A 256894-nucleotide genomic window follows, 5' to 3' on the forward strand; every position below is an offset into this window, starting at 1 on the left:
TGTCAAATTACAAAAGGTAGCCCTCCTCCAACTATAAGCTAGTCTCTCCACGTGTATTTTGGATCCTATTTTCTCCCATCTTCTCAGGAATCTCCTGTGATGTTCTCTGTTGTTTCCTCTCAACTGCATGATCCATTTAAACGTGGTTGGCTGTCTCTCACTCCACTTGCTCAGTCTCTACTCAATCCTTTATCTCTTCAGAGCCTAACCTTTTTAAAAAAACATCTAAGTTGGTCTTTATTTCTTCACCTCCTCAAGCTTTTCAGTACGGGTCCCACCACTACCTGAAATTGCTCTCCTTGATGTCTTAGGTAACCAGCATTGTGACTACTCTGTGAAAAACTCTGCCATTGACTCCATGATCATCTCGTTTTCCTCCTGCATCTCTGACTGTTCCTTTTAATTCTCCTGGACTCTAAAAGTCTCCTGGGCTCCTCTGGCCACCTCACTTATGCCTTTTTCCCTGGCAGTTTTATCCACATCCATGAATTCACCTACCATCTCTAGGCCAATTATACCCATCGTTGTTTCTCCTGCCCAGACCTATGTTGCGAGGTACCTCACATGCAACGTATTGAACGCAGGGTCACCACGTAGCCCTGGCTCTTTCATTATTTCATATTTCAGTGAATGGAAATACATAATTCATCTGGTTATATAGGTCAGGAATGTAGTCATCATCTTTTTGATACCTTTGCTTTGTGTCTACATAAAACCCACCACCAACCCATATCAATTTTACTTTCTAAATAGCAAAGATACTCAACTTTTCTCTCCAACTTCACTGTTTCACTATCTCTAACAATACTGGAAGGCCTCCCTTTTATCATTCTTGCCCCCCTCAAATTCATTTTCATTATAGCAACCAGAGTCATCGTTTCAAAATAGAAATCTGGGGAATTCCCTGGTGGTCCAGTGGTTAGGACTCGGACTTGCGCTGCCAGGGCCCAGGTTCAATCCTTGGTCGGGGAACTAAAAACAACAAAAAAAACTAAACTCAAAACAAAACAAACACCAAAAAGGGCCTCCCCCGTGGCACAGTGGTTAAGAATCTGCCTGCCAATGCAGGGGACACGGGTTCGATCCCTGGTCCGGGAAGATTCCACACGCCACGGAGCAACTACACCCGTGCGCCACAACTACTGAGCCTGCGTTCTATAGCCCGCGAGCCACAACTACTGAGCCCGTGTGCTACAACTACTGAAGCCACGTGCCTAGAGCCCATGCTCCGCAACAAGAGAAGCCACAGCAATAAGGAGCCTGTGCACCACAATGAAGAGTAGGCTGCTCGCCGCAACTAGAGAAAGCCCACACAGCAACAAAGAAAGACCCAACACAGCCAAAAAATTAAAAACAAAAAAACACCCAAATCTGAACTTGCGTAAAACCATTAAATAACTTTCAATTGCTCTTATGGTAAATCACAAAATTCTTAAAATCATCTGGCTTCTCCCAAGTTCAGGATCTCATCCCCTACTTCAGTTACTCTTCATTTGGCTCCCTCCACTCAGCTAACCCCAGTGGCTTGGACCTTTTCCTTTTTCCTTCTGCACATGTCCTCTGTACAATCCCTATCTTCTCCTATGGCTTTAATTACCACCTATTGGCTGATGGCTGCCAGAGCTATGCGTCCAGCTCCCTACACTTCCCCTCCGTCTGGGGACACCTCCTCATTGTTGCCATCCTAGTTTAGACCACCACAAGGGGTCACTACATCATTTTCTCTCTGGTCGGCTTACTCCACTTGAGCCTCTCTACACTGCGGCCAGTGATCTTCCTAAAACCTAAATCTGATTATACCACTCCCAGAATTACCTTCCAGAAGCTCCTCACTCCTCAGGCTAATCGAGCAGTGTTTCTCAAGGGGAGCACCACTGGCACTTGGGGCAGCTGCCCTAAGCAATACAGGATGCTTAGCATCTCTGTGCCTACTCTTCGCAAACCCCTTCCTTCCCATTTCCAACTGCCCCAGGGGGGCAGTTCCTCCCTGCCAGGAACTGCTGCAAGATGTGCCCGCACCTCCCCCTTTACCTATGGTATGGTGCTTCTAACCAGATCCTGACCTACATGGGGGGCTGCCCCAGGCAACTAGTTACCTGTGTTCCCAGTGTCCCGTAAAGGCTGTCCAAGGATCTGCCGTCAGTGAATGACTGAAGGAAGGAGGAAGGGAGGTTCAAGAGGGGCCTGGAAGGCTGAGGGGACAGACATCTGCCACCACAGGCAGGGTGCGCCCTCTGGCGGCCACAGCCTTCCCGACGCAGGGTGACGAGCAGCTGCAGGATGCATGTCGTGCCCAGCCAGTACCCAGAGGCATTTTCCTGTCTCTAGGCCTCTTGATGCCTCTCCTTCTGACCTAGGCACTGGATTACAGAACAGTCAGTGCAAGACAGCAGTTTGGCGAGTGAGTCCTGCATCACCATGGAGGCCCTCTACCACAGCCCTGCCTCCTGTCCCTGGGATACCATCTCCCGACTCCTCCAATGGTCCCACAGCTGTCCTCCCCCTTCCTTCCTTCCACACCACCCACCCACTCACCAACTGCAGTCCTACCTACTGGGGGCTGCTCACGTCAGCAATGTCCATATCCAGTGCTAAGGCCTACCTGAGAACAGCCCAAGAAGGGCTGACTGGCTACAGACATTAAGGGTTTATGACTAAATACGGAAGGCAGTTTCTCTATTTCACCTGGCCGCTCAGCATTTTACCAAGTAAGCTCTCCTTCCATTTAAAATCTCTTTACTTTTGGATTTTATGACTCTTCCTTGATGTCTTCTTTCTTTGCCTTAAATGCTAGTGCATTACTACTGATACATTGATGGCTCTCAGATTTCTAACTTCAGTCTAGATTTCCCTACTGAGTTCCAGACCCATGCACCCAAACTTCTGGATGTCCCACAAGTACCTCAAATTAAATATATCCCAAGTTCAACTCTTCACCTCCCTCTACCTCTTTTTCTCATTTACTGGCTAAGAGCACTCCAAATTAGGAGATAAATGTGGGTTCTAGAGTCAAGAGAGTCTAGATTCTAATCCTAGCCCTGCCCAGAGCTGTATGATCTTGCTCACGTTAATGTCTGAAAACCTGAGTTCCCTTCTCTATAAAGCAGGAATATTACTTGCTACATGGCCTTCTCTGGTTCTCCATCTCCTACAGAAAGTCTAAACTCCTAGAAGACTCTTAGATATGGCCCTTGCCTAACTCACTAGACCCATTTCCAGTCTGAATTACTTTCAGCTCTTTGAGTATGCCAGGTGTACGCCAAGTGCCGTACTCTTTGTCTGGACATTCTTTCTCACACTAATCCCCACTCTTCTAACCTAGCAAACTACCACCTATCATCTGTCCTCCAGGTTTGAGCTCAGATGCCCTAGTCTCTGGGAAGCCTAGCTGGCTTAGGCACCCTCCCACAACTGTGTCTCATTCATCACTACATTCTCAGCAGCAACACAGGACCTTAAGTTACATTTGTATTGACTGAAGGAAAGAAGAAAGCCAAAGACATAAAGATAGTTTCCAAGAGCGTGTATTACACAGGACTGAGTGCAAGAAATGGCAAACAACCTCTATGTTTGCTTTAAAAGCTCATCGGGTGCCAACGCCAAGTCCTGATGCTTCTGAGGGCCCCCTGGGTCTCGGCCCTTCTGGAGCAGGCTGGGCCCAGGCTCCTGGGTGAGGGCGCAGCTTTTGCATGGAATGTCCTGCCTCCTGTCACCTGAGGCATCAGGCACTTTGGTGATACCCGGGGCTGGCTCCTCTTCCTCTCTTTGTGTACACTCAGGCTCCCATAGCCAGCTCTGGCTGGGAACCTCACAAGGTAGATGGGCCAGCCCAGGGGCACTGGGTGGCCATGACTTCCCCTCCTGTCTGGGAGACAAGTTTGCAGGGTGGACTGGAGTTGTAGTTTCCAAATCCTGAGAGCTGGCCAGCCCATCTTCCATTGTTGCCTTTCTGGTTGGGGATGCCCTGTCAGGGTCTTCAGCAATGAATTTCCAGGACCACAGGCCCAGCTCTCCGGAGGTGGAGGCAGTGGAGCAACTGGCGGGGATGAGTCCTGAAGAGCTCGGACAAAGTGCTGTTAGTGCCTGGGTGTGGAGGTGCTGGGCCTTCCAGCAGCCTTCAGGGGGGATGGGGTCTGTGGGTCCAGCCCTACCCAGGTTGGGAGCTGATGACGAGGAGCTGGCAGCCTCTTCAAAGGCTTGTAGGATCCCAAGCCTCTTCTGGGGGACACTAGGGCCTTCCGTTCTGGGAGATCCCAGTGTGACCCCTGTCAATAGGCCTGGGACCACCGGGCCCTGGCTCCTGGGATCCCTGGGCAAGAAGGCGTCCTCTTCCTCACCCTCTCCTGCTCCTGCTCCTGTGAGGAGTGGATCCTGGCCCACTTCTGGGTTAGGTACCAAGCTTGGCTCCTGTACACCTTGGCTGTTCTCAGGCCCCTCATCAGTGTCATCTTCTGAAGAGTCAACCTCCCGGATGGCTTCCTGCTTCTGCAGCGACTCTCGCCGTTCAGCCCGGTCCTGGCGGAGGGTTCCTAGGGCCCGTGAGGGAGCAGCCTGCAGCACCCCTTTCCCTGGCAGCGCCCCCTTACCAGACAGCACACTCCTGGTCCCAACTACCTCCAGAGGGCTGACTTCCCTGGGTGGCAATTCCTTCTTTAGCTCAGGGTAGGGCAGGTCGAGACTATGTTTTCGAGAAGTGGCTAGCTTCTTCTCGGAAGCAGCAAGTGCAGCCGCCAGTTTCTCAGCTGACTGCACCCTCTTAAGCAGTGGTGAGCGGGGTGACTCCGCACTCCTGGGTCGTGAGAGTTGCCGGCCTAGGGGAGGCGACACGTGAAGCTTGGTAGGGAAGGCCTGGGCTCCGTGGCCAGACAGGGGTGATGGGGAACGCTGGGGTGAAGCTGCTGGTGGCGGAGAAGGGGTGTGGGCCAGTGGTGACAGTGGGATGCTGCCTGCTGACTTGCGCCGTGGAGAGCGGTACTGGCGTTGGAGCTTGGGCGCCAAACCGTGGAGGGAGCTGGGCCGTGTGTGCCCAGAGCCGGCTGGAGAACTGGGCACGCTGGAGCTGGGGGAGCTGCTCTGTGATGAATTTGCCCCCACTTTACACAGACAGACAGACAAACAGAGACACACACACACAGAGGCAGAGCAGTTAGCTCTTGGAAGTGACTGAGGGGCAAAACAGGGCTTAGGCCTGGAATGTCCCAGGATCATCAAGGTTACTCCACCAGTGAACCAGAGCCCAGGCTACAGAAATGAAGTCACCCTCCACCTCTGTCACCTCCTCCCCAAGACTGCCAGATCTTAAGGGGGTGGGTTGGATGAGAGCTTCAGAGTGGGATGAGTGGGAAGCACAGAGGGCCCAGGACTCTGCTACCTCCCAGGGGCTGTCTCTGCAACCAGCCCTTCATACCTGAATGCACAGCTTCAGGGGTCACCCTGTAGCCCTGAGTGGGAGATCGGGGAGAAAGGCTGTGGCTGTGTGTGGGAGAACCTGGCCCACTCTCCCCTGATGACAAAGAGCGGTTAAGGGAAGAAAGGCTGCGGCTGGTGTGGAGTAGGGATGCCTGCTTCGTGATCTTCCGGAACAGGGAGCTCCTTTTTCTGCTGCAGAGACAGGGGTCAGAGGCTGTCTCAGTTGGTGCCCAGGGCACAGCACACACTGGGCCAAGGGCCAGGGTCCCCAGCACACACTAGCACCTAGGTGGCTGAGAGCAGATCCCCTGGGCTAAGTCTGGCTCACCTTTCTTGCCCATCCTTGCCCCGGCTCCGCTTGCTCCTTCGGGCCATCTTGGCCTTGTAGCTGTCCTTCCGAGCTGGCCCCACTTTAATGGATGTGTTCTCCAGGGGAGTTGTTGAAATAGACACCTTGTTTCCACTCTGGGGATCAGAGCATGAGCCTAGGCTAAGGCCGTGGCTGTGTTCCTGCCCCTGCCCCTGCCCCTCCCCCTCCCGCTGAGTACGGCTGTCCCACGGCTTGAGCTTCTGCCCCTGCATCACCACGTCTGAGCCAGGGACCACCTTCCTTCTTCACAGATTAGGAAATGGCTCCACTGGAGCCCAAGTAGTTTGGGGTTGGGAAGATAGAGAAGAGGCTCACATGCCCTGTCCTCCAGTCCTACCCACAGCTCAGCAGGATCCCTGCCTTGGTCAATGAGGGTGTCGCCTTCCAGTGAAAACCCTTTGCTATGTCCACACCCAAGTTCCGTGTGTATGTGCATCTGTCCTCAGTGTCAGGTATGTGTGCGCCCAACTCTCCCACTCCCCAATGGCCAGTCACAGGCTCATAAGGCTGGAGTCATTCAGGGACCGCAGCAGGCGGCACACCCAGCACTGACCTTCAGGATCAGCTCCACCACCTCTGTATGCACCAGCCCGTGCACAGGCTCCCCGTTGACGTGTGTGATGAGGTCCCCCTGACGGAGCCCCGCCTCACTGGCTGGACCTCCGTCCTCCACGTGCTGTCCCGGGGAGAGAACAGTCCTCAGCCTGGAGCCTGAGCATGAAGGGTGGGGCCTAGCTCTGCTCATCGAGCTGAGACCCCTACCCCCCACTCTTTGACCCCTGAGGGTAATGAGGGCGGGGACAGAAGCAGGGACAGACAGGCCCTAGCAAGGGGAAGGAAGAAGAGTGATGAAGCTGGGAGACAACAGGTCTGGATGGTCAGACGTACCCACACCATGTGGTGCACGGTGTAGACGTCTGAGTCACCCATGTAGACACGGATGGCCCGCAGGGTGAAGCCATACTTCTTGCCGGCGCGGTGGATGATGATGGGGGGCCTTGAGCTGCTGAGGGTTGGCAGGAAGTCCCTGCTTGGAGAAGAGTCCCTGGACGATGGGTTGGATGACTGGGAATGCGGGGACATGGGGCTGGCCAGTGGAGAGCAGGTGTGGTGCTCTGGAGAAGGAGAAGCCGGGACTTAGTGCGTCCATGCTCAATCAAGCCCGGCCCCTGTCTGGGCTGTTGATCCCACACAGCTCCAGTCACAGAGCCTGCCCCCAGCCAGGTATGTCTTCCCCGCAACCTCTGAGCAGCAAAGCGCCTTCGTGTGCCCAGACCCTCGCAGACCCCAGGAGGTGACGGGCTCGCATTTACTGAGTGCTTACTTATATGCATTAGGGACCACAGAAGCTCTTCATACATACTTGAACGTCACAATTACCCTATGAGTTACCATCATTAACATCCACATTTTTTGATGAGGAACTTGAGGCTCAGAGGGATTAAGCACCTTCTTCAAGATCAAGAGCCCTTCAGTGATGGAACCAGGATCTGCATGAGCCTCTGCCTCAGAGCCTGCGCTCATTACACGGTGCTATCTGCCTTCTGGAACACGCACACCCCCCCCCCAGACCAACGCACACCTTCAGAGACCCCTGCTCTCTTAACAAAGGGGCCGCAGTGACACACAGCCTCTCGGATCCCTGCTCCTCGACACACAGAACACAGACACACCTGCTGGGTGCACACCCCAGCCACGGGCCCACAGAGGTTCCAAGGCCCTCCTATGAGTTTTATCTTCACCCCCCGGGGGCCTCACCCGCAGGAATGAGGAGGGACAGGGCTGTGGCTGAGGCGGACTTGATCACTTTGTTGATGGGGCGAGCAGTGCGCTTTTCTATAGAGTCCCCAGAGAGCAGCCGGTGGCGGGCCCTGCGCACCGCCAGGTCGCTGATGGCCTTGGCTGTGGCTCCCTCAGCCCGCTGTGGGGTCCCGCGGCCTCCTCGAGTCTCCATGGCTGTGGACCAAGTGACCGGTGAGACCTGCAGTGCAGCGGAGCCTCCCCTCCTGGCCCCCTGCCGCATCCCCAGCCCAGGCCCTCTGGCCACCCGCTGGGCCACACCTGGACTGGAAGCGCTGCTCTGGCTAAGAGGCTCCTCATCCAGCTTCAGCCGCCGTTCCGCTGGCCGTTCAGGGGAAGGCCCGGATCCCCCCTCTCCAGACGGGGGTGTCAGGAGCCAAGCACCCTCCTGCTGCTGCCTCCTAGGGGGGCCGCCAGCCTCCTCAGTGCCCTCAGGGAAGCGAGGCACGTCCAGGAGGCCCGAGCAGTGGCGGCGCACTGTGAGGGGAGGGCTGGAGTCGCTCTCTGTGTGGGATGACTCAGACACTGACAGCCGCTTCCGTAATCTGTGAGACACAAGGCCTAGGGTGAGGTGGCCCCAGCGGCCTCCCTCCTCCAGCCCAGGCTTCCTCTGGGGCTCGTGTCACAGAACCTCTCTCCAGAAGCCATCTTCTCGAAGGCCCCTCACCACACCACATGCCTCCCCACCATCTGTGACCACCAGCGGATGGCTGTGCTGCCCACCCCTGGGCGAGCTCTGGGTGCTCACATCTCAGGTGAGCCGATCACCCAGCTCCGCTCTCGGCCCCTCAGCCCCGCCAGGCTGTCCGAGCGGTCCTCCTTCTCCTCGCTCAGGCTGCGCTTGGTGGGGGGCGGCATCCGGCGCTCCTCGAGCAGCGAGAGCCTCTCCATGCTGCTGTACACCTGTGGGCACAGGAGACCTGCCGGGACGCCCAACGACCACACCTCCCAAGGAGCGAAAAGGATCCTCAGCGCCTGAAGCCCAGGAATTCGAGCCAGTTCTCCTCTTCCCTCCCCCATATATACCAGATGAGTATTCGAGGAAACAGCTATTCCGCTGGTCTGACCTGGCCGCACCCTGGCATCTCATATGTCAGGGCCCTGAGTAGATCTAGAGGCATCTGTCACATGCAGGCCCAGACCTTGCCCGCTCTTTTCCCAGAGATAGCCCATCCCCTCCTCCCCAGGTGTGCCCCAGGGATGTCCCTCAATAGGTCCTCTTCTCCCAGTTCTCCAGTCTGGGCCCACCACAGTCGCACCTTGCTGAACCTTGGAGAGCAGGAAGAGAACTGGCGAATCTCAAGGTAGCCATCCTCACTCACTTCCTCCTCGTCCTCTGAGTCTATGTGGTGGTATCGCTCTGAGCGGGCTGGGACACACAGAACAGTGCCTTTCAGAGGCCATGGTGGTGGCCTCCTTTAACCCTATCAGATCTCAGGAGGGCCTGGAGAAGTTGCTCCTGATACCAAGTTCACGGTGCACAGGTGTTTCTGGGCACACAGGTAGGACCCCTGCTCCTCCCCGTCCCACCAGTGGCCTTACTGTCAAAGTAGCTGGTATCATCCTCTGACTCCAGCTGAGGAATAAATTCCGCCTTCTGACGAAGCAGTCCTGTCCAGTCCAGACCAATAAAGAACGGGTGCTGCTTCACCTCATAGGCACTGCCTGTGGACAGGGATGGCATGGGCAAGGGGCTGGGGTGAGCTGTGTGGAGTCCAGGTCAGCACGTCCGGTGAGAACCTAGGCCTCGAAAGGCTGGGCCTGGAGGCCTCAGCTCCAGCACCTTCCTCTTCCGCCCACAGGGAGCAGGGCAGAGGTTCAGGATCCAGGGGCACCGCCCACACCTGAAGCCTGAACCTCCCAGTTATATGGAATCAGCCCTACTCCTCCAAGTGCTGAGAAAGGTTAGTGGGGCCTGTCCCACCTGTACCCAGTCTCTCCAGAGGGTTCTGGTGGAGCAGTTTTGAGGTGAGATCCTGGGCGTCCGGTGGCAGCGCATCATCCCCCTCGGGCCACACAATCTCATCTGAAGAGTCATTGGGTGTGACAAGGAAAGGAGTGGGTTAGAGAAGTCTCAGAAGTCGTGGGCAGAGTGGGGAGATGGAGAAGAGGGTCCTGTGATAGGATACGTGTGGGGAGACATAAAGGGCCCAGCCCAGAGCCCTGAAAGCCTTGCCTGGGACCCGCTGCCTTTAAGTTGTACAGGTTCCTGTCCTTCTAGGGGAGCCTCCCACATCCTAGACCATGGCTTGCTCTTTGGTCCAGGGTGGCCACTGCAAAGCAGTGGTCTGATCTCCAGCTCACTCTGCCTTTACACTCCAGACACATGTACACTCACACACACACAGAACTCACACTCACGGGGTATGCACAGACACAACACAGGTACACCCATGCACTCATGTGGGACCAGGCACACAATCAGAACAAGCGCTAGGTGACACACAGAGTCTGCATGTGCACATATCTGAGGCAAGCATACCAAACACACACACATGAACACAGAACAAGAACTCGTAAGCCTCGCAGATGCATGCGTAAGTCATATCTGTGGATCCAGATTCTGTCCCCTTGGTGGGCCAGGGGGATGGTACCTACCACTGATCACTTGCCCAAAGAGCTCCTCTGGAGTGTCTCCGAAGAAAGGGACGCAGCCCACCAGGAACTCATACAGGATTATGCCCATGGCCCACCAGTCCACTGGTTTCCCATAGCCCTGACGCAGGATCACCTCAGGGGCAATGTATTCCGGGGTCCCGCATACCTGGGCACAAAGAAGCCGGGCTGGCTCAGCATGCAGAGACAGTGCATTGGCATGGCGGCCGGAGGGGTTGGGGTGCTCCCACTTCGGGGAGCTCACTCTGCTCACTCTGGTTAATGAGCAGGAGCAATAGGAGCCCCAGCGTACCAGGGGTGGAGCTGTTGGTGGGGTGAGTTTATATATTTTCCTAATTAACCGAAACATCTAGTTCTAGCCTGGAACCACCACTCCTTTTTGGCATGTGGTACCCACAATTGGTCTCTGCCCTCCAGCCTCCAGAGAACAGACACTACAGTCATATGACTCCTACAGGGACTTGTGAACAGTCATAACCTGTAATGTCAAATCAGGAAACGCCCCGCGGCTGCTCTCAGGATGCAGCCCAGTGGAAACTTGGAGCTGTGTTCCACGGACACAGGCGCCAGGAGAGCTTTGCTCTTTACTGAGGCTAGAAGTCTCAGGACTGACCTCTTATCAGTCTCTGAGAGTGTCAATGGTTATGTGACCTATCTTCTTCAAACCCTGAGGCGGAAGATGATTTTGGATTTTATATCCATGTGATTCTCATGGGCCACCTTATTTTCCAAATGTGCTGCCTATCTCAATGGCTCCCTGGAACCAAAAGGTGGAAAAGACAGGAGCTCTCAGTCTTAACATCTAGCTGCAAGGTAAGCATGTGGCCTCCAGTCCTTACTCTGAGGCCTGGATTCAACCCCCAAGGTCTCAGCCACCCTTCTTATTACCTGCTTGTCCAGGAACTCCCGAGTATCCTTCTCAATGTGGCCCTCGTACAAGTTTGTGGTCAGACTCATGAGACCGATTTTAGAAAGGCCAAAGTCCGTGAGCTTGATGTGCCCCATGGATGTGATCAGCAGGCTGGGAAACCAGAGAAACAAAAGTTTGAAGTTACTTCCTGGCCTTCCAAGATGGCTGGTTTTAGTACATGCCCAATTTCCCCACTCAGGCGTCTGCTGTGGGACACAAGCAGGGTAGCTTCATCAGGGAGACAGGCAGCTGTGGAAGAATAAATAGCTCTGGTCGTATGAGCACTGTACTCTGCACAAGCAGCTAACCTGCCTTTTGCCCATTCCCCCAATTCACTTTTGTTTACGGCCCTCAACCGTATTCTACGCTGAGGGCAAGTATCAGCCAGCTGAGAAACAGACTTTCTTCCACCAGCGATCAGCCTCACCCTAAGGCTCCAGCCCTTCCCAGTCTCCACTCCTGACCTCAGTGGCTCACAACACCCCAGTCAGGGAGAGGGCAAAGGGGCACAATGATCCCGTTCCACGTCCACGGCTAGTTTTAGGAGGGCTGGTTGGGAGGAACTAGAAGTAAGATCTCACAGAGAACTGTCTCTTCCGCTTCACACACTCTGCCTGAGCCATTTTGTGCCAAAGGCTTCACCCTACTACCCCTTTACTCCCAAATCTGTATCTCTGGCCCTGACTTCTTTCATGAGCTCCAGGCCTAAAAACTGCCCAGATGTCCTACAGGCACACGAACTCAACCTGTCCAAAACAAGGTCATGCCTCCTAACTGGTCCTCTTCTCAGTGAAAAGCAGTAGTTTCTGTTACCTACTGAGCTCTGTGGTAAGTGCTTTAGCAATTATTTATCAAAATATTCTGGCTCATGAAAGGTCTTACAGAGTAACTAACACAACAAAGGTAGGTATTATTATCCCCAAAAGGAGGAACACAAGGCTCAGAGAGGTTTAATTAACAGACCCGGAGCTCAGAGAGTTAACGAGCTCTATGAACGTAGGTCTGTCTAATGTCAAAGCTGCTTTCCACTACAGAGGCTTACCGCCACCAGCACCAAGGTGGAAAGCTGGAAGATATCCCAGACTCCTGCTCTCTCACCCCAGCCTTATCATTTCCTTTCCACTTCCCAACGCTATCCCTCTCTTCTCCATCCTGACTCTGTTCCAGTGCAGGCACTGTTGTTTTGGGCCTAGACTACTGCCATGGTCTCATCACCTCTTTCCATGGGCAGTGATCTTCCTAAACCTAAATCAGAGTCTGAGTGTGACACTGTCACCCTGTGGTTAACAGGCCCTTCAGAGACTCTCTAGGACCCTTTAAAATTAAACCCAAACTTAGCAAAAGGCCCCTTGATGATCCAATCCCTGCCCCTCTCTCTAGCTTCCTCTCTTACTACTCTGACCAACTAACAATCTCAGCTTCAGCCATACTGCACTCTTTGTAGTTCCTGAATGGGACCCGTCCCCACACCTGTGCGTGCCTTTGCAAATCCTGCTCCCCAGCTCGAGAAACCTCCTCCCACCTTCGCCCACCTGACTAATACCTTCTAAGAAGAAGCCTATACAAAGATATTTCTGCCACCCACACTAGCTTTAAGCTCTACAGGCCAGGGACTAGAATACAGTGCTTGGCACAGAGCAGGTGTCAGTAAATGTCAGGACACTTGCTTAGCCATCTACTACATGTGTGGATCCTTTTGTTCCTGCTTGGTTTCTTGAGTGGAGCTCCTCAGTGATTCTTTGATGTCACCAAAGCCTTACGGTGCCCCTGCCAGACCTTGCTGGCAATGTTCTTTGCATTTGGGGTAGTCAGGGGCTAGAGTACCAAGCCTAGATGGACACCCACATGAGCAGTGTTTCCTAGCAGCCATTTGGGATAGATTCAAACGTGCTGTGTCTGCGTTCATTTATCTAGAGACCCAAGAGGGACACCCTAAACAAGGGACTGGGAGAGTGGGCATACTTGTCAGGCTTGAGGTCACGGTGCACGATGCCATAGTTGTGTAAGTACTCCAGGGCTAGCACAGTTTCCGCAAAGTACAGGCGCACCATATCCACAGGCAGGGCCCCGATGTTCTTCAGCAGAGTGGCACAGTCTCCTCCTGCAACAAGCCCAGGCCACCATGAAGGATGGGTCCAGTGCCCTGCTCTAGATGGTCTCAGAGGCCCCAGAGTAGATAGTGTCACAGAATACCCTGGTGCCAGAGACTGTGATTCTAACCCCTCTGCTGCTGGCATGGGTGGGAGAGTGTGGAGGGGAGCAGGAGGTAAGACGAGTCGGCCAGTGGCTGTCAAGGCCATCGTTCAGGACAAAGAGGGAAGGAACCCAGGCCTCTAGGCCTGTAAGCTGACTCGTTGGGACAGGACTAAGTTATTTTAGGATGAGACTTCAGCATTTGTCCATTTATTTCCTTCCTGTTGGCTCTCCTTTCGTTTTTGAGTAAAGTAACACTGTAAACTCCCAGCACCTACCCAAAGAATGAAAAGCGGAGTTTTGTTCAGCTTCAACTTCAAGACTTAGGCAAAATATCTTTGGAAGCTGTACGCAGCCCTGACGAAGGGAGAGGGAAGGCCACTGGCAAAGCGGCTGCCCCCTCCAGAGCTGTGCCCCATGATGCTCTCCTACACCATCCCCAGAGCATTTTGTGGGGTCCTAAGGGGCATCCCCTTCAAAAACCATCCGCAAGGGCAGTGGCTTTCCTCTCCTCTGAGGGCCCAGATGCAATCCTCCCAGCATCCGACCCTGGGCTTTGGTGGCTCTGCTACCCCCTTTGCTCCTGCCAGGTGCCAGCAGGTCTGCCAGGCTGTGCAGGCTTTGTAGCTGTGGGGCTGATACATCCTGTCCTGACATGGGCAGCCTCATGGCAGCTACTGCTCCAGAAGCCTCTCCCTGGGAGGGGCACGACACCTTGTGCCCACCATGGCCAAATGGTCTCTGAGATCCTAAGGCAGAAACCAAGGCCAAAGAGAGGTTGGGAAGCTGGGCCCTGAAACCTCACGCCTACACAAGCTGTTGGTCGCTGCTCAGGGCTCTCTCAGATTATGCCGTGGCCCCCAAGCCAGACCACCTTTTCCCCAGTACCTTCAACATACTCCATCACCATGCACAGGTGGCGCTTGGTCTCAAAGGAGCAGAACATGCTGACCACAAAGGGGTTCTCAGCAAAAGTCAGTATGTCACGCTCCACAAAGGCTTGCTGGATCTGGTTCCGTAGGATCAGGTTCTGCTTGTTGATCTTCTTCACGGCAAAGCGCTGCCGGGTGGACTTGTGCCGCACCAGGAATACGGCCCTGGAAACAAAGCCCATCCGTACCCCACGGCCCTCAGCCCCTGAGCTGTGCTCTCCTCCACTGCGAGCTTGGGTGGTCAAACTGCTTCCTCTCACACCTTATCAATGCACAGAACAAAGGAGCAGGGGGCGCTTATCAATGAGAAGGATCTGAGCACCTGCCCAGGGAGCTCTTCAATTTCCTGATATACCAAGACCTGAGGACACAGCTCAACCCCTCCTCAGAGCTCAGTGAGAGCAGAAGTGCCGCCAAGAGGAGAGGGACTCTTCCCTGGGAAAGGAACCACACTCAGGTATCAGAGGAAACTGGGCTCTTGCCTCTCCTGGAGGCTTCGGGGAGGGACAGGTCCATCCTGAGGCATCTGGTGCTCAGAGGATTAGGCATCATTCACTTCCGGAAGGAAGAGCCCCAGGGCTGACTTAGCTCCAGTCCCGGCCACACCCTGACCCCTGCCTTTACCCATAGGCGCCATTGCTGATGAGCTTAATGGTTTCGAAGTCCTCTTCAGAGGGTGTCTTTTTAGATGTCAGAGATGCCCCACGGCCCTGGAAGACATGGGAAAGGGCAGGAGCCAGGAATGCTTCTCAGAGCTCACATCTGGGGGGAAGCTGCGGCCCCAGCATCTGCTCAGCTCTTAGCCCTGCCATGGCCTCCTGCCCATTCTTCCCCAGGAACTGAATGACCTCTCAGACAGTGTAAGCGATCACCCACTCCGCCATCCCTCCTTCAGACAGTCTCTTAGAGAGAATTCACAGCCCTTTGCTTCACAGGGCCCCGGGTCCAGGATTGAGGCAGGAGCTCAGGGTCTTTACCTCGACTGAATCATCTGTCTCTGGAGTGTCAGGACTGTCATAGCTGCTCAACTGGGCCATTTCTAGAAACAAAGCAAGGACACAAGAGAAAAGTGTGCGTGGCAATGTCAAGACATCTCAGCAGTCCATTCACATCACACGACAGATGCATGTAGGGAAGGCATTAATGCTTCCTGCATCAGGCTGGGAGGCGGTCCTGTGGCTCTATCCTTAGTGCAGTCACAGCTTTTAGACTTGTTTGTCAAATAATATTGCCACTCCTATTTCTAGAAGTCCAGTACCATTCAAAAGGCCTGGCAAATTCTACAAAGCTTCCCTCAAACTTGGGACAATGCCTGAAAACAGGGCCCAAAGCTGGGCTGTCTGATAGCTGGCCCCCATCCTGCTGGTCAAGACTCTGCTTTGCCAGATGAGGTTGGGAAGCAGGAAAGGCAGGAGTGGGACGACTAGAGACTAGGGATTCGGAAGCCCATGGTTCAGGAGGGGCTCAGTGTGAAGGCCCAGAGAATGGCATTATCTTCTGAAGCCCTGAGTTGGGACCACCCCAAAGACACAGGAGGACTTGTGAGGTGGCAGCAGGAGAGGCAAGCATGCAGAGGAGGTGACCATTTTTGAAAATGTGATTGTGGCCCTCTGTGATGACCTTTTGATCTTAGGCTCTAAATCCAACGCAGGTGGGCCCAAGGCAATCCAGCTTGGGTTATATAAGGCAGATGTGGACAATCCTGAAGGAGGGGCTGTTTTATGACAGAGAACACAGAGTTTTTCCTATAGCCCTCGGGCCTCTGATGCTGTGTTGTGTCCCTGTCCAACTAAGCTTCTTCTCCAAGTGGCTTCCCTGCTGTTAGAGCTTGTAGGCTGTGTGGCCTCTTTGCAGCCACCAGGCCGCATGCTCACCCTCTAGGGGATCCCGTGTGAGGCCCAGTTGGCTAACGATGTAGCGGGGAATGTCACATTTAATCCCTTGTCCCTCTTTGGCGTGGCCCTCAGCTGCTTCTAACAGGTGGTAGAACTCTTCAGGGTCAAACTCCTGTACCGGGGAGAGAGGTAGTCAGTGGTGAGGGCTACAAAAGCAGGCTGCTGGTCTCTTTGGTTTTACGGCATATACCCAGAGTAGGATGACAGGAAGACTTCCTCTTTGTGATGGACACCCCTACCCCTGAATCCCAAGAAACATCATGATTCAGGAACCAATGGGGACAAAGCTGTCTTACAGGTCACCTCCAGATTGGACATCCTAAGCGTTTGCTGTCTTTACAGCAATAAGAACCAGAGCATTTGGTTTCCAGAGAACTCTGCCTATTCGCCTGGTCCAAAGCCTTGTGCCAGCCGGACACGGCACTGTCAGGTGTGTTCCCACACCCAGTGAAGAGGGGCAGTCCTGGCACACCTTCAATCACGCTTCACAGCCCTGGCGGTGCACACACATGCCTTCAGACATCTACTGAGCAAACCCCTGTGTGCTGGGGGCTGGAGAGCCTTGTGGACACAGCACAGAAGTCCTTGTCTGCCTGGAGCACATAATAACGAGGGCCCCATTGACTGAGTGCCTACTAAGTGCCAGTATGGGCGAAACCCTGGAGACACCTCTGTGACCTTGGTGAGGAAATCAAGGCTCACAGAGATGCACGGACTTGACCATGACCACAGAGGTAGGAAGAAAGAGAAAATCAGCACGCAAACCCAGGCCTAACTCCAAGCCCCTGTTTAACCACGGACTTCATGTCCTTGAGGGAGAGGCCTCTGTTCACCACGACCCCACAGCCTCCACTGCTTTCTTTACCTCTGGTCTCACGGGTTTGGAGAACTCTACCACTACCTATGTGGATACAATCTAACCCAGACTGGAAGTCCTTTTACCTTCTTCTTCATCCTCAGTCCCTGTCTAGTCAGAATGTCTACTTCAGAAACCCGCCTCTACCCAACTCTTCTGCTCTGTCCTCCCACCACTGTCCTAGTTCTGGGCGCTCCTCTCCGTCACATGAACGGCTTTAAGTGCCTCTGCAAGGTTGTCCCTGGCTCATCCTGCCTTCTCTTCCAATTCACTATCCATGTTGCAGCCAGCGTCATCTTTCTTAGGAGTAAATCTGATGGAGTGTTACTCAGAAGTAAATAGGAACCAATTACTGATACATGCAATAACATGTATGACTCTCCAAAACATTATGCTGAGTGAAAGAAGTCAGAACATACTATATGATTTAATTTATATGAAACTGTACAAAAGGCAAACTTATCCATAGTGAAAGAGCAGATAAGTGGTTGCCTGGAGTGGGAGGTAAGATGGGCAGGGGAAAGGGACTGATTGCAAAGGAGCACAAGGGAATTTTCTAAGACGGGAGAAATGTTTTCCATCTTAACTGTGGCAGTGATTAGACAGGTGTATATTTGTTAAAACTCATTGAACTGTATACTCAAATGGGATATATTTGATTGTATGTAAATTATACCTCTATAAAATTAGTTTAAAAAAGTAAATCTGACCATGTCATATTCTTACCTAAACTTTCTGATGGCTCCAAGTAGCCTTAAGGATAAATGCAAACTCCGGAGCCAAGAACCCAACACTCTCCATGGTCCTGTCATGGCCTACCTCCCAGTTTATCCCTCACCAACACTTCGGACACACCCTGTACTCCATCAAATGCCTTTTCTGATGGCTCTCCCCTGGCAAACTCATAATTATCCTGCAAGTAGCTGACTAAGCTTCACATTCCCCAGGGAGCCTTCACTGAATGCCCATCTCTGTTCATCCCAAGGAGGACTAGAGCACTTCCTTCCCCACGTCCCCGTTGCACCTTGTACTTCCCTTGGCTGCAAACTTCTTCCAGTATCATAATTATTATTTGCATGTCTCCATGCCTCATACTTAAGGCACTAAAAGACGAAATCTAACTCTACTGCAGAGGAGGCATCGTAGGATCAGGGACCCTGCTTTACTTACGCCTGTATCTCCAGTGTCTAGAATGACGCAGGTACTCAGTAGTGTCACTGAATGATCAAATGAAGGGTGGACTCAACTTGTGCAAACGAAACTGGCCTCTGCTCCTCACCCCCAGGGTCCCCATTGACCTGGGGCCTGCTCAGTGTGGGCTGGGCAGACGAGCACCCCTCCCTGCCACACTTCTCAGGAGCAACCACTTTTCCTCACAGGGACTTGCTTGCGTGTCATATTTAAACAAGGATTTCAGCAGCAGAAATGGCAGTGGGTACCCCCACAGTTCTGCTGTTAGCAGAATACTTCCTCTACAGCCCCCGTTCCCTCCCCTCCAGCCACCCACCCCCCCCCCCCCCCCGCAACCTCCCGAGAGCCCACTCACCAGGCATTCCAGGAGACGAGCAGGGCGGGCAATGACAATCATCAGTTTTTTCACCAGCTGCATCACAAAAGCCACTTCTGAACTCTCTGAGCGCTCATGAGCCTGTAGAGAAGACAAAGGATACTTAAGCAATCCACCGGCCCAACATGGCTGAGTGAAGCAGGACTGGGCTGGGCAGAGCCTACTCTGCCAGAGGGTACAGAGGGTGTACCCTCTGTAGTACAGAGGGTGCTGCAAAGTAAAGACCTTAGAGAGGGCCAGTGGGCCGTGATGAGGGGGGACAGGCTGCTCACCAGGAACCACATGAGCTGAGGAACACTACATGACGCCGAGGAATGTCACAAAGACACGCAGCTTTACCTGCTGCTCCATCCAGCAGGCTTCACTTACCCTCCAGACCCCAGCTCAAGATGTAACTCCCAATGGAGCCTTCACTGATGCTCACTTTCCACCACAGACAGACTGTAAGGAATAGAAAGACCTCAAAGCAGGAGAGTGATGTGACCAGAAGGGATTTTAGAGAGATCTCTTTGGCTGTAGTGTGGATGGTGCACTAAGGAGGGCAAGCCTAAAAGCAGGGAAACCCACCAGCAGGCTACTGCCAACAGTGCAGATGAAAAAGGCATAATAAGCCAAGGCAGTAAGAATGGAGGGAAATGGACAGACTGGGCCAACTCCGAGCAGCCCTGAGGGGTGGAAGAGGCAGGAACAGATGGGAAGTACAACGACAATTTTATGGAAATTCCATTGAACCCATAAATGAAATAGACAGTATAAAAAAATACACAGTTTAGGTGAGGATAGGTAGAGAACATATTCCCTTTGGTTTTAAAGAGAAAGCAGGTAGGTGGAAAAGTTCTGCTTTGGACTTGGAAAGTTTGAGGTACCTATACTAGATACTTTCGTAGGCATTGGCTCAGCCCCAGAGACTCTCCCTTCTTGGAAACTGCTCTGACTCCTGGAGCCACATTTGTCTGGTGTGGCTGCACTTTCCCTCCCACCTCCGATAGCTGACCAGAGTGGACTACTTTCCTAGGAACTTACTTTTTTTAATTTTTTTTTAATTTTTGGCCGTACCATGCAGCATGCAAGATCTTTGTTCCCTGACCAGGGACTGAACCCATGCCCCCTGCACTGGGAGCACGGAGTCTTAACCACTGGACTACCAGTGAAGTCCCCCCACCCTGCTTTTTCTTTTAGATTTTTTTTTCCCCCTAGGAACTTAAAAATGGGTGGAACGACAACCATTAATATCAGCATGACAGAACTGTATAATTCGCTCTTGGGTGAAAAGGATGACCATACCTACCAAAGAGAGAGAAACAGAGCTGAGAGAAGGAAGACGAATGGTTCCTGGGCTTTCCACAGGCTCTCGTTTCTGGTTCTGGTCCCTTCTTAAGGCCTGGTTGCATTCCTGTCTTCAATTCTCTAAGACACCCTTTCAATCTTTATAATTAGTTTCCCTTTCCTGCATAAACTGCTCTGAGTTGGTTCTCTACCACTTGCAACAAAGAATACTAACCGATGTGGAAAGTACGGTGGAGGAGTCCAATCAGCAGCTGGGGCCACTGATCCGGAGCTCAGAAGAACAGTGGGGAGCAAAGGCCCGTTAGCAGACGGATGACAACTGAAGACACAGGAGCTGACAGGGCCGATCAGAGAGTGAAGAAAGGAGAATGAGGAGCACGGATGCTCAGGAAGTTGCCCCTCGAAACACCAGCATTTAAGAAAACTTGTGAAGGGGCAGCAAGGCCACAAGACTGGAGAGATCAGTGTCATGACAACTGGGGGGGAGAAAAGATCAAAGAGAGGTATTCACTGTGGAAACCTCTGTAGACAGGTGAAGGAAGGTGAGGACTGAGAGAGGTCACAGCATTTGGCAACCGGCCAGTTAGTTCTTTGGTGACTTTTGCCTGAAATGTTTCAGTGGAATAATGGGAAGGGAAAGTAGAAGGCAAGAGACTGAATAGTGAACAGGTTGTAAGGAAAGAAATACAAGCAAATGAAGCCCATTAAAAAAAACTGGTTATGCAATGAAAAGAGAGGCTGGGCACTTGATGAAATCTTGTTCATTCTTTTAACACGCAGCTCAAATATCAACTTTGTGAAGCCTCATCTAAGTCCCCTGCCCACACACACACACACACACACACACACACACACGAAGAACAAGAAGTAACAGCTCCTTTTTCTATGTTTTCCTAGCTGTTTGCTCACAGCACATGGTACTAGCATGTTGTTTTATAATTAATTGTCTGTCTCTACAGGTACACTGTAGGGCCTTGTGAGTAGAGAGGCTGTGTCGCCTAGCACAGGTGCCTCTTATATAGCAGATGTCAATGCTTACTGACTAAGTATTTGCAAGTGTATGATCTTAGGCTCTGGAATAAGTAACCTGGGTTTGGGTGCTAGCTCTGCTACTCAAGAAATGAGTTACCTTGGGCTAACTTGGCCCTTTTAAGGTTTGGTTTCCTCATCTGCATATTTAGAGAATAATAATAATACCTTCCTTACAATGTTGTTATGAAGATTAAATTAGACAATGTAGTGCCTAGCAAATTCATCTACCAGGGTTTCCCTGCAGACATCCTTCACTCTAGTCATGCCAAACTACTTTACCTGCAATTCCTGAAATGAACCAAGTTCCTCCACACCTCTGAAAGGTTGTTTATACTGCTTTCTAGATCCAGTGAACTCCTACCTACTCATCGAGACTCAGCTTTTCCTGAACTCTCCATGCAGAGTCAGCACATCCTCCTCTGTGCTCAGAACTGATCTCTGTTTAGTGCTCATCAATCACACTTACTATAATAAACAAAAGTGAGATACTTCATATAGAGCACTCAGTGTGGTGTCTGGCATACAGTATACTTCGATAATTGACAGCTATTATTTTTACTGTAATACATATTGATGGGTCTGTAAACCCCAGTCAACAGCAAATTCCTTGAGCCAGAACCGGCACTGAACTTCTTCTCTGCATTCCCAGGGCCTAGCAAATGAGAGAACATATGAATGCACGGGCTCCATGTTCAGTGCTCTTCCCACTGCCAGAGGCAATGCATCTGGGAAATACCTGAAGGTTTTGGGCAAAGCTCTGACTTGAGCATTTCAGAAGATCCATCTTAGATGTACAAGCAACCCTGGAAGTCACTCTAGTTGATTTATCTGATGCCTCAATCCCTGATTCCTACGTATTGTCAGAGAACTGTTAGAAAGTTATTCTTGAACAGAAACAAACAGCCGCCAGTGATGTTTCATGGGACTTCAGCTTTTTAAACTCATATTTCTGCAATGTTTAAATTTAAGTATTACTTTTGAAATCAGAAAAAGACATTTTTGTAGAAGGAAGAACTTTTTCATCTATTAAATCAAAACCTTTCTTACTGTAACTCTTGTCCACTGGGCTAGTATGCCTTTTAGGGGACAGAGAAGCTGCCACATATTACATATGATAAAACTCCCATTATTTGACAGCACTAATCGTGACCATCTTTAGTCATCCTTTCTCTAGATTCAACTGTTTCCTAAATTAAAAAAACAAACAAACAACTTCCTGCTCCTAATTTCTGGACTAACACACCGGAGTCCTTTGAGCCCATTAGCCTGGGCTCTCAGCTCAGTTGGTCCTACAAAAGCATGAAGGCACACGTCTGGAGGTAACAGGGGTCTGGACTGGGAAATATTCTAGTGACATGAAGAGCCCCGAAGAGACAGCACATCTCCTCTCCCCTAAGCTGTACTAATGGTGTGATATGGGCAACTGTAGTCTGAGTGGGAAGGCGTCCGATCACCCTATCGGAGAGGCAGAGAGGAAAGGGAAGAGCGGAGCACGAAGCAGCGAGAAGAACTCAATGGTCTCTGGATTACTTTGCCCAGAGACTTTTTACACTGGGGAGGATCAGGTCTCTAAACACATCAGTCCCTGCTGGAGAACTTCTGCTACGCAAACAGAATATCAGCAAACGGATAAACCCATGGTGCCGTCCTCGGGCCTGTTTTTCCTCGACTGAGGAGAAGCAGTCTCAAGGTTCTGCTTACACCAGTATGTCTACCAAGAGAGCCCACTACAGCCACTAGGACCTCTTTTTGGCTCTGGGTTACAAATCTCCTAGGCAAATATTTATGAACACTACGTTGGAGCCTCGGGAAGAGTAATTGGTATTAGAAAAGGAAAGGAATCACAGCACTGAGTTCTGACGCCGAACAGGCTTCTCGGAGAAATGCAGGGGACTGAGGAGGAACCAAAGCCCAGCAGCAGCAGCACATGTGGGGTGCGTCCCACATACCAGCAGGGAGGTGGCAAGCAGGCTGGGAACACCATGACTGCCTTCATCTTAGCTTGGGACTAAAAACCACTACTATACGGATTCACCAGAGTTGCAGAACAAGGACACTCACATCTTGCAGAAGCTTCTCTAAATTCTCTTGAAGTTCATAGAAGTAGTGTGAGGTAATGAGGCCACTCCGAGATTTATCCAGGCAGTCTCGGGCCATCTCAATCACCTGATGATGAATAAAGCTCAAGGTTCCGTCTGCCAAGGGCAACACGTTGTCTGGAGTGTTGGAGGAAATGAACTCTGCTAGATGCTCTTCCATTTGTGCGGTGGCCTGCAAATCAAAGCAGGACAAGTGACTCTTCCCTTCTGATCCAGCTCGGCCGGAGCTAAGCCTGAAGGGCCTGGTCAGAGCCTAAGGATGGGTTCTGTGATCCTGGTTTCCTGATGTTGCATTTGGGGAACCTGATGACTGGAGACGTGAAAGGTCACCTTCAAGTCAAGTCAAAACATTACAGTCAAGGCCCTCTCTCACCTGGCCTTGTCCACCTCCCCACTCCTTGAACGGCACATTCTCTTGCTCTAAGGACACTGAGGTTCTGTTGTTCCTTTATCATGCTATCTCATGCCTCTGTCCATTTATGCTGTTCCCTGTGTGTAGCTTTTTCACCTGCCAAGCCTGCCTGGCAAACTCCTACTACTCCTTCTAATCTCAGTTCAAGCATCATCTTTCCTCTGGGAAGTCTTTGATTCCTCCAGGAAAACTAGGGTTTCCTTTCCTCTGTGCTTCCACTGGACCTCCCAACTGTATAAACTTGGTGTGTGGACACTCCTGGTTTCTAAATCTTTCTCCAGACTGGGAACTTCTTCAAGCCAGTGGGAGTTTGATTTATCTCAGGATCCTCTTACTTGAAGTTAGGACCCAACCGAGCTAAGCAGATGTTCAGAGAGTGTTTACTGAAGGTGTGAACCTGCCTGCTCACGGACCTGGATCCCCAGCAGAGCGGCATGAGGTCTGGCTCAGAAGCCTCTTGGGGACCTAACTGCACAGGAATGTCAAAATGACAAATATACATCTGCTAACAAGTTCCTAGCTGCCTATCTAGGGCTTGGCTTTCTTTCCTTTGCCACCAGGTGGTGATTTCTGATTTTCAGTGTGTGTTTAAGTGGGTGTTTGTATATGTATATATATATGTGTGTGTATATATATACACACACACACAAACACACACACACATATTTATGGTGTAGCGATGTGGTAGGGAGAGAGGGAGAGGAGGGGAGGTGAAAGAGAAGAGGGAATGGAAGGAATCTTAACATGCTTTTTCTAACACGAGTTCATCTTACATACAAACGTGCAATGCTAGGATAACAATACAACACCTAATACACAAGGAGGAAGAGGAGGAGGAAACACGCGAGGTGCATTTCTAAACACTATACACACCCAAACTTTTTTATGAAGAAGCAAGGCACAACAGAATGATTTCCTAGCTGTTCATTCTGCCCCTCTTCCTTGCTCTTACTCTCCAGTGCCCATTTGAAGGCTAGAAAGTGCAGACCACAGGGCAGCAAAGAAATAACAGCTAACACTTACTGAGCGCTAACTATGTCCTGGGCACAGTTAGAAAAGCTTAATGTTCACTAATCTTCACAAACTCCCTACGAGATAGATACTCTTATTATCTCAGATTACAGATGAGGCAAATGAAGCTCAGAGAAGTTAAAAAATCTGCCCAGGGTCATGAGGCTAATAAATGGTAGAAGCCAACCTGAACCCAGTCGGCCTGGTTCCAGAGTCTGAGCTCCTCCTCACTGCTCTGCTTCACTGTGAATGTCAAGAGGGAAAGCACAAGGGCTTCGCACTTTTTCCCTAAGCCACCCGTGTGTGCCCAGGAGACTACTCGAGGCTCGAAAAAGGACACTCTCGGAGGAGCAGGGAACCACACATCGCAGACCCTAGATACAGATGAACAGGTAGAGCCGGGGGTCTGGATGGAGGATGAAGAAAGAGGCTTGAAGACCCCATTCTCGCTGTTGTCATGGAGAGGGAGCCTCCGTCAGGCCCTGCTTCTCTCTCGGACAGAACTGGCTGTGTTCTGCAGGAACAGGGCCTATCATTAGAAAGCCAGGTCAGAGTGTTTAGGCGTGTGGTGTTCAAAAGAAATGCAAATGGAAAACAAGGCCCTCATTCCACATACAAGGAGGTTTACAGTCAAACTGCAGTTGTGAAGACCATTTCTCAACCATCTCAGGACAGTAACCTACCTTCCTCCCTCAGCATTTCCCTGCTTGAAAACACAAGTCCAAATGTGAATAGCAACTCTGAGCTGTCTCCCACCCTACTGCTCTCTCTGGCCAACTTCCTGCCAGAGGAAATTTCCAGCGTAGCTCTGTTTGTGCTTGGTAATGGGAGTGCTGCTTTAGAAATCTGCATTAAGTGAAGGTGCTCTCAGAGGGCGAATCTCCTTCTGGGGGACCCCGACTCATGGATCCTGATGTGCACGGTCAGAAGCAAGGTCTCTGCTCTTTCCTTCCCACTAATATACAGTGGGATATGTTTTCGACATTTCCCTCTGGACACCCCTTTCTCTGGGGAGTGGAGAAACAGAGGCTCTGCAAGTACGATCCCCAAACTCAAAGTCCTCTGCTGCCTTCCTCTTCTCCAGCAGTCTGAAAGCCCTCATGCTTGTGTCCTCCTCCTCCTGGCGCCTCCCTGATCTCCTTCCAGATTGCCTCTGGCGACTCCCCCACCCCCAGTCTTCCCACTGGGGCTGGCTGGAGGTGGCATCCTCAGAGGCGTTACCAGTCTCCTTTAAACTGGATCCTTACCTTGGGGAATCTTTCCTTGTACACATGATTCATCATTATTATTTCACTGTCAAAGGAAACTGGTGACCGTCCAGGACTAAATAAGAAGGAAACAACTGTGTTACTTTAGTGCCAGGGAACCTTCAAGGAGAAAGATGCCCATCCCCAGAGCCCGTGCCCACCCACTGTCTGCAGCACCCACACACTCCCACCTTAAGGAGTGCTGAGTTCCAGAGCCTTTCTTATTCCTGGAGCTGCCAGCACTGTTCAGCTCAAAAGTGTGCCATCTGGAGCTAGACTACCTTCCTGTAAGAGGCCTGGCCTTCACAAAGACTTCTGCCAGGGCCTGAAAAGGCCTAGACAGGAGGAGACCACTCTTGAGGCCACTGGTGGTTCTTCTAGGATCACTTCCTCCAGAACAGGACTCTCTGGGTCTTCTTTGCTTTGGCCAGTGGGGTTGGGCATACCCCAGCATGTTCTAGGAATCAAATCAAATCAAACCACCACCAAAACAACCAAAGGAAGACAGTGTATACCTGTATCTTTTCTAAACAAGCTGCATCCAGTGGGGCTAACTTAGTTCTCACCTGGGGGATGAATGAGGCCAGTCCAGCCAGCCCGTAGTGAATCATAAACCTGGGTCATCTAAATCTTCCCCTCTGGCCCATGTGTGATTACATCCTCTTAAAGGATTCAGAGTTTGAGCCGTACAACTGAATGGCTATTTGGGTCCTGCCCAGTTTGGTGCCCGACATGTGATCCCAGCTGAGCTATGTTCAGAACCGTTCTTTTCTGCCTTTCCTCCCTACGGTAGGCCATGGTCTGCCTGCTACATTAATGCACATTACCCAGCTTTTTAAGAGTAATCCTCAGGGATTTCCCAGAGGTACTGTAGTCCTCTCAGTCTCAAATGGCCTAAAAGGTGCCCGTCTCTGTGTGGAGTGTGAAGAGCACCAAGATTCAGACATTCCTCTGTATGAGACAAAGAAACACACTGGGCTCCACACTTCACACTCCCTCATTTGTATGTCTGACCCTTTGCATTGCAGTCCCAGTCATTGTTCTCACCAATCTGAACTTGAACCAGTCTTTGTGGCCTGGCTCAGCTCACTGGCACTTGCAGTGCCAACATGACCTGAGGGGATTCTTTCTGGAAGGCACTGCTCCTCTGGGCCTCCACCCTGAACATGTGAACCAACTTCTTATTTCCCAGGGACCCTGGAAATCTGAGCTCGATCACTTAAAGCCATGATCATTTTATTCTCCACCCTTTCCCTTAACCTGGAATTCTGGCACAGATTTACCACCTAATGCCAAAGAGAAGAGCTGATTTAATCTATGGAATACACAGATAAATCAGCTGTTAAGGTTTGCTTGGTTTGATGAGCCCAGGTGATTCAGGGAAATGAGACAGATTTAGATGGGCATTTAGTTCTGCTTCTGCAATGGGCTTCTTCCCCGAGTCAGCCTCAAGTGTCCTCAGAAGCAACTTTTTTAATTGGCCTAGTTTATATATGCTGGGCCTCTGGGTTCTGCAGCCAGGTAACCATCAGAATGGATGATACTACTACTCTCCTTTTACTGAATGGAGTCCAAAGTACATTTCTACTGCCAACTACTTTCAAAGGGAAAAAGAGAGACCCCTTGACAGCATCTTCAGGCACCTCTTGTGATGGTGAGTTGAGCTGTACCCAATACCAAAGGGCTTGAGCTTCACTGCACTTGACTCATTTGAGCTGTGCCTATGTGCTAGGCCAGGGGTTGGCAAACTACGGCCCGCAGACCAAATCTGGCCCACCGGCTGCTTTTATAAATAAAGTTTACATAATGTCTGTGGATGATTCTGCACCACAGCAGAGTAAGTAGCTGCCAGAGACGATACGGCCTGCAAAGTGTGAATTATTTACTACCCTGCCCTTTACGGAATAAGTCTGTTGACTCCTAGGCTGTGCAGACAAGCTGAACTCCATGGGTACCAGGGCAGTGGGTGGAGAGCACCCTCACCTGAGGCTGCGGGAGCGGGGCCGCAGGGCCGGGGACTGCCGTCCTTCTTCATCGGGTACACTCTCTGTGCTGAAATGCTTCGTCAGAAAGTGCAGCTCATCGGCTGTAGGCTGGAAGGGCAACTGGTGCAGCTTTTCCTGCGAGGAGCATGATGACTAGAGGGGACAACATTTTTAAAAAGCATTAAAGACATGTCTAAGGCAGTCTAGAAGTGGAGAAAGACTGAAAATAGTCAGTGGCTCCCCAGTCGACGTAAACCTGAAGTCAGCCCACAGCCAGCATGCTTTCCCTTGCTCCCTTGAGTCTCCACTGTACATGATCCTGTTCATCTCTATCCTTCAGAGCTCTGTTCAGATGAAGCCAAGATACTATTGTCCTTCATGAGCCTTGCAGGGGGCCAGACCCAGACATTCATGAGGTGTGACAGCTCCCCAACTACCTAGGGAGCCTCTTTAGGTGGCAAAAAGCAGATTCTTCCACGTGGACCCTTTGCCCTCAGTGAAGCTTCTGGCTAGTTAGAATGGCAAGTAATTAATAAATCATGCTTCCTGGCTTATTAGGAAATGTTCTAGGTATGCCCAGCCTACAAATGACGTCCCCATAAGTTTTGCCTTCTACAACACCTTGGGAGAGCCCCAGGATGGCTCAGCAATGTTTCCTTTAGGCTGTTACCCAGAGGGCAACTGGCTTCGCTGCAGCTGTGAAGGCTTTGCCCAGGCTCTAGGGATACCAATAGGCAAGAAAATCCAGCAGGGAAGAAAATTATTTTTAGATCTAGAACCCAAAGATTAGACTTGACCTGAAAACAATTAAGAATTCTAAACATGGCCCAACGATTGAGATTCCAGAATCACAAGAGACAATTTGAGGGTGTGAGCTGTGCTATTACAGGCATCCCACCAATGCAGCAATTGCCATGGCAGCCCTGGTCGGCACCTGGATCAGTGAACTCCTGCCCTTACCTGACAAGACTGGCTACAGCAGCAGCAAATCTAACACTATTGGCTCAATTTCTGTTCACCAACTGATGAAGGATCTGGGGTTAAATGTCTAAATTCACTTACACTCAAAGCTGCAATACCACACCAAGAAAACCGTTGCCACACGTAAGCCTTAATACCAAGTGAGAAATCAAAAATTTTTTTGACTTACAGTGCACACTTCTCTCATGGAATCCTATAATACATAAAGTTGTAAACAGCTAGTGGGAGGTTTTCATGAGGCTCTGTCTTGGTCACATTTTTATAAATGATTTGGATAGAAGCTGCAAAAAGTATTCTCACCCAACTGCAACTAACATGAAGCAAAATTGGTATTTTAAGGTATTCCAATAAAATAAGCTGGAGCAATGGGTTGAGTCTATTAAAACTTATTGAACAGGAATATATATATAATAAATACATGACTCTTACTTTGGGTCTCAAAAATCACCTGTCTGAGTAAAGGATTATGGGGAAGGGATATTTACTAGGGAAAGATCTGAAACTAAACAGCTGCCAAAAGACCAGTGAGATCTTTGGATTAATTTAAGAGTAAAATCTAGGACTTTCCTGGTGGTCCAGTGATTAAGACTCCGTGCTTTCACTGCAGGGGGCACGGGTTTGATCCCTGGTTGGGGAACTAAGATCCCACTTGCAGCACAGAGCGGCCAAAAGAATAATAATAATAAAATTTTTAAAAAGAGTAATATCTAGGTCAAGGGAGGAAATGATAACTTCTTTTACCTGCTTGGGATTTATGAATACAAACTGAGCTGAGAAGACCTGAAGAATGGTGGGAGACATGGAGAAACGGGTCATCCGGTCTGCGGCCTACAAAGCCTAAAATATGCGCCCTTTACAGAACGTGCTTGCCAACTTGTCATCCTGGCTTCAATTAAATGTTGCTCAATGAGGAAGACTCATTTTAGGGTCAATTGTGCATGGTGGCAGTTAGGACATTTGTTGTGTTTTAGGCTAAAATCTTCTCTAAAAGAGACATAACTAGAAGTTTTAGAGACAGGCCCAATATTTTTTTTTTTGCTGATATACAATCAAACTTGAATATCAAATCACATTCATCCTTCCCTTCTTTTTTGAAAGGAAAAGGTGAAAAAGTTGGAGGAGGGTCTACCCGGCCTTTGTGACATGGTGGGGGGTGGTGTTATTTGCTCTTGGTTGCAGTTCTACAAATAAAATAGGGGAGCAAGGGAACCGTGCTTAGGAGTGCCTGTGCCTGGCCTCGTCGGCAAAGCGAAAGTCCATCCTCAAGCCCTCTTCTGACTCCACTAGGAATAACTGACGCTCAGAAACATGCTGGTTAATTCTTTCCAAAGGCATTTAATGGATCTGACTATGGCTGTTAAAGGCCACCAGACCTCTGTCCCTCTCAGCCTCATCCCAAGCAACCTCTTTGAGTTGGGCTTTGGAGAAAAAGTTGAGAACCACTTTGCAACACTGTAGGGACAGGGAGCAATACCTGTAGGGAAGTATTTCCTCAGGGTGAAGGAGGTACGGCCACAGATTTGGCTACTTACTGAGACAGTGGAGCTAGGAGTGTTGGTTCCATAGCCTGAAGAAGGCAAAGAGGCCAAAGACCAGCGCCGTCCATCAGTCCTATGTAAGAAAAGAATGTTAGGCAGTTTCTACCGAACCCCACCCTGAGCCCAGGACCTGCCTGTCTTTCCATCAGGTTTTTTGGGGCAGTTGATTCATTGGTAGGCTCTTTCTTGTCTCAAGACAGTACTGCTCAGTCCAGCACATGCTTTCATATCTCTTTCCTACATGGGGCCTATTGTGTGTTTTCCACTGCAAAGACAGACATCTCTGACTATAAAGGAGTCCATAACTTTAAATAAGAATATCTGTTATGCAATACTATGGTTTTGGAATAAAAATCTTTACACTCTCAACTTATTCACTTTTAGCAATGACAGAGAAGCAATGACAGAGGACTGCAGCTAAAGGCATCATCACAAGGAGAGAACTACCACTGAAATGCTAGTTCCTTTTTTGAAGGCTCCATGTGAAGGGTCCTTTGGTGTTCCCCAGGCCACTGGGTTGAAAACCAGGAAGAAGTGAAACTACCACCTGGGTCTGAGTATGAATCAATAGATTGCAAATAGTCAAAGGCTACCCAGGACCCATTAGGACTCATAAATCCAATCTTTGAGAATGTTTGCCAAAGAGTGACAGCAACCTTATGAAAGAAGAGTGAAGTAGCATAGCTTGGCCATATATGAGACTTTGGGGCAGGCTTCCAGCTGCTCTTTAGAGGATGTGCTCTGAAGCTCTCATCACAGAGAACCACAGTTATCTGCTTTGCTTTAGAGAAGAAAGATCAAGCAAGTATCTGGTTTGAAGCTTTTATAACATGGACAAGTGATTCTTTCCTGGACTACAGGATGTGTTGTAACACAAATGTTCTTTCTTGTGGAGCTTAGGGGTACAGCCTGCTCTGGTTGAAGTTATAGAAAAACTTCTTTGATGTGACCCACAGAACCTAAGAACGTTAGCAGTGGAGGACCTTTAGAAGTTAAGTTCAATACTCTCAATCTTCAGAGAAAACAGTAAGACCCAGAGATCTGGATGAATTGTTCCAGGCTCCACAGTTAAAGGTGGGTGCAGGGAGGCATGGAGAGGAAGAAGGAAAAAAAGGAATGAATCTTGCCAGGGCTTCTCTTTTGGAAGCACTCCTCTCCACCCCCACCAATATCAGGCAGCTTTTCCTACTATGTTCTGTAAGGGGACAGCCGGGGGTTCCATGCCACATGCACATGACTCAAACTTCATGCCACCCAGGCAGCCGGTCCTGCTGGAACCTAGTCTCTGAGGCAAAGAAATGTCCAGGAGGCTGCTCAAACATGATATTCTCTCTGATCTCTCTTTTGGGTCCTGAGAGCTCTACACAAGGAAGCAAGTCAATTCCAGGAAAACAGAGCTCAGCAAAGATGGGACTAGTCTAACTCAGGGAGGCATTTCCCAAACCCTTGTCAGATACACTTCTCCACAGGCGATTTTTCCTCCTTCATAAAGAAATGGGAACCAAAATGGCAGCCATTTTTCTGTAAACTGAAGAGCAGGGACCACCAGAGTCAGAAATGCCACTACAGGATGCCTCTATTTCCTCTGCCTGGTCATCCCACTGGGTGACTGAGGAAAGTTGTGGGAATGAGGGTGACCTGTTCCTATGCTCAGAAGCTTGGAACTAAATATTTAGCAAATCCTGCCTTCTAAACATATGAGCACGGAGCCTTGGTTCCAGCAGGTAGAGGGGGCTCCGTTAGGGCCTCTTTGATAGAAATGAAAGGCCAAATGTTCATACCCACACTCAGAGAAGACTCATCACAGCCAGTTCTCACCAAGCATGAAACCACAAACCATACTGTCTGGCCATGCATAGCAGTTTCCCAGCCCCTCTCCCCATCACGTCCGCTATTACCTGTCTGCTCTGTGGCCATGGCTGTAGTGAAAAGACATACGTTAAAGTGAGAATCAAAGGGAACCAGAGAGACTGCTCTGTTTGACACCTGGCATTTGGTCTAGCTTGGCAGAGACAAATCTTTCGTTTATGAATGTGTGTAAGTTAGTAGTGAAATTGTGTGACTAATGGGTCTATCCCTACAGTTTCATTAAATCTGCCTTTTGTGTGATATTACAAACTAATGTGATGCTATAAAGCTCATGCCCAACTTCAGTGATAGGAAACACAATTCCTGAGTACCTTGTTTCGCAGGGTTGAAGTCTTCCTCCCCTCACCCACCAATACCTAGCTACTTTTCCTACTATGTCTGGTAAAGGGACAGCCCGGGGCTCTGTCTTCCACACATACGACTCAAACTTCAGGCCACCTAGCACAGACCTGTGTGGATCTCAGTGGTAATACCAGGTCCCAAAGCCCCCGGCTGATCCTACTCCTAAAGCCCAGGGAATGATGCAGACACAGGACACCAATGGAACATGCTATTCCCTCTGCATGGATTGGTCTACACACCTGCATCCTCACTCCCAACATGGCAGGCTCCTTCTTATCCTTCAGGTTGGCTTAAAAGTCACTCCTTCCAAGAGGTCTTACATGACCACCCAGTACAGACTCTCCAGCCTCATTCCCTTCCTACTCTTTTAGGCAGCATCATTTTCTTTCCCTTCACGGTGCTTATCACAGGTTACAGCAATATATTTGTTAGTTCGCTTGTTCGTTACTCTTCCCCACCACTCATTCAATCAATAAGCACCGACTGAGTGCTTATTATATACTAGCAGACATATTTTCAACATATTAAGGCATCTCTATTAAAGGTGCTTTGATTCTGGTTGAGAGGAAACAGAAAACAAATAAGAAACTACAGTCAGCCCTCCTTATCCATGGGTTCTGTATCTGTAGATTCAACCAACAGTGAATCAAAAATATTCAGGGGAAAAAAAATCCAGAAAGTTCCACAAAGCCAAACTTGAATGTGCTCCATGCCAGCAACTATTCACACTGTATTTAAAACTATTTACATATCATTTACATTGTATTAGCTATTATAAGTAATCTAGAGATGATTTAAAGTATACAAGAGGATGTGCATAGGTTATATGCAAATACTATGCCATTTTATATAAGGGATTTAAACATCTGTAGACTTTGGTATCCACCAGGGTCCTGGAACCAATCCCCTCTGGATACCGAGGGGTGACTGTATCAGGCATTGAAAAGTACTAGTTTGAAAATAAAACTGGATGGTTTGCTGGAGAATGATGAGGGGCCTCCTTTATATTGTATGGTGAGGGAAGGCCTCTCTGGGGAGTTGACATTTAAGATGAGAAATGAAAGACAAGAAGGTGTTAACTAAGCGAAGACCTGAGGGAACAGCATTCCCTCAAAAGGAACAACAAGTGCACAGACTCTACTAAGTCTACTAAGTTTCTATAAAGTTAGGGCTTTGTCTGCTTCCCACTATATAACTAAGTACACAGCATGTGCCTGGGCTTACTGGGTACTCAGTAAATATTTATTGAATGAATGGGAAATGACTCAATGCCATTTACAGAGAACGGTCACAGGTCCTACTGTCCCAGCTCAGACCTAATCTGAGGCTAGAGTTCAAACACAATCAAGGCAGGAAGTCTGAGATAAGTTAGACTTTCAGCTGGGCTGGAAAGCAAATGCATCCATCCATTACATACCTATACCGTAAGTGTTCCTATCTGGATCCTTAGTTAACTAACGAAGTTACACAGGGTAGGAGAGGTGAGTCCATGGAACAAACTCTTGACGATATTTGCTTTGAATAAGGCAATTGGGTCAGGAGGGGCACCCAAGTCAGCCATCAAACTTTTCCCAACCCGTCCACGACCTTTTCAGCTGCATAGAATCCTGGAGAAGAAGGGGGTGGATTTCTTCTGGGTTGCCATTTTAACAGTGAGTTAATGCTGTTAAATTAGGAATCTGTTCTTTTTCTCTTATCTCTTTTAAAAAAGTAGTCGGAGTACTACTACTACTACTCTGATCTCAAGATGTATATATCATTCTCCAACCATTAGAGGCTCCAAATCTGGAGCCATGATTTTTCTGGAGGTCTTAATACCAAAGACTGACTCCAACCAAGAATATTTTTAAAATAAAAAATAAAGTCAAAGAATGTGAACGCTGCCAAGAAAGAATTTTAGAGATGTTCTGAAAAGTAAATAATTTGTGTAAGAAGTCTTGGGGGACTTCCCTGGTGATGCAGTGGTTAAGAATCCGCCTGCCAATGCAGGGGACACAGGTTCGAGCCCTGGTCTGGGAAGATCCCACATGCCGTGGAGCAACTAAGTCCGTGCGCCACAACTACTGAGCCTGCACTCCAGAGCCCACGAACCACAACTACTGAGCCCGCATGCCACGGCTACTGAAGCCTGTGCGCCTAGAGCCCGTGCTCCTCAACAAGAGAAGCCACCGCAATGAGAAGCCCACACACCAGAACGAAGAGTAGCCCCCACTCACCGCAACTAGAGAAAGTCCACATGCAGCAATGAAGACCCAACACAGCCAAAAATAAACAAATAAATAAATGTATTTAAAAAAAAAAAAAAAAAGAAGAAGCCTTGGTATATGGATTGACTCATGTCAACTCATTACTTCTCCAGAGGCCAGGTGATACCCTGGCAATGGGCTGAACTGTCAGGATTGCTACCATGGGCCAGGGATAAGTTGATATCATTTCCAGAAATAAGTGAAATGTGAGGAATACAAGCACGGCTCTGCAACACACCAAATCTTTCTAAATTCATGGGAGGATAAGTGAAGATCTGGTAGTCTCTTTATCCCCAAGGAGGGAGGCATAAATGGCCTCTTCTAGCTCCCTGGAACTACCTGAGTTAGAGGAATAAGAGTATAACTTTGAGTCCTCCTGGGAGGAGAACCCATTTTGTCATTGATCACTCTAGGATAGCTTTCAGTCAAGAGTATAATGTTTTCGAACATACCCTCAGGAAACCAGGGGCTTGTGCTTAAGATTATAAAATAAATTCACTTCTAATATCTACTTGCCCATTTGAACATTCAAACACAAATACCTACGGTGTTTGGAAAGCAAAGCTTGAACAAGACGTTTATGATCTGGGCGAGGAAAGCAGGAAAGGAATTTGATGGCTGGTAGACCATCAAAGGTAACACCTTGGTAACACCAAGGTAACACCTTGGAAGGGAAGTGCCTCAAAGGAGGAAGCTGACATTTAACTAACATTCATGCAAATGCCACACATGTTAGTCACAGAGGAGTTTTTCTATCAACTTACCTACGGGCAGGAACAAAGGAAAAGTGAGCAGGTGCATTTGGAGAGAAATTCCGGGGGCTGTCCAAAGGACTGTTACCTGTGGATAAGGAAAGTAAAAGAAATCCTCTGTGAGGTTTGCTTCTGAGGAGGGTTAAGATGATAATAACCTTCAGGGAAGAAATCAGCCCCTAGCATAGGCAATTAGCATTATATGGTTATTTTTCCAGGTCCACCATTAGTTTAGTGATTCTCTCTTTGCAAAAACTGGCAGCCCAGAGGTTTCTCCCTTGTTCCCAAGTTGCCTATAACCATCTATGCTTCTCAGACATCTGTTTTAGATCTAGCATCAACCTGCCCTCCTTGGAACACCTCAGGTTCCAATCTGCCTATTCAAGTTAACCCAACTTTCCAAAGGCTTGAACTCATTCAGTACAGATAGCACGGCCAAACGCTCCCACTTCTCAAAGGGCAACGGGACTCCTGGCCTGAAAGTCTCTTGCACATATATCTCTGCACACTGCATCCAAGGGGCTAACCCAGGAATACGTGTGCTTAAGCGGAAATGAAGTTCTCAGGAGAGCAGTGCTCCTTAAACAGTCCATACACAAGGCCCCCAAGTCTGCAAAGCATGCCCAACCCCTTCACAGTGTAGGAATTATCTCTATCCCTTTATTAGTTTTCACATGTTCCTTATAACTTGTAAACTTATAGCTCAGAAGCTTTGAACAAAACTGTGTGCTTACCTTAGCGCTGTGACCACAATTCTCAAACCTAAGCCTGCCATACTTCTTTGGTCTAACTTCCAGCTGGGGGCTGGTATTTAAGGAGGAACTGTCAACATGTCTCTACCCAAAAATCATGTTGAAGTAAGCACCATACTCTGTGATGTGCTAACCACTCTGCCAATGCCTGCCCACCTCCCCACTTCTGTGCTCACCTCTATGAACCAACACTGGCTCTGAGGAACTGCTATCCAGGGACCTGGTAGTTCACCATGCCCTGGCTTTTTCTTGGGCAGTTTATTTCCTGTATAGGAAATATATATATATATGACTGTTCCAAGGTGCCACGAAGCTGCCCAAGTGTTTCTCATTATCTCCATTCAGCAGGTATGGATAGCACTTGCCTTTCTGTACTGATCTTGGAAAAACCAGCCTCTCAAACAATGCCCCCCTACCCTATGCAGCACCTCTGTATCAATTATATAAAGGCACTCTCTTTAGGAGAACTAGTGAAGAAGAGGCATTTTCAGCTTCCACTCATCCCCTTGACAGGGATCCCCAATGAGGTGTACAACCTTATGTTCTCAACCTAGTACCAGCTCTGGGTTTCCCATGTGTCTAGGGCTATCTCCTACAATCTATCCCACCTCCTGGCTGGCACATGCCACCATGGTGTAAGAAAAGTGATTTGGAAAAACTGTTTCCTTAGGCAGGACTTAAAAAGAATCAGGCCTCCTCAGAATTATCAAGGTCTTAAAAAAAAAAATCCCTATTCTTTTAAAATAGTGTCATCTCAGAGATTAAAAAGTATCTTCAGTTTGATCCATGACATGTAAAACTAGATGCCCTTTGTTGGTTCCCAAAACCACCTAGCTAGGGCTTCCCTGGTGGCGCAGTGGTTGAGAGTCCACCTGCCGATGCAGGGGCCACAGGTTCGTGCCCCGGTCCGAGAAGATCCCACATGCCGCGGAGCGGCTGGGCCCGTGAGCCATGGCTGCTGGGCCTGCGCGTCCGGAGCCTGTGCTCCGCAACGGGAGAGGCCACAACAGTGAGAGGTCCGCGTACCGCAAAAAAAAACCCAAAACAACCACCCAGCTAAAGCCTCAAGGAAATCGCCGGACATGAATATCCTACAAACAATGGCCAGCCTTCCAAGGACCAGGTGTGGTGATGGTTATCGGGAAGAACATGAATCTTCCAGGTGCTCACAGTAAAGCTAGGGATTCACAGAACACACATATGTCAGAAATAACTAACACTAAGAGGAAAAAAAGCTGTAAACAACAACAACAACAACAACAATAAAAACCAGCACATCACTGAGCTGTGAGACAACTTCAAGCAAACTAATAATCCTTAAAGGAGAAGAGAGTGGGGGAGCAGAAAAACATATTTGAAGAAATAATCGCTGACAGTTTTCCAAATTTGGTGAAAAAAAAACTATAAACCCACATATCTAAGAATCTCCAAGAACCCTGAGAGAAAGAGGAAGAAAACTATACCAAAGCACATTATAATCATATTGCTCAAAACTCATGATAAAAAGAAAAATCTTAGACGCAGCTGGGAGGTGGATGGGGGTAAGAAAGACATGTTATATACAGAGAAACAAAGACAAGGATTATAGCAGACTTCTCATTGAAAACAATGCATGAAGGCAATGGAACAACATCTTTAAATTAATGAAAAAAAACATAAATCCTACCAACCTAGAATTCTATACCAGCTATTGTGTAATAAAGAATCTGGTGGCGTTTGTCCCCAGTTCCCGGGAATGTGCCTCTAAATCTTTGCAATTTCCCAAGTGATGGGAGTGTCTTTGTTATTTATGGTGGGGCCAGACAGTTTATGCAAATGAGATGACCAATCATGTGACTAGAGGGCTGGGGCTTTAAGCCATGTGATATTACTCTGACCTCCAGGGAATGGAGGGGCGCTAGAGACTGAGTTCAATCACATAGCCAATGAATCAATCAATCACACCTACATAATGAAACCCCAATAAGCACTCTGGACACCAAAGCTTTGATGAGCTTTCCTGGTTAATAATACTCTGCGTACTGTTACACATCAGCGTGCCGGGGGGATTGATGCATCGAGACTTCATGGAGAGAAGGCACTAGAAGCTTCACACGTGGGACCCTCTCAGACCTCACCTTATAAGTCTCTTTTTTTGGCTGATTCTTTTATTTATTTATTTATTTATTTATTTATTTATTTATTTATTTATTTATTTGGCTGCATTGGGTCTTAGTTGCAGTGCGCATGCTCTTTGTTGCGGCACACAGGCTCAGTAGTTGTAGTACATAGCCTCTCTAGTTGTGGTGCGTGGGCTCCAGAGTGCACAGGCTCAATAGTTGTGGCACATGGGCTCTCCAGTTGTGGTGAGCAGGCTCTAGAGCATGCTGGCTTAGTTGCCCTGTGGCATGTGGGATCTTAGTTCCCTGACCAGGGATCAAATACATGTCCCCTGCATTGGAAGGCGGATTCTTAACCACTGAACCACCGGGGAAGACCCTGGCTGGTTCTTAATGTACCCTTTTTGCTATAATAAAACTGTATTTGTAAGTACAGTGCTTTCCTGTGTTCTGTAAGTCATTCTAGCAAATTATTAAACCTGAGGAGGTAGTGGGAATCCTTGAATTTGTATCCAATTGGTCAGAATTATGGGTGGCCTGGGAATCACCAAGCATGGATGTCTAAAGTAATGATAGTTTTGTGGAGGACTGTGCCCATAACCTGAGAAGTCTCGCCTAATTCTGGGCAGTTAGTTTCAGAAGTCATTGCACCAGTGAAAATATTTTTAAAATACTGTTAAAAAACAAAGGTGAAATAAAGATATTTTCAGATAAAAAAGCCAAATGAAATCCTCAACAGAAGACTGCACTACAAGAAATATTTTTAAAATTTCCTTTAGGCAGAAGGGAAATAATACCAGGAGGAAATATAGATCTACATAAAAGAATGAAGAGCACTGGAAAAGTTAGCTACATGGGAAAATATGTAAGATTTTTTTCTTATTATTTAAATGTCTTTTAAAAATAATAATGTTTAAACAAAAATAATAAGGTGGTGTAAGGTTTATAACATATATGAAAGTAAAAAGGTTTAAGATAATAATATAAAGGCTGGGAGGTGAAAATGGAATAGTACTATTCTTACGCTATATGTGAAGTGGTTTAGTATGGTGATAAAGATATATACTATAAATGCTAATCCAACCACTAAATAACAAAGAGTTATAGCTCACAGGCCAATAAAGGATATGAAATGGAATAAAAGACACTAAACCCCAAATAAGAGAGAAAAAGAGCAAAGAAGAGAAAACAGATTGTACAGTTAGAAAACAAATAGGAAGGTGACAGATTTAAACCAAACCATATCAACAACAATAGTAAGTAAATGTAAATAGTCTAAAAGCCCCAATTAAAAGACAGAGATTGTAAGACTGGATTAAAAGAAGAAAGAACTTATTAAAGAAAGTATCAATATTCATAATCATTCAAAAAAGAAAAGATCAGTCTCTGACATTTCACTGAAATTTGACCAAACACTTAAGGAAAAAATACCAAACAACAGCAGAATATACATTATTTTCAAGTGAACATGGAACATGTACTAAGAAAGATCATATTCTGGTCCATAAAACAAGATCCAATAAATTTAAAAGAATTCAAGACATATAAAGTATGTTCTCTGACCACAATGAAATTTAATTAGAAATCAGTAACAGAAAGACCTTTGGAAAATCTCCAAATATTTGGAAACTAAACAACACACTTCTGAATAATTTGTGGGTCAAAGCAGAAATGAAAAGGGAAATTAGAAAAGTATTTTAAACTAAATAAAAATGAAAACATATCATATCAGTTAAAGCAATTCCATAGCGGGAAAATTATATCACTAAATACCAGTATTAGAAAAGAATGACTCAATTCAGTGACCTCAGCTTCTATCTTAAGAAATAAGAAAAAGAGCAAATGAAACCCAGAATAAAGGAAAGCACAAAGATAACTGAAGAAATCAATTAAAAACCAAAGAAAAACAATAGAGAAAATTAGCAAAACCATATACAGATCTTTTAAGATCAATAAACTATAGACATATTGATCAGGAAAAAAAGAGAGAAGACACAAAATACTGACATCAGGAATGAAAGAGGTGACATCCTACAGATTGTACAGATATCAGAAGAATAATCAGGCAAGATTATGAACAAGCTTATGTCAATTAATTTGACAACTTAGATGGAACTGAAATTTTTATCAAAGATACAAACCACCAAAGCTCATTCAGAAATAGATTACCTGAATAGCCCTGTATCTATTAAAGAAATTAAATTTATTCTTTAGAACCTTCCCACGAAGAAAACTCCAGGCCAAGATGGCTTCACTGGAGAATTCTACTAAACATTTAAGGAAGAAATAATAACAATTCTACACAAACTCTTCCAGAAAACTGAGAAGGGAATCCTTCCCAACTCATTGTATGAAGCTACCATTACTCTTAATACTAAAACCAGCCAAAGATGAATATATTGTACATTCTCAACAATATTTCAACAAATCAAATCCAACAATATATTAAAAGGATAATACATTATGACCAAGTAGGGTTTATCCCAGGAATACAAGTTGGTTTAAAATATGAAAAAATCAATGAATAAAACCCACCATAATAATAGGCTAAAAAAGAAAAACCGTAATATCATTGCATTAGACACATTAAAAGCATTTGACAAAAATCCAACAACCATTTTTCATAAAAGCTTTCTCCAAACTAGGAATAGAAGGAAACATTCTTAAATTGATAAAACCCATAACTAACATTTCCTTAATGGTGAAGACAAATGGTCTAGGATCGGAAACAAGGTAAGGATGTCCATGCTCACTATTTCCATTCAAAACTGTACTGGAGAATCTAGTGAGTGAAATAGGCGATAAAGAGAAATTTTAAAAAGCATCCAGATCAGAAAGGAAGAAAAAAAATGTATTTATTCATAGACAACATGATCGTCTATGTAGAAAATCTGACAGGATCTACAATAAAGTTACTTATAATAAGCAAGTTTAGCAAGGCTACAGGATATAAGATCAATATACAAAACTCTACTGTATTTCTATATACTAGCAACAATCAGAAATTGAAAATAAAAGCAATACCATTTACTGCATTAAAAATATGGAATACTTAAGAGGTAAACTTGACAAAAGATGTACAAGAGCTATACAAAACAGTGTTAAGAGAAATTAAAGACAGCCTAAATAAATGGGGAAATAGCCCATGAGTAAGAAGAGTCAATATTAAGAAGTCAGTTCTCCCCTAACTGATCTACACGTTTAGAATAATCAGAATCCCAACTGCCTTAAAAAAAAAAAAAAAAAAAAAAGACTAAAGAGCAGTTTTAGGTTCACAGCAAAACTGAGCCAAAGGTACAGAGATTTTCCATATATCCCCTGCCCTCACTCACGCACAACCTTCCCCACCAGTTGCCTTTTGGATAAGCTGCTTTTAAAATTCACATGGAAATGCAAAGGACAAGAAGCCAGACAAAAAAAAGAATACATACTATGTGATTCCACTTTGATAAAAATTCTACAAAATTCATACTAATCTATAAGTGACAGAAAGCAGATCAGTGGTTGCCTGGAGATGGAGGGAATTATAAAAGGACACTGCAGAAACTTTTAGACATGATGGACATATTCACTATTTTGATGGTGGTGATAGTTTCACAGATGTATAAGTATGTCAAAAGTTATCAAAATGCATGCCTTAAAACAAATATTTTTAAAATTAAAATTTATTTTATTCATGTTATACAACTTTTTGCTTTTTTAAAAAAAGTACAGTGTGACTGAAGATGGTTCATATTTTTAGAAATCTTAGGTCTTTTGCAGTTTGGTTTTTAAATTTAGATTTTGTGATTGGTTTTATTATAGGTGGAAAATAAACCTCACAGACATGTAGCTCCCAATGAAAGTAGTACATTATTGGCTTTGTTTATTAGATCATTTCAATTCTATTCAAAGGGTGATAAAATTTTCTTCTGTCTTCTGTGCTGTCAAGCAGTTTTTCTTGGAAACTAATGGAAATATTTAATAATTTTTTAAAAGTTTATTTATTTATTTATGGCTGCATTGGGTCTTTGTTGCTGCACGCGGGCTTTCTCTAGTTGCAGTGAGCGGGGAATACTCTTTGTTGTGGTGTGCGGGCTTCTCATTGCCGTGGCTTCCCTTGTTGCGGAACACGGGCCCTAGAGCACGGGGGCTTCAGGAGTTGCAGTGCATGGGCTCAGTAGTTGCAGTGCACAGGCTCTAGGGCACGCAGGCTTCAGTAGTTGTGGCATGGGCTCAGTAGTTGTGGTGCACGGGCTTAGCTCCTCCGCAGCATGTGGAATCTTCCCGGACCAGGGATGGAACCCGTGTACCTGGCGATGGCAGGCGGATTCTTAACCGCTGTGCCACCAGGGAAGTCCCTATAATGTTTTTTTAAATTTTTAACAAATAGGTTCAAAATCTATTGAACTTTTCATTTGGAAGATAAAAAATATTCTATTTCCAATGTTTTTTAAAAAGTGGCAGATTTACCTGTTTCAATAGGTGGCATCATTTTTGTCAATAAAATCACATATAGATGGGAACATTTCAAAACATCCATTTTCAAAATGCTCTCTCTGTGGCACAAACTTCTTTCAAACTGTAGCTACTTTTTCACTCATTGTTAAAATGTCACCTTCACCCTGAAGGGATAGGGGTATTTGCCGCCCCTCACCCCGCAAATATCTCCTAGTCAGCATATTACAACCAGTAAATTTCCTTCTTATACAAACTTTCCAAAAGTCCCTCCACACCGTTCTACAAGATATTGTAAAAATTCACCTGTAAGCTGCAATATGTTGCAGTCTGCTGAAGGGAAATGAATGACCGAGGGGGTACAGTGGAACACCACTCTTTGTTCATGATATGCTACATACAATTTATGACACAGTCTGACAAATGGATCTAATGAGGGTACCAGTGTTGATCTATACCTAAGTACTAGTAAAGCCTAATTTAATCCTCATTTTTCATGATAAAAAGTAAGTAAAAATCAGTCCCTGGTGGTGCAGAGGTTAAGAATCCGCCTGCCAATGCAGGGGACACAGGTTCGAGCCCTGGTCCAGGAAGATCCCACATGCCGCGGATCAACTAAGCCTGTGAGCCACAACTACTGAGCCTGCGCTCTAGAGTCCATGAGCCACAACTACTGAGCCCATGCACCACAGCTACTGAAGCCCATGAGCCTAGAGCCTATGCTCTGCAACCGGAGAGGTCACCACAATGAGAAGCCCTTGTACCGCAATGAAGAGAAGCCCCGGCTCGCCGCAACTAGAGAAAGTCCAGGCACAGTAATGAAGATCCAACGCAAAATTAATTAATTAATTAATAAAATTTTAAAAAAAAGAAAAGTAAAAGTTTTTATATTTTTCCCCCATACCCAAGGGGATCACCTTTAGAGAACCACTTCGATGAATGCTGTTATTCGAAAATTCTAAGCAGTAGAATGACAGGTACACAGTGATATATCACAAAAAATGTCCAGCTTCAAAATTTAGACTGGGGCTTCCCTGGTGGCACAGTGGTTGAGAGTCTGCTTGCCGATGCAGGGGACACGGGTTCGTGCCCTGGTCTGGGAAGATCCCACATGCCGCGGAGCAGCTGGGCCCGTGAGCCACGGCCACTGAGCCTGCGCGTCCGGAGCCTGTGCTCCGCAGCGGGAGAGGCCACAACAGTGAGAGGCCCGCGTAATGCAAAAAAAAAAAAATTTAGACTGGACTCAGTAGAAAGAGAAAAGGAATTAAGGGGTTTCTTCAATAAGTCAAATGATAGATGATTAAGGCCTCCATAAAGCCAAAGTCGGACCGTATTCACCCAGAGTTAGTTTGCAACAGCTTCTATAACAAAGGCTTTTTCTGAGTTTTAAACTATGTCCTCTTTCTCCTCTGCTTGCTTATTTTTTTTAAAATTTATTATTTGTTTATTTTATTTTATTTTTGGCTGCATTGGCTGCATTTTATTTTTGGCTGCATTTGGCTGCATTGGGTCTTTGTTGCTGCGTGCAGGCTTTTCTCTAGTTGCAGCGAGCGGGGGCTCCTCTTTGTTGCGGTGCGCTGGCTTCTCATTGTGGTAGCTTCTCTTGTTGTGAAGCACGGGCTCTAGGCACGTGGGCTTCAGTAGTTGTGGCACGCAGGCTCAGTAGTTGTGGCTCACAGGCTCTAGAGTGCAGGCTCAGTAATTGTGGCTCATGGGCTTAGTTGCTCCGCGGCATGTGGGATCTTCCTGTACCAGGGCTCAAACCCGTGTCCCCTGCATTGGCAGGCGGATTCTTAACCACTGAGCCACCAGAGAAGTCCCTGCTTGCCTGTTTTTGAACCCCTGATGGCATTTACCAGAATTAAGGGCACCATATGGTACATCTTTATTCCAGTGTCAATGAAGTACTTATTAATTTATCAGTTACTAAGGTTTATACATTTGTTCGTTAGAACATTTTAGAGTTGGTTCACAATTCAACATCTTATATACCAAATACTGCCAACATCACAGAAAGGAAATGGCTTGCAAGTTATGGGGGTAGTTGCCAGACATAGTCCAAAACAGAGCTCTGTGTACGTGATTGTGGTCTTTGGCAAAAAGCATCTTTGGTTCAGGGGTAAATAACAATGGATTCCTACCACCTGGAAGCTGATGAAATAATAAAGATTATAACAAGCATTCCTCCCAACTGGCCAGGCTCCAGTACACTTTCCAAAAAAGGTACTACTCTGACACTAACTGGGTGTACTGCAATTCCATTCTGACACCAACCACACAAAGCACAGACCCAACAGGTTTAGGGCAAAGTCTTTAACGAGACTGCCTCACTTCCTATACCAGCCATAAATCTTGGGAGGAGGGAGGTGCCTATACTTCTGACCCACTGACTATAAATTTGGAGGTTTCCTTGCCTTCCCCCAGCTGCAATAATTCACTAGAACAACTCACAGAACTCAGAAAGTATTATATTTACTATTACAAATTTAGTTTAGAGGATGTACACAGGTGAAGTCAGGGAAGGAATGCAGAACTCCTGTGTCCTCTCCTTGTGGAACCTGGGTACGTCCCCCTTCCAGCACATAAATGTGTTCACCAACCAGGAAGCTCTACTCAGAGCTTTGGTATCTACAGTTTTCAATGGAGTTTCACTACACAGGCATAATTGATTAAATCACGGGCTACACAATTGAACTCAATCTCCAGCTCCTTCCCCTCCCCATGAGGTTGGTCTGGACCAAAGTCCCAACTTTCTAATCATATGGTTGGTTTTCCTGATGACCAGCCACCATCCTGAAGCTATCTAGGGGGCTACCCTGAGTTACCTCATTGGCATAACAAAGACACTCTATCACTCAGGAAATTCCAAGGTTTTTAGAAGCTCCATGCCAGGAACCTGGGATAAAAAACTGTAGAAATTGTTTATTATACAGGTGCTAAGGCCTAAAAAGTTTGTGCTACCTTACTGTGTTTTCTCTACTTCTCCAATATTCATTTTGCCAAACAGCCAAAAATTACTAATACGAAGATTGTGACAGAATAAAATCAATAATTTGAATTGGTCTTCTTTTGAGGGAAGATCAAGATATTAGACTGCTAACATTTGAAGAAAATATTTAAATTGACCCTTCTTACTGAATTACATTCACAGTTCTGGCTCCAGAAAAAAAAAAACACAACACGTCATTGAGAAGAACTTTTCCTTAAAAACAACCAGAAATGCCTCAACAGGACAAAAAATTGATGGAAAATCCAGCAGCCCAGAAAGCAGGCTTTTTCAACTTTACCAAACAGTTTAGCAGTTGGAAAAAATAGTCAAAGACAAGTAATCATCCATCCCAGCAAAACAAGTTATAATAAAACATATAAACAAACAACTGGGAGCTGTCACCTACAAACCGGCACTTGCCATCTACCTCTACAAGGATCAAATTAGCGGATGCAGCTGCTGACCATCAACACTCCCTGAAAGGAGTTCAGGGTGGAGATCAGGAATGAGGCACTCTGTGCTCTAGGGAAAACTGGCAGAACAGGTTTTCAGTTGGTTAGATATTTTCAGGAGAAGATTTTATGAACCCAATTCTTGCATCTACTCGTATCTAGAAAAGCACTAAAATCCTTCATGGTGACGTCTGCTCCTCGTAACTAACAGTAACCTTCACGAGACTAGCAGAAACCTTCTGCAAAAATATGTGCTTGATGGCATGTACTCACCCTTTAACAAAATCACATATACACTGACCTTCCCCCCACCTCTTTGGAGAAGTTTCTTGGAGCTATCTGAAATGCTGTCTCCAAGGCCATAGTCCTCATTTTGCCCCAAATAAAACTTAACTCACAACTCTCAGGTTGTGCATTTTTTTCAGCTGTGAGTTGACCCTGAACTAGTTGTTTCATTTATACAGTTTAGCTAGTTATAAAGTAATATAATTATATAGCAAGCACCTGTATAAATACCATCCAGGTTAACAATGCCATCTTCCGAAATCCCTCTACATAATCCTTCAAGTCAAAACCCCTCCCCATCCTGACTAAAGGTAAACATTACCCTGACTTTTACGGCAATCATTTCCTTATAGCTTTACCAACTAAATATGCAGCTCTAAATACTTGAGTTTAGTTTTTCTCAATTTAAAAAACTGATATGTAGGGAATTCCCTAGTGGTCCAGTGATTAGGCTCTGCACTTCCACTGCTGGGGGCCCGGGTTCAATCCCTGTTCGGGGAATTAAGATCCCACAAGCCACGTGGAGTGGCCAAAAAAAAAGAGATGAGTCACATATCATAAAATTCACCCTTTTAAAGTGCACAGTGTAGCAGTTTTAGTATATTCACAAAGCTGTGCAACCATCACCACTATCTACACTTCCAGAACATTTTTTATCACTCAAAAAAGAAACTGTACCTGTTGATAGTCACTCCTGATTCTGCTCTCCCCCAAGACTCTGGCAACCACTCATCTACGTTCTGTTCCTATGGAATTGCCTACCCTGGACATTTCATAGAAATGGAATCATACAATATGTGACCTTTTGTGCTCTAGTCTATTTTTAAACTTTACTTAAGAAAATGCCGAACTGTTTTTGCAAAATGGATGTACCAATTTATAGTTCCACCAGTGATGCTTAAGAGTTCCCACTGTTTCATATACTTATCTATACTTTGTTCTGTCATTTTAATTTAAGCCATGTTTGACAGTAATATAATGGCATTTCATTGTGATTTTATTTTGCATTTCCATAATTACTAATGAGATTAAAGTATCTTTTCACATACTTATTGGCCATTTGGATTGCTTCTGTGAACTGCCTGCTCAAGTCCCTTGGCCATTTTTCAATCATACTATCTTTTTATTTTATTGATTTGCTGGAGTCCTTTAAATGTTCTGAATCCAAGCCCTTTGTCAATTTTAAGCGTCATAATTATCTTCTCTCAGTTTGTGGCTCGCCTTTTCATGGTACCTTTTGGTGACTAAAAATTCTAATGTATTCAAATGTATTACCTTTTTCCTTTATGTCCTTTACAAAAAATTCCCTTTATGTATTTCCAATTCCCTTTATGTCCTTTTAAAAAAATGAAGATGTTCTAACTGCATACCTTCTAAAAGTTTAGTGTTTTGGCCTTCACATTTAAATCTACAGTTCACGTATATGAAATCGTCATGTGTATACTTTAAATAGCTTACCATTTTATTTATCAATTATACCTTACTGAAGCTGAAAAAAAAAACTACAGTTCACCTAGAACTGATTTTTGTGAAGTAAGAGCTAATTCTTTCATATTCTCCATATGAACATCCAACTGTCCCAGTGTCACCTCTGTCATAAATCAAGTGTCCATATATGTATGGATTTGTTTCTGGGATCTTCTTTCTCCTTTCCCTAAATATATTCTTCTCTTCAATAATGCTTATTTAAGTTAAGGGTATCATCACTCATTAATCACCCAAACAGGAAATCTGGAGACAATCAGTTCTAATCCTTGCTGATTTGATCTCATAAATTTTCCCATATTCATATATTTTCTCCATTTCTAATACTTCCTTACATCTTGACAATGGCCAGGGCCTCTTAACTGGTCTTCTAAATGCCAGCATATCTTTACTTTTGTACTCCCAAGCACCCTGGACATACATTTAGTATAGCCTTTAACAAATTAGGTGAAACTTGACTGTCCCCTGTGGACACAGCTCTCCTTGCAGCTCTCTCAAGTAATGACTGTTTGCTTTCACACACCCCTTTGTATACCACTGGGCCGAAATATGGGGTAGGTATCCTGCTAGCTCCTCATGTTTTCTTCCAGGCACTCTCCAGCTCTACTTCTCTCTCCTGAAATCAAGACTAATATATTGATTGGCCCATACCAGTGTCTAAAAGGCAGTTCAAACTTAATATATTTAAGGGTTCCAAGGATCAGAGGTCCTGGAATCAAATGATTGGTTTTCGGGGGATGAGGTTTCTAGATGGCACAAGGTAGAAAGACTGGGTTAGTGCTTGGAGAGCAGGAAGAATGAAACTAAAGTTATAGAGACAGGGTCTAAAGTATAGGTATTGGGCATATGTGACCAAGGAAGTACGGAGGAGAAGCTCACTGGAAGACAGGAGCTCAAAGAACTGAAAGTCCTAAGAACAGAAAAGATCCTCAACATAAGTGTACTGAAACTATCAAGAATAACAGAGGAGTTAGAACTGAAGAGTAATAGTCAAGAACTCAGATATTTACAGCTGCAATGATGGGTAGTGAGTGATGTAATTTAATGGCATAAGATTCAAAGTATTAGGGCATTAGGAAGAAGAGAGGGAGAATAATGAAAAGACAAGGCTCAATGGTAGGAGGTCATGGGAGCAGTAAGAGCTAACTAACACTTCAGAGGGCTGCAGACAGTCAGTGTTCTAACCCTTCCCTTTTCCCCAGGATTTCACTAGAACAAGATTGATGGACTATGAATTCCAGAAGGTACATTGGAAGAGTTTCAAGAGTCAGAGAGGGATGAGAAAAAGGGTCAGAGCAGGGAATGTTCAGAGATTTATAGCAGCTAGGAGTATAGGAGACAGAAGGGGCAAATACCTGGGGGTTCCTGTGGTGACTGACAGGGATAAGGGATAATGAAATTAGCCCTAGTGGATTCAAGACTGATAAGAGGTGAGGAGGCTACAAGTGTTAGGGAGTAAAGAGGAGTGGATTACTGGGGACTGCTCTTGACCCTGGATGATAGGGGCTGAAGGCTTAAGGAAGACACACTTTTAGTCCCATTACACTAGTTTAAAATCAGATGATATGTAACAAACATCATATAAACATGCATGCCCACTGACCTGTTAATCTTATTCTGAAAATATGACTCAGCAAGTTCACGCCTACATATAATTTTTAGACAGTCTTTATACATATATACAAAAAGAACATAAGGAAGGATGTTTGTTGCAACATTGACCATAACAGTGAAAAATTGAAAACAATCTAAATGTCTGTGCTAGTTACCAATTTAATACCTCTCAACTCCAAATTCATCCTTTAATACCTGCTCTGCCACAGAGGAGAGAATTCCTTTAGGTCCTTCCTTTATAGTGAACATAATATTAAACTTTCCCAGTAGAGGGTGCTGGAGGGACACTGTAGAAGGAAGAGGCTCTGGGTGCAGTCCCAGCAACTGCGCCTTCAGTCAGTAGTGTGGCTCAGTAGTGTGGCAGTGAGGACAGGCAGGGGTGCTCTGACCTAGTCACATGCTCGCAACCTGGCATCGCTGACCTGACCTGGCAATCACCTTTCAACAGCCCTCCCTGCAAGGACACTGTATGCCCCAGGCATGCCCACACTAGTGCCCTGACTCCCTCTGTTTGCCTGGTCCACTCCCTGCACCCCAGGGTTTGTCTTCCATGTTGTTCCTGAGGGATATAATATGCACTATGCCTCCCACTCTCTGTGCAGGCCTGGATACTGGCTGCCATGCTAGTGCTCCGGAGGGCTGCTTTGCTGATTGCTCAGCGGCTATGGACCAGCTCTGGCCTTTTATTGTCATAGTTTATAATTCTATTCAACTTCACCTGTTTAAATCATTGTGTGGTTTCTGTCTCCTGATTAGGCCCAGACTAATATAATGTCCATCAATAAAAAAATTAATATGTAATTTTGTATGGTTATATAATGGAATACTCTATAGGCAATAAAAATAAATTAACTTTCCATGTATGGTCTGGCACGTTAGGGGTTCAGAGGTTGCTGCTTCATCCTAACAAGTAAAAAGCTGAACAAATCAAACAAACAACTCTTCTCTTCTGTCAGAGAAGTGAAGTCCCAGGGCAAACCACTGCCCCTAAAATGAGAGAGAGACAGGCAGATACAGAGTATCACAACTTAACACAGCAGAAACCCCTATTGGTTCCTCCCCGGGAACCAGTGCCAAGGTAGGAAAACCTGAACTGTAATTCATGAGCTGCTAGAGGCTCAGTGTGCATAACTTTGAGAGTTAAAAACTCCCAGGGGATGCAGTCACAGAGGGGTCCCCATACTATTTTGAGTTTTACCTACAAGAGTCCTACCAGGTTCTCACAGTGAAGATCTGAGAAAAATCCCCTCGAGCTTCCAGCAGGGCAAGGGGTAAAGGAACCATTTCAAAATAGGCCAGAGCATTCTGTTCTTCTTACCAAGGTTTGTTCACAGGAGAAACTATTTTTACCAGAGCTTAGCCTTCTGAGGTTTGATCAGAGCCTAACCTACCTGGGAGAGGGGAAATATCTAACTCCAGCACCCTCCAGCCATATCCTATCTAAGGATGGGAGAGAACTAAGAAGCACTGGTGAAGTTCACAGTTTAAGGGCACAGGCTCACCAAAAGACTGAGGACTACAGAACACTTCCCCTCTCCCGACACCTTACTATTACATTACTAAAGGCCTATTTATAGTGATTCCTTTTATTCCTTTTACATCAGGTATGCTTTTCAACCAAAAATTACAAGGCACTCTAAAAGGCAAAAAACACAGTCTGAAGAGACTGAACAAGCATCAGAACCAGAGTCAGATATGATAGGAATGTGGGAATTATCAGAACAAGAATTTTTTTTAAACTATGATTAATATGCTAAGGGCTTTAAAAATAAGGGGGAAGTTTATAGCAATACAAGCCCACCTTAAGAAGCAGGAAACATCTCGAATAAACAACCTAACCTTGCACCTCAAGCAATTAGAGAAAGAAGAACAAAAAAACCCCAAAGCTAGCAGAAGGAAAGAAATCATAAAAATCAGATCAGAAATAAATGAAAAAGAAATGAAGGAAACAATAGCAAAGATCAGTAAAACTAAAAGCTGGTTCTTTGAGAAGATAAACAAAATAGATAAACCACTAGCCAGACTCATCAAGAAAAAAAGGGAGAAGACCCAAATCAATAGAATTAGAAATGAAAAAGGAGAGGTAACAACTGATACTGCAGAAATAAAAAAGATCATGAGAGATTACTACAAGCAACTCTATGCCAATAAAATGGACAATCTGGAAGAAATGGACAAATTCTTAGAAATGCACAACCTGCCAAGACTGAATCAGGAAGATAGAAAATATGAACAGACCAATCACAAGCACTGAAATTGAAATGGTGATTAAAAATCTTCCAACAAACAAAAGCCCAGGACCAGATGGCTTCACAGGCGAATTCTATCAAACATTTAGAGAAGAGCTAACACCTATCCTTCTCAAACTCTTCCAAAATATAGCAGAGGGAGGAACACTCCCAAATTCCTTCTACTAGGCCACCATCACCTTGATACCAAAACCAGACAAGGATGTCACAAAGAAAGAAAACTACAGGCCAATATCACTGATGAACCTAGATGCAAAAATCCTCAACAAAATACTAGCAAACAGAATCCAACAGCACATTAAAAGGATCATACACCACGATCAAGTGGGGTTTATTCCAGGAATGCAAGGATTCTTCAATATACGCAAATCTATCAATGTGATAAACCATATTAACAAATTGAAGGAGAAAAACCATATGATCATCTCAATAGATGCAGAGAAAGCTTTTGACAAAATTCAACACCCATTTATGATAAAAACCCTGCAGAAAGTAGGCATAGAGGGAACTTTCCTCAACATAATAAAGGCCATATATGACACGCCCACAGCAAACATCATCCTCAATGGTGAAAAACTGAAAGCATTTCCACTAAGATCAGGAACAAGACAAGGTTGCCCACTCTCACCACTCTTATTCAACATAGTTTTGGAAGTTTTAGCCACAGCAATCAGAGAAGAAAAGGAAATAAAAGGAATCCAAATCGGAAAAGAAGAAGTAAAGCTGTCACTGTTTGCAGATGACATAATACTATACATAGAGAATCCTAAAGACGCTACCAGAAAACTACTAGAGCTAATCAATGAATTTGGTAAAGTGGCAGGATACAAAATTAATACACAGAAATCTCTGGCATTCCTATATACTAATGATGAAAAATCTGAAAGTGAAATCATGAAAACACTCCCATTTACCATTGCAACAAAAAGAATAAAATATCTAGGAATAAACCTACCTAAGGAGACAAAAGACCTGTATGCAGAAAATTATAAGACACTGATGAAAGAAATTAAAGATGATACAAATAGATGGAGAGATATACCATGTTCTTGGATTGGAAGAATCAACATTGTGAAAATGACTCTACTACCCAAAGCAATCTATAGATTCAATGCAATCCCTAGCAAACTACCACTGGCATTTTTCACAGAACTAGAACAAAAAATTTCGCAATTTGTATGGAAACACAAAAGACCCCGAATAGCCAAAGCAATCTTGAGAATGAAAAAAGGAGCTGGAGGAATCAGGCTCCCTGACTTCAGACTATACTACAAAGCTACAGTAATCAAGACAGTATGGTACTGGCACAAAAACAGAAAGATAGATCAATGGAACAGGATAGAAAGCCCAGAGATAAACCCACGCACATATGGACACCTTATCTTTTTTTTTTTTTTTTTTTTTGCGGTACACGGGCCTCTCACTGTTGTGGCCTCTCCCGTTGCGGAGCAACAGGCTCCGTACGCACAGGCTCAGCGTCCACGGCTCACGGGCCCAGCCGCTCCGCGGCATGTGGGATCTTCCTGGACCGGGGCACAAACCCGTGTCCCCTGCATCGGCAGGCGGACTCTCAACCACTGTGCCACCAGGGAAGCCCTGGACACCTTATCTTTGATAAAGGTGGCAGGAATGTACAGTGGAGAAAGGACAGCCTCTTCAATAAATGGTGCTGGGAAAACTGGACAGGTACATGTAGAAGTATGAAATTAGATCACTCCCTAACACCATACACAAAAGTAAGCTCAAAATGGATTAAAGACCTAAATGTAAGGCCAGAAACTATCAAACTCTTAGAGGAAAACATAGGCAGAACACTCTATGACATAAATCACAGCAAGATCCTTTCTGACCCACCTCCTAGAGTAATGGAAATAAAAACAAAAATAAACAAATGGAACCTAATGAAACTTCAAAGCTTTTGCACAGCAAAGGAAACCATAAACAAGACCAAAAGACAACCCTCAGAATGGGAGAAAATATTTGCAAATGAAGCAACCGACAAAGGATTAATCTCCAAAATTTATAAGCAGCTCATGCAGCTCAATAACAAAAAAACAAACAACCCAATCCAAAAATGGGCAGAAGACCTAAATAGACATTTCTCCAAAGAAGATATACAGACTGCGAACAAACACATGAAAGAATGCTCAACATCATTAATCATTAGAGAAATGCAAATCAAAACAACAATGAGATATCATCTCACACCAGTCAGAATGGCCATCATCAAAAAATCTAGAAACAATAAATGCTGGAGAGGGTGTGGAGAAAAGGGAACACTCTTGCACTGCTGGTGGGAATGTGAATTGGTTCAGCCACTATGGAGAACAGTATGGAGGTTCCTTAAAAAACTACAAATAGAACTACCATATGACCCAGCAATCCCACTACTGGGCATATACCCTGAGAAAACCAAAATTCAAAAAGAGTCATGTACCAAAATGTTCATTGCAGCTCTATTTACAATAGCCCGGAGATGGAAACAACCTAAGTGCCCATCATCGGATGAATGGATAAAGAAGATGTGGCACATATATACAATGGAATATTACTCAGCCATAAAAAGAAATGAAATTGAGCTATTTGTAATGAGGTGGATAGACCTAGAGTCTGTCATACAGAGTGAAGTAAGTCAGAAAGAAAAAGACAAATACCGTATGCTAACACAGATATATGGAATTTAAGAAAAAAAAATGTCACGAAGAACCTAGGGGTAAGGCAGGAATAAAGACGCAGACCTACTAGAGAACAGACTTGAGGTTATGGGGAGGGGGAAGGGTGAGCTGTGACAGGGCGAGAGAGAGTCATGGACATATACACACTAACAAACGTAGTAAGGTAGATAGCTAGTGGGAAGCAGCCGCATGGCACAGGGATATTGGCTCGGTGCTTTGTGACAGCCTGGAGGGGTGGGATAGGGAGTGTGGGAGGGAGGGAGATGCAAGAGGGAAGACATATGGGAACATATGTATATGTATGACTGATTCACTTTGTTATAAAGCAGAAACTAACACACCATTGTAAAGCAATTATACCCCAATAAAGATGTTTAAAAAAATAAATTTGGCATTCTAATATAAAAAAAACTATGATTAATATGCTAAGGGCTTTATAAATAAATAAATAAGTTTATTTGTTTTTGGCTGCGTTGGGTCTTCATTGCTACATGCAGGCTTTCTCTAGTTGTGGTGAGCGCGGGCTGCTCTTCGTTGCAGTGAGTGGGGGCTACTCTTTGTTGTGGTGCATGTGCTGCTTCTCATTGCGGTGGCTTCTCTTGTTGCAAAGCACGGGCTCTAGGTGTGCAGGCTTCAGTAGCTGTGGCACATGGGCTCAGCAGTTGTGGCTCGTGGGCTCTAGAGCTCAAGCTCAGTAGTTGTGATGCATGGGCTTAGTTGCTCCACGGCATGTGGGATCTTTCCAGACAAGGGATCAAACTCATGTTCCCTACATTGGCAGGTGGATTCTTAACCACTGTGCCACCAGGGAAGTCCTTATGCTAAGGGCTTTAATGGAAAAAGTAGACAACAAGAAGGACACATGTATAATATAATCAGAGAGATGGAAATTCTAAGAAAGAATCAGAAATGCTAGATGTCAAAAACACTGTAACAGAATTAAGAATGCCTTTGAAAGGCTCATTAGTGGAACTGACACAGTTGAGAAAAGAATCTCTGACCCTGAGGATATGATACTAGAAACTTCCAATACTGAAAAGCAAAGAGAAAAAAAAAAAAAAGACTGAAATTAATAGAACAGAATATCCAAGAACTGTGGGACAACTACAAAAGGTGTAAGACTTGTGTAATGGAAATACCAGAGAAGAAACAGAAGAAATATTTGAAACAATAATGACTGAGAATTTCCCCAAATTAATGTCAGACACCAAACCACAGATCCAGGAAACTCAGAGAACACAAAGCAGGATTAAATGCCAAGAAAACTACACCTAGGCACATCATATTCAAACTTTGGAAAAATCAAAGATAATGAAAAAATCTTGAAGGAAACCAGAGGGTAAAAACATCTTACCTATAGAGGAGCAAAAGATTAGAATTATATCCTTCTTCTCAGACATCATGCAAACAAGAGAGTTGATAGGAAAAAAACTCTACCAACCTAAAATTCTGTGCCCTGCAGTACTATCCTTCAAAAGTGAAGGAGAAACTAAGACTTTTTCAGACAATCAAAAATTGAGGGAATTTGTTGCCAGTAGACCTGCCTTACAAGGAATGTTGAAAGTTCTAAGGGAATTCCCTGAGGGTCCAGTGGTTAGGACTTGGCACTTTCATTGCCGAGGCCTGGGTTCAATCCCTGGTCAGGGAACTAAGATCCTGAAAGCTGCAGGGCATGGCCAAAAAAAAGTTCTAAGAGAAGTAAAATGATATAGGTCAGAAACTTGGATCTATATAAAGGAATAGCATTAGAGAAGGAGTAAGTGAAGGTAAAATTAAAAATTTGATCTTTTATATTCTTCATTGATTTAACAGATAACAATTTGTTCAAAATAATAATAGCAAAAATGTATTCAATTATGTATTCTTATGTATTTATATGCTTACGGATAAGTGAAAAGAATGCCTTCAGTGATACAAAGGATTGGGGGGAGGAATTAGGATTATTTTGTTATTATAAGGAATTTACACCACCTGTGAAGCAGTATAATGTTTTTTAAAGTGGATTTGGATCAGTTGTAAATGTATATTGCAAACTCTAAAACAAACACACAAAGGTAAGGAAAATACAGCTGATATGCTAACAAGGAGAGAGTATGGAATCATCTAAAATGCTCCATTAAGACCACAAAAGAGTAGAAGACAAAAATAGGAACAATAGGAACAAAGACCACAGGCAACCAATGGAAAACAGTAGCAAATATGGTAGATACTAATCTAACTACATCAATAATCACCTTAAATATCTATGGTCTAAATTAAAAGACAGAGATTGTCACATAGATTTAAAACAAAAGCAAAAACAAGACCCAACTAAGTGTAGTTTACAAGGAAGTCATTTAAAATATAAAGACACATGTAAATTAAAAGCACATGGATAGAAAAAGAGATATCATCCTAACACTAATCAAAAGAATGTGGAAGTAGGTACATTAATTTCAGACAGCAGACTTCAGAGGAATAAAAGTTACTGAGATAAAGAGGGGCATCATATAATGATAGAGGGGTCAGTATTCCAAGACATCATAATAATCCTTAATGTGTATGCGCCTAACAACAGAGCTTCAAAATACATTAGGCAAAAAACTGTTAGAGCTGCAAGGAGAAATAGATGAACCCACAACTACAGTTGGAGACTTCAACATTCCTCTATCCAAAACTGAAAAATACAGCAGGTAGAAAATCAGTAAGGAGAGAGTTGAAGTCTATGGCATCATCAATCAACTAAATATAATTGACACCTATAGACTACTTCATCCAGTAACAGTGGAATACACATTCTTCTCAATCTCACATGGAACTTTCAACAATACAGACCACATTCTGGGCCATAAGACACACCTTAACAAATTTAAGAGAAAAGAATTCATACGCCTGCTTTCAGATCACAATGAAATTGAACTAGTAATCAGTAACAGAAAGACAACTGGGAAAACCCCAAAATACTCGGAGATTAAACAACACAGTTCAAAATAACATATGGGTCAAAAAAAAATAACATATGGGTCAAAGAAGAAATCTCAACAGAAATTTTAAAATATTTTTAACTAAATGAAAATGCAACTTATCAAAATTTGTGGAATGGGCAATATAGGAGTGGGGGAGTGGGAGAAGGAGATATAAACTATTGGGTGTAAGACATGCTACAAGGGGGACTTCCTTGTCAGTCCAGTGGTTAAGACTCTGTGCTTCCGCTGCAGGGAGCACAGGTTCGATCCCTGGTTGGGGAACTAAGATCCTGCATAGCCAAAAAAAAAAAAAAAGATAAGCTACAAGGATGTATTGTACACCTTGGGAATACAGACAATATTTTATAGTAACTGTAAATGGAGTGTAACTTTTAAAAATTGAAAATTAAGGAAGATCTAAGATTAATCATCTAAGCCTTCACCTTAAGAAACCAGAAAAAGAGCAAATTAAATCTAACATAAGCAGATGAAAAGAAATAACCAATAGTAGAGCAGAAATCAATAAAATTGAAAACAGGAAATCAATAGAGAAAATCAACAAAACCAAAAGCTGGTTCTTTGAAAAGATCAACAAAATGGACATGCCTCTAGCCAGGCTAACTAAGGGAAAAAAAAGAGAGAAGACACACGTCACTAGCATCAGAACAGATGCTGTATCACTACAGATTCCATGGGCATTAAAAGGATAATAAAGGAATATTATGAACAACTCTATGCCCACAAATTTGATACCCAGGTTAAATACATCAATTATTTTAAGACAAAATCTGCCAAATCTCACATAAGAAGAAACAGACAATCTGAATAGGCTTATATCTATTAAAGAAATTTAATCAATAATGAATAATCTTCCAACACAGAAAGCACCAGGCCCAGATAGGTTCTCTTGTGAATTCTACCAAACATTCGAAAAGAAATTATACCAACTATCCAGAATCTCTTCCAGAAGACAGAAGTGGAGGGAACACTTCCTAACTTATTCTATGAGGCCATTATCCTAACACCAAAACCAGGCAAAGACATTATAAGAAAAGAAAACTACAGACCAGTATCTCTCATGAACATGGATACAAAATCCTTAACAAAATATTAGCAAATCCAATCCAACAATAAAAGGAATTATACACCATAACTAAGTAGGATTTAATCCCAGGTATGCAAGGCTGGTTCAACATTTGGAAATCAATTAATGTAATCTATCATATCAACAGCTAAAGAAGCAAAATCAAATGATCATATCAACAGATGCAGAAAAAGCATTTGACAAAATCCAAAACACATTAAAGAAAAAAAAAACTTTCAATAAATTAGGAACAGAAGGGAAGTTCCTCAATTTGATAAAGAACATCTACAAAAAAACTACAGCTAATATCATATTTAATGGTGAGAAACTTTAAGCTTTCCTGCCAAAATCAGGAAAACGGAATGTTTTCCATTACCATTGTTTTCCAACATCATACTGGAAGTTCCAGCTAATGCAACAAGATAAGAAAAGAAATTAAAAGGTATACAGATTGGGAAGGAAGGAGGTACAAACTGTCTTTGTTTGCAGATGACATGATGGCCTATGTAGAAAATCTGAAAAAAAAAAAATCAACGAAAATCCTCTGAAACTCTTCAGTGATTATGTCAAAGTTGTAGGATTCAAGGTTAATGTACAGAAGTCAACACTTTATACCATCAATGAACAAGTGGAATTTGAAATTAAAAACATTACCAATGACATTAGCATCCCCAAAATGAAATACTTAGGTATAAATCTAACAAATTATACATGTACAAGATCTACATGAGGAAAACTTCAAAACTCTGATGAAAGATATCAAAGAACTACATAAATGGAGAGAGATTCCACGTTCATGGATAGGAAGACTCAATACTGTCAAGATATCAGTTCTTCCCACTCGATCTATAGATTTGATGCAATCCCAAATCAAAATCTCAACAAATTATTCTGTGGATGGACAAACTGATTCTAAAGTTCATATGCAGAGGCAAAAGATCCAGAATAGCCAACTCAATACTGAAGAAGAAAACAGAGTTGTAAGACTGTTATTACCCAACTCAAGACTTACTATAAAGCTACAGTAATCAAAACTGTGTGGTATTAGAGAAAGAACAAATAGATTAATGGAACAGAACAGAAACAGAATAGAGAGCCAGAAACAGACCCACATCAGTTAAATATACTTAACTGATGTTTGACAAAGGAGCAAAAGTAATACAATAGAAAAAAGACAATCCTTCCAATAGTGCTACAACGACTGTATAGCCACAAGAAAAAAAAGAATAGACACAGACCTTCATAAAAATTATCTCAAAATGGACCACAGACCTAATCATGAAACACAAAACTATAAAACTCCTAGAATATAACATAGGACTAAGCCTTGATGACCTTCGGCAGGACAATGACATTTCAGATGCAATACCAGATGCACAATCTATGAAAGAAATAATTGATAAGTTGGTCTACATTAAAATGAAAAACTTCTGCTCTGCAAAAGAGAATGAGAAAACAAGCCACAGGCTAGGGGAAATACTTGCAAGAGACATCTGATAAAGGACTGTTATCCAAAAATACACAAAAAACCACTTAAAACTCAACAATAAGAAAACAAACAACCTGATTAAAAAACAAGCAAAAGATCTGGACACTTCATCAACGAAGATATACAGATGGGAAGTAAGCATATAGAAAGATGTTCAATACCATATGTCACTAGGGATATGCAAATGGAAACAGTAAGATACCACTGCAAAACTGTTAGAATGGCCAAATTATAAAACACTGACAACACCAAAAGTTGGAAAGTATGTGGAGCAAGAGAAACTCTCATTTGTTACTGGTGGGAATGCCAAAATAGTTCAGCCGTTTTGGAAGACAATTTGGCAGTTTCTTATAAAACTACCCTTAACCATACAATCCAGTAATCACTCTCCTTGGTATTTAATCAAATGAATTGAAAATTTATGTCCATATAAAAACTTGCACACAGATGTTTATAGTAGCTTTATTCATAACTGCCAAAACTTGGAAGTCACCAAGATGTGCTTCAGTAGGTCAGTGAGTAAGTAAACTGGTATATCCAGACAATGGAATATTATTCAGCACTAAAAAGAAATGAACTATCAAGCCATGATAAGACATGAAGGAAAGTTATATATATATTATTAAGTGAAATAAGCCAATCTGAAAAGGCTACATACTGTATGATTCTAACTATATGACATTTTGGAAAAGGCAAAACTACGGAGACAGTGAAAAGACTAGTGGATGTCAGGTGTTGGGGGAGGGACTGATGAACAGACAGGACATAGGGGATTTTTAGGGCAGTAAAACTACTCTGTATGATACTACAATGATACATACATGTCATAATACATTTGTCAAAACCCATATAATGTACACCAAGAGTGAATCCTAATGTAAGCTATGGGTTCTGGGTAATAATGATGTGTCAATGTAGGTTCATCAGTTGTAACAAATGTGCCACTCTGGTGCTGGATACTGATAGTGGGGAGGTTGTACATGTGTGGGGACAGGTATATGGGAACTCTGTACTCTCTTCTCAATTTTGCCGTGAATCTAAAACTGCTCTAAAAAACAGTTTATTAATTAAAAGAAAAAAACAATAAACTAGGAAGGTTCCATTTCCAGAATGGCTAAGTAAGTGCCTACTGAATTGACCTTACTGTAGTTATAATCTAATTATATACAGTAAACATTTAATATTGAACTGAACTGTATGGAATAAATGAACCTACTTTCAAATCAACAGGCCCCATATTATTCAACATATTCCAGACCTTAAAGTGAAAATAAAGAGTCTTAGAATACCCTGTGGACCCAAATATCAGGATGTATAAGATTTTAGAATTAATCTGATTTGAAGTTTGATCTGTATGGAACAATTAACGCTGCCTTTCTCAACATCTGGTTAAGTAGAGAGTCTACAGCCATGAATTTGGCTTTTAAATCAATTCTTCCTCCCTGTATCTGAGGACTGACTAGATTTTCTGCATTAATTTAAGGAGAGATGATGATGATGATAGCTAACATTTATGGAGTACTAAGCATGTTATACGTATTAACACAAGGCTAGAGTCCACAGACCCAGGCAGGCTGAAAAAGCCAGATGATTTTCTCAATCAAAGCCCCTTGAGTAGGGAAGCTTTAGTCCTAACTCTGTCAGGAATCTAAATAGCATCTCAAAGAGAAGCTGCAAGTAGTAATTACTACCTAGCACTCACATTACAGTTGAGAAACTATGTTCAAGGTCTAGACATGCTAAATTAATTTCTATATGATAAAAAGGCCAAGTCAGATATATGCTGAGTTTTTACAAAATTCATGACTAGAATTCACTATCTGAGCTAACACCTAACCCAGTCAATTCTGAGGGAAAGTACCTAAGCACAATGAGAGCTTTGCTTTAAAAGCCAAGGGCAGCAATGGCTTCCTATGGGTCCAAGCCTGCTCTATTTCCATTACCTCCAGGTCTGGAACTTCCATGGTAAACAGAATAGCAGTGAACAGTGTTGCAGAGCAACAACTCCTTCAACAAAGCTGAGTTCCCTGGTCTGGCTCCCCTGGGATTTAAGAATACACGTCTAGACCAAAATACATGAGGTCTTCTGCCTCATAATTTTTATATATTCCTTAGTCAGAGGCAAGTAAATCAGTCCTTACACTGCCTGGAAGAGCCCATAATTCAGATGGAGCAAAGTCTGAATGCATGAGATCACTGATTTCACATATTGGAATTGAAGCAAATGTCAACATGAAACCAACAGTCCTCTCACTTTTGCTGACGCCTGTTGTAACAGAGGGAAAGTTGTTAGGAGTCCCATAGGCAGAAAACCGTCTCTGTGAGCCCTAATTCTTGGGCATGATAGGACAAAATGTTAATGGAGCCCTCATCACATGGCCCCAGATGACTGGAGCCATAATACACTCTCAACACACCAGAACAGAGCTGGTAGACCCAGGATATGTACAAGACCAAAAGGACAGTTGACGGGTCAAGGCAAGAAATAACTAAGAGTCAAAAACAGACTGAACACATTCTCCCATGGAAAGCATGCCCGTGAGCTCTGTATGCTTCAGTCAGCCACATGAAGTGACAACGTAGTACGTTGAGCCTCACAAAGTGAGAAGCAGGAAAGAAACTGGGCATCTGTGACCACTCTTTTATTCCACCTTTCTTAATCTTCAAGCACTCACCTGTGTGGCCATGGAGTGGTGAGTGTGGCCGTGGTAGTGTAGGTGATGTGCTAGAGGTCACAATCAAACTCTTGCGGTTACTTGTCCGACAACTGCAATGAAAACACAAATGTCAGTTATAACAGGGTTGCATCATGGGCCCAGAGAACTTGAATGGCTATCGAGGAAAAAAAGAGTGATATCATTCCATGAGCTGAGCAGTATAATACTTAAACTGAACTGGCTCAGCAATTACTGTTTGCACAGTGAGATTTCATAATTCACTGTGTTCCATCTTGGAATAACTTTTGTCACTGTCTTGACTTTTATCTTGTATTGCCACTGCACTTTTCCAAAGTGTAAGTTTTGCTTCCTAAGCAAATACCCAAGGAGCTCCTTAAACGTAAAAACCATGTCTTAAATGGTATCTAATGAAGAATGACCACTGCAAATTTGATTCAGAAAACAAAAAACATGAGCCATAAATATTCTCATATCTCACAAAAATTAAAGTTCTTGCCATAAAAATGAAACTATTAACTTAATCTATAAAACTTATCTTTTAAAAACTGCTTAATCAATGGATTAAGTAATATTCTCATTTCACTATAAATTTCAGAACAGGCCTGTGTTCCTTCTACAAAGTTGGCTTTCCTTTACATGTTAATAGCTGAGGCTTTTTCTTGAGGCTGGAGAAAGCCAAATCATGATGAAAGGCCATTTCATGCTGTACCTGCTATTGAAAAGTGTGTATAAATTTATTTGAAAGTCAGCCCATCTTTCTCTTTAAAAAATATTTATTTATTTGGCTGCATCAGGTCTTAGTTGCAGCATGCGGGATCTAGTTCCCTGACCACGGATTGAACCTGGGCCCCCTGAATTGGGAGTGCATTCTTAGCCACTGGACCAACAGGGAAGTCCCCAGCCCATCTTTTAAAGGCATTAAAGAAGCCTGTTATTTATATTCATCCAAACAAATATTTACTGAACACCTACTATGCACCAGGCACCATTCTAGGTGTTAGGGAAGTAGTAGGGAACAAGAGGAGTTATCTGTCCTCAAACTGGAGTGAAAAGTGCTATGAAGAAAGAGAGAGAGAATGTTCAAGAAATAGCAAAGAAGTCAAGTAGGTGGCAGGAAGGGAGAATGACAAGAAAAGAAGTAGGTTATAGAAACTATGGGTATAGGCCACAGCCAGACTTTGTAGGGCTGGTAGACTACTGCAAAGAAACACTGGAAATGTGATAAGGAACCACTGGAAGGACTGTGATCAATCTCAAGAGATTATGATTAGAAATGATAAGCAACTTTCCCTAAGATACCAGGAGGACTAATCTAATCATGTCTCACACCCCCTCCTTACCCCCGTTACACTCAAATGCCCAAGACTTCTATCTCTAATTTGACATAGTCTCTACTCCTTGATCTTTAAAAAAAGCTTACCCTCTGTCTCCCTGAACTCAGTCTGTCATCAGCAAACTCTATATCCTTAACTTCTTTTCTCAACATGCAGTTTAAATTCTAGCTCTAACTGAAACTTTGCTATCCCCCAGGACACCACAGTCCTGGTGAAATCCCAATCCTTTTTTTTTTTGCAGTACGTGGGCCTCTCACCGTTGTGGCTTCTCCAGCTGCGGAGCACAGGCTCCGGACGCGCAGGCCCAGCAGCCACGGCCCACGGGCCCAGCCGCTCCGCGGCACATGGGATCCTCCCAGACCAGGGCACAAACCCATGTCCCCTGCATCGGCAGGAGGACTCTCAACCACTGTGCCACCAGGGAAGCCCCTCCAATCCTTTTAAACCCAACTTTCCATCTATTTTGCAACTGTACTCGGGCAGCTAAAGGTGAATGAAGAAAAATCCAAAATCATGCTGGCTGGTGTTTCTTTATGTTTATGATGATAAATATCAAGTGGGTCCATACTACATCTACCTAGGCAATGTGCTCTCTCTCCAAGACAACTAATTCAGAAATTCTCCCCAAACCTCTAGCACTCCTTCCCCAGATCTTACCCTCATCTGCTGACTTTGCTTTTTATTCAACTAGGGGCAAAAACTATCAACACAAAAAGAAGTACTACATATTTCTGCTACAAAAATCCATTAGCCTGGGACTTCCCTGGTGGCGCAATGGTTAAGAATCTGCCTGCCAGCGCAGGGGACACAGGTTTGATCCCTGGTCCAAGAAGATCCCACACGCCGTGGAGCAACTAAGCAGGTGCGTCACAACTATTGAGCCTGCGCTCTAGAGCCCACGAGCCACAACTACTGAAGTTCGCGTGCCTAGAGCCCGTGCTCCACAACAAGAGAAGCCACCGCAATGAGAAGCCCGCACACTGCTATGAAGAGTAGCCCCCGCTCGCCGCAACTAGAGAAAGCCTGTGCGCAGCAAAGAAGACCCAACACAGCCAAAAAATATAAAAGTAGCCATTAAAAATCTATTATCCTAAATCTTTGTCCATATACTGTACTTTCCCATCTGTAACAGCAGAAGGAAAGACCATGTTTCTACCAAAGTCAACTCCCCCAACTCCCCATTCAAGAAGTCTGTATCTGCACTGTCCTCCTATGCCATGAATTTCTACTTCCTACTGGATCACTCTCATCATCATAAAAATATGCTGTCATTTCTCATATCTCAAGAAAATAAGAAAAAACCTTTCATAGACCTCTTCCAACGTGCCTGTTTCTTTGCTCCCCTGTTTGGGAAAAATCCCATGCAGGGATTCTGTATTTGTATCTTCATACCCTCATTTCCTATTAACCCTATTCCTTTAACCCACTCTAGACTATACAATCATCCTCATCTTTCTTGCCTGTTACCAAGGTCACCACTGACAACAGGCAATTCTCAGTCCTTGTCTTATGTAACCTCTCAACATCATTCGACAGTTATAACTCCCTCTTCTAAAAAACAAATTGGGATATAATTTATATCGATTATTCAATTAAGTGTTCTGTTCAGTGAACCTTGAACAACTGTATACATTCATATAACACATCCAAAACAAAAGTCAGAATAATTCTATTACCCCAGAAAGTCCCCATGTTCCCCTTCCGGTCAATCCCCCAACTACTTTCTTCTATCACCATAAATTAATTTTGTTTTGCTGGATTTCCTATAAGTAGAATTACACACTATGTATTTTTTTGTGTTTGACTGCTTTTGTTCAACCTAACATCTGTGTAACTTTTCTTGAGATACTTCTTTATTTAGCTTCTAGGAGATGAGGCTTTCCTGGTCTTCCTCCTAGCTCACTAGCTGCTCACTTTTCATTCCCCTTTGCTAGTTCCTTCTCTTCCTGACCTCTAAACCATTTAGTACTCTGGGGCTCAAATGTGGAATATCTTTTCTTCTTCCCTGCACTCACTCCCTAAATGATTTTTTCCTGTATTATAACTTTAAATCTATGATGTTGATGATACCCAGCTTTTTATTGCTAACTCTGTGCTCTTACCTCTGAATGTGAGACTCATATCCGAATACCTACTTGACATCTTTAACTGGATGTCTAAAAGGCATCTCAAATTTAACAACAGAGGTAGTGAATGTCCCTCTAAAACCTGCTAACTCCTCCCTATCTATTTCATTACATGGCACCACCATTCATCCAGATGCTCAGGCAAGTCCTTCAGGCAGAAGGAACATGATACTAGATGGAAATCTGGATCCACATAAAGAAAAGCACCAAAAATCATAAATGTGTGGGTAAATATACATCACTTGTTTTTATTTTTAAAATCTCTTCTTGGGACTTCCCTGGCGGTCCAGTGGTTAAGACTCTGCGCTTCCACTGCAAGGGGCACGGGTTCAATTCCTGGTCAGGAAACTAAGATCCTGCAAGTTGCAAGGCGCAGCCAAAAAAAAAAACTCTTCTTGAATTTTAAAGGAAATATAATAATTTACTGTGGGGTTTACAACATATGTAGATATAAAATGTAGGTCAGCCAAGGCAGCAAGGCTGGAAGGGAAGAATGGACGTATACTATTGTGAGGCTCTTACATTAAGTATGAAGTGGTATAATACAACTTGAAGATAAACTAAAAGTTAAAATTTTATATTATAAATACTAATGCAACTACTACAAAAGAAAAACAAACAAAAAAAGGGAAATAAAATGGTCTCATAAAAAATACTCAGTCTAAAAGAAGGCAGAAAAAGAAGTAAGAACAAGTACAGTTGGCCCACACAGAAAACAGATAGCAAGAGAACAGATTTTAACCCAATTACACTAATAATCACATAAAATGTAAATGTTCTAAATATATATTTAATTAAGACAAAGACTGTCAGATTGGATAAAACAGCAGGACCCAACTATATGCTGTTTATTACTTGTGACAGCCAAAAAACTAGAAACCACCTCAAATGTCTACTAATAGATGAAGGATAAACAAATCACAATATATCCATACAATGGACTACTACTCATCAATAAAAAGGAATGAACTATTGATTCACACAATAAATGAATCTCAAAATAATTATGCTAAAACCAAGAAGCTAGACATAAAAGAGTAAATACTGAACAATTCCATTTATATAAAATTCAAGAAAACACTAAACTAGAGTGACAGACAAAAGATTAGTGGTTCCTGACCAGAGGCCGGGGAGGTATTATAACAAGGCATAAGGAAATTTGGGAGAGCTGTAGATATGTTTATCGTCTTGACTGTACTAATGGTTTCAGAGATGCATACATGTGTCAAGACCCATCAAATTGTACATTTTAAACATGTACAGTCTATTATATTTCAATCATACTTCAATAAAGCTATAAAATTTTTTCAATATAAATAATATCAAAGTCACTCTTATGCTTAAAATTCTCCCTGTCTCACTGAGAGTAGAAGTCAATGTTCTTACAATGGCCGACAAGCTTTACGCGGTCTGGATCTCCATTACCTCTTTCCCTCCTACTCACTCTACTCTAGTCACATGGGCCTCTGCACTGTTCTTAGAATATGCCAAGTGTGCCACTGCCTCAGGGCCTTTACAAAGGAAGCTTCCTTTGCCTGTTTCCCTCGTGGCTTGCTCCCTCACCTCTTTCAGGTCTTTGCTCAAGTACAATCTCCTGAATGGATTTTCCTTTGACCATTCTACTTTAAATGGTAACACCCGCCCTCTCAAACGCTCTTTTCCTCCTTTCCTGATATATTTTCCTCAATAGCACTTACTGTTATCTAACATACTATGGATTTTGCATTCATTCTGTTTGTTGTCTCTCCTCCCATTAGAATCTTAAGCTCTATGAGATCAGGGACTTGCACAATCTTTGCTTACTGCTGTATTTCTCAGTGCCTAGAATTCAGCCTGGCACATGGCAGACTCAATAAATATTTGTTAAATGGATGAATGGATGAGTATAATTTGTTACAAGAATTATAATAAAAGAGGATACTTGCACACGTGGCACCTGTAAGGTATATCAAACCACTATGTCTAAACTCCTTTTGTATAAAAACTAAGATCTCTTAAAACTGCAGGACAGGACTTTCCTGGTGGTGCAGTGGTTAAGAATCCATCTACCAGTGCAAGGGACACGGGTTCGAGCCCTGGTCCGGGAAGATCCCACGTGTCACTGAGCAACTAAGCCCGTGCGTCACAACTACTGAGCCTGTGCTCTAGAGCCCGCAAGCCACAACTACTGAGCCCGCATGCCACAACTACTGAAGCTCTCATGCCTAGAGCCCATGCTCCGCAACAAGAGAAGCCACCGCAATGAGAAGCCCACGCACCGCAACCAAGAGTAGCCCCCACTCACTGCAACTAGAGAAAGCCCGCGTGCAACAATGAAGACCCAAGGCAGCCAAAAATAAATAAATTAATTTTTTTAAAAAAGAAAGATCAATAGTCTGTAATAACCTATATGGGAAAAGAATCTGAAAAAGAATGGATACATGTATATGTATAATTGAATCACTGTGCTTAAAAAAAAAAACTGCAGGGACAGATAATTGATTCTAATTTCATTTGTCATTATCTTATTAAAATTTAAATACAAAACAGTAAAGATCGTATTTCCAGGCCACATGCCTTTGTATGAAGGTACATATAATCTCACTTGGCAAATCTGCAACAGCTGCCAGGGGAAAAAAAGGTCAGATACCCTGGTACAGATGCCATGACTCAGCTGAGATCCAAGACAAGGAACTGCCTAATTTTTCCATTTCAACAAGCACTGGCCATTGCCCCCAGGATCCTAGAAGATAAAGGGCAGGTCTTCATTTTTTCATTCCAGAAGATTAAAGTACCAGATGTTTACAGTGTCAGCCACACTCACTCTCAGCTGATGGAAGGTAACCTGGAAGCTCCCGGAGCTGATGTTCTACTAACCACTGCAAGGACTGGGTTAAACTAGACTGCTGCCCACCACCATGCCAGTCACTTGGTCACTCAGAGCAAGGCCTGGCATTTCATCTTCCTACTTGCTTTACCACAGTCACCCCTCCATGGGTAGTGGGAGAAGGACTAAAGCACCTGTGTAATCTCTGTGAAACTTGAATTGTGGCCATATTTGAAGAGTTACCAGCCTTCAAAAATCCCTTCTCCCAGCAACTAGCAGGTACTCAAATTTGAGCCCCTGCAGGAGCTGCCGTAAATTTATTTAGGAAGTCTGTTTCCCAGTCTGAAGGAATATAGAATACGGGGTAAGATGCGTGGTTGCAGACCCCTCAGGGTCTCTAATCTCCAATCTGTCAATTCCAGAAGTCCAGCTGCTCCTAGGAATCCAAGCACTCGGTAATGAATTGACTTGCACTTGGCTATTCCTTTCAGAATGAGGAATGAGGAAAAGACCACTTTTGTTTCATTAAGTGTGATCAATACAATAGACAAGAATTTGGGTCCATTTTAAGGTCAAGCACTTACAGGTGTTACTTCAGAATAACAACCAGGATGATGTCCCTGTAAAGACTGAGATGCTAGAGTGGGAGAAAATGCATGTTCTCTCAGTAAATAAAGGGTGCTGCTTGGAGATAAATCCATTATTTGTCTTTTGCCTGGGTTATTTCAACAACCTCCTAACTAGTCTCTCTGGTTTACTCCTATCTCCTATTGCCAGTCTGTTCTCAACACAAGTAGCCACAGTGATCCTTTTAAGGCATAAATCAGATGATTTGCCCAAAACCTTACAAAGGCTGCTAATTTCACACAGAAACACCAAGCTACTTGGACCACTGCACTAACTGTTCCCTCCACTTGGAATGCCCTTCCCCACCTATACAATGGCAAATATCCCATACCTCCTTCAGTGTCACCTTCCACATTTCCCTATGTAACACTGTGACCTGCCCCTGAGAATCCCCCTTACTCAGCTCTCTTTGGATTAATGAAGTATTTTTTAACTTCTACTCCATTGGTTTGGAAATTATATACTGTTGTGGTTTTTTTAAAACGTAGTTATTGTTATTAAGCTTTTAATAGGCATTCTTGTCTTAACAAGAGCCTAAGTCTTAGGTCTAAGGTTAGCTAGCATCTCAACCCTCGCTTCTAAACAAAATTAGATCTTGGGACTTCTTTAGTGGCTCAGTGGTTAAGAATCTGCATGCCGATACAGGGGACATAGGTTCGATCCTTGGTCCGGGAATATCCCACATGCTGCGGAGCAACTAAGCCCGTGCGCCACAACTACTGAGCCTTCGCTCTAGAGCCCACGTACCACAACTACTGAGCCTGCGTGCTACAACAACTGAAGCCCATGAGCCTAGAGCCTGTGCCCTGCAACAAGAGAAGCCACCGCAATGAGAAGCCAGCGCACCACAAGGAAGAGTAGTCCCCGCTCCCTGCAACCAGAGAAAGCCCGCGCACAGCAACAAAGATCCAACGCAGCCAAAAATAAATAAATAAAATAAATAAATTTTTAAAAAATTAGATCTTAACTCCAATTCTCCCCACCCCTTCCAACTTACATGTAATTTGGTCCAGTGGTTCAGGTCTATCTTGCTTTTATAATGCCAAATTAGTAATTCTTATTGTTTCATACAATAATTGCTTGCTTTGATTTACTCATACTTTCCAATTTCTTTGCTCAGCATTCTCTCTTAGATCTCACAACTTTTGTCTTTCTTTCTTCTTTTCTAAGTGATTATTTCACTGAGAATCTGATATTGATAAACCTTCTCAATTTCACAGTTTGTCTGAAAATGGCTTTATTTTTCTCAGTGACTTCCAACGATAATTACACAGGTATGGAATTCTACAACCTCTTGTTGGGAGTAACTTTTTTCTCAATATCTTAAAGATATTATTCCATTGTCTTATGGCTCCTGTTATTTCTATTGAGAAGCTTGCTCTTAGGACTGTTGTTCTTTTGTAGTTAATTTTTCTTTGCTCTCTCACTGCTTTGTTTTTTTAAACCATAATTTTTTAGGTATATTCACATACCATAGAATTCAACCTTTTAAAGTGCATAATTTAGTGGTTTTTAGTACACTCGCAAGGCTGTGCAACCGCCACTGCTAATTCCAGAACATTTTCATTATCCCCCAAAGAACCCCTGTACCCATAAAGCAGTCACTCTCCATCCCCATCTTTGCTACCCCCTTTCCCAGGCAACCACCAAAGTATTTTCTGTCTCTACGGATTCCACCTATTCTGGATATTTCAAATAAATGGAATCATATATCGTGTGGCCTTAAGTCAGGCTTCTTTCGCTTAGCATGTTTTCAAGATTCATCCATGTTGAAGTACTTGTCAGTATTTCGTTTCTTTTTATGGCTGAATAATATTCTATTGTGTGAAGAATATACAACATTTATTTATCCATTCATAAACTGATGGACAACTTGGGTTGTTTCTGCTCTTTAGATAGTTTAAATGATGTTGCTATGAGTATTTGTGTATTTGTGTGTACATTATGCTTTCAATTTTCTTAGGTAAACTTCCTTGCTCAACTCATTCGTTAGAGCTCTTTTAGCTTTTGTGGATTCTTGAAGGTTCTCTAGTTCCTTTGAAGACCTCTGTTTTTTGGTTCTGAAATTTTACTGCAATGTACCTAGATGGACATTTATTTTTACCTATTGTGCTCCATGATGTTATTTTGGTTTCTAATCAATTCTGGAAGGTCTCAATCATTATTTCTATGAATACTGCCTTTCCCCCATTTCTCTATACTCTGTTGGACCTTATTATTGTATCCTCCATATTTCTTAGTTCTCATTCATATTTTACATCTTTCCATCTCTGTGCTGCACTTTAGATAAAATTTTACTAGCTTTGTCCACAGCTCTACTATATAACCTGACTACTGAGCTTTCAAATTCAATGTTACAATGTATTTAATTCCTTGAATTCTAATTGTCATTTTTTTCAAAATATGCCTGATCTTTTAAAATTAAATGTCTTTTGTTCTCGCATTTTTGTCTCCATTTATATTTTTATTCACTTTACATATACTTATTTTACAGTTTTCATTCATAATGCTACTTTCTAAAGTTCTTAGGGGTCTAATCTTACTGTTTCTTTTTTCTTCTGATTTTCACATGTGGTGGACTGCTTCCTTGTATGGTCTATGGTTTTGTACTGTAAACTCACCTTTATTTAGTGTGGCTTTATGGGAATCTTGTGCTACCTGATTTGAAGATATGTCTTTAAAAATTTTTTGAATTTGTTTCTGACAGATTTGTCAGAGTTATTTACAGCCCAGAATCAGCTCTTAAGACCATACATATGGTATAAACTCCAGGCCTCAAATTCAGTTGAATAAAGGTCTATAGTTTAAAATTCTCAAGGAGACTTTTTTTATTTCTTATTAAGAGCCTACTTAAAACCTAGATGAGATTAAAGAACTTCCTTTCATCTCTCCATGACAGTGGGCAAACTGTTTTCCTAGTGCATTCCTACACTGAGGGTAAAGTCCTTTGAGTGTGGGGTCTCAATTCTACCCTAACTTAGGGTCTCCCTACCCTAAACAAGCCCAAGGCCTCATCCTTTTTCCCCTAACGGATATCAAGACTAATACAATGTACCTCCTCCCTGGCCCTCTTTCTTGGAAGTTCCAACACTGATTCCCACTGTTGAGGCATTGTTTTCTCTCTTAGATTTAGGTCACTTGGGATTTTCCTCACATTCTATTAGCTATGCATTTAAAACAATAATTATAATAGCTAGCATTTATTAAGTGCTAACTGGGCACTGTTTAAAGCACTGCATGTAGTATCTCACACCCTATGAAGTAGGTACTACTATAATCCACTTTATACAGACAAGGAACCTGAAACACAGAGAGGCTAAGCAGCTTGCCCTAGGTCACAATAACGCACCAATAATTTTTGAAAGCCTAATGTAACTTACTTTCTCTTTGCCCTAGGACTTTCTTAATGTGGGTCTCCATCCTAAAGATGATTGATTCAGAAGGCACATATCCAGAAAAACAAGGGCATTTTTCATAATTTGACTAACTTCAGGGGACAGAAAATGGATGGACAGAAAGGTTATTAAGAACTACCCTGGGCTTCCCTGGTGGCGCAGTGGTTGAGAGTCTGCCTGCCGATGCAGGGGACGTAGGTTCGTGCCCCGGTCCGGGAAGATCCCACATGCCGCGGAGCGGCTGCGCCCGCGAGCCATGGCCGCTGAGCCTGCGCGTCCGGAGCCTGTGCTCCGCAACGGGAGAGACCACAACAGTGAGAGGCCCGCGTACCGTAAAAAAAAAAAAAAAAAAAAAGAACTACCCTAGGCGGGCATCTAATATACAGCATGGTGGCTATGATTGGCAATACTGTATCATATACTTGAAAGCTGCTGTGAGAGCAGAGCTTTAATTTTCTCACCATAATAACAACAACAAAATGATAATTATGTGAGGTGAAGGATGTGTTAACTAACCATATTGTGGTAAACATTTCACAATATATATGTGTATCAAATCATCACATGGTACAGCTTAAACTTACACAATATTAAATGTCAATTATACCTCAATGAAGATGGGAAAAAAGGAAGAAAAAAAAAAAACTACCTTAGGGATTAGAACAGAACTTTGACAGAGCCACAAATACTGGAGAGGAGACCGGCTATGGCAGAGACTCAGCAAAGACTATGCTCTCACCAAATTCTTTAGTCATGACCATCTTGGCTACCACTGTCAACATCAACAAGGTACAGCAAAGAACTCTCTTGATCCAGACAAAATACCAAGAGGTACAGATTATCTCTACACTGGCCAATCCTGAATCCTTTCACTGTGCTGTAGAAGAAAAGACCAGCAACAATGCAAAGGAAGCATGATTCAGCTCCTGGCAGAATATAAGAGCCAGACCTAAAAGTCTCAGCTACATGGTCCTGCAACAATACTAACTTACAGTGAAAAGAAATAAATTTACTTCTAAAGCTCAAATGCCAATGTCCAAGGTACCACCATGGATTAAACAGACCCATACTGCTTGGAATGAATCAGGTTTTAAAGTAAAAAACATGAGGAAAGCGGGTAACTGGCTAAATGTAAGCCAGTGTAATCTCCTTCCCTGGAATCATGTGACATAGTGGGAAGTTTCCCTAACAGGGCAGCAGCAGCATGTCCCCAACCCCAGTCTCAAGATGAAAAAAGAGTTGTGCTCACCACCTAGAAAACTAGATAGTTCTGTCATTGCTGACTGTAGTTGATGTTCACATTCCCAGAGTTCTAACTGAATAAACCTGGCAGAGAAATGTAAAAGCCCTAGAGTGGGCAATGCTTCAGAATTTGTGTATTCTAAGCGTGTCTATATTTCCAGGGCCCAGGACAGTGGCTGATACACAGTTATTATTGTTTGGATAACTAATGAATGGGAGAGAATGGTCCTGTAATGCATTCTTAAAGCAGTGCATTTCTTGGTGATAAAAGGAAAGTGGCCAATGAGACTAGAGATTTTTTCTTTGAATGGAGTACACTTCCACGACAAATATGGGCCTTGGTAAAATGAAGTAGTCTAAGGCCATCCCTAATTACACAGTGTCTGGGAAGTTGTGGTATATTTGGTTTGTCTTTACTAAGTTCCCATGGCTTCCGGACTTCTTTGGAAGTTCCAATTTATAAGCCCACTCCCAGGTTACATTTACAGACCAGTTTCTCTGAGAGACAGTAGTTAAAGAGAAACACAAAATATCTTGTAAGCATTCCATATGTTTGTCCAATATCCACGTTAAACCCTGAATTGGTAACAACCCTTCTTTTCTGCCTCCTTCCTCAATAAATAGCCCAGCTGTCTGGCCTGTGCCCAAGTTTCCATAATAGAGAAGATTAGAACACTTCTAATCTATACAAGATAGCCTCTGTATCCATGGCTGTTTCTATGAGGCAGCTATGGATACAGAGGCTACTTTTAGAACTAAGCCCCCACTTTCAGTAGTCAAACACTATATCCCAGTCATTTTTAGTGATAGTTAATTTCAACGTTCTAGGCCAGGCACTGGAAGGACTAAAATATATGAATGTAATCAATCCTTGGCTTTCAGAGGCCCACAGCTGAAGAAACTTAGATATATGAGGGAAGACAGCTCAGGCAATATATACTGAACATAGGTGCCTTTTAAGAAGCTGGGTGTCCGGACCAGAGGGCAGACAGCAGAAGCAAGAAGAACTACAATCCTGCAGGCTGTGGAACGAAAACCACATTCACAGAAAGATGGACAAAATGAAAAGGCAGAGGCCCATGTACCAGATGAAGCAACAAGATAAAACCCCAGAAAAACAACTAAATGAAGTGGAGATAGGCAACCTTCCAGAAAAAGAATTCATAATAATGATAGTGAAGATGATCCAGGACCTCGGAAAAAGAATGGAGGCAAAGATCGAGAAGATGCAAGAAATGTTTAACAAGGACCTAGAAAATTAAAGAACAAACAGAGATGAACAATACAATAACTGAAATGAAAAATACACTAGAAGGAATCAACAGCAGAATAACTGAAGCAGAAGAATGGATAAGTGACCTGGAAGACAGAATGGTGGAATTTACTGCCATGGAACAGAATAAAGAAAAAAGAATGAAATGAAATGAAGACAGCCTAAGAGACCTCTGGGACAACATTAAATGCACCAACATTCACATTATAGGGGTCCCAGAAGGAGAAGAGAGAGAGAAAGACCCGAGAAAATATTTGAAGAGATTATAGTCGAATACTTCCCTAACACGGGAAAGGAAATAGCCATCCAAGTCCAGTAAGCACAGAGAGTCCCAGGCAGGATAAACCCAAGGAGAAACACGCCGAGACACACAGTAATCAAATTGACAAAAACTAAAGACAAAGAAAAATTATTAAAAGCAACAAGGGAAAAATGACAAATAACATACAAGGGAACTCCCATAAGGTTAACAGCTGATTTCTCAGCAGAAACTCTGCAAGCCAGAAGGGAGTGGCACAATATATTTAAAGTGATGAAAGGGAAGAACCTACAACCAAGATTACTCTACCTGGTAAGGATCTCACTCAGATTCCACGGAGAAACCAAAAGCTTTACAGACAAGCAAAAGCTAAGAGAATTCAGCATCACCAAACCAGCTTTACAACAAATGCTAAATGAACTCCTCTAAGTGGGAAACACAAGAGAAGAAAAGGACCTACAAAAACAAACCCAAAACAATTAAGAAAATGGTAATAGGAACATACATATCAATAATTACCTTAAATGTGAATGGATTAAATGCTCCAACCAAAAGACACAGACTGCCTGAATGGATACAAAAACAAGACGTGTATATATGCTATCTACAAGAGATCCACTTCAGACCTAGGGACAAATACAGACTGAAAGTGAGGGGATGGAAAAAGATATTCCATGCAAATGGAAATCAAAAGAAAGCTGGAGTAGCAATACTCATATCAGATAAAATAGAAATGTTATAAGAGACAAGGAAGGACACTACATAATGATCAAGGGATCAGTCCAAGAGGAAGATATAAAAATTATAAGTATATATGCACCCAACACAGGAGCACCTCAATACATAAGACAAATGCTAACAGCTATAAAACAGGAAATCAACAGTAACACAGTAATAGTGGGGGACTGTAACACCTCACCTACACCAATGGACAGATCATCCAGACAGAAAATTAATAAGGAAACACAAGCTTTAAATGACACAATAGACCAGATATATTTAATTGATATTTATAGGACACTCCATCCATAAACAGCAGATTACACGTTCTTCTCAGGTGCACGTGGAACATTCTCCAGGACAGATGACATCTTGGGTCACAAATCAAGCCTCGGTAAATTTAAGAAAATTGAAATCATATATATTTTCTGACCACAACGCTATGAGATTAGAAATAAATTACAGGGAAAAAAATGTAAAAAACACAAACACATGGAGGCTAAACAATACATTACTAAATAACCAAGAGATCACTGAAGAACTCAAAGAGGAAATCAAAAAATACCTAGAGACAAATGACAACAAAAACACGACAATCCAAAACCTATGGGATGCAGCAAAAGCAGTTCGAAGGAGGAAGTTTATAGCAATACAATCCTACCTCAAGAAACAAGAAAAATCTCAGATAAACAATCTAACCTTACACCTAAAGGAACTAGAGGAAGAAGAACAAACAAAACCCAAAGTTAGTAGAAGGAAAGAAATCATAAAGATCAAAGTAGAAATAAATGAAATGGAAACAAAGAAAACAATAGTATAGATCAATAAAACTTAAAAAAAAAAAAAGAATCTGGGTGTTGGGACTTCCCTGGTGGTCCAGTGGTTAAGTCTCTGAGCTTCCAATGCAGGGGGTGCAGGTTCCATCTCTGGTCAGGGAACTAAGATCCCACATGCTGTGTGGTGCAGCTAAAAAGAATTAAAAAAAAAAAAAAAAAAAGAATCTGTGTGTCTATGGTCCACCAAAATGAAGGACTTGACTAAGAGGAAGGCAGAAGATCTGGTGAACTTATTAAAACCCATAGTGGAAAGAGGTAATGGTAATACCATGATGGCAACTACGCAAGAAGACTAGAGAATAATCAAGGTAGACTGGAGTGGAATATGAGAGGGTTCTAGGAATAATGATGGGGGTGACGGGGAGGATCATTAGATCATTCAATGTAACCTACTGCATTTTACACTTCTGATGGAAAATTTGGGGATGAACAAATGAATTCTACATAAAATATGAAGCAATGCAAAAGTGAGGTAATTATAACCCTCAAGAAAACAAAAAGTTGTAAAAGAAAACAAACATAATCACAGCATACAGTGATTGAACTAGGATAATAGTTATGAAGTCATAATTGACACTGATACAGATGAAATAATTTTTTTTGTTTGGTTTCTTCTTTTCTCGTTTTTAACATGAAATAATTTAAAGTGCTTACTTTATTTTTTTTTTTGCTGTACGTGGGCCTCTCACTGCTGTGGCCTCTCCTGTTGCGGAGCACAGGCTCCGGATGCGCAGGCTCAGCGGCCATGGCTCACGGGCCCAGCCGCTTCGCGGCACGTGGGATCTTCCCGGACCAGGGCACGAACCCGCGTCCCCTGCATCGGCAGGTGGACTCCCAACCACTGCGCCACCAGGGAAGCCCATAAAGTGCTTACTTTTGAGAAGCAAAAATTAAGGATGGTAAGAGTGGGGTAAGAGAATATCTAGTTTTCTTTTACAAGCCTTAAAGAAGTCACTGACTTTTGAAATTATGTCCATATATTACTCCGACAAAATAAAAATTAAATTTAAAATGTGGGTGGCTTACACATATGTAAAGTGAACAGGAGGGGGATGGCTGCAGTAGGAAAAGAAATTTGTAGCAATCAGTAATGTAATAGTAGTAATTATACTGCATGTTAATTGGTACAACCATGGTTCAATTCTAAGCTACAGTAGTTTAAAGAAAACTAGTAAATGATCACCTCACATGTCAAATAAATAAATTTTGAAATTAGTTATTAGCATGCTATTCAAGGCGCTTCATGATATGGCCAGCCCCTTGCCGATCTGTCCTGATCATCATCACCTCCTCACAAATCCACTCTCTATATGCTCTACACCCCAATTATGTCTCCTCTCCCTTGCACATGCTATTGCTTCTCCTTAAATATCCTTGTCTCAGATGACTACCTGACAAATTTATGTTAATTATTCTCTTCTCAACTCACAAACTTCCTTCCCTCTAAAGTCTTCATTGAGTTCTCCAGGGCAGAATTAAAGACTGGTTTCCATACACCAGCACTGAATTTTGTATAACCTTCTATCATAGAATTTATTGTGCATCTCCACACAACTCCTACCACAAGCCAAGTAGCTCTCTACAGGCGATAACTAACAAACTTTCAAGGAACAAGTAATCCTTGTCTTATTATAAAGTTGTGCTAGAAAACAGAATAAGTTGGAAAGCTGCCTAAGTTGTTCTATGGCATTAGTATAACTTTGATTCAAAGCCGGATAACAACAGCCTAAGAAAATTATATGTCTATTTCCTTTATAAGCATGCATGTTTTAATTCTATACAATTTTAGCAAATTTAATTTTTAAAAATATCATGATCAAGTTGGTCTGCAAACCGCTGAAGGATCCTGAGGCCCTTTCAGAAGGACGGCAATGTCAAGTCTATTTTCATAAGAATACTGAGACATTATTTACTTTTTTTGCTGGGTGACATTTGCAGCGATGTTACAGCAGCAATAGTGGGTAAAACTTCTGGCACCTCAGCACAAATGGAACCAAAATAGTTCTAATAGTCAACTGTATTTTTTGCCACCACTCACTTGAAGTTAAAAAAAAAAAATCTTAAAAAAAAATCTATATTGGGCTTCCCTGGTGGCGCAGTGGTTGAGAGTTCACCTGCCGATGCAGGGGACACGGGTTCGTGCCCTGGTCCGGGAGGATCCCACATGCCATGGAGCGGCTGGGCCCGTGAGCCATGGCCGCTGAGCCTGCACGTCTGGAGCCTGTGCTCCGCAACGGGAGAGGCCACAACAGTGAGAGGTCCATGTACCGCAAAAAAAAAAAAAAAAAAAAAACTACACATAAAACGAATTACCAGTCACAATAATAACCAAAACACTTAAAAAATATCTGATGGTAAGAAAGTCAGCCAATAAAATCAATAATGGGAAGATGAATTTCCATGGGATAGGAGTCAATTAATAGAAATCTGAAAAAGACTTGCAAATACAGAATGTTTTAGATCATCAAAAGTATAAATGAATAACATAAAAAATAAAAAAAATTAATGAATCAAAACTGGCAATAATGGAACAAGAATAGTTGAATATGGGAAAATTTAATTCAATGTTTTATAAATAAAAATTGTAAGATACTGAATTATAAGATACTGAATGGATGAATGGATAAAGACAAACACACACACACACACACATATACACACACAGGAATATTATTCAGCCATGAAAAAGAATGAAGTCTAAAAACTATAATTCAAAAAGATATATACACCCCTATGTTCACAGCAGCACTATTCATAATAGCCAAAACATGGAAACAACCTAAATGTCCATCAACAGATTAATAGATAAAGAAGATGTGGTACATATATACAATGGAATACTACTCAGCCACAAACAAGAACAAAATAATGCCATTTGCAGCAATGGTTGCAATTAGAGATTATCATACTAAGTGAAGTAAGTCAGAAAAAGGAAGACAAATACCATACGATATCACTTACATGTGGCACAAATGAACCTATCTACAGGACAGAAACAGACTCAAGACATAGTGAACAGACTTGTGGTTGCCAAGGGCGAGTGAGGGAGGGAGAGGGATGGACTGGGAGTTTGAGGTTGGTAGATGCAAACATTACATTTAGAATAGATAAACAACAAGGTCCTAATGTATAGCACAGGGAACTATATTCAAAATCCTGGGATAAACCATAATGGAAAAGAATATTAAAAAAAGCATGTCGCTATGTGTGTAACTGAGTCACTTTGCTGTACAGCAGAGACTGGCACAACATTGTAAATCAACTCTACTTCAATTTTTTTTAATTGAAAAAAATTTTTTTTAAAAAAACAATGAAGTCTTGCCATTTGTAAAAACATGGATGGACCTTGAGGGCATTATGCTAAGTGAAACAGTCACACAGAAGAAGATAAATAGCATATAATCTCACTTTTATGTGGAATATAAAGCAAAGAAACAAATATGTCTGAGCTTATGAATAGAGAGAACACATCATCGCTGGTTGCCTGAGGCAGGGGGTGTGAAGGGCTGGGCAAAATGGGTTAAGGGGGTTGAAAGGTACAAATTTCCAGTTATAAAATGAGTAAGTCATGGGGATTTAATGGACAGCATGATGACTATAGTTAACAATAACTACTACATATTAGAAAGTAGCTAGGAGAGGGAGTGGATCTTGAAAGTTCTCATCACAAGAAAAAAAATTACAACTGTGTATGGTGACGGATGTTAACTGGACTTACTAGGGTGATCATTTCGCAATACATACAAATATTGCATCATACACTGTACACCTGAAGCTAATATAATATGTCAATTACACCTCAATTAGATGAGGTAAACTCTAGCTTTAACACAATCAAAAAGACAGTACTAACAACCCACTCAAAGACACAGTGAATGGATGGCTGTGTGAGCTTATTTCCTGGACCCTACTTAGGACCATAGTGCAGTGGCCTAAAGACAGACTTACAGCTAGAGAGAAAAAAAAATGCAATATAATGAGCTTCACTGTAAACCACAGACACTACTTAACAGTCTAATCCACTGTCCTGGTCTTTCTTCTACACAAACTTCTTGTAAACATGTAGATTAGGAAGAACATACCTCTTTCAAAAATAATTAGTAATTCAAAAGGAACTAGCACAAAATCTATACAAAGATACTATTAAAAATTAATATCCAGGATGTATAAGTAAGTCCTACAAAACAACAACAAAAACAATAAACAACACCAGATTTTAAAATGACACAAATAGGCATTTCTCCAAAGAAGATATACAAATGGCCAACAAGCACATGAAAACCTGTTCCATGTCACTAGTCATCAAGGAAATGCGAATCAAAACCACAGTAAGATACCACTTCATACTCATCAGGATGGCTATTATAAACAATAACTATAAAAACAGAAAATTACAAGTGCTGGCTAGCATGTGCAGAAATTGGAACACTTATGCATTGCTGGTGGGAATGCACTACGGTGCAGCTGCTGTGGAAAATAGTAGGGTGGTTCCTCAAAAAATTAAACAAAAAATTACCGTATGATCTGGCATCTCCACTTCTGGGCACATGCCCGAAAGAACTGAAAGCAAGGACTCGAACAGATATCTGTACACCATGTTCAGAGTAGCATTATTCACAATAGTCAAAAGGTGGAAGCTACCCAAGTGTCCTCAATAGATGAATGGATAAAGAAAGTTGTGGTATATACACACAATGGAATATTATTCAGCCTAAAAAAGGAAGGAAATTCTGACGCATGCTACAACAGCAATGACCTTAAAGACATTTTGCTAAGTGAAATAAGCCAGTCACAAAAGAACAAACATTTTATGATTCCACTTATATGAGATGTCTAGAGTAGTCAAATTCATAAAGAAAGTTAAGTAGAATGGTGGTTACCAGGGGTTGGGAGAGGAAGGAATGGGGAATGAGCGTTTAATGGGTACAGCGTTTCAGTTTGCAAAGATGAAAACATTCTGGAAATGGATGGGAGTGACACTGCACAATAATGTGAATGTACTTAATGCCACAGAACTATACACTTAAAAATAGTTAAAATGACAAATTTTATGCTCTTTATATTAAGTCACAGTTAAAAATGAAAATAAAATTTAAAAACCAATTTAAAAGAGAAGAAATATAGAAGGGAAGGGAAAGAAAAAGCAAAAGGATTCTAAACTACGGGATCTATCCTTTGCAAAGTTGGTTTAAAATCAATTAATATATTATACCATATTAATAGAATAAAGGACAAAAACTATATGATCATCTCAATAGATGCAGAAAACACATTTTTTAACAAAGGTCCAAAACACATTCACAATAAATGCTCTCAACAAACTTGGGACAAGTTAAGGGAACATCCTCAACCTGATAAAGGGCACCTATGAAAACCTCACAACTAACATATTTAATGGTGAAAGACAAAATGCTTTCCTCCTCTTACTAAGAGAAGGAAAAAGGCAAGTATGTCTGCTTTTGCTTATTCTTTTCAACAGTGTACTGAAGTTTCCTGCCAGTACAGTAAGTAAAAAATAAAATCATCCAGGATGGAAAAGAAGAAGTAAAACTGTTATTATTCACAGATAAAATGATCCTGTATGTGGAAAATCTCAAGGAATTAAAAAAAAAACTACTAAAACCAATAAACAAGTTTGGCAAGATCACAGGATACATGAATACACAAAAGCTAACTGTATTTCTATATACTAGCAACCAACAACCTGAAAATGAAATTAAGAAACACTTCCACTCACAATAGCATTAGAAAGAATAAAATTCTTAGGAATAAATTTAACAAAAGAAGTGTAAGACTTGTACACTGGAAACTACAACATATTGACGAGAGAAATTTTTGCTATAATCAAGCAAAAAGAATATCTAGTGTTGGTGAAGACGTAAAAAAATGGTCCCTCAAACATTGCTGGTAGGAATATAAAATGATACAACTTTCTAAAACGTTACGGTTTCCCTTGTGGCACAGTGGTTAAGAATCTGCCTGCCAATGCAGGGGACATGGGTTCGAGCCCTGGTCCGGGAAGATCCCACATGCCGCAGGGCAACTAAGCCTCTGAGCCACAAGTACTGAGCCTGCGCTGTAGAGCCCGCGAGCCACAACTACTGAGCCCATGCGCCGCTGCTACTGAAGCCCGCATGCTTACAGCCCGTGCTCCGTAACAAAAGAAGCCACCACGATGAGAAGCCCGCACATCGCAACGAAGAGAAGCCCCCGCTTGCTGCAACTAGAGAAAGCCTGCGCACAGCAACGAAGACCCAACACAGCCAAAATTAATAAATAAATAAATTTATATACATATATTAAAAAAACGTTAGGCATAAACTAATCATACAACTCAATTCCATTCCTAGGACTCTACCCAAGAGAAATGAAAACGTATGTCCACACAATGACATGTACACACATGTTCACATCAACATTTCCTCATAGGGCTGCCCTGGTGGCGCAGTGGTTGAGAGTCCGCCTGCCGATGCAGGGGACACGGGTTCGTGCCCCGGTCCGGGAGGATCCCACATGCCGCGGAACGGCTGGGCCCATGATCCATGGCCGCTGAGCCTGCGCGTCCGGAGCCTGTGCTCCACAACGGGAGAGGCCACAACAGTGAGAGGCCCGCGCACCGCAAAAAAACAAAAAAATTCCTCATAACAGTCCCAAACTGGAAACAATCCAGCTGTCCATCAACTGAAGAATGAACTAACAAGATGTGGTCTATCCATACAATGGAACATTATTAAGTAACAAAAGGAATGAACTGCTGATGCATGCTTACAACATGGATAAAACTCAAAAACATGACGCTAAAAGTAAGAAGCCAGAAACAAGAAAACTACAAGGAGTATGATTCCATTTATATTAAATGTTCAGGAATGGCAAATTTATGTAGCCAAAATCAGATCAGTGGTTGCCTGAGGCTGGGAGAAAGAGTAGGATTAATTGCAAATGGGCACAAGGAAACATTTTGGATTATGGAAATGTTCTAAATTTAGATTCTGGTGATGGCTGCACAACTTTATAAATTTAGTAAAAACCACTGGATAACTTACAATTGGTGAATTTTACAGTATGTAAATTATATCTCGGTAAACTTATTTTTTTTAATTATGCAGGCTCCTGAGAGTGCATCTGATGTACTTAGTGAACCTAAGAATCCTCCCTCCTCCGCTTCCTTCCTGAATAATTCAGTCTAGAAACCATTATATAATGATAATGGCTGAGTAGTTGGGGGTTGGGGGGACGGTGCCTGGCATGGGATGTCAGAGACTGACAAGGGTAAGGAGGTTGTCCGCTTGCAGAGAAAAGTGGTGTCAGTTTGGCATAGGGCATTGGAGATCCAGCAAGCTGAGGAGGGCAGGAAATCAGTGATTACAGGAAGTCAGTGATGACAAAGCCAGACTGTTTTCATATGGGAAGAAATTATCAAGTAAGTACATAGAGGGTAATGGGAGTCAGGTTTCTCACTATCAAAGAAAGGAGTTACAAATATGGAAATGGAAAAAACTAGAATAAACTAGAATTGGAAGTAAAGATGTCAATGTTGGCTTACAGTTCTCAATAAATAGAGATCAAGAAATTTAGAAAGATATACACATGTTACATGTATACATTCTCTGGGAACAGTGAACCCGAATATCAGCAACCATGCCTACCACCCATATCGTGGCTTTTAAAAGGAACCATGCTCCTTGGAGAAATGACTAATTCAAGGGCTAGGGCAGAGAGGGCACAAAATAAGCCAGCCAGTATCATCTTGGCAGGCCAGAAAGAGGAAGTTCCTAAATAATGATGGAGACATGTCAAAAAAGACAAAGAAGCCAGTATGAAGAGACGCCCCTTGACCAAATATGGTACAATGTGAGCATCAAAATATATAATGACATTAATAGATTATAACCCATTAAATAAAATAAGAGCCCATTGAGTTCATGCTGATATAATAAAATAAGTGAAAAAATGAACAGGGAGAGGAGGAAACTTTTCTTTACAGTGCAGTTTCAACTGATGAATGTAGAAAGGATGCTGGAATTAGAAAAATACTATTTGGCAACTAGCACAGTATAATAACTCAGCCAAGAAATATAAATGGATGCTAAAAACAGTGGGTTAAAATTTGGTGAGAAATGGGGTAGTTACATAATTTCAAGAACCTTCCCACAAAATAGTTATTTTTTTTTTTAATTAATTATTTATTTTTGGCTGTGTTGGGTCTTCGTTTCTGTGTGAGGGCTTTCTCTAGTTGTGGCGAGCGGGGGCCACTCTTCTTCGCGGTGCACGGGCCTCTCACTATCGCGGCCTCTCTTGTTGCAGAGCACAGGCTCCAGACGCGCAGGCTCAGTAGTTGTGGCTCACGGGCCCAGTCGCTCCGCGGCATGTGGGATCCTCCCAGACCAGGGCTCGAACCTGTGTCCCCTGCATTGGCAAGCAGATTCTCAACCGCTGTGCCACCAGGGAAGCCCCCCCACAAAATAGTTATTAATTACAAAGGGAAAATGAGTAACTTTACAGCAGAGAAACCTAGCAGACACACCTGAATCAGTGATCAAAGTTAACTTCACAGTAATGAGACAACATGAAAGCCTGTATCACCTAACAGGACTGAAGGAGAAGAAAAAACACCATCCTTTTTCAGGAATAGTAATGTTCCTGCCAAAGATGCTGAAGGGGATCAGAATATGCCTCCCCAAAATATGCTACTTTGGCAAAAGGATTATTTTAAGCTGCAGATAAGTGAAAACAGATACAGGAAGAATTCTCTGCCCTCCCCTTATCTGCCTAAAATCCAGCAAATTTTCCTTTGAGGAAGGTGTCCCTTGTACCAGGTAGAGAAGAGCTATGATGCATTTGCATAAACAGACCTTACCTTCCATTAGTTCCCCCATATATTTCCTAGTTACTTCCCCACGATTCATCATCCCTTGAAGCTCAAACCTTTCCTTTGTTAAAAGAGTATATAAGCTTCGGAGTCTAACCACTTCTTTGAGTTTAATTTCTTTTCTGTGAAATCCCATGCATGTAAATATTAATAAAAATTGTATGCCTTTTCTCCTGTTGATCCATCTTTTGTCACAGGCCCCCAGGCACCGAATTAAGAGGGTAGAGTAAAAGTTTTTCCTCTCTAGCAATGCCCAAATTAAGGGACATTCTATCAAATAACTGGCCTGTAATTTTCAAAAGTGTCAAGGTCATAAAAGTTGAGAAAAGACCACAGAATTGTTCCAAATTGAAGGAGACAAAAAGAAATAATAAAATTATAACACACGAGCCTGGAAAAAATATAAAAGACATTACTAGGACAGTAAAACATGAATTAAGTCTGTGAATTAGATGACGGTATTTATCAATGCTAATTTCCTGATTTTAATGGCTGTATTGTAATCATGAAAAAATCTCTGTGGTAAGCACACTCTGAAGTATTCTGGGGTGATGGGATAGCATGTCAGGAACTGATTGTCAAATGGGTTAGGGCAAGGGTTGGCAAACTCTTTCTGAAAAGGGCCAGATAATAAATATTTTAGGCTTTGAGGGCCATATGTGGTCTCTGTCACATAGTCCTTTAAAAAAACAAATCCCTTCAATGGTAAAATCCATTCTCAGCTCATGCATGGGCTACACAAACACGGGTGGCAGAATGCATTTGGCCCATGGTGTTTGCTGACCACTGGTTTGGGGGCTGGAGGGTTCTTTGAACTATCCTTGCAATTCTGAAATTATTTTTTAAAAATATATCTGCTAACGTCCAGAGCAATCGCCTGAAAAGTTCTGGGAATGGTTGTAATGGAGATGAATAAGGCCGAAAGCTTTCTGTATCAAAAGCATTCTCTCTTTCTCCACCACATGCTGGGAACTTTCCTGCTGCCAACTTGGACCTATACTCCTGCTCAGAGGGACTAGTATACAGCTGAATGGAAAAATGGGTGCATCCACTTCAATTTCCTAGAAAAGGAAAATTACTTCCCTCCACATAAGGTTGGGAAATAAATTATCATCCTTAAGGAACATTTTAGCATGACTTTTTTTAGTTAGCTACTCTGAGAAACCATTTCTCACCCATCAGATTGGCAAAAATTCAAAAGCTTGATGATACATTCTGTTGACAAGGCACAGAGCAAATAGACATTCTCTTACACTGCTGATGGAAATACAAAATGATATAACCACTATGAAGTGAAACTGGTCAATATCTAATAAAACTACATATGCATTTATTCTTCGACTCAGCATCTCCAATTCTAGGAGTTTATCCTGAAGATACACCATGAAAATTAACTCTTCTACGCCAAGGATCACTGAAAATTATTTGTGTCTCTCTTTCTCTAGTGTACTAGTTCCTCAACAGAAGGACTCTAAGCCTCAACCTATCCTATCTATCAAGACTGGGAAAGGGACTGACCCTAGTCCCTGAGGCAGTCAGGATAAGCAGTGGCCCCTCCTCCAGTAGCAACCAGAGGCATGAAAGAGAAGCTGCTACAAGTGGCCCTCCTAAAGAAACTTAACAAATAACATTTATCTTCTGCAGCTGCCTGGCTCCTGGGTTCCTGCTACCTGGATCAGTTTTTACCTCTCAGAGCACCTACATAACAAGAGTCTGTATGACAAGGTGCCTGTCCCAGGATGACTACTAGGAGCCAAAAGAGGAAGCCGAGGTTTTGCTGAGCTGAGCATTCAGTCAGCAGCTACTAAAATGGCAAGCCCCAAGGGCCTTCACACAGACGAAAATCTCCAGTTGTACTTCTCTGGCTAAACAATCTTCACTACAAAGCAGCAGTTATAAAACACCTACCAAGAAACTGGTGACACTCAGGTGTCAGGTTGAAGGCCCAGGAAAGAGTCTAATTAAGTTGACTCAAGAGTAAGGGTACCCAGGGACTTCCCTGGCAGTCCAGTGGTTAAGACTCTGCATTTCCACTGCAGGGGGCATGGGTTCGATCCCTGGTCGGGTAACAGATCCCACATGCCATGCAGCAAGGCCAAAAAAAAAAAAAAGAGTAAGGGGACCTAATAGGATCACAGATGTAGAAAACAATCTTGTAGTTACCGGGGGTAAAGAGAAGGGAGGGATAAATTGGGAGACTGGGATTGACATATACACACTGCTATATATAAAATAGATAATAAGGACCTACTGTATAGCACAGGGAACTCAGTGCTCTGTAATGACTTTTATAGGAAAAGAATCTAAAAAAGAGTGGATATATGTACATGTATAATCGATTCACTTTGCTGTAGAGCAGAAACTAACACAACATTGTAAATCAACTATACTCCAATAAAAATTAAAAAAAAAAAAACAGTAAGGGTACCTAACTGTACCCTTAGGTACACATAACACATGTGTTATGTAACACATAACAAGGGGGAAATTCCTTTCGTGTAAGTATTGTAGCTAATAAATGGAAAAGGAATGGGACTATCACCTTTTTTGCAAACTCCTAATAAAATAAAGGATCTAGGTAATAATTATCAATGGCCACTACTATCAAAACAAGGAAGAAACCTGACATTACCTGCCTCCTAATAGCTGTACACTGCATCAACTACTGTATTAAGTATGTTTCCCCAGGCCCCCAAATCAAACCAGAATCAGATCAAGCCCCCAGGTTTACAGGAAATATAGAGGTCATAAGAACATGTTAAATACCTTTCAGGGATGCAATCAGCAAAATACAGAATGTGGGAAAGTATACAAGGAAAAACAACTCAGTTGCTTCAACAAATGAAACACAAGGAAGGAAAAAAAAAAAAAGAATGGGATACCTAGATTGAAAGAAACTTTTAAAAGTAGAATGACCAGGGACTTCCCTAGTGGCGCAGTATTGGGAGTCTGCCTGCCAATGCAGGGAACACGGGTTCGATGCCTGGTCTGGGAAGATCCCACATGCCGCGGAGCAACTGAACCCATGCGCCACAACTACCGAGCCTGCGCTCTAGAGCCCGCAAGCCACAACTACTAAGCCTGTGTGCCACAACTGTTGAAGCCCAGGCGCCTAGAGCCCGTGCTCCGCAACAAGAGAAGCCACCACAATGAGAAGCCTGTGCACCACAACAAAGAGCAGTCCTCGCTCGCCCCAACTAGAGAAAGCCCACACGCAGCGACGAAGACCCAGTGCAGCCAAAAAAAAAAAAAAAAAAAAAAGTAGAGTGACCTTGGACTTACCTGGTGGTGCAGTGGTTAAGAATCCACCTGCCAATGCAGGGGACATGGGTTCGAACCCAAAACAGACAAAAATGAAATAAATAAATTTATTAAAAAAAAAAAAGTAGGGCTTCCCTGGTGGCGCAGTGGTTGAGAGTCCACCTGCCGATGAAGGGGACACGGGTTCGTGCCCCGGTCCGGGAAGATCCCACATGCCGCGGAGCGGCTGGGCCCGTGAGCCATGGCCTCTGAGCCTGCGCGTCCGGAGCCTGTGTTCCGCAACGGGAGAGGCCACAACAGTGAGAGGCCCGCGTATCGCAAAAGAAAAAAAAAAAAGTAGAGTGACCAGACATCCCAATTTGTCCATGACAACCCAGGTTTATGCCTCTTGTCCCAGTATAACTGTTAATAGAGTCCTCTTTCATTATTAAAAGTTTCCTAGTTTAGATAATAAATTATATGGTCACCCTACCTAAGAGATACAGTAATCAAATGAACTGTGTTGGCACATTTGGATATTGAGTTTTAAAAAACGGTCATAAAACATTTGAATACTGGATATTTGATGATATTGATAAATTATTATTAATTGTCTTAGGTGTGATAATGGTAATATGCTTATGCTTTTACTGAAATATTTACAGATGAAATGACATGGGATTTGCTTTAAAATAATTGAGTGAGGGGGGAATAGGTGGGATGTAGATGAGATAATATTGACCATGGATTGATAACATAGATACTGGAGATGTAGGACTACTCTCTCTACTTTGGAATATTATGGAGATTTTCCATAATACAACGTCTAAAAAAGAGAGTAAGTTTTCTAGAAAACAAAATTTTCCTACTTCCAGACACAGAAATACCCTAGAAACCTTCAGCTTCCTGCTCTTAATCCAAGAACAAGCCTTTGACATCTTGCCCAATACAACTATATGTTTATTCATAGTCACTGAAGCCAGGATCTATGAATAATTCTCTCCCATATAAAGTTTCCTGAGGTTAAATCACAGCTAGCATTTTTCATTGCTTTACCTTTCCATTAAAAAAAGAAAAAGTACTTTCCCTTCCCTAACAGGAGAATCACATCTGAATATACTCTCAAGCTGTTCTTTCCCTTACATGGTGGAAGAGTGGTGTGGGGGGTGGGAAGGGGGTGGGAGGGGGGGAAACACCTTGAAACTTGTTTTGAGGACTTTTCCCACTGCCAAAATATGGCCCAAAAAAGAATGTAGTTCAGTGTTTCTTGTTTTAGTCCATGTCCTGGTGTGCCCCAACAGGCCAGTTTTAGCTGCAATAATTAGTGAGCCTGTGCAAGAGGGCAGGAGAGCACCCAGCTGCCACTGCCTTATCTTAACCAATGACAAAGCTTCCATGGGCAGGACATAATGATAAGTGATACCTAGAGCTACTCAAGGGAAAATTAGAATATGAGAAAACTAGTGGAAGCCAAAGGAAAATTAATGGAAGCAACATGAAGTGTGAGGATCAGCAACATGTGAATTTTCTAACAAAAATAGCAAAATAACTGCTATAGCAACTATAATTGTTATCCTGAACAATTTTACATGTATTGACTCATCTAATCCTGACAGCAACACCCGACGTGCTATCACTATCCCCAGTTTAATAATGTAGAAAACTGAGAAGAAAGAAGTGAAGTGATTTGCCTACAACAGGGCCAGGATAAGAACAAGTTCTGGAGACGTTCCTCTTTTAGAGTTACTTTGAAAAGCAGTTTAAAAAAAGACAGATAAGACAAGCAGGTGTTGGTAAAATGAAAATAGTGCTTTCTCTTTGGTAGGAAACAATCTTGACACTACCAAAAAAGGGTTTCAAAGGCTGCCTAGTTTTGGAGGAGGCCCAAAGGAACACCTGTCCTTTGCCATAAAAGTCTACAGAAAGCTTCTCACACATGTGACACAGGAGACAGAGAGCTGAATTAGTCCCAGCTGCAAACTTCAGTAGTGAACTTCTTGCTGCTGAAGATATTCAACCAAAGAATAGCTTTTCCACTAGAGACTATATGAAAAGAATTCCTATGCAGTAGGCAGCAGGCTACAGCTAGAACCCTTCCAATACAAAGTTCACTCTAATGAGGATTTCTTGCTGCACTTTAGGGCCAACAAAGACGATGGCAATTTAAAACTGAACCAAAACCTAAGCCATTCTATGTTCCAGGAAGTTGCCAAGACCAAACTTCTATCCCCAGGAGGTCTACAGCTCCAATGAATGGCCAAAGACACAACTGCCTCCTCTCTCTAGGGGCATGAATTATGCCAAGGACCATATCTAGTACTCCTTCAAATAGGGTTATATCAACAATGCAATACCCATGTCTCAGCACCAATCGGCAGGCTAGAATCATATTCTTAGAAGATGTATAAGTTGACTAAATGTTCAAGGTTAATTAATTCAACCCAAATCACAATCATATTTATTATGCCTCTTAAGGTTGATCATACCCATCCAGGACACTTGAGAGCTAGCATCAAGGCCTGTCTATAACAGACCCATCCCTTCTCATCAAGGAAAAAACGGAAATGTAGTATAAGAGTTAAAGTGGGCATCATTTTAAAACCATGTCTTTTTTTTGGTACGCGGGCCTCTCACTGTTGTGGCCTCTCCCGTTGCATGGGCCTCTCCCATGTCTTGACTGTCCTTCAAATTACTATGGACAACAATTCGTAAGGTCCTAAAGTCATCACTAAGATGCAGTCAATAAAAGGGTTAAGATTCTGAGCAGGGCCAGTTCTAATTACTATTTCGAGCCCTTTCGGGCAATGCAACCAAAAGCCTCAACAGCTGTGTTAGTTTGCTAGGGCTGCCACATCAAACTACCACAGATTGGGTGGCTTCAGCAAGAGACATTTATTTCCTACCAGTTCTGGAGACTAGAAGGTGTCAGCAGGGTTGGTTTCTTCTGAGGCCTCACTCCTTGGCTTATAAATGTCTGTCTTCTCCCTCTGTGTCTGTGTCCTACCTAATCCACTCTTCTTATAAGTACACCAGTCATATGACAGCCTACCCTAATGACCATATTTAACCTTAATTACCTGTGTGAAGACCCTATCTCCAAATACAGTCACATTCTAGGTACTGGGGGTTAAAGCTTCAACATATGAATTTTAGGGGGACACAATTCAGCCCATAAAAATAGTTATACTCCATGGAAATAAAAGACATCCCAATATGGCCACTGTATGGTGGCAGTATGTAGATCCTAGTACCCTCTTTCCTGGGTCATCTATTTTTTTAAAAATTTATTTATTTTTATTTATTTATTTTTGGCTGCTTTGGTTCTTCGTTGCTGTGCGCAGCTTTCTCTAGTTGCGGTGAGCAGGGGCTACTCTTCGTTGCAGTGCGCGGGCTTCCCATTGCAGTGGCTTCTATTGTTGCAGAGCATGGGCTCTAGGCACACGGGCTTCAGTAGTTGTGGCATGGGGGCTCTAGAGCGCAGGCTCAGTAGTTATGGCACACGGGCTTAGCTGCTCTGCGGCATGTGGGATCTTCCCGGGCCAGAGCGCGAACCCGTGTCCCCTGCATTGACAGGCAGATTCTTAACCACTGTACCACCAGGGAAGCCCCATCCATTTTTAAATAGAGGTCAAATTCACTGCCAGTAGCTCTAGAATTTTCTTCACTTATTCACATTGTTTACTGGAATCATTTTTCTCTTCTTTTGACCTGTATTTGTTCAATTGCTAAATAACAGCATGTTCATTAGGCACATGTATGTGGTCAGGATTTTGTAGAATTTAGGTTCATCACTGTGTTCATTAAAAACTGATTCTGTCCTAGATTCTGAATGTGAATTCAGAGAACAAAACTAAATTAGTGGATGATAGCAATGAGCATGGATAAAAGAAAAAATGGAATGACATAAGCCTAAAAGAGGAACAGAGGTTTTTCAAAGAAGGTAATAAAGGTAATGGCCAACCTCTTAAAGTCAGATCACCCCAGGGCTCAATCCATTGACATTTCCTCCTTCTCTACTCACTGGATGATCTCACAAACCTAATGATTCATTTCACGTATACGCTGACAATTCCTAATTACAGCTCTTTAGCCCAGACCTCACATATCTCTAACTGAATGTCTAATTAGCTATCTCTTGCAGTTTCCCAGTCTCAGTTCATGGTAACCCCAATTTTCTAGCTGTTCAGCCCCAAATCTTCAATTATCCTTAACTCATCTTCTTCTCAAATTCTGCATCTAATCCATCAAGAAATCCTATCAATTCTACCTCCAAAATACATCCGCAAATCTGACCACTTCTAACCACCTGCACCATCGTGGGTTCAAACCACTGTCTCTCACCTAGAATGTAACAGTAGCCTTCTAACTATAACCATAGTGATTCTTTTCATCTAAGTCAGATCATGACATTCTTCTGCTTTAAACCCGTCAATAGCTTCTCATCTCACTGAGCATAAAAATAAGAATCCTTATAATGGCTTTAAAGCTCTACTATATCTGGCTCCCCACTACATCTCAGACTTCATTTCCCACCTCTCACCACCTCTCATTCCACAGGAGCTTCACTGGACTCTGCTGCACAAAGAACACACAAAGCAAGCTCTTAGGTCAGGTCTTAGGCACTTACTGTTGCCTCCGTCTGAAACACTCTTCTTTCAGATACCATTATTCTGGCTCCGTGACTTCTTTCAGGTCTTTACTCAAATGTCAACTTATCACTGAGGACCTCCCTGGCCATCTTATATGAAATGTCAACCCCTGGGCCCCACATTTCTTATTGCCCTTAGCCTACTCTATTTTCTCAGTATCATTTATGTCCATCTGTTAAATATTTACTCACTAATTTGTTTGCCTCCCTCCACTAAAATCTAAGCTCCCTGAGGACAGGGACTTTACCTCTTTGTGGTCATGGTTTGTTCCTTCAGTGCCCAGCACATAGTATGTACTCAAATAACATTGAACATAAGGAAGACAGGAAGAAATGTGGAGGGGGTTATTTTCAGCAACCTGAACAAATCCCCTAACCTGTTTTGGAATCAAATTTTCCTTTTGTGTAAAATGTGGGTTTGGACTATTTAACCTTCAGAGAGCTCTAGCATCCTGTCATGCTATGCTTCTCCTATGGGGTGGTTACAGGACTGTCCATCAGTTAAGATGGACACGCAATTATTCAACTACTGATATGCCACACTACTTTCTCCCTAATTTTGAATGCAACAGAGATCTGTGAAATTCCTATCACAGAGGGCCATAACTTTCATTCCATTTCTCCCCATTATTAATGAGAAAGGTCTAGGTTTTACCTATCAGGCCAGAAGCAATCACCAAGGCCCACGTTTATCACAGCAGGTTTCTTACCTCCACTGCAGTGAGCGGCTGGAACTGGGACTGCCAGGACTGCTGTGGGCTTGTGTGTTCAGGAAAAAGGTAAGAGGAGAAGTAGCCAGAGCACAATCAGCACTAAATGGGACTTGAGTGAGGGACAGGGTTGGAGCCGATGTGGGTGAAAGTATGAGCCGGTTTACTTCAGATCCTCGACAAAGAGCAGAGATTCTGACAAGGTACCACAGTAGAAGACAGAGTCAGTGATAATTTCTCAGCCAAAAAGAAACATTCAAGGTGGGTTAGTTTAGTCAAGAGGATCAAGAAAAGTAAGTGGTCAAAAACCATTCTCAAATATCATACCCAGTACCAACGCTGGCACAGAATGACCACTGAGTCTAAAACTTAATCCACAAAATTAAAACCAAAAATTTAAGCTTTGGATAGTCAAAGTATTTAGATTGGCTTCTGGGAAAATATTGTAAATTTACTAAAACTCATCAATTAGCAAGCAGTAGATAATATTTTGTGTTCAATGACTAAAATTTCCTAGAAAAATTTGTATGTCAATAAAAGTAAAACATTCTTCATAGTTTTTAAGTTGTTAGATTACATTTACAATAATACCAAGTTACTTAGCTAACTTTTGCCTAAGGAGTACGCCAAATAACGTTACTTTACTCTATAATAAATTTTGCCTCTATTTAAATTTTCGTTTTGCAGGTGACTTCTTTCCCCTAAAAACAATCTAACCATCTTGATGTGTTAAGTCCTAAAGAAGACTATTAAGTGAGATCATTAGACTGAAAACAGACAGATGGTAAATATGAATTTCTATTTTGTTGACCATTTATAGACTTGTCACAGATGATGAAAAAGAACTGACAGATGCACAGCATTTAATTTGCTATAGTAGTGGCATAGCTTTCTATACAAATACCACATTTAACTACAATATTTTATTTCCAAGATAGGAAAAAAATTAAGTATCATATAAGCACCTGTTTTAAAATGATATTAGTTTCCTGTATTGTTATTGCTGCCTGTTTGGATTTGGTGACATTCTGCTTGTGTTTAATTACATATATTCAAAGGAAATCTTCACCTTCCTATGTACTATCCCTCTAGCTGGCTTCAGTATATTTCTCAGATGAGTATTTAATATGAGGATATAGTAGGATAGGAAAGTGGACGGCAGACAACTATTTAAAATTACAGGCATATCCAAATTTCCACAAATTCAACATATTTTTAAATTATAAGCAAAATATTAATTTTTAATTAATAAAATTAATATTTTTGATTAATTTTTCACTTTCAAAAAGAATTTTCACTTTGCTAAAGAGCTCTAAATAACATCTAAAGAATTTAAAAAATCAGCTCCCTAGTACAGGTGACCCTTGAACAATGCAGGGGTTAGGGGTGCCAACTCCCCTCGCAGTTGGAAATCCGCCTACTTCACAGTCGGCACTCCATATCTGAGGTTCTGCATCTGCAGGTTCAACCAACTGTGGATCGTGTAGTACCCTAGGACATACTTATTGAAAAAAATCTGTGGTATAAGTGTGTTGTTCAAGGGTCAACAGTATATATAAGCTAAAGTTAATCAGAACATACAACAAGACACTTTTCTTATTAACCTGAATAATATTGCTTTTACAAAATTCTGGAGTCTTAAATCTTATCACATAAGACGAGGCTTAGCCATTTGATGAATATATAATAAGGATTATAAAAAATCTATGAAAACCAAATCTCATTCTTTTTTTGCTCTTAATTACCACTCTGCAAACTGGTTAGACTCTGGGCCTAGAGTCTAAAAAGGATTGTTTGGAAAAGGAAAGGTGATTGATAAACTACCTCCTAGATCCTCAGGGAGAGTTTTCCTTAACTACTTCCTAGATCCTCAGGGAGAGTTTTCCTAATCCAAATTCAAAGTCACTAAAACAGATATAATGATTACAATTACCAGTACACTAATGTTCGGTGAGCATGATTTTTAACCCCTTATGTTTTCTTAAACTACAAACTTAATTGAAATTTTTCCAATTTTGCTCACAAGTTATCTTTACTTTAAATGACACTTTAGTTGATGAAGCTTCTCTATTGTGGTCTTTCACTTCATAGTTTTAATGTGGGGCTAAACCATTTTTTTAAAGTGTGCCAATCCTTCCAATTATATACTTCAAATAAGTTTGATTTCCCAAGGTCTGGTAGAATCATCAGTTCAATCAATGAGCATCCACTAGCACGGAAGGGCAAGGACCCAAAGGAAGCCCACTGATGAAGTCTGCCTACTTGAGTAGCTATGCTGTCTCCACGTAACCACTACCCTTCAGGGGAAGAAAATCTGAAGTGCTCTCCCTCTGCCCTGTGAGTTACAGCAAAGGCAGTTCAAGACAGATCGCTGAGGTGGCATGGATTCTAGGGCACTTCTTTCCCTGGTTCCCTAATTTGCTGATCAATTCACTCAGTACTTCTTCATTAAATAAGCCTGAGCAGCTCTTGGGAAAGCTACCCTGAAGTGGAAGTCTTCTTCCATTCCCCAGCTTCAAAATCCTTACCTAAGTATTATTTCTATATTGGTCAACATAGAAATAAAATTCAGGTCATACCCTAAAAGACTCAGGCTTGGATCTGCAAGGGTAGAGATCTGAGATCCTGAGCTGACAGGCCAAGGGCAGAAATACAATACCCTCTCTAGTCAAAGGCAGAGATACTTTCATTTCCATTTGTTTCTCACATTCATGGGGCTTTGACACTAACTTTACATACATATTTGCTTGCAAGACAGGAAAAAAGGATCTTCACTGTTAACCCAGCTTCCCAAGTACCTAAGAATCACTAAAAGACATCTAACTCAGTTTTCAGAATTAGAAAACCCCATATACCTCTGCCAGGGATCACTGTTTTGACCTTGAATCTATTAAGCCAGCTCAGCCCTCTTCCTGACAGGCATCTCCAAACCAGAGTCTCTTCCAAGCAAATGAAGGCGTGTTAGTTGGCATTAGTTCTTTTCCTGACACCTGCCAGTTTCCACTCAGAGACCCCAGCCTCCTTACTGAATCCGCAGGCATGGTGCTCCCAGTCTCTCTCTCCTCCGTTTCATGATTTTCCTGGCTACTCAAGCTCTTGCCCTCTCACACTTGGAATCTTGGCAGGAAGTTCTCTCACACAAGGGGTATGCAGTCATAAACCAAAAGAAACTTACAAAGGCTTCCCAAATATAAGAGAAAAATTAAAGCACTTTTCTTCAAAAACATGATTTTCAGAACCCCCCCTTAAAAAGACCTAAGACCACAAAAGGCAGCAGTGAGGCAGAGTGAGGAGTCCCAGATCCCAAATGAATCAGCTGTCCTCTGATCTGCCTGACATCATTCACACTCAGCCTGCAACAAATCAGAGCCCCAGGGAGCACCTTGTTCCTCCTCAGTGACAAGCATCAAATCCCCTCCCCCACAAATCAGCTGCAACCTCCAACCCTGAGACCTGGCAACAATAAAGACTCTGGCAGAAACTGCACATACCAACTTGAAAACTCACACTGTGACAGAAATACTATTAACTCAGGAGGCGTGGGCCAGACTATAACAGCTGTTGCAGCGGGCAGGGGAATGGAACAAAGCATATTAAGGATCCCAAATCAGTAAATAATGAGCTAAGAATATGTGGGCATTTCTGCAACATTATTCATTCTCAAACCCAGGCCTGATGGAGGATGACAGAGTTGTAATGTTGGGGCTCAAGGCATAGTTATTATTCAAATTCAGAATCTGACCAATTTAAGTAAACTCTGTACTCCTTTAGACTAAGTCCAGCATCATTTTAAATTCAACTTCTATTACTCTCCAATTACTTAAATAACCTTGTGGTAAAAAGAAAAAAAAAAAAGCCATAAGGAAAGTTAAGAAAAATAAGCCTAGAAACTATTTAGTTTAATTTCATCAGAAACTATTAATGAAATAATTTATATGGCAGATGTTATACAAGGTAAGGTGAGGTAAGCTGCAAAAGAACTGTAAAAAGGGCAAACCACTGAACCTTTGCATGCGTTGATTTGCCCATCTGTAGAATGAAAATTACTAAGGTACCTAAGAGGTATGTTGTGGTAAAGATTAATATATGTAAAACAGAAAACTGCCTAGCACAGAGGAAGTGCTACAGAACTGTTAGCTATTATTGTAGCTCTTACCCTCCCAGGAGGGCAAGCTCCCAATCTAAAGGAGAAGATAAGTGCAAACGCATAAGAAACCATCTGACAAAAAGCAGCCTGGTCAATTGATCAAGTAAACTACTGAGCTAAATACTGACAGCTAAGGGAACTGAAATTAAGCAAAAAGTCTTGGTCCCCTGCTTCGGAGTACCTGCCAACTCTGATGGGCTCCTCTCATTCACCTGGATGACAAACAAAGTATGTCAAACTGTTTTTCTAGGGTAACATTCAAAGGATTAATTCATACTCCAACCAGTGCTTTTTTAACTGCAGGTCACAACTCTTTAGTGAGTCATGAGATCAATTTAGGAAGTCGGAACCAATATTTTCTTAAAAGGGAAACAATGAAATAGAATAGAAAAGAAAATATTGAAGTGCTTCACACAGATTAAGGATAAGAATTATTTAGTGAAATTTGTGTGTTTGTGACAACTGTTATTGAAATATGTATAATATACAAGTGTAAACATGTGTCATGGTTTACAGTGTAAAAATCTATTTACTTTTGAGGGTCATAGTCTAAAAAGTTTGAAAGCCACTGCTCTAATGACCCAAGCAAACCCACCCCACCTGGCAGCTACAGACACTCACTTTCCCTCTCCATGTACCAGCCCAGTCATTTGGCTCTCACAGCTCCTTTCCAGAATCCCCTGTCCTCTATAACAAAAATGGAAACACTCTCTCAGAAATCTAGCACCTCTGAACAAGTACTGGGTCCCACTTTGGGAAAGTCTCGTGATGATATGAGGGTCAGTCACAGAAGCCCACACTCCCACATCTAACAGACTAGCTGCGATCTATCTCCATCCCAAGCCAAGGCCATGCAGTTAAGGCCACGGTCCTGAGTTTCTACTCAATATTCTCCACTCGCCAATACCCAACCCCAGGTTACTTAATAATAATAGTAGTAGTAATAATAATAACAACAATAATGGAATAACAGCACATATATCATAGGGCTGTGATGAGGACTATTTGGTTATTATGTGTAGAGTGCTTAGAATAGAATCTAGTAAACAGTAATTACTTACAAATGTTGGTTGCTTTATGTCGTTATTATTAACATCATTTTTCATCCAAGAAATGCAAGTTAAAACCACAATGAATAACACTATCCACCCACTTAGATTGGCCTTAAAATTTAAAGTCTTACTATAACAATTGTTAGTATAGATGTGGGCCAACTAGAGCTCTCACTATCACTGGTAGGAGTATAAAATGGTACAACCATCCCAGAAAATTATGTGGTGGTTTTTACAAACCTAAACATACAGTTATCATTTATCATTTGACAAGGATGGAGGAAGGGCAAAAAAAAAAAAGAAAAAGAAAGAAAGAAATCTAAGTTTGGCTATTTGGCTCTTTCACTTTTTAAAAGATTAAAAATATTTTAGCCAAAAGAAATTCCACATAGCAGATACAATGAAAGCAACACTGCAATAAAATATAAGGAGATTAAAGCAAAAAAGTGGAAAAAGTAAGTTTGCACGATGTATTTATTTTCTGTTGCATAACCAATTACCACAAACAGCCACTTAAGACAACACACATTTATTATTTCACAGTTTCTGTCAGTCAAGAATTCAAGCACAGCTTATCTAGGTCCTCTGCTTAGGGTCTCACAAGGCTGCAATCATGTGTCACCCAGGTTGCATTCTTATATGGCAGACTGGCTAGGGAAGAATCCATTTCTAAGCTCAATCAGGCAGTTAGCTGAATTAATTTCCTTGTGGCTATGGGACTGAGGGCCCTAGCTTATTGCTGGATATCAAGTGAAAGCCAACCTCAGCTCCTACAGGCTACCGTAGTTCCTTGTCACAAGGGCTTTCCCAGCATAGCCGCCTACTTCACCAAGCCAGTACAGACTGTTTCTATGGTAAGTCTACTAACTAGACAAAGTCTTATATACCATAATATAGCCACATGAATGACATCTTGTCACTCTTACTATGTTTCATTGGTTAGAAGCAAGTCACAGGTACTGCCACACTCAAAGGGAGTAGGATTACACAAAAAAATGAACTCCAGGAGGAGGAGACTACGGGGGCTACTTTAGAGTACGTTCATCATGCGTGACTATGAAGAAGATTCACCAAAAAATAACCCCAAACTGATTTCTATAGACTACTTTATTAGCACCACCACAGATCAAGGTTTAGTCTGCTATTTTTGGTTTTCTTTATAATATCCCAGCACTGAAAACATTAAAGGAGATCTTTTTTTTTTAATATTTATTTGGTTGTGCCGGGACTTAGTTGCAGCATGCAGGATCTCTAGTTGAGGCATGCGGGATCTAGTTCCCCGACCAGGGATCGAACCCGGGTCCCCTGCATTGGGAGTACGGAGTCTTAACCACTGGACCACCAGGGAAGTCCCAAAGGAGATCTTAAGACATGTCATACGGCTGCCTAGCTACTGCTTTAAGAGATGGGGAAACTGCAACATAAGTGGCAACAATTTATAAGGTGATATTAAAATATTGTTTAATATCTTGTGACAACAATAATTTACCATGAGACTCCATTACAAAGTCTGATGTGTGAAGTTCGTGGTTCATTTCTAAATCCATGTATTGCTTTTAAGAAATCTTTTTTGCCAATTCCAATTTCTACTGCTACAGCAGAACAAATAACCTCTAATTTAAAGAAAAAAAATCTAAGAAACAAAATGACTCAAGAAAGTCTATTAAGCTGGTATTGTCAAAATAACACAATTTAAAATTTTTAATATATTTAACCTAGTATATTCAAAATATCACTCCAATATGTAAACAATATAATTCTTAACAACACACTTTACACTCTCTTTTCCCAGTCTTTGTGATATAATTGACATAAAAACAAAACAATTTATAAGAAGATCTTAATTACAATATAGTGGCTTTGCTAATAAAGTCAAGGAAAAGTATGGACATTTTTATAACATGAATTGTTTGCCTTTACTGCTCAAACAGATGAACACCTAGATGGGTGCAGTATTAATTCAATTATCATCTTTAATATTTTGCCAACTTTCAATCATATAAAATTGATAATGGAAAAATTCATAATTGGTTGTAATATCTGTCTGTTTCCCTCCTTAATGATGAGGCTGTCTTTCTCTAACCTTTAAATGTTTTCATTTTATATCTGGATGAGAGCCATGATTTTATCTTTTTTGGAAAATTACCTGTTAAACAGTGTTGGAAGTCTTCCACCAAAATGTCCAATGGATTCACCTCACAGAGCCACGTGAAAGAAGTGCACCTCATGTGGACTGCCCAGGCATTTCTTTTCTCGAATTTGAGAGGTAAATCTGAAGTGGCGATCTGAAGTTGGCCTAGTCTCTCCTTTTCTAATTTTAATTTTCCTCTATATAATTCAGTTTTGTTTTAGGTTTGTTTATGGCTGATAAGTTACTCCCACGGTGGTAGTAGCAATGACTGGGATACTGTTTTTATGGTCTGACCACTCCTGGCTATACACCCAAGAGAAATGAAAACATATGTCCATAAAAAGACTTGTATATGGGGCTTTCCTGGTGGCGCAGTGGTTGAGAGTCCGCCTGCCGATGCAGGGGACATGGGTTCATGCCCTGGTCTGGGAAGATCCCACATGCCGCGGAGCGGCTGGGTCCGTGAGCCATGGCCGCTGAGCCTGTGCCTCCGGAGCCTGTGCTCTGCAACAGGAGAGGCCATAACAGTGAGAGGCCCGCGTACCACAAAAAAAAAAAAAAAAAAAAAAAAGACTTGTATATGAATATCATAGCACTTTTATTCACGATATCTAAAAACTGTAAATGAAAACAAGCAGGACCCTGTAGGGCCCTCTGGGTGACAGACCTCTCCATGTTCCCTGTTTCTTGTTTGTAGAAAAAGGCTTTAGTCTTCTAGGCCTTCCCTGAGTTCCAAAGAGCAGACTTAAGCAGTTACTAATTAGGGAAGTAAGGGAATGCAGAAACAAAGGAAAAGCAGTCAAGTAAGAAAAGTAATAATAGCTTAAACAATAGTTCAGCAATAAAACAGAGTCCTAGCTCCTTCTTAAGGGATATACATAACAATCCAATGCATATCTTTGAGTTGCAGGAACTAAGACCTCCCCACCCAAGTGGAGGATGGTGACTACATGCTGAGCACAAGCAGGTAGACCCCAGACTGCTCAGAACCAGAAGGTTGAAGATTAAGATTAACAAAACATCACCCTGTTACCTCACCACCAACAGCCAATCAGAAGACAGTCCATGAGCTGACCATGCACCCTGCAATCCCACCCCTAATGTTGCCTTAAAAGTCCTTTCCTGAAAGCCATCATGGAGTTTGTGTTTTTAGAACATGAGCTGCCCATTCTCCTTGCTTGGTGCCCTGCAATAAATGCTGTACTTTCCTTCACCACAACCCAGTCAGTGTCAGTAGACTGGCTTTGCTGTGTGGTGGGCAAGCATACCCAAGTTCAAGTCAGTAACAGAAATAACCCAAATATCCATCAAACAAAGAGTGGTCTATTCACACAAGGTATACTAAGTATTAAAATGAACAGGAACACCGAAGCCAAATATAAAAGAGTAGATACTGTATGATATTCACTTATATGAAATCCTGCCACAAGCAAAACTCATCTAGAGTGCCAAAAAGCAGATGAGTGATTGCCTGGGACCAAGAGGTGAAAGAAGAATTGACTGCAAAACTACACAGGCAATATTTGGGGTAATAAAACTGTTCTGTATCCTGGTTGTGGTGGTAATTGCATGGTGTATATGAAACAGGAGGAAAATGGGCAGGGCACAACCTCTAAAAGCATGACATAGCCCTTAAGGACATGACAAAAACTGGTTAGAACCGATTAGGTCCAAGATGGCAGAAGATTCGACTTCTCGTAGATCTTGTGCTTCATTATACGCTCATAATACATTATGGGCATCATAATACCTTAGCATATGCTAAATGACACATCCGCCAGAGCCATGACAGTTTCAAGGCAGACCATAAAAGGCCAAAAAGTGGGCGGTGGCCCAATTCCTATAAATCTCTGTCCCTTTCCCAAAATGGTTGGAATAATCCTCCCTCTTGTTAGCCTATGAAATTACCCAGTCCATAAAAACTAACCACCCCATATATCAGGGCCTCTGAGATGGCCCACACTCTGTCTGTGGAGTGTGTTTCTCCCATGGCTGCTCTCACTTTCCAAGACAGCCCCATGCCCTGGGGCTACCCTTACCTTTTGAGACAGATGGCATTCTGTCTATGGAATGTGTTATCTCTCTAAATAAATCCATTTCTTACCTATCACTTTGTCTCTCATTGAATTCTTTCTGCAACAAGACATACAGAACCTGAGTTCCATTAAGTCCTGAGACCAGGTATGTGATGTCAATTAAAAGACAGTGGGTTCAAGTCCCAACCTGGGTTCTGGCCAGGTTCGAGTCCTGCCCCATGGGTTCAAGTCCCGGTCTGGGTTCTGGCTAGGTTCGAGTCCCAATCTGAGTTGTGCAGTTTCATATATATTTCTCAAAATTCATCAAGCAAAACTTTTTGGTGACCCCCAAAGAGCTTATTTCTATGGGTAATAACTATCAATAATAACTGTGCTACAAATGGAAACTGAAAGGTTTTGTATGTGTGTGTTTGGCTTAAACAACAGACATTTATTTCTCACAGTCTGGAGGCTGGGAAGTCCAAGATCAAGGTGTTAGCAGATTTGGTTCCTTGTAGGGCCCACTTCCTGGGTTGTAGCCAGCAGTCATCTTCTTACTGTGTCCTCATGGCAGAGAGAGAGAGGGGAAGGCAGACGAGGGGGGAGGGAGAGGAAGGGGAGAGCCACAGGTACTTTCTGGTCTCTCTCCCTCTTCTTAAAAGGACACTAATCCCATCATGGGTACCCTACCCTCAGGACTTCATCTAAATCTAATTACCTCTCAGACATTTAAAAATGTTTATCTATTGATTCATTTGAAGAGAGCAATGATAAACACATGTTAATATCATCTTAGTATTACTATAAAATTAAATCTGATCTGACAACACCCTAAGAACTGTCCTCAAGTAAAGTGTAAATATGTTCCAGAATATGAAGCAGAATAATAAAGAACAAAAGTTGGGAAGTGATTTTTGTTTGCCATGGTTTATAATACCATGCCGTGAGTCTGAAAAGCTATGAACTGGTTAAAATCTTAGCCAAGTCTGCTCAACTTAGATGGGCCAGTTTCCCTGGTTTATTGTTTATTGCCTTCACCTACCTTATTAAAGTGTATTCTTTTTTTCTATGTAAAATGCCCAGATAGCAAATATTTTGTGTCTTAATAGAATAACTTTATTGGCTTTATTCTGACTTATTATGTCCTTAGTTATTTAAGAAAACACGCAAAAGAAGGTTCCTCATGAAAAAGCTGAGGTTATTCAAAATTGTGTTACCTTCTATGTTTATATTTAAATATTTTATTGTCACCTTGGTTAAGTAACCAGCTTTGTTTTTCAAACACCAAACTCTTATCTTTGTGTTTTCATTGACAACTCTTTGCAGTTTAGCCTTCCCCAAATCACTTCCTAAATATAAGAAACAGTAAAATAAAACTTTCAGTATATTCTTACCACCTAAAAATATCTTTGAGATATCCCAGAACATTCCTGCAAAAATCACAAAGTGTTCTTTCACATTTTTAGAGAGATGCCAGAGATAATTTGGTTTGATGTTTTACTATTGATGAGTTTCATGGGAAAAGTTGTCAAATCAGAAAAGATGCTCAGCCTTCCCTAGTTGAAATATGTACAGCTAAAATGCTATGAATATAAATATTCTAGAAACTGTATAATTATGGGAAGTTCCTAGAGATTTGTCAATGCCCTTGCTATCCCACAACGTGTTTCTGTTTTATGAGTCCTCATGGTGTTTTGCCAGATTTTAGGAAATAATAGTTTAGTGTTTTCAGTCTTAATTTCAGTTATCATTTAAAATGCTTACTTGGTAGAAGCCTTACTTTTAAAATCTAAATCTAGCAACTTCTAGGTCAATGGAATTTTATAAAAATATATTGATAAATGTCCAGCATTTACTGCAGACTTACTAAATCTTTTTACTTGATATCCTTAGTTTGGCCTTGGTATGTTCTCTGCCATAAGATTATTATGTTATATATCAAGAATTTTTCCTCTATAAAAGTTATGTTCATCCATATTTTTTTGAATTGGTTTTATTCTTTCTGTTCTGCATGCTACAGAAACAACTTAATTCCCTGTTAGTTGCATTATTCTTGTTATAAACTCTCATCAGACCTTTCACATTTAAAAATTGTCCATAATAAACTGACCACAGCTCTTTTAAGTCTCTGTCATTTATGAAGAGATTTTGTTTTACACTGATGCTAGCATGAAGGCTCCATAATCAACTAGAAGCCAAAATCTGTGTTTTCAACAAAGAATTGTCTGAGTCCCACGGAAAAGGACTGTAGCAGGTATTTCAAACTATTTGACACTTCAAAGAATAGACTCTTGGGTACAGGCTTCTGATGCTATCACTTGGACAACTGGAAAACTTTCAGACCATTCCAGTGGACTGAGTCAGAATTTCCAGAGCTCTTTTTAGTCAAGAAGCAGACTACCAACCTAAGATCCAGTGAAATGAAAATTAATTACACTAAGACTGAATGAACTAATGAGGGATGACTGTAGTTTGTTTGGAATACTGTCTTAAAGTCTATTTTCTGGATATATAAGGAAGCCTACTCTTTCTTCTTAAGCTATCTAAATCCTTAATAATTTGCTTTTGTAAAAGGAAACATTTCTAAATCATATCTGATTCTCACTGACTATCCCCAATGGGACTTGAGAAAGTCTTACTAAATTTCCTTATTGAATCCCCTTAAAATAAAATTGTAAAAAATGGTTCTGCAACCAAAAGTTTGTCAAGATGTCATATTTGAGAATGCTACTTATTTAATCAGGTATAACAAACCACTTTAAAAGAACTAAGTTTGACTTTTTGGAGTCAATAAATACAAAACCCTCCCAGGAAAACTGGCCTGGTACCTGGCTTTATAGGGTCCAGCAGATCACCTCCTGGCAGACCCAAGACCCTTAGGACATTTTTAAGGACCCTGAAAACAGAAGAATCCACCCAAATTTACAGATACTACAGATGAAATCTGATAAAGAGTTTCTTTTTTAAAATTAATTAATTTATTTATTTTATTTTTGGCTGTGTTGGGTCTTCATTGCTACGTGTGGGCTTTCTCTAGTTGCGGCGAGTGGGAGCTACTCTTCGTTGCAGTGTGCGGGCTTCTCAATACAGTAGCTTCTCTTGTTGCAGAGCAGGGGCTCTAGGCACACGGGCTTCAACAGTTGTGGCACACGGGCTCAGTAGTTGTGGCTTGCGGGCTCTAGAGCACAGGCTCAGTAGTTGCGGCGCACGGGCTTTGTTGCTCCGCAGCATGTGGGACCTTCCTGGACCAGGGCTCAAACCCGTGTCCCCTGTGTTGGCAGATGGATTCTTAACCACTGCACCACCAGGAAAGTTCCTACCTTCGGTTTTATAAATGCTAAGGATGAGCTGTCTCTGAGATATCCAAGTACATTATAGTGAATTGGTAGTTGCAAGGTCAAGACATAAACGTGCATATGATCAGCATAATGATAGCTATTTTCAACATAACAGTAACAAAACAGGTTCTCACGAATTCTCCATTTTCAGGTCTGTGTCCACATACTTATGGCTCACTGACAAACCATGCCCATTGTTTAACAACAAAATGGTTCCTATTGGGAAATTAGTAATAACTGTTGCTCATCCCTGCCAATCTCTGCCAATCCCTGCCTTCCCACTGGAGAGGTAGAGAACCTATGTAAGATCATTTCCTGTATAAGCCCAATTTTTAAAAAAGACTGCTAAACGTAACACAAAGCTATTACTCTGGTCTTCAAAGTCCTTACAGGTACCAAAATTTCCTGATTTGCAAAGTCCACACAGAAACTAAAGCCTTATATCAGGCACCACTGACACCACACAAAGGATTTACTATGTGTAGCAGGTGGTATCTCTTTTTAGCACATTCTCCAGAAGCTTTCATCTAGGCGAATACCATCAAGTTGCATCAGAGTGGGAAAGTACATGACACTGTTTCACATGTCAGTTTCACAGTGGTAAAGCTTGATACAGCAAATCCTTGAGCCCCAGGAACTCCTCCCTGCACACTGCCTATCATTGCAGACACCTGGCATTTACTTTCATCCAATATCTGATGTCCTAGCCCACTGAACAAATGAGCAAGCCAGCACTGCAAAAAGGTAACTATCCTAAAGGACTCTTAAGTTTAATAAAGGCCACCAATAGCAACACACACACACACACACACACACACACACACACACACACACACACAGCATGACAGGTGCTGTAGCTACTTCTTCACTCCTACAGTCCATTCTTTACCTCTACTGACCGTTCACAGCCTCAAAGAAATAAAGACATTTCAAGAAATATGAGGCCAATTACCTTGAGTTGTAATAGGTATTAGAAAAGCTTAACTTTCTGGGTAACTAGAGACATAAACACTATTTACATTGAGCTCCTAAGTGTAGGGTCTAGGTATTGGTGCTGAAATTCACAAACAAATAAACAAAAAATCCTATGTGAAAGGAATTGCCAAGAGGAGGTCCCCTCCACAGAGCCAGGCGAAGGAAGTCATTCAGAGCTGTTTCGATTGAGAAAAAGCAAAATACAATATTCCTATGGCTTGGGTAAAGAAATATAAATAGCTTTAGAACTTCATTTTCTTTCAAATTTTTTTCCACAGATATGTACACTGTCAACAAACTTATCAGCTCCTCTAGGTCTGGTATTCTAGACTAGATTTTTTAATGCATTAAAAAATACCCAGATGAGTTTAAATATGAAATAGCTTTCTAAAAATGAAAACAATTTAATTTCGGGAAGCTACATCTAAAATAAATGGTATGAGCCAGGCCAAAAGAACTTTCATAACCAATCTTGCCCCAACAAAGCCCTTATCGTTGCAGGCCTGGATGTTCTCATTCCCCATATTGGAATTTAGTTGCTTTCTTCTCTAATGTGACCAAAGCCAACCATGAATATCCTGTGGCTCTTCTAAGGCACGCTATTGTTCTTTTAACTTGGTTTAGGATCTTAACTAATTTGTTTTTCTGAAGCATTTACAGTTTCTAACAGGTAATTATGGACTGCTAATAATAAGAATAATAAAAAACAACTACCATTTTTTCCAAGTCTGCTAGTAATAGGCATTGCACTAAATGTTTTAACAATAACAAATAGTTGAGCGCTTAATTGAAGGCACTATGCCATACACTTTACATGCATAATCTTTTACAAATAAAGTGAGGTACCTGAGGCGACTGTGGACAAACTGTCAACACTCCTGTCTAAGGCCAATACCCCCACATGTACCTAGATGGTCTCCATTTTTGCTTACTCAAGAATATTCCAGCAGTTGTTCTCTCCTCTCCTGCATCAACTTCTCCTTCACTACTGGATAATTTCATTGACATACAAATAAGATGTAATATCTCCTATTTATGTTTTAAAAAGAGGGAGGGACTTCTTTGGTGGCGCAGTGGTTAAGAATCCGCCCGCCTGCCAATGCAGGGGACACAGGTTCGATCCCTGGTCCGGGAAGATCCCACATGCCATGAAGCAACTAAGCCCGTGTCCCACAACTAATGAGCCTGCGCACTAGAGCCCGAGAACCACAACTACTGAAGCCCACAAGCCACAACTACTGAGCCTGCAAGCCACAACTACTGAAGCCCGCATGCCTAGAGCCCATGCTCTGCAACAAGAGAAGCCACCGCAATGAGAAGCCCACACGCAGCAACAAAGACCCAACGCAGCCAAAAATAAATAAAATAAAATAAATAAATTTATAAAATAGAGGGAAAAAATACTCAACTCTATAACCTTTCCAGGTGTCACCTGATTTCTAAAATCCTCTTTTCAGCAAATCACTTTGAAACAATAGTATAGACTCACTACCTTCTCTCCAAATTATCAGAAGAGGAACATGAGTAATTCATTGAAACTCTATATACCCTTCACTTACCATTAACAACTGTTAACATTTTGTTACATGTGCTTTTTTCTCTCCATTCTCTTTCCCTCTCATTCTCTCCCTCTCTTGCTCTAACACACACATACACACACACACACACACACACACACACATATACACACTTATTTTTTGTTAACTGAACCATTTGAAAGTCAGTTGTAAACATCATAATACCTCCTCTCAAATACTTCCACAATTAATGTTCTTGGTCTAAGAATAAGGAACAACCACCACACAATTTTCACACTAAGGAAATTTAACACTGGCACATTTTCACCTAACGGAAGTCCACATTCAAATTTCCTCAACTGTCCCAATAATGTCCTTCAACTATTTTTTAAAATCCAGGATCCAACCAAAAATTAATCAAGAATTACATTTATTCACCAAGTCTCTTTTCTCCAATACTCTAGAGCATATCCTTAGTGTTTGCTTGTTTGTGGTCTTTTACAACTTCAACATTTTTGAAGAGTTCAGGCCAGTACTTCTACAGATTATCTCCTCAATTTGAACTTCCCTGACTGTTTCCTCATTCATTAGATTGAGGTTAAATATTTTTTAACACAAATAACACATAGGTAATACTGCCTCCTATTCTGTCTTGAGCCCATTCAAATCAAGCTTTGGACCCATCTCTGATTAATGTCACTTGCCAATGTCACCAATTTGGTCTTCCCTATTACTAACCCAAAGATCAATTCTTAGCTGGTCATCTTACATAGCCTTGACACACTTTCTTCTTGTGTCTTTGGAAACACCGAACACTTTCTCTTGGTTTTGTTGCAACCTCACTCAGACGGTCCTTCTCAGTCTTCTTTACTAATGGATTCTCCTTATCTCTTAAGTAAACATGAAGTGCCCCAGGGCTCAGTCCTTAGATAACTTTTCTATCTAGATTCACTCACTCACCAGGTCAGTGCTTCTCAAACTGGCTGTGGTGACAGGCCAAGTGAAATTTCCATCCATTCACAAACCATTGCAAAATACAATAAATATGAAATAACAGAAAAATGATCAAATGCCTGAAGGTCACAACAATGTCAAATTGCTTACTCTAAATTTCTGTACTTATTAACTCCTGGCAAACTGGTAACAAACAGTTCATGGATCATCACCAGTCAGCTGACCACACTTAAGTAGCATTTCGTAGTTTATCTCAGCCAATCACATAGCTTAAATATCATCTATATGCTGTCAATCCCTAAATGTATATCTCCAGATCATATCACACCCTTGATCCCAGGATTCATATATGCAATTGCTTTATCAACACTCCTTCTTGGATGTCAAGCAAGCACCAAAGTTCTGATTCCTCCAACAACCCTTATCCTGCCCCTCCCAAGAGCAAAAATAACAACAACAACAACAAAAAACCCTGCTCCACTCACAATATTCTCTACTTGCTCAGTAAATGGCAACCATATCCATCTACCTACTCAGCCCTAAAACCTTACCATCACCCTCAATTCCTCTCTTTCTCTCATATACCAAAATTAATAACTATCAACAAATACTGTCAGCTCTCTTTTCAAAATACATCCAGAATCCAATCACTTCTCACCACCTAAGCTGCTACCACCCTGTCTAAGCAATCATCACCTTGACTGAATTTTGTAATTGTTTCCTCACTTACTTTGCAGCTTTCACTCCTACTCTCCCTACAGTCTGAGCAACCAGTGACCTTGCTAAAACCTAAGACAAGAAAAGTTCTTTCAACAAATGGTGCTGGGACAACAGCTATGCACATTCAAAGGAATGAAATCGGACCCTTACCGATACCACATATAAAAAATATACTACATATAAAAATAATACCACATATAAAAATTAACTAATAAGGAATCAAAGACCTAAAGTAAGAGCTAAAACCATAAAACCCTTAAAAGGAAACAGAAGTAAATCATCATAACCTCATTCAAACTGTTTTCTTAGATTCTGTATTTGTCTATTTGGCATCCATTAATTGCTAGCCAAACTAACAGCCAAACTTATTCATATCTCCTCTGTAATTTTGCAAATAGTGTTGCAAAATTACTATTACAAACTCTCCAATCAATCCTGAGTCCACATTCCCAACCACCTCCTTTATCAAACTCGCAGACATCAAGCCATTATTTCATCTGCCCTATATCACTCAGGGCCAAGTACCAAACAACTAAAGACCAGACCTCTAGCCCTGAACCCGCCAACATTATTCAAAGTAGCCAGTCCTATACTGTTTACCCTGCCCTGCTTTGCCTTTCCTGTGGAAACCCCAATAAAGGCTCTCTGGCTTCCCCTTGCAACTTTCTGCCTCCTGACCAAACCTGGTGCTTTCCCCACATGGCCCTGCATGGCATGGCATGCCCCTTCTCTTGAGGAAACTATAATAAATTCTTCTTTCAATAGCACTAGCCACTTTGTGTCATCAATCAGTTACCTTCATAAATTAAAGCACAGGAACAAATCAGATCTTAAATTAGGCAATGGTTTCTTAGATATGATATGATATCAAAAGCCCAACCAATGAAAAAGCAGGTAAACTGGACTTCATCAAAATTACAAACTTTTGTGCATCAATGGTCACTATCAAGAAAGTAAAACAACAACCCACAGAATAGAAAATATTTGCAAACCAAGTGTCTGATAAGGGTCTAGTATACAGGATATATAAAGTACTCTTACAGGGACTTCCCTGGTGGTCCAGTTGTTAAGAATCCGTGCTTCCACTGCAGGGGGTGCGGGTTCGATTTCTGGTGGGGGAACTAAGATCCCATACGCCACATGGCGTGGCCATAAATAAATAAACAAATAAATAAATAAAGTACTCTTACAATTAAACAATAAAAAGACAACTCACATTTTAAAATGGGCAAAGGATTTGAATAAACATTTCTCCAAAGAAGATATGCAAAGAGCCAACAAGTACACAAAAAGATGCTCAACATCATTGGTCATTAGGGAAATGCAAATCAAAACCACAATGAGAAACAAATTCAGCAAAGCTGGAGAATACAAAACCAACCAGTAAAAATCAGTTGCATCTACACACTAACAATGAACAATCTAAAAAAGAATTTAAGAAATAATTCCATTTATAATAGCATCACAAATAATAAAATATTTAGGAATAAATTTAACTAAGGAAGTGAAAACCTGTACACTGAAAACTACAAAACATTTCTGAAAGAAATTAAATAGAAAAACATCCCATGCTCATGGATTGGAAGACTTAATATTGTCAAGTTTGACAATATCACCCAAATCAATCTACAAATTCCACGCAATCCATATCAAAATCCCAACAATTTTTTTTAGAGCAGAAATAGAGAAACTCATCCTAACATTCATATGGAATCACAAGGAACCCTGAATAGCCAAAACAATCTTGAAGGACAAAGTTGGTTCTTGATTTCACACTTCTTGACTCCAAAACTTATTACAAAGCTACAGTAATTAAAACAGTGGGGTACTAGCACAGGACAGAAATACACACCACAGAATAGAATAGAGAGCCCCCAAATAAATCTTCACATGTATGGTCAAAAACTTGACAAGGGTGCCAAGACCATTCAATGGGTTAAGGACAGTCTTTTCAACAAATGGTCCTGAGAATACTAGATACTCATATGCAAAACAATGAGTTAGATACTTACTTTACATCATAAAGAAAAATTAACTCAAAAGTGATCAAAGGCCTAATTATGAGAGCTAAAACTCTTAGAAGAAAACACACGGAGGAAATCTTTATGACACTGGATCTGGCAATGATTTCTTGGATATGACACCAAAAGCTCAAGCAACAAAAGATAAAATAGATAAATTGAACTTCATCAAAATTAAAAACTTTTGTGCATCAAGGACACTATCAAGAAAGTGAAAACACAATCCAAAAAATGGAAGAAAATATATACAAATCATATACTTGATAAGAGCTGAATATCTAGAATATAGAGAGAATTCTTACAACTCAACAACAAAAATAAACAGACCAATTAAAAAATGGACAAAGAACTTGATTTCTCCAGAGAAGGTTTACAAATGAACAATAATCATACGAAAAGATGCTCAACATCACTAGTAATTAGGAAAATGCAAAATAAAACCACAATGAGACACCACTTCATACATATTAAGATGGCTATTTTTTTTAATTAACATATAATTGATTTACAATATTGTGTTAGTTTCAGCATAGTGATTCAGTATTTTTGCAGATTATACTCCATTATGGGTTATTACAAGATAAAAGGAATAATTCCCTGTGTTATACAGTAAATTCTCATTGCTTATCTGTTTTATATATAGTAGTTTGTACCTGTTAATCCCGTACCCCTAATTTGTTCCTCCCCACTTCCCTCTCCCCTGTGGTAACCACAAGTTTGTTTTCTATGCCTGTGAATCTGTTTCTGTTTTGTATATACAATCATTTGTATTATTTTTAGATTTCACATATAAGGGATATCATATAGTATTTGTCTTTCTCCTGTCTATCTTATTTCACTAAGCATAATATTCTCTAGGTCTATCCATGTTGATGCATATGGAAGAATTTCATTCTTTTTATGGCTGAGTAATATTCCATTATGCACACATACATATATGTATTTCTATATATAACATCTTCTTTATCCATTCATCTCTTGATGGACACTTGGGTTGCTTCCATATCTTAGCTATTGCAAATAGTGTTGCAATGAACATTGGGGTGCATGTATATTTTCTAATAAGTGTTGCCATTTTTTCCAGATATACACCCAGGAGTGGAATTGCTGGATCATATGGTAGTTCTATTTTTAGTGTTGGGGGGGACTCTCCATACTGTTTCCCACAGTGGCTGCACCAATTTACATTCCTACCAACAGTGTACGAGGGTTCCCATTTCTCCACATCCTCTCCAACACTTGCTATCTGTAGACTTTTTGATGATAGCCATTCTGACAGGTGTGAGGTGATATCTCACTGTGGTTTTGATTTGCATTTCTCTAATAATTAGTGGTATTGAGCATCTTTTCATGTGAAGATGGCTATTCTTTTAAAAATGGAAAATAACAAGTGTTAGCTAGGATGCAGAGAAACTGGAACCCTGGTGTATTCTGGTGTATTGTTGGTAGGAGTAAGAAATGGTGCAGCTGCTATGGAAAGCAGTATGGTGGTTCCTCAAAAAGCTAAAGAACTGTCATATGATCCAACAATTCCACTTCTAGGTATCTACCCAAAATAACTGAAAGCAAGGACTCAAATAGGTACTTGTACATCCATGTTCAGAGCAGCATTACTCACAATGTCCATTGATGGATAATGGATAAACAAAATATGGTACATACATACAGTGGAATATTATTTAGCCTTGAAAAGGAATGAAGTACTGACATGTGCTAAAACATGGATGAATCTTGAAAAAGTTATGCTGAGTGAAAAAAACCAGACACAAGAAGCCACATTTTATATAATTCCATTTATATGTAATGTTCAGAACAGGCAAATCTATTGAGACAGATGTAGATTAGGGGGACTTCCCTGGCAGTCCAGTGGTTAAGACTTCACCTTCCAATGCAGGGGGTGAGGGTTCGATCCCTGGTTGGGGAGCTAAGATCCCACATGCCTCCCGGCCAAAAAAACAAAACATAAAACAGAAGCAATGTTGTAACAGATTCAATAAAGACTTTAAAAATGGTCCACATCAAAAAAAAAAAAAAAAGACAGATGTAGATTAGTGGTTACCAGGGGCTAGAGGGAGTGTAGAATAGGGGAGTGACTGCAAAGGAGTAGGGGGTTTCTTTTTGGGTGATGAAAATGTTCTAATTGAAAGTAGTAATGATAGTAAGACCTTGTGAATATGTTAAAAAACAGTGAATTGTGTATTCTTAAATGGTGATTATACAGTATGTGAATCATATTTCAGTAAAGTAAATTGCCCTTCCCCCAAAACTCTGACAGAGCACATCATTTCTCTGCTTAAAACTACCCACTGACTTTCTGTCCCAATTAGTATAAAATGCAAAGTCCTTTCTGTGGCCCACAAGGCATTACAAAATCCAGCTCCTGCCTCATGTTCTTCTACACCCTCCCACCCCAACACCATTGTTCACTTAGCAACAGCCACTCCAGCCTCCTTTCTATTTGCCAAGCATGTTCCCACCTCAGGACCTTGGCACATGCTGGATCCCTACCTGGGATGCTCTTGCCCAGTACATACATCAACATCACTCATTCCAGACTCCTGTTCTCTACTCAAACATCATCTTAATGAGAAAATTCCTAGAAAACATGATTTAGAATTTCAACCCCTGGGCTTCTCTGGTGGCACAGTGGTTAAGAATCCGCCTGCCAATGCAGGGGACACGGGTTGGAGCCCTGGTCCAGGAAGATCTCACATGCCGCGGAGCAACTAAGCCCGTGCACCACAACTACTGAGCCTGCACTCTAGAGCCTGCGAGCCACAACTACTGAGCCCGCGTGCCACAACTACTGAAGCCTGCGTGCCTAGAGCCCGTGCTCCACCACAAGAGAAGCCACTGCAATGAGAAGCCCATGCACTGCAATAAAGAGTAGCCACCGCTCGCCACAACTATAGAAAGCCCGCGAGCAGCAACAAAGATAAATAAATTAATCAACGCAGCCAAAAATAAATTAATTAGTTAAAAACAAAAAATTTCAACCCCTGCCCCACAAAAACACATACCCTCATATCTCTTTATCTGGTTTTATTTTTCTTCATAGCACTCAATACCATGACATATCATACATGCTTTTGTCTGTCCGTCTCTCTGTCTGCTAAAACCTACTGTATCTCCAGTATTTAGAACAGTGCCTGCACATAAGAACTGAATAAATACAGCATGATAGATGCATGGATGGATGGATGAATTTGAACAAATGAATGAATAAATGGAAGCAAAAAGACAAACAGAAATGTAGTAACTTGTTTTATGAAAAAATACGTAGTAAATGGTAGGGCAGAGACTCAACCTAGGTCTGCCTGACTCTCAAGCCCAGGCTCTTTACTTCTATGCTATAATTCCATTTACTAATTTGGAGACATTGGAGGAATTACTTGTTGGGTGGAAGTGCATTTTGTATAATGACAAGATATCACATACATCTCGAAATCCATTTTTTAGTTCCTGTCCATTTTCATGCAACTACCAAATTACATGCAAAAGCATAACAACTGACAGCCTCCAAAATGACTGAACTTCATTTATTTTATATTGCTCAGCTATTTTAACATTATGCTAATTAAATGAATCTGACTCCCTCTCTAAAGACAAGAACACCAAACCAGTTGCAAACTCCAAATCTCTCTGCACCCATAATGTATACTAGTGAGAACATGCCAAAGGAAATGGGCCTTTATACCTGGTGGGCATACAGTAGGTTCTGCTCTTGCAAGAGCCATTCTGGGGCAGAAGCAAACAGGGATCTAAGTACAATACCCCTCTCCTTCTGACCAAGACTCAGAGGACAATTATAATAACTTTTAACTTTCCAGACTAGGCTACAAGGACAAGAAATAATGGGCTAAGTGGTAAGTCACTCGTTTTATTAACATCAGTTTCTCCACACTTACTACAAATGTTTAAGTATTGATTAAACTTATTCAAAACACCTTACGCTTTGTGGTTCTTAATTTCCTGTCTTCTCTACTTCAGATGCTAAGCCATGTTCTGCCTCCTACTGCATACTCCCTGCGAAGACTTGCCCAGCTCTCTGAAGAAGAGGTACCATGGAGTTTCAATTATTTGGGGAGATGACTAAGCACAGAGATCAGGTAAGCCCAGGTAAGCCAGCCCCCTCATTTTACAAGTGAGGCATTTCAAGCCCAGAAGTGATAGTTCCTGTTGAAACCACATATAACTTGTTAGTGGCAAAGCCTAGGTTAGTATCTATGTTTCCAAGATTCCTTCCAGAATAAAACTCTTTCTACTCTAATACTAAAGATAAAAAATATATATTTTTCAGGTCTACTTAACTCTAAGTTTTCAAAATAGAGGAATGTGTCTAATTGAATCTTATAACCTCAGAACTTAGATCAGTGCCCAACACACAGTACGTATTAGTATGTATTTACTGAGTGATCAATTGTTTAAATGGGAGTTACTTTATTAAAAAGTATTTCTGGCGCATTCCCTGGAGGTCCAGTGGTTAAGGACTGGGTGCTTTCACTGCTTGGGGCCGGGGTTCAATCCCTGGTCGGGGAAATAAGATCCCGCAAGCCACGCAGTGCAGCCAAAAAAAAAAAGTACTTCTGATCTTTATTAATTAAATATTTAAAGGCAGTTAGAATACGCCTAACTTTAACTACAATAAATAACCAAGAAATTCCTCTAGTTTAAAACTAAATTGGTCCTGGGACTTCCCTGGTGGTCCAGTAGTTAAGAATCCGCCTTCCAATGTAGGAGACACAGGATCGATCCCTGGCTGGGGAACTAAGACCCCACATGCCGCGAGGCAACTAAGCCCACACACTCTAGAGCCTGCACCGCAACTAAGACCCGACGCAGCCAAATAAATAAAGATTAAAATTTATAAAAAAGAAAAAATTCAATCAATAATAAAAAAAACTAAATTGATCCAAAAATTCCTCCAGTTTCAAATAAAAATCATTTTCACAGGATATCCTTCCTTCTCAGCAAACTCTATTCATTAGAGGCACACATTCCTAGAAGAAGCTACCTGCCTCAGGACTTAATTCATTTCACCTAACCTTAAGCAAAGGCAAATCTCAGAGAACTTCCAAATAAAGGGAACCAAAAGAAAAAAAAAAATGACAGAAATAATAGGAAAGTGACCAAGTACAAATATTTGCTGAACGTGATGCTGAAAAGCCACTCTCCTTCAGTTATGTATACCTACTCAGTGTATCATTCCATTAAGAGTCCTGGTAGCGCCCTTGCCCAATTTTTAGAAGACTCAGGACACTTGAGAACCTAGAATTGAGATCCACTGCTAGAAATTAATTTAAAGACAGAAATGTGACTCTTAAATAATGAAATATATCCAAATGTAACCTAATATATTTACAAGAATTCTGAAACTAACACACCTTAGACTAAAACTAAAAAATGAAGCACTACCACATGTATTAAGTGCTCTTTCTAATACCTATATATATATAAAACAGGTATCATCATGGTTTATCATTTTATAGATAAGGCAACTGAGGAGATGAAGCAATTCCTCTACATTACAAAGCCAATTAAGTGACATAGCCAAGACTGAACCCTAGGAGTTTGCTGACTCGTAACTCCAGTCTCTTTATATCAAAGCACAGTGAGCTTTCATAAAGCAGCCAAAAGGACTTTACAAGAATCTCAGAGGACAATTTAATCATTGGAGCATTTTACAAAACAAAATCCCAGGATGACAGCAACAGAAACACCATGCGTTTCACACATTTTTAAATGCATATGATACATACATAAAGTATACTTAATAAATAAATAGGAATACTGTCGTCCTCTCTGTAGCCATGTCTCATACATGTCTGTGAGAGACTTTTCAAAGCCATCGTTTTAACACAGCCCTATTCCTTTCGTGTTTCCCAAATCTGGCTCCTTAGCAAAATCACAGTGGCTGTGCTCGCAGGTGCAAAAGTACAGGCTCCCAGGCCCCGACGTGGAGATTTTAAACAAGCTCAGAATCTGCATTTTAACTGCTTCTATTATTTAAATGTTTGTTTTTAATCTGAAAAATAAGCATTCTAGATGATTCTGATTAGCCAAATATGCAGTACTACCCCAACAGAAGTCTTAGAGAAAAAGCAAGCCAAGAAAACCTATGAAATTGAAATCCAGAGACAAAGATTTTTTTTTTTTTTGCAGTACGTGGGCCTCTTACTGTCGTGGCCTCTCCCATTGCGGAGCACAGGCTCCGGACACGCAGGCTCATCAGCCATGGCTCACGGGCCCAGCCACTCCACGGCATGTGGGATATTCCCGGACCGGGGCATGAACCCATGTCCCCTGCATTGGCAGGTGGACTCTCAACCACTGCGCCACCAGGGAAGCCCCAGAGACAAAGATTATTAACGAATTTCCCCAGCCCTGAAGCCAGAAGAGAACAAAAAGGTAAACGACAGCCCTATTCCAACCGTGAACCCAAACGTAGCTTTTTTTGCCCCAACTTGTTGACCTCTCCCTAGTACCATGCTATGGGACAGATGTAGATGCTAAGAGTTTCAATTTTAACATTCTAAAAAAGCTTGACTCTACTAAAACTCAGTAAAGCCCAAAACACAAGCATAAGACTGTGATGGGTATTTAAGTGGCAGCTTTCCCCCAGACCCTAGGCAAAAACTGACACAGAGAAGAGGATCTGGGGTGGGGACTGATGAGGGAGAGGGGAGGAGCTGACCTAGTGAAAGAAGTTGGCTGGCCCACTGGTTTCACTGGCCCAGACAGGAGTCCACAGAAAAAAACACTCATGAATGAGAGTCCTCTGAGTGATACTGAGAACAGTCCCCAGGAGGGATTCCTAAGCAGGATATCATAATCATAATCATAATCATCATCTACTTACAAGCTGCCTCTTCTTGGAAGGCTCAACTCCTTCTGGAAAGCAAAACACAAACATAAGTTAGAGAGAAATAAGGACCCATCTGAGTCCTACAGGTCTGTACTAAATGTCCTAGAAGATTTATAGCATCATATTAATAATGGCAAAAACTCAATATTTCTAAATAATAACCTTCTTCTTTGTCTCTCAAATTTTAGTGAAATAATAAGCAGTCTGGTTAACTATCTATCATCTCATTCTTCCTTCCCAAAACGAATGTCTCACGGAATACTTGTAGCACTTTCACCACTAGATGGAACCAACTGGCCAATGAAGATTCCAGGTATTCACTGGGCCAGCCATCAATGGCTGATGAATTGTAAAGGACTCATATCATTAGAGTCAGTGATATGAAAGGAATGAAATGGAATATTTTCTTTAATTATAAAATATTTTTGACAAATAAATAATAATTTATTATTATTATAATAAATAATATATTATTATGATAATAATATCACAAAGAGATGACTATACACACCACTGACATGAGAAATAACCCTTGCAATAGCAGATGGGCCCCTGTGACTTGCTTTCTAAATTTATCAAGTCCCACCTCCCACTAGTCTCCACTTAACAACTATTCTTAATTTTTTGTTTATCTTTTCCATAAGTGTCTTTATTTTTATTACATATATCCGTAAATTATTAGTATTGTTTTACACATTTTTAAATTATATACTTAAAACACTGTATATATTCATCTGCTGACATCAATCTACATTATAATTAGGAGATTCACCCATATGAATATATTTCACTTTAGTTCATATATCTATAGTACAGTAGTCCAGTCTATAGATTTTTACAGTACTTATTTATCCATTCTCCAGTAAATGGAAATTTAATTTTCTTCCCATGTTTTTCTTCTCCATCAAAACAATGCTCCTATAAACATGCTGTAGTACTTGCTTCCTCATGCACATGTATAAAAAGTTTCTTGGAAGTATACACTTAGATGTGGCATGAACTAAGTCAGAAACTGCATCAGAAATTGCTCCCAAAATGACTGTACCAATTTACCTTTCCCCTCCAACATTTCCTAAGAGTTCTCCTTTCCAGACTTGTCTCCCAAACTCCTGACACTTATAATCAATTGCCTTCTCAACACTTCAAATCCAAAGTGTCCAAAACTGAATGTGTTCTCTCCACCAAAACGGACTCCAACCATAGCCTTTCCCCATCTCAGATGACGGTAATTCTATTCTTCCTGTTGTTCAGACCAAAACCCTGGACATCTGGACTCTTGTTTTTAACACACCCCACATCCCATCCAACAGGAATTCTTAATGGCTTTAAATTTAAAATACAGCCAGAATACAACCATTTTCCACTATCTCCAAAGACTTACATGCTTACAATCTCTTAACCAAAAACCTTGGATTTAGTCATGTTTTAGAAATCAGAATTGGGGGTGGGTAATTAAAGTAATAGTAATATATATATATATATATATAGTAATATATATATATATACACACACACACACACATATATATATAATATATAACACCCTCAACAAAGACTAGGTCACCAACAAAATACATCAAAAACATTAAGATTTCTCCAGTAAAGTGTATGACAGCCACAATAAATGTGATAAAAACTCTAGTCTCAGTTCAGTTTTGTCACCAGAAGAGTTCAAATTAGGTCAGGTTTTACTGCTAAATGAGTTACAGAATCTCTTGGGTTTTGCTATTATGATCCAAGCCACCATGGTCTCTCCCCAGCCTCACAACTGTCTCCAACTGGTATTCCATTCCTGCTTCTATCCTTAACCCACATGGTCTATTCTTAACAGAGTGATCCTTTTAAAGGTCAGTAAGATCACAACACTCCTACTCAAAATCCTGGAATGGCTCCCCATTTCATTCAAGAATAAAAGTCAAGACCTAAATGGGTGACCCACCACCCTTCCCCAGTATCTCTCTGACCTCCTCTCTCCCATGCACACTTGCACATTTTGATCCAGCCACACTGGACTTTACTGTTTGTCAAACACATTCGGTATTCTTCTGCCTTAAAGCCTTGTGCTAATCTGTGCACTCTGCCTAGAATGCTCCTCTTCCCCAAATATTTCCTTGGCTAACCCCTACAGCTTTCAAATCTCTTGGCTCAATTTTCACCTGAGTTCTTAATGAAACCTACTACCCTGATAGCTCTATATAACATTACAACATATTTTCCACCCCATCACACTCTTACTCCACTCTGCTTTTATAACCAATACACTTTCCATACACTTACCACTTCTAACGTACTACGTAATTTACTTGTTTATAATGTTTATTGTTCATTTTCTGTCTTTCCCCACTAAAATCTAAGCTCCATGAGTGCTGGGATCTTAGTCTGTTTTATTTAGTAATGTACCTCAACAACTTAGAACAGTGACTGGCAAGTAGTAGATGCTCAAAAATTTGTTGAACAAATGATTTCACATACTCGCCAATACCTGGCATTTATTAAACTGTTTAATTTTTGTCAATCTAATGGCTGTGATCATATCACAGTATGGGTTTAATTGCCATTTCCCATAATTACTAGTGAAGCTAAACAGTGTTTTATATGTTTATTGGCCATTAGGGTTTCCTCAACTGTGAATTGCCTATTTACAATCGTCCCTCGGTATCAGCGGGGGATTGGTTTCAGAACTCCTGGCAGATACTAATACCTGCAGATGTTCAAGTCCCTTAGATAAAACAGCACCATACAGTACAGTTGGCCCTCCATATCTGCAGCTGGGGAGCCTGCCAAGACACAGGGTCAAGTGTATATCCCTGGCCTATTTTTCTATTAGGTTTTCTATCTTTTTTCTTATTGAGTATAGGTATTTACCTAATATATTCTGGATACTAATTATTTGTGGATTATATTCACTGAAAATGTTCTCTCAGTCTTTTTACTTTTTTTTAATGGAGCCACCAAAGAATTTAATTTTTATATCATCAAATCTATTATTCTCCTTTATATTATCTATTTTTACATATAAGAAATACATCCCTAAGACTCCTCGCTCCCAATGCAGAGAACCCAGGTTCAATACCTGGTCGGGGAACTAGATCCCGCACGCATGCCGCAACTAAGAGCTCGCATGCCTCAACTAAGACCCAGAGCAGCCTAAATAAATATTAAGAAATACATCCCTGACACACAGAGACATGAATACATTTACTTATATTTTCTTCTAAAAGATTATAGGTTTACTTTTCACACTAAGTTTGTGAATATACCTGGAACTTATTTTTGCATATGGTGGGAGATAGGAATCCCATTATATTTTTTTCTATAGGAGTGATCAATTATCCCAAGCCATTTATTAAATGATATGCAATGTCAGTTCTGTCATATATTAAGTTTCCATGTACACAGGGGTGTCTTTCTTGACTATATTCTATTCCACTGAGCTGTCAGCCCCTGTGCCTATACCATGCTGTTTAATTGGTATAGCTTGACAATAAATCTTGATATTTGTAAGGCAAGTCCACTCACATTGTTATTAGTCCTCAAAATTATGGGAGTTATTCTTGGGACTCTGCTCTTCCATATAAATTTTAGGATCAAGTTGTAGATTAAAACTTGACACTGCACTCAATCTAGAGGATAACTGACACATTTATAATACAGACAACCGCTATATAAGAACATGGTAAATCTCTCCATTTATTTAGGTCTTCTTTAATATGTTTTAATAAAGTTTGATACATTTTCACATAAAGATTATACAAATCTTTTGTTATATTTATTTCTAGATAGCTTACATTTTCTTGTTGCCATTATAGTGTATTTTTTAACTAAATCAAGAGTTGTATTTCATTACACCAGTAACACCATTTTCTTCCCAATACAACATGAAAATTTTCAAACACAGGAAACAGAAAAGTTAAAAGATTTGTACAGTGAACATCCATATACACACCCACAACCCAGACTGTACAACTGTTAACATTTTGTGATATTTTCTTTGTCACATATTTAGCCATCTATCCACCCATTTGGGTTTTTTAAAATATTTATTTATTTATTTATTTTGGCTGCGCTGGGTCTTAGCTGCAGCATGCGGGATATTCGCTGCAGCACGCAGACTCCTGGTTGCGGCATGCAGACTTCTTAGTTGCAGCATGCGAACTCTTAGTTGCAGCATGCATGCGGAATCTAGTTCCCCGACCAGGGATCGAACCCGGGCCCTCTGCATTGGGAGCGAGGAGTCTTTTTTTTTTTTTTTGGCTGCGTTGGGTCTTCACTGCTGTACATGGGCTTTCTCTAGTTGCAGCGAGCGGGGTCTACTCTTTGTTGTGGTGCGTGGGCTTCTCATTGCAATGGCTTTTCTTGCTGAGGAGCATGGGCTCTAGGGTGTGTGGGCTTCCGTAGTTGTGGTGCACAGGCTTCAGTAGTTGTGGTTCACGGGCTCTAGAGCACAGGCTCAGTAGTTGTGGCGCACAGGCTTAGTTGTTCTGCAGTATGTGGGATCTTCCCAGACCAGGGCTCAAACCCATGTCCCCTGCAGCGGCAGGCGGATTCTTAACCACTGCACCACCAGGGAAGTCCCTGTTTTTTTTCTGTTGTTGTTATTTTGTTTTCGGGTTTTTTTTAATGCATCTCAAAGTAGACTGTGGACATCAGTACACATTTCAGTATGTATATCATTAAGTAGAATTCAGTATTTGTTTACAACTTTTTCATGTTGGGTTTTTTTTTTTAAGGTAAACGCTGAACTGCACAAACCTTAGGTGTACCAATGAATAAGTATGATAAATGTATATGCTTATAACCTAAATCCCTATCAAAATACAGAATATTTCCATCAATTCAGAAAGTTTCATCATGTCCTTTCTTGGTAAATTCCCAACAAACCACTATTCCCTTGCCCCAAGCAAATACTATTCCCATATTTTCACCATAGATTTTCTTTCACCAGAGCTTCGTATCAATGGAATTATACAAATATGAACCTCTTTATATAACCCCTTCTTTCACTCAGTATAGTGTTTCAGAAATTCATCCATGTGGTTGTATATAACAGTACGAATATCCAATCATATTAATATACCACAGTTTATTAATCCTTTCTCCTACTAATGGACATTTGAGTTATATCCAGTTTTGAGCTATTAGCATTCCTGTACAAGTCTTTTTAATAGGCCTATGTCTCATTTGTCTTGAGTAAATAAGAGTGTAATTGCTGGGCTATAGGATAGATGTATGTTTAGTTTTATAAGAAACTACCAGATCTTTTTCTAAAGTGATTATACCATGTTACACTTCCATTAACAATGTATGAGAGTTTCAATTGCTCCACATTCTAGCTAATATAGGTTACCCTCAATAATATAAGAATTGCTCTACATTCATGCCAAGATATGATATCAGTATTTTAAATTTCAGCCATTCTTGTGAGTGTGTAGCGGTATCTCACTGTGGATTTCCATTTTCCTGATGAATAATGATGTTGAGCATCTTGTAATGTGCTTATTAGCCATCAGTACATATTCTTGTATGAATGACCTTAAAATATTTTGCCCCTTTTATAACTGGACTATTTATCTTTTTATTATTGAGTTGTAAGCGTTCTTCATATATTCTAGATGCAAGTCCTTTATTAGATATTTTGATGAATATTTTCTCCCAGCCTGTGGCTTGCCTAGTGAAGTTATATGTGGTGTCTTCTTTTTTTTTTTTTTTGCCATGCCACACGGTTTGTGGGATCTTGGTTCCCCGACCAGGGAACAAACCCATGCCCCCTGCAGTGGAAGCGTGGAGTCCTAACCACTGGATCACAAAGGAATTCCCATAAGTGGCATCTTTTTTTTTTTTTGAAAAAGACAGATGTTTCTTGTCCTCATGGAGCTTACAGTCTAATGGGAAGAAAGACAGTAACTGAGACATCACACACATAACTAAAGTAGTTACAAGTTGGGTTCAGTGCTCAAGCAGAGAATAACAGGGGCAAGAGAAGTTGACTTCATTCTTATCAAAATGACACACGCATCTGGTTAAAAAAAACCACACAAACACTATAGAACAACTTCGAATATAGCGAACAATCCTTTCATCCTCTCTCCTCAACCTTCAGTTCCACGAGGCTACTTTTAACCTTTCTCTTTTAATTCTTCTGCTGATTGACCTCTATTTCTCTAGATAATACGCTTCTGTCCTCTTTTTTTTTAATTTTAGAATTTTATTTATTTTTTTATACAGCAGGTTCTTATTAGTTATCCATTTTATACATATTAGTGCATATATGTCAATCCCAATCTCCCAATTCATCACACCACCACCATCCCCCACCGTAAGTGGCATCTTTTCTTTTTTTTTTCTTTTTTTTTTGCAGTACGCGGGCCTCTAACTGTTGTGGCCTCTCCCGTTGTGGAGCACAGGCTCCGGACGCGCAGGCTCATCAGCCATGGCTCACGGGCCCAGCCACTCCGCGGCATGTGGGATCTTCCCGGACCAGGGCACGAACCCGTGTCCCCTGCATCGGCAGGCGGACTCTCAACCACTGCGCCACCAGGGAAGCCCATAAGTGGCATCTTTTGATGAACAAAAGTTTTTACTTTAACGAAGGTCAATTTGCCAGTATTTTTTTTAATGGTTAATGCTTTTAGTATCTTGTCTAAGAAAACTCTGCCCATGCCAAGGACACAAAAATATTTTCCTACATTTTATTTCCATATGCTTTATGGTTTTAGCCTTTATGTTTAGGTCCACATATGTTTATGATCCACGTCTGAATTAATTTTGGGGTAATATGTGAGATGGGGTTAAGGCTCATTTTTTTCCCATATGCTATCCACTTATTCCAGCACCATTTATTAAAAACACTATCTTTTTCTCAACAGATTGCTTTGCCACCTTTGTTGAAAATCAAATTGTAATAGAATGGGCTATTTCTGGCTCTCTACTGCACTCTACTGATCTATTTTTCTAGCCTATGCCAGCACCACACTTTCTTGATCATGTAGCTTTATATCAAGTATTGAAGTCAGATCATGGGGTGCTTTAACTTTGTTCTTTTTCAATATTGCTTTGGATATTCTAGATTCTTTGCATTTCGATATGAATTTTAGAAACAGATTATTCACTTTTACCCAAAAAAGGCCTGCTGGGATTACAGACCAATTTGGAAAGCAGTGACAGCCTAATATTGAGTCTTTATATCCATGAACACAGTATTTCTCCACTAACTTAGACCTGCTTTAATTACTCTAAGCAATGTTTTATAGTTTTCAGCAAAAAGATCTTGTACTTCTATTGCTAAGTTTATCTCTAGGAAGATTTTTTTTTTTTTTTTTTTTTTTTTTGCGGTACGCGGGCCTCTCACTGTTGTGGCCTCTCCCGTTGTGGAGCACAGGCTCCGGACGCGCAGGCTCAGTGGCCATGGCTCACGGGCCTAGCCGCTCCGCGGCATGTGGGATCTTCCCGGACCGGGGCACAAACCCGTGTCCCCTGCATCGGCAGGTGGACTCTCAACCACTGCGCCACCAGGGAAGCCCAGAAGATTTTTTTTAATTGAAGTATAGTTGTTGTATAATATTATATAAAGTTAAGATGATTTTTGAAGCTATTGTAAATAAAATCTTTATTTCACTTACCAATTGCTTGCTCTGGTATGGGAAAGCAATCAATTTTTTATATATTAACTGTATATATTACAACTTAAATTCATTATTATAGTTGTAATGACTGTTTTGTACATTCCCTAGGATTTTTCTATATAAACAATCATGTTCTCTATAAATAGTTTTACTTCTTTCCACTTTCTAGGATTGTCTGTGGTACACATCCTTGCCTTGTTTCTCATTTGATTGTAGAGGGAAAGAGTTCAACATTTTACTACTAAATATGATGTTAGCTGCAGATTTTTCATAGGCCACTTTGATCAAATTGATAAAGTTCCTTTCTATTCCTAATTTGTTTAGAGTTTTTATCAGTAATGAGTATTGATTTTGCCAAGTACTTTCTCTGCATATGCTGAAATAATCATATGGTTTTTCTCCTCTATTCTGTTAATGTGGTAAATTACAGTGATTGATTTTCTAGTATTAGACTAATCTCGCATTCCTGGGTTAAATCCAACTTTGTCAAATACACCATTAGATTATCTTTGCTAATATTTTATTAATGATTTTTACACCTATGTTCAGAAGGGATAATGGTCTCCAGTTTTCTTTTATTATAATGCCTTTGTCAGATTCTGGTATAACAATTATGCCAGCCTCCTAAAACTGGCTGTGAAGTGTTCCTGCCTCCTCTATTTTCTACAAGAGTTTGTGTAAGATTGGTGTTATTTCACTAATAAAACCATCTGGGGTCTGGAGGCTTTTCTTTAGGATTTTTTGCCTATATGTTAATAAATAAGATTGGCCTATGTACTTTTTCTTCTCAGATTGTCCTTGTCAGTTTTGGCTTCATGGTTATACTATCCTCATAAAGTGTGCTAGGAAAGTGTGTCCTCTTTTTCTATTTTCTGAAACAACCTATGTAACACTGGGAATATCATTCTTTGAACCTACATGACAGTTCTGGCTTCTTGAATAGTTTAAATAGATAACATGAGGTGGATTTATATTTGGGGGCAATAACCATAAACAAAAATTCTATAAAATGCGTCTCTGAATCCTCTTTAAACAAGGAAATGCATCCATGGAAATCCATCCCTTCTGCATTCCTTACCCACTTCTTGCACCTACACAAAAGCCTACATTGGCAAGATGGATGCCCAGGGTTCCAGATCAGTACATTCTGTGCCAAGCTTTCCAGTACCATACAGACAGGCCTAAGGAAAGGAGAAGAAGAACTGGTCTCCAATCAGATAAAGGTAGTCCAAGGAACAATGATTTCCCAGTCCTCCCTTTCCCAGAGAATATTCATAGCAGGCTGAGGAAGAAAGCTGCATAATCAGGAAATTTGGCTGAGGTAAGAAGACCATTCATTTAGGCAAATAACCATAAATTCTCTGACTCGTCACTTACTCTTCGAAAGTAGGATGGTAATATCTGACAATACATTACATCAGGTGAAGCCTGTCCCATCCAACCTTTTCTGACCTACTAGTTATCTCTGGACTCACGATATTCTGATTAGCATTCTGAACACATTCAAGTCTATCCCACCTTGAGATAAGAAAAATATTTCCCTTAATTACTACATACCCCTCTTCAACCACTGCCTTATCAATTCTTTTTTCCCTTCACAGTCACACTTCTTGAATGAGCTGTCTACATTCACTGTCTCCAATGTCTCACCTTCTATTTTCTTCACACACTGCAGATATCCCGAGACCTTACCACCCCATTTAAGCCATTCTTGCCAGGTTACCAATGGTCTCTATGTAAAGAACCTTTGCTACATTTTTAGTCTACCTTTTCGTTTTTGGGCTTGACTGCTCAGCAGCATCTGACAGTATTATTCATTCTTCTGTTTCGAATGACTTTTCTATCCACGAAATCACACTACCCTGTTTTACCTCTTATCACTACTTAAACAACTTCCTTCAGCTTAGATGCTCAAATGCTGATTGTCCTTAAAGCTCTCCCTGGAAACTCCTCTCTACACACATTTTACAGATGATGCCAATATTTGTATCTTCATCCCAGATCTCTCTCCACTATACAGTTGTATATAGTTTTATATACAACTACCTTGTCCTTAATATGTCTGAAAACTCAACTTATCTTTCTATGCAAACTTGCTCCTTCTCTGTTTTCCATTTCAGTGATGGTACCACCAAACTCAGAGTCATTCTTGATTCTTCACTTTCTCTCACACTACACATCCAATTATTCATCAAGCCTTGCCAGTTTTACCTCCAAAATACCTACCTTTAGTCAATTTCACTTTACTTCCACTGCTATGTCTCCTAGTCCAAGCCAGCATCATCCTGTAACATTCTCCTAACCGACCTCACTTTAGTTTTGTTCCCCTTGATTCTTAATGTTATATCAATGTAAATATCATGTAATAAGTATCTATTTGCTAAGTGGTAATATATGAGTTTAACAAAACAAATAATGCAGTCAAAAAGATCTTTTTAAAATGCAGAACGGACTGGGTGATTTCTCTTCTTAAAAACCCTTAATAACCCTTAACGGATAAAGTCTAAAATCCTTCCTGTAGCCTATAGGGCACTGCCTAGCTGCTACTGCCTTCCTCTCTAGCATCATTTGCACAATTCTCCAGGCTTGTTGGAGTTTTGATCTTTTAGACACACCATACTCTCTCTCTCACCCTCAGGGTTTCACAGCTATTGTTCTCTCTGCCTTTTCCTTTGCTCTTTTTATACATTCTTGGACCTTAGCTTAAACCTCATTTCCTCTGAGATTTCCCTATACACAGTTTCCCCAGCCTACCTCTATTTAATTCCAACACTTTACTACAATTAGTTGCTTAATTGTCTGTTTTCTGAGACTGACTGTTAGCTGGAGGAGGAGAGATCATTCTTGCTCACAATGGCATTACTAGCACCCAGCACAATACCTGGCCTAGTAAGTACCAAATGAACGTTTGATGAATAAATCAGTGAATCAGTAACGTAAGTAAATGGTACTTACTATTATCACTGTCATCATTATAAGGCTCACATAGGGTCTTGCTCATTTGGAGTTATATTGATGAAAACTGTCAACTGCAATTCGGTCAGCAAAAGAGGCTTTACTAGAGAAAGGATATACTCTGCTATCACTTATATTATTTACTGACAGTCTTCAGGATGGTAGCTATTATTCCACTGTTTGTTTTTGTTTTGTTTTGTTTTTTTAAAGCTTTCAGGAGAGGGAAACAAACAAACAAACAAAACAAAACAAAACCATTACCTACCAAGGAAATCCACTTTTATACCATTTACTAAGTGGCCTTAAAAGGACCATTATTCCCGAATACAAGCTTTTCCTCCGCTCTGGCAGCAAGCATTCTGCTGGGATGCACAAAAACCTCCCTTTCCTGTGTAGCAAATGTACCATTACAACTGCTCTGGGCATTATGGCGTTTTAGCTCCACTTATTTACACTTGAGTGTGAGTGTATCTTGAGGTCAGGAACCAAGGGGAAATCAACGTATATGTAGCTATGGTGCGCCTATGAAACTCTAATGTATTTCACTCCTCTTGTTCCATTAAATTCAGATGTCCTCACCCTGAGAACAGGTTCCAATGACAAAATATTTACATTATACAATCATATTAAGAAACATGGAAAAGAGCACAAAATTTTAAGTTAAGAAAACTAGGTGCATGTTATGGCTCAATGACATATAACTTCTGTGGCCTGGGATTTCACCTACCTCTAAAGCTCAGATATAGTGCTTATAAAGGTCAAATAAAATAATGTATACAAAAGTATTTTATTCTATAAATTGTGACACAGATGATATGTGTTATTCTCATATGAGTTTGAAGAACAGTAAAAAGAGGCTGATGATCCTAACAGGATATTTCTACATGGCATAAAGAACTCAGGGCTCAGAGTCAAAAAAATATTTAAACACAGTTCTACTATTTACTCTGCTCATAAATCCTGGTCAGTCATTAAAAGCCTTTCTAAATCTCATTTTTCTTATCTGAACACCTGAGATAAAAATACCTATTTTGCCTATATCCAAGGCTACAATAAGAAAACACATTTAAAAGCTTAAGGTTTTCATAAAAAAGATGCTCCATATCATATGTCATCAGGGAAATGCAAATCCAAATAATGAGACAGTACTACACACCTATAAGAATGGACAAAATCTGGAACACTACAACACCAAATGCTGGTTAGGATATGGAGCAACAGGAACTCTTATTCACTGCTGGTGGGAATGCAAAATGGTACAGCCACTTTGGAAGACAGTTTGGCAACTCCTTACGAAACTAAACATACTCTTATTTTATGACCCAGCAATTGCACTAGGAGCTGAAAACTCACGTCCACACAAAAACTTGCCCACAGGTGTTTGTAGCAGTTTTATTTATAATTGCTAAAACTTGGAAACAATCAAGGTGTCCTTCAGTAGTTAAACAGATAAATAAACTGTGGTATATCTAGACAATGGAATATTATTCAGCACTAAAAAGAAATGAGCTATTGAGCCATGAAAAGGCATGAAGGAAAATTAAATGCATATTACTAAATGAAAGAAACCAATCTGAAAAGACTACATACTGTATGATTACAACTATATGATGTTCTAGAAAAGGTAAAACTATGGACACAGTAAAATGATCAGTGGTTGCCAGGGGTGGGGGCACGGGGAGATGAACTGGCAGACCACAGAGGATTTTTAGAGCAGTGAAAATACTGTGTACGATATTATAATTATGGATATGTCATTATACATTTGTCCCAACCCACAGAATATATAACACCAAGAGTGAATCCTAAAGTAAACTAAGGCCTTTGGGTGATTATGATGTGTCAATGTAGGTTCATCCTTGGTTAAAAAAAAGTACCATTCTGGTGAATGATACTGATAATGGGGGAGGCTATGCATGTGCGGGGGCAAGGAGTATATGAGAAATATCTGACTTTCCTCTCAAATTTGCTGTAAACCTAAAATTGCTCTAAAAACAAAATACGGTCTTTAACCACCCCCCCCGCAAAGAAGCTTAGGACTTGACAGTTTGGATTATCATTAATAATAATAAGTTGCATTTTTCTAATCTGACCCACCTCCAACAAGGTTTAAACACTAATGGATGAATTGCTGACTCTGCTCCCAAAACTCAAGGATATATTGTTTAGAGTCTCTAAAATTTTTATTACCGTGTTGGATCCCTCAAGTTGACATATTTTGACACTGTCTGCCGAAAATGATATATCTCTCTTTTCTTGAACTATATTCTGAAGTTGCAAAGAAAGCTGTACATACTAAATTCTAGAGAAACAACCCCTCACTCCCTTTCACTTGTCCACAAAACAAACTTCTAAAGGTATTACATACAAAATAAGATGGTGCTCTTCACATGAGGAATCACTATCTATATGCATTACTCATTATTCACAATGACTAAACCCATAAAATATTTCCAAAGAAACGACAAAGGCCAAGTGTCTAAAGGCAACAACCACTACCCCCACAAGTAAATATGCAAGCCAAGAGTCACAAGGCTTATGTTTGTCCTTTATATCAATAGCCACCAGCATGGAGATGACTGTGGGTTAAAACTATCTCTGCCTGAGACAGCTCCCAAACTGAGTCTCCCTCACCACATTTTCTATTTGAATTCTCACTTATATTTATTTATTTATTCATTCATTCATTCCTCTTCCACTGAGTAGCTGCACTCTTCCCAGAAAAGGAAATTAACAGCCTTTAAGAAACATAACTCAATCTTCCACTCCACTGGAAGTGGATAGAGGGTTGGGTTTTGGAGACAACTTCTCAACTAACATATAAAAGCAAGGCAGGGGTTGGGAGGTGGGGGCATTCTCCACAACTGAAAGACTAGATATCTCTTTACAGAACTTGTAATTAAACCCATATAGTGTGCCTAACATAAATAACACTGTTTGAGGTGAGAGCAGGAGTAGAGAACAACACTCTAGGGGCCACTCAGAATCCACTGCTGATGAAAATACCATCCTATACTTCGGTGACCAACTGGATGAAAGAAGACAACAAATACTTTTTTACTCTTATTGAAATACACTATAAATACAGAAAAATGCACATAAGCATACAACTCAAACTTTCACAAACTGAACACACTAGTGTAACCAACAGCCAGATTTTTAAAAAATGAATTATTACCATCAATCCAGAAGCATCCTCATGTCCCTTCCTCCAGTCACTACCTACACTCCCCAGGAAAACCATCTTCTTGATTTCTAAACTTTATAGGTCAGTTTTGCCGTTTTGTCATTTTCTTTACACGGAATACAGAGTATATACTCTTCTCTGTCTAGCACTCGTGTTCAACATATGCCCAATTCGAGTCCCAGAAGGCAAACAGTAAATGCAGATGTTAACAATATCTGAAGAGATAATGGCTAAGAAATTCCCAAAACTGATAACAGAAATGAATACACAATATATAGGAAGCAAAATGTACCCCAAGTAGGATTAATTTTTAAAAAATCTAGACCAGGTAAATGATAATAATATTGAAAAACACCAGGGACTTCCCTGGTGGCACAGTAGTTAAAAAAGTCCATCTGCCAATGTAGGGGACACAGGTCCGAGCCCTGGTCTGGGAAGATCCCACATGCTGCGGAGCAACTAAGCCTGTGCGCCACAACTACTGAGCCTGTGTGCCACAGCTACTGAAGCCCGGGCACCTAGAGCCTGTGCTCCACAACAAGAGAAGCCACCACAATGAGAAGCCTGCGCGCCGCAACAAAGAGTAGCCCCTGCTTGCCGCAACTAGAGAAAGCCCATGCGCAGCAACGAAGACCCAACACAGCCAAAATAAATAATTAAGTTTTTTTAAAAAGAAAGAAAAACACCAAAGACAAAAATAAATCTTAAGAGACAGAAAATAAGATCCATAACCTTCAATGGAATGACAATTAGAGTATCAATATATTTCTCAATAGCAACGATGGAAACCAAAAGATAGCTGAATAATATGTGCAAGTCTGAGAGAAAATGACTATCAACACAAAATTGTGTACCTATACAAACCATCTTTCAAGGTCAAAAGTATTTAAAACAGACATTTAAATAAATATAAGTATTTACTACTAACATAACTATACTAATGTTAAATGACATACTTTAGGAAGAAGAAAAATGATCCCAGGAGGAAAGTCTAAGACCCAAAAATGAATATTGACCAAGAAAACTAGCAAAGATACATAAATCTCAGTTAAGTACTGACTGTATAAAATAACAACAGAAATATCCAACTTGTGGAATTTTTAAAAATACTGGACAAAAATAGCATGTACGTTTGGAGGGGGTGATGAGAAGGAGGGAGTCCTTGTGTTGTTCAGGAGGGGGGTTAAAATCTGAATTTGTTCTAATTCACCAGTAGAGTTGGAAAAATCAAATAAGAACACAAGCCAAAAAACTCTATCAATATTTTTAAATGGCAAAGAAGAAAAGGAGCTGTAAGGCATGGAAATGCAGGACATGGAATGTAAGAAATAATATGGCAGAAACAGTTCATAACAAATGTAAATAGACAAATTCACCAGTTTGCCCGGGGGTGGGGGGTGGGGGGGTGGGGGTAGTGGTAACTTACTGATTGCCATTTGCAACAGATACCCCAAAAGCAAAACTACATTGGAATGGTTGGGATAGTTGGTCTTAGAAAAACTAACAAAACAGATCTCAAATGATATAGAAAGGAAACACATCAAACTAGTAGATCAACTTATTAAAAGAAAAGCAAAGAATCAAGGGAACAGAGATCTTCAAGACATTAGAAAAAGAAAAGGAGGAAAGCTAAGAAAGACAGAGGTCTTTAGTTGAGACATATATATTGCAAACTCAAACACTTTCAGAGGCCAGTAAGGTAATATATTTCATCAAGTCTGAAAAAACTACTAATTTCAAGGGATGTCATTATTTTAGGTATTAGAAAAAAAATTGTAAGCAAAACAAAATAACCACTGCCAGTTAAAGTATAACACACCATCAAAAGTAACATACTATAACTTCAGAGCTGTTAAAAAGTAAAAAGATGAGAGCCTTAGAAATGATAAAATACAGTAAATGTATGAAGCTACAAAATATAAAATGAGAAAGGATTGGTGAGGCCTGTATTGGTCAATTTTTCTTAAAATCTCCAAAAGTAGTTAAATAAAACACAACTACAGGAAGTATTTCACAGTCCTCCAAATTGTGATCTTCACACAGGAGAATACAAGAATTTAATTCAGAGATGATAAGGGGTTGTAATTTTAGAATATCGTAAGATTTCTAGGTGAAACAACTCCACCTATAAAAATATGCACTGCTTAGGGAAAATATGCTGTTAAAAAAGAGCAAAGAGAACTCTAAAGATCTGAAGCTGCTTCGATTATTCTTTTCTGCAAAGATGTTGAAATTATCCATGATGACATTAGTTGCTACATGGGGATGATGACCAGAGGTTGATAGGTAAAGAAAGGAGAGAACAACATTCAAGAATGGGAAACTTCTGGAGAAGATAAATGAATATGGAAAAAATAATCCAAAAAAATGTGGTTTGGCTGTAACATAGGAGTACACTATAGAGCACAGAGGAAAAACAGGAAGTATACAGATAAATCACTCAATTTTTAAAGCCATTTAATTTACTGACATGAAGGAAATATTCATCAGCTTGGTGCTTTGTGACCACCTAGAGGGGTGGGATAGGGAGGGTGGGAGGGAGATGCAAGAGGGAGAGGATATGGGGATATATGTATACATATAGCTGATTCACTTTGTTATACAGCAGAAACTAACACTGTAAAGCAATTATACTCCAATAAAGATGTTAAAAAAAAGAGAGAGAAGAAGAAAATATTCAGTGGTGCTAAGAATTGAAGAGTACAAATTGCAATTTTTCTTATTTTATCAAACTTCCCACAAAAAGAATAACAGGGACTTCCCCGGCAGTCCAATGGTTCAGATTTTGCCTTCCAATGCAGAAGGCGCGGGTCCTATCCCTGGTCAGGGAACTAAGATCCCACATGCCTCGGGGTGTGGCTAAAAATTAAAAAACAAAAACAAACAAACAAACAAAAATGAAATTTAGAGCATCAGGAGGAAATCATTAGGTTACATGCTTATACATATGTCGTTATCTTTTTAAAAATGAAATAACTTTCAAAAAGAATGTTTGAAATCTAGCTGGTTCTTGAAGTTTGTTTTTAATAAATATTATATACACATTCCTTTTTTTTTTAATTTTCTGTTTTATTTATTTATTTTTGCATTTTGGCTGCAACGTGCAGCATGCGTGATCTAGTTCCCTGACCCTGCACTGGGAGCACAGAGTCTTAACCAATGGACCACCAGGGAAGTCCCCAAGATTTTGTTTTTAAGGACTAAAATCTAACCTGAATTGCATCTTGTATGGTGATCATAATTTATTAGGATAGTCATAATTTTCAAAATTAAAAAAAAAATCCCAAGAATGCTTTGTCAACAGTACTTCCCAGTAGGCACTGTGCTGTCATATGTTCTCCAAAACAATAATTAAGTACCCCTGAATGATGGCACTTTTAAGCACTTTCACTTTTCAACATAAAAGGCAGAAAAGCAGAAAAGAAACATTGCACAGTTTTTGCCTGAAGGCAATAATTTTATCAGCAGAGCATATCCTCAGTTCAGAATCTGGGCTCTCTATACAATGAAGACCAATTACTTTGTCTGCCTTATAGGCAAATACTTACTTAATGTAGAAATGATGGCGCTAAGAGAGTTGATAATAACAGTTTGTTTATGGTAGTCAGGTGACCCTTCAAAATTAAAATAATCTCCCATAAAGTTGACTGGGAAATAGGGCAAATATAAAAGCACCTTCTTCCATTCACAAAGGACTGCAGTCTCATCTCACACTGCAGATGCTCCAAAAGTAGCAGTAGGATGAGAGCCAATTTTTACCATATGGAAGACCCAAACCTCAACTGCTCTACAAGTAAAATGATGTCGTCAATCCCTACACAGGATGGAGACTCCTCCAGTTTTAAGGAAACATGCTCACAGAATCTCCCAGAGGTCTAAAAGGACCCAGGGATGCTGTAGTGTGTGAATGTGCAGGTTGAAACCACTACAGATCTTTTTCTAATAAGTAGGAAGCCAGTTTGAAAAAGAGAGAAGCAGAGAAGCTGAGAAGCTGAGCAAAAGACTCTAGATTACCCAACTCTGAAACCCATCCAACCTATGGATACACCTGAAAATGCAGATAACACCTACTTGTCATCAATGTCATAATGATTGACTGAGATAATGTATAGTCTAACAATATAGGAAACAAAACAGGCACACAATGAATGCACTATTTACTATACTGATACCTCCCAGGAAACCTAGCAAAGAAAGCTGGGTGATCAAAGTAGGGTGTATCTCGGCTGATTTTCTGGAAAACTTTTAGGAAGTCTAACTTATTCACCAAAAAGCTATTAGTAAGGCCCAGATATTCATTTGGATTTTCATCTTCTAATCTGAGGTAACCCAGTAGATTATCTGTACTACTGGGTACACTTTAGCTTTTGTGTTTATGTACACAAATCTAAAACCAACTTTCAAAGTTTTACGTTAACAATTTACCTGTTTAAAACAAATAATCTAAACTTCTGCTTTTCAAGCATTACTTCTATTTCAGCATGTTCCAATGCAGCCTTCTGGAGAATAAACTTGAAAGTAAAAAAAAAAATGGGGTGTAAAAAAGAGGCTGTATGAAAACACTTTCCAGTGCTATGTAATCTGGCAATTTGGAACTCCTGCTAGATAAAAACAAAGACTTGAAAGGAAGGGGCATCAGTAAACAGGGTAGTAGATACTAGAGACTGACTCAGTCACTAGGGAGAAAATATTTAATTGATTTAGCACAAAACAGGCACAATAACTAAAAATATTTCCCATTCAACAAATAGAATTCCCTTTCTGAATCCTGGAAACTAAAGAGAAATAAAGAGATAAATAGGCAATGCAATTAAATGTGCTTACAGAGCCGGCCATTTTCTATTAACAGCTACTTGAACACACAACACTATTTATCAGAGGTCTTCTGAGTACTTTGTAACAATTTCACAAAATACTCCCAGGAAATCAAATGACAAATCTCATGGAACCAATTGTACTAACAGAAGAAATTAAAATAAGGCTTTGACTTTGAAAGCCCAGTCATCCTGGACAACCGCTGAAGATGCAGTGGGTGCTCCCAGTAGGCTCTGAATGTTTTCAATGCCATTAACTAGAAGCACAAATAAGAAGAGCTACAAATATCATTTGTTTAAATTTTACCAATCCTATACATTTTCTTTCTGAGCACTTTAAAGAAACCAAAACAATGTTAATTCAGGATGACTAAAAAGACCCTAGGTGCTTTGTCAAAAAGTGCTTTACAAATGTCAAACAAACAAAATAAAAACAAGAGAAATAGCTATATTTCATGATAAGAACTTCGCAGGTTGACTGATTAGCTCAGCGTTTTATACCGAAATCTTTACTATGTCAATCTTTTAAAACGTTCGATGATGAACTAAATGAAGCTGGTTTGTTCTTTATTAATAAGATTAAGTCAGGATGATCTACTTTACAAAGCATAAAAAAATTAATTATCAAATTTAAAAGAGTTGTAGTATGTACTCTTTTAGTGCTAAAGGTACTCATTAAAACTCAGTTGAAGGTTGTCTACCAGTCTATTTCCCCCTCATTGTTATATTTTACTTACCTCTTCATGTACCAAATTACCCAAGACTTAAGGAGGAGAGGGCTTCCAAAACAGGTGTCAGATACATGGCCATCACATATGGCTATATTGTATGTATGTATGCAAAGTGATAATTTAGAAAAGTTCATAAAACTATGTGTCGGGTCACACATATATGTGAATTAATTAAGGGAGGGATGGGTTGGGAGACAGGCACAGTGGTCAAGAACAGAATATGCTTACTGTAAACAATCTGTCAGCAATAATGTCTGGTGTCCAAAATTAGGTGTGCATCCTGCGTAGGTCTGATTTATTCTCCACTCAATATAATATAAGTAAACCCAAGCAGCACGTTTTTTCTATCAAAGTAGAAAGGTCTTAGATGATTTCTCTAATTATAACTATACATAATATAGAGGAACTTAGTACCATTCTACCCTGCCGCAAATGAATTAAATAAAATTTAAGCTATCTGTTCAGTACATTTTCAATAGGCAGCAAGAGGAAGGAGATCAGTAAAAAGGCTTTCTGTTACTCACCTGTAACCCTCTCCTTTGTAGAATACTGGAATCATCCATAATAGACAACAGACCAAAAAAAAAGCCACTCTCCAGTTAGTCAACCACTAGTGCCTACTTGCATATCGCTGGGTAAAGAGGGAAACAATTAAGCCCGCTCTCCATGCTGTGCCCACTGCTCCACTAAACCAGCTCTCTCTCAGTCCAGCGTGAGCACACAATCACTGCCTCACACCAGAGCCACGTCTTTCTTCACAGCAGTCCAGATAGATCTCATCTGAATCACCATCAAAAAAGGGGGAAATTTTTCATATTTGTTTTTCTCTTGCATACACACCCCTTTGGTTGAAAATATCTGAAGTACCAAGAAAAGGACAAAGATCCCGGGAAAAAATTCCAATCTTTAACATCCTGACTTCGCTGCTTATTAAAAAGGTTTGGCAAACAAAACAAGAGAGTCTCCACCTACAGCTACTAAGCTTATAAAATCCATGTCACGTTTTCCTTTCCAAAAACAAAACCACGTCACATACATTTTTTAAAAAGATAATTCTTCAGAAATACAGAGAAAAACACATTATTCTGGCGCTATATTTTAAGCTTAGGCTGATATAAAACCAGTTATTGTTTTTACTAAGTCGGCAAAATTCCTTTCATCCTTTGTATAGACAAAGCAAATGTCAGATTCTTTCAATACTGTGACAGGCTCTTTTGTTTCTTTATCTCTAGATACGCTGGTCTTCACTTCTTGGACAGTCACGAAAGCCTCTTTCTTCAGGAGCTTAGGTCATTGCTAAGGTCGGCTTCCCTGTTCTTTTATGTCCTGGAGGGGGCTTGTACACGTTTGGTAAGTTCTGAGCATGGACGAATTCATTCATCTATTCATTGCTGATAGTACTGTCACAGGAAAAGCTCCCCATTCCATCAGACTTCTAAAAGGGCACAGCATGAAAAAGTCTAGTTTTACCCAGACTTTAATAATCTCAGAATCGTTTCTTTGGTCACTGGTTGTCATTTTCAAAGCAAGACTTCAGCCAAGTTTACAGCAGCTTCTAGACTCTTAATTTATATATTTATAACATATACATATATATATATAGAGAGAGAGAGAGAGAGAGAGAGAGAGAGTGAAAGGTTAGCTCTCATGATGTGATTTTGTCACTTAAACATCCCATAAGCAATGTTTCAAACTTTCCAATTTTATAGTAATTGCCAGAATCCTAGTAAACACAGGGGAAAGAAAACCAAGGCAAGTTAGTGATTTTTCTAGTAAGTCACAAAAGAACTGTTAGCAAAGGCAGCACTATATTCTTAGGAAGAGGGTTAAATACATTATCTACCAATTCACAATCACTGTTCTTCAAACTATAGGACATGCACAAATTATTCACTCTCCAAAGAATTTCAGAAGATATTAATCCAAATTTCCTAATTTGACAAATAAAGTTATATATAAAGCACCCAGAATCAGGCTGTTGTACTCTCTAAGGAGTAAATATAGCAATAACTATAGGACAGATTCAGTCTGCACCTAACAAGGAGAAAAGGCTGCCCCTCCTATAATTATGGCAGCTGCACCAAACAGTCTGGGGCTTGAAGGAAGGTCTATTTACAAAATCTTTTTCTGGTCTTCTTACAACTGACTCTAGTCACAAGAGCTAGCCACACTGCTGAAAACTGCACACAAAGCAGGATCCATCTCTCTTTCATTCAGCAAAAACCTTCTAATCTTTAGCACAACCAGTGTGGTCTTTCATTGTGAGAGCTAATAAATCCACATCTCCATGGACTCCTTCCATCTGCTGCTTTAAACAACTAATGGACGGATTATGTCTATGGGGAAAACAAACACAAGACCTGAACAGACAGCTGATTTGCATAGGGTGTGTTATCTACTGTATGAGTATCTACAAAGTCACAGGATTTTAAAGCTACAGAGCCTCTATCAAAATAGATTTTATTAACTAAAACACATACATCAGCAGAGAGGAAGTAGGAGTGAGCCTCTAATCTATCTATCCCTGTAGAAATAGAAATGGTGTAATTCTGATAAACTGTTCAGGCCAGACATTCAAAATTCAAACTCTTCATTCATTTACTAATTCAGGAATCATTTATTATGCCAAGCATTGAGATGGGCAGTAGGGAATGATTACCAAGCTTAACATTACCCATAAACTAATAATTCCATTCTAGAAGAGCTCAAGTCCAATGGGGAAGCCAAATAAGCAAGTAATTATGATACAACGTGGGAATTATGACAAAGAGGACTCAATTCATTACATTGGGAAATCTACAAAAAAGGCTTCCAGTGCCAAGTGCCATCTGGTCACTGAAACAAACCTTACAGGATTATCAGACCTTGGCCGTTACCTAAAGTATGCATAGCTTAAAAATCTTTAACCAGTCCTCACTAACCAAAAAATTAGTAACAAACTCCTTCCCTTGGCATTCAAGGCACGCTACAATATAGGAACAATAGATTTCATCTCCACCACTACCTTGCTGTAACCTTAGCCTTCCAATGAGAAAGAACAATGCACTGCTTCCTGAATACATACCATCCTCCTTCTTCTCTATCTCATATTCTTTGTGGTTAAACAGGAATACAATCATACACCTTATCGGACTGTTGAATAACTTAAACAACATATACCAATGCTTCTTAAACTTTTTCAATATTTCTAATGACAGTGTAGAATGCACCCTGCCCAAAATTTCCTGCCATAAGCTGGCTTCTTTAAAGCCTCATGTTTTGTTCTTAAAATTCATACCAATTTTGCATTCTTCTCTCTAATCTAATAAACTTTCATTTTTAATAGTAAAATAATATTTACAAATGCTGATTAAATTGTAGGAGACTGAAGAAGAGTAACCAGAGAGGTGGGAGGAAAATCAAGACTCCTAATGCTATCAAAGAAGCCAGGAAAAGAGTGTTCAGGGAGGGCTGAACAGTAACAAATGCTGCCAAGAGACCCATCTCTAAAGAAAACCCCTGAATTTACTGACTTGGAAGTCATTGGTATCCTCTGTAAGAAGAGTTTCAGGGGTAGACAGGTGAGAGGAGCAGAAGCCCTCTCACAGAGTGCTTCTGTGAGTGAGCAGGAAATGAGGAAATAAAGATGGCAGATCTTGACAACTCTTCCACCTTCCACTTAACTCTTTTCTATCCTTCACAGGCAAATCTCTTTAAAGAAGTTATTCTTGAAAAGGAATGGACAGGATTCAGGGCATTTACAGAAATAGGAGGAGGAATATTTCTTCCATTGTAACAGAAGAAAAAGCAGGTATAGGTAACAAAATATCTGTTAATCTTAGTGGTAAAGAAGCTAACAAAGTTTCCAAATTATAGCTGTTTTCTCTGTGAAATAAGAAAGAAATCAGCAAAGAGATTGGAAATTTGAGAAAAGCAAAGAGAATCTGAAAGAGATAATGTAGAGAACAAGAAGATGAGTTAAAGAAAAAGGACTGGCAAGCAATGTTGAGAACTGACTGACAGACATTATTCATCATAATTTTATAGGGCCAGCTACCAATCTGCTCCATGTGTGGCTTTCTTCAGTAAACTACAGTAACACAAAGGCAAACGTTTTACCAGACGAATTTACCAGATGGATGGACAAAAAATGGGGCAAAAGACTTACGACACTGACGGAAGAGCTAAAGAGTTAATGGACCACAGAATCTAAGCTAAAAGATTAAAGGACAGGAAGAAATTAGAATGATCTAATAGAGATGCTGATAAGCCTAAGCACTGTTATACTCTAAGAATAATTAAATGAGGGAACTGAAAATCTATCAGGTCATGGTGAGGTTATCCAGCATTATGACGTTAGTAGGTATTCCAAGGCACAGAGTATAGTCCTGAAGAGGGTACATAAGTGGACTATAAATGATGATGATGATGAAGTTAATTTAAGTAACTGTGATGCCAGGATCCTTCCCTGTGGAAGGATCCACACAGTCGCTGTGGATAACTGTAGGAGTTGGGAGGAGTAGGAAGACTTATGCCTGACGATAGTATCTAACATAAAAGGGGAGGAATAATTGGGAGGTTAGTAAATACAGTGGCCAGGAATGGAAGGGCTTAGACATAAGGACTGCTAAGAAAAATTACCCTAACAGTTCATATTGAACCCTGCTTCAAATAAAGTTGATTTATAAACAGTCGTCATAATATAATCCATATCCCTTATTTTATTCCTGGATAAATTAGGACCCAAGAAGGGGATATAACCTGCTCAGAAACTGTATACTAGGAACTTGAACTCACGTTTCTGCTAGAACATGCAGCTTTAACTAAATAGAACAATGGAGGAAGGTTTCCTGTCCTAGGAAGGATGAATAGAACATTTTCATCAACTTCTCTACTATACAGTAATTTGGTGTTAAAAAGACCATTTGGCAATGACTAGGTAGAAACTAGGACATCTGCAGAAATAAATAAAATTAAATACATAAATTCTCAGAATAGGTTGCATCCATGCATGTTCTCAACAAATATCATCCTTTCATTTATCCGAATGTGAGTAAAATATCTTATGATTAACCCAATGTGGAAAGCTATAAGGAGCTTTATATGGTAAACAAGCCAAGGTAAGCCCAACAAGAAAATTAACTCTTGTTGTAAAACCCAAGTCCTGAAGGTAGTCTCAGAGGAGACCTTTCTCCACCAGGCATGCAGCACTGCATGCAACACAAAGCACAGAACCTGGAATCTCTTCGGTTCATGATAGGTCCTCAACAAAGGATTCTTTTTAATTTGCTGCTTAAATGGAAACTCAGTCAAATAAAATTTCTTCAAAATAGGCCTTTTTATACAGGAAAAATATGCTCCTCAAGGTAAAAAGAATGATTTTACTGATATCCCCTGTTTTACAATATGCATGGGTTTACAGTTAAGATTCTCCACTCAAACCTTATAGGAAATCACTGTCATTATTTCAAAATAAAAAGTTAAATAAACCAGCTGAAACTTGCTTGATTTCTACATTTTCATTTTACTGTATCCTATAAATGCACTTTATTTTGTTCCCAAGATGCCCATACATCTGAGGGACCTTTCTGTTTGGAGTTTTGTGCCCCTTTTGAAAAACAGTCCATGAATTGTGTTTGCCAGAAGCAGTCTCAGTCCCTCAGCGCAGGTAATTTATTTCATGTGGGTCTGAAAATTAAGAGGTCAAATGGGGGGAAAAAGTGAGCTGAAACTGCAAAAATTACTGTCATTTAAAAAAATCTGGGGCTTCCCTGGTGGCGCAGTGGTTGAGAGTCCGCCTGCTGATGCAGGGGACATGGGTTCGTGCCCCTATCTGGGAAGATCCCACATGCCGCGGAGCAGCTGGGCCCGTGAGCCATGGCCGCTGAGCCTGCGCGTCCAGAGCCTGTGCTCCGCAACGGGAGAGGCCACAACAGTGAGAGGCCCACGTACCGCAAAAAAAAAAAAAAAAAAAAAAAATCTAGGCAAAAGTTATAAGCAATCACAGAGCGGAAAATCAATTAACATCATTTTTATGTCTTTTGCTTACTACAATGTAAATTTTACACAATCAAAACAGAAAACTTTCCTACAATTTTCAAAAGCAGAAAATCACTTCTGTATTCCTTTGTATTCCGCTTTTAGAAGTTCTGTTTTCCCTGTTATTTTTTAAAGGATAAAACTAAAAGTCTATACATACTCACATTCCAACAGACATGCCACAAGACAAAGGATTCCTTTCAATCCAAACACTGACGTAAATAATTCAAAGCTTTTAGAGAAACTAGAAATCCTATCACTAAATTCTAATTCCTAAAATATATATATCTCCCTTGCCTTAAAGGGACTAGATGACTTAAAATTAAAATGATTTTCTCTGTGAAAACTGCCCAAAGTAATTAAGTTAGTGTAAAATCAAAGCTAGAAAATCAATGATTTAAAAAATAAAAACATAACAGACAGCATATGCATTGACCTCCAGCCCCTCTTGAGATTCCAAAACCCTCTTTAACAACTGATATAGAAAGCAGACAAAAAATCAGTAAGGACCAAAAAAACCCTGAACAACACTATCAACCAATGTGACTTAAATGACATTTGTAGAGCACTAACACAACAGTGGCAGAACACACATTCTTTTCAAGTGCGCATCAAACATTTACCAAGGTAGACCATATTCAACACTATAAAACATGAGTCAATAAATTTTAAGACTTAAGTCATATATGTGACTGACCACAATGGAAATAACCTAGAAAATAATAACAAAAGAGATATGCAAAAATCCTCTAATATTTGAAAACTAAATAACATACCCATGACTAACTCATCATTCAAAGAAATTAAAAAGAAAACTAGAAAGTAATTTGAACTGAGTGAAAATAAAAAAACACACATCAAAGATGTGTAGGATATAGCTAAAGCTTTAGTATACAGAGAGAAATGTTTACCACTAATCACCTATATTAGAAAAGAAATGACCTCAGCTTCCACCTCAAGAAACTAGAAAGAGTAAATAAAATCCAGAGTAAGCAGAGAAAAAAATTAATAAAGATGAGAGCATAGAGTAGAAAACATACGTATAGACATACATACATACACAAATTCAGTAATAAGAGAAATCAGTTAAACAAAAGCTAGATCTTGAGAAAACGAATAAATCACTATTCAGACTGTTAGAGAAAAATGAAGGAAAAAATTACCAAGATCAGGATGAGAGATTTATAATTGGATACCAATAAATTATACAATTTAGATGAAATGGATAAACTGCTTAAAGGACATAAAATACCAAATCTCCCTCAAGAAATATAGGAAGTATTGGGACTTCCCTCAAGAAATATAGAAAGTATTGGGACTTCCCTGGTGGTCCAGTGGTTAAGACTCTGCACTTCCAATGCAGGGGGCACGGGTTCAATGCCTGGTTGGGAAACTAAGATTCCACAGGATGCATGGCATGGCCAAAAAAAAAAAAAGAAATATAGAAAGTATGAATATACATATCCCTATATCTAGTAAAGCAACTGAACTTTTAGTTTAAAAATATTCCTACAAATAAAAGTACAGATCCAGGTGGCTTCACTACTAAATTCTACCAAGCATTTAAAAAAACAAATTCTACAAAAACTCTTCCCAAATATTGAAAATGAGGGACTACTTACCAACACATTCTATAATATCAGCATTATCTTGACTCCAAAACCAGGCAAAAGACATTACAAGAAAAGAAAACTACAGATCATATATATCCCTTATGAAAATAAACGTAATAATTTAGCAAATCATATCCAGCAATATATTAAAAAGACAATACATTGTGACCAAGTGGGGTTTATGCCAGGAATGCAAGGTTGGCTTAACATTTAAAAGTCAACCAATGAAAAAAAGCAATATAAGTCTCCAGATTACCACACTAAAAAAGAAAAACCTTATCATCTCAACACATGCATAAAAAGCATTTGACAAAATACATCATCCATTCCTGTTAAAACTCTCAGCAAGCTGGGAAAAGAAGGGAACTTCCTCAACTTGATAGAGAGCATCTACAACAAACCTAAAGTTAGCACTGTACTTAACAGTGAAAGACTGAAAGCTTTCCTCCTAAGATAAGAAACAAGGCAATAATGCCTGCTTATCACTTCTATTCAACACTGCACTGGCACTTCTAGCCATTGCAATAAAGCAAAGAAAAAATAAATAAATGGGATCTGCATCTAACTTGGAAAGGATAAAAAATAAAACTATCTTTATTCACAGATGACATGATCATCTACACAAAAGAATCTAACATAATGAACAAAAAAAGCTACTATAACTGAAAAGTGAGTTTAACAAGGTTGTAGGATACATGATCAATATTGAGAAATCCACTGTATTTCTATACACTGACAACAAGCAATCAGAAACTGAAAATTGTAAAGCAATTACATTTTACAATAGCATCAAAACATACGAAAAGGGGCTTCCCTGGTGGCGCAGTGGTTGAGAGTCCGCCTGCCGATGCAGGGGACACGGGTTCGTGTCCCGGTCCGGGAAGATCCCACATGCCGCGGAGCGGCTGGGCCCGTGAGCCACGGCCGCTGAGCCTGCGCGTCCGGAGCCTGTGCTCCGCAACGGGAGGGGCCACAACAGTGAGAGGCCCACGTACCGCAAAAAAAAAAAAAAAAAACATACGAAAAACTTACGGCTAAATCTGACAAGAGATGCACAAGGCCTGTACACCAAAAACTGCAAAACATTACCCAGAAACAAAGAAGATTTATATAAATGGAAATACTGTGTTCATAGATCACAAGACTCAATAATGTTAAGATGTCAATTCTCTTCTAATTGATCTGTAGATTCAATGCAGTCCTAATCAAAATCCTAGCAGGTTTTGGGGCTTTTGGGGTTTGGGTTTTGTTTCACTTTGTTTTGTTTGGTTTTTTTTTAGAAATTTACAAGTTGATTCTAAAATTCAAATGGAAATGCAAAGGACCTAGAATTGCCAAATCAACTATAAGAAAGAACAAAGTTGTAGGTCTTATACTACCTGGCTTTCAGACTTATTATAAAGCTACAATAATTAAACAGTGTGATACTGGCATCAAGACAGACAAATACAGAATAAAGATCTGGGAAGAGGCCCACACATATATGGTCCATTGATTTTTGACAAAGGTGCAAAGCAATTTAGTAAAAAAAGGACAGTCCTTTCAACAGCGTTGGAACAACCGATGTCGACAAGCAAAAAAGTGTGAACATAAATCCATATCTCACATTATATATTAAAATTAACTCAAAATAAATCATAGACCTAGACATAAAACCTATAAGCTTTAGGTTGGTCTGCCATATTGCTGAAAGTTCTCTATTTACTCTTTAACACTGGCATTCTGACATCCATCCCTACACTCCTCATTTTAAGATACCCTATTGCATGAGTTATTTTTATAAGGAGCATAAATTACCTTCAAACACTGTTTAATCTAATGAGTAATAATGTGAGCAGCCAAAACAGTTCAAATAGCTTAAGTTAAAATCTTATTTACTAATTAGTTTAATTAATTAAAATACCTATTAAAATATTCATCTTACAGAATGGTTCTAAGTCTTTAAAATCCCAAGCTTAACCAAAGTAAGTGTCATACATAGTTGGTGTTGCAAAATGTTCAAAATAAGGAAGACTCAAAGATAGGGGCTTCCCAGGTGGCGCAGTGGTTGAGAGTTCACCTGCCGATGCAGGGGACACGGGTTCGTGCCCCGGTCCGGGAAGATCCCACATTGCCGCAGAGCAGCTGGGCCCGTGAGCCATGGCCGCTGAGCCTGCGTGTCCGGAGCCTGTGCTCCGCAACGGGAGAGGCCACAACAGTGAGAGGCCCGCGTACCGCCAAAAAAAAAAAAAAAAAAACAGATAGTTTGCACTGTTCATTATAAAGAACAAAATCTCCCATCACTTCTGATCTGTCCGTCCACCAAGCAGAGCTGTCAGGATATTAGTGAACAAGGCAAAAATCAGAAATCCTCAAGCATGCCATGATAGTCTGCATAAACAGATTATTTTAATAAAATGCCTTTAATATATAAAATTCAAAAGCTCCCCAAATCCAGAGTAAGATCCTATACTAGTTTCCAAATGTAAAGATGCAAAAAAACAAGTTAAGAATTTTTTTCAAATAAACAAGTAAATACAAACATACATACACACCGTTAAACGCCATGAAGAAAACAATGTGTGATGGGGGAGGAATAATGACATTTGAGATAAAACTTGAAAGAGAGACTCAGTCATGAAAAGATCAGGCTAAAGTGCATAATAGCTATAGGGAAAATAACCTGCAAAGGCTTTGTGGTGGGAACAAGCTTGCAATGTCCATTATGTAGAAAGAAGACTAACACTGTTGGAATATAGTAAGAAGGGGTTTGTTGCATAAGATGAGTTCAGAGAAGTAGGCAGGGACCAGATCATATAGTAACTTGGTAGGCCATGATAAGGAGTTTAGAGTTTATTGTTTGTATAATGGGAAGCCACTGGGTAATTTTAAGCAAGGGAATGACATAATCTGATATATATTTTTTTTAATGTACTACTTTCTTAAAAAATTGCTTAAAATTTTTCTTAATGTACTGACTACTTTGTGGAGAATGATTTGTAAAGAGGTCAAGGGAATGCAGAGAAATCACATAAGAAGCTACTGGAACAGTTCAGACTAGAGAAGTGGGGACTTGTACTAGGGGTTCTAGCAATTAGGCTTGGCAGGCAGGGTGGAGAGAAGGCAAATACACAGATTCAGAGTGTATTCCATACAGAGAGCCAACTAGACTAGCTCTTGGACTGAACATGAGGTGGAAAAATAAAACAATCAAGGATGCCATCTTTTACCAAGATTGTGGCACCATTTATAAGATGAAGAATACTAGAGAAGGAACAAGTCTATCACTTGACATGTTAAAATTCCATTCTCCTAACTAATTTGCTTCTACAGAGTTATAAAGGTTCCCTACATTCCACCCTTACTAGTAACAACCTTCAAATTGGTGAAGGTTGGACCTCGACCACCACTTTCTTCTTGAGAAGAGTATTACTTTCTAACTCTTCCATATGTAAAACCACAGTCTAGAGAGCTGACTGACAAAGTTCGAGCACAGGTTCGAGCCCTGGTCTGGGAAAATCCCACATGCCATGGAGCAACTAAGCCTGTGTTAGGTGCTTCTGAATGAAGAAAGGTGGGAAATACTTTGTGAGCTTCCTAAGCATCAGAGTGAAAACGTGAAGAAACTGTCTTTCTAGCAGTGTGAGCTCTTAAATAAACTGTATAGCCTTTTACATTACTAAATGAAATCATCTTCTTTTCCGCTTTCAAAGACTCAAGCCCATGCCAAGAGCAGAAAAACATACATAACTAGAATTTTATACAATATTTAAACTCATTTATACTCACTCTATCATTTGGAATTTTTATCCAATGAAATCTGGTTTTGAGGGGGAAAAAAACCCTATCTTTTTACACTTTTACATGATGTCTTGACTCCTCCCTAGATTCATTCTCTAACTTCTGAACACTGCCTCTAAGGACTGAAAACATCTTCATTAAGAAAAAAAAAAGCTGCCTATACAGAGATAAACTAATTAGAAAATTCCAGTCAGTAGCAAATACCAATATTATCATAATCACATAACCTTGTCCAACTGATGCCAAGGAATGTTCTGAGACTCTCTTGAAATAATAGAATAATAGGAAAAGTACACTTTGTATAGGCATTTGTGATATAACAGAGAAACCACTGGAATCAGAAACAAAAGAATCCCAATCCATTACTTGTTAACAATAATCATCTTGAGTGATGTATTCATACTACCTCACAGCTTCTTCATTTATAAAGCAGAGTTAATAATACAGTATGCCGGCTTTCCTGGTGGCACAGTGGTTAAGAATCCGCCTGCCAATGCAGGGGACACGGGTTCGAGCCCTGGTCCAGGAAGATCCCACATGCCGCGGAGCAACTAAGCCTGTGTGCTACAACTACTGAAGCCCATGCGCCTAGAGCCTGTGCTCTGCAACAAGAGAAGCCACCACAGTGAGAAGCCCGCACACCACAACGAAGAGTAGCCCCCACTCACCACAACTAGAGAAAGCCCATGCACAGCAACGAAGACCCAACGCAGCCAAAAATAAATAAATAAAATAAATAAAATTTTTAAATAAATAAATAACATAGTGTGGCAAAAATTACAAGAGTTTTAATATCTAATAACTTAGAGAAATGCAAGAAAACAGGTATATTCACATATTGCTGGTAGAAAGTAAACTGTTAAAAACAATAATACCTATTAAAATAAAATATGCATATAACCTTTGATCCAGCAACTCCATTTTAGAGGATCTATTCTAGAGAGAGGGAAGCGTCAACATTTAAGAATATATGAATATGGATATTTATTACAGCATGTTTAATATCTGCCAAGAGAGGAAAAGATGAAAAAACATTGTATAGGGATTTTCAGAAGTCCCTTAAAACCTTGAGTTTCCCACATCTCAGTGGTTCCCAAACTCTGCTGCACATTACAATCAACCTGAGCTTTCGAAAATCCTGATCCCCAGGTCACATCCCACACCAATTATATTTGAATGTCTGAGATCAGGAGCCAGGTGTCAGTATTTTGAAGATTCCCAGATAATTTCGATGTGCAGCAAAGTTTGGGAACCAATACCACAACTGTTAAAAAAGAAATCTACTGTTCTGAGGTCCCTCCCTGTTTAGGATTGCCAGGTTTAGCAAATAAAAATACAGAATGTCCAGTTAAATTTATCCTGCTCTAACATTCAATTTTTTGTCTGGTTTTGGATGAGAAAAGGGAGTTGTCAGACAACACTGAAGGAGAGGTTTCTCTATAATTTCTCAACAAAAGTGGTTCAAGTGAAACCAAGAGAGAAACTTCCCAAATATAGTAATTACAAAATAATAAGAAACATCATCACAGAGATTAACAGCATTCATTCTACAAAAAGAGAGATCTGGATTCAAACCATACTTCTATCATGAACCATCTGTGTGAACTTGGGCAAGTTACCCACTTTTAAGCCTCCACTTCCTCAATTTATACATTGATTGAGTAATCATGTCTATTTCATAGGGTTGGTATAAGGATTAAATAAAGCTAATCCATTTCAAATACTCAGCATAGTCCCCAGCACACAGGATGCATTCAACAAATGTTATTATTTTTAATCATGCAGTAAATGAGCCCTTCAAAATGGGCCCTGCTGTAAAAAACGCTAGTTGATGTGGAAATACTAGTTAATATCTCCCACAAATTACTTCTATGGGAAGGATGTGACTATTCTTTAGCTAATCTCTGATTATTTACTTAAGTAGGCAAGTACCAAGTAGAATAACATCATGTATGAATCTAAAAGAGTTTCTTTAATGCATTTTAAGCACAAAGAGGATTTTGCATCCTATGTTCAAAGTATTATTCTTTTCTCCATGAAACTAATATCCTAAAATGCCAATGAGCCATGCTTCTCATTGACATCAATAATTGTGCTGCTGAAGGAAGACAGCTGAGGCCCTTTAATACAATGCAGCTAACACACTGCCATCATAAGCTTATAATGAGAACTACTATTGTTCAGAATGATAAGGCTAGATCAGATGCCCATCAATTCCTTTAATAGGCACAATACAGCAATTTACATTTGCATTCATAATCAGGAACCTAAACTAAACTACTATAGAAGACAAGATAAAATGTCTTGTAAAAAGTTTTGTTAGCCAGAGATGCTCCTAATCCCAGCATTCTGAAACGCAGATCAAAAGTCACAGTACAGAGCACACAGACCACAATTCCATACAATCCTACCAGGTAAACAGAACACCCAGACTCATTCATTTGTAGCAAAATACGTTTTAAACACTATAGTTCTTTGACAGTGTTGATAATAACATTAATCTTTCATTGCCATTTACAGCTATATAACTGCATCAATGCTGATTTATAATTATATACATATTTCTTGAATAGGAGGAAGGGGAGGCAATTCTTATCACTCATTTAGAGAAACTATATGATTTGTTTTGATATAAATCTTCCTGCTCATAATTAATTCTCCAGGCATTTTCATTGAAAGCATAGTGGCAAGCATCTTTTTACCCCATTTAATACTAGTAGTCTATAGAAAAATTATAATCAAGGACAACATACATATAAAGCAACTAACCTGTTGAAAGGACTAGTTGTTTTCTTCTTTAAAACGTTTACAAATCAATTACGCTGCTTTAAAAAAGAGCAAAAAACTTAACCTCCTAATCACACTGAGTGACACATAATGGAATAGTTACTGAAAATGCAAAACTCAACAGCAGTTTCTCTCCCTCCCCTATAGCACCTTCTGCTCTGCACTGTTCACTACACATCTCTCTTTGTCCTAAAAGCCTGGGATCTTGCTAAGCACAAAGACTGTATCTCATTCTTCTCTGTGCACCCAGCACCGGGCACAACAAACTGCCACAGAAGAGTCAAAAAGGTCTATTAAATTTAGAAAGACACGATACCTGTCCTAAAGGCAATCCTCATCTAACAGAAGAGTGGCTCCCCTAAAGGTCTGTCTCTTTTTTAATCCTTCAATGTTCTCAAGTGAACTCATCCACATTCATAGCTTCAACTACCATTTCATACTGATGATTTGCCTCTTAAAGCTCTATCTCTAGCACAAATTTCCTGAGCTCTAAAAACAATTCTTACTGGCAATGGATCCCTCAAATTAGACATGGCCAAACAAGCTCTTTTTTCCACTCCCTAGGCCTGCCCTGGCTCCCATAATCTTGTGGGGTTTGGGGGTTTTTTTGTTTTTTTTGATTAATGAAATCACTCTGTGAGATCTATCAAGTCTTTGTAATTTTAATAATCACTGGAGGCTTCTAAGCAGAGGATAACTATTAGATCTCTAGTTCCAGAAAAAATCTGAAACGTTTTTCATAAACAAGCCAATTAAGGAGTCAGAATAAGGGTAAATAAAATGGGGAAAGGTGAAAGAAACAACTGATGAGGAAAGCAAGAGATGTACACAGAGAGTAAAGAACACGGGCAGATACAAAGACCCTCATTCAGTCAGAAAACACTCTCTGAGCACTTTACACTGATCTCCCTCCCTCCCCCTCCCTAACCCTCTCCTCATCAACCACCCTCCCACTTTTTTTATCTGCAAACAATCACCTCTACACAAAAGACCCCCTCCAACCCATTTCTCTCTAGTGCCCTAATCAAAATTCTCAACCAGTTTGTTAATCCTCAAGGGCTCCCCACTACTTAAAACTGAGGTCCTGATGCCTCCCTTAACATCCAAACTCCTTTGCTCTTTAATCCAATTTACCCAACCTACTGTTCACAACCTTATCTATCACTTCACTCCTTCCCTTAGGCTCCATGAAGACAGGGACAATGTCCGTTTTATTTAATAAGATGCAGCCAGAAGAAGGCACACTGACTGCCGTATAGTATGAGTATATAAGCTCTATAGTCCAGCCAAAATGAACTATTTGCTATTTCTAGGATTTTAGACAACCATACCTTTATTTCATGTTCCCTACTTCAGAAAGGCCTTCTCTCTGCCCAAACCTTTTTATCTCTAAAACTTATCCATCCAGGTCTAGCTCAAACACTACCTCTTCCATGAAGTTTTCTTTCATTCCCTAGAAAAAGTTATTTATTGCCTCACAGACAACTTCTACCATCCTTTGATCATTTCTAATCATCCTTTAAAATCCAGCTCAAGCATTATCACTATTAAGCTTTTAATTCCCACCCACATCCAGAACTGATCACTACCTATTGTGTCCAAACTATGCCTCACACAGTTTTCTATTATAACAATTATACAGCAATTATTATTTAGTTCTCTGAGAACAAGGACAATGCCTTCTGTATCTTATTTTCTCCAGCATTCACCTCAAATCCTGACACCATGTGAGCACTAAAAACATGTTTGCTGAATGAATAAAAATCCAGACACTATGTGGATATAGTATTTCTCAATACTAACCTAAACCAGTTGAGATTTAGGAAGGGATCCTAAAAGCCCAAAGATACCATTAACCTAATTTAAAGGCAAATCTAAATATTATCCTCAAAATTATAATTATATTATGTTATCTCCCTTTTATAGCTCTCTGCTTAGAGAATGAGTACTTTGGTCAATTTACCTCTAACTTTATAACATTCTGTAGAGCAAGATTATTTCACAGGTTCTACAACAGATGAAAACATGCCTCTATGTAATAAGTAGCATAGGCTGAAATACGCATATTAGTTTCATATAGATCACAGAACCAATTGGACTAACACAAGTTCAGTTTGACCCATCAGTGCTTGCATTGTTATAAACATGCTTATTACATATGCATTTCATAAGTTAAACACTGATGGAATATTTTAAGTCACAATTCTTCCTACAAGTCTCCCTCACTTAACACAGTAATAAATCATGATTACACACACACACACACACACACACACACACAACCATGGGCTCTAAAATGTGTCATTTTACGTGGCACAGAACAATTTTGCAAGTATGGGGATATAAGATGGACATTCCAGGACAGTTCTTTTTTAAACTGCCTAAGAAAACTGTTAAATGTATTCACAAACAGAAAATATCAATCAGGAAATCCTGAGACAAACAAAGGAAAAACAGAAAAGGGTTATACTAAGCTTGGGACAAGTACAGAAAAAAAAGAAAGAAACAGAGGCAGCTTAAGAGCTGTATCTTATTCTTCTTTTTTATCAGCCACAGCTCCCAGCATAATACTTCAACATAGTGGCCATATATATAAAATTAACTGAATAAAAATAATGAAAATAAGATATGCTGCAAAGAGGTAACAGACCAAGAAAAGAGAGCCCAGCTCTTTCAATCTGTTTTATGTGCCATAAAAAAACAGGAGGAGGGACCTCCCTAGTGGTGCAGTGGTTAAGACTCCACGCTCCCAATGCAGGGGGCCCAGGTTCGATCCCTGGTCAGGGAACTAGATCCCACATGCATGTCGCAACGAAGAGTTTGCATGCCACAGCTAAGGAGCCCGTGCACCGCAACTAAGGAGCCCACCTGCCACAACTAAGACCCAGCGCAACCAAATAAATAAATTAAATAAATATTAAAAAGAAGAAAAGGACTCAAGATTCAAAGAGGTAAGAATTAATTATATACTAGAAAAAAAACGGAGGACATGGCAGAAGCAATGCCATCCTCAGGGTAAAAAGCAAATAATGCCAGTTCTGGGGCAAATAGTGGTACAGGAAAAGATGGCTCAGTCTCAGGTGCTATGAAATGACCTAAAGTTAATTACACATAAAACAATCTTCAACTCCAACCATTAATGTAAATCTGGGGAGCTACCTTTGGCCATTTCCACAAGCCCTTCAAAGGCGGCTACCTTTGTCAGAGGCCCTCAAGGTAACCCCCAGGTCCAACAATATACTTGTACTCCTGACTAAAATTTATTACAGAAAAATGAAACAAAACAAAATCAGCAAAGGGAAAAGGGGCATGATGAAGTTCAGAGGAAACCAGAGGCACGCTTTCAAGAGTTCTCTCCCAGTGGAGATACACAGGACACATTCAATTCCTCCAGCAACAAATTTTGATAACACACATGGAATGCAATCTACCAGCGAAGTTCATCAGACTCAGTGCTCTAAGTTTTTATTGGAGCTGCTTACACAGGCACACTCTGCCTACTACATACCAAAATTCCAGGCCTCCAGGAAAGCAGGTATTCACATTGTTTGTACAGTCTAGACACAGTCAGTCACTCTCATCATTTAGGGAAAGCTTTATCAGTGTAAGAAACAGTTTACAGTTCAAGTTCCCAAATGCTAACCAATGGCCAATCTTGCATGCAGGCTTTTTCAAGGACAGCAGTCTCAGGCCTTGTTAAATCTTTTCTGCACGCTACTCTTTCTTAACATTCCCCTCTTTCAAGGTTACCAGTATGCACATATGCTTGAACCAGCCCTGTACTCTAGATATTCTAAGATAAGAAAAGACACACTGCAAAAATGCAGAATGACAACTCACTTGGAAGCTTAAAAAAAAAAAAAAAAAGACCTGAGTCATACACCATAAGTAGATAATTTTTAGAAAAAGTGATTTTCACCTAACGCTTGTGGACTCAACTATTACATACAAACATCAAATATTATGTTAGATAGCTGTTGCAGGGAGCAGTGAATGGGGGGAAATTTTTGTAAGAAACGAACCTTGCTGTCAAGAAGTATATAATCTAGTGATAGATGGGATCCTCTACCAAGATTCCCAGCAAATATTTACAAATGTTAACCCTATGAGAAAAAAGAAAATAGACATGTTCATGGAGAGGACTTTGAAAGCAATCTTCATAACCCTTACAGTAAAACAATTATTCAGAATTTTAGAGATTGTGTTAAAAACAATAAGAATATCAGAACACTCAAAACCGATTCATTTTGCAAATGTTTACAGAGAACCCACTACATGCTACGCTTTGTGCTATGCTCTGCAGTCCAGGTGTAAAGAGAAACACGTGCTCAAAGACTATCAGATGAGAGAAAATTTACACAATAATCATATCATCTAATATTTCCTAGAGTTTCCAAGCATTGTTCTAAGAACTTTCCATATACAAATTCATTTAATAATTAAGACAAAAAGAGAATAACTATTTTAGATAATTTTTATTTCCATTTTACAAAAGGGAAAGCATTACAGAGAACTTAAGTAATTTGTACAAAGCAAGCATCTTCTAATGGTGGCAACTAGTTTAAGCACTCAATCTTCATTCACACTCTTGGAGTCTACCACCTATATATAGTAATAAAGGTTGTATAAGGTTTAATTGTGGTACATATAAAGTTTAACAACTCTGTTCAAGATGAGGGAGTCACAGAAGACTTCACAATGGAGGGAATCATTGAACTGGATCTTAAAAGATGCACAGAAGTTGACTGAACAATCTAAGCAAAAGGAACAATATATGCAATTCCACATAAGGTTCCAAGAGTCATATCAAGTACTTTGATTTCCCATTTGAAAACAGAATTTGTTAAATGAAAAGTTTACAGAATAACTGCTATTTGCTACTATATATTATTTTTTAAAAGAACTTATATTTTTGCATACACAAACTTAAAATTAAGGTACAGTAAATGCTATATTTACATGTATTTTAATGAACCAGAGCACTGTAGAATGATGGAATTTCTGAACTACAAGAGATGGTTTCTGGGATGAAGACACTCTCAAAAACAGGTTTATGAAAAAAAAGAATTAGCAGTGCTTTGAATAAAACTGCAACATGATTTAACATAATTCATAGTCAAAACTATGTATAAATAAGCTTAATGTTTAAAATATTTGCAAGATGTACAGGATATCATCCATTCGCCCCTCCAGATCATTCACTGTACCCCAAATGCAGGCTCATTATGAACTATGTCAACAGGTTCCCTTGCCCTCTTCTGTCCAGATGGGTTCAGCCAATAGGTAGCACCAGCAAGAGGTCGGAGAAAGAACAGAGGGTAAGGGAGAGAGTGGAGGAGATTCATTCTCCTGGGTTGGTCGCTGCAGGGTTGTGTTAGGCAAGCTGCATCACACTACCACAAGTCATGCCAACTGTCAGGTCACTTTCTATACATAGGCTCCTCTGTCTGTCCAAGTTCCAAGGATCACTTCTTCCCCTCACCCTTTCAGGCCTAGGGTTGGTAACAGCACCAGGTTATTATTAAGGAGAAGGTACTATGTACATGTTGCCATTTCACTACATCCTGCCTATATCTCTTTATTATAATATCATAATTTGTTCTTTTTCCAGCCAAAATCATTTTATGTGGAATAAAATTAAATGTATTTTCAACTTATTTGCATACTCTAAAGACGAGAAAGTCTTTTTAACTCAAAGAGAAATTTTTATGTAATCAAAACCAAGTAAAACTTTCCCTATATGTAATCCTGATCAAAATCTTCAGTATCTGAATAGAGAAAATTGAGTATCAGTAAGTACAGCAAAAAAGTGTAAGTACAGCAGTACAACAGTAAGTACAGCAAAAAAGTGCAATTCAAATCACCCAACTTGCTAAAGACGTGCCTCTCCACTTACAAGTCTTGAAATAGACCTCAGAGTCAGACCTGGTTTTGAATCCGTACTCTGACATTCACCCACTATCCTACAGCAAAGTACTTAACTTTGTTTTGTTCATCGTTGTATTCTGAGCACCCAGTACAGTGATGATACATAGTGGGTACCTCATAAATATTTGTGGAATGAATGCACAAATTCATTCTGCAGACCTGAATTTCCTCACCTGTAAAAGAGGATAATTATGTCTACCTCACAAAAAGAAAATTTATGTTCCTGAGAAAATAAAGAAGAATATATGTAAAAAAAACCTAGGTACAGGGTCTAGTAAACATTAGTTCTCTATCCCAACTCAAATATCTCCAGGATTTCTATTTTGTTTACATGATAGAATGTACAAATATCAATACTTTGCAATCTTTCCTCGCACTGTTAATTACACTTATACATAGCAATATACGACATTAATGGTCTGATTAAAAGACTTTCCGTAAAAGATTTAAAACAAAAACAAAACAGAACAAAACCTGTAGCTATAACTTTTAACTGGTGATTTAATAACACCATCTTTCTTTCTTAATGAAAAACTTGCATAAACATTGTCATGTATGTCATGTATTCTAACCCTCAACAAATTCAATAAGATGTTTTTCAGTAGTCCTAATCAATCAACCAATTTATCTAAAAATTTTTTAAATTTTAAATGTTTTTTTAAATATGGAAGGGGGCTTCTCTGGTGGTCCAGTGGTTAAGACTCTGTGCTTCCAATGCAGGAGCATGGGTTCGATGCCTGGATGGGGAACTAAGATCCTACACGATGCGTGGTGTGGCCAAAATAAACAAACAATTAATTTAAAAATAAGATTAAATGATGAAAAAAATTTTTTTAAATATGGAAGCCACTATTTTTAAAATTGTACACCTTAAATTCTTTACAAATTATCAAAAAAGATATGATAAAAATGTTTACAAAATTCATCTCTGAATTTGTTCAGGCAAAATAATTAGCCTCTTCTTTTGCTTCTCACTTAAGGATGTTCTTGAGAACAAGCAACTAGGCTTCTAATATTCTTTTCAATCTCATGAAAATCTCCCAACTTTTATTTTAAAATCTCTTATGGGGCTTCCCTGGTGACGCAGTGGTTGAGAGTCCGCCTGCCGATGCAGGGGACACAAGTTCATGCCCCGGTCCGGGAAGATCCCACATGCCGCGGAGCGGCTGGGTCCGTGAGCCATGGCCACTGAGCCTGCGCATCCGGAGCCTGTGCTCCGCAACGGGAGAGGCCACGACAGTGAGAGGCCACGACAGTAAGAAGCCCGCGTACCTCAAAAAAAAAAAGAAAAAAAATCTCTTATGAAACATTATTCTCATACCTTTGAAAAGACACTAGGTGGCATTAGAAACACGTTCCTCTCGCAAAAAAGAAGAAACCAAGAGTGGAAAGGAGAGCAATTCTCAAGTTAATAGGCACTGAATGCACTTTTTTAAACCTAAACTCTTATAATTCTTACTAAACTGAACACTTCACTCTTTTATACTATTTGATAAAGTGAAAATTCTTCCCTCTTATGGCTTGTGCCTTTTATGTTCTAAGAAACCTTTGCCTCACCCAAAATCACAAAATTTTTCTCCAGTTTTCCTTTACATGTTTTATAATTTTAGCTCTTACATTTGGGTAATTATCCATTTCAAGTTAATTTTTGTATATAGCATGGGGTAAGGATCAAGGTTCATTTTTTTTTCCATGTAAACTGTTCCAGCACCATTTGCTGAAATGACTATTTTTTCCCCATTAAATTACCTTGCATATTTGTCTATTTCTGAACTTTCTATTCTGTTCCAATGATTTGTGTGTCTATCTTTACACTAATATCACAATGTCTTGATTACTGTACCCTTATAGACACTCATAAAATCAGGTGGGGCGATTCCTCCAACTTTGGCCTTTTTCAATATTGTTTTGGTTATTCTAGGCCCTTTGCATTTCAATATAAACTTGAAATCATCTTTTCACTTTCTGAAAAGTCCTGCTTGGGTTTTGATTGGAACTGGATTGAATCTATAGATCAATAGGAGAATTTATATCTTAATGTTATTGAGTCTTCCAATCCATTAACATATCATATTTTCCATTCATTTAAGTATTCTTTAATCTCTCTCAGTAATGTTTTGTAGTTTAAAATGTACTGGTCTTGCAAATAATTTTTTTTAATTTATCTTTAATTATTTCATATTTGTAAGCTATTATAAATAGTAATGATTTCTAAATTTCAATTTCATTGTTAGTATAGAGAAATACAGATGATTTTTGCACATTTTTATAAACATATTTTGATGTAAAACAGTGATAAGAAAATGAAAACATGAGCCACAGACAGGGAGAAATATTTAGAAAGTATATATCAAATATATAACTTGTATTCAGAATATACAAAGAACTCTTAAGACTCAATAATAAGAAGACAAACAACCTAAAATTTTTTAAAGGACAGAAGATTTGAACAGGTAATTCACCATAGAATACACACACACACACACACACACATACATACATGTCAAACAAGCACATAAAAAGCAATTCAACCTCATTAGTCATCAGGGATATGCAAATTAAAACCACAACGAGATATCCCTACACACCCATTAGACCAGCTAAAATTAAAATGATAATACCTAGTACTGAAAAGGATGTGGAACAACTGCTGGTGGAAATACAAAAATGCCAGTTCCTCATTGAGATAAGCATACACTTATCATACATCCCAGGAATCTCATTCCTAGGTATTTATCCAGCAAAAATGAAAGCCTAAGTCCACACAAATACTTGTACACAAACTTTCATAGCAGCTTTCTCCATAATAGGCAAAAACAAAAAACAATCCAAGGACTTCCCTGGTGGCGCAGTGGTTGAGAGTCCGCCTGCCGATGCAGGGGACACGGGTTCGTGCCCCGGTCCGGGAAGATCCCACATGCCGTGGAGCGGCTAGGCCTGTGAGCCATGGCTGCTGAGCCTGCATGTCCGGAGCCTGTGCTCCGCGACGGGAGAGGCCACAGCAGTGAGAGGCCCGTGTACCGCAAAAAAAAAAAAAAAAAAAAAACAATCCAAATGATCATCAAGTGGTGAATAAACAAAGTCTGACATACCCAGGCCAATGGAACACTTTCAGCAATAAAAAGGAACTACTGATACTCAAAACAGCGTGGATGAATCTCAAAACCATTATGCTAAGTGAAAGAAGTCAAACGCAAAATATTACATACTGTATGATTCCATTTATATGAAATTCTGGAAAAGACAAAAAAAACCACAGTGACATAAAACAGGTCAATGGTTGCCAAGGGCTGGGACTCAGGAAAGAACAAACTGCAAAGGGATACAAGGGAACATTTTGAAAACTCATCAAATTGCACACTTAAAATGGGTGAACTTTATTCTATGAAAATTATACCTCAATAAACCTAATTAAGAGATAAATAGAGAGATCTCCAACTTTCACAGTAGAAAAGGCAAAAAGTTACAGCTGCAGAAAGGTAAGCCTGAAAGGGGAAGTTGCTGAGTTTGGAATCTCTGTAACACAGAAGTAGGCAAAACAAATATCCATGGTGTTTCTTTTTGAACTCATATGTCAAAATTAAAGAATAATCATAAGAGTTAAGAAGTATGGGAAAAGGTTGTAAGTAGTATCTTGGATTTTTAATTCCTTCAAAGGCATACCCCAAATATGTCACTTCGAAAAAGTTCTGAAATATTACTATGTTAAAAATACAATAATAGGGAATTCCCTGGCAGTCCAGTGGTTAGGATTCCATGCTTCCACTGTAAGAGGCACAGGCTCAATCCCTGCTTGGGGAACTAAGATCCCACATGCTGCGCAGCACAGCCAAAAAAAAAAAATCCCCACACAATAATACTCAAAGCCACAATGAGATACCACTTAATACCCACTAGGATAGCTATAATTTTAAAAAAACAAAAAACAACAAAAACAGAAAATAAAATGTATTGGCGGGGCTTCCCTGGTAGTGCAGTGGTTAAGAATCCACCTGCCAATGTAGAGGACACAGGTTCAAGCCCTGCTCCAGGAAGATCCCACATGCCACAGAGCAACTAAGCCCATGAGACACAACTACTGAGCCTGCGCTCTAGAGCCCACAAGCCACAACTACTGAAGCCCACGAGCCACAACTAATGAAGCCCGTGCACCTAGAATCAGTTCTCCACAAGAGACGCCACCGCAATGAGACGCCCAGGCACCACAACGAAGAGTAGCCCCTGCTCACCACAACTAAAGAAAGACTGCACACAGCAACGAAGACCAAATGCAGCCGTTAATTAATTAATTAATTTTAAAAAATAAAAAATAAAATGTTTTGGCAAATATATAGAAAAAATGGAACCCTCACACACTGTAGATAGGGATGCCAAATGATGCATCCACTGTGGAAAACAGCTTATTGGTTCCTCAAAAAACTAAACAGAATTACCATACGACTCAGCAATTCTGCTCCCAGGAAGGAAGGTATATACTCCAAAGAACTGAAACCAGGAACTCAAAGAAATACTTGAACATGAATGCTCACAGTAACATTATTCACAATAACCAAAAGGTGGAAACAACCCAAATGTCCATCAACTGATGAATGGATAAACACAATGTGGTATATCCATTCGATGGGATCATATTCAGCCATAAAAAGGAACAAAGTACTGATACATGCTACAATATGGATAAACCTCAAAAACATTATGCTAAATAAAAGAAGCCAGACACAGATCACATACCATGTGATTCCATTCATAAGAAATATCCAAAATAGGTAATCCATGGAGACAGAATACAGATTGGTAGTTACCAGGGCTGGGATGAAGTTAAAATGGACAGTGACTGCTTAATGGATAAAGGTTTTCCTTTTACAGTGACGAAAATGTCTTGGAACTTGACTTTAATTCAAATTTCAATCCAGTTTTGAGCTTTGGGCTTTTCAAAGGTTACTTTTCTCTCTGTTAAACCTCATTTTCCTGGTTCTTCTTGAACCATCATTTCTGTTTGTAAGGCTCTGACTGAATTTAACATTCAACATGTCATCAGCATGGGATACTGATGCATACGTGATAAGCAATTTCTTCAGTGTCTTTATCCAAGATATTGATTAAAATGAATTAAGACAAGGACAAGAATAGAGGTCTGTGTGACATCATTTCAGGCTGGTACTGACACATTAAATCAACCTTTTTTTTTTTTTTTTTTTTTTTTTTTTGCGGTACGTGGGCCTCTCACTGTTGTGGCCTCTCCCGTTGCAGAGCACAGGCTCCGGACGCGCAGGCTCAGCGGCCATGGCTCACGGGCCTAGCCGCTCTGCGGCATGTGGGATCTTCCCAAACCGGGGCACAAACCCGTGTCCCCTGCATCGGCAGGCGGACTCTCAACCACTGTGCCACCAGGGAAGCCCAAATCAACCTTCTTTTGTGGACATTATACTTCAAACAAGTATTAATCCAACCAGCTATAACATTAGTGAAGGTATTCCAAAAGTGCTTTACTCCTTCAGTAAGTAATTATACATTGCCTACTATGTAGGAGATACAATGCTACATGTCAACTAGGAACATGAGGATGCAAAGAGCCATTCCTTGCAAGTGATCAGTCCTATAAAGGCATCATTCCTATGAAGGCCATGTCTGCCAATAAAGTAAAGAAAGAATCCCAAAAGTATATTTGGAGAATTAGTCAAACACTATCAATTAAAAGATTCCTGGGATTTACAGCCCTCCTATTAAAATGTCAATATTTGGTACAATTCACTGGTTAGGTCAACCTATAGTCTATGGACTATATATGGACTATATATTAACAACAAGAATACGTTATAGGACAGATTTTTCAGAAATGCCACAGCCAGAAGCTGGGGTGGCATCAAGGTATATTCAGTGTAAAGTAAGTCAAAGCAGGAAAAGTATTCGACACTATCAAATGTGCCACCAAACATAAAATACCAACTGGAAATCCTTGAGTAGGAGAATGAAAAAGGAGGAACTAGCTGAGGTTACTGTAAGTAAGCAAATAGCTCAGGAAAGAAAGGCACAGGAGGAAACAAAAGGCAGATCCCTGGGAGGAAAGAAGTAACTGGATTCAGGTCTAAAGAAGTAATGATTTTACAAATCCGTATATAAAAAAGACAAATAACCCAGTTTTTTAAATGGGCAGAGTCTGAATAGACATTTCTTCAAAGAAGACATACAAAGGGCAAATAATCACATGAAAAGATGATCAATGTCATTAGTCATTAGGAAAACACAAACCAAAACCACAGATACCACTTCAGACCCACTAGGATAGCTAAAATCAAAGACAAATAATAGCAAATGTTGATGACAATGTGAAGAAACCAAAAATCTCATACACTGCAGTTTATCAAACACTGCTACATTTAAACAATTACCATACGACCCAGCAATTCCACTCACAAGAAAAATGAAAACTGTCCATGTGAAAATTGTAAACAAATGTTCATAGCAGCATTATTCATAATAGTCTAAAGGAAGAAACAACCCAAATGTCCATCCACTGACAAACAGATAGACAAAACATGGCATATCCATACAACGGAATATTATTCAGGAGTAAAAAGGAATGACATACTAATACATGCTACACAATGGATGGACCTTGAAAACATCGTCCTAAGTGAAAGAAGCTAGTTACAAAAGGTCACATAGTATAAGGCTCAATTTATATGAAATGTACAGTACAGGTAAATCTATGGAGGCAGGAAGTATATTAATGGTTACATAAGGCTAAGGAGATGTGAAAATATGAAGGTGATAGCTAAAGGGTATAGGAATTCTTTCTGAAATGATGAAAATGTTCTAAAATTGACTCCAGTAATGGCTGCATGTATCTATGAATATACTAAAAATCACTGAATTGTACGGTTTAAATGAGTGAATTTTATCATATGTGAATTATGTCTCAATAAGCTTTAAAAAAAATTAATTCAGGAATATTCTACTTCAGTTGGCCTAAGCTAGGAATTCAGCAAACTCAGTCCAAGAATTTCCTCTGCAACAAACCACCTTAAAATGAAACATTCAGCTTTACCTTAGTGGCAGTAGTTCTCAAAAGAGTGCATCTAGAAGTAGGTATAATGCTTTAAAGAAAATACGGATGCCTGGGACCACCCCAGACCCACTGGATCAAAATCTCTATGACGGTACATGGATTTTTTTTTTTTTTTTAAGTTCCAGATGTTAAAGAGGGGAGAGATGGGGCTTTAATAGACATGCTGAAAACAAGTAGGGAAATTTGAATATGGTTTTTATATTAAATTGATATTAAACTTCTTGGATCTGACAATACAGGTGACCCTTGAACAATGCAGGGGTTAGAGGTGCTGACATCTCCCAAACCCTCCCCACCCCTCCATGCAGTGGAAAATCTAAGTATAAACTTACAGTTGGCCCTCCCTATCTACAGTTCTGCATCCCAGGATTCAACCAATCATGGATCCTATAGTACTAGCATTTACTATTGGGAAAAATCCACATATAAGTGGGCCCACCCAGTTCAAACCAGTGGTGTTCAAGGGTCCGCTATATATTGTGGTTATTTAGGAGACTGTCCTTGATGTTAGGAGAAATACTTAAGAGGGAGGTAGCATAACGTCTGTTACTTCCTTTGAAATCTTCAGGAAAAAAATATATACATACACACAGATTAAACAAAATGTGGCAAAATATAAAGTTACAACGAAATTGGTCAATCTAAGCAAGTTTAATTGGGTATACACTGTACCATTCTTTCCATTTTTCTGTAGGTTTGGTATTTTCAAGATAAAAAGTTGGGGGCTTCCTGGGTGGCACAGTGGTTAAGAATCCGCCTGCCAATGCAGGGGACATGGGTTCGAGCCCTGGTCCGGGAAGATCCCACGTGCCACAGAGCAACTAAGCCCATGCACCACAACTACTGAGGCTGCATTCTAAAGCCCACGTGCCACAACTACTGAGCCCGCATGCTGCACATACTTAAGCCCGCGCACCTACAGCCCGTGTTCCACAACAAGAGAAGCCACCGCAATGAGAAGCCCGCGCACCGCAATGAAGAGCAGCCCCTGCTCACCGCAACTAGAGAAAAGCCCACACGCAGCAACAAAGACCCAACGCAGCCAAAAATAAAATAAATAAATAAATAAATAAGATAAAAAGTTGGGGAAGTTCCACAAATGACCCTGATGGTCCCTGTGGCCTAAAAGTCACAGACTTCTTCCCCTATCCCCATTTCCCAGGATGGACAAATGGACAAAACTTTCTACTCCCTATGTGCCAACCCAAAAGATTTATGGTCCCAAAGAGTAGATAAGATTATTTTAACGGGAACAAGCTTCTGTTATTGTATCCTGAAAATTACTGTGTGCCTTGTCCTACATTTAGAGGTAAGAGTGTGAGATCAGCAGAAAGTTAACGGGTCCCCTAAGTAAAGAGGCAGGGCCACTGAGGGTAAAAGGGTACAAGATGCAATAATAGGCAGAAAACAACCTGCCCAGACTACACAGTGTAACCTCTGTTAGGTCCTGTCTACTATACAAAGTCTAGACAAAGAAAAGTCTCATTCTTTTCACCCAGTATATACTGAACTGCCTACTATGTGCAAAACATGTTCCCTATCTTCATGTACTAAATATGTATACCACAGAGCTGTACACAGAAGCAACACAACTTCACAAGATTTAGAATCATTTCTATAAGAAAGCTCCTTCTCAGGAAATTTATTCATTAAAGTTAGAATCATATTGAGTCTTCTTCTTGACTCTCATTATATAATCAGTACCAGTGACAGCATGAGAGCAATCAGAATACAGTCTATTAAATTCCATTCTTTCCCATAATTCACTTTGAGAAATGAAACTAGCCAAACCCTAAAAAGGAAAATAATAGATGCAATAATGACGAATGACAACCAAGAATTTGTTCATGGAGCAAGGGACCATCTGTACTAACACTTACCAAACCAGCAGTCAGAGAAGGCGCAGACTGTCCGAGGGTCTGATTCCTCATTCGAACCAGGTTTGATGCTTCTCCTGAAGACTGCCAAGTCACCTGTCCCACACTGCTATGTACACTGCCAGACAAGGGGAGCAGCTGCTTACCTTCAACAACAAGGTTTGGAAAATTAACAAATTATTAATTAACAAATGAAAAAATACAATGATATCAACTGGATTACAAGTACATTGATCCAGGGACTTCCCTGGTGGTCCAGTGGTTAAGACTCCACCCTCCCAATTCCGGGGGCCCAGGTTCGATCCCCGGTCAGGGAACTAGATCCCACATGCTGCAACTAAGACCCAGCACAGCCAAATAAATAAATATATATATATATATTTTTTTTTTTTTAAGTACTTTGATCCAAAACAAAGTGAAGTCCCTCCACATCCATTTTAGAATCTGCAGCCCTCTAAAAATTCCAACTATATTGGTGGTGGTGAGAAATGCCAAGTAGAATACTGAACTGAGTTGATGACTATTTTAAATTCTCTGTAGGGACTTCCCTGGTGGTGCAACGGGTAAGACTCCACACTTCCAAAGCACGGGGCCCGGGTTCAATCCCTGGCCAGGGAACTCTGCATGCATGCCGCAACTAAGACCTGGCGCAGCCAAAATAAATTAAATAAATATTAAAAAAAATAAATTCTCTGTAATATCCACCATCATGCCAGGGCCCAACCCTGACACCCAACCTAGCAGGCTAGGAGTTTTCTAGTCCCTTCCATCCCACCTAGTTTCTCACCAACTCAATGCAATAAGAGTGGAGCTGACAGCTTTTCCTAGACAAATTTGGCCCTTAGGTTTCCAGAAGACAAACACTGAATATATACTATTCTTGCCAGGCTCCATGTGTTCAGTCCAGGTTGACCAACTGCCTTAATCCCACTGAGAGACTACAAGAAAATCACTTATAAAGACTAAGCATCTAGAATTACAATGACTTTCTACCTGAGGTTCAAGTCCCATTTCAACTCCCCTCACACCATTCTCACGTTGCTGCTAGTGATCTAATCAGAACAAACATGGTCAGGTCATTCCCTTCTCATGACTCCCTACTGTTTAAAGAATTAAGCCACACTTTTTGCTTGTTTTGTTTTGGTTTTTTGTTTTTGGCGGCGCCACACAGCATGTGGGATCTTAGTTCCCTAATCAGCAATGGAACCTGCGCCCCCTGCAGGGGAAGGGCGGAGTCTTAACCACTGGACCACCAGGGAAGTCCTAAGCCACACTTTTTTTTTTAAATTTATTTATTTATTTATTTATTTTGGCTGAGTTGGGTCTTCATTGCTGCGCACAGGCTTTCTCTAGTTGCGGCGAGTGGGGGCTACTCATTGCGGTGGCTTCTCTTGTTGTGGAGCACGGGTTCTAGGTGCACGGGCTTCAGTAGTTGTGGCACGCAGGTTCAGTACCTGTGGTTCGCGGGCTCCAGAGTGCAGGCTCAGTTGTGGCACACGGGCTTGGTTTCTCCTTGGCATGTGGGATATTCCTGGACCAGGGCTCGAACCTGTGTCCTCTGCACTGGCAGGAGGATTCTTAACCACTGAGCCACCAGTGAAGTCCCCTAAGCCACACTTTTAAAACACTAAAAAACACTAAAAAGATCCTCCGTAAATCCAGATTATCTTCCTGGCCTGATCTCCTTCCACTCTTTCCAAACCCATTCACTCATTCAACTTAAATATTCTGCCCTGCATATTCAGCAGGCTTTATCTTGATCATCAATTCACTTGAAAACCCTTCTTTTTCCTGGCAAAATCCTATTTGTCATGGAAATACCCACTTTATAAAGAGGTATGAGCAAAAGGAGGTTTGGGTTTTGTTTTTGCTATAACATATCCTTTTACTGCAAACAAAGTGTGATGCAACTTATTTGCAGGGCAATTTAGCAAAACCTATTATAATTTTAATTTGAGTATGCTTGGACCCAGCATTCCACTTATAGGAATGTAAAGAAAAAAAAGTAGACCAGAACGTCTCCCTAGCAATGCTCATCATAATAAAATTGTAAATAAGATAAATGATCATTACCAGTTAATTATAATCTTCACGTAATGACATACTGAACCCGTTAAAAATAATGAGGCAGCTGAACATGTAGTCAAGAGAAAAATGTTCAACATTTCCTGTTAAGTGAAAATAGCAGAAAGGAAGCATATAGGGACTTCCCTGGCGGACCAATGGTTAAGACTTCACGCTTCTACCACAGGGGGCACGGGTTCAATCTCTGGTCGGGGAACTGAGATCCCACATGCCACACAGTGCGGCCAAAATGTAATAAAAATTAAAAATAAAAAGAATTTTTTTAGGGGCTTCCCTGGTGGCGCAGTGGTTGAGAGTCCGCCTGCCTTTGCAGGGCATACGGGTTCGTGCCCCGGTCCGGGAGGATCCCACATGCCGCAGAGCGGCTGGGCCCATGAGCCATGGCCGCTGAGCCTGTGCATCCAGAGCCTGTGCTCTGCAACGGGAGAGGCCACAACAGTGAGAGGCCCGCGTACCACAAAAAAAAAAAAAAAAAAATTTTTTTAAAAAGGAAGCATATAGCTTATGATTCCAATGTTCATTTTTAAAATAAAGCTTATATATATTTATATAAGATTTTAAATGTATATTTAAATATAATGGAGTATATATAAATGGTTTGAAGGGAGGGAAAATAGAAGAAAGTAAAGATTAAGAAGGACACTTCACTTTTGACATGATGCACGTTATTGTACTCAAATTTTTTATAACTGGCATATTTTACATTTTTGATCAGGAACACACAATTTAAAAAAATCTAGTTATCTTTCAAGTCTGCTCTCAAATGCATGCTTTAATGAGAAGTCTTTCCATAAAATGCTCCACAAAAAATAATAATGGTTCTGTACTCAAAACTTCCACAAGCCCAGAGCAGAGCCTGCCTGGTTTCTTTTCTTCCTTCTCCAAATGTTGCCAAGCTCTCCAGGCGATCTGCCTATAGATGAGGATCTATATAACCTAAAGGAAAGCTAGTTTGTTAACTTTCCCCATCCACGTATACAAAGGCTAGTATCACTCTATCTCCCTTCAAAATAAGGGCCTGCTAGGGAAAGAGGCTTATACAACAGCAGAAGAAACCCATTTGGACATCTACTGGTCAGGGCTTGAAGCATACCAAGAACTGCCAAGAATCTGAGGAACACAAACAACTTAAAAACAGAAGGAACAATATGAACAAATGGAGCAACTAGCCCTTTAGTAAACAAATAACTCAGAAAAAAAGAAAACTTCTTAAAAATTCTAATTATTATTCTTACAATAATTTGAGGATATTTTTAAGAAATATTCCCAGTTAAAGATGGCTGACGGAGCACATACTTGTATTTTTGTCCCCCAGGAAACTCCATTAAATGAGAATAAAGAGGGAATTCCCTGGCGGTCCGGTGGTTAGGACCCAGCACTCTCACTGCCAGGGGCCCGGCTTCAATCCCTGGTCAGGGAACTAAGATCCAGCAAAATGGCCACATGGCGCCACACGGCCAAAAAAAAGAGAGAGAGAATAAAAACAAAATAAATAAACAAATAAAGGCTACCACCAGAGAGAGAAAGAGAGACAGAGACAGACACATAGACACTCTACGAGAGAATGAACAAAATTTGGGGAAAATCTAAAGCATATAGATGAATCATAACCAATGGAACTGGGCAAAGAAAGGCATGAGGTATAATAAGCTTAGTGGAGCTTGTAATTAAATGGGGCATCAGGCTGCCCTGCAAAATCTCAGGTAAGTTCAGTACTCAGTACTTAGATACCTAAGAGGACATAAAGTAAGACATAAGGCTGAAATCAGAGTAACTGAAAATCTGTAGACAGAACAGTCAAACACAACCACATTCCCACATTGCACCACCCAGTAGCCAGACAATTACCTCACAGGATAAAAGGGATTTATTAGCATCTCAGAGCAAAGCAATGGATTCTGGTTGTTAGGTGCTCAAAAGAAAAAAAGTTGATTCAGAAACAAAAGAAAACTTAAAAAAGAAAATTTTAATCCAAAAATAAAAAATCTATTTACTCATAGAGAATTAGAAGATAAATACATCCTTAAAAGAAGAGCAGAATGCTATGGGAAAAAAACAAACAAGAAATAGCTCTATGTGATTAAATACATGACTGACAAAATAAAATTTCAATAGAAGAGTGAGAAGAGAAAGCCAAGGGAACAGCCCTGAAAAGGTACCAAAATAAAAAGAAACTGAAAACTGTTTACAGTAGGCCAAGGAATGTAATAGGATTACATTTGCTTCTTCAACTAAAGTCAAATGGATTCTCTTTCTTCCATACTCTATTGATTGCTTAAAACTATGCCACATTTTAATTGCTTCCTATTTGGGCATGATGTCCTTGTATTAATTTTTCCCTTTGAATTTTTTAAGACTTTTCTATGGATGAGGTGGGGAGGCACTATGGGCTTTGGAATGAGTTTTGGAAATAAGAGAAAAAAGAAAATAAAAAGAAGCAAAGTTTGTGAAGTCTACAGAAGTAAGCAGAGAGCACAAATCATATTGAAAGGGAATAACCAGTGATAATGGTCAACTAGGAAATACCCAGCAGGTTCAGGAGGTTAGCATTCAGAAATGCCATGAGGAAACAGGGAAACAGTAAAGAAAGGAAGACAGCCTTACCCACAAGTGCTCTACATAACACTATTACAACAGAAGAAGGGGTCAAGATGCCAAGTCAGTTGATATACCCTTAAATATTGACAAAACAGTCACACAACTCTGGGGGTTTTTTTGTTTTTTTGTTTTTTGGCTGCATTGGGTCTTCGTTGCTGCGTGTGGGCTTTCTTTAGTTGCGGCGAGCGGAGGCTACTCTTCGTTGCAGTGCACCGGCTTCTCACTGCGGTGGCTTCTCTTATTGCGGAGCACCAGCTCTAGGCACACGGGCTTCAGTAGTTGTGGCACGCAGGCTCTGTAGTTGTGGTTCGCAGGCTCTAGAGCACAGGCTCAGTAGTTGTGGTACATGGGCTTAGTTGCTCTGCAGCATGTGGGATCCTCCCGGACCAGGGCTCGAACCCATGTCCCCTGCATTGGCAGGCGGATTCTTAACCACTGTGCCACCAGGGAAGTCCCATTCCCACAATTGTTAAAAGAAAACAAAATTAGATACTTACCTGAAAAAGAACTGGCCGGGCTTCCTCTCCGTAACTTAGAGTCATCCTGACTAAGTTGTCGTTGAAGTTTAGCTTTTCCAGTGGATGAAAATATGTCAGGATTACTGAGCTTCCTGAAGAGCAGGGGACTAAGTCCAGTTATCACATCCTTCAAAGTGAAAGAAGTAAAACATAAGCCTTTAATGTCTTTTCTGAAAGTATAAGAACTAACTTTATATTAAATATCTCTACAACATCCATTACAGTTAAAAAGTGCCAACATTTTATATTTCCTGTTCAACAGCTAAAGCCAGAAACAAATTTCTTAGTGACAGCTGTTTGGGTATGCTGTGAATGATGTGGGACATTGAGTATAAAATGCCAAAGGAAAAATAGGGGATGAGATTCACAAGGTGACACAATAAGGCACTTTGACAGGATATATTATCCATAATGAGTACATGTCTAATTATGTTTATTTACTTTTCTCCATTTACTCACACTCTTCCTGTATCTAGTAAAGAAAAGTATATTTTAGTTTTTAAAAAATCGTAAATAATAGACCTTCCTTTACCTGTCATACAAAGTTAGAAATACCCCTAACATTCAATTAATGCTAAAGTAAAACTCAGAGCCTTCTTTATGTCTATAATAGGAGCTGAACTCATGTCTTCAATGAAAAATTATAATAGTACAATGGAGGATATACAGACAATATGAAGCATTGACAGTGCCTTCCCATTGCCTTTATTTTAGTCTAACCCATCCCACCCCATCCCAATGCCACTTCCTCCTCACTCAGTAAGCATCATCAAGATGCAGACATTTTAAAGCAAACACCCACCTAATTAGCAGCATTAATGAGAAAATATTCTGGGTAAAAAAATAAAAAATAAGGCAAATGAGGCCTATCTTTTATATTTCAGTGAAGGAAGCTACAACAAACACAGATAAGTAGCACATCAATCTGACCTGGACAGTACAAAGACAAAATGAGAAGCATAAGGAGAAATAAATAACTGAAATCTATGTTACCTGCCATTTGAAAAACAAGACACAAGCAACTAGTACCATAGCAATAAAGCCACAGGGGGGTGGGAAATAAATGGAAAAATGCCTGCCTCCTTGAGAAAAGATTTTTTTTAAAGCCTCTAGAGGGGACTTCCCTGGTGGGACAGTGGTTAAGACTCTGTGCTCCCAATACAGGGGGCCCAGGTTCGATCTCTAGTCAGGGAACTAGATCCCACATGTATGCCGCTACTGAGAGCTCACATGCCACAACTAAGGGGCCAGCGAGCTGCAACTAAGGAGCCAACGTGCCACAACTAAGAGTCAGTGAGCCACCACTAAGGAGTCCACCTGCCGCAACTAAGACCCAGCGCAACCAAATAAATAATTTAAAAATAAATAAATAAAGCCTCTAGGGTCATATACTGTGACCGGTGAGTTCACACACAGGAAAGTACAAACATTGCTTAGTGGTGGCCATCCAGAATATAATTTACAAATACCCCAGGATAAAAAGAAGAGTGAAGTTGATGAAAAATAACTGAAGAGAAAAGGAAAAAGGTTTTTTTCATTTGTTTTGGGGGTTTTTTTTTTTTGGCCGCATAGCATGGCTTGTGGGATTTTAGTTCTCCAACCAGGGACTGAACCTGGGCCCTCGACAGTGAGAGCACAGAATGCTAACCACTGGACCACCAGGGAATTCCCGAGGAAAAAGTATTTTTAAAATTGGTAGTAAATGAGACTTCCCTGGTGGTCCAGTGGTTAAGACTCCACGCTCCTAGTGCAGGGTACACGGGTTCAATCCCTGGTCAGGGAACTAAATCCCGCATGCCGCACCTAAGATCCCGCATGTCGCAACTAAAAGATCCAGTAGGCCACAACAAAGATCTCGCACGCAGCAACAAAGATCCCACGTGCCGCAACTAAGACCCAGCATAGCCAAATGAATAAATAAATAAAAATATTTTTTTAAAAAATTGGTAGTAAATGGATAAAAGGATAAAGGGGGATATTTAGGCACTGTACCATTAAATCTACTGATGTGCCCATCCAACTCTAACAGGAATGAGCAGGGAGAAAGGAGAATTGGAAGGAGTAGTCAATGCGAAAAGAGAAGGCAGCAAGGGAACAGCCTATATTCCCACCAACTGGTGTATCGAGGATGAAACAGTACCTATGCATCAAGTAGAAACCATGAAGAAAGCAGGGTCTGGGCACTAATGCTGGTAACCCACCAAAAAGGGCTGGCCATTCACAGAAGCAACACCCCAGTAAGCAGCTTTGGGTGGAGGGAAGTGAGAAGGCCTTGTAAGATATCATGCTGAAGGAATATCCTATGTGAAGGCAATATGGAAAGAAAAGTATCCCAAAAATACCTTACAAATGAGCTACTTGAGAGAGCCAGCACTTGGATGCCTGCTACACTGTATGGATGAACAGTTAGTCTTAGCCACAAAAGGATCGACAACCGATAGGACGAGATCAGCACCAGTTAAAAGAAAGTTGTGGCTCATGGGCTCTAGGGCACAGGCTCAGTAGTTGTGGCTTATGGGCTCTAGAGCACAGGCTCAGTAGTTGTGGCGCAGGGGCTTAGTCGCTCCGCAGCATGTGGGATCTTCCTGGACCAGGAATTGAACCTGTGTCCCCTGCACTGGCAGGCGGATTCTTAATCACTACGCCACCAGGGAAGTCCCAAAAGAAAGTCATATCCTTTTCAATCTCCCTATTCCCTATCATAACATACCAAAGTAAAGAAGCCAGAAAACAGAGGAGAGGAATAATGAAAGCAGATCATGCACCTTCTTATTCCAAGTCTCCCCTGTCAAAACTTTGCAAAGGGAAGGAAATATAAATGGGAAATGAAATTTAACTTTTAAATCAGGACGTCTTTTTAACTTTTACTTAAGTATATTACTCATTTCAGAAAAGTACATATACCTAAGCATATAACTCAATAAATTTTGCAAGTTAAACATATCCATGGAACCAGCATCAAGATTAAAAAAAAAAAGACATAACCAAGCATTCCAGAAAGCCCCCTGTGCACCCTTCTAGTCACTACACTATCCCTCCAGGGTAACTACTATCCAGGCTTCGAACAGAATATTAGATAAATGGAATCACTCTGTACGAACTGTTCTGTATCTTGCTTCTCTTGCTCAGCTAGACTGCACTTTTTAAAACAGCAGAACATTACTGAATTTACCAAAGAATTCATTAAAAGACAGGAAAAGAGAATGAAGCAAATAAAATAGAACCACACATAGCCCAAGAAAGAAAAAGGGCATGGGAAGAGGAACTTCCTTTCTAACTTCCAAACTAATTTGCTTCTTGCAGTTTTCTAGTTCCCATTTCTAGTCACTTATGAGAGATCCAGCCAAACCACATGTTTTCAGATTCAACGGCATACCACTGTACCCTTATAGTAAGCTCCCCCTTTCTGCTTAAATTGGATCAAATTTCTATCTGGTTCCTATCATTTCTACACTCAAATGATTCTTCAGCAAAATAGGGAGTTAAGGAGGGGAAGGAGCCTAGGATGACTTCCAGGTTTCTGGCTTGGATAGAATCCCAGGGAATATAGCAAGAGAAACAAGGTTACAAATAAAATACTATTATGGCAATATTAACATAACTACAAATTGCAGTACTCTTCCAATAACTATTAGGGAAACTATAAACATTTAACGTGAAAGAAATAAAACAAAGAAGACATGAATAACTCTCTTCAACTACAAGAGAGCTATCTCCTCTGTTATAGGAGAGTAAACTTCTTACTTCAGAGGCCAGTTTGATATACTGGATAAAAATAACAGAAGGAGAAGTAGGTTTAATTATAGGAAGAACCATCTAACAGTGAAAAAAGGCCGTCTTAAAGGGAATGGACTGTGCCCCTAGGATACTGAAAAAGTAAGGTGAAAGTTGACCTAAGCAGTGACTCTCAAAATGTGGTCCCCAGACCAGCAGCATCAGCATCACCTGTGAACTTGTTAGAAAGGCAAATTCTAGGGCCCCACCCCAGATCTACTAAATAGGAAATTCTGGGGGAGGGTAGCAGCAATCCGTGTTTTAACAAGCCCTCTAAGTGACTGTGAAGCACACTAAAGTTTGAGAACCACGAGACTAAATAAAAACTTTCAATATGATGCCATCAACACAAATATATGTTGACCAATTGTGAGGATCGTGTCACAAATTATTTGAAATTGACTTAAAGTACTCAAGTTTGCAATCAGTATACTCTCTTAATTAAATGAAAGCAGGTTCTTGGTAAATACTATCAATGAAATAAAGTCAGTTCGCTTATGTTACATTCTTTCTTAAGTGAGATTTTTTAAAAGGCAGAATTACAGCCTGCATGCCAGAAATTACATATAATGTGTATTTATCTATCATAACAATAACATATCTAATATATGACATATAAATTTCAACTGTCAAAAAAAAAGGTTGAAAATTGCCTGACTACACAATTTCTACATGCTCCTTCCAACTCTAAGAGCTTATTGCTTTCTCTTTTAATTCAGAGTACTAAGTTGTGGCTATTTTGCCTATTGCTCTGGGAGTCCTCACAGAGAGTCCTCCCTCTCTTGGTCAGAACCATCTCCCTCCTCCACAATATCAAAGCAAATCTCAGGCTAACTTTACCCACAAGGATAGCGTTGTGTTTACACTGTGTCATGCTACTAAGGATAGGATTAGAAGTAAGCAAAGGATTCACAGCTGAAAACAGAAGTCTACACACTAAAAACTTGTCTATCAGGCTAAGAACCTGGGCTCTCAATAGGAGTTGTCTTATCCCATATGAATGGAAATTCAGTAGGTGAAGAAAAATCCATACCCTATGGCAGAGTCTTCCTGACCTACCTTGCCAAGAGTCAAACCCAGGTGCCATACTACTCAAAGTACATTCTCTTAATCCTTATCAAAAAACCTTTGCTTGATATGTACATGCGAAAAAAAAGAACCCTGACCCATACCTCAGGCATATCAAAGACAACATATATAAAAATTAACTCTAAGTGGATCATGAGTCTAACTATAAAACCTAAAAGTATAAACCTTCAGAAGAAAATACAAGAGTAAATTTTTATACTTTTGAGTTAGATAGCATTCTTAGATAACACACAAAGCAGAAGTTTAAAAAGAACAAATTTATAAATAGACTTCAACAAATTTTAAAACTACTACTCTTCAAAAGATACTGTTAAAAAATGAAAACAAATCACACAGGAGGAAGAATATTTGCAAAACACATCTGAGAAAGACTGGCATTCAGTATATATAAAGATCTTTCACAATTCAATAATAAGAAAACACACAAGCTAATAAAAAAACATGAGCAAGGGGCTTCCCTGGTGGCGCAGTGGTAGACAGTCCACCTGCCGATGCAAGGGACATGGGTTCATGCCCCAGTCTGGGAAGATCCCGCATGCCGCGGAGTGGCTGGGCCTGTGAGCCATGGCCGCTGAGCCTGCACGTCCGGAGCCTGTGCTCCGCAACGGGAGAGGCCACAACAGTGAGAGGCCCGCATACCGTGCAAAAAAAGACATTTCAGCAAAGAAGAGGCAAATATGGCAAATGAACACATGAAACCATTCTCAACATCATTTATCACTGGGGAAACAAAGATTAAAATCAAGTGAAAGATAACATCAGCAAAATGATGGAGTACACAGCTCCAAGCTAACATTCCCCCACAGAAACACTGAAAAACAAGCAGAAATTGTGACCACCTAGAGGGGTGGGATAGGGAGGGTGGGAGGGAGGGAGACGAAAGACAGAAGAGATATGGGGATATATGTATATGTATAGCTGATTCACTTTGTTACAAAGCAGAAACTAATACGCCATTGTAAAGCAATTATACTCCAATAAAGATGTTAAAAAAATAAACTTAAAGAAAAAATTTTTTATAAAAAAAGAAAATCAAATGAGATAAAGGACGTGAAAACAAACAAACAAAAAAAAAACAAGCAGAAACTGTCAGAACCACCTTTGTCAGACTCTGGAAAATAGTCAAAGGCTTACGGCAACCAAGAGAATGCTGAATCAAGAAGTCAACTTCAGGGGCTTCCCTGGTGGCACGGTGGTTGAGAATCCGCCTTCCAATGCAGGGGACCACAGGTTCGAGACCTGGTCTGGAAAGATCCCACATGCCGCGGAGCAACTAGGCCCGTGTGCCACGATTACTGAGCCTGCGTTCTAGAGCCCACAAGCCACAACTACTGAAGCCCGTGTGCCACAACTACTGAAGCCTGTGCGCCTCAAGCCTGTGCTCCGCAACAAGAGAAGCCACCACAATGGGAAGCCCTCACACCGCAACAAAGAGTAGGCCCCGCTCGCCGCAACTAGAGAAAGCCTGCGCACAGCAACGGAAGACTCAACGCAGCCAATAAATAAATAAATAAATAAATAAAATCTATTAAAAAAAAAGTCAACTTAAAAATGGTAGGAAAGCTTTGTGGCATTTTTACTTGCCCTCACCCTACCCACTCCTTGATGTGGAGGCAATCTTAAAGACATCAGCTGGTGTTCCAAGTGTGGGACCCTGGCCCCTGGTTCCAGAAGGAGCAGAACAGACCTTACTTGCAACTTATCGTTTATACCTGTTATAACTTATCTGGAGACTACCTGAAGGACTAACACAAGGCACTCCTCTCTATTTCACCTAACTCACAATCTTCTCAAGGTGGAAAAGCAGCAAGTATTGCTTAAAACCCTGTAAGATGATCCAAACACCCACAGCCACTTGGGCAAAAGATTAACAATGAGACATTCAACTGACTGCCTGAGATCTGGGTGAGAAAAGGGAGAGTTTCTTTGGGAAATTAGGGCAATCAAAAACACCTGTGTATATATGGCAATTTAGAAAGCCCAGGGTGAAATGCATGCTCAGGAAAGACCTAAAAAGATTTTAAGCTTTCATCTCAAGCTGATCCCTAGACTTAGCACAAGTCTGGCTAAGGGCCAAAGGAGGGCACAAAGTCAATCTGCAAAGACCAGGATGTGTGTTTGTTTGCTTGCTTAGCTCCTGGCAATCCAGGAAATCTTCATCAAAACACAAGCTAAGTAACAGAGACTTCAGTATCACACACAGCAAGAAATACAGTTTCTACAAAAAATGTTGGAAAACTCACTAGACAAATGGACAACTACAGCCTTCAACGATCAAACAACAGCAAAGCCTGGGGAAAATGAAAAAGCTGTATTCCAGAGTTACCAATATTCAAATGTCCAAATTTCAACAACAACAAAAAAATCACAAGACATATAACGAAATAAGAAAGTATGGCCCACTCAAAGAATCAAAATAAATTAACAGAAACCACCCCTGAGGAAGCCCAGCATTGGACTTAGCAGTAAATTTTAAATTGATTGTCTTAAGCATGGTCATATCAGTAAAGGAAAACATGGACAAAGAACTAAAGAAAATCAATGAACAAAGAAAAAGAAAGAAAACAATGAACTAAATGAACAATGAACAAAGAACTAAAGAAAAACAATGAACAAAACAACACTATCAACAAAAAGACAGAAATTATTAAAAAGAACCAAACAGAAATTCAGGAGATAAAAAGACCAATAAGTAAGTGAAAAATTCAATAGGGCGTTCAATAGCAAATTTGAGCAGGCAAAGACAGAATCAGCAATCTTGAAGACAAGATAATTAAAACTATACAGTCTGAGGAACAAGAAAAAAAAAAAGAATGAAGAAAAGTGAAGAGAGGGCTTCCCTGGTGGCGCAGTGGTTGAGAGTCCACCTGCCGATGCAGGGGACACGGGTTCGTGCCCTGGTCCGGGAAGATCCCACATGCCGCGGAGCAGCTGCGCCCGTGAGCCATGGCCGCTGAGCCTGCGCGTCCGGAGCCACTGCTTCACAATGGGAGAGGCCACAACAGTGAGAGGCCCGCGTACCGCAAAAAAAAAAAAAAGAAAAGTGAAGAGAGCCTAAGGGACCGGGGGACATCTTCAAAAGAAACAATATATGCATTAAGGGAATCCCAGAAGGAGAAGAGAGAAAGGGGAAGAAAGAGTATCTGAAGAAATAACTGCCGAAAACTTCCCAAATTTGATGAGAGACACGAGCCTACATGTTCAGAAGCTCAATGAACTTCAAGTAGGTTAAACTCAGACCCACATCTAAACATATCATAATCAAACTGTTGAAGCTAACAACAAGGAGAAAATATTCAAAACAGTAAGAGAGATGCAATTCATCATGTACAGGGGATCCCCAATCAGATTAACAGCCAATTTTGCATCAGAACTATGGAGTCCAGAAGGAATGACATATTTAAAGTGCTGACAGGGGCTTCCCTGGTGGCGCAGTGGTTGAGAGTCCACTTGCCGATGCAGGGGACATGGGTTTGTGCCCCGGTCCGGGAAGATCCCACATGCCGCGGAGCGGCTAGGCCCGTGAGCCATGGCCACTGAGCCTGCGCATCCGGAGCCTGTGCTCTGCAACGGGAGAGGCCACAACAGTGAGAGGCCCTCATTCCGCCAAAAAAAAAAAAAAAAAGTGCTGACAGGAAAAACTGTCAACTTAGATTTCTACCCAGATAAACAAAAGCTGAGGGAGTTTATTACCACTACACCGGCCCTAAAAGGAATCCTTCAGGTTGAAATGAAAAGACACAAAACAGGAACTTCAAGCCATATGAAGATATAAAGATCTCCAGTAAAGGTAACTACATGAGCAAATATAAAAGTGAGCATTGTTATAGTTTTGGTTTATAACTCCACTTTTTATTTCCTACATGATTTAAAAGACAAATACATAAAAATAATTATAAATCTATGTTACTGAGCACACAATGTATGAAGATATAATTTTTTTTTTTTTTTTTTTTTTTTTTTCTGTACGCGGGCCTCTCACTGTTGTGGCCTCTCCCGTTGCGGAGCACAGGCTCCAGACGCCCAGGCTCTGTGGCCATGGCTCACGGGCCCAGCCGCTCCGTGGCATGTGGGATCTTCCCAGACCGGGGCACGAACCCGTGTCCCCTGCATCGGCAGGCGGACTCTCAACCACTGCGCCACCAGGGAAGCCCCTGAAGATATAATTTGTGAGAACAACATAAAGGGGGGTGGGAGAATAGAGGTGTATAGGAGCAGAGTTTTTGTATGTTATTGAAGTTGGTACCAATTCAAACTAGACTGTTATAAATTTAGGATGTTACGTGTAATCCCTGTGGCAAAGCAAAAAGAAAATATAAAAAAAGCACACACAAAAGGAAATGAAAGGGGATCAAAACGGTTCATTACACCAAAAAAAAATTTTTTCTTCAACTAAACACAAAAGATGGCAGTAACAGAGGAAATGAGAGACAAAAGGGTATAAAACATACATGATAAAAATATTTCAATGAGCAAAGGTATCCATACTTGAATCAAAGGAAAAAATAAAACATAAAGAAGAACCCAATGGATATTTTAGAATTGAAATATATAATAACCAAAATAAAAAAACTGAGTGAATAAGCTTTTCAGCAGAACATAGAGGACAGAATAAAGAAACAGTGAACTGGAAGACAGAAGAACAGAAGTTATTCAACATGAACAACAAAGTGAAAACAGTAAACAGAGGCTTCAGGACCTATGGTTTTGTAATTAAAGATCTAATGTCTGTGTCACTGGAGTCCAAAAGGAAAGGACAAAGAGAGAAAGAAAGAAAAAGTACTAGAATAAATCATGGCTGAAAACCTCCCAAATGTGTGAAGAAGACATAAACCTACAGATTCAAGAAGCTGAGTGAACCCCAAGCAGAATAAACCCAAAGAAATATGCCAGGAAACATTATAATTAAAATTCAGAAAAATTACAAACAAAAGAAAACAAAAACGTTTGAATGACAGATTTCTCATCAGAAACTATGTAGTCCAGAATAAAGTGGGAGCACAGTATTTTTCCAGTGTTGAAAGAAACGAACTGTCAACCAGAAGCAATAACCAGGGAAAATGACCTTCAGAAATAAGGATAATTAAGAGACTTTATTGGCAGCAAACCTATCCTAAAAGAATGGCTAAAGAAAGTTCTCTAAACAGAAAGGAAATAATACAATAAGCAACTTTAGGAACAGAGAAAGAACACAGTAAGTAAAAATGCAGATAAATACATTGGCGTTTCCTTCTGTAACATATGATTTTAAAATTTACTAAAGACATTTATGCTACAAAACATGAATCAGATTCAAATAAACTCACCAGTGAGGTGAGAGAGCTTAAGAAAAAATTAGAAATAAAAGATCAATTAAGAAATGACAGGCCCCACCTCCCGGCTCCTCCGTAAAGAGGGTGATCACCCTGAGACTAGGGGCCATATACATTTGCGCCCTCAGCAGGACTCAGGACAAGACTGGTATAAGGCACGATTCAGCAAATGTTTGTTAAATGGGTGCAAAAAAATCAAATTCCAGCCTGCCTGCCTCCAAGGCCTACATGTTTGACCACCATGCCACACTGCTCCAGTGAAGACTCACTCACAGACTGATGGAAGACAGCTGAACCAAGAAAAATGATCTTATCTCACGCTTCAGTGACAAAATAAAAGCCATCAGACATGGGAGAATTGTTCCAGGGCCTTCATCTTCCCACCACTGAATCTCTAAACCTCCCAGTATCTGTGTTCATCTTTTGTCTCATTCCTTCCTGTTACAATGAAGGGCCTGAGGACCTCTCCTTATCTCTGAGGCCCAGTGCCCTAGACCCCAGTCCCTCCTTCCCCTTCCATTATTCCCTTTCTCTTCTATGTTACCATCTGGTCCTGCTTTATGGTCTCTGTGTCATTCCCAGCAGCAAACAAGCATAGTCTAGTATCTCCCATCTTAGAAAAATCATTCTTTGCCCCTCCTCCTACCATCACCTTAGCTCTCTGGGTTCTGTTCCCATTCACAGCCATGTTTCACAAGGAAATCGCCTACACATCTAGCTCCACTTCAGCAGTAGTGTTTTATTCCCTCTGACCTCAGGGAGGGTCCTATAACAATCTACCCTCCCACAAGTACTCTATCCAATTATTCCTGTTTTTTAAATTTTATTTATTTTTCATGATAATACATTATAAATTTTATAATATACATATCTGTACAGTTTGAATAAATTATAAAACAAATACCTATGTACCTGTACCCATCACCCAGCTTCAAAAACAAATCATTCCTGAATGACAAAACCCACCATGTAGCCCTCCCCAGTCACATCGCCTTCCCCTGCCTGAGGTAACCAGTGTCATTTTTCATGCCTTGCTTTTTTGTATGGTTTTACAACATATTACTGCATCCATATATTGTAAAATTTTGCATGTTGTTCAACTTTATATAAACATATTCTTTCATGACTTTTTTGAATCAGTATTAGGTTTCCTGAGTTTTATCCATGTTGATACATGTAGCTGGAGTTCATTCATTTACTTTATTATAGTATTCCATTGTAAAAAAAAAAAAAAAAGACTAAATTTGAAGGAACACAAGACAGAATACAAACAAGAGATAATGCCTTAAGAGGCACAGAAGATGAAATGCTTTGGGTGTTTCTGTTTGTTTTATTTTTTTATGAAGAGGAAAAAAAATGTGTGAGAGAAAATGATATGTTGAAGAGAGGCAAAGAAGATCCAACATACAGCAAATAGAAGTCCCTGCAGAAGAAAATCAAAGAAAGGCAACAGAACGAATATCAATACTAAAATTATAATTCAAAAACTTTGCTGAAATTAAAACTATATATATGAAAACTACATCCTGGAAGAGCACACCACATGCATGACATATAAATCCAAAATGACCAACACCAAGATATATTTTAGTATAATAACTGGACTTTAACAGAAAAATCATTTCAGCATTAAAAAAAAAATGACCTATTAGAAAAACCTGCATCACTATCAGACTATGGCAACGTTTTTTTTTTAATATTTATTTATCTGCACTGGGTCTTAGTTGCAGCAACGCAGGCTCCTTAGTTGTGGCAGGCATGTGGGATCTAGTTCCCTGACCAGGGATCCAACCCGGGCCCCCTGCATTGGGAGCATGGAGTCTTAACCACTGTGCCACCAGGGAAGTCCCGACAACAATTCTTTATGCCAGAAGAAAAACAGGGTTACAAGATACTATATAAGATACTCAAAGAAAGGCAGTATGAGCCCAGGATTTTATATCCAGGAAAACTAATCTTCAAGGTAAAGGGCACAGGCAAAATGTTATCAATATAAAATAACTCAGAGAATATTGTTCCAACAGGTCGTTCCTAAGGAATGTACTAAAGAACAAGATTCATACAATCAGGACTTCCCTGGCAGTCCAGTGGTTAAGACTCTGCGCTTCCACTGCAGGGGGCATGGGTTCGATCCCTGGTCGGGGAACTAAGATCCCACATGCCACACTGTGCAGCCAAAAAAAATAAAAAATAAAATAAAATAAACACATGTTTAAAAACAAAAGATTCGGGGCTTCCCTGGTGGCGCAGTGGTTGAGAGTCCGCCTGCCGATGCAGAGGACGCGGGTTCATGCCCTGGTCCGGGAGGATCCCACATGCCGCGGAGCAGCTGCGCCCGTGAGCCATGGCCGCTGAGCCTGCGCGTCCGGAGCCACTGCTTCACAATGGGAGAGGCCACAACAGTGAGAGGCCCGCGTACCACAAAAAAGAAAAGAAAAAACAAAAAAACAAAAGATTCATACAATCAAAATAACTAGAATGACGAGGTCCTACTGCATAGCACAGGGAACTATATTCACAGGGAACTTGTAATAACCTATAATGGAAAAGAATTTGAAAAAGAATATATATATTTATATGTAAATATATATGTATATCTGAATCACTTTGCTGTATACCAGAAACTAACACAACACTATAAATCAACAATACTTCAATTAAAAAAAAAACCAGAGATGTATCAATATGGTGATTAGCATTAAATATATGGTCATTTATAAAATTATAAATAAGTGTTCATTAAAAGGGAGAGAGTATAGTATATAATGGCTACATGATCTGACAATGTAGATATAGGTCAACCAAAAAATGAGGGGAGAAGGTGGAGACAACATACACAAAAAAATTTTTTAACAGTTTTCATTAATCATTGGTGGTAGTACATTAGTAGTGCCACTAGAGACTGTTATACAGTTAACATATGATAAAGCAAATTAGTAATTCCTGGATATTCTAATTTTATCATCCCCTGAGTCTTTGGGAACATGATTCTTGGTATGAAAGAAAGGAGATACTAATGTAATAAATGGGAGATTAAGTTTAAAAAAAACCTCTGTAGTCCTTTGTCAATATCACTGTTGATTGCCAAGATAGTTTTTATTATATTTATTTCTAACTCTATCCACTGAAAGGTCATAGGAACAATGATCAACCTAATAGCAATAAGTACCCCTAGGATCTAGACTGCAGGTGTTCTGAAATTCCATTTCCCATTAAAAGAAGCCAGGAGTTCTTAGAGAAACAGCTAATTCCAGGTCTAAGGTGGAAAATGAGCCTGGAACAGTTGAACGTAAGAGATAGCAAGAAAATTATCAAAACTATTAGGATTGGGTCAAAAAGACTAAGGAACCGGCTTCCCTGGTGGCGCAGTGGTTGAGAGTCCACCTGCCGATGCAGGGGACACGGGTTCGTGCCCCAGTCCGGGAAGATCCCACATGCCGCGGAGCGGCTGGGTCCGTGAGCCATGGTCGCTGAGCCTGCGCGTCCGGAGCCTGTGCTCCGCAACAGGAGAGGCAACAACAGTGAGAAGCCCACGTACCGCAAAAAAAAAAAAAAAAAAAGACTAAGGAACCAATATGAAGAGGCTCTTCCTAGACAACAACAGGACAATGTGAGCTTCAATTAGCAGTAAAAAAAAAAAAAAGAAAGAAAAACACATAAAATATGGGTTGAAACCCATCAAATACATTTAAATGTATGATTCCACAGTGATAATAAAAAATAACTAACTGATCACCATCTGAAGATGACCGGGAACCAATTTATTACCTTAAAAACTAGGTAAATAAAAGGAAAGAATCAGACCATTCTTACATGAACTATACCACTGGGAATCAAACAGTAGATGAGAAGCATCTCCTTAAAATGCTATGCCACCTAATAAATGAAAACAAAATGATAGAATTATATCACTACTTTGCAACTCCCAATTAGCGAATCTCAGCACTGAGCATCAGCAACTGCTACAATCAAAGAGCAAAAAGCAGACATCACATGCCTCCTGTTGAAAGAACACACTACCACCCAAAATCTTGCCAAAGGAATTGAACCTGAGGCTGATTAAGCCTCTGTATCCAGCTGTAATTTGCAGGAAATACAACAGGACATAAAACATTTTGAAATGCACCATAACTATGCAATCTAGACTTTGGGAAACTCTACAGGCCAAATGCCCCAAGGTTTTTCAACTTACAGATTTTAAGGAAAAGGAAGAGATGAAAGGAAAAGATTAAAAAGAGACAGAGACTTCCCTGGTTGTCCAGCAGTTAAGACTCCACGCTCCCAAGGCAAGGGGCCCGGGTTCAATCCCTGGTCAGGGAACTAGATCCTGCATGCCACAACTAAAGATCCCGTGTGCCGCAACTAAGACCCAGCACAGCCAAATAAATAAATAAATTTTTTTTTTAAAAAAAGTATGAGATATTTCTATCCACTAGGATGGCTAGATTTTTTTAAAATGGAAAATAACAAGTGCTAGCAAGGTCACAGACAAACTGGAACCCTTGTAAATTGCTGGTGGGAATGTTAAAATGATACACCCACTGTGGAAAACAGTTTGACAATTCATCAAAAACTTAAACATAGAATTATCATATGATCCAACAATTCCACTCCTATATATAGAAACAAAAAATTGAAAAACAGGTGTACAAACAGAAACTTGTACACAAATGTTCATAGGGGTACTACCACAATCACCAAAAGGTGGAAACAACCCAAATGCCCATCAGTTGATGACTGAATAAACCAAATGTGGTATATCCATATAATGGAATATTACTCGGCCATAAAAAGGAATGACATACTGATGATATATGCTACAATATGGATGAATCTCAAAAACATTACATTAAGTAAAAGAAGCCAAACATAAAAGGCCATGTATTGTATGATTCCCTTTACATGAAATGTTCACAGTTCACAGAGACAGAAAACAGATTAGTGGTTGCCAGGGACTGGGGGAAGGAGGAAATATTTTGGAACTAGATAGTGGTGATGGTTATACATTTGAATGTACTGAATGTCACTAATCGTGAATTTTATGGTAAGTGTATTTTACCACAATTTAAGAAGTCAAAGCACATGTAGAGGTAGGGTGTCTAGGGCCACACTTCCTTCCAGGAGCCTATTAAAGTGAAAATAGCTGAGACCCAGTCGCCTTCCTCTCTGGCTTCTCTTGGCTTCCTTATGGCTTTTTTCTCTTCCACATGGCTGGGTGGACAAACTGAGAAATGCCTACAGAAAGCGATCACTAGTCACCAAGACCTGAAAGAGTGTGGGGATTGCCAGAGACTAGCTCTGCCACAGACGGAGGAAAACAAGCTTTTCCAGACCTCCTAGGTATTCCTGCAAAAAGGCCTTTACATGCATTCAAAACGGTTATTATCCAAAACTCTGTGGGCCTATAAGGAATGAAGGTTCTAGGTGGTCTATATCCAGAATAATAGGATTTCTACATAGTTCTAGCTGAGGACCATATTAGGGTTTGAGGGCTATTGCAAGGACTAGCTAGATATTGACCAAACATGATTCACCTTCCTCCTGGGCACAAGCTATGGCCCTATGATTGAATTCTGGCAACAGAATATGGGTGGAAGTGATTAAGCCATTTCCAGGTCTGCGCATCAACAACTCCCACAAGATTGCCCCACCTGCCTCAGGTGACCTTGGAAGCCATGTGTAGAAAATGGTAGAGCCTCCATTACTCTAGGTTCTTTTGAATGTATTTTTTTACAGCAACTAGTGTTCTTAAATATAAAAGAGTACTGGGATTTCCCTGGTGATCCAGTGGGTAAGACTCCGCACTCCCAATGCAGGGGGCCCGGGTTCAACCCCTGGTTGGGGAACTAGATCCCAAATGCATGCTGCAACTAAGAGTTCGCATGCCGCAAATAAGAAGTCCGCATGCCACAACTGAGAAGTGCGCATGCTGCAACTAAAAAAAAAATGATCCTGCATGCTGCAACGAAGATCCCGCGCACCGCAACCAAGACCCGGCATAGCCTAAACGAATAAATAAATATTTAAAAATAATAATAATAAATATATAGAAGACTACTAGCATGAGAGCTAGTAGTAAAATGTCCCATTCTCTTACTGGTCAAAGGCAGGACTCAGATTTCCTGGGGTCACCTAAAAAAGAAATCATCTTGGTAACACCCTTTTGAAACAACTTAAGGACTTTTTAAGAATTAATACCAACTTTTTTTTTTTTTTTTTGGCTGCACCACGCACCTTGCAGGATCTTAGTTCCCCAACCAGGGATTGAAACTGGGCCCGTGGCAGTGAAAGCACAGAGTCCTAACCACTGGAATGTCACGAAATTCCCAATCCCAACTATTTTTAAACTCTTTTGTCTTTAAAACATTCTTGAAGATCTCAAATAGTCATGAAAATTAGAAGGCCAGACAGTACTATATTACCTCTGCTTTGCTGAAATACAGGCAGAGAAACTATGTGGCTTGTTAACCTCCCAACACATTAAAGGTTAAAGGATTTGTGCATCTGCTACCCAGGTTCACCCTTAGAAAATATTTTGTTACATTAAAGTTGGTACAACTAAAACGATATTACAGAATTTTAAAATGCGGTTTCCTTGGCCTGAATTTGCTCTTAATTATGTTCTAAAATCTAGGGAGACTATATATATATATATATATATATATATATATATATATAATATCTTCTAAGCCAGTTAGTTAAGAAAGAAATCCATAAAAGTTTCCCTAAAGGGAAAAACGCACAAATTAAAGCCATCTTTTCAAGCTGAACAAAGTAAAAGAAGAGTTCAATAACAACAACAAATCAAAGGTCAAGACATACCTTTTTCTATTATATTTCTTTATAAAACCAGATGAGAACACAGAAAAATATGAACTCTATATTCACACATTCTACGCACTTACCCTAAAAATATAATAATTAACCATTATTGAGTGCTCACTGGTATCAGGCTTTGTAATAAGTGTTTTACATGGATTAATTTATTAAATCCTAACAATAACCCTATGAAATCGGTAATGATAGTATGTCCATTACATTTATATGGGATAAGTAAGGCTTAAAGAACTTAAGTAACTTGCATCAGGTAATAGAGTTGGAATCTGAGGTCAGAGAATGACTTAATCACTATACATTCACTCAAGAAGTATTTATTTAGTACCTCCTATATACAATTCTAGAAGCTGGAGATACAGCAGTAAGGAAAAACCAACCCAAATTCCTACCCTCGTGAACCATATATCCTAATGTGTGAGAATGACAATAAATAACAAATATGTGACAGTAACAGGTGAATAAAGGACATGAATAAAAAGAGGGGAAGGGAATGACTAAGAGTGCTACTTTAAAAAGGCTGGTCAGGCTTCCCTGGGGGCGCAGTGGTTAAGAATCCGTCTGCCAATGCAGGAGACATGGGTCGGAGTCCTGGTCCGGGAAGATCCCACATGCCGCGGAGCAACTAAGTCTGTGCGCCACAACTACTGAGCCCGCTCGCCTAGAGCCCGTGCTCTGCAACAAGAGAAGCCACCGCAATGAGAAGCCCACACACCGCCACGAAGAGTAGCCCCCGCTCGCCGCAACTAGAGAAAGCCTGCATGCAGCAATGAAAACCCAACACAGCCAAAAATAAATAAAATAAACAAATTTATTTTAAAAAATAATAATAAAAAGGCTGGTCAAGGAAGGCCTTTATCTGAACAGAGACCTAAATGAAATGAGGAAGCCAGTCATATAAATATATCCAGAAAAAGAACCCCTCACGTAGAGAAAACTACCAAGTATAGAAGTCCTCAATTAATAATTTTTAAAATGTCCTCAGGCAGGAGCATGCTTAATATATTTGGAGACCATCAAGGCAGCCAGTGTGAACAGAGCTCAGTAACAAGAGGAGGAGTAGAAGGAAATGAGGTTAGAGAAGGCCAAGAGGCAGATCATGCAGACTTTAAGTACAAAGCAAGCACCTTCCATTTTGATCAACTGTGATGGAAAGCCACTTTTGAGTAGGGGATGGTAACAAACTTTGATTTTAGCTTTTACAGGATGATACCGATCTTGCTGTGTGCAAATTATCATGGGGGCGGAGGGGAGAGGAGGTAAAAGAACAGAATCAGGAAGACAGGTTTGGAGACTTTTATAGTAATCCAGATGAAAGATGATAGAGGCTAAGATTAAGGTAGTGATGGAGCTAGTGGGGAAAAGTCTCATGCAATTTGAATGTAGCACCAACCAGAACTGATGGGCTGAATGTGGAATATGAGGTTAAGAAAAGAATCAAAAACAACTTCCATGTTTTGCTCTAAATAAATGAGTGAATGATAGTGCCATTTATTGATGTGGGAAAGACTGGGGAAGCAGTGGAATGGGAAGTGAAAAACAGGGTTCAGCTTTGGACCCATTAAGTTTGAAAGGTCTATTAGCTACCCAAATAGAAATGTTACATACACAACTGAAAATAGGAGAGCTCAAAAGAAAGGTCAAGACTAGAGAAATAAATGTGGGAATCAGCAGCACAGAGATGGAATGTTAAGTAATACAATCTGATGAGATTACATCAGGAGAGAGAATAGACTGCAAAAGCAGATTAAATACTGAACGCTCTAGCAGGTCTGCGTCTTTATTCCTGCTAGAGCGTTCAGTAGGAATAAAGACGCAGACCTACTAGAGAACGGACTTGAGGTTATGGGGAGGGGGAAGGGTGAGCTGTGACAGGGCGAGAGAGAGTCATGGACATATACACACTAACAAACGTAGTAAGGTAGATAGCTAGTGGGAAGCAGCCGCATGGCACAGGGATATTGGCTCGGTGCTTTGTGACAGCCTGGAGGGGTGGGATAGGGAGGGTGGGAGGGAGGGAAACGCAAGAGGGAAGACAAATGGGAACATATGTATATGTATAACTGATTCACTTTGTTATAAAGCAGAAACTAACACACCATTGTAAAGCAATTATACCCCAATAAAGATGTTAAAAAAAAAAAAAATACTGAACGCTCTCAAGCACCAGTGAGATTGGAAGAAAACCAAGACAGCATGGTCCCAGGAGCCAAATGATGGAATGATCAACCATGTCAAAAGCAACAGGTCGAGTGAGATGAAGACTGAAAACTGGCCACTGGGTTAGACCAATGATGACCTTCACATAAGTGTTTCAGTGGAATGACGGGGGACTAAAGCCTGACTTGACTGGAATGGGTTCAAGAGGAGAGGAAATGAAAGAAGATATAGACAACTCTTTCAAGTAGTTTTGTTATAAAGAGGAGCACTCTCCTACTCACAATTATTTCGTATCCCTTGCTCTTTCGCCTGAATAACTGCAAGAGCCTCTTAACTGGTTCCACATACCCATTCAGTCAATGCTCGCTAAAGTAGCCAAATAAGTGGGATTAAAATAAATGTTAGATCACGTGATTCTTATGCTCAAAACTCTCCAATGGCTTCTCATCTCGTTCAACATGAAAGTCAAAATCCTCACAGCTGCCTGTAAGACCCTTACCAATCTGAAACTCTCCACAGTTCAGCCCTCCTCTCCCCATCTTTCCCCTCTGAGCTCACCTACTACTCTTCCTCTTACTCTACTCCAGCCACACTTGGCTTCCTTGGTGTTCCTCAAACACAAATTTTAGAGCTGGAAGTATGCTTCTACCCCAAGGTGCTTCCTATTCCCTCTACCAAGTATACTCTTCCCCCCACATAATCTAAATGCCTCAATCTCTTACATTCTTCAGGTCTTTACTCAAACATCTCATTCCAAAGAGATGCCTTTCCTGATAATGCTATTTAAGCCATAAAATCCCCCATCACTCTATATTCCCCTTCCCTGCTTTATTGTCTTTGTAGTATTTATCACCGTATAGCATACTACATATTTTACTTACTTCTTTTATTATCTGATTCCCTCTACTAGAATAGAAACTTTGAAAGCAGGGTTTGTCATCTGCCTTTTTCACTTCTATAATCCCAACAGTAACCAAAAAATTTTAAAAAAACAAAAACAAAACAAAAAAAACTTCTTGAATCCAAGGATGAATGAATGAGAGGGAATGCAGGGTTAATGAAGTTTTTTCAAGATTGAAAATATTGTAGCATGCTTGTATGCTGATGAGAATCATCAACAGAAAAAAAACATTAATGACTCAGGAGTAGGAAAGAATAATTCCAAGAATAAAACTCTTATTTAGATATAGGGGTTGGCCTTAGATGGGAATAGGAACAGATTATCCATAGCAATAAGAGAGAGGGAAAAGAATGCGGGTACAGGGCTTCCCTGGTGGTGCAGTGGTTGAGAGTCCGCCTGCCGGATGCGGGGGACACAGGTTCGTGCCCCGGTCCGGGAAGATCCCACATGCCGCGGAACGGCTGGGCCCGTGAGCCATGGCCGCTGAGCCTGCACGTCCGGAGCCTGTGCTCCGCAGCGGGAGAGGCCACAACAGTAAGAGGCCCGCGTACAGCAAAAAAAAAAAAAAAAAAAAGAATGCGGGTACAGATATAGGTAGGTTGGGTGACTTGTAATGGGAGCTTGTAGGATTATCTTTGTTTTTTCTTCAGTGAAACAGGAAGCAAGGACATCAACTGAGAGTAAAGAGGACAAATAGAGTGCTAAAAGTTTGAGGAGAACGATTAAACTATCATTTAAGAGTGAATGGAGGGAATTCCCTGGTGGTCCAGTGGTTAGGACTCCGTACTCTCACTGCTGAGGGCCTGGGTTCAATCCCTGGTCTGGGAACAAAGATCCCACAAGCCGTGTGGCACTGCCAAAAAAAAAAAAAAAAAAAGTGAATGGACTAGGGAATGTCATAGGATTGACTGTCATTGCTGAAAGACTCCTTAGGTTCATGATCACAAATTTAGATGTCAGCATCGTTGTGTTTTCCTCCAGCCACATTCAGCTGCCTAGACACAAGGGCAGAATAGGCAGAGTTGGTTTAATCATGGTTGGAATTTTCTCAAGCAGGTATGATAGAAGGTACTGAAGGTACATGCATAGCAGTAATTATGATAGCCCATGAAATGTTAAGTTGGACAAGGAGGAAAGTAGAGGCATGAGGTGACTGACAATGAAAAGGTAGTCTGGACTTCCCTGCTGGCTCAGTGGTTAAGAATCCGCCTGCCAATGCAGGGGACATGGGTTCGAGCCCTGGTCTGGGAAGATCCCACGTGCCACGGAGCAACTAAGCCCATGCGCCACAACTACTGAGCCTGCGCGCTAGAGCCCACAAGCCACAACGACTGAGCCCCCATGCCACAACTACTGAAGCCCACCTAGAACCCATACTCCACAACAACAGAAGCCACCGCAAAGAGAAACCCGTGCACCGCAATGAAGAGTAGCCCCTGCTCGCTGCAACTAGAGAAAGCCTGCATGCAGCAACGAAGACCCAATGCAGCCATAAATAAATAAATTTATTTTTTTTAAAAAAATCAACAGACCAGAGGTTCCAAAGCGTTTGAACAATTTTTGGAGAGGAAATCCTAAAATAAATGTGAGCTAGAGAAACAGAAGATGATGTGAAGGTCAGAGTCTGGCAAGCTCAAAACTAAGATTTTAGAGGCAGAACAATTATTGGTAAAGATGAAAAGTACCTAATGAATATGGAAGTAAGAGGCTCAGGTTTATGTCAATTTTCCCCATCAATTATTTACTGTACTTCCACTGTACACATGGCTACAGTGCAGAGAAAAGAGTTTGGGAGTTAACAATGAGGAACAACAAAAAGGTGGTCAACTATGTCTGACTAACAATGCATTTTGTGTAAGTCCTTACTGCCAATAATGTCTAGTCTCTGCTCTCCCTTGAGGACTTTTTCCTCTTCCCCCAGGGCTAGCCCTTGACCCAACAACCTGGTTTTCAAAACTCTTTGGAACCCCAAGTATGTATATAATGAAGAAAAACAACCAATAACTGCTGATAAAAAGTAATAATTACCAAGGTGCCATAGGGATTTTATCAAGAAAGTACAAAGCTAGGTGGCAAATTTAGCAGAGAATCATAAGCAGCTAAGACCAGCCATAAAGGAGGCATAATGATTGCAATATTAAGCTGCCTCTCACAGTCCTGATCATAGGTCACCATGAATAACTGGGGTGGAAAAAGCTTTTAGGTTGATCTTAGGCTATGGGCATCCAGTAAAACAAAGATGGGAAAAATCTGGAGGCAGATGTGTCCTACCCTCATCAGGAAACACTGTCCAACCTGCTTCAACCATCCCAGGCTCTCTGCTCCCAGTACCTCTGATGAAATCAAATCTTCCAAAGGTAACAGGTTTTCAGGAGCTGGCCCTTATTCATATTACTTCTGGACAAGAGGGGAGGGAGGGCCAATAAACATTCTGTATTGAGGAACTTCCCTGGTGGTCCAGTGAGTAAGACTCCACACTCCCAATGCAGGGAGCCCCGGTTCGATCCCTGGTCAGGGAATCAGATTCCACATGCACACCACAATAAGTGTCCGCATGCCACAACTAAGGGTCCACATGCCGCAACTAAGAGCCCACATGCTGCAACTAAATATCCCGCGTGCCCCAACTAAGACCCAGCGCAGCCTAACTAAATAAATAAATAAATAGACATTCTGTATTGAAAACTCAGAAAAATTCTCAAATGCCCATGTCTCAATCACCATGTCCTACATTGTATCCTCCACACAGCTGCCAGAGTAATCCAGCTAAAAAACAAGAAAGACCACCCTGCTTCCCTACTTACTATCTTTTTACATAATACTAAAGACCATCTACAATCTAGGCTCCTTTAGTCTCTTAACTCAACATCTATAGCTTCAAGTTCAACTTCCAACAATACTAAATTGATTACAGTTCCCTACACAATATATGCAGCTTCCCCTCTGTATGTTTTGTGCCCCATGCTTTTGCCCGTATACTAATATTATAGTGCAGAATAAAGAGAAGATACTGATTTCCATGAAAATAATTTTGAAAATTCCTTAATGATGCCAAGAGAATTCAAAATTCAAAATATTTTAATCTTTTTCTATTCATTCAGTCCACAAATAATTCATTCAGTCAACAAGTAACTACTTAACATCTATTGTGACAAAGCCCTTGACTATGCATTATGATAGATAAAATGATGATATAGTTCCTACCCTCAGTAATTTACAACTTAAAAGCAGATATGAAATAATACAAAATGAATACAGAAGGATAGAAGTGCTATTTACTACAGCCCAATCATGGAAAAACAACTTCACAGAACAGTTTCTGTGGCATGAGTTAGGCCTGGAAACTTGAGTAGAATTTTAATGAGCAAAGACAGAGAAGAAAGAGCTTTTCAGATGAATGATTAATTAAAATAAATATATGGGGACTTCCCTGGTGGCACAGTGGTTAAGAATCCGCCTGCCAATGCAGGGGACACAGGTTTGATCCCTGGTCCGGGAAGATCCCACATGCCATTGGAGCAACTAAGCCCATGCACCACAACTACTCAGCCTGAGTTCTAGAGCCCGCAAGCCACAAATACTGAGCCTGTGTGCCACAACCACTGAGCCTGTGTGCCACAACCACTGAAGCCCATGCGCCTAGAGCTCGTGTTCTATAAGAGAAGCCACCACAACGAGAAGCACGCACACTGCAACGAAGAGTAGCCCCCACTTGCTGCAACTAGAGAAAGCCCACACGCAGCAACGAAGACCCAACACAGCCAAATATAAATAAATTAAATAAATAAATAAATAAATTTAAAATATATATATACATATGAAAATGCCTAAGCAGTAAACAAATATTTACTGAATGTCCATTACGTACCAGTTAAAACACTAAAGGCTGGTATAATGATGAATAAAACAGCCTCTGAGGAGTTTTTTCTCTGATGAGAGACTGACAGCCAATCAGAATGAGGAAATACATGTTTCAAGTGCCAGCACACATATCTATGTTTCTAATAAATATTCAGACTAATAACTATGTTTCAAATACCATACTAGGCCCTAGGTAAATGAAAGAGTCTGGGCCTCAAAGAACTTACTTATGAGAGAGACAAACTATTTCAATAATGTACGCTACAATGGAGACAAAGCAAAGTCTTGGGAACCAAGAGAAGGGGCCTCTAACTCTGATTCTAATAAAAAGTGATAAGTATCAAGTAGACCTTGAATGCCAAGGTCTTCAAACTTTATTCTATGGTATCAAGAAGCTAATGAAAGTTTCTGAAGATAAAGCAATAAAATGATCATTTAACAAATACTTATCTATCACTGGAACTCAGGTAGGCAAGGAGTTCCAATCTTTTTTTTAATTAGAATGCAGAATAAATCAGAGGTTAAAAGACTAAAAACAAGTAAATGCAGTTAAAATATTACAACAACCAAGACAAAAATTTATAAATGCTGAATTAAGGTGATGACAGTGAGAACAAAGATTTGAAAGATGTTATGAAGACAGAATCAGCAGAACCTGGATAAGGGGGTCAAGGGAGAGGGAAAAGTCAAAGACCATGGATATAATTTCAAGTTTGATGACAAGAAAAAGGAAAGACACAGGGAGACCACATTTCAAAGGAGAAATAATGGATTCTATTTCAATGATACAGTAAGCCACTGAGCTAGAGATCCAAGTTCTGCATCCTGTTCAGAAATTATTCCTAAATACCCGCATGGTATAACATGTAACAAGCATTATTCCGTATCATGAGAAATGGAGAACAAAGTCATTTGTGAAAGGTAGATGCTTGGTGATCAGCCAGGTTCTTATTCCCTGAATGAATGGAATAATCCATCCAGCCTCATAACACACGAAATTGAAATTTTTAACTTTTCAACATCAAATAATTTCTAGTTATGGACTTTCAAGGACACTATCAGTTTATGAAAATCACAAATGTTAAGATCACAAATGCTGAGGGTCTAATGTGGAAATATTAAGCCCAGAAATGGAAATGTAGAGCTAAGGAAAGAGGTCAGGCCTAGAGACTCAGATCACTCTACAAGGAGGTTCTGTGACACAATGCTATGAACAAAGAGAACTACAGACCCTATTATACATCCTAAGCACTTGCCACAAATAGGGTAAGCCTGCTAAAAAACAAAGTACAATTAAGAAAAACGCTGGGAATTCCCTGGCAGTCCGGTGGTTAGGACTTGGTACTTTCACTGTGGGGGTCCGGGTTCAATCCCTAGTGGGGGAACTAAGATCCCCCAAGCTGCACAGTGTGGCCAAAAGAAAAAAGCTAAGGACAGAGGACATATCCGCAAGGAACATATTGGGGACAGAGACAGAAAACAGTAAAAGACACCCAAGAAGCAGTCAGAGTAACAGGAGTAGAATGGACATTATGACAAAAGAGAAGAAAATATCAAGAAGGAACACATGCAAAAATTAATCAAAATAAAGCTGAGGTAGTCATACTAATATCAGATAAAAGACACTTTAAAATGCATAATTGTAGTATAAAAGCTCACTATAAAATAACCGACGTTTATTTCACCAGAAACGTTTAACAATTGTATTGTACACTTGAATGCACCTAATAAAGAGAAAAACAAAAACGAAAAAAAGAAGGAACACATGGTCAAGAGTGACAAATAGTTCACAGAGGTCAGAGAAGATGAGGAATGGGGAAAGGCTATCATATTTAATCATTTAAAGGTCCCTGGGACTGCTGCATCTCTCTGTGTAATTCACAATGAAAACTTTTCACAAATAGCCACACATTTTTTTTTTTTTTTTTTAATTTTTGGCTGCGTTGGGTCTTCATGGCTGCGTGGGCTTTCTCTAGTTGCGGCGAGTGGGGTCTACTCTTCCTTGCAGTGTGCAGGCTTCTCATTGTGGTGACTTCTCTTGTTGCGGAACACGGGCTCTAGGCGCACGGGATTCAGTAGTTGTGGCGCACGGGCTTAGTTGCTCCGTGGTATGTGGGATCTACCCGGACCAGGTCTCAAACCTGTGTCCCCTGCATTGGCAGGCGATTCTTAACCACTGCGCCACCAGGGAAGCCCCAACACACATTATTTTTTAATTAAAAAAAAAAGGAAAAGTTTTAGTATCCATTATGGTATAATCACACAATGGAAAATCACACAGCAATGAAAAAGAACAAGCTTTTTCTAAAAGCAACAACACAGATGAATCTCACAGACATAATGAAAGAATCTAGTCACAAAAGAGTACAAACTGTATGATTCCATTTATATGAAGTTCAGAAGAGGCAAAACTAATCCATGGTGATAGAGTTTGGGAGAGTGGTTACCTCTGGAGAAGGGTAATACCTGGGAGAAAGTACAAAGGAACATTCTAGGGTACTGGAAATGTTCTACATCCTGATCTGAGGTGTGGTCACATAGGTGTATTCATTCTGTAAAAGTTCATGGGCTGAACGAACCTTTGATTTGCACACTGTAGATAAGTCACATCTCAATTAAAAAGTAAATAAACAAACACACAAAGTTACTGGGAACCTTGAAGACAACACTTTGGGGGAATTTATTTGTAGAAGCCAAATCACAATATGGGGGATGTATACAAGGTGAAGAAGCTGAGACAGTGAATACAAACTCGTTTTTCAAGAAGGTTGCTGGTAAAGCAAAAATGAGATTACAAAGTAGCTTAGGTAGGTTACAAAACTCAGGGAAATCATGTTGTTTTGTTTTTATTTGAGGTATAAGACAAAGAGAAAATAACATACATAACAAGGGCCTACAGCCTATGAGAGGGAATGAAATCAAGAACATAGAGGGATTAGCCTTGGAAAAGAGGATGAATACTTCCTTCTTTGAGATTTAAAAGATGAGAGAACACAGAAATCCTGAGATAGAGAAGAGGGAGAAATCAAGTTACCTTGAACTCTTTAGTGAAGCATGTGATAAGGTCAATTAGACCAGGTAAATTGAGTCAGGAAAGGATCTGGGCTTTAAGTACATTTTTAAATGTTTCAAATAGGAACTGCAGAGAATATAAAACACAAGGATGAAGAAGGCAATTCCAGTAAGAGGACAATGCTCAGTGGCCTGAAAGCAAGGGCAGAAATGGCACAGTCTACTCAGGACTAGGTGGAGAATACAAGATAAAAAAACAAAAGGAGGGGGGCTTCTCTGGTGGCGCAGTGGTTGAGAATCTGTCTGTTGATGCAGGGGACACGGGTTCGAGACCTGGTCCGGGAAAATCCCACATGCCACGGAGCAGCGATGCCCGTGCGCCACTACTGAGCCCACGTGCCACAGCTACTGAAGCCCCCACGCCTAGAGCCCATGCTCCTCAACAAGAGGAGCCATTGCAATGAGAAGCCCGTGCACCACAACGAAGAGAAGCCCCCCTCACAGCAACTAGAGAAAGCCCACGCACAACAACGAAGACCCAACGCAGCCAAAAATAAATAAATTAATTTTTTAAAAAAAGGGAGGGAAAAGTCCAAGGGCTAACATGTGCATCACTGAAACTATATAATAAAGAATGATGTCTAAGGAAAATACTTATTTAACATACAGGAAAGAGGCAGAAGACCTAACAGAACTCTTCAAAGATCCAAAGATGAAGTCACTAGGGTCTAGAGTAGAGTGTGCGAAAGGGAAGCTGTCACTAGAGTTCATTACTACAGAACATTTTTCTGTAACTCCCACAAGATCAAGAACCACATATTCTCCTTTCACTGAACTTCCTACAGCTACTAGTGACAACTTCTCCTCCCTGATAAAACTGACCTTTATCCCCTACTTCTAAATACACCTACACTTGATTAATAAATTATATAAACATATCCTGTCCATTCAGAAACTCCATGAACTTTTTACACTTCTATCTGTGTTCTCCCACTAAGGTGTTTTCAGTGGTACAATCCTAGAAGGCAGAGACTATATCCACGAATTCTCTGTTCACAGTATTGGGTTTGGGATTACACACATGCATCCCCAAAGCACATGTTTTAAAAACTGCTTTCTCGTGAAATGAATCATTACTGGAGAGAAACTTTAACAATGCTTCAGAACATATTCCTACACGACTATAACGATGGCCAAATCAGAGAATGCTTAGGAATGACACCCGTTTTCACAACTGTCAACATAACCTCTAGAAAGTAGGATAACATTTACTACATTATTGACTATTTGCCCCTCTGGATAATTCCTCCATACCTCTTTAGTAAACCTATTCTTTGCACTTCATTTACTCCCAGCCCACATTCTAGCGTCCCTTCTTCCCATCCAGAACCCCTAACCTCAAACGCCCCACAGGACCATTTTTCAGCCGTACTCCCTCATTTCCTATTCAACCCCAGACCATCACTTCCATCCACTTCTCCACTCCCCATTTTTCTGCCTCTCCAGACCTCCCATTCCTTCTGCCGAACTATTCAGTCCCCACCCCTTCAACGCCCCAGCCCAAGTCTTCCCGCCTGAGATCGCCCTCCCCCATCGCTCCCTTTCAGGCTCCCCCTCCCCAACCCTTCCCTCCGAGACCCCGGCCAGCACTACCTGCTCCCTGACTTCGGGCCCTGCGGGCCCCACCCGCTCCTCCAGTAGCTGCCTCCCGGACGGCGCTCGCCGGCGCGAGGGCAGGGGCTGGGGCAGCTCCGCTGCCCGCTGAGCCCCATCCTCCCGGCGGGCGGCCGGCGGCGGCGGCGGCAGCTGCGGTCGGTCGCGGCAGCGGCTCCGCTTCATATCTGCGGCTGGGCCCTGGGCGTCAGCGCAGCGAATGTCCCGGACCCGCACGGCCCCGGGCCGCGGCGCTACCGCGCCAACCACCGCCCGCGGCCACCATGGCCCGGCGGGCGCCCGAAGCCACCGACCCCAGCCAGCAGCTCCTCTGCGCTTTCTGGGGCCTCAAGAGCCGCGGCCTCCTCGGCGCTCCTTACGGAGGCGGCAGCATCGCCGCAGTGTCTTCTTCTCCCACCCGGTGCACGCTCGGGCGGCCAGCAGCCGCCGCCGCCGCCTCCACCGCAGCAGCCGGCTACACAGCCAGACGCCAACAGCTTGCCTGTAGCCCGGCCCCGCCCCTCCCTTCCCCTCGCGCGCGCGCACCGGGAGCCCGCCCGCCACCTCTGGCCGCGCGCCGCCTCCCGCGCACGCGCCAGCGAACGGTCGCGAGAGACCCGCCCTTGGCCCCACCGCGTGGTGGGGGTGGGAGGGAGCGGAGAGCGGAAGAGGGCGGGGCCCCGACGCGCCCGCTGCGGCCGTGGAAGCTCCTTGATTCGTTCATTCATTCATCCATTCATGAAATTGTGTGTCTGGCCAAGCTAAGTGGTGGGGATCCAAAAGTGAATTACAACTGAGCAGCGTCCTCAAGGAAGTAGGTGGAGAGGGACCAGGAGCAGCAAGGAGACAAAATAGACAACCAGTAAACAGAACACTAATGCCTGCCTTTTTGTTGAGCACCTTCCAACCAACCGTCAACTGATCTTCACATCACACTTTGAAGGCAGGTCTGCTCATTCTCCTGTTATAGATAAGAAGACCGACGGGAAGTAATATGTACCAGGTCTCTGAGCAAACTCAAATTCTGGCTTTTCTGCCCCTTTTCACTGTTTCCTGTTGCTCCCAGAAAGTAAAACAGGGTGTGGAAAGTCCTATAAAAGAGGAAGAAGTGATGGATTCCTTCAAGTGGAAGGCGAAGACAAAAAGGCATCCCCATCATTCCCCACTGACAATGAAGTCATCATGTTATAGCCCAGTCCAGCCTGGCCACAGCGGTGGGCAGCGCAGCCTGCCTCTTTCAGTGACTCATCTGCTCAGCAACGTGGCTGTAGCTCAGCCCTGTCTGACCTCCTCCTTCTGGCTTTAGCTGGTCTGCCAAAGCACCATGTTTTTCCTCTTTTGTCTTGACTGGAGTTCTTTCACAGAAGCCTTTACTGAAGGGTTCACCCATTTTTGCTTGGCCTCCGCCCTAAACCCTTTCTGAGAGGTAATAATAGCTAACATTATAGCATAACTACTGTATACCAGACACTGTGCATTCAATTCACACATGTGCAAACAAGAGGTAAGTTGTATTATTTCCAGTTTACAGTTGAGATTCAAGTTACATAATATGCTCAATATGACACAGCTAGTAAGTGCAGAGCCAGGATTCAAACCAAGGTCTGTCAGATACCAGAGCCTACACACACAACCAGTGTACTCTACAGCCAATCATCAGTCTGTTCCTGTATTCCCTGTTTCAGTTCCTCACCACCATCCATCCAGTTGCCTCAACCAGAAACCTGGAAGTCATCCTAGACTCCTTCCTTCCCCTCCTGCCCCCACACCCAATTAATGAACAAGTCCTGCTGCTTCTATAACCTTACCATCTCTCCAATCTGTCTCCTTTTTCCATCCCACTGGTACTACCTCAGCTCAAGTCTTATCTTCTCTCACCTACTTGACTGGGAAATCTTTCTAAATCATTCACCTACAGCAAGTCCCTTTCTCTTCAAACCCATCCTCCAAAAAGCCTTTACAAGAACCTTCATATAACATGTGACTCCCTTGCTTAAAACAGTTAAATAGATTTCCATGACCCTCTGGATGAGGTCTACTAAATTTACTATGATTGGCAAGACCATCTGAAATCTGGTCTCTGTCTACCTCACCTTCTCCTATTAATCCCTGCTATGTCAATTATTTATAGTTATGCCAGCTGTTTATAGTTCCCTGCATGTACAGGGTCTGACACATTCTTGGTTACAAACAACAGAAACAAACTGATTATCCTAAGCCTAAGGGGGAATTATTAGAAGGCTATACAGAGGGGCTCACAGAACAGAACAGAGATTGGAAAATCAGGCTTATGAAACTGGCAGGAAACAAGGAGTCTCTCCAGAGTACACATTAGGGACAATTTCAGGACAGTGCTGTCACCACCACTCCCACACCACCACCAGACAATGTGCTATGCTGCTGCCACATACTTGTGCAAAGGGATTCTATCCTTCTCTCCTCTCTAATTGCATCACCATTCCAGATTCACAGTCTCTGGCAAGAGAATCCACTGACTCAGCCTTGGCAACTTAGGGACCAGAACTCCATTTCAACCTCTTGCCTTCCACTATAGGGACTAAGAAAGTCAGTGTGGCAAATAGACTCTAAGGTTGCCCTCATGATCCACCTCCTCTCCAGTGTTTATGCCTTTGTGTGATCTCCTCCCCTTGAGGTGAGTGGGACCTGTGACTTGCTTCTAAACAGCAAAAATGATGTGGTATCACTTCCATGATTACATTACATTATATAAGATTCTGTCTTGCTAACAGACTCACTCTCATTCTCATTCTCCTAATGGCCTTGAAGAACCAAGCTACCATATTCTGAACTGCCTGTAGAGAGGGTCATGTGGCAGAAAGTTGCAGGCAACCTCTAGAAGCTATGGGCAGCCTCTGGCCCAAAAGCCAGCCAAAAAACAAACACAAAAAACTCAGTCCTACAACCACAAGAAAAAAAATTTTTTCTTGTAGTATAGTTGCTTTACAATGTAGTGTTAGTTTCTGCTGTACAATGAAGTGAATCAGCTATATGTATACATATTTCCCCTCCCTCTTGGACCTCCCTCCCACCCCCCCATCCCACCCATCTAGGTCATCACAGAGCACCAAGCTGAGCTCCCTGTGCTATACAGCAGGTTCCCACTAGCTATCTATTTTATGCATGGTAGTGTATATACGTCAATCCTAATCTCCCAATTCGTCCCACCCTCCCTTTCCCCTCTCTGTGTCCACATGTACGTTCTCTACATCTGCGTCTCTATTCCTGCCACACAAATAGGTTCATCCATACCATTTTTCTAGATTCCACATATATGTGCCAATATACGATATTTGTTTTTCTCTTTCTGACTTAACTTCACTCTGTATGACAGACTCTAGGTCCATCCACCTCACTACAAATAACTCAATTTCGTTCCTTTTTATGGCTGAGTAATATTCCATTGGATATATGTACCACATCTTCTTTTTCCATTCATCTGTCAATGGACATTTAGGTTGTTTCCATGTCCTGGCTATTGTAAATAGTGTTGCAATGAACATTGGGGTTACATGTGTCTTTTTGAATTATTTTTCTCAGGGTATATGCCCAGTAGTGGGATTGCTGGGTCATATGGTAGTTCTATTTTTAGTTTTTTAATGAACGCCCATACTGTTCTCCATAGTGGCTGTATCAATTTACATTCCCACAGTGCAGGAGGGCTCCCTTTTCTCCACGCCCCCTCCAGCATTTATTGTTTGTAGATTTTTTGATGATGGCCATTCTGCCGGTGTGAGGTGATATCTCATTGTGATTTTGATTTGCATTTCTCTAATAACTAGTGATGTTGAGCATCTTTTCATGTGCCTCTTGGCCATCTGTATGTCTTCTTTGGAGAAATGTCTATTTAGGCCTTCCACCCATTTTTGGATTGGGTTGTTTGTTTTTTTGATATTGAGCTCCATGAGCTGTTTGTATATTTTGGAGATTAATCCTTTGTCCATTGCTTCATTTGCAAATATTTTCTCCCATTCTGAGGGTTGTCTTTACATCTTGTGTCGGGTTTCCTTTGCTGTGCAAAAGCTTTTAAGTTTCATCAGGTCCCATTTGTTTATTTTTTGTTTTATTTTCATTACTCTAGGAGGTAGGTCAAAAAAGATCTTGCTGTGATTTATGTCAAAGAGTGGTCTTCCTATTTTTTCCTCTAAGAGTTTTATAGTGTTGGCCTTACATTTAGATCTTTAATCCATTTTGAGTTTATTTTTGTGTATGGTGTTAGGTCGTGTTCTGATTTCATTCTTTTACATGTAGCTGTCCAGTTTTCCCAGCACCACTTATTGAAGAGGCTGTCTTTTCTTCATTGTATATTCTTGCCTCCTTTGTCATAGATTAGGTGACCATAGGTGCATGGGTTTATCTCTGGACTTTCTATCCTGTACCATTGATCTATATTTCTGTTTTTGTGCCAGTACCATACTGTCTTGAATACTGTAACTTTGTAGTAGAGTCTGAAGTCGGGGAGCCTGATTCCTCCAGCTCCGTTTTTCTTTCTCAAGATTGCTTTGGCTATTCAGGGTCTTTTGTGTTTCCATACAAATTGTAAAACTTTTTGTCCTAATTCTGTGAAAAATGCCATTGACAATTTGATAGGGATTGCATTGAACCTGTAGATTGCTTTGGGTAGTATAGTCATTTTCACAATATTGATTCTTCCAATCCAAGAACATGGTATATCTCTCCATCTGTTTGTATCATCTTTGATTTCTTTCATCAGTGCTTTATAGTTTTCTGAGTACAGGTCTTTTGCCTCCTTAGGCAGGTTTATTCCTAGGTATTCTTTTTGTTGTGATGGTAAATGGGATTGTTTCCTTAATTTCTCCTTCTGATTTTTCGTTAGTGTATAGGAATGCAAGAGATTTCTGTGCATTAATTTCGTATCCTGCAACTTTACCAAATTCATTGATTAGCTCTAGTAGCTTTCTGGTAGCATCTTTAGGATTTTCTATGTATAGTATCATACCATCTGCAAACAGTGACAGTTTTACTTCTTCTTTTCCAGTTTGTATTCCTTTTGTTTCTTTTTCTTCTCTGACTGCCATGGCTAGGACTTCCAAAACTATGTTGAATAATAGTGGCAAGAGTGGACATCCTTGTCTTGTTCCTGATCTTAGAGGAAATGCTTTCAGTTTTTCACCATTGAGAATGAAGTTTGCTGTGGGTTTGTCATATGTGGCCTTTATTATGTTGAGGTAGTTTCCCTCTATGCCCACGTTCCAGAGAGTTTTTATCATAAATGGGTGTTGAATTTTGTCAAAAGCCTTTTCTGCATCTATTGAGATGATCATATGGTTTTTATTATTTAATTTGTTAATATGGTGTATCACACTGATTGATTTGCATATATTGAAGAATCCTTGCATACCTGGGATAAATCCCACTTGATCATGGTGTATGATCCTTTTAATGTGTTGTTGGATTCTGTTTGCTAGAATTTTGTTGAGGATTTTTGTGTCTGTGTTCATCAGTGATATTGGTCTGTAATTTTCTTTTTTTGTGGTATCAGGGTGATGGTGGCCTTACAGGACGAGTTTGGGAGTGTTCCTCCCTCTGCAACACCTGAGTGAGCTTGGAAACAAACCTCTCCAGTTGAATCTCCAGATGAGAACATATCCCAGCCATATCTGGACTCCTGGTCCACAGAAATTGTGAGATAAATGCTTATTATTTTAAGCTGATAAGTTTATGGTAAGTTATTACACAGGAATAGAAAACTAATACATCCAGATACTCACTTTCTCAGGCCAGAGGTGGCCATGTGACACAATCTGGCCTGAACCCCCTCTTGCTCCTATCTTCCCTACATTAATAAATGACAAGCCAATTTTTTTCAGTTGCTCAGGCCAAAACCTCAGAATGATAGTTGAATCCTTTCCTTCTCACACACTTCACACCCATTCCACTAGCAAATTCTATGCAAATTAAGAGAATATTACAATTATCTGGGAGAGAGGTGATGATGACATGTAGAAAGAAAGTGATCATCGTAATGAAAGAAAGTGAATCTTAGAGAGACTCAGAAAGCAGAAACAACAGGAACTGTTGACTCATCTGGGTAGAGAGAAAGAGAGAAGATTCGAGAATGATTTCCAGGTTTCTGGCTTGGACAACTGATATAGGGAACAGTGAAGAAGAAGTTTGAAGGAGATTATAATTAATTTTCAGATATGTTTGCTCTTTTTTTTTTTTTTCTCTTAAGTACCAGTGACATACCCAAGTGAAGATGGTAGGGTGAGCTATTGATTAAACTGCTTTAGAGTTCAGAACTGAGGGCTACCAGTATTTAGATGTATGACAAATATAAACTGTTCAATAATCTTGGGTTTATACATGTTATGACATCTCTTTTCTGTTTCCTAGTTAGTCACTCAGGCTCCTCATGTCATATTATCAGGAAGTCTAGTATCTCCTCCTTAATTATCTAAGAACTCCAATGTTCCTATATATTCTAAAAGGTAAGTATGGTAGTCATCTATTGTTACATAACAAAGCATCTCAAAATTTGTGAATTAAAACAACAAGCATTTATTTATCTGACAATTCTGTGGGTCAGCTGGTTGGTTCTTACGGCCTGGGCCAGTTTAGCTGATCACTTCTTAGTCTGCAAATGCATCTGCAGTTAGCTGAGGATTGACAGGTGGCTAGATAATCTAGAATGGCCTTTCTCAGACATCTGACAGTTTTCAAGCTGTTGGCCATAACAATGGGGCCAAAAAAGTCAAATATCTCTCATCATCCAGCAGGCTGGCTTGAATTTCTTCACATGGCAGCAGTATAGGGGTCCCAAGAATAGAAAAAAAAGCCTCAATGTGAAAGCACTTTTCAAGTCTTTCTTGGAGTCACATTGGCAATTGTGCCATTGCCAAAGCAAGTCATAAATCACACAGCAAGTCACTGCCAAAGCAAGTCAATGTGGGAACGAACTAAAGTGACATGGCAAGGGGTAATAGATTCAAAGAGGGGAAGAATGTGTAGCTCTCTTTGAAATCTACTCCAGGAAGATCAGTACAATTTCCACAGTCAAGTCCAGCTAGAATTAAATGAGTCCATGAGCATCATTGCATCCTGGGACCATGTTTGAAGTGAATGTCTGTGTCCCCCCAAAATTCATATGTTGAAGCCCTAACTTCCAATGTGGCTATATTTGAAGATGGGGCCACTAAGGAAGTAATTAAGGTTAAATGAAGTTGTAAGGGGGCCTGGATCCAATAGGATTTTTATCCTTGTAAGAAGAGACACCAGGGGGTGTTTGCTCTCCCCCACCCCAGGCACCTATGCAGAATAGGACATGTGACTATCTAGCAAAGAGGTGGCTACCTACAAGCCAAGAACAGAGCTCTCACCAGAAACCCAAGCAGCTAGAATCTTGATCTTGGACTTTTAGCCTCCAGAACTGTGAGAAAATAAATTTCTGTTGTTTACACCACCCAGTCTAGGTTTTCGTTGCTGTTGTTGTTGTTGTTGTTTTGGCTGCGCCTTGGAGGCTTGCAGGATCTTAATTTTCCCACCAGGGATCCAACCCGGGCCCACGGCAGTGAAAGTGCCAAGTCCTAACCACTGGACCACCAGGGAATTCCCGTAGGGTATTTTGTTATGGCAGCCCAAGCAGACTAATACAGACCACATAACAAGGTCCTCCCAATCCAGCGAAGGTTTTTTGAGATAGGACAATCCCATTCCCTTGGTACCCAGCTCAGCCAAATATGCCCAGGCCACAGTTCCCACAATTGAAGCTCTTAGTCCTGTATGTTTTCCGTTTCCATACACAGCACAGTGAATCTCCAGGGAAACAAGCAGTCCCAGGACAAGTTTCCCAAGGAGCCCACATCCTAGAGATCTGCAGTGTTTCCTCTTAAACAGTCAAAAGAGAGAGTGTCTAATTATGTCTCCTTTCCCTAGGCAATGATTGCTTGCTAATCCTCCTAAGGGAGGATACTCTCAGTGTTTCTAGGGGGCTGAGGAATCATTACATACCCTCTTGGAAAAGCCTGCTTTCAGTGATACTAACATTCTCTACTCTTCTATGAAAGATTCCTTAGGTGATTTGAAGGGGCCCACATTACTCTTCTAAGAGTTAGCTTCAAGGATTCCTTATTACAATTATGGTAAAAACAGATCCTTGTCCCCCAATATCCATTCTTCCCTTTTCATATGATTGGACACATGCCACCTAAAATAAAGCAAAATTTCCAGCCTTCTTTGTAGCTAAATATAACCATGTAACTAAGCTCTGACCGTGAGCTGTGAGCTTGAGTGATGAGAGCAACTTTTGAAGTATGCTCTAAAAGGGAAAAGCCATGTCTTTCCTTTGTTCTACCTATTGCTTATAAAGTGGTCATGGTAGTAATCTACCTTGGACCACAGGTATAAGAAAACATCAAAAGGATGGCAATGCAACAATGTAGAAAGTGCCAAGATAAACTCATGGAGCAGAGCTGCCATCCTTGCCCTCTCTAGTATTATGTGAGAGAGAAATATATCTCTGTCTTAAGTTACTGTAATTTTGGGTGTCTGTTACATGTAACTAATCCTCCATCATTATCACTTACTATGATGATTTCTAGTACCTGTTTTGCAGAGCTGATGGATCCAAATGTAACCTTGGGCAGGGCACCAGCTACAGATGGAAACTGAAGCCTTATTAAATACATTAGGATACACTTGGCAATAAAGGAAACAGGACTCTCAGGGAAATTCAAGACTAAAAGTACAGCTGTCCTCAGGGAATTTGGAACTAGAAGCATATCTAGGACCCTCAGCAGCAGGAGTGTAGAGCATTTTACTCTATACTCTTGTCATTACCATGACTAAGTTTCTCTCTTGGTCTCTCATGTGTCTTTTTGTGTTTCCTCCCAGAACTAACCAGCTTATTTACCCTCTGTTCTGTATTACTGCTTTATATCATCACTTCTATCTACCAATATTTTCTACTTAGGCAAAATTTTGTCTTAGTCACCGCCTCTTCTGTACTAACTGGCTTCTTTATGCAATTTTAAAAACTTCCTTGCTTCTAATGTCTGATTCATTCCCTATTTTCTAATTCATTTGCCTAAAGATGAGAAGCTAATTGGCCAAACTTTACCTGTCAAGTACTTTAATAGCTGCTGGATAACCTACACATTAGTTAGGGGTACCTTCCTGGTGTAATCAGCAATGTCTAGGAACTGGGAAGATGGTGTCATGTGGTACAGAATATGATTGCATAGGATTATCCCTTGACAGAGGTATGGGAGAGATGATTTTCCATAAAGGGGGATGGTGGACTTCTCTGGAACTATGAGTACCATGTCTTAGATATATTGAAGAGAAATAAAAGTGGAGACCAGAAACCCGTAAGGAGTCTATTACAAAGGAATAGGTAACAGGTACTTGTCAGAGTTTTATAGTAGTAGGGTTAGAGAGGAAGGGAGAGACTGAAGAAATATTAAAGCTGTACAATTTATAGGGCTTGATGAATAGCCAGAGAGGAGAAATGGGCAAATAGGATGAATCAGGGATAATCTTCAGGATTATGGTTTAAATAACCAGGTGGATGATGGTGTCTTTCACTGACCTAGAGAATACTGAAGGAAGAACAAGTTGCATAATTTCATTTACTCATTTATTCACAAACTAAACAAGTATTTGTTTAAACTTCCATGGAAGAGAAATATTAAACAAATGCATTCAGAAAAAGAACAAATGTACTCAAAGAAGTACAATTTGGGGACATGTTGATTTTGTGGTGCCTATGAGATAAACAAGATGGATATATGGGTCTAAAGTTCAGGGAATGCTCTCAGTATATATATATATATATATATATATATACACACACACATGCACACACACATGCACACACACACATATACAGAATGAAACTTATGAACAGGCATATGCTCACAACTTTCTCTCCTGCCCGAGTCTTCCCCTGGCCAAGAGACTTCTATAGATGCCAGACTGCTTCTTTGGGCTTGGGGATGCAGGACAAGGAGAATAATAAATAAGAAGAATAATTAAAGGGAAAAAAGAAGTAGAACTTAGTTCAAGAAGCTGAGTTGCTCTACACGGGAAGGAGCTGTAAGACGGGAGGAAAGGGAGGAAGGTAGAAGATACAGGTAGGGAAGCAGAGAGAAGAAAAGAAAGCTGTGTGGTAGGTGGGAGTAGTTGTTTTGTGGTGTGTAAGGGAAGTAGGTAGGAGACGAAGAGGAGCTGTAAAGAGTATTGCTACAAATCCTCTTCTCAGTTCCCAAGCAATGCCTGTAAAGGACTTGCATCATTTTGAAGTTACTTTTGGTTGCTGAACTGTGAACTTCTCTAAATATGATTCCATGCAAAGAGTAAGCTATGTTGCCCTCCCTCATTTACGAAGGGTGACTTAAATATTCGGGAGCATATAGATGGAAATTGAAGTTGTGGAGATATATATATATATATATATATATATACGCTCAGAGTATATGACTGAAGTAAAAGATTAAAAGAGTCTAGGAAGGAGCCAAATATTTAAGGTACAGAGAGTGGATGAAAAGTTGGTTAAAGAAAAGTGAGGAAGCCTACAGCTTTTAAAAGCATCTTAAACTCCATCATTGCAAACATATGGCAACTTCAGACTAAAATAACTGTGAGGGAGACTTCCCGGGCAGTCCAGAGGTTAAGACTCTGTGCTTCTGCTGCAGGGGGCAAGGGTTCCATCCCTGGTCAGGGAGCTAAGAACCCGCATGCCCATGCGGCCCAGCAAAAAAAAAAAAAAAACACCACAAAACAAAACAAAGAAAAAAACTATGAGCATTAAAAATTCAGAGCACAATAAAAATATTATAATCTATGGCAACATGAAATTATATATATATTTATAATAGATGATAGGAAATAGAGAGGTAAAGAAATGGGATTTCCTCATCTTTTACTATTGAGAGAGCAAAAGATATTGTTTAAAGCTAATAAATAAGGGCTTCCCTCATGGCCCAGTGGTTAAGAATCCGCCTGCCAATGCAGGGGACACGGGTTCAAGCCCTGGCCTGGGAAGATCCCACATGTCACGGAGCAACTAACCCCATGTGCCACAACTACTGAGCCTGTGCTCTAGAGCCCGTGAGCCACAACTACTGAGCCCACGTGCCACAACTACTGAAGCCCGCGTGCCTAGAGCCCATGTTCCTCAACAAGAGAAGCCCACACACTGCAAGGAAGAGTAGACCCCGCTGGCTGCAACTAGAGAAAGCCTGTACGCAGCAATGAAGGCCCAACGCAGCCAAAAATAAATAAATAAATAGAAGGGAAAAAGAAAGAGACCCAATAAAGCTAATAAATAATAGAGACAAACTTATTTGAAGATTCTTTAAAGGTATAGAGGTAATCTTCAGAAGAATTTTTAAAATAATGTTTGTCGTTAAAATTACATGTTAAAGGGGAAGGGAAGGGAAGGAAGTGCGAAGTGGAAGTATAGTAATTTTGTCATTGCTGAGAGCGGAGAGTTAATAGGTAAAGTCTCAAGAAATATTAGGAAATGTTACAGCTATAAAGGTAACCACTGGAAGAACCAAAAATTAACTACAAACTTCCAAGTTAGCAGAAGGTACATGCACAAAATAAAACACAGCAAACATAAATCATATAGTAAACTTTTTTTTAAAGGTAATCATCTCAAAAATAAATTCTTGACTCTTCAGAGCAGAAATAAATTTAGAGATCACCAGGAGCAGAGCTACTCCAAGTGTGGTCCTCAGACCTGAGCCAGCTGGCAAACTGCTATCGGTCTATAAAGAGATTAAGTAAAGAAACCGAGAGTAAGCTCTTAAAAAACATTTATAGCAATTTGGCAGAGTCATTTTATGTCTGTGAATCTAATAATAAAAAATTCTGTATGTCTTTGTGTTATTTCATTTTTTCTAGCTTTTTTTACTGTATTTTACAAAAATATCAGTCTGGGCAATAAAAATATGTTTTTTAATCTCAGTTGAGAAGCACTGCTCTAGAGTAGCAGCAACAGCAACATCACCTGGGAACTTTTAGAAATGCAAATTTATTGAGTTTCTCTTATTTTAGGTATTGTGCTGGGTCGGACTCTCTGAAGAAATCACATTTAAGCTAATCTGATGGATGAGTAGACATTAGCCAGGTGAATATCTCCAGAGCTCACGTTCCGTATATTTTACTGTGTTACCTACATTTATTTCTGAATTCATTCATTCAACAAATATTCAGAGTTCCTACTACATGTCAGGACTTATTTCTGATGAGCAAACTAAGATGAACAAGATCCTTGGCCCCAGAGAATTTATAGTTGAAGGGAAGATGTCAACTTTTATAGGGGTTTAAGTCTATGTCTTGAATTTCTATTTATTTCTACTTTCTATTCTTCAATTCATAACCCAGTACCAGACAGTTTCAACAACTGTTGCACTATACAATTTTTCAAGTTAGGTACAGCTCTGTATCCAACAGTAGTGTCACTTTGTCTCTCTCTAGTTTTTTTTGTTGTTGTTGTGTGTGTTTTTGTTTTGTTTTGGTTTGGTTTTTGGCCACGCCAAATGTAGTCAAAGCCAATGCAGGGGACACGGGTTCGTGCCCCGGTCTGGGAAGATACCACATGCCACCGAGCGGCTGGGCCTGTGAGCCATGGCCGCTGAGCCTGCGCATCCGGAGCCTGTGCTCCACAACAGGAGAGGCCACAACAGTGAGAGGCCCGTGTACCGCAAAAAAAAAAAAGCTGTTGATCATTTCCTTCATGATGTTTCTGGGTTTGGGCCATGTCGTGTGGCATGTGGGATCTTAGTTCCCCGACAAGGGATCAAACCCATGCCCCCTGCATTGGAAGCGCGGAGTCTTAACCACTGGACTGCCCGGGTAGTCCATAGCTCTAGTTTTCTAAACATTTTACTAGAGCAGTCAGCAATTCTTGACACGGTTGACTCTCTCTTTCATGAAAGTTACTTTCTTCTCGTGGCTTTAACATTCTGTGTTTGCCTCCTACCTCTCTGATCATTCCTTCTCGGTCTCTTTATGATGTCTCCTCCTCTACCTGACTTAACTGTTGGCGTTCTTCACAGGTCGGCCTTGGATCTTCTACTCTGCTTACTCAAAACATTTTCTTTAGGTAATCTTATAAATTCCTGTGACAAAATGCCATCTATAATGCTGTTGACTTTCAAATTTATAACTTTAGCTCAGAATTATTTTCTGAGCTCTTCCCTACTTGACATATTCACTTTGTCTCTCAGGCATATTTAACAAACATGTCCTTAATGATCTTTTCTCCCTTCTTATTCAGCCTGAATTTCACGGTCATTCATATTCACTCGCTCGCATATACCATTCACTCTTCTGTCCCTCTTTCATTTTGGTATACTCATTTAGCAAAACCGAAACCCTGATTAAACCCACCCTGTGCCTCTGCCTTGCATGTACTGTTGCAGCTGAACAGAGCTGGAGAAAATATGAGACCATGAGGTAAAGTCATAACCATAAATTTCAAGTGGGCCTTATTGTTGCCCAACAATCACACCACATGTCCCTAGTTCATTCACTCTCCCTTCTCCTAGATGATGATTTCATAACTCCTACGAAACCCCAGTACATTCTCTCCCATCCTCACGGTCAGGTAACAGACTTGCTTTCTACTTCAGGAGACAGTTTCCACAGAATTCCACCATCACATCTCACCTGCCAGCATCTGCACTCACATATTTTGTTTCTCTTTCGGTTATTATACATGAACTATCCATGTCCCTATCTAAAGTCAATCCCTCCGCTTGTACAATAATTCCATTTTCTGCCATTTATTCAAGAATATCACTCCAGAAATACTGCCCCCTCTATCCTATATCATAAATTTCCCTCTCTTTCCTGGATCATTCCATCAGATTACTTAAAGTTTCTCTTGTCCTCACTTCTGCCACCAGCTACTCCTAATAATTTTTGCTCCTCTATGTAGCAAAATTTCTAAGAATATTTGTCTCTATATGCTCTCTCCAGTCTCCCCTCCATCTTATTTTTAAGTCCTTTTTTTGGGGGGCTGCTCTTCACAGCATTCGGGATCTTAGTTCCCCCACCAGGGATCAAACCCATGCCCCCTGAATTGGAAGCATGGAGTCTTAACCACTGGACCACCAGGGAAGTCCCTAAGTCTTTTTATTATAAAATTATAAAAATTTATATTATAAAAATTGCAAACATACACAAAAATTGAGAGAATAATATAATGAATCCCCATGTAACCAATCAAAATATTCTACAATTATGAACATTTGCCATATTTGCTTCCTCTTATCTTTTTTATTTCTTTTTGTTGCTGTAGTATTTTAGAGCAAATCCATGATAGTATGTCATTTCAATTCTAAATACTCATATGTACTTCTAAAAAAATAGGAAAATTTCTTTAACCACAATATCTTTATCACGTCTTACAAAATTAACAATATTCCTTAAAATTACCTGATACCTGGTCCACATCGAAATTGTTCAAATTGTCTCCAAAATGTCTTTATGTAGTTAGATTATCCACTCTCTCTTAAATATACTCCAATTAAGCTTCCTCCTACCACCACTCTACCAAAACTTCACTGGTCAATATTATCAATATTTACCATGTTGTTTAACCCATTGATCAATTCTCATTTGATATCTCAGTTGCATTTTATATATTTGCTCACTTCCTACTTCTTTTGTTTTTAGAGAAAATCATATAATGAACCCCCATGTACCACTACCACCCAGTTTGTATAATTATCAACATTTTACCATTCTTGTTTTGTTTATGCTCCACACCTTTTTCTTTTTCCTGGAGAATTTAAAGGAAACCCCAGACAGCTTGTAATTTCAATACATATTTCTACAGGTAAGGACTTTTAAAGCATAACCATAATCACATTATCACACCTAACAAAATGAATCATAATTTCTTAATATCATCTAATAACCAGTCTGTGTTCAATTTCCCCCTTTTGTCACAAAAATATCTTTTCGCATTCGTTTTGAAAATTATTTCCAAGCAACATCCATTTGTTGATTTGGTTGATATGACTCCTAAGTCTCATTTAACCTAAAACAGTTGCCCCTCCCTCCTTTTTATGCCATTTTTTGCTGAAGAAACTAGGTGGTTTTTCCTATAGAATTTCCCACATTCTGCCTTTAGCTGATTGGATCCTTGTGGTGTCATTCTTATATTCCCCGATCCCTAGTGTTCCCTAGTGTTTCCCTGTAAATTGGTAGTTATATCTGGAGGCTTGATGAGATTCAGGTTCATTTTTCTTGGCAAGAATACTTCATAAGTGGTGCTGTGTATTCTCATTACATCATATCAGGAGGCACATAATAACTTGTGGTTCCATTTTCAGTGACGATAATAAGACTGATGAGTAGGTTCAGATACTGTGAACTTCATCTATCCATCATAGATCTTCTCATAAACCATTCACCTAATGCTTTAAGCAGACAGTGACAATCATTACTTAAATCTATTATTTCAATAGGGGATCTAAGTCTAATATTTCATTTCATGGAAAAGCCAAAGTATGTGCCTGATCTTTCTCTTTGTTCACCAATTTTCAAAATAATGACTGCCCTGCCATCTCCAAAGAAATCAGCGAGTTTTGGAGATTTTCTGGAGTTAGTTAAGGGCTCATGGTTTCAATCCATATTAGTCATTACTCTTAGATGTTCAAAATACCCCATTTTTCGTCAATGGGGGCTACTTTAGTTTGGCTCCTGTGTCTTTTCATCCTTTTGACAAATTCCAGTATTCTTAGGTAGTTTCCTTGCTTTCTGGAAAAGAGAATGTCCTGGGATTATCTTGTGTATTTTCTGCATCAAACCTGGAATGAGCCCATTCCTTCCTTCCTGATATATTTTTTCACCTAACGTGATAAATGGCACTTCTATCTATCTAGTTTCTTGAGCCAGAAACCTGGGAGTCATCCTGGATGCCACTGACTCCCATATCCTCTACATGCAGTTAATTGCCAAATCCTCTTGGATCTATATATAAAGAAAAATCTCAATTTGTCCACTCCTCATCTTTACTGCTTCCTCTCTAGTCCAGGTCACTATCATCTTTCATATGTACAGCCAAAATAAACTTCTAATTATATTACCATTTCTATTTGCCCTTTCCAATCTATTCTTCGTCCAGCACTTGCTTTTTAAAAATGTAAGTCAAGGGACTTCCTTTGTGGCACAGTGGTTAAGAATCCACCTGCCAGGGGCTTCCCTGGTGGCGCAGTGGTTGAGAGTCCAACTGCCAATGCAGGGGACGTGGGTTCGTGCCCTGGTCTGGGAGGATCCCACATGCCACGGTAGCGGCTGGGCCCGTGAGCCATGGCAGCTGAGCCTGCGCGTGCGGAGCCTGTGCTCTGCAACGGGAGAGGCCACAACAGTGAGAGGCCCGGGTACCGCAAAAAAAAAAAAAAAAGAATCCACCTGCCAGTGCAGGGGACACGGGTTCGCTCCCTAGTCCAAGAAGATCCCACATGCCGCAGAGTAACTAAGCCCGTGCGCTACAACTACTGAGCCTGCACTCTAGAGCCCATGCTCCACAGCAAGAGAAGCCACCACAATGAGAAGCCCGCATACTGCAACGAAGAGTAGCCCTCACTCACCGCAACTAGAGAAAGCCCGCTCACAGCAACGAAGACCCAATGCAGCCAAAAGTAAATAAATAACTTAAAACAACAAAAAAAATTGCTAAAAATAATTAATTAATTAATTTCTAAAAAAAAATTCATGATGCTGTGCCTTGGCATGGATATTTTTTTAAAAATGTAAGTCAAGATGTTTTATTTAGTATATTAAACTGAGCACATGTTTTGACAATTTCTCCTTCCAAAAATCTCATTGAATTTGTACAATAAATAAAGAAATCCAGTTCGTGACAAATTCCCACAAGAACAAAAGCAGACAAGGTCAATGGTCCTGATAATGTTCTAGTTACTTGGTTAGGTGATAAATTTGCTGATGCTTATTTTATTATGCTTCAAACTTACATATATGTTACACATATTATTTTTCATGTATCTGTGCAACACACATTTATTTCTCACTAAATATCCATGTTGGCACCTACATTTCCCAACATTCTTCACAGTTAGGTGGGATCACATGACCAGGACTGACCAATGGGCTATGAAAGGAAATGAGATATGTAATTTTCAAACCGAAGTCTCAAAGAGGGAGTGTAAGTTTGCTGTGTTCTCCCTCCCCCTGTGTGTGATTGTAGAGACCCATGGGAAGCAGCTGGAATTGTTGAGTCGTCAGGTGGAAGACAGCAACCTACAGAGTCAGATTGGACTCATCAGAGCAAGCAAGAAATAAACATTTGTTTTTGTAAGCCACTAAGATTTTAGGGTTACTTTCTAGCCTAGCCTATCCTGACAAATACAGTATCTAATATAATTTTTAAAAAACAAAAACTTTTTTTTACAGATAGGATCATATTGATAGACAAACTAGAGTTGAGAAAGCCACAGTCCAGAATATGAACAGAAAAGGCTAAAATGGAGGTGAAAATAGACTTCCTAAGAGAGAGAATTTCTAAATTGGAGTGAGCAGGAGCAGAAAGCATCTGAGAAAGGAAGCAGAGATCAAAATATTAATTGAAACACTGGGAACAGCTGCACTACTTAGAATCCTTCTCTCTCTCCATAAGCACCCACTAGCTTCCCTGTTACTTTAAAACACATCCTGAGAATAAATGGAAGAATCTGCTCAGGAGAGTTCATGCTCTAGACTTCTTATTTTGGAATTTGGGTGGGGAAAGTCTTGTTAGCTACCCCCTCCTCATTTTAACTATATATTTTCCTCAGAAAACAAGCTCAAATATCAAATTTCTTATCAGCTACACTTACACATATGTAATAAATCAGAAAAATTTTAAGTACTTTTCTTGAAAAAATATATATAATTTAGTGCAAGTGTGTATTCTAGCAAAAAATATAAAGGAATTCCGCCCCCCCCCCCAGAAAGAGGAGGATATGGGAAGAAACAGATGAGTAATATAAAAATAACATGAAAATAAATATAAAGATTTAGTTATACAGTAGGCCTAAAATGCAATTGTTCAAAATAGAATGAGAAGTCAAAAGCTAAAATGGAATGAATTCCATTCAAATGATAACATGTTTATGAAGATGAAAAATCTCATTGATATTGTAAAGAAACTTCCCTGAAGTAACAGGGAAGCTAGTTTTTTAATTCAACAAGAAAAAAGAAAGTCTATTAGAATCTCCAGAAAAACATAAAGCCATGTCCCAAAGGTGAAACAAATTAAAAATATGGTCTATATTGTAGCAATTAATGGGAAATAGGATAAGAAAATCTATTTGGCCTTGATATTTCTTGTTTTATTGTTAAAGTTTTATACTTCTGAGGTTAGATTTTTTTTAAAAATCCTAACAGACTTGGGAACATCTTTGTAAACTCCAGCCACTATTAACTGTGTTAGTCTCAAATCCATTTCTTGCCCTTCCTCTACTTTGCTCTATCTTGCAGAGGATTAGCTCATGCAAATTATCTTTCTAAAATTTCCTAGTTTACTTACTTTTGGTTAGTGGGAGGGATGTTGGAGGACCTCTGCTTCAGGCAGCATCTCCAACATTGACTGTGTCTTTTCCATGGTTCCACATCTCACCAGAGTCCCTTCCTCCCCATCTCAGCTTTCAGAGGGCTGTCTTTCCCTCTATGGTTTCAGTTCCCATTGAGTGGTCTCAGCTTGTAGGCTCTGTTAACACTACCTCCTCCTCTGATCCTCCAGCCCTAGGGATGGTAGAGGTTTCCTGCTGTTGCTAATTTATGAGTTGCTTACCCATCCCCTGTTTCACTTTGGACCCATTTGTAACTAGTTACCTATATGAAATTCCTTCTATTTAACTACTGGCATGGGCTCTGTTTCTCAGCCAGGACCCTGACAGATAAATGAATCTAAGTAGTGTGTATAAACCATGAGAATTAATGCCACTGAATCATCCATCAAAGGACAAGAAAGGAGAATACTGAGACTAGAGAGTTCCTGGAGCAGTAAGTTACATAGGCAATGGAATAGCCAGGCTCAGAGATGTGCTTTGGGAAGGCTGGTTGCATTAGCATTACCATTTCAAACAAAGTGGAAATCGGTAACAGGGAGACTAATGGGGACCCTTATACAGTAATCCAGGAGAAAGACAATGAAGACTGTATTAGTCAAAACTTATCTGATTGTAAGTGATCAAAACCTAAGTCAAGGGCTTCCCTGGTGGCGCAGTGGTTGAGCCTGCCTGCCGATGCAGGGGACACGGGTTCGTGCCCCGGTCCGGGAAGATCCCACATGCCGCGGAGCGGCTGGGCCTGTGAGCCATGGCCACTGGGCCTGCGTGTCCAGAGCCTGTGCTCCGCAATGGGAGAGGCCACAGCAGTGAGAGGCCCGTGTACCTCAAAAAAAAAAAAATAAAAAAAAACCCCTAAGTCAACCAGATAAGCAAAAAGGAACATGGACCACACTGCTAGTTGCCTATCTAATATTCATTCCTCTGTCTTCCATACTAAGAGAATCGCAGTTTTGTATGAGGCAGCAGTGTACATAGAAGTAGCTAAAAGTTCTTACTTTCCTAGAGTGCAAGTGGGGATAATATGTACTCAGGGTGGCCATATGATCCAATTCTGGCCAATGAGAGAATAAAAGAAAGTTTTAGAGTTAGGCTTCCAGAGGTATGCTTATTCCTTCAATCCTTTGTCCTTTCTCCTTTCCTTCTCTTCATGATAAGAAAGCAGACTCTGCTTGACAGTCACTATCTTGCCTTACACTAAGGATAATGGAACAGAAAGACAGAAGAGCCTGGTCTTTTATGATATTTTGTAACCTGGAACAGCTACTCTTATCCTCACATGCCTATCTCCAAGCACCCTTTTATTGGGGGAAAATTAATTTGTATATGGTTAAGCCATGTTAATTACTTGCAATTGCATATATCTCTAACTGATAAAGAGGGTGTATTGGAAGAGTCCTAACGTAACTCAGATTATACAGACTGAACTAGAGTTCAACAAACTGTTCTTGAAAGAAACTGCAGTACTGTAGATCTTCCCTCTTTATCTCATTACTCTTCTCTGTATTGAATTAATATTCTTTTCTTGCTCTGATCTGGCTTTCTCTATTCCCCAATTCATCTGACAGAAAATATGGCCAACAACAGCTTCCATGTTTTACATTGAATATCTACAGTCACTGTAGAGAGATTAACCTCACTCTCTTGGTTCTAAATATAAAAAGATAAGAAGAAACTCATTGGCCCAGTTTGGGCCAGGTGACTGCCCCTAGATAAATCAACCACAAACAGGTGGGCATGGTCAAATATAAACATGCAATCTCCAGCAGTAATCATGCATAGAATTGGAAGAGAGGCAATTCCCACAAGAAAGGAGATGTCTGACAGACAAAACAGTAAATGTTTACTACAAAGACTGAATTAGGCTGGTGGTACCAGAGTTAGATATAAGAGAGATTCAGGGAATAATCAGGGGGATGATTGTCTTGGGGCTGAGAATGACTTCAGCTTTCTTGTTTCTTGTCAAAAAGATTTATAAAAATAGGAAAGAAGAATTGGTGATTGACTCAAATTGAGTTATCATAAAGAGTAACTTTGGCCTGAATGCTGTTGATTTTTCTCTGCACACATTTTCACATGGTTTTAAACACCAGATTTTTACCTTAGTTTCATAAAAATTCCATACAAGTCTATATGAATATCGGCATTTCCAATGAATGAAGGAGCAGAGGACAGGGAACACATAATTCACAAAGGATGAAATTAAAGCAGTTAACAAACATGAAAAATGTTCTAACTTATTAGCAGCCAAAGAACCGTAAATTAAAACAAAGAGATGTGCTAGTATTTTTTTAACCCATTAGATTTGCAAGAAGGCTGGCTGTAGAGGCAATATGTTAGTTAGACCTGGGCATTCACCTGTGTTTCAGGTGACAAGGAAGTAGGCACAGCCTTCAGAGTAAGCATCGTGACCAAAATTACTCATGAAACATAGAAATGTTCCACTCTAATGACTCCACTTCTGAAAAAAGATTCTAGGCAGGGACTTCCCTGGTGGCGCAGTGGTTAAGAATCTGCCTGCCAATGCAGGGGACACGAGTTCTAGCCCTGTTCCGGGAAGATCCCACATGCCACGGAGCAACTAAGCCCACGTGTCACAACTACTGAGCCTGCGCGCCTAGAGCCCGTGCTCTGCAACAAGAGAAGCCACTGCAATGAGAAGCCCGCCCACCGCAACAAAGAGTACTCCTGCTTGCCGCAACTAGAGAAAGCCCAAGCACAGCAACAAAGACCCAATGCAGCCAACCATAAATAAATAAATTCATTAAAAAAAAGGATCCTAGGCAAATATCCAAAATATAGAAAAAAGAAACTTTATGCATTAAAGATGTTTGCCACAGCATTGCTTAAAATAGTAAAAATTATTGAAAACAATAGTGAGAAGTGATTTAATAAAGTATGATATCCTCTCAAAACACAATATTATACAACCATTAAAATAATAGCATTTACAAAGTATTTGTATAGCAGTATGGAAAATGCTTCTCATATAACCTTAGTTATATAAGCAATGCTCCAAGTATAAATTCAAATGAAACCAAAGTATATGAAGTAAAAAATGAAAGTTTACTCCAGGGTACCCACTCCAGTGGGTAACCACTGCTAAAAGTTTTGTGTGTTTGCAAACTTTTTTCTATGCACAGAAAATTGTATATCCTGATAATTTTACTTATCATTGTCAGTTGAGCATTTTACGTGTCATTAAATAGTCCTCTAAAACATTTTTAATGGTAGTTTGATAATCTACTGTAGAAAAAAATGTACGTTTACTCAACCATCCCCTTAACTGTAAAGGTACAGTAAGCTTTTGAATGCAAGTAATTGAAACCCACCTAGTTAGCTTAAGGGAAATATATAAGCTGTCATAAGAATACCGTGTTTCTCAGAATAAAAAGGCAGGAATGCAGAAAGCAACTAGAATGTGCAATGTAATGGTCCAGGAATGTTTTGTCTATGTCTCTTATCTCTACTTCTCTCCACAGCTCTGCCTCATTCTCCTCTCTCTGTAGACTGGTGTTCTCTGTTTTTCAGTTCATCTGGAGGATAATAGCCTTGACACAGTTCCAGAATTTTTACACTACTTCCATTCAAGATATCAGCCTAAACCGGAATTCCTAAGTAAGAAAGACAATATAATTGACCTAGTTTGGTCAGGTGTCTACCCTGGTCCAGTGAACAGTGGCCAGTGGATCAAGGTCCCTCTTCTGAGGCTGAATTAAGGAGGGTGATAACACAAATAGGTCCCTCTGTTCTCAGAGATGAGTGAATCACTGTGAGCTGAGAATACACCCCCAAGGATGTCTATTATGGCCTCCATATGTCAATTTCTCTTCTTAGAATGGACAGGTAAGTGAAATCATCAGGTCAAATGATATGAGCATTTTAAGGCCAATTGCTTTCCAGAAAAAGCATCAACCTACACTTTCACCTGCAGTGACTGGGAGTTCCTGCATGCCCTCATCCATCTAAGAAAAGGAAGACCAATTTGAAAGAGAAAACATGGTATCTCAGTGTTGCTTTATTTTGTGGGGTTTTTTAAACACTATTGAAGCTGAGCATTTTCTCAGATGTTTACAGACTAGTCCTTCTTCTGGGCAGGGCAGAGCTGTACGCAGTTTCTTTCATACTCCTTAGTGAAGATAGTGAAGATTCTCCCCCACTGATAGGACAGATGAATGGATGGGGCCTCTGCAGCTGTTGCACAAATGTCTGCATTTCTTCCAGGCTGCCCACACCTGCTCTCCAGCCACTGTTGTCTCCTGCCTGGTTCTACTTTCAGCCCTGCCACCAGATCCCCCAGTCTTCCCCTCCTCCCTAGGAGCCATAGCTCTTTTAGGATAGAAGTCCCGGGATGTCCAGGTCTCCTAGCTCTGTCTTCTGGCAAATCAGTGTTTGTACAGAAAGTTCAGAAGTCCCCATTAGCAAGAGTCAACACCGCAGCAATCTTTACTGCAGCACAGAAGCTGGGCACTTACATGCAGTACCAGAACCAGCTACCTAGAGAACTTATCTGTGCTGACCCTGTAGATGAAGCAACAGCTCATGAAGACTGCAGTTTCATTCCGTTGCCCTGCATCTCTCCATGAGGTTTCACCCATCTTACCTACAGCCTCCAGTGCACAATTCTGTCATTGCATTTGCATATTGTGTTGTCATTATCTGTGCTAGTGACTTTTTCCCTCCCTAAAGTATCAACTCCTTGGCCTCTTGCCTTCCAAGATGGCCCACACTCTGTCTGTGGAGTCTGTATCTCCCTGAATAAACCTTCTTTCACTTTACTATGTCTTGCTTTTGAATTCTTGCCTGCACAAAGCCAAGAACCCACACTGGGCGGTCATCCCAGGGACTCGGACATGACTTGGGATGTGACCATCCTCTCGCACCCCACTCTCTTTCCTGCAACATCTTTTCTGGCACCCAATGCGGGGCCTCCAAGGCCATAATCTTGATCCACCTATTGGGCTATGGCTCCCCTCTGAAGGGTGCCTGGGACTTATCCTGAGCCATGTAGATTCAAGTAGCCCGTTAAGTGGCAGCTGACGTCGCCTGCAGGATCTGCCAGAGACCAGTTCTCTGGCCGTGAAGAAGCGCACTGAGGCCAAGGCTTTTCCCCCTCAGTCTTTCTCATTCTCCTATTGCTCTATCTCCGTGGACTTGAAAAGATCCACCCAGACGACCACCAAACATCCAAATTAAGACTGCGCGGCAAGTAATTGACAACTTGGTTGGGTCTAAAGAACTCCTGCCAGGGGGCTTATCTGGTGGCGCAGTAGTTGAGAATCTGCCTGCCAATGCAGGGGACACGGGTTCGAGCCCACATGCCGCGGAGCAACAGGATCCCACATGCTGCGGAGCAACTAGGCCCGTGAGCCACAACTACTGAGCCTGCGCGTCTGGAGCCTGTGCTTTGCAACAGGAGAGGCCGCGATAGTGAGAGGCCCGCGCACCGCGATGAAGAGTGGCCCCCGCTTGCCGCAACTAGAGAAAGCCCTCGCAGAGAAACGAAGACCCAGCACAGCCAAATATAAAAAAATAAAATAAATTTTTTTAAAAAGTATCAACTCCTTGAGGACAGAGTCTATGTCTTCTTGTTTATTATTTCTGTGTCTTCAGTTGCATGAAACTTCCCTGCTAGACTTGCTCTGCCAACATTTCCTCTGAGCTCCCTGGTTGGGGAGAATAAAAAATAGAGACTATAGTTAGAGTAGAGGCCCAAGAGGGACCATTTGCTATTCAAAAAGCTAAAGGCCTAAAAGGTTTTTGACTGAGGACTGAATTTCCAAGGCTTATGGTGAAGGGAAACTAACATTTTTAAAGTACCTGTTAAGTGCTAGGTACTTGTATTATTCAGTACTCTTTCACTCACTTGGTTTCTCTCCTACAGCTGTCACGCTCTCTGCACTGTAGGAAACCTGGTAGCCGGCAGCCCCAAGCTTACGTTATCTCAGATAAGAACCTGCAACCAAAAAGAAGTTTTCTCTTCTATATATAAAGCCGAAAAAGGACTCTGATTAGTTTTACTTGTGTCACCTGTCCCCTGTGGACCAATCACTGACCCAGAGAGATGGAATACTCTGACAGGCCATGGCCAAATTATATGTCCTATGGCAAGAGGAGCAAAGGGAATAGAAAAGCTTACCAGACAGCCGAGAGCATTAGTTACCAGGGCTAAAGTGTATTGGAGCCAATTGTCTGCCTTGAAAACCTCTCCTCTAACACTCTAACCATTATACTCTAAGGATGGCCTTCTTGTGCCCTGAAGACATAGATTCAAAGATCTTAAGAGGCCTTTACAGACTCTGGTTAAGAGAGAGCATGCACTTTTGCCAAGCCTTGAATGCTGGGCCTGTTCTGAAATAATGCAGAGAACTGGATAATAAGCACCTCTGGGTGGATCTGCTCCCACGACTAGGTCTTCAGGGCTTCCAAAACATTCTCACACCCCATTTGTTTGACCTCCCTCATTCCCAGTCCTCCTTCACCAAATAATGACTTGACTCTTCAAACTCCTCTGGCCATTTTCTTCACTTGCTTTTTGAAAGAGATTTACTTTTGAAATTCATTCACCCATTCCTTCAAAAATAATTTTATTGAACACCATCTATGTACCAGGACTATGCTAGGCACCTTAAAAAAACTTTAAGAATGGAAGGCCTGTAGAGGGTTGAATCTGCAAATGTCAGCCCAACCAGATAAAGCCTTCTATTGAGTCCTTCCAAACTTTTCCTGACTCCCAGGTCTTCAGAACACTGAACAAGACAGGTGTGACTTACCAGCTGTGGTTTCCAGGTGTCCTGACCCATCCCTTTTCTGACTCAGTCACAAGAGAAATACAGGACATTTTTTTCAATCAAACAAATAAGTTAATAAAACTATATAAACAATTAGGGACTTAGAGAAGATATGGCTGGAGTTTTTTCCTGGGGGTGGAGTATTACTGACTGCACACATGTATACATATGTGTTCAACTTGCCAAGGCTGAATGGTTCTGACCTTACCAGCTAAACATTTTCTTTCTGGCAATTTTCTTTTTCTATAACTTAGCAACAGCAGCAATAGCAAGGTAGGCCCAATAGCAAGGTCAACTGTTCAAGGGTATCTCTGAGACCTATGACTTCTTAGTAAAGCTAAAGAAATAGTCTCCCTGGGCTTCCTTATCTCTGTTCTATTCTGTTGTCAGGGAAAGTTTCAAACTCAGTTTTCCCAATCCAGAGTAAGCCACTCCTCAGCCACAATATTTTCTGAGTAATAACAGCTGGTAAGAGTTAAGAGCTCTCAGGTGCTTTTTTAAAAATAAATTTATTTATTTTATTTATATTTATTTTTGGCTGCATTGGGTCTTGGTTGCTGTGCGCGGGCTTTCTCTAGTTGGGGCGAGTGGGGGCTACTCTTCAGTGTGGTGTGCGTGCTTCTCATTGCGGTGTCTTCTCTTGTGGCGGAGCACAGGCTCTAGGTGCACGGGCTTCAGTAATTGCAGCACTCAGCCTCAGTAGTTGTGGCTCACGGGCTCTAGAGTGCAGGCTCAGTAGTTGTGGCGCATGGGCTTAGTTGCTCCGCAGCATGTGGAATCTTCCTGGATGGGGCTCGAACCCATGTCCCCTGTACTGGCAGGTAGATTCTTAACCACTGCACCACCAGGGAAGCCCCTCAGGTGCTTTTAAAGGGCATTCAGCGCTCTCTGATATCTCCCCAGAACTCAGTGTGGACTCTCAAGCCTGCCCTTGCTCTGAATGTGAAAAGAGTACAAATGGCACTGGTTGACCAGCCGTGAAGTTATGTCTTCTAGGGTGAAATCTTTAACCTGTCAAAACCTTATACAGGTAGAAAAGATTACTCTGTCATCTTCACGTACTACAAAGTAAAATCTCCTCAAAGTCTCAGAGTGAATGAAAGATAGAATAGGCAGGAATGCTGAGCCAATTACAGCTTTGCTTAGAAAATCCAGGCATTTGGTCAATGACGGAGAGGAGAACCTGAGACAAACCTGCAGGCAAGACAAATGAAGAGCCAGAGTAGCCTCTTAGAGACCCCTGGCCATTGTATGCAGAGCTGACAAAGAAGCTGGATCAAGAAAGGCAAAGCAGACATCTGATTGAGGTCTCCTCTTATATAAGGAAGTCTCTAGTGAATTGTGATTATGTACTGTATTGTCAACATATATTTTGATAGAGACTGTAAGTCTGTGACCCCATTGGTAAGTCATAATCACTTCGGTATTCAGGAGATGGGAACTCTGTAGACCAGCCTCAGGCAGGTCAGGAAGGCACAGATTATGTTCAGAACACTGCATTGAGGGAGCTCAAAGTCTGAATGGGAATGGATATCTTTGGGTGAAGAAAACAGACTATTATTTGTGAGATAGATGGTCTAATATCATGTTACTACTCTCTGTTTATTTCCTGTGTCACCATCAAGCCTTTAGTAAAGTCTTTTTTTTTGTTTGTTTTTAATGTAGCGGGGGTTTTTGTTTGTTTGTTTTTTTGTTTGTTTTCTTTGGTGTGCGCGGCTTGCGGAATCTCAGTTCCCCAACCAGGGACTGAACCCAGGCCACGGCAGTGAAAGCCTGGAATCCTAACCACTAGGCCACCAAGGAACTCTGAGCCTTTAGTAAGTATTGGAAAGCCCCAGCCTCACGTCACCATGTTGCTAGGATTAAGGGCAGCATTGCGAAACAGCAACCCATCTACGTTTCCACATTCAAAGTTTCCACCCAGGAGCAGCTATAAATAGCCCCTCAGCTCTCCATTAAGCCCATATATGCCAAACCTCAGCACAGATACAGCCAAAAGGACGCATGTCACTTTCCTTCTCTGACGCTCAGTTCCCTCCTCTTACAGGTACATCATGAGTCCCAGCTAAATGCAAACTGAATTCAGTCTGAATTGTGGTAGAATTAGTGGGCTAGTGTATGCATGAGTTAACACACATGAGGAGGTTCCTGGGGAGAAAGAGGAGATGAATGGAGGCACTGTCAGGGACTCAGTCCCTGTACATGCTAGAGGTACTGATCTCCTTGGAGTGGGTGCCTTAATTTGAATTCCCCTAGAAACAGACCCTGAGACAGGGATTCAAGAGCAAGTAGTTTATTATGTGGTGCAGGAAACACTAGAAGGGAAGTGAGGAGTGAGAAAGGAAGGGAGGGAGGTCCATAATGAACAAATGATCAAACCAGCTATCACTGTAGGTGACTGGAGCTTAATGCCATGCAGAAACTGTGGGAAACTGTGTTGAATACAGGCCTCAGGGTTTCCATGTCAAGGGTGAGAGAATGGTGTTATATACACCAATTCCCATCAGTCATTTGTTGAGGACTGCTCCAGGGAGTATTAATTCCCTCCACTGCCACCCCTGCCACTGTATTTCCAGCCTGCCAGATACAGGGGCTGTGTGCCCTTCAGGCAGAGTTGGAGATGCAGGCAGGTGGAAGTTTGTTAGTGAGCACTTAGTGATAAAGCCCTAAGATGAAGGGCAGAGCACCGAAAGCATCTGCCACAGAAGGGCTGGAGCATGGTATACATCATGTCTTTGTGAGACTTGGGGTACATTTGGGGAAGCTTTGGGGCCTCAGTGGCAAAGGTAGGGAGCTGATAATTCCCTTTTTTCCCCTCCTCTACTACAAACTACAGTGCCAAGGTCAGAGCTGGAGGATGCTTGCTGGAAAATTCTGGCAGAGGGTACCAGGCAATGGGAAGATTCCTTGAAGAGGTGTTTGGAGGATAAGAATATAAACAACTTCCCTCAATACCTGTGAGACACCTCTGAGTACTCCTTGGAATGTCTGAGGAGACTTTTGAGGGGGACTAAGGTCCTGTATGGCAAATGGTTGGCTAAGCACCACTGTGATTGGACATTAATATTAACACTGTGATTGGACGTTAATATTAAGATGGCTTCTTTTGAACCCATAGTCTGGTGAGGCCTAGAATATTCAGGTTGCATAGAACAGGGGGGAGACTCCATGAAATGGCATATATCGATACAAAGGGGCTAAGGCAGTACTGAACACAGAGGCACATTCAATAAAAGGCAACTTTTGTTACTTTGGTAATCTCAGTCAATAAAAGGGGTCATCAAAGACAGAAAAGGCACATTCCTCAGAATGCCAAGTCCTTCTTTGTGTAAAGTTCTACCTGTCTGTCTCAGACTTTGGGTAGTAAAAGGGAATCAGAGTCAATCACTTTCCCTACCCAACCTAGACTTTCTGATCTAAGGTATTTGTGTCAGTGTGTATTTATGCATATAGGTGATCACATCCATGTGCATGTCTCTGTATATGTAAATTATGTGTGTGCAATGTACATGTGTTATTGTGTGTATGTCTGTGGGCATGTGTGTCAGCCTGTGAGGTTTGAGGGGTGGTACCAATATTGCCATGTTCTCCTCTGCAACTTTAACCAAGCCCAGTGGTCTCTCCTTCAAAGCTGCCCTGTGATCCTGGATCTGGGAGGAATTAGAGGAGCAAGTTCTTGGGGCCAGCCTTATAGAGACTAAGTGGTGGGCTAAACAGATGACTGATGGTTCAGCCAGGCGCAGCCCAGGGCAGAGCCTAAAGAACACATTTGTCAACATGAACAGGGGAAGCAGAGACAGGAAACAGAGAAAGCAGAGAGAGGTGAGGACAGGAGTGGGATGGGGCAGCTCAAAAGCTAGAGCCAAGAGCCAAGAACTGAGAAGCTCTTTTCTGTGATGTACAGGATCCAGATAATGATTTTCTAACCCCTTATCTCAGGAGGCCCAGATTGGCCAGGCAGAACTTCCTGGACAGTCTGTGTTCAATGCCAGCCCAAGCTGAAGCAGGGCCAAGTTACAAAACAAACTGGATGAAGGCGGAAACACAGCTTGGCTTCCCTGGGACCCAGCACAGCAGCCAGCGTCTGAGCAGATGCGTGTTTCAGGTGCAGGAAATCCACTAGCCACTTTGGCCATACAGGAAGCAATTGTCCTCACAATAACAGTGTCGTGTGTTTGCACAGGGACAAACAGCTTATGAGGCCCTTTAACGGTATTATCTCATTTGAGCCTCATTCGGGCCTTTTGGAAACAGTGTCATATCCGTTTTACAGATGAAGCGATGTAAGCTTAGAGGTTAACTGATTTTCCCGTGGTTATATAGTAACTGGTTAGTGACACAGCTAGGACTGGAATTCAGGTTTGTCTGTCTCCAAAGCCAGAAAATTCTGTCTCTTCTGTTTCCTTTCCAATTGGTTTCTCCTTGCTCCCTTCCTGGAGACATACAGGGGCCCCTGGAAAAGCAAGGGTCCACTTTATCGGGCTCTAGAAAGCCCAAGAAGCTGGTCGTTCTTAAGCAGATAGTGTCCTCAGCTCAGCCACATGATGCTCTTCCTGCCAATCCACCCAGGGAACCTTGTGTGAGCTGAGATAGAGGGGACCTGGCAGCAGAATGTCTTAGGATGTGTCCAGATGTGTTAGAAACCTTGCCCAGTATGCATCTGGGCCTGATTCAGCTCAGGCACAGAGAAGGAAGGCAGAAACACCTCCAGGGCTCCTCCACTGGAATCAAAGTACAAGCCCCTCAGCCTCAGAAGGAGACCTGGATGCCCTTAATTCCTGGCTATGAAAATAGCAATTTTCTCCAGGAAGATTCTTGGATTACTAAAAAGATTAATCCTCATTGGTGGAGGAATAAATGAATTGAGTCTGTTCCTCTGCATTTCTTTGTACTTTTTGTTCTTCTACCATTCAGCAGGCTTACTGCTTCACTTAGTTCTTCAGGGAAGAAATGACATAGCAGGCCAAAAAGTTGTTTCTTAGATTTTGAGAGTTAAAATCTTAAGCTGCAAGTGCATGTGATATAAAAGCAAGCTTCCTGTGACTAAGACTAGCTTGGGGTATGTTGAAGTTGGGCAGAAGAGTTGAGGGGAAGAAAAGAGGATACAGGAGATGTTGTACCTGAAGTTGACTGATAAGGTGTGGTTAGGACAGAAACTTCAGTTTTAGAGAAAATCCAAGCACAAGGTAAACCTTGCAACCTTTGCTAGGTAGAGACCACAAAGGCAGCAAGCCCCGGAGCAGAGATGGCTGGGTGGTAGAGCTGGGCAAACAAATCTGAGTCCACCTCACAGAGCTCCTTGCTCCTCAGTGCAGCAAGGGGCGGTAGCAAGATTCCTGTGCTCCCAAGAGTGGCATATAAGTGATAAATGATTACAGAGAATCCCAAGTTTCTTGAGCTTCTAGCTAGTTAGATCTAGAGATCAGTAGAATGTACCTGGGTCCCTGAATGGAGTATGAGAGTGGTATGAAAGAGCTGAACCTAAAGGAGTCAGGGTGATTGGAATGATGAACAACCCAACAGTGATCCACATGCCTCTAAAAATATAAAACTATATATGCACAGCGTGTGCACAAGGTTATTTTCATTGTGATAATATTCCTAATAGCAAAAAAAAAAAAAAGAATGAGGATGATCTACCCATTCCACTTCTGGATATATACTCAAAAGAATTGAAAGCAAGGACTTGAATGGATATGCATAGATCTGTCTTCATAGCAGCATTAATCACGACAACATAAAGTGGAAGAAACCCAAGTGTCCACTGACAGATGAGTGGATAAACAAAGTACGGTATGTGCATACAGTAGAATTGTATTCAGCCTTTAAAAGGAAGGAAATTCTGACACAGGCTACTACATGGAGGCACCTTGATGACATTATGCTAAGTGAAATAAACCAGTCATAAAGGGACAAATATTGTATGATTCTGCTTAATAAGGTAACTAAAGTAGTCAAATTCATAGAGACAGAAAGTGGCATAGGCGTTGCAGGAGCTAGGGGGGAAAGGAGAATGGGGAGCTATTGTGGGTTTTTTTTGTTTTTTGTTTTGTTTTGTTTTTTTCTCAGTAAACAGTATTTTATTCTTAGATGGGAAAAAGAAGTATATAATGTTTTAAGCCTAAGGACATTCATATATTTGTAAGAGATTTTTTTTTTAACATCTTTATTGTGGTATAATTGCTTTACAATGGTGTGTTAGTTTCTGCTTTATAACAAAGTGAATCAGTTATACATATACATATGTTCCCATATGTCTGCCCTCTTGCGTCTCCCTCCCTCCCACCCTCCCTATCCCACCCCTCCAGGCTGTCACAAAGCACCGAGCCAATATCCCTGTGCCATGCGGCTGCTTCCCACTAGCTATCTACCTTACGTTTGTTAGTGTGTATATGTCCATGACTCTCTTTCGCCCTGTCACAGCCCACCCTTCCCCCTCCCCATATCCTCAAGTCCGTTCTCCAGTAGGTCTGCGTCTTTATTCCTGTCTTACCCCTAGGTTCTTCATGACATTTTTTTTCTTAAATTCCATATATATGTGTTAGCATATGGTATTTGTCTTTTTCTTTCTGACTTACTTCACTCTGTATGACAGACTCTAGGTCTATCCACCTCATTACAAATAGCTCAATTTCGTTTCTTTTCATGGCTGAGTAATATTCCATTGTATATATGTGCCACAACTTCTTTATCCATCATCCGATGATGGGCACTTGGGAGCTATTGTTTAATGGGTACAAGGTTTCAGCTGGAAAAGATTAAAAAGTTCAGGAGGTGGATGCACAACAATGTGAATGTACTTAATGCCACTGAACTGTGCACATTAAAACGGTTTAAATGGTACATCTTATGTATATTTTACACAATAAAAAAAAAAGAATATACTTTAGGGTGTGAGCGCCATGACATATTAAGTGAAAAAAAGCAAGGTACAGAATAAGCATAAAGCATGCTACTTTTTGGTTAGAAAGGGGGGTATAGTCTAAGGATGAAAAAACTGCAAAAAAAATCTTAAACATTATTCAACAATTTAATTGTTGGTAGTCGTATTGATAATGCAAGTTGAATCTAATAATGTATATTATAGAATAAAACAAGTAAATGTTAATATTATTAAGAACCAAGATTTTCAGTATAAGAGAAAGGGGATACAATATTAAATTCTAAGGTAAAGAAAAAATGCAATGTTCATTTTGAATTGGAAATATTAACATTAATTCAGTTTTTTAAAAAAATGTATTTTCCAGCTCTGTCTTTTGAAAGCACCTGCAAGCAATAACCTGTAGTAGATTCTATGAATGCCCTGTCCCACACATCCTCTTACACCTGCTCTGAGTTCACCTGAAGTGAATAGTTCTAGTACACACTTATTAACTCAAGCTCCTGATGAAAGTGCTGGGATTTAAAAATCTAGGGATAGTTCTAGAACAGTGAGGAGAGTTTGTGGGTAAATAACCCAGCATTTCTGTCCCTGGGTGGGACAGTTCTGGGGCACATTCTAGGTTGTTCCTCAGAGGGTTCTCAGCAGGATTGAGCCCCATTTGCTCACAGTAGTAATTTGTTCATTAATACACGCTTTATTGGCTTTTTTCCCTTCCCTGATTCATTTCCCCACTTCTTGATGTGTATTTCTGGGGATCATCTTCCAAAGAAACTACCTGACCTCAAACCCTTGTCTCAGGGTCTGCTTTCAGGGGAATCCAAATGAAGAAAAACCCTGATAGTAATCAGTGCAGCCCGTACTGTGACCACTAATTATTATTTTTCACTAAAACTGGCCACAGTTCCTTAAAGAAATAGCTTATGAGAGGTATGAGGCAGGTAGAGTACAAGGTGAACCAAGGATATCTTATCATGCCAGAAAACAAGGAAGCTCTCAAAGACTAATGGAGACATCATAAACACAAGGAGCCAGTTTGAAGGAATTCTCATTGACCAACTTTGGGATTATTTGAGAGTCAAAAAGAATAATGACTGTGAAACAACAAGGTCCTACTGTATAGCATAGGGAACTATATTCAATATCCTGTAATAAACCATGATGGAAAAGAATATATATACGTATAACTGAATCACTTTGCTGTACTGCAAAAATTAACACAACATTGTAAATCAACTATACTTCAGTTATATATATGTGTGTATATATATATATATATATTTTTTTTTTTTTTTTTTTTTGCTGCACCACTCAGACACATAGGATCTTAGTTCCCCGACCAGGGATCGAACCTGTGCCCCCTGCAGTGGAAGCACGGAGTCTTAACCACTGGACCGCCAGGGAAGTCCCAATAAAATAAATTTTAAAAAAAGAATAATGACTGTGTTTTTTAAATATTTGACTAAATAAAATTAAAAAGTCCATAGTGACTCTCAGAGAGAGACAGAAAAAGAGAGAGAGCTAATTGAAAATAAGCTTGTATATACAATATTCTGAAAACTGGCAACTAAATGAAATTAAGCATTTACCCTGCCTTTTTAGGAGGAGCTATGTTTAATCCCCAGTGGAAGAGGGGAAGCCTTTCTTTACAGGGAATGTAAAAAGGTAATATTGATAGGATTAACAAATTGCCATTTTTCTACTCCTTGTAAAATAATTGGTTAAGGCATGGAAAAAGAAATCAGTGGATGCTGAAATCCTTGAGTGAAAGGCTTTTGGGGAACAAGATATTTGCACTGTGCCAAAGTATCACCCACAAGTTATCTTGTTGCTAATTTCACAGAGAAAAACCAATCTTGACGATTTAGAGATCTGGGAGTCATTAACTTAACCAAGCCCGATTAATGGAATAAACTAGCATGATGAGCCTCATGATGTGATACAGTATGAAGTGCACAGCAAAACCTATGAAATATTCTTGCCTAAATGTTTAATTGAATTTAAGCAAATTTTCAGCCCTAACTTTCAGTTACAGGAAATATAAGAGCAAGATAGGGAATTCCCTGGCTGTCCAGTGGTTAGAACTCTGTGCTTTCACTGTCCAGGGCGCAGGTTCAATCCCTGGTCGGGGAACTAAGATCTCGCAAGCCACACAAGGTGGCCAAAACAAACAAACAAACAAACAAGATACATTACACCATTAAGACACATATAGACAATCCAGAACATAGGACATTTATGAGGTAACTAATGAGTCTCTTCAAAGAATTGATGTCATGAGAGAGAAAAAAAAGGGTAGAAGAATTTTTCTAGATATGAATACACTAAAGAGGCATAACCAAGTCCAATGCATGAACTTTGATGCAATATTGGTTTGGTAAAACAAACAGAGCTATAGGAGACATAATGAATGTCTAGTCTGGGCATCGGTGTGATAATGCTGGTCTCATAGACTGAGTTGGGAAGAATTTTCTTGAAGACTTTGTGTACTGTTTGTGAATTAGTATTATTTTTTCTTTAAATGTTTGGTAGAATTTATAAGTTAAGCCATTTGGGACTGGAGTTCCTTTTGTGGGAAATGTTTTTAACTAAAAGTTGAGTTTCTTTAATAGATACACAACTATTCAGGTTGTTTCTCTTTTTTTGGCAGTGCCGAGCAGCATGCAGGATCTTAGTTCCACGACCAGGGGTCCAATCTGTGGCCCCTGCAGTGGAAGCCCGGAGTCTTAAACACTGGACCACCAGGGAAGTCCCATTATGTTTCTTTTTGAGTGAGGTTTGGTAGTTTATGTGTTTCAGAGAATTTATACATCTCATCTAAGTTGTCAAAAATTTTGCATAAAGTTGTTCATACTATCTCCATACAGTATTATGATTATAATGTCTATAAGAACTGTAATGATGTCTTCTCTCTCATTCCTGATATTGGTAATTTATACCTTATTTTTTCCTGATCACTTTGCCTAAAGTCATATCAATTTTATTGATCTTAAATAATCAGTTCTAGTTTCATCAGTTTTCTATGGTTTTTCTGTTTTTATTTCATTGCTCTTTTTTAAGATTTATTTATTTATTTATTTATTTTATTATTTATTTTTGGCTGCGTCGGGTCTTAGTTGCAGCGCGCGGGATCTTCGTTGAGGCATGTGGGATCTTTCACTGCGGTGCACAGGCTCTTCGTTTCAGCACGTGGGCTTCTCTCTAGTTGTGGTGTGCGGGTTTGCTCTTCTCTAGTTGTGGCGCACAGGCTCCAGGGTGTGTGGGCTCTGTAGTTTGCAGCACACAGGCTCTCTAGTTGAGGCACGTGAGCTTAGTAGTTGTGGCACACGGGCTTAGTTGCCCTGCAGCATGTGGGATCTTAGTTCCCTGACCAGGGATCGAACCCGCATCCCCTGCATTGTAAGACGGATTCTTTATCACGGGACCACCCGGGAAGTCCCACATGCTCTTATTTTACTTATTTCCTTTTTTCTGCTTACTTTGGGTTTCATTTGGTTTTTTTTTTCTACTTTCTTAAGGTGGAAGCCTGGGTCATTGAGAGCTTTTCTCTTTCTAATACACACATTTATGCTATAAACTTCCCCATATGGAATGCTTTACCTGTATCTCACACGTATTGATATCATGTTGATATGTTCTGTTTTCATTTTCATTAAGTCCAAATTGTTTTCTAATTTCCCTTTTGAGTTCTTTTTTTTTATAGATTTATGTATTGATTTATTTTTGGCTGCGTTGGGTCTTTGTTGCTGTGCGCACGAGCTGGGAGCTGCTCTTGGTTGTGGTGCGCGGGCTTCTCATTGCGGTGGCTTCTCTTGTTGCAGAGCATGGGCTCTCAGCACATGGGCTTCAGTAGTTATGGCATGTGGGCTCAGTAGTTGTGGCTCGCGGGCTCTAGAGCACAGGCTCAGTAGTTGTGGCGCATGGGCTTAGTTGCTCCGCAGCATGTGGGATCTTCCTGGACCAGGGCTCGAACCCATGTCCCCTGCATTGGCAGGCAGATTCTTAACCACTGCGCCACCAAGGAAGTCCCCTTCTGAGTTCTTTGGATAATGTGTTACTTAGAAATGTGTTAATTAACAAATAGAGAATTTTCTACATTCCTTCTATTGATTTCTAATTTAATTTTATTTATGGTCAGAGAACATATTTCATATGATAAGAATCATTTTACATTTATTGAGACTTGTTTTAAAGCCCAGAATATAGTCTACTTTGGTAAATATTCTATGTGCACTTGAAAACAATATCTATTCTGCTGATCTATAGTCTGTTGAGTTTAGAGTTCTATAAATGTCAATTAGGTCAAATGAGTTGACAGTGTTGTTCAAGGTTTCTGCAGGATACACATGCCATCGAGGTCAGAGACAATGAGAATTGGCACGGGTTTCAAGGCATTCTTGTGATCTCCAGCTTGTGCTTGTGGCCATTATTTCTCCAGCTTTTTTTCTCTCTGTGTTTCCTTTTGGCTATTTTCTATCGCTATGTCTTCAGGTCAACTGACTTGCAATATCTGCTGTTAATCTCATCTAATGTATTTTTTTTCATTTCATTCTTTTTTTTGCCTTTAGAAGTTTATTGGGACTTTTTTATATCTTCTGTGTTTTTCTTTAACATGCTCATGCTTCCTTCTACTTTTTTGAACATACAAAATGTATTTATAATAATTTTAATGTCCTTGTCTATTAATTCTATCATTTGTGTCATTTCTGGATCTGTTGCTTACTGATTGATTTTCCTCCTCATTATAGGTTATATTCTTTGCTTCTTTACATGACTGGTAATTTTTGGTTGGATGCCTTAACTTTGTCAATTATTGGGTGCTGGATATTTTTTGCATTCCTATAAATATTCTTGAGCTTTTTTCCAAGAAATAGTTTGATCCTTTCAAGGCTTGCTTTTAAGCTTTGTTACTTGGGACCAGAGCAACTTTTAGTCTAGGGCTAATTTTGCCACACAAGTGAGCAATACTCTTCTGGGTACACTACCTGATGATGTATTCTGGCTTTGGGGGACATGAAACGTTTCTAGGCTAAGTGAGGCCAGAATTTTTCCACTTATTTTCCCAAGACTTGGATAGTTTTCTTATGCACATGTACTGATCAGTACCCAGACGAAGACATGAGGAGAACCTTCTGAAGATCTCCAAATTGCTTACCCTTTTCAGCTCCTTCTTCTTTGTGCTGCTCTCTCCTCTCTGGTACTTTACCCTGAAAATTCTGTCCAACTTGGCCTCCTCAAATTCTCAACTTTGTCTCCTCAACTCAGGGAGAATGCTGAACTCTGGGTTCTCCCTCCTTGAACTGTGGCAGGGAATGCACTCCATGAAGTAAGCTGGGGCAATTATAGAACTCACCACATTTGTTTCCTTTCTCTCAAGGATAACTCTCCTGTTCTGCCTGTTTTCTAACATCTGAAAGTTGTTTCAAATATTTTCTTCAGATTTTTAGAATTTTTTTTTATGCCAGAGGCTAAATTATGGTTGGAAGCAAAAGTCTATGAGGAGATACTTTGAGACTATGTAAATGTCCTGTTCTCCAACATATTTTTATATGCTTATTCCAGTGATTATTCTTATTTATATCATTTATTGCTAAGATGGTTGGAAAATAATGATTTCCTGTCTACTATTCTTTCTACGTTGATAAGTTGGCCTGTGTGAATGAGAAATGTTGCCCGCCCTGTCAGTCAACAAAGGGTGCTGCAGCCGTCACAGCAGCCACCCCCAAAGGTGAGCCCTGTGGGAGCTCAGGATGGAGACAGATGGGCTCCCTGCTGCCTGGCCCTCAGCCACTGCAGCCACCCCAGGGGTGCACTCTGAGTGGACTCAGGATGGGAAAGAACAGGATACCGGCTCTAGATAGCTAAGATGAATATCAGAGGAATGATTTCAGTGAGTCCAGACTCTTGCATCTTCCCATACATAGAAAAGCGCTAAATTCATTTACTTGAGATATCTGGTTTTCTTCAATTAACAGTGATCTTTGATGTTTTCACTACCTGGTCGTTGTTGCAAAAACTCCTATATATCCCGGCTCCTCCCTTACCTCTTTGGAGTAGTCCCTCAGAGCTATCTGAGAGGCTGCCTCCCAGGGTTGAGGTCCTTAGAAAAACCACCAAATAAAACATAATTCTCAACTTTTAGGTTGTGCATTTTTTTCAGTCGACACCTGTTACCATGAAAAATAGCTTTCCCTTTTCCCTCTTTCACTTGTGTATTTAGGTATTTAGTTACTGTGGTGGACAGACTCTGAGATGGGCTCCATGATCCTTGCCTCTTATATGATCCCTTCCCTTTGAATGTGCGTGTAGACCTGTAACTTGCTACTAACCAACAGAATACGGCAAAGGTTATCTGTATGTGATTGCATTACCTAAGATTGTAACTGTCTTACTTGGAGAGTATCTTTCCTTTGCTGACTTGAAAGAAACAAGCTGCCATGTTGTGAGCTGCCATATGGAGAGGAACACCTGGCAAAGAGCTGAGGTGGCCTCCTGTTGACAGCCAGCCAGAAACAGAGGCCCTCAGTCTAGCAGCCTGCAAGGAACTGAATGCTGCCAACAATCACACGAGCTTGGAAGTGAGTCCCTATCCAGTCAAGCCTCAGATGAGATGGCAGCCCTGGTAAACAAGCTAATTATAACTTTGTGAGACCCTGAAACAGAGGATCCAACTAAACCATGCGCTGGTTCCTGATTCTCTGGGACTATGAGATAATAAATGTGTGCTGTTTTAAGTTACTAAATTCATGACACTATTGTGACTGTATTCTCTATCTGTTGCTATGGGTTACATAGCAACAGATAGAGAATACAGTCACTTAGTTATTCACATCTTTTAGTGTCAGGACTGAAAGGACTCATGGATCTTTTTCCTAATTAATTTTTTAAACTAGAATATACATTAAAATTAAGTATATAAATGAATTACACTTAGAACTAGATCTTCAAATTACTGCTGCACAAGATAATCAGTCAAGATTTTTAGGAAGAATTAAGCCTACTCTCTTTCATTACTCTCTATAGAAAGAAATTAAAGAGTTTTTTATACCATTCATAATGAAGTGAAAACTTTTTTTAAAAATTGTCATATTTATATCTTTTAACTTTATAGCTTGTGCTATATATAATTTACACAAAAATAAATATACCTATATTTGGAATACACTTAAAATATCTTTCTGATGGAGTATATAATCAAACAGTTTGGAATATACTGTCCTCTGTGTATAACTTTTTTGCCCTATTATCAAAGGTACCTTTTTTTTTTTAACCCAAAATCCTTCACGTTTTTTACTCTGTTTAGGACAGTAGTTCTCATCCCTAGCTGCACATTAGAATCACCTGGGACTTTGTAGAACTTAAGAAGCCGGTGCCCTACCCCAAAACAATTTAATCAGCGTCTCTGGGGGTTAGGCATAGTATTGTTTTATTTATTTTGAATTATTATTTTTAAAGACCCAAACTCCCCAGTGGCTTTCTAGGGAAGGGTTTTTATTTTTTATTTTATTTACTTATTTATTAAATTTATTTATTTTTTGGCTGCATTGGGTCTTTGTTGCTGCGAGCGGGCTTTCTCTAGTTGTGGTGAGCGGGGGCTACTCTGTTGTGGTGTGCGGGCTTCTCATTGTGGTGGCTTCTCTTGTTGCAGAGCACAGGCTCTAGAGCGCAGGCTCAGTAGCTGTGGCGCGCAAGCTTAGTTGCTCCGCGGCACGTGGGATCTTCCCGGACCAGGAATCGAACCCATGTTCCCTGCATTGGCAGGTGGATTCTTAACCACTGTGCCACCAGGGAAGTCCCAGGCATGGTATCATTTTAAAAACTCCTCAGGTTATTCTAATGAGCAGCCAAGGTTGCGAACTACTGTTTTTGAGATAAGCAACTGTCTTTGAAAAGTGCTTTGTGAAAAAAGACCCAGTTGGAAAAACATCCTGTTTGAGGTGTGATTCTCTGGCTAAACCCAACTCCCTGGAAGCCCTGAAACTGACCCCTAGAGGAAATGTAATCCAGATCACAAAATGTTCAGCCAGCATTCATCTCTTTTCTTAACCAAAATAAATCCATGAGTATTAGATAAAGGTCAGAACCAATGCATGTTTTAGATGGAGAGTAGTCCTCAACCAAGATTCAAGAAGCTTTAAGTTTTGAGGGAAGTAAAGACACTGGTGGACTGTGAATTTTGAGTTCAGTTCTATTCTCATGTGTAAATAGGCTATTCACCTGTTCTTTTATTCTCTATTAATTTGCTTGCCAAATTAGTATATGCAATGACTGCAGAATAATTGAGCACTTCTGGACTGGGCACCAAAATGAAGTAGTAGGTACTTCCTATAACTTGCTGACACACCTTTTCTTCCATATCCCTCTTCCTGAAGGAACCACTGAGATGTCTTCTACCTCCTCTGCATTTCAAGGTTATATATTTCTTTGGCTAATATGAGAAATTCCATCTTGTCTCTGTCTCTGGTAATTCTACAATAAATTTTCTGTTGAAACCTAAAAGTAAGCTTTTTTATCAAAACACTTTTCTTCGCTACTCCTCATTTCCAGCTCAAATTTTTATTTCTCAGGAGAAATGAAAAAGAGAAAAACAAACAATAGTGAGCTTCTGGTTAATAAATTCAGGCTATGTGAAATAGATTGCTTAATTGGAAAGTCTCCATTCTCTAGTCTTTAACATAGCCATGTGAGGAGAACAGTGATATTATCCAAACCATGTACTAACAACTCAGGATCTTCTTTAAAAATGAGGTATGTTCTAACAGTAGCAGTTAGTTCCCTCTGATACCAAGATTGTGGTGTCTAAATACCATTTCTCATTAAAATGGATCTAGAGGGAATTCCCTGGTGGTCCAGTGGTTAGGACTCTGCTCTTTCACTACTGAGGGCGTGGGTTAGATCCCTGGTCAGGGAACTAAGATCCTGCAAGCTCTGCAGCATGGCCAAAATAAATAAATAAATAAAAATAAAGGATCTAGAGGTCCTTGGATAAGTGGCTGATTCTCAGGCCTGGGACAAGAAATGTCAAGATGAGCCTGAAATATCTTGTTGTGCCCAAAAGCGAGAAAGTTATCAAAGACTACTGGTGGTACATCAAAATGATACAGGAGCCAACTAGAAAGGGATTCCCACTAGCCAAAAACAGGATAATTTGAGTATTGAAAAGAATAATGACTTCAATGAGTTGAACCAAATCAAATATATAATCTATGATTTCATCATGATACTAAAATGTACTGTGAAATAAAAGTCATATTTTTATGGCATGACAAGAGAAATTTAAACAAAAAAATCTCTGCACTTCGGCCTCCTCTCTCCCCACCCTGTGCATTGTGTACCTGCATTATGCATCACCAAATCTCCCCCAATGACAGAAAGACTTATTCAACCTAAAGAGCAAAATTCTCCTACCATAAACAAGACAACTCCTTAAAAGATAGCATTCCTTCTTGATCTCGTAAGGGGCCACATGACCCACCACCATGATGCATAGATCTGGATTATGTAAACTGTCAATAATACATCATCTGCATACAGATGGCCAAAAGGCACATGAAAAGCTCATCATTGCTAATTATTTTCACTTTCTTAACGGTGTCACTTGAAGCACAAAAGTTTTAAATTTTGATGAAGTCCAATTTATCTATTTTTTATTTTGCCACTTGTGCTTTTGGTGTTGTATCTAAGAAGCCATTACCTAACCCAAAGTCATGAAAATTTGTGCCTATTTTTTCTTTCTTTCTTTCTTTTTTTTTTGGCTGCATGGCTTGCAGGATCTTAGTTCTGTCACCAGCAATTGAACCTGGGCCCCAGCACTGAAAGCACTAAGTCCTAACCACTGGATCGCCAAGGAATTCCCTATGTTTTCTTTTAAAATGTTATAGTTTTGGCTCTCATATTTATGCCTTTGGTCCATTTTGAGCTGACTTTTGTATATGGTGTGAGGGAGAGGTCCACCTTCATTCTTTTGCGTGCAGTAAAGAGTTGTCCTGCACCATTTGTTGAAAAGACTCTGCTTTTCCCTTTGAATTGTCCTGGCATCTCTGTTGAAAATCAATTGACCATACAACATACTTCAATTAAAAATAAAATGCATGGACACTGAGAGGATATACATCAAAATGCTAAAGGTGGTGGGACTTTCCTGGTCCCACCACCAGTGGTGGTGGGACTTTCCTGGTCCCACCCACCAGTCCAGTGGGTAGGACTCCGCACTCCCAGTGCAGGGGGCCCGGGTTCAATCCCTGGTCGGGGAACTAGATCCTGCATGTGTGCTGCAACTAAGAGTCTGCATGCTGCAACTAAAGATCCCACATGCCACAACTAAGACCCCGTGCAGCCAAAATAAATAAATAATTTTTTTTAAGTGCTTGGTGGTTATCTCTGGGGGGTGAGGATTATGGGTGATTGTTATTTTTTACTTTATGCTTTTATGTATTTCTAGTTGTCTGCAGTGAACATATATTGCTTGTAAAATTAGAAAGAAAACAATAGGGACTTCCCTGGTGGCGCAGTGGTTAAGAATCCACCTGCCAATGCAGGGGATACGGGTTCGATCCCTGGTCCGGAAAGATCCCACATGCCACGGAGCAACGAAACTCGTGCATCACAACTACCGAGCCTGTGCTCTAGAGCCCGTGAGCCACAACTACTGAGCCTGCGTGCTGCAACTACTGAAGCCCATGTGCCTAGAGCCTGTGCTCTGCAACAAGAGAAGCTACCACAATGAGAAGCCCACGCACCACAACGAAGAGTAGCCCCTGCTCCCCGCAACTAGAGAAAGCCTGCTCACGTCAATGAAGACCCAACGCAGCCAAAATAAAAAGAATTGTCATTAAAAAATGAAAAAAAAGGGCTTCCCTGGTGGCGCAGTTGTTGAGAGTCCACCTGCTGATGCGGGGGAAACGGGTCCAGGAAGATCCCACATGCCGCGGAGCGGCTGGGCCCGTGAGCCATGGCCGTTGAGCCTGAGCACCCGGAGCCTGTGCTCCACAACGGGAGAGGCCACAACAGTGAGAGGCCCACATAACGCAAAAAAAAAAGAAAAAGAAAAAGAAAAAGAAAGAAAATCAATTGACCATAGACGTGAGGGTTTATTGCTGAACTCTCAATTCTATTCATTTATCTATATGTCTATCCTTATGCCAGCTCCACACTGTCTTAGTTACTGTAGCTTTGTAGCAGGTTTTGAAATTGGTAAATGTAAGTCCTCCAACATTGTTTTCTTTTTAAAAATTGGTTTGGCTATTCTGAGTCCCCTGAATTCCATATGAATTTTAGGATCAACTTGTCAGTTTCTACAAAGAAACCAGCTGGGCTTTTTTAAATAGAGATTTCATTTAATCTGAGATCAATTTGGGGAGCATTGCTATCTTAACAGATTGTTTTATGATCCATGAACACACGATGTCTTTCCATTTACTTGGTTCTCCTTCAATTTCTTTCAACCATGTTTTGTAGTTTCAGTTACACTCATTTCTTTTGTTAAATTTACTCCTAAGTATTTTATCATTCTTGATGCTATTATAAATGAAATTGTTTTTTTAATTTTGTTCATTTCTAGTGCATGGAAATACAACTGATTTTTGTACATTGATCTTGTATTCAGCAACCTTACCAAATTCAATTATTAGTTCTAATAGTTTTTGTGTATGTGTGTGGATTCTGTAGGATTTTCTATACAAGATCATGTCATCTGCAAATAGAAACTGTTTACTTCTTCCTTTCCAACTTGGATGCCTTTTATTTCTTTTTCTTTCTTAACTTCCCTGGTTAAACCTCCCACACAATGTCAAATAGAAAGGATGAGAGCAGTCATCCTTGTCTTATTCCTGATCTTAAGAGGAAAGTATTTAGTCTTTCACTATCAATGCTGTAAGCTGTGGGGGTTTTTATACATGCCCTTTATCAGATAGGCAGAGTTCCCTTCTATTCCTAGTTTATTGTGTGTTTTTATCATGAAAAGGTACCTTATGTTTTAAATGGATCATTTTACTTGCTCTGTAGAGAATGGATTGGAATTGAACAAGATCTAAAAGAGGGAGACTGGTTAGGATGCTATTGTGATAATCCAGGTGAGAGATGATGATGGCTTGCAGTTTTCCAGACAAGAAATGATGAAAGAGGGTGGGATAACCCAATGGTAATCAGAATATAACAAGAGATATTGAGAGAATAGGATTGATAGAACCTTGTGACAATTGAATGTGATACTAGGCACAGCAGATAATGTTGCAGATCTTCTTTACTAGGCTGGTACAACCAGCCCCCAGCTGCTGTGGCTGTTGGCTGATAATGGCTCACATCTGCGCTTCTCTTTTTTTTTTTTTTTTTTATTTTTGGCTACATTGGGTCTTCGTTGCTGCGTGCGGGCTTTCTCTAGTTGCAGCAAGCGGGAGCTACTCTTCAATGCGGTGCGCTAGCTTCTCATTGTGGTGGCTTCTCTTGTTGCACAGCACAGGCTCTAGGGTGCACGGTCTTCAGTAGTTGCAGCACACAGGCTCAGTAGTTGTGTCAGGTGGGCTCTAGAGTGCAGGCTCAGTAGTTGTGGTGCATGGGCTTAGTTGCTCTGTGGCATGTGGGATCTTCCCGGACCAGGGCTCGAACCCGTGTCCCCTGCATTGGCAGGCGGATTCTTAACCACTGTAGCACCAGGGAAGTCCACATCTGCACTTCTCTTGACAATTGACATTAGCTGTCTCATCCAGAGATGTCTGGAAGGTTAAATGACTTTCATCCCCGTGGAAGCCAATGACTAACTGGTGTGAGAGTTCACCATACCGAAAGGGATTGTATATTATATATTATTATATATATTATATTATAATTATATATTACTAAGATTCTGATCCTTGAACTGCCCAGTGGGAGTGAAAAGCTGCCGCTTTGGCATGATGAATTCAGTTATTAATGGAAACCATATATTAAGCTGTTGAGATCCACTATGATAACTGGTCCCAGAAATTTACCAAGCAATTTGCTGAAGGACTTTGGAGATAATGAAAATACTTGTGGTTAGAAAATAAAGGAAAACAGGACTTCAAAAGTTATGTCAGTTTATGGGGTGTTGGAAATAGTTTATATTTTGATTGTGGCAGGTACATGACTTTATACTTGTGATGGACACATGAGTGTGCCTTGCACACTTTCAACAACAGGGAACATAATTGACCAAAGCCCTAGCTACTGGACCCAGAAATCCATCACCATATTTGAACCAATGCTACATTTCAATGGGCTATTCTCAGACAACAACTGGGCACAGCAAGGGTACTAAGGCAGGTCTATTGGGGAAAGGTCCTTAGAAGGTCAACTTTAGCTCAAAGATTCCCAAAGGCCTTGCTTACTGATCTTTCCTTAGATTTCCTAGCATTCAAGGACACTCCCAACCTCTTTTCCTTCTCTTTTCACTCAGGATCAGGCTTGCATTGTTATCAGAGAGCTCTCCCACCCTTGCCGGGCTCCCTTCTCATTACTATCACAAGCGTTGTCCTAAAAAAAAAAAAAACTCCTTGGACTTCCCTGGTGGTCCAGTGGTTAAGATTCTGCACTTCCAACACAGGGGGCATGGGTTTGATCCCTGACTGGGGAAATTCCACATGTTGTGCACTGCAGAAAAAACAACAAAAAACCTTGTATGTTTAATCTCACATTGGCATCGGCTTTAAGGATAACCTGGACTAGTACAATACATTTGTGAAAACTTAGAACTGTACAGTCAAAAAGAGTGAATTTTATTGTATATAAATTATACCTCAATAAACTTGACTTTTTAAAAAATTGTTGGGCTTCCCTGGTGGCGCAGTAGTTGAGAGTCCACCTGCCGATGCAGGGGACACGGGTTCGTGCCCCGGTCCAGGAGGATCCCACATGCCACAGAGCGGCTGGGCTGTGAGCCATGGCCGCTGAGCCTGTGCGAACGGAGCGTGTGCTCCGCAACAGGAGAGGCCACAACAGTGAGAGGGGCCCGCGTACCACAAAAATAAATAAATAAAAATAAAAAAGTGTTGTTAGTTTTAAACATTTATCAAGAGTAGGTGAGTTATGCCTGTTTCTTCTCCACTCCACTTCAACCGTCTGTTTCCAAGATCTCATCCTGGCTCAGGTCGCCACCTAGAACTGCTGAAATTCCACATCTCACAATGACCGCATCCACCTAGCCTTGCAATCTGCTTCCTCAGTTACTCCCCAAATCTGTATGTCCTGGTCTCTCAGGGCTAGTTGGAGACAAAAGTGACATAATGACTAAAGTTTACAACCAATGAGAACAGAAAAGGTGAGAGATCTGGATATAGGGGAGAAGAGTACCTAGGCTAGACAGAGAAACTGGCCTTATTGTCCCCTCCACTGACTGCCAACAGTCAGATCTCTGGGCACACCTAGTCCTTTAAGGACTCAAAAGACTGATGTCAAACAACTTGACTGGGGTTTTATATACAGAAATGTGTGAGAGCCATTTGTCATTCAAAAAACAAAACAAAACAAATAACAACAAAACTAAACAAATAGAATAATTATTTCACTCAGAAGAAAAGCCAAAGGTCTTCTACTGGCATATAGAGCACTACATGATACTGTTCCTCGCTACCCATCTGCCTTCATATCCTATGAGCCTCTTCCTCCTTGCTAATGTTTCTCTAGTAACAATGGCTTCCTTGTTCCTTAAACATTCTAAGCATATTCTCACCATAGGACCTTTGTGTTTACTTTTCTATCTGCCTAGAATTCTCCTCTACATGGTCTCTCTCTCCAAGCAGGCCTCTGATCAAATGTTATCTTCTTAGAAGGCTGTCCCTGATCACATTGTCTAGAACAGCACTCCCTTCCTCAATATGTCACTCTCTATTCTCTTATCCTTCTTTATTCTTCTTCATAACACTTATCATCCCCTGACATATCATATTTATTCATTTATTTGTTTATTTTCTGCCTCCCCAACTAGCATGTAATCCCACAAAAGCAAGAACTTTGTTTTGTTCACTGCTATATCGCCACGACCTGAAGTGCCAAGCACATTGTGGACCCTCATTAAGCACTGGTTGAATAAATGAGTAAGTGAAGCTCACTATCATGACTCCTTTCTCTTCCTTCCTCAGTTCAGTAAAAATAGAAAATTACCAAGAGGAGAATCTCCGCAAATGGTAGACCTAGGACTTAATCTGGGGGCCCCGAGTATGTTGTCATGCTACACTGAACAAGTTTCTTGTGGCTTCTGAGAAGGACTCTTCTAGTCCATTCAACCACTATCTTATTAACATTCTCAAGGTCCTTGACCGATTTTCTTTTCATAGTACCTACCTAGCAAAACCTTAACCCTAGATCAATTCAAATGGTTGATTTTCTGCATCCAGGCAGGTTGTGGAGCACTGCTGAAGAAAAATCATTCAGCTGGGTAGACTGATGCCACTCTAAATTCATGGTCACTCATTTCAACCAACAAAGACATGTAAGAAAAGTAAGAGGTAATGTTTATTCCTGAAAATGGCATAAATACTTTACATGCATTAACTCATTTCATACTTATAACACCACCATAAGTAGATAGATATTCATTCCATTTTACTAATGAAGAAACTGAAACATAGAGAAGTTAAGTAACTAGCCAAAAGTCACACAGCTAGTAAGAGTCAGAGTCTAAGTTTTCAACTCAGACATTCTGATTTCAGAACCTGAGTTTTTAAGCACTACTGCCAGGAAATTTAACAATGTTTCAGTAGTCAGTTCTACCTCTTTTCTATCTATAACCAACAGGGCTACTTTGTTACCTAACTCCCAGGGGTACTATTCATGCTTACATTATAAGCGATATTTAGACAGAAATTTATAGCCTTAAACCTATATTTTAAAATAAGAAAGACTGAAAAGTCAGGAACTAAGCAAATGAAAAACTTAAACTGATAAAGAAGAAAAGAATAAATTCAATGAAAGCTAAAATAAGGAAATAATAAACATAAAAACAGAAAATAATGAGGTAGGAAACAAAGATAAAGTGGAGAGGATCAATAAAGTCAAAAGTCAGTTCTTTGAAAAGAATAATGAGATTGAGAAACCTGTGGCAGGATTTATCAAGAAAAAAGGTTCGTAAATAAATATGAAAAAGGAGCCATGACTATAGATAATAGCAGAGATTAAAATTTGAGAATATTGTTAACAATGTTGTTGTTTCATTGTCTGTGAATGAATTTGAAATTTTAATTAAATAGAACAAATTTATAGAAAAATATAAATTAGCAAAATTGCTCAAGAATAAAGAGAAAATGCGATAGAGATTGAAAAAAATCTTTGCACAAAGAAAAAAGCAGATCCATATATTTTTACAGGCAAGTTCAACAGCTTCTATCTTACTCAATTCCAATCTTACTCAGACTCATGTAGAGAAAAAAAAAAAAGAAAAAGGAAAAACACTCCTAAAACCATGTCAGGGGTTAGTTAGTATAATATTGATACTTAAATCAGAAAAGAGTAGTATAACAAAGGAAAATTAAAGGTTAGGCTCACTCATGAATATTGATGCACATATTCTAAGCAAAGTCTCAGCAGAATTTCCCTGGTGGTTCAATGGTTAAGATTCTGTGCTCCCAATGCAGGGGGCCTGGGTTTGATCCCTGGTCAGGGAACTAGATCTCACATGCATGCCGCAACTAAGAGTCCACATGCCACAACAAAGATCCCAGATGCTGCAACTAAGACCTGGTGCAGCCAAATAAATAAATAAATATATTTTTAAAAAGCGTTAGCAAAGTAAATCCAGCGATGTTAAGTTAATGATAAACACATGAGGACCAAGTGAAATGTGCATCAGAAATGAAGATTATTTTAGCATTAAAAAACCTATTAATGCAATTTAGCACATTAACGGGCTAAAGAAGAAAAATCATATGATCATCTAAACAGGTACAGAATTCATAGCACCACTATTTACAATAGCCAAGACATGCAAGCAACCTAAGTGTCCATCAACAGATGAATGGATAAAGAAGATGTAATATATATATCTATATATTTCAATGGAGTATATATATATTCCATTATATGTATATAAAATATTACTCAGCCATAAAAAAGAATGAAATAATGTCATTTGCAGCAATGTGGATGGACCTAGAAATTATCATACTAAAGTGAAGTCAGTCAGAGAAAGACATATATCACATGATATTACTTATATGTGGAATCTAAAAAAAAGTGATACAAATGAACTTATTTACAAAAAAGAAACAGACTCATAGACATAGAAAGTAAACTTGTGGTTACCAAAAGGGAAAGGCAGGGGGAGGTATAAATTAGGAGTTTGGAACTAACAGATACACACTACTATATATCAAACAGATAAATAACAAGGACCTACTGTATAGCACAGGGAACTATATTCAATATCTCATAATAACCTATAATGGAAAAGAATCTGAAAAAGAATATACATAGAAAGAATCACTTTGCCGTATACCTGAAACTAACACAACATTGTAAATCAACTATACTTCAGTTTTTAAAAAAAGATACAAAAAAGGTGTTTGCTAAAAGGCAATTCATGAAATACTCAGGAGATGCAATAAATTTAGGGATTAAAAGCATAACAAATACCATATGTGTTCAGTATTATCATAGCTATCAGTTGTAGTAGTACTAATTGTAGTAGTTGTAGATGGATTTGAAGGGAACTACCTGATAAAAATAAGCCTACCAAAAAATAACCTACAGCAAACATTATATTTAATAGTAAAATATTATTTAAAATCAGGACCTGTGTAAGGATACTTGATTTATTATTACTTTTTTAAAAAATTAAAACGAATGTTTTTAATTTTTTGGCCACGCCACACGGCATGAGGGATCTTAGTTCCCTGAACAGGGATTGAACCTGAGTCCCCTGCAATGGAAGCGTGCACTTTTAACCACTGGACCACCAGGGAAGTCCCTATTATTACTATTTTTGTTTTATTAATAATTTTAAAGTGCTAACAGTTGTCAGATACTAACTGCTGTATATATGTTAAATTAATCCTTACAACAATGATATGAAGTACAATAATTAGGCATAGTTTAACTTGAGAAATCTGAGTTTCAAGAAAAGTTAAATAGATTGCTTAAGGACTCAGTGGCAGGGCTAGATTTTGTATTTAGGCATTTGGCTCCAAAGTCTATGCATTAATTCCTACACTACTCTGCATCTGCAGTCAACCTCACACTAGAGATCTTAGCTAGCTGAGTAAGACAAGAAAAATAAACATAAAGTATAAGGTTTGGAAAAAAAGAAGCAAAACTGTCATATGTGCAGATGATATGATTATTTACACAGAAAAATCCCAAAGCCCCTATGGATAATTTTTTAATTAATAAGTGAATTAAGTAATGTTGTTGTCCATAAAATCAACACACAAAAGTACCCCAACAAACAAAATGTAATTCTTAAAAAGATATTATTTATAATAGTACAAAGAGAAAGTACTCAGGAATAAAGTTAATAAAAGATATATAAGACACTTATGAATAAAAATATAAAACTTTAAACTTTTCTAAAATTTAATTTTATTAATGGATAAAAGTATTCAATATTATGAAGGTGTTAATTCTCTCCAAATTGTCCTATAGGTTTATTGAAATATTAATAGAACCTCTCCTTCCCCCCTTGTAGGTATTTGTGTGTGAAACTTGACAGGTTGGTTCTAAAATCTATGTGGAAGAACCAGGTGTTCCAAGAATAGCCAAGACACCACTGAAGAAGAACAAGACAGGGAAACTTATTCTACCAGATATCAAGACCCATTACAAAAGTATAGTAATTAAAGCAGCAGGGCATGTATGAATAGACCAATGTAACTGAATAGAGAACTGATTCCAGCCCAAAAGGAAACATAAAATGGGAAAGAGCTAGCATTGAAGATTAGTGAGGAAATATGAAATATTCAGTAAATAATGTTGTGACAATTAGTTATTCATATGGGGAAAAAAACTGGATCCCTATCCCAATCCACACTCAAAAATTAATTCCTAGTGACTTAAAGAAGTAAATGTGAAAAGAGACATTATAACACTTTTAGAAGAAAATATAATATAATATCTTTATAACATTGGGGAGGAGAAGAATTTCTTAGGCAATATACCAAAAGTGCAAAACATAAATAAATAGACTAATACACTGGTAAAATTATAAATTTTTGTTCATTAAAAGAGACAATGAAGGAAATTCCCCGGTGGTCCAGTGGTTAGGACTCTGTGCTTCCATCGCAGGGGGCACAGGTTCGATCCCTGGTCAGGGAACTAAGATCCCACAAGCCGCACAGTGCGGCCAAAAAAAAAAGAGAGAGATAATGAATAAAAAATTGGCAACATATATAATCAAAAAACATCCTAAATAAGAAACTAAAAATTCAATGGAAAACTGGGCAAAACACATGTATAGCCATTCTACACAAAAGGAAACTTAACTGGCCTATGTATTAGTTTGCTTTGACTGCCATAACAAAATTCCACAGACTGGGTCATTTAAATCAGTGGTCTCTAACCTTTTTGGCACCAGGGACTGGTTTTGTGGAAGACAACTTTTCCACGGGGGTGGGAGGGAAGATGGTTCAGGCAGTAATGCGAGTGATGGGGAGCGGCAGATGAAGCTTTGCTCCTCAGTGCCCACCTCCTGCTGTGCAGCCGGGTTCCTAACAAGCTGTGGACCGGTACCACTCCACGGACCAGGGGTTGCAGACCCTTGGCTTAAACAACAGAAGTTTATTTCTCACAGTTCTGGAGACTGGAAAATCCAAGATCAAGTTGCCAGCCAGGTAGGTTTCATTCTGTGGCCTCTCTCTCTCGGCTTGGTGATAGGCAGCCATCATCTCCCTATGAGCTCTTATGACTGCTTCTTTATGCAAATGGGGGCTAGTTGGCCACCTTTTCACTAGACACTTACATGGCCTTCTATCATGCATGTGTGGGTGGAGTGAGGGAGAGCAAGCATGCTCTGGTGTCTCTTCTTATAAGGGCACTAATCTCATCATGAGGGCCCCATCCTCATGATCTCATCTAATCCTAATTAACTCCCTCAAGCCCCACCTCCAAATATCATCACATTGGGAATTAGGGCTTCAACATACAAGTTGTGGGGGGACAAAATTCAGTCCATAGCAGCTTATAAACATCTTTTTACTGCCTGATTTCATTAATAATCAGGGAATGTAAATTATAATAAAAATAAAATACCATTTTACACTCATCAGATTATACAAAATTGAAACATCTGATGATACTAGGTGTTGGCAAGGATGTGAAGCCAGGCAACTCTCATTTGCTGCTGGTGGAAATGTAAACTGGAAAAATGAGTTTGGAAAAGAAGTATTTTCTAATGAAATTGAAGATGCACATATCCTATGTTCCAGCAGTTCTGCTCCTAGGTATATGCTCTAAGCACCAGTTTTCATATTGCTAGGTGCAATACAATAGTAAATTGTGAAATTAATTTTAGTGGTGCTGAGGTATAATTTTCTGAAAGGTAAACCGAATATAAAATGAATATAAACCTATATTCATAGGAATATAAAATAAAGACGTCAAAATGTTATTTATCTCGTTAATTAATGAGTGAGCCAGTAAAATGTTACAGGAAAGTTGTACGAATTTGCTAAGAAACAAGAATATTGAAATGAATTCGCTAACAGAGGCAAAGTGGTTTAATACCCTATAGGTCAATAAAATGTAATGTTTGGGGGTATCTTTTCTTCAACGTGGACAAGAATTATTCTAAATACTACCAGTTTTCTTGTAAAAGATCTTAGTCAACAGAAAGACATCCCTATGCATTCAAATCCTTCCAGTGTCTGCTAGACAATGCCCAGGCTTACACTGAAAAGTAATTTCTTTTGCTCATTTCCAAGTCTTTGACAATTTTTCCTTACAACAGTTCCCTTTCAGCATTTTTTTGGTAATGAAATCAAAAAGAAGCAATAGAAATTTACTGCATTGCTGGTAGTAAATATAAATAAGTGTTGGGGCCCAGGGTAGGTTGCCCCAAAATGTACCTCAATGGCATATTGATCTTTTTTTTTAAATTTATTTTATTTATTTATTTTTGGCCACGTTGGGTCTTCGTTGCTGTAGGTGGGCTTTCTCTAGTTGAGGTGAGCTGGGGCTACGCTTCACTGCAGTGCATGGGCTTCTCATCGCAGTGGCTTCTCTTGCTGTGGAGCACCGGCTCTAGGCGCACAGGCTTCAGTAGTTTTGGCATGCAGGCTCAGTAGTTGTGGCTCACGTGCTCTAGAGCACAGGCTCAGTAGTTGTGGTGCATGGGCTTAGCTGCTCTGTGGCATGTGGGATCTTCCCGGACCAGGGCTCAAACCCGTGTCCCCTGCATTGGCAGGTGGATTCTTAACCACTGCACCACCAGGGAAGTCCCAATTTTTTTGAATTAAAGTAACTTAAGAGATGGCCAACGCAAGAGAGACACTCTAACCCTCCTTTCTATCTCCCTGAAAGCAGGAAATAAATCTCTCACGTGAAAGGTGCACTCCCTGCATTTGGAGGTAGAAGGACACTCTTATCACCAGAGATAGGGAATTCAGGTCAACAAGCCTGTATAAACAAACCTTGTTACTTCCTCCCATTTACTACCCCAAGCCCAAACTGTTTAGATTCTTCGCTAATTGAACTCCCAAAACCTAGTTTCTTTGTCCTGTCAATTCTTCATAAATTGATTGTTTCTCTGTTTAAATATATAAAACCTGTCTGCTTTGGCCACTTCTTAAGCCCCTTTCTATGAGTCCTCCTTGTGAACAACTAAATTTTCTTTTTTTTCCTGTTAAACTGTCTTGTGTCAATTTTATTATTAGTCCAGACACAAGAAATCAAGATGAGTAGAGGGGGAAATTTCTCCCTCCCCAACAAGAGTTTTGTGAAATTTTTGTTTCAGATGTGTATATCTATCTGTGTGGTAGGTATGTGGTATCCGGTTTGATGTAGAATGTTTTTGCTCACTGTGAGCTGGGGTCCGAAAGTTTGAAAGCCATTTTTAAATGTGCCATATTATGAGGTCCAACAGTTTAAATAACTGGACGTTTTGAGTTGTCCCTTCACTCAAAGTAGACATCCACTC

At 40.6% G+C, this 256894-nt stretch overlaps 1 protein-coding gene across 9 annotated transcripts; it reads right to left on the reverse strand.

Moving 5' to 3' along the window:
* Positions 1 to 3508: 3508 nt before the first annotated feature.
* MAST2 (microtubule associated serine/threonine kinase 2) lies at positions 3509 to 203106 on the reverse strand. Of its 9 annotated transcripts, none has more exons than XM_030870006.2 (30): positions 202580 to 203105; positions 173963 to 174110; positions 168786 to 168928; positions 120397 to 120428; positions 62580 to 62671; positions 35362 to 35437; positions 32039 to 32059; positions 30135 to 30213; positions 27620 to 27774; positions 25637 to 25712; positions 22929 to 23138; positions 18528 to 18629; positions 16105 to 16237; positions 15208 to 15269; positions 14855 to 14940; positions 14187 to 14395; positions 13068 to 13206; positions 11084 to 11216; positions 10178 to 10343; positions 9504 to 9605; positions 9122 to 9244; positions 8839 to 8948; positions 8328 to 8482; positions 7841 to 8124; positions 7538 to 7735; positions 6668 to 6894; positions 6333 to 6455; positions 5738 to 5874; positions 5408 to 5601; positions 3509 to 5093 (listed from the first exon to the last, which is right to left on the reverse strand). In XM_030870006.2, the coding sequence occupies exons 1-30, from the start codon at positions 202763 to 202765 to the stop codon at positions 3565 to 3567; spliced, it is 5430 nt and encodes a 1809-aa protein (XP_030725866.1). In that variant the 5' UTR covers positions 202766 to 203105; the 3' UTR covers positions 3509 to 3564. The 9 variants fall into 9 exon arrangements, with proteins under 9 accessions (XP_030725866.1, XP_060161991.1, XP_030725862.1 ...); XM_060306008.1 differs by having other exon boundaries at positions 8328 to 8524; XM_030870002.2 differs by having other exon boundaries at positions 8328 to 8554.
* Positions 203107 to 256894: the final 53788 nt, after the last annotated feature.

The sequence above is a fragment of the Globicephala melas genome, chromosome 1, assembly GCF_963455315.2.
Source record: "Globicephala melas chromosome 1, mGloMel1.2, whole genome shotgun sequence".
Taxonomy (NCBI): Eukaryota; Metazoa; Chordata; class Mammalia; order Artiodactyla; family Delphinidae; genus Globicephala; species Globicephala melas.

Excerpts from the sequence above, each read along its gene's own strand:
- MAST2 (XM_030870002.2), bottom strand. The coding sequence starts at position 202,765 with ATGAAGCGGAGCCGCTGCCGCGACCGACCGCAGCTGCCGCCGCCGCCG. Across the intron at positions 32,060-35,361 it reads TCCTTTGTTCCTGCCCGTAG|CCATGGCCACAGAGCAGACA; the intron begins GTAAGTTGATAG and ends TTTTCACTACAG. Across the intron at positions 6,895-7,537 it reads GTCCCTCCTCATTCCTGCGG|AGCACCACACCTGCTCTCCA; the intron begins GTGAGGCCCCCG and ends CTCCTTCTCCAG.